We start from the raw sequence: 288,358 nt of genomic DNA, 5'->3' as shown, positions 1-288,358 counted from the left end.
TTTCCTTCATTTAAAAGACATGACATTGTTGGCTAAAGTTCCAATATTTTTACCATATCAATTTGAGCCATATACAGACACACAATGCAATATATTCTAATGTTAGAGAATCATTATTTGTGTGTTTGACAACTGATCATTAATGGAAATGTAGGCAAAATCTCTAACAACCCTATAAGGCATCACATACTTACAAACATGTTATACTGTACATATTATATAGAACATTGTTATTGTTGGCTTGGAATTAGTACAGACCTGTGAAACGATTGTAGAGCAGTAGAGGTTCAAATGTGTCCCGAATTTGGTTTGAGTGCAGGTCATATGCTACATGTAGCATTAAATTAGCATCAATATTAACTACATAAATTAAAGCTTAATTCAGATACACAATAGAGAGTTTGTCCTTATGATGGAAAACTATAATAATATGTGTTTGTCAAGTGATCATTGAAAATATGGCTTGTTTGACTGGGTTTGCAACATTAATGATGTAAACAAGCATGTTACATCAGAAAACACAAATGTTTTATCCCATTAAAGTTGTATAGTCTTGGGGCGACATTCACGTTAACAGATTGTAAGACATATAGTAAAACCTAAAACATTGTATATGTATGCCAACATAATTATGTTATTAGAGTGCTAGAATTGAGGACTGACTCTAAATGTATTTATTCAATTCATTAAAATCTAATATCCTCTAATTCTTATGATGAGAGGACAAGTCAGATTCAGAATTGAGCATTGGATGCCTACATGGTTACAGTTTTTTTTAAGGAGGGTGTAACAGAGAGGCAGTCTTGTGAAAAAGGGTTTAAGTAAAACCTTAGATGAATAATAGACTGCTTCCCAAGCAGCAGCACTCTTGGTGGTAGGAGGTTAATATTCTCACATGTCATTAGGTCTGCTGGCTCGACTGATGGCTCATTGAATCAGGCAGCAAATGATTTCCTCATGCTGCAGAGGACAGAACACTTCAAAGGGAAGGGGCTGAGGTCAGGACAGCACTCCGCTTTGATTAATGACCGGGGCTCAGCAGAGGTTGCCTGTAGGTAAGAATGTGACGGTGAATTGGATGTGAAGGGGACCGACTTTTAAGCTAGATTTGACCCACCTCCAGAAAAACTTGCAGATACCATCACACGGGTTGGGTTGATGGGTTGTGACTGAAAAGCTTGCTGACCCTCTGGCTTATACAATCATAAAAATGAAACTTGCTAGCTGACAGGCTTACCTGACATCATATTAGCATTTAATAATTGTATACTTGAATAATGCATTCACAAATAGCCGCCATCACCTCTAAATGTAATGTAAGTTTTAGTTCTTGACTTCCCACATGAGTTCAGTTTTTACTAAAGACATACCATTCAAGTAAAAAGTGAAGAAAATAACTAAAAATTGAACCATCCGATGGTTTAAGAGGAGTTGGGCTTAAGTGGGGATTAAAAACACCACCACCTGGGTTGTCATTCTCTTGGGCCCCATTATCACCCTCCTTATTAGTTTTTGACTCAGCAGAACAAAACGTGACCGCCTCAATCTTTGATCTCTCATGCGCTGACACAAATCCTTTCAAGCCTCCCGACGTTCCTCTGCTGAGGTAATTAGCACTAATTAAAAGGTTTCCAGCTGCCTCGTGTGCATTTTTTTGTTCCCCCACAACACATTGTCCTCACAGGTGCATTTCCTCTGTGTACTGTGGGCACGTCACTCACATTCCTCCCCACTTGTTCACAGAGCGTGATCAAGGAGATTAGGACTATTGTTTGGGGATGAAAAAGGAGTGAAATGCCTAACTTGTTGCCAATGGGAAGCCATTATAGGAGTTCAACCCCTTCTGGAAAAAAAAGGCTGGGTCTTTCTATGACTCAAAGGTTGTGCAAGACAGAAAAGTGAGTTTGACTTAACTTCTTAACTTTATCATTTACAGATTGTTCCATCATTACTGATTAAAAAAATAGAACCTATCAGCATTTTGAGTCATGTTCTTGCATGTTAATATTTTGTGTTTGCCTTACTACTTTCTTTCAATGACAACTGTAGCACTGATTATGGCAATGAAAACAGATTCAATTTCCAGAGATGTTTCCTGTTGCCTTTACTTAAAAAGAGCCGGCTAGTAGCCACATGATGGCCGATTTTGTAAATTCACTTGCAAGTCAAGGAGCCCATAAACATCATTAGCCATCATTTCCCAGCCCACTTCAGTTACATGTGAAGCGTTCTTTATTGTGTAATGAGCCAAGAATCTGAAAAGATTGCCACTTCAAAGCCTCTCTTGAAAGCTGTCACCCATGCAGCCTGCCGACATGTCAAACTGGGATTAAACGTCCCCCCATAATCATTTCTTTGTTTTCAAATGAGCCCATTGTTTATCTGCACCTTGGGTGACAGTCATCAAGGGCGCACAGTGCTGCGGAGGCTCGAGAAGTGGCGATACAGATACTTTATGTTCACTCCAGCACATGTTTTTGTTTAGGGATGTTCGTACGTCCTTGCACTTGGAAATTCAGATTTTGATTTGTACAGTTGCAAGGATTTCCTGCCAAAGAAAAGACAATTTAGAAGATTTAGGAGAAGAATATTTTGATATGCATATCATTTTGGACTGTGGATGCGGCATGTGTTTTTCTGAACAAATCCCTCAATGTATCCTTCTTTACTTGGACTCAGAAAGACAAAGAAAGATTGAAAGACAAATCAATAGGTTTTTTCTTTCTTTCTTTTATAAACCATTTTAGGCTTGATTTAGCGCACACAGAGTGACTGTAAGTCTTATTCAAGTCTTGCCCCAATTGGTTATGCTGGGAGATGCTCCCTCCATCTTTTCTTAGAAAAACAGGCCTTTGTCCAAGACCAGCAGTGTGTCGTCAGCTCTGGGCCCCCAGTGAGGCAGGGACATTGAGCCTCGGCAGCAGGGGGACACGTCTCAGGGCCTTAAGAACTACAGTAAATGTTCAAACAATTTATCCAAAACAATGGCCGCTGTGTAAGGAGGGAGAAAAGACACAGGAAACAGATGAATAAGCAACATCAATTACCAGGCCCTGACCTTGAGAGCCCTGGACCAAGCCGCACATTTCACACAAAATGACTGCAGATTGGGGCTGACAAGCCCGGAGTGGAGCGGCGAGCCCTCACAAGGTTACCCACAAGTAGGGGAAGAGAGGGAGGATGATTCAGAGGGAGGTGGGGGTGAGAGGTAAACAAGCCTCTGGATGAGAGATCAACATATTAGATGTTGGTTTATTTTAGAGTTAGACACAATTGTGCTCAATTTGAGCACTTAGGCCGACAAAATGGCCACTAGTGAATTACAAGAGAAACATGGATGCGGATAGCGAAGTAAGTCTCTTGTAGAGATCTGTGAAAACAAAACATCCAAAAGGCTAAATCTTTTTCAGAAAAAACACAGATGTTTAAGGAACATGTGTCTTTAAAAACATCCTTATTCCTTGTATAAAAAAGACCTGCCAAATAAGAACAGCCACGTGGGAAATACATATGCTGAAGCTAGTTGTGTGAAGATTACATGGAGAATATCTTAAGTCTACAAAGTTATCAACATGGGCAGCTCAATGAAAGTACAAGTACCATAACTGTTGCTATTTACAAAAGGAAACATATAGCCTTACAATTTGTTCATTAACAAACATGTAGCATGGACAAAAAAATAAAGCCTAATAAAGGCTTTGTGCTCTTGCTAGCAATGGGGGTAACATTCTTATAACGAGTGAACCCTTCCATGTCTTAAAAAGGGGATGTCTTCCCCATTCCAAGTGTATTCTTGATGCTGACAATTCATTCAGGAGATAAGCAGACAGCAGTAAGAGGCATTTAATAAAAGTGTTTCCCCCCAATCAGTAACATATCTATTCCACTTTTAGATCAATGACACATAATCATCAGACTCTTGGAAAAAGGCCACCATCAAGCTGTGTTTAACTACTGAAAGGGGATGACCTCTTGACCTCATAATGCCCTCCGTGAACACTGTAGTAATTAATTGCCTGACAACACAACCTGCATGATGACATCCAGTTGATCTGAACAAAACAATAGATTCATGCTTTTTGCATACCGAAGACAACACACAACATTAATTCAATCTGAGTCGCCTCCAATTAGCCAGACAAGCAAGAGGTGCAATGCCCAGTCGGACTTCCACTGAGAATAAAATAAAACTGACAGAATGAAGGTGCAGTGACGCAGTAAGTCTGGATCATACATTTAGCTTTGCTATATCAATATACCATTAACTAACTACTTGCACTAAAATAATTTTTCGATTAAGTCATATATCAAGAAAAAATGCCAAATATTCACGAGATTTCTCAAACGTGAAGAATTGCAGCATCTTCTTCATTTTACAGTGAGTAACCAAAAAACAAACCAAACATTGGCATAGGCTTGGATGGTAATTGTTCACATTTTGCAACACTTAATACACTAATAGATTCAATGAAAAAAAATAGTGAAGGATTAATCAATAAAGTAAATAATTGTTAACGCCAGCTCTTGTGACTACTTAGCAATCTTATGAGCATTTTAATTACGTAAAACAAAGATTAATGAATAGATTAACTCTGTCTTGTGGTATGCATAGCTGACCAGTCTCAATATTGATTGTTTTTTGAGCTTAGTAAGGCTCAATGAATATGTGAACTGCTAATAAAGTACCTGAGCACTGCAGCTAAAATTCAAGCTATTAAAGTCTATTTTCCTCAGCAGTGTTAACTGAAGCCCTGACTGAATTAGTGCACCCTTTAATTATGACCACCTTAAATCAGAGGCCTGAATCCTGACTTTGTTATGCTCTCGCTCAACACTTTGTGGAGAAATGAGTTGACAACCTTCCTGTTTCTGCATTTATTGTCACAACATTAGCAGAGTCCCCAGACTTTCTACGGCTGGAGGGGACCAAATTGTAAGGCATTACTCACCATAATGCATATGCTATAATCACAGAGAACTTACTTAAAATTCAATCCACTTTGGCATCATTATCATGTATCAACATAATGAATGACTCCTTCAGAGTATGGTAATTATAATTTGATAAATCATCAGCAGAAAATTAACTAGATGTCAAAACATTCATTGGGAAGGGTGATGAATCGAGGATGATTGTGGTGATGAATTGTGTTAATCTGCGCGGTATGTATCCAGTGAAATGGCTAAACAGCTCAAGATGGATGGGGCACAGAAGCTGCAAGGTCAGACCACAAAGCTGCAGGATGGGGGAGAATAAAGTATAAAAGCAGCTTCTGATGTTAGGCCATTTCTTTTAGTCTGTTTGCTTCATAAATACCCGTCTATTGACGGCACTGTTGAAACAATTAGTTGATTAATCCATTTGTTGATCAACAGAAAATTAAAAGACAACAGATTTCATACCCAATATGTATATTTATTTATTAAAGTGAAACACATTTCCTAGTTCTAATTTGAGGATAATATGTTTGGATTGAAGTTCTTTGGTTGGGAAAAAATAAACCATTTGAAAACACAACTTTCAATTGCCACTTTTTAGCAATTTGGGGATATTTTATAGACTAAAAGATGAATTCATTAATCAGTTAACAATATCATGGCTGTAGAGGAGAAGACACTGCATTGTGTTGTGCTCTTGTATTTGCTGCTCTACTACCTCAAGATATTCCCTTCCACACACCCATAATCGTGATTCCCTCTTGGATGTTTCCGAGAGGGAATCATGTGTCTGCTAAGTGAGAGAGGTCAAACATGAGTCCAGATATTTATTACATGTGCTGAAAGCAGATGGAGGCAACACATTCATCACAGCACCATGTCACTGAGGTAACACCCATTCCCCATAAAAAGTGGCTCCCTCTTCTTCAGCATGGGCACTGGCCTCGACTGGTGTTTACAGCGACCAACCCCGGGGTTGGGTCCGGCAGCCTTAATCTCACCTTGTTCCTCCCGCCTCCACTGACTGTGGTTATTTTTTTAAACTTTTGCTTTTATCAATACTCTTTGTTCTGTAGCAGGGGAAAATATTAAAGCCACAGCAGGGCGAAGGAGGGCGTTTCTGACACTTGCTCCCTCATTTATCAGTACCCTTCATAGAGGAGTCAGTGACAATGAAAAGATTTCACAATACCGCCAGGCAGAAACTCATTCCACCAGTCATCCATCATGTTCAGCCCAGCGGCCGTTCCACTGACCTAATCGGTAATGCCTGGCTGTATGCTGGAGACTTCTTAAAGCCCCCACCTTCATTAGGCCTAGTTAGAATGAGGGTGTCATAGGGCTAAAACCATGTTACTGGGTGGGACCTACATGTCATGCAACCCCTTACCATTTGAATTTAAAAAGCCTAATGTCCGTGCCCCCCACGAATGAAGTATTTCCATCCATGCTTGGACAGGCAATAATAATGTCATATTTGGTATGGTTAAAAGATTTATCCTTTCACGTATCCTTGGGGAAAAAAAAGACTACAACAAACGAGCGGAAAATACACACCATTAAGTATCCAATACACAAATGGCACATAAAACCACAAAAAAAAACAACGGTAAATATTTCACGGAGCTCCCAACAGAGATAATTTGTGTTTTTATTTCGAAGTTATATTCTTTTCTGGGAGGGGGGCTAAATCTGCCTAAATCAGTCTCTCGCTGGCTCAGAGGACGTCTTCAGCAGTTCCCCCTCCCACTGAGGGGCGGTAGGTAGAGGTTCAGCCAGGTCGCACAGCTGCTGAGAGTTTGGATCCCACTCTGTGGCTCTGCCAGCCCCAAGTTCAGGCAGCACTCTGGTGAACGTTAGTTAACACACAGGAAGACAGCGGGAGGGGGGTTTGGGAGTGCTCTCTGACCCAACACTGGCTATTATAGAGAGATTATTCCCTAACCCCCACAGCTGAGTTTTCTGGCACATTTCCCTTATCTGCACCACTTCTGCTGCTCCATCTATCAAGGCTGTCTGCTGTGACCTGTCTATTTTGTAAGTCACTCAAGGAAAACTGTGTTCATCTTGCCAACATTTGGGTCAAATTAAGTTTCAACAAAGATCTTCATTGTCTTATATTTAAAGAGAATGTAAAACAGACAACACTTATCCTCCCAATGTGGCGCCAATACCATTAGAAAGGGAGATCATGAAGCACTTGGGGCAATAGTACAACTTTACATGAACTTTGGCTTTTTTATTCAAACTAATTGGGCTGAATGCTTTTTAAAAGATGTCCACATTAGCCTTAAGACAGACCATTAAGAGACCCTCGATGAACTTTCAGGCCAGCTGCAAAACTGGGAATGTGAGGATTTTGGAAATGCCGTCAATAAGAAACCGAGAACAGCCAAAACCCCCAAAAAGAAAACAGCGTGCATTGTATTAAATGACTGCTGCACTTTGGAGGTTATAGTTGGCACAAGTAGAAGATCAACCAAGAAATAATGAGAGAAAAATAACCTTTAACTTAACTAGAGGGTGGGGGGACTACAATTCCTGGAGCGTTTGAAATGGTTGTGTATTGTGCTCCGATGTGCCTTGCCTTGTTTGTAGCCACAGGCAGAGCTGTTGTTTGTGGATGCTGCTCAGCAGAGGTGTTGAGGCTGTCTGAGACCTGCTGATTGGCCAGAGGGTTCTTGCCTGACCCTGTGTATATTCAACATGACACACAGGCAGATAAGAGGGCGTGGCCACTGTCAATGCATGACATACATGTGTTTACTTTTAGACTGCATTTACATTGTGCTTTACCGAGGGGTGATTGCTTTTAAAGATTATGCTATCAAACATGCATTCTGGGTCAGTTGCGCCACATCCGCTCAGTTTTCTCTTTTTATTAATTTTTCTGTAATGCATTTATCTCCCCAATGTTGTTTGGAAGTAGGGGATTACATGGGTCGGAAGAGTAGCGACTTGTGTTTATTTTATTTAATTTTTACCAAGAAACAGACACCGTTTCAGTGGTGTAATGAACAAATCTTGCATGTATATCTTCTTCTAAATACTTAGTTGGCGTGTTGGATGTTGCAGGCTGATTATATTAAATGATTTCTGTGTAAACAAAGACAATACTGAAAAGATGTGGGAAAATGGGTTCTGTGTGAGTCACAAATATTCCCTAAACCCTGTGTGGCTAAACTGTTTATATCCTACTATTCTGCTAACTATCAGCAATTATCTTCCTGTCAAAGCTCAAGGTGACAAATTCTCTCCATATCCCGCTTGGCAGTATCATCAACTGGACATGAGCTTCATGTGATGGAAACTAAATCACTGGCTCTGCTCACAGTCCTGACAGACAAATGGGGTGCCTTGGAAAAGCTAGGCCCATCACTCTGGGCTGGGGAATAAAAAAAGTCTCTCCCTCCCAGCTGACCTTTTTTTTATTCGCTGAGAGAGGAGATTAAATACCACAGATTCTATATGTATGGTCTGTTTCCAAAATATGAGAATTATTAATGGCTTTTGCAGAGGGCCCGTTTAATCTTCTGCCAAGTTGCAGTCATCGTTTTTACCTTGGGCTGTTTTTTTCTTACAGATGGTCGCAGAAAAACAGGAACTGTGCTTTATCCTTACAGCAAAGGCAAAGGAAGTGTGTGGGCAGTGGCTAGGCAGCAATAATATGACAGAATAATCATCCCTCTTGAGGCGACGGATAGCATTATGATGCTAACAGTATTGAGAATATTTACAACTCTGTGTGAATGGATGTGAATATTCTATAGACCCGGTAAAGATGGCAAACACATCTCAACAAATGAGCTGCTGTGGACGCTTAATTGTTTCACACCTCCACCAGGGCTTTTCTCTTTGCTGCATGGCGATTTTCACCAGCTGAGCATTAATATCTTGTGTTGTTATTAGCAGTGTGCTAGTTTGGACCAGAGATGTGAGAAAGCACACCTCCCCTGAAGTGTGCATACCTACAGCCACATGCAACTTTTCACACAGAGGCCACAAATCAAGTCCCAAAGCCAGAATGACGACTCAATCACAGGAGTGTGACACAACTAGTAAATTATTCCCCTGTCTTTTTGACCTCGTGGCCCATTGAACCTTGGCTGAACAAGAGACCTGCTTGGTGGATTTAAAAAGACACAAGTAAAGTGCATTTGCAGTTGCATTACTGTGTTTGCATCTCACTGAAATGAGCTCTGCCGGCTGTGTCAGCAACTCTACCCCTTTCTCTACTTCTCTTTCATTCTACTTCAGCAGCAGATAACCGAGGACATTAGCGTCACGCAACTTGCTAAGCCTTAATGAAAAGACAGCAAAGTGTAATGGTGCAACTGTGAATAGCACCAACGACAAATCCAGTATTTTACTTTATTAAAAATAATGACAATACGATACAGTCAGTAGGGTCGCCTTGTGTGTAATATGAAGAACCTAACATGGTGTGTTTTTTACGGCAGGAGTTCCGTAAATTCAGAGATGACTAGATGCCGGTTAGAGGATGTGTCATTCATTGAGGCTTACTCAGACACCTGTGACTCACCGTGTGTTTGTGATTCCACATATTCTTCTTCCTCGTCAAAAGCTGGTGCCCACATTACTGATAGAGATTTGGATGTGTTATACAAGAAGCAGCTTATGTAGCCTCGAGCAGAAATGAGGAGTAGGCTATAGAGGTCTGGAGAGCTAACTTCTGTAAATCCACACCCCACACCTTTTTTACAAACTTAAAGTCTTCAGCCCCAACTGACCACACTTGAGGCAATTTATCAGATTGTTCACAGCTTCTGAAGCCACTAAAGGAGTCATACAACTGTTTCACATATGCAGCAGAAGTCCCCAAGATCAGTAAACGTGATGTCTAAAACTGACAGACCTCCCCGTTAATAAGGGTCAGTGTGGGATTGATAACAGTGATATCTGCACTGACCTGTGCCCTGAAGGGGTTTGCACAACGATTTTAGAGATTGCCCACTTGCTAGGGACATCTGTGGCAATAACCCAAGATAGGGGTGGTGACAAAAGAACCAAGCTATAAAACAAAGATCTATCAATTAAATGACCAAAAACAATCATCAGCTTTGAGTGACTGAAAGACTGAGAAACTGGTTACACTTCACAAGATAAATTGAGGAGCAATTATGGATAATCTCAGCATCCAGCCATTGCTCTTTCATGATTAGAGGCGGTATATGAGGAGGATTGGGCGCTTAGTGAGGATACCTCCCTATTCCCTGCACCCTAAACTGGAAGGATATGCTGAAAGTGCAACACCTCCCTGCTGGTCTTAGAGGGCTCTTAGAAGGCTCGATGGTTCTGTACTCCTAGCTGGAGAAAGTTGTGAGAGAAAATTAATCATCTGATACTTTGCTTGCTCCACCACCCTGACCAGGATAGGTGATTGAAAAATGTTTGGATGAATGAATAGGTAAATCCCACATCAGCAGTTACCTGTTATGAAACGCAATGCTACTAATGCCCCAGCCTTCTTCAGGTTTCCTTTGAAAGGGGATTGAGTTATTGATACAGAAAATCTATCCACCAGCTCCTCTGTGAGGGATCAAAGCCACCAGAAACTGCCTGTTACATAATGGTCTCTTTGCCCTTGGCATTCAGTGGGCTCCGGCAAGGAATCTATACTGAGGGACATTCATGTCCCTCTGGGATCCAAAATGTAATTAATAACTTCTCCTGCTTCCACTATCTTTACCAATATATCACCTGGCAGCGTCCGCACACACAGAGAGAACTTCAGTAGCCTTTTCTCTCTGACCTTGGCATTTCTTCTCAGACGCCGATTATTGATACTTTTCTGGCTGTGGTGCCTCTCCTCATTTGTCATGATTATTGCTGAATTTTTAAGCTGTCATCCGTGAGCATGGATCAATGGTTGTCGACTTCCCCTTTGTCATATTGGCAGCACACACAGCCCTTCCTCTCTAAATGAGGCTCCTCTTGCTTCTCTATCTATTAGCTGTCTGTCTTACTGGGCACTTGATCCTTTGTTAGGTCAGTCTATACATCATTCCTCCAATCAAAGCTTGACACTTTTATATCATGCATGGGCAAGGACCAAGCCGACGAATGAGCTGTGTGTAGTATGTGTTTTTTTCGAAATGTATATTCACTAATACTGCATATATTTAAGCATACAGCAGTAATGCTTGCCTCCCAAGGTCAGAGCAGGACTCCTTAAAGATAATAGGGTTCTGTGAAATACAACAAGAGAGCCAGAATTCACTTTGAATTGTATTTATAATAGGATGCATTTGACAATCCAATTGCTCAAGTGTCAAATATTCCTTGTAATAAGGCCAGATGTGTCATACTGATTAATGAATTGTCACAGCAAAAGGAACCAGTTGTAACTGGTAGCAGCCACGAGCGGCTGACGATCCGTCTCATTCGACTGCGCGGTTCGTACCTGTAGCAGGGCCAGTGGCACGCCGGCTTCACCCAGCTCTACCCCGTTTGCACCTATTCCACCATATTCCTTCTTCCTCCCTCGACTGGCTGAACAGGTCTGACAGGCGGATTCTTTTTCATTTCAATGTATTAAAGGCACTTTCCTGCTCTGACAGCCTGCTCTGTTCTGCCACCTTCTAGCTGGGGCTTCACACTACTCTGGGCAGCCACTGCGTCTTGACAGACCACTGTCACTTCCCATCATCCTCTCTGTAGATCCTGCTCTCCCCCCTCTAAGCACGCAGACCCACTTTCCCACCAGTGCAATTATTTTTTTTGACAAGCCATCCATCAGCTTTAACTTTAAAGCACTTTCCACTGATACCCATTGTTACAGTGCTGTGCCTTTTTATGCGGGCGGCACGAGAAAATATGATACCAGACATTCAGACTACCCGACCATGTAAATGTACTTTGTTCTGTTCTTTATTTCCAATTTTCTGTTTCATTTTTGTCTTATTATGCATATTTGTTGTGCATAATATGCCCTTGTCAAATCCAATTAACATGTCCTACCTAGCACTTCAAGAAACGGTTATAATTTGGCAGTTTTTTGAGAAGCGGGGGGCTGAAGTCAGACCTAAATGAGCAGCTAAACTCTCACTGTGAGTCCTGGTACAGTAATGTCACACTGGGATATACTTTGTGCTATAGTCCATGAACGGTAACATATAACTATTAACAGTTAAACCCAGAGTTGGTGTAAAGATCTTGTAGCATCACCAGCTCGACCACAAACTTGTTTCTTGTACTGTCAGATGGACACAGTAGAGAGCCTGGTGGCTTGGGGCCGAGTCACCATCATTAACTGACATCAACACTAACACCCGACCAAGCTGATCCATCCTGCCCAGGCCTGTATAATTAGAATGACAGCTTAGAAAATGTGGTCTGATGCAGAATCTGTCTTATGCCGCGAGGAGCCCTAATTAGTATCTCAGTGCAAGAGTTAATGATGAGAGGTGGGAGCAGCATCTGGGGGACTTAAGGCGACGCTCTCTGCCCGTGACATTTGCAATGTCCTAACAACTGGGCCACCTATGGCCCTCAGTGGTCCGTCCTGCTGACACGCTCTGTGAGCAGAGAAACAATGACGTTTGGTGCCAATCCAGGTTGTTGTCCGCTGCTTATATCTTGATTGTCGACCACTTAGACCAATCTTTTTACTGAAGGGTTTATGGGAATAGCATGAGTGGAATTATGATGAAAGATGACATTTCTGACATGGGATATATCAAATTCAGCTGGAATGTCCATTTGTTGATTAAGATCTTATATGATCCCAAAAGGTTTGATTACAAAACCATATTACTGTAGGATTTAAGGTAGGACTGAAACTGATGACTATAATTCAATATATATTATACATTTTATAAAATGTCATTCACAAGTTTCAAGAGTCTTGTCCGAACAAACAAAAGAGTATAACAAGCAGTTGACTAGTGTGTGTGTGTGTGTGTGTGTGTGTGTGTGTGTGTATGTGTGTGTGTGTGTGTGTGTGTGTGTAGCACCAATGCAAGCTCTTTCACACTAGCTCCATGGATATGAAACTACAGAGCTCATCAGCTCGAGCAAGCAAAAAACAAACTGTTTTCCTGAACCCGTGCAGCAATAACAAAGTGTGAACATATGGCTCTGAATAACCCAGATGGTCCGATCACTCCTACAGACTGTTAACTTATCTCCTCAATCATGAGGTTTCTGAGACGTTCAACAAGTAAGCAGGTGTTGATACGATTTAATGCCAAAATCCTCATTCACTCTCGAGACCTTGATTTGCTGTTTATTGGTTATTATAAGCATTAAGAGCAGTGTGTAATCTCGCTGACATGTTCGGTCTGTGCGTCTGCATAATCAGCCAGGGAGCTAATAGCACGCAGGTTGTCACAGCTGTTAAAGACGGAGAGACACGATGCCCTAAGTGACAATATGTCAGTGATTGTCTAGCAGATGAAACCGTGGATATTAATAAATCACAGTGACCCCTACCTGAAGCCAAACAGATGCAACACCTGGACATGTAAATTCATGAGTAATAGATGCCATAAATTTAAATCAGAAGACCTCCAATTTAATAACCGAGCAGACAGCTGCAAGTGGGAGCAACCATTTGGTTTAATGTAAAAGACAGTTTTGGAATACCAAGTAAATTCTGCACCCATCAATCAACCCTAACGTGTACAGTGGCGGGCAAGCAACTGCAATCCTGCACTGTCATTTCTCTTCTTTGATTATACACAGTATATATCAAAGTGCAGTAGTGTAGTTAGGTATGTAAGGTGAGTAGTGTGTTTGTCAGTAACAGTGGCTGGCTGGCAGCAGGGGGTTAACCTCCTGGCTGCTGTCAGTGTATTAATCACCACTGATGTGTGTTGTAAAAGGATTGCTGCAGGAAATAAAGACACCATGGTGTCAGCTGCAGTGCCCTGATGTGACTCCATCAGACAAGAGGATGCGTATTGACAGGGTGAGAAGGGGGGACGGACAGAGAGAGGGAGAGAGAGCAAGAGAGAAAGAGAGAGCAATCAGTCCTCGAGTCAGTCACCTTGGCACTGACGCAATGTCATGAAAGTCCACACCATTATTTCTCCGGCCACACATGTGCATTATTTAAACTCAAACATGTACCAGGGGATGAATGTCAGTAGAAGGGCACCCACCTACACACACCCACCTACACACACACACACACACACACGCACACACACACACGCACACACGCACACGCACACACAGAACCACGCACACGTGTATGTTCCTGTACAGACATGTCCACATACTGTAGGTCAACATCAGCCACGAAAAGAAACAGCTCATTAACAGGAAATTCATCAACAACATATCAAATCAATCGATCAATCCAGTCATTTATCATTTTAAAATGTGTGTATTAATACTAGAGCAATTCGTCAATTAATCCATTAGTTAATTGACAGAAAGTGAATAAGAAAATATTTGTATTGATTAATTGTCATTTTTAAAGCAGATTATCAGTTGACGGGTCCAGTTTCTCCCACATAGTTATAGTATAGTATATATACTACATATATTTGGATTGTGGACAGATCCCCTGAACTGCATCACCTTGAGCTGTGGGGAAATCTAATAAGAACTTTGACTAATGTCTGACATGTCATCGACAAAACGATGAAAGGATTGATAAACTAAATAATTGGCCGTTATTTGTAGCCCTATTTTATGTATTTGGAAAACTAATCCCTTTTGGGTTCTTTAGATTTCGCTATCTTGCCTCTGAATTATGGGTATACTGACTGTGTTACGCAACATGGTAGAAAGTTATTTTGCAGACTTAAAGCTACGAAGAGGAACTTTCATTTTGTGTTGTTTTTGGCGATTGCTGTAGACACGAGGCCGCAGTTTCAACAGAGTCCCTTTAGAAAATGATTTTACTGCAGCAGGCTCTAACGATCTGCCCAGCGCAGTCCTGGTTCTGGTTCTCCCTCGCCTCCATTTCCTTTAGCAATACGGCCTGAGTGCCCCGGCAGCGTGGTGTCGGCTCCCTTCCGGGACCGGCAGAGAAAGCAAGGCAAAGCTCTACTCCTGGCAGGAGGAGGAGCCGCTGTGGGTCTGTCCAGAGTTTTTTACAGCTCTTTTATTTTAGCCCATGTATAACTATGTCACACTCCTGAAGCATTCTCTCTGATTGTCTAATAATGACGCAGATGGGTTGACATTGTAGTTACTTAAAAGCCAGGAGTGTCTCAGACAGACGCTAATGGGAGCCCTGTGTGCAGGTATCAGATGCCAAGGGGTGTGACAGAGCATTGCTAAGTGACGCTCTGGGAAGGAGAACAGGCTGTTATTTCCTGACATTTTAAAGGCTAAATGGTTAATAAGAAAAAACTAATCGATAATGACAACATTCAGTATTTGGACACATGCGCACATGCACCCCCACCCTTCACCCCTCTACAGAACTGTCAGTGAATCAAAGCACTCAAAACACTGAAGCCATTCATCACACACACTTTCAGCTGACATGGGCACAAAGCCAGAACAACAATACACATATTGCATGACCGCTGGCATTTTAGGCGGCACACACAATTGAACTTCACTGCATAGTCCTGCTAAATACTTGGGAAATTCTACATTCCATGCTAGACGTTGCCCACTGCTCAAACAAATACAAATGAAGTTCCTGGGCCAGATTCACATTGATAGTTGTACTTTAATGAGCAATATCTCATGACTGCCTCAGTATTCCCATTAATTACATGCTCTGATCGCTATTACATGCCTCAAAAGTTGAAGTAATTTAATTTAATCCATTTGATGTTATTTGCCCCCCCTAAAAAAAGCTGTTGCAGGGAAATATTACACAAGAGGGGGCGCAAATAATGGATATGTCTCTGGAGAGGTAGACTCAAATAACAGCAGTTATAAAACAGTGTTGGCATGTGTTTGTAAAGAATAAGCAAAGAGGGAAATGATCAAAGTGAATGTGCAATTTATCAAATTAAGAACGCTGGCTTCTGACCATATTTTATACTGTTGTGATTCTTAATGACTTCAATGATTAAAAATTATACGATTTTTTTTGAAGATCGATGTGTTTGAATTAAGTCGAAATTAGTCAATGACTTCAGTAATGATTGAAAGTGACAGATTAGAGAGAAAAGGAGAACATCTGCATCTTCCATGAGCACAAAAAGAAGACAGCTGTGATGATGAGGCACCTCTGAGTCTAATTCACTGTATATCTCGTATATTAAGTGTGTTTATATATTCATTTGTGTGAACAGTATATTATTAATATAAATATACATCTTGTACGATGGACTTTCCATCTCTTGTCGATTATTTGGACCAATCAAAATGTGGTTTATGTTCACAATAGTTCCTACTGTCGCCTAGCTGCTAACACTAATGTATACATGGAGAAAAAGAGAGAGAGAGATGATTCTCCTCTGTACGGTTATCTTAAAGAGGCAGCGGCTCTGACTTCCTTGACCCTTCTTGGTAGACTACCTTTCCAACCTGCCTCCAAAAGGAGGGTTATTTAAGAAACAATTAGGAGCATACACAAAGCAATTTGCTGGCAGTCTAACTCCTCCGACTCAGCCAGTGAAGGGCCTTTCAGCGCTGATTTATCACGCTGTCGTCTTCACAAGGCAACATAATTAATAGGAGCATGGACTTCTAATTCCACCCGCTTGCACGGCCAGTGGATTCGGTTTGATTTATGATGGCCGAGGACTTTGCATTTTATCAGTTCATTCGCTCGTTATTTATGCTGATGACCAATTTCAATGGGTCGGCATCATCTAACTCACTACTAATCAAAGAGAATTAAGGTTCACTGCATTATTTAGAAGCCGCTAATTTATCTTCGGAACAAGGGGAAGAAACGTTGGCTGTGAGGTTCAACTTGCAGAAACCACAAAGTTAGTGTCTTCCCAGTTTTAAGAATGTCTTGCTGAAGCGACACAATCATGGCTGGATTCAGTTGAATCCCTTATTTAATGGATCACAGAATGTTTGACTACTTACACCTACAAGCTGTTGGTATTTAAAACTGCAATTATGTCTCCTGTGAGAGATCATTCAGCGTTGATTATTTAGACTGCCTGTGTCATGGGCATAGGTCAAAGATAACTTCTGTTTTCCACCGGAAAAGCCTCAAACACAAATCACGGCGATCAATCAAGCCAGGAAATGTTAAAGAGGCTGAATCACAAGAGTCCATTTCACTCCCTGTAACATTTGATGCTTCATGGAGTCTCGTGCAAAAAAGCAACAAAAGGCAAACGACCCCAGATCCCACACAACAGTTGCATGGTGGAAAACAAAACCACAACTGGACTAGCAAGATTAACAATAAGAGTGAATTATTGCCTTGCTGAAATAATGGGTCATGAATGGCCCACAGATTAATACAATGCATTATAAGAAACAGAGATAAATTGGGTCACATTGCAGCTCTGTTTGTTAGAAAGATTACACCTGTTCCAAGTGTTATGAACCTGCAAATACTATTCTGAAGGTTAAGTTGTGTATTACTATAAAACAAATTGAGATGGAGAAAAAAGTTGGCAGTGGGACATTATTTAACGTCCTTGCAGGCAGTGCTACAAAAGGGGAGGATTAAGATGCAATAAACCTCACAGAGTCAAAGAAAAATAGCCCTTGTAAACAAAGCAGTAAAGAGACGAGTTGCTTCACAGCACATGCAGTAGGTTTAAGGCTTTACATAAGTCATTTTAATGCTACAGCAAACCTTCCAGACAGCGATATTATAGTAAAAAACACTGTTAGATTAAGATTTGACCTTCATACAGTAGTTGCAGCACAGAGCTGAATGAAATGCTATGTAGTCATTGTCATTTCTTACGCTGCATGCTTTGCTGAGGGACAATATCTCCTGTCACTCTTATTATGTTTAATTATTCAGTACAATGACTGATAAGGTGTTTTCTGACAAAATGAATCACGCTGTTCAGAAGTGACACTCGCCATTGTTGGAGATGCTCAGACACTGCCATCGACCGAGCTACATCCTCCCTGTTCACAAGGTGTATCATTTATCCGGGGGGGTAATAAGATGCAGGATTTACACAGGCCTGTCAATAGGCATGTCGATAGAAGGACACTTAGCATCTATCATCCGGAGAATCGATGCCATTTTTCAGCCACGAGTCCCGGGAAATGATAGCTTTCAAATAAATGGTGGAAAGAGAAACACGACACTCCTTGGGGAGAGATAGATGCAGAGCGGCTCGGTTTCCCTTGCTCTCCTCACAGCTCTCTGCCCAGCTTTCCAGTTCAATGCAAAAGGTCAGAAGTACACGGGAAGATCTCTAAAACAAGACGTAAGGATCCTCTGGAGGATCTGCAGAGCAAGATCGGCTACTAACTTGTGAGGAGAGAGAGAGAGAGAGAGAGAGATGTTTCTATCAATATCTGAGATTGTAAGAAAGGGTGAATTAAAAAGCCAGGGTGAACTGTCGCCTAGCTACACCAGGCAATAGACTTGTGGGGTCTTTCATATGGTGATGACAGGTCCAGAGATGCATTTGTTTCCGGTTTCTTCGAAATACAAATACAATCTCAGTAAGCTCTGCTTGGGAAAGACATATTCTTTTGGAAAAACTCGTTATCATTACTTCATGATGAAAGAATATAAGTAGCAGGCTTGGATTGAAGATCCAGTCAATTGAGTGTTGGGTAACTTCAGCTGTTTGCTTGAATCCGCGGCCACACGTTTTCCTGTCCCGCCGACTTTTAGATTAGATTAGATTTTGTTTGAGGTATTGAAGTATTACAAATAATGTAAAATAGTGCTAAAAATGCTAATAGGTGCTGACCCAAACACTACAATGACTATAAATCAATAATGCTAATATTACATTTGCCTAGAATATTTGGCAGAAATGAGGCCATTCAGACCTCGAGATAACCAGTGTCACAATCCCCTGAGGGTGATTGGAAACTTGCTACATCAACATCCGAACTACAGGACATTAATGACATGATGACACAACTGATTTTTATCTTTTGTATCATCAGTCTAGACATGGTTTGAACCCATGCTCCTCTTAGTGACAGTTGGGAATGCTGTGGCAGCTCATTAATCACCAGGACAGCCTGGAGGAACTATACTTAATCCCATGATGGTGTTCTCACCATCCTCTACCGCGGCTGACGCTCATAAAAGAGAGGGAGAGAGCAAAAAAGAAAATGATTTACACAAATCAATCATATAGAGCTGGCGCTCATCGGCTGTAACACTGGCAGCCTGTCTTTACAGCTCCATTTTAAAGGGTGCATGCTGACAGCCTCACTTGATTAAGGGCTGTGGCTCCCTAACCTTTCATGTCACTGACTGACACAAACTTTATTTGTCTCCAGCTTTTCCAGGTCGGTTCGAGGCGAAGATATTGGCATTCAAATGTGTGGCTGCTTCTGTGAGCAGATGTCACCTCTTTGCGAGTAAGGATAATGGCACCGGCAGGCCCACTCCGACTCCTGGGGCGAACCAACATACCACCACAGGGCTTCAGAGGGGGCAGCAGACTCAACAAGTGAGCGCTTTACGAGCCTGCCCTCCACACTGCTTTTCCCTTCTCTGCAATTATCATCAAAGAACATCTGTTTGTTGTTCCTCAGGCACCCTCCCCTCACAAGTGTCCTAGCCTCACCTTGACCCATACCTTCAATTGTAGTGGATGTTATGACTAAAAATAAACAGTGCGAAGGAGTGAGGCTCCCCTTTGTGTGAGCAGGGCGTTCTCCCTCGCCGCTACTGAGAGGAAGGATATCACCGACGAACACAGCCACTTCCTCCTTCTGCTCACGGCTCCTGACAGGTACGTGAACAGATGTGAAGTGGAGTCGGCAGACTCACTTTGTTATCCGGCTTTTAAGTTGGTCCCACTGTCCTTTCGATGCTGTCACAGTCAGAATGACCTGTCAGAGAGAGGTTCAGTAGTTTCTGTGCTCTGTCCTGTTTCTCCTCCATCCCCGCGATCTATATAGCATAAGGCCATAGATGTCACCCATAAAGACTAAACTCAACGATTAAATGCAACGTCACAGCTAAATCAACCGTAGAAAAAGGTGAATTTTTTTTCATTTGTTCATAGTCTTTCAAGAGATTCCTTACACTGCTATGTAACAAGTGAACACCCGCTGTAGATGTTATAAATCACCCAGTTCTCATCAGCCACTCAGGTCAATTAGCAGAATGATGTGAAAGGTGGCGCTTCTTTGCGACAGGGAACATCCAAGGTGCAACGTGATTCAGTGAATGTGACGTACGGTGCGTGCAGACATGCACGAGTGCAAAAGAAAAGCGTTCTAAATCATTAGATATTAAGCATTTGGCCAATCTGGATGCTTTTTATCCTCGGTGTAAGCTGTGCTGAGGTGCTTGGTTCTGTAATTGTTACCTGAAATTATTGGGAACTTTGCAGAAAGTCTGCAATGGTTTCTTCTAGCTCCCTGAGGATTTGTGCATTCTGTCTGCCAAATAGCCCAACCTGGCAGTGCGCAGCAATAAAGACTTGTATTAGAGCTCAAAATAAAGTTTAATTCTTGTAGTTTCACAAAAAGCAGCGCATTTTAATTCCTATTTCGAAAGCTTAAAAGCCTTCCCTTTAGAGGGACTTTAAACATTCATAAAGACTTTTAGTAATGTCTGATGATAACGCATGAATGTGTCCCCAGGGAGGGCACCAGATGTGATCTTCAGAAGTCATCTACGACCTGTAAGGCAGATGTGACGACTTCTCTTCCAGGAAAGCCAGTAAACGTATCAAACGACACAATGTACCTCTGTGATTACGTGTCCTTACAGTTCCAATGTTATCAACATCCCATCAAACAGGCCATAACAGTGCTACTTCAGTGGCCACGCTCGTTTTAAATGTATACTTATAGTTGTCCCTGATCTTCGGGACACAGCTATTGCATGCAAGACTTTGTTTAGCTTCTCACCGACGTGCCACGCATCAAAGGCGGAGTCAAAGTGACAGCATTACAGATGACTGTAATTAAATAATGCGTAAGGCTATTGTGCTTTGTGCCGTTCTTTTGGAAACTGGACAGTCTCCAAACCATCTGTGTTTATCGAACTTCAATGGGTTGCTAATGTGTAAAAACAAATACAGATATCCTGAACACTAGATATGGCTCTTTGTTTGGAAATCCCTGGAGAAATTTGATTATTTCAACAACACACCGTGAGACAGATATTTGTGTCAGGCAGCCCAAGCACAGAGTTAGTCATGCAGTTTTATCAGCGTCAATCATGGAGCCGAAACCCAGAGAGCTACAATCGGTCATCAGTGGGCGGTATCCGCTGCATGGCTTTCAAGAAGTTGGCTTTAAGGTTGGAAAAAAAAAGGACAAAGCAACAAGGGTGACGGAGGTTAGACAACTGTGGGTCCCATTACCACTAAAAACAACATGGCTGATAAAGGAGCATTAAAAAACCAAAACAATGATGTCTCTAAATATCTCACATGTGAATCGACTGCTTGCCACGGTGTTTCATTTTAAAATACAAGATGGGGGAAGGTCGAGGAAGGGAGGCGTTCGTATATAAGATGGTCATCCCGCTAGTATGTGGTCTGTGATGTCCCATAAATCTTCCTCTATCTTCTCTGTGGTGATGGCAGAAAAGGATGAGCTGCTCACCAACCCCCCTCTCCATCTCATTCACATGTCTATCTGCCTGTTATCCATGCCCTTGAGCAAAGATTACTGATGCCCTGCCTTTGATATATGACACATCGTGTGCCACAACAATCCATCCAATGAATTAACCCGCAGAAGAAGAAAAACAACCCTGCTGCTGTCAGTTCCCGGAATTGCTCACAATTCCCCTTTTTTGTGCGTGTTTGTCCTCGTTAATATTGTGGCTAGGGGTCTTATGGCTCGCCTGGTTCACCGGTGAAGTGTTATCTGACCTCTGTGGGTCGCCGCGTCGTATTATCTGGTGTGTGTCACCTGACATGTCATCACACAAGAAATGTTTAATTTGACTGCAGACGGTGGGTGGGTTTATAATCCAGCAGATGTCACATTCCGTTACTTTAAAATGCATGGCCAAAGTCATTTCCTCTATTTGCATGCAATGCCTCCCTCAGAGGTGATGATATTTTAAAATATTCTATCTTCATTTAATATAAAGCTGATAAAAAATGATGCTGTCATTTGTTTATTGTTTTACAAATGCATAGGAACTGTGAAGCAGTGTATGATTGACACAATTAATCATGGTCTCTTATACACCACCATTGAACAAGGGTAACCTCTTACATTTATTATAGACATTAAAACTAAAGATGGTGTTCAATTTGAAGTCTTATCATAATTATAAATAACCAACTATGAAGCCTTTTAGGGAGGCAAAATAAAATGTACGGCTCAATACTCTGACAGCGATGATATAGGAGGTTGAGTAAATGCACACTTCGTCTGGCTATAAACAAGAACTGAGTGGTTGTGTCTCCCTTCATTCATAAAAGCGGTCCATTAACAAGAGCTGAGGGTGATAAACCAATCATACTCTGCCGTGCCACTGGCGAACAGTAACCTGGCATATTTATTATGAGCTGTTCTGTCTGACGGTAGACATTTGCCTTTTAAATCTGGCTGTCTGCCGTTCAATCTCATAAACAAGAAGTAAATGTAGATACCTCGGCAGAGGAAATCATTGTTTTTATTATAGCAGATTCATGCATAAAATATACTGCTTCAATAATATTTCATAAAGATGCAAACTAATTACTGATTATTAGGGTTTTCACCAGCAACCACTGTACCCAATAAGAATTGTATACAAATGTATGGCTGCCCTTAACTTTACAAACTAAATCCATTTTTATTTACATAAATTCACTCTATCCTCTCATTTCCAAGGTTATTTCTCCATATACAGACGACTGCATTTAAACTTTTGACAAATCCCGTCTCCAACAACTAACATTTGTCTACTACTAATTTGCTTTGCCAGTTACGTCTGGCGCCTGGATTATGCTGACTGCAAAAAAAACTGTTCAAGTGAAAACATGCTTTGTGCAAAACATTTATTGATGTTTTAGTTGTTAAGTGTGGATATTATTAGTAAGAGCAGATATAGGAGGGCCACAAATGAATGAATTCAAGTTGTCAAAGAACATTAATCAGATACTTTCAGCATCAACATTTTGCGACAGGACATAAAGTCACCATTAATGTACAAAACTCATCATTATAAATTGTGAAATGCTTCTGAGTGAGGTAACTAGATTACGGTGCAAGTTTCAAACGTATTTATTGACATTAAGTTTATAAAGCTCAGATTATTAAATATACATTAAACTATGTTATCAATTTTTCTACAATTACACAGAAAAGTATGAGAATGTCACAAGAAGCTGTTCAACCACAGCTCCTGGCACACATGCAGCAAAAGAGACGAGCCACAGAGAGCTTCATCATAAGCGCTGACAGAAAGCTGTTGTTGGACAAAAATATGGCAAAACCTACAACACATGCAGTGCAGCAGTAAAGTTCCTCTTCACAAACACAAATCTTATATCAGAACAGTTTGTATCCCGCAGTGTTACTCTTGTTACAGTCGCGTCAACTGCCTCATACCCTCAGCCATTTTGCTCAGAAGCTGTCACACACGCCAGCGATAATATATGGCTGCACCAATGAGAACAGCTGTAGCCAATCTCCATCCACTCTCTCCTGGAGCCAGTACTGCCTGTCCAGCATAAAATAATACATCAGGATTAATTGATTGCCTGTCAGTCTCCTGAAAAATAAAATAAATTCTCATGTAGCCCGTTTCCTGCAGCATTATAATTTTGTACATGGCAAGTAATTTAAGTTTTTTAATTATGCATGAGAATGAAAAAACATGACAAAGTGCGCTGTCGCCGAGCCCCACGGCCACAGCTCTGGCCTTTGTATGTGCTGAGACAACAATAGCAGTAACTTCAGCACATAAATAATATATTTATGTATTTCGAGGCGACACACCTCTGTCTAAAGACTAGCACAAGATTCTGAGCGTCAAGGTCGAGGGCTGGCCATTTGTCTTAAAGTAATGACGTTCGTTTGCACCACATGAATCATCAAACATGCACTCTGAGGCCAAAAAGTCAAGAGCAGGAAAGTCAGGTTCGCTCTGATTCCCAGCCTGTGACAGGAAAACAGATAGTGTGCTGAAGAAACTCTGAAACACTGGAAGCAATTATGTGTTCCCTATGAGAATAGCTGCATCAGAAGCAAAACACATTTAAAAAATCTGTTTATGGCAAAAGCCCTGTGCTCGTAAAAAAACAAAAACAGAGAAGTAAAAGCTCTGCATTAAAGATTTTCGCTCAACAGTGTTTGTGCTCTGCTCCTTTCATTGTTCGCTTGGATTAATGAGCGGTGGAGAGAATGAGCAAGCATTTCCCTAAGTCAAGCTACACTAGAGCCAGAGATAGAGCAGGGGATGGCGAGAGCAGCAAACAGGGTCATCAGTGGGACAGAGTCTTAAATCAGACCAAAGGCCAGCCCTGGTGTCAGCTCAGGACCAGAGGGGGGAGGAAACTCCTCACAACACTGAGGAGGGGCTGAAGGGAGGCCTATTTGTTGTGGATTTTTCTACCATTACCCGCTGGGCCCGAAAAAAGCAGCTGGACAGAAAGAAGCAACAGTATGAAAGGCCCGAGCACATGCCTCTGGGTCATGGGGGAAGTCTGGGTTATTCCCCCAACTCATACGAATGGCATGAGTTTAACGAGGTAACGCATTGGAGATGATTACAGGCTTTGTTCATTCAAGAAAGCTGTTTGATTTATTTGATAGCTGTTGTTTTCTCACCCCCAGAACTGCTTCACATCTGCAAACTGTCTGACTCTGAAACTGTCCCGTGGCTAAAATTACGACAATTGCATCATGAAACTAGATAAATACAGCATATCTGTGTGACATCTGAAAGCATTTTGGGACCCTAGCCATCTGTTGTGTGCTTGGAGACACATACATACATCTCTTCTCCATCGTTCTCACTTGGATTTGTATCTGTTTGGTAACCATTACAATCTACATGCAATGAAAAAGGCACGCTTGTATCCAGAGTGCACCTTCCAGAGGATCCGAAGGATATGGTTGGACAAACAATCCGATCTCCAAGGTTAAGAAGCCAAAGATAATAAATCGCTTGAGTGTCATGTTCAATTTTCAGGACGGCATTACCCGGCATTATCCATAACAGGATTTAAATTGTTATCAGGACGCTGAACAATCCACTCTGCGTCCGGCGAGCGTCCTGCCTCTAGTGATTCATAAGGGGGAAACAACTATCACATTTTCCAGCGTCCCCACCGCACCAAAAGAAAAACACCGGCACACTTCATGTACTCGGATGATTGGTTGAATAAATTGCTTCCATCCTGGCTGATGTTGACACTCATGTGGACGAGTGCTATCAGTTTTAATTGTCTTTCTTCCGTCACTCAGCCCGCGTTTGAAACTCCTTCCTGCCTCTCTTGAAAACAAGGCCAAAATAGATTAAGTTTAGTCGGAGATCTGTCTGTGCAAGTTGTACAGAACTCTAAGGAGTTCAATGTTTTAGAAATGCTTCAAATATGCTGGGAGTTCATGAGGTCTGTAGACTTTAATCAGCAATTATTAATTTAGCTGACCAAATGTAATGAAGGCAATGAACAATAAGTATTAAGGTTTTCCCCTAACTAGCATCTTTAACAAAAAGAAAACATGTTATTACGGCATTTGTGCTTAACATAAGCACACACAATTCAGCCAACTAAATATATACTGAATTACTTATACATAACCTTATATATCTGTATACTGCACAAGTCATACATTCATATTTACTAAACACACACGTCGAGCTTTGCATGTGAAAAGGTGTATTTCCCTTTGCTGATATGTTCAACATAAGTGTTTCCCCATTATGTTGAAGACAAAATAATAAACAATTAATTTCCCTAAAAAAACATTATTTGCTAATAAAAATTAATTGTGTATGAATGATATAAAAGACAGCATTGTACCGCTGATGTGAGGTGTAGACAGTGAACATGCACAAACATCTAGTATATTATTAACCTATTGTATGTACAGTAACAGCAGGATATGAACAAATGGACACGTTTTCTTGATGAATTTCTTCAAATTCGTCTTTATTTTTCACCACATCAATTTGATCCCACCTTTGAACACATCACTTTGTGTTACTGAATTATATATAATCTGTTTAATTATGAAAACGTGTATCTTGTCAGATAATGTTTTGAAAAGTGTCATTTTCGTCCTGCTGTGTTAATAAAATGTATTTAACTTTAAAGATTTGTACCATTAGTCTGTCTGTATTATTACAGCTTGGTAATGCTGTGATGACCCCTTTGCTGGCATTTGGATAACAGATTGTTCCTCTAATACATATCTGGCACAAATGCATGTATGAATGCACCAATAACAAAGCATAATAGGAGCATCGATTAAGTGAGAGTGATATACCTGCAGCCTACTTTTTTGTTCGAGCCCCCTGACTTATTGATATACAATCCATCCAGCTTTTTCAGAAAATCTGAAAACAATCAAAGTGCAGGGCAGCACAATGCAGAGGCATTAATCACGAAAGGCAGCACTTTATTTCACGGGACCACAGGACTGTTGCAACAGCTGCTGAGCATTCTGGTAAAGCGAATTATCTATGGCCGTGTAGCAGTAACGATGAGACAGAGCCATTACCATATCGACAGGCTCGAAGATGGATTATCCTCATTGATTACTTCATGGCCTGTTGATACGTATTTGTTTGAAACAGAAAGGGGGAAGAGAAATGTGCTTGATGGTCCCACTCTGCAGCCTCCTTGGTGGCAACAATCTATCAGATATATTTCTAACCCTCTGTGACCTTTTTTTTTTTTTTTTATAACCACAAACGGGTATCATGTTTGAGGTTATTTTCAGCTTTTCATACTCTGACGGCAAAACGGCCAGATCTAAAGAGATGGGGAGGTAAATAGTCCGGATGATGAGCGACAGCAAAGAGAAAGTTCACATGTGTAAGACTAATCGCAGGCCGCTATGATTCATGTTGCGCCTCCCTCCACCTGCACGTTTATCATACAACGTTTTTTTTCTTTTTCTTTTCCCCTCGCCACTCGGGCCTCTCATCCTGCTCCCTCGCCAAGGTCAGCTGAAGGAAATGATACCGCTACACCACAAGATTTATGAGATTCACACTCCCGTTTTCTCCCTGTTTACAGAATACATTGACTCCCACCAAGGAGCTTCTTCCGTCCCTGGTGGTTTACAAAGCAGGAGCCCATCTATTGGGTGTCACAGGGAGCACAAACCCAGCAGCTCGTCTCCTGTGACAGGTGCTAATTGAGAACCAAACACAGGTTGCATCCAGTCTAAACCTCAAAGCCTCTCTTTGGCCTTCTGCTACCACACTGGCACAGATAACCTTGGACGCTGACACAAAGACAAGAATCCTAAAATCATAAGATAACATGTCAGAATACAACAAATGCGACAATGTTTATTGTAGAGCTACAAAACTAACCGAATCGGACCAGGTATGACACCGAAAAGGCGTTAATGTTTGTTTAAATTGATTAAATGCCAGGGTGTAGATACATGTCGTACATTAACACTTACAAATGTCAGAGGTCTTAACTGCTAACAGGGAACGTTTACAAAGCTTTGCGTCTTTAAAAGATATCTTTGACCACTACAGGAATCTAAAATCAGGTTATGAAAAGAGTCTGTTTTATTCCACAGAAAGCAACATTAATGGTAGTCTGTGAAGCTTTATACCAGTACTGTTGCTGTGGAGCATGGTTTTATGAGTGCATTCATTTCCGGCTGTTGGTTTCACACCATTTAGATCTTCCACAGTCGGTGACAATCTCAGGCCTACACACACCCGTCCATTATCCCGACCTCCAAACACACACACTGTATCCTCATTACATAATGTAAAGGGCACACTGCATCCTGTAAAGGCAATGAAAATTGGCATTGGGAGTAAATTGTGTGCTGCAGAATCGCCAAATATGTATGTATTTCTTACTGTCACATCCTCATCGAACTAAGACGATTCAAAAAGAGACCTAAAGGCTCAGCACAACCACACAATTGAATAAGACAAAAGTGAAAATACCTATGTTAGCTGACCATAGGTGTGTGTGGCCTTTAAAAATTAAGAATGGCGAAAACAGAAAGAAATTGTGTACCGTAACAGTTGAATCTTTGTTTAAAATATCGAGCCCAAAACAGGTTGAACGTGTGAAATAAAAATAGAAAAATGAAGTTATCCCAATCTGACAATCTGTGAGTGAAACAAGATCTTCAGTGGTCAAATTAATTGGAAGTGAAGATCGAGGGGTGACTGGCCTTCACACGTCCTTGGCGGCCTTAATGAAAGGATAGTGGATGGGTGCAAGTGCGTCGCCCCTCGTCTGTGACAGGGTGCTGCCCTGCCCCTTGCTCGGAGAGGACCGGGGCTTTAAATTGCTTCCATCTCCGAGACTCTGATTAATGAGAATAGTTCTAATCGGAGTTCCTGAGGCCAACAGCATTAGTCTTAATCTTCTAAGGCCCCATCCAGCAGCAACACTGACATTTAATGTAGTGCTAGTGCAACGGTAATGAGAATTCATTCCCCAACAAGCGAGCAAACTCTTAATGCTCCCACACAGGTCCTGGATTTGGGAAGGTTATTGGCCCTGAGATTCAGGGGTTATTAGTTCTCTTCAAGCCATGAGGTACCTAAAATATCTTGTGTTTTACAGTCTACTTTGAGGCAGGACAAATTAAAGTGTGCTTGAGCACACAGGCGATTTAAAGCTCCTTTACACAGCCTCGAAGCAGTCTGGAATAGTGCTGGAGCGAAAAGTGGATTGACGGAAAATAAATTGGGAACTATTGTCATAAGATTATTAACTCTTATGACAATATGAATGCCAAACATTTAATGGTCCTGGAACTCAAACGTGGGGATCTTGTTTTTCGGTTTCACACGGTTGTAAATTGACTGTGAGAAATGAAAAAAAAAAAAAAAACTGATCATTTTGAGAATATTTGATATAGAACACTTCAGTCTATATGATCCATTTAACAAAAAAAAACACTAAACAATTGACAGGCTATTTAAGTTGCAGCCCGAAAGTCTGGACATACATGTACGTACATGTGTTTGGTTGTGTGCAGGTTAACGTGAGAGCGTTTGCTTGCTTTGACTATATTGAAAAAAGAGCAATCATAAAACAATTGTGTAAAATCAGGCAACCTCTTTCAACTGAATGAAAGCCATTCTCGCGGCCTGCACTCAGTCCTCCTGTGCGCAGTTAGCAGTAACTAAATTGCTCTGGGATTTGTATCGCCGGAATGCTTTAGCAGGTAATTCCTCTGTCTTTCATTTTGTTTGTCTGTATTAAGTTCCCACTCTGGCCCCATCCATTCTCACATCCAGTTCCCGGCTTTGTCCATCCATCAATGGGCGCACTTTGTCAGTGCTGACTTCATCCTGGCGGCTGCAATCACATCCGAACAGGGCCCGACTGCCACCGGGGAGCTTTTTCACCTTCCATCTGCATCTCCACGATCTGCTGACTGGGGGGCCCTGACGTGCAGTGTTTTCTATTGCACAGGCAAGCAAAAAAACACTAATGCTGCACCTCATTTCTCCAGACCACTCCTGGCCTTGCATGGCAAAGAACAAGGGAGGGGGGGGGGGGATTGAGAGAGGCAGGGAGGTAAAGAGGGGGAACATTTTCAAGAGGGATTGGCTCTCGGGTCAGGCTACATCTCAATTTGCCTTTTCTTCTCAAATACATCAATAGACATCACGGGTAGAAAATGTATCCCTAATTAAGGCTTGATAAGCAGCAAGTCAGCTGTACTTTGAAGAGAGGGAGAGGAGAAGAAGAGTGGGAGGGAGTCATCTATTCCATGTGGAGGTTTCAGTGGACTTTCTTATCATCCAAAGCTACATGGAACATAGCATTTAAAAGCATCTGAATCCTTTAAGAAAACTACACAAAGAATCATACTGTAAAGGTTCATAAACTATTTTAAGTAGGGCTGTAAATTATGATTGATGGCTATGCTTCACGTAGAATAACAGCATAAATAAAGCGTTCACTTTACAAAGTACTCCACCAGGGATTGTTGCCGGATTCTGTCCCTTTGGGATCCTTTGACAGTTGAGCCAAGTCAAACTTTTTTGACAGGCAAGTCGCTGGAGCCCTCTGCGTTGATTGGCTGCCCTCAACGTGGCCTTATTGCCCAATACATGGGGAACAGAAGCGCTGTGTCACACGAGCGGGACGGACTGGTTCACTTGCAGTTTGTTACACAGGCTTTGGAAGCGTAGACTACATACTGCTACTCAATTAATTATCTGGATAGTTTTAACTACATGATCCTGGATCAACAAAATATTTGAATATTTGACACTTATTTTGTCGCTTGACATATCAATTAATCTACTAATTATTTGTACAAATGTTGAGCAGCAAAAGTCATACATCATGTAATATTCAAGAGCTTAATGTCAAAAACTTGACATTTAAATTTTACGAGACAGATTACAGATTTGCATCTTAATGTTTTGTTCTTTGATCTTTAATAAACCATTTTGATCTGTAAAACACAGAGATCATTTCACTAACTTGGAACTGGATCCCAATTGCAACCAGTCAACAAAGCTAACTATAAAAACATCAACATGTTATATTAGAGAACATATGAAGAACAGTGGAAACATATATCATGAACTAATTAGATGGACAGAGACAAATTCCCCACAACAGAAAAGGTTGATCTAATCCATAATCTGGGTTTTCTACAGCTATTTCAAAGAAACAAGGATGACACCAACATTGATCTTTACAGGAGAAATTCACAAAACTCCATGATTCAGACTCGTTTACATCAGGGAGCACTAATTAGACTGCGTTGAAGAGTTATTAATAGGCTGGACTTTCCAGAATGATCTTGTTATAAATGGGTCGTGTCAAGACTTTCCTCAACCTCCAAATGAGTATTCTCACTTCACTGCCCCCATCCCAAGAATCAGCACCATCGCTGAATAACAAATTATTGCTATTAACTGTATTGTTAGTAATGATGCCCGAGAACAAACAAAAGTCCATGAATAACAATTTGCTGGGGAAAAATGAGCCTTTAAAAAGACAGATCCCAAGCTGAGTTGTGGTAAATGACATCTGAGGGCCTGGAGAGAAAGGGCAGTGGCGGCTGTTTGCTAAGAAGAAGGCAAAAGAGTAATGATTGATACAAAATCGGATCCAGTGAAGGAACATTTGGCTGCCTAGTGTTTCCCATGCAGGGGTGTAATGTTATTTGCAGATTACAGTTTACTCCACACACGCACACAAAAAAAAAATCCTGCACCAAACACCCCACCGAGTGGGCTTAAACAACAAAGCGGCTCCTGCTCAAGTGGTTTACCGGGACACAAAGGCAATTCCTCATATTAATTAAGCGTAGTCACCAACGTGCTCGCTCGCTCTCACCAAGCACATGTCCGCAGCTCTGATATGTGGGCTAAGTGTTTTCCCTGATGCCTCACTCTCAGCCTGCTTTTCACATAAAGCCTCTAGTGGGAGCCGCTGTTTACAGAGTCAGTTCCACTTACGCAAATCCCCCTGCCGTGTAAACAATATCCACGGCGACTAAACAGAATCCAGCGCTGGGTGTATACGGCATGAAAAATGTTTATCCAATTAAGTGACATTTCAATAACATAATCCTAAAACCATGAAGGCTTTTAACAAGATAACATGACCTACAGAGAGGCAAGAGAGTCCCCCATTCTGTGAGATGGGGCTCAATAAAATTAAAACAGCTGCGAAATACCGGCCATAAATACTGTGAGTACAACCTTCCCAGTGGCTGATTCTAGTGGCCACTGCATGTTTGTAATTATTATTGGAAAGAAAATCAGCTATCTTTTGAAGATAATTTATTTAATTGCTCAAAATGTGAAAATAAGAGTCTGGCAAACATCACAAGATGACTAGAAACCACTTTGATTATCTTATGTTGAATTCCATGGAAAAGTCAATAGTTTTACAATAAGTCCAAGCCAGTGCATCAAATTAATGGGGCACATAAAACTGAGGCCCCGTGTTACGTGCAGAAAACAAATATGGAGAAGAAGGTATCAAAATAATAAAAGATTGTTTATGTATCGTGCCATGAAATGGGAGGGTGTGTGAGAGAGGCTGCGGAGGGGAGAGGTGATGGTGACGGATGGACAGAACTGACAGTGCGGTATTCATCCTGCACGCTAGAGCGCACGTCCTGCTAGTGGCGGTCGACAGAGCAATAAATCACAGGCCCTCCATCCTGTATCTACAGCTTATTACATCCACCATGACAAATAAATAATAATCCCTGTCAGCACAGCCCTTTGCTCAAGGATTGAGTCTGAAAGCGTTTGCTCATCACTCCTATTCCTGAGTGAAAACACCTGAGCGCGGGAATTGAAAGCCATGGTTTACTGGCCCTCTGAAACTCTGAAAGACAGTGGAAAAAAGGCACACAGCTGCCAAAGATATGAAGTAAGCAACATTTGTAGCTGGCCGAGGAGAAGCATAATCAATAGTATTACAAGTTCTTTTCTAGGAATATCTGCAAAATGCATATTGGCTACCAGGACATTCAGAACCTGTACTCTGATTTTACTGGAAGTTTGTTTTAATTATCTGAGAAATAGTTTACATTCCACAACTATACACAATTTAAACCTGGAAAGGTTTTTAAAAGCTGTTCGGGATTTTTTTTATTTTTAATCTTTGACACAATATTTGTATACTGCACTAGTTTTAAGCACAAAAAAATGTAACTCCAAGCGAAAACCAAAGTGACAGAGTGAACCAAGAGTATAGCTTTTAATTGCCTATTTTACTCCATACTTATGTATAAATTATAAAGTCACAAACAATGCAAATGACCCTGCACCATGTAATATTTAATTAATGATGTCTAGATGGATAAAATGTAAATACTCAAAGTACAAGTACCTCAAAAATCTGAATAAATGTAATTTCATGACTGATTAAAAAAAACATATGTATGAAAATAAACAGGGCAGAGGACATCAACAATTATGAACACATGTGAGGATGAGATTTGAGCTAAATCAAATATAATGTTCTATTTGGATAGATCCAGCAGTTATCTAATTGTCTAATCAATGAATGTGCAGAGCCGCTGGCTGTATTGTTCGGATCAATACAAATTGATTTACATGTGTCTGCAGAGAAACACATCCTCCTCACTACTCGTCTCATATTGTGCCTACACCTCCCTTCACATTATTTAGAGGACATGTGGTGTAAAGCTCATTTCAGGCTTTTGTCCCCCATGCCCTCGTGTTTCTCTAAATTGTATAAGACCATTTAATCTTCCTTAGATGAGGAACCATTTACTTTGCACTGTCCTTCAATAAAAATTAAAAGCTCCCATAAAAACAGGAGGCAGTGGAACACCCTCGATTAAATCAAAGAGCGTCGTTCCTTCAAAAGCAGAGCCCTCGACACTTCATAAGCCTGTTTTATTTTGACATTTGTGGATGACTTGAAGTGTTAAAAAGAAGATAAAAGTAGATAACGAGATGAGATGAGAGCCTGCCATCATAAAGGTTAGTGAACTGTAAATGGAGCTCTCCGTCTGCCCTCGTATTAGGTGTAAAATTGTAAACATGCTCAAGGATGTGAGAGTATGTCCTGCTGCTCCTTTCGGGAATGCATAAACATTAATCATAGAATCACTCGGCCATGGTTAATCATGAGTACTTGATCACACTGATCTCTGAGAGGGAATAAGGAGCTCATCATTGCGGTGTCATAACACGGACAGTCATCATAAAATGTTGCTTTCACATACACAAGGCTAATTTTAATCACAATTAAGTAACCTCATCCCCAGGGCTGCGGTTAAATAGTCAAAAAAAATACCAAACCACTTTTGCTTAACCTCGATGGAAAACGTCATGAGGTTAAGGAAATATGTGAAGGAGAATTCATAAGGAGCTAGGAAAAGACAACCGCGGTGCGAAGAGAATCCAACTGCATTTACACTAGGCGGCGTAATTATGTGATGGTGGATGTTATTGACGTGGGTCTGCCATGGTGCTGCCCCAAGGGTTATCTCCTTTCCTTTTGTAAAGGATAGTCCAGCTTAAGGAGATAAGAGAGGAATTAAAGTGCCTTAGAGAATTCTACGAGCTCTCAAATGATCATGGCCGCCACTGCGATACTTCCGGGCCACTTCACTCAGTGAGGAATCTTTCTTTCACAACAAAAAGAAGAAGAAAAAAAAGCAGCCCTCCCCATTAATAAGAGTAATATGCTGCCTGTAGGTGAAAGACGGTACAGTCTAATGTGCTTATAGTTCTCCAATAACTAAATAAGTGCAAAAACAATTAGCCAATTAGTCGACAGAAAATGTCTCCAGACATGTTTAAACTGCTCTCTCTCTACTTCGGCTGTGGTTTGAGCTAAATGCTAACATTAGCATGCCAACATGCTGATAATGAGCTGGTGTAATGTTCAACTATGTCCACCATCTTAGTTGTGTGTGTTAGCGCGATAACATTAGCTAATTAGCCCTAAACACAAAATGCAGCTTGGAATGTCATTAATTTTGTCACAAGCAAAAGTATTGTATACATTTAAATTTTGACTTGATGATGGCCAGAGATGAAAAGCCCAAACCAAACTTATAACGAAAGACAATCCATTTAATAGTCAATTTCAGTCAGTGGCATTAATATACAAAGAGCCACTTGGTTAAAATGTCGAAACGTTTCTGTGAGGATTTGCTGCATTTCTGTGTTTTATAGCATTGCAAATTGAATCTCTTTCAGCATTGAAGGTCATCCTTGACCTTGGGAACACATATCTGTGACTATATATCTCCCCAACATTTTGATCGTATCCCACAGCAATTTCAAGATGGGACCTTAGGCTCTGGGAGCTTGCAATTGCAATATTTCATTATTTTTTTTCTTCTTACAATACACTAACTATCTAGATCGAATATAATCCAAGAGGATCTTCAGATAAAGTGTGGTTGACAAAGTTCACCTGCCAAGTTTGGTTTGTTTAGTTTTTTGCCTCGAGTTAAAGTCACCTAGAAAAAGACAGCGCCCAATTAACATGTTTTTGGGAAACACTAAATCCTTTCAAAGCAAATACTGTGCCTGAACTCATGGGAAAGGCCGACATTCCACACAATAAGAGTTGGTACAGTGAGCCACATGTCAGGCCTTCAGCTTGTGCTTGACACATACGAGTCAGCTGCTTTCAATCCGTTTCAATTTGTTGTTCTTGTTGGACATAAATGAATCATCTCAGATTGTACATTCTGATTTGTGGCATTTGAGGATTTCTTAAATCCTATTTCACGCAATACCAGGAATCCCATTCATTTTTACAATTTACTCTCATGAGATGGACAAAGCATGCAGGCACCTGGGTGGGAGAAGCCTGAGAAGAAGTGGTTTTCCACTGCTTGGCCAGTTACGTTAAGGAGGTCGCGAGTTCACGCTCCACTCCTCAACTCTTCAGGCTGGGTTTTGAACTCCTGACCCAAAGTAGGGGGGAGGTCCTCCTTGCACAGTAGCTGCATTTACAAATGCATGCTGACTCCATGCCAGCAAAGCAGAATCGAGAGGAGTCTGATAACATCTCGCTTTAGAAGAAGCCCTCAGCCAGCCCTTTGTATTTATGGGTAAGTCTCATGGTTACCCCCGACCATAAATCATGTTAATTGGTTTACTGATAAAATGTCTGTCAGGCCCCATTCACATCGTGCTGTGGCACCTCCAGTTACTGTTTAATCTTTGTTCTGCAATAGTTCATCTGTTTAACGGACTGGAGGTGAGAAGGAGTGGAAAAGGGAGTTCTCCTCCATATCACAGCACTGCACAGTGTGATGCTAATTCCAGCCACGGCTTGGCTTGAATGATAAATGACATGACTTTCACTGAAAAACAATCGACAACCAGGGTTAACAAATCAGGAGATAACCTTTTCAGGTCATCAGATGTAATTTTTCCAATTAAAATCCATTTCTTGAAACAAAAACAATCCTCTAATTGCTATTCACCACGCACGTCTCATCAGTACACTGAGTGGTTGCTCTGTGATTTGCGTTCAAAGATGGCAATTTCTCATTCTTCGGGGCTAGTGGTGACAAATAAAACTCATCTGAAAGGAGGCCTGGGTTGAGAATTTTCAGTAAATTGTATTGACTTTCTGGCAAGGACATTAAAGCCCACAGGACTAAACTCTCCCTCGTCAACAGATAGACCACACACAGAAGCTCATTTACCTGTCAGATTAACATTAGGAGTGACTCGGCTCCAGGCCATATGGCAAGAAAACCAGGAACAGTACTCAAAGAAAGAACTATTTGTCTCTGAAAATGTCACCGCTCGTTAATTCACAAAAATCAAGACACATTAGCAAGCAAAGCGTTCGAAGATATTTGTACGTTCTGGTTACAGTGGACAACCCTTTAGTTTCCACTGTGAAACTTGTCCTAACTTTTTTCAAACGCAAGTGGTGATTAAGAAAACCAGCTGTGCTGATAGTTCATAGATGCAGATAATTATCTATAAGTAACTTTCCAAGAGCTGAGGCAATGCAATGCAACCTACTCTTGTTTGTCTGGCGTTGATCTTTGCATGATTAATGGTTCGAAAGGATCCAGAAAAAAGGTCAAATGCGGAGTTGGGGATAGAGCAGCTATGCGCGGTAATTAAGACAAACATGATTAATAACCCCAATCTGCCACTGTGTTCTGTAAACAAGATGCAGCCAGATGGGATGCATATTTTGTATATTGTACATTAGTTTTCCAGAACATAAGGTCACACAGCTATTCAACGCACTTTGAAATAAGCCTAATATTAATGTTGTTAAAACACTGTAATAGCTTGTGATGTATGATGAGTGCCTAAATGTAAGGAACTTTATACCTCATTTAAGCTGCACAATCCATCTGGAAATAGCATTAGATCAATGACTACAGTAATGGAATAGAAAAGTCGTTGAATTTAATTGCTCCTCTGCTTTATTGTCTCCAGAATACGAGCCGTAGATAACACAAGTACAGTATAAAAGCTCCATCACAGAGACTTTCAAGACAAGCTGTGATTACGGTCCTGACTGAGAGGGGAAAAGTCTCCCACTCTTATTCAATCCATTATCCTGCCTACTCTCCTCTCTGTCTGCCCACCAGTGTGACTGACAGTACAGAGGGATCAGGTCCAGCTTCCAGGGAAAGCAGGGAGACAGGTGTCAAAATGGTCCAGCAAGCAAATCTAACCCTCGCTAATCAGCCCTGTTGTTCCACTACAATCCACGTCTAGTCCGCAGCTCTCATTCCGTATGAAAAACAATTACGCCGGTTTGAAGTTGAACACGCACTAACTCACCTGTCTCTTCTGATAAGTGTAAAGACGGAGCAGAGGGCGGGGAGAGGGAAGGAGGGAATGGACGGAGAGGATATCGTTTCTAGGGCGTCCCAAAACAACAGGGCTACAAAGATATGTTGGATACTTCAATAACACTTCAACGGAAGAAAACAACTTCGAAAAAAAAGGATGAAAAACGGTGTTTTGAAGAAGAGCTCATTAGCTCCACATTATCCACATCCAGTTAATGATAATGTTTTTTAACATTTCTTACAATTTGTTTAACTAAGTCGTTAACTAATTAAGTAACTAACTAACTACCAATTCAGCTTTCTTGAATAAAAACAAAATCTGGTACATTGATTCATTTGCAAGTGAAAAGATTTGTGTACGTGTTGGTTAAAACCAGTCAAAGTTAATATTTTCAATGCTTAACTTTATATATATATTTTACTTAGATTTAGGACCTACTTCACATTGATAAATTAGTGACTTGAAAGTTATTGAAACAACAGTTATCTATAACCTAATGTTCGTTCACATTTCAACTAAATGTAGCTCAGTTGGACTGCATGTCCCGCTAATCATCATATCGGATAGACTGTGCTTCACAATGTGTATTTCGATGCAGATACAGATCCCGATTAAAATGTTCTATTACGTGCATTATTATCTTATATTCAACCTAAATAAAAGTATTAGACTGCAGTCTTGGCAGACGCATTCTCAGAAAACATTACACCCTCATAAAAGTACAAATGAAACCACAAGGTTAATTAACTCTTGATATCCGAGAGCTCGACCCTTTACTTCAAAAGGCAATCGTTCCAAGCAGGAGGGGAGGATATGTGAGCTTCAAAGAAACTGGGATGGACAAGGCACCACACACTCATGTATTGAAATAATAGCTGACAAAGATCCTCAGCATTTGTGTCAGTGTAATGCTCAGTGGCACCAAAAGCAGCGCCACTACCAGATCCTCTGGTTTAATTCGTGGTGATGGGCCTGGGACTCTCTGTGGGCCGAGGAGGCCCACTGATGCGGTCGGCAGTCGGCCCTAATGCACTGGCTTGATGGGAGATGAGCGAGGGGGAACGATCGCAGCCAATGGGCACTTGCTGAAGTAAGACCACAGTGACAGTCAGCAGCTGTGAGAACTTTCATTCTCACTCAGCGGGAGTCAATAAGCAAAGTAAGAGCATTTGAACGGTTTGACAGAGAAGTGTCGCAGCCCCGTGATTATATTACAATATGAGCGTAAACCTCTACAAGTGGCTGCGGGTGGACGCTCATGGTGGCTTTTTCGCGATTCTTTATTTTTTCTTGGGCTGTAACTGACAATTAATTTCATAATTCTGTTGATTGGTTTATTGATTGGTCTATAAATAATAAGTCAAAAACAAAAAGCTATTCCATTCACAGATATATGATAAACATTTGAGAAGCTCAAACCGGGAAAAGTTTGCCTTTTTTGGTTTGATTGATTGAAGGACTGCCCTCGATGGACTGGCGGCCTGTCCAGGGTGTCCCCTGCCTTCGCCCTATGTCAGCTGGGATAGGCTCCAGCGCCCCGCGACCCTAATGAGGATAAGCGGTATTGAAAATGGATGGATGGATGATTGAAGGACCTAAAGGCTAAATAGATTTGAATCAAATGAAATGTGTTGTCCGTTTACTACTTAAACCTTGAATAAATTGTACTCAACTGCCTGAAATTTGCTTGGCTTGGACAACGTATCTCATAAACTAGTTTGAGCACAGCTTCACCTAAAGACTTCCCGGTGGGCAAGACCGTTGTCTTTTTATTCATAAACCAAAAACGTTTATGCTTGAGTTTGTAATTCCTCATCCTCTGAATCATTCACTTTGACAGACATTTATAGAATACTAACACTGATAGTATTGAATGATCTACCCGCCCCATTCAGCACTACTTACAGTATACGGTTATAAAATCGTAACAAATTGCAGTTGACAACACTTCAGAGTGTGCTATTCAACCCCTCCAGGATAAAGACCAATAAAAAAGCCACAACTCCCTGCGTGGGATGGCTTCACTTTCAGGGTCAGTAGACTTTCCCAAGTAACAAGCCGAGCATATGCCGCAGCGGGTCCCCTTATGTCCCAAGAAAGACCCAATTAATTCATCAATCTCTACACCTCTGTCACTGCCTAGCACATTTTAGCCCCTTGCCAGCAGAGCTCGATCTATTACCGGCCAGGTTGTTCAGCTCTCCCCCCAGCCTGCTTGCCAAACAGCCAGCCAGGGTGGCTGCTGGGTAATTACACATTGCCTTGACAACACATATGATTGTTTTCCTAGCAGTATATTACTTCATTAGTACTTCCCAATATGCCGTATTTTTTAAATGTCACTTTTTTTCACCCAACTCAGTCCAATCTCGACTCGTCTGTATATCATAACAATCATTAATAACTGTCAGTTGCCGGCATCAGTTCAGCACTCGGGCTGCCTCATTAGCATGGCCCAGCATTTGTTCTGCGAAGAGGCTGATTATTTTCTACAACAGGCCAGGCCAATTACTTTAGTGAAATGGTATCACATAAATCAAAACTTAACAAGGTGGCAAATTTGAAGTTATCAGATTCCGAGAGACACTATAACTAATATGTCACTGTCATAAGAGCTCTCTGCAGGTATGCCTCCGCCATAGCAAATATATCATCCCGCAGGATCTCGGAGGTTTTCTCGAGGAAATTACCATATTCAGAAGAGTGGGAGCACGAGTGATGTGAAAATGTAAAGGCTAGAGTTCAAGCAGGTGAGCTTTGGGCAGTGGAGAGGGGGAAGAGGCTGGAAAGAGACTGGCCCCGCTGTAATGTCTTTTCAGGCCATCCCGAGCAATATAATATGTTGGCTTTCTCTTGCAGTTCAGACCTCTCCTTTAACTCTTTCTACGATGATGTTCATCCATCACGTCATGGCAGCTACATCAAACCAACAACAAACATGCAAACCCAGCAATCTAAAATATGCTGACGCCACGCGTCGACACATGAATACAGACCACTTTAGCTCTGCTCTGAGTGGCTTTTTCTCCGTTTAAACTAGATTTTCCATCTGCTGGGAATTCCCACAACCCAGAATGTGTGATAAAGTACACTTGTCTGTTAGCCACTGACACAAGAGCAATTGCAGAAGCTGTGTAAATGGGTTTCTGTTTGTTTGCCCTTCTTTCTTCTCCCTCCACTCACAGAGGCTACAGTATGCGCTGCACAATGGCCGGTATTTAATCGCCGTTGGTTAGAGAGGGATTACCTCTCACTAAAACATTCACCTCATCTTGATGTTATTTGCTCCATTTGTTTTCCACTGTCTGCAGCGCCGCCTCTGCTCATTCCTCATTTTTAAGTGAGGGTTGAGGACAGATGGACGCAAACTCAAAGTTTCTGATCTTTAGCAGAAGTTATGGAGGGTTATCTTTGGCTGTATATCTCTGCTCTGGCTGCGCTCCCCTGGTGATGAAGGATTAACCACCGCAGCTGTCTCTTCCCCAGTATGATGCAGTGCACTGCTCCCCTACACGACAGCATCACTTAATCTTAATGTCCGCTTCTCCAGAGTGGCCGCACAGGACAAAGCCAATCAGCATCACATGCCATGGGGATGGACCTACAGCTTGGCCCTGGAGTTTCTCACCCTTGCAGGCCTATTCATCAACTTCAGCCACACCAATCCCAGAGTTCTCCTCTTGCAAACCACAGCTGAGCCGGCCAGTGATGTATAGGATGATGAAGGAAAAGGGGGGACTGGCACGCGCAGGAGAACACTTATCAGATTGCACATTATGCACTGCTTTGTGTTCCTTTAGGAAAAAAAGAGGGAACAGAAGTAATGAATGCACTCAGCCCAGACCACCTATTTGCTGTGTTTAAAGAGATATCTGCTCAATAGTGCTCTAGGATGGGAGAGATCTAGAATAATGATCACTGTTCATTTAGATAAATTGCACTCAGGAAATCCATTTGTAAAGATCTGAATTCAGCTGGAAGCAGAGTAGGCGATACTTCATTTGTTCAGCATCCTCCCAGTAGCCATTACTATACTGTACAGGACGTGCATGCATAGCTATACTGGCAAAGGTAGCCCATAATCTCATACAGATTACAGTCTTTATGATATGAAAACACACACAAAGGCCAAATGAGAAACGTTACTCATCGACTTGAAAGCAAGAACATGCTTCTTTTCTGGCCATATCATGTTCAGGCTTTTAAAACTGGAATATAAATCAAGATGCCAGCACATCGGGGGGTTCATGCAAAGTGAAGCAGATGTAAATCGTTCAGAAGAAGTATTCACGCAGTATCAAAGAACAAAGTATGAATAGATACAGCTAATCCTTTAAAGTCAAAGAAGTTTGATCGGGAGATATTAAAATAAGCGATATCTCCGGCGTATCGTGACCCAGCCTCATAACGTAAAATTATGCAAAATAATAATAATGATGATAGCCTTCCTGTAGCAATGTGAGTACTTTGCCAACACCAGCCATCAACCCCTGTTCTGAACCCGATAATAAAGAGATGACACTTTTATGATACCATAATTAACAGCGCTCTAGGATTAAATTAAATCAATATGCCCATCTAATATCATTTTCTCTAGTTATGCAAATCAAACATTCAAAGCCCTTGGAAAGTGATATGAATTGCTTTCACATTTCAGTTCACACATATTATCATATCAGACCTCTTGGGTTTGATGACATGGAGGACGGGGGAGAGACTTAACGATGTGAAGACTGAGCTAAAGAAAAGAGAGCTACGCTGACTGCTGATTAGCTCGCAGAGACGAGAGGATGATAACGTGAACGCTAAGATTAAAACAATTCCACTTATTTCTAAGATAAAATGGTAAATCAGACCATAGTTGTGGATTAAAGGTAGTGTGGAAAAAAGGCCTTCAGAAGGATACACTTTCAAATTAAACACCTCATGCAGAAGAGTACCAAAATGTATACGATGCGCCATAATGAGATAAATTAGAACTTTTAATTCCCCAGAACACATGCTAGTACCCTTTTTAGCATCCCTGCACCTCTGCAATGGGAGACGCGGTGAAAGTATACGGCCTTTCCCTTTATGGATATGAGACAAAAGGGAGGCTGTGATGGCTGGGCGCAGACAAGGCGAGCGGCGGTGGAGGGGGAGTCTAATGGCCGTGATTAATGACAATGGGCCAGAGGAGAGCTGGGACACAGGCGCTACATATATCATCCCTTCTCATCAGTCTATGCACCTCTGTGGCCTCTTCTCTGCAAACCAGCACACTACTGTAAGACAAAGAAGAAACAACCACCTCACCCGCTCTCACTCAGCATACCACCAAGAAGCTTTCCGTACGATTCGTTTGTGGTCCTCGTAGATGATAGCTGAGCAGAGAAATGACAAGTAGAATAAGATATAATGAGTAAAGGGAAGATGTCTGTGTGTGATCACTCTTGTTTTTCATGAACAGAGTACTTCCTGTGCTTAAGTCACATTTCCAAGGTCTAATCTTCCATATGGTGAGAGATGAGTTATTGGGTATTTATGAATAGAAGTGATGATGAATGGTGCTGCATTTATCTGCATAAGTAACTCCAAGGGCTGGCACGGAGGTTCAGGCGGCTATAATAAACATAGTTTGCACTCAGGGGCAGCTCCTTATTTATGAGACTCTGTGAATAGACATTATGTGGCCATCATCAGTTCCTCTCCTTCCCTTGAGAAGTGGACAGGAAATAGCTCCTATATATGAGATATTTTTACATTTTAAACTAGTCAGACCGGGCTCACCACCATTGCTTTAATCAACTCTACACAGGATTTAGTTATGACCAATTAATGGACTATTCTTATGGGAATTATAACACTCTAAGGGATTTAGGGTTTTAATTAGGGGGCACCTTGTTGGATCCTTGTTAAAGCGTTACATTTTCTGAAAACATGGCAAATTAATCCCCAATTAACACTACCGGCAGATTTACTTATTATGAAACTGCTTTCTGCATAAAAGGCATGAGAATATCTTGTATGTGAAGGTTTAAGCCTTATTCTGAGATGGGAACATTGTGTCCATATCCTGCAGGGCCCAAACAAGTTCAGCTTACTCCTGACCTCTACTTCCCTTCTCTTATAACATCTCAGAGCAAGCTTTATGAGGCTGATTTATGACTAAATTACTCATCTTTTACCCAAACCTGCACACCTGAGCTGTCCTTTTAACACTTATACCTGACGATCATATTGTGATTTGCTTTACAGATTTCCTACCTCCTGAAATGGCAAATCCCGTCAGGTTATCAGCTAGGGATGTTGGAATGTGTAAAAACTATGAATGTGTCTGGGTTTCTCTTTTTTTATTAACCGAGTGAATTTCATATTGATCTGCCGCAAATTCTAACCCAAAATGAGTTGCTACTACCGTGCAGTAAAAGTCCTGAAAAGTCAATTTTCTTACACACAGCAGCAACGATATGACAGAGAAAGCATTGTTCCTGCTTTTCATTCTGGAGATCCTGTAGTCCAGGACAATATTGTCTAGCGAATTTGAATTTATGCACCGAAGCACTCCCAGGAGAAATTCATTTTGTTTCCATTTTTTTCCTGAGAACAATTGGTTTAAGTAAAGGCTGCTTTAAAGCTCTTCTCCTCAGGAATTGTTTCCAATTCCCACATTGAATTGTTGATTAATTTTGCGAAGCAAGCCGCCGGTTAGTCATTTCTCCCGTCATCTGTGTTTCAAGAATGTTTGCTACTGGCAATAGTTTGAATTTAGTTTCACCCCCACCCCCCCTTAACTTCGCCTGCTTTTTTTCTTATTAAATGCTGGATGCACAAACAAGGCATCTTGCGAGAAACAAGGCGCCTTTTGTCTTACCGACTGTTTTGGCTTAATTTTCCACGGGTGTTGCGTATAATTAATATCTCAGCAGTGCCGGAGGTTGTCATTTTTCAAATGGTTTCCCTGGAAATGTTCTACACCTCTTAATGGCCCTGCTAATGCTGTAGCTGTCATGTCTTGGACAGCTGCACTTTTACAAGACAAACTCAGCTGTGCCACAGGCCTCTCTGTGGACTTACTCACTCAAAGGCTTAGAGGCTGGTGTTGCCAGCTGGTGATAGTACACATAACATTTGATTAATCTTTACCGTGTGCACATGACTGGCGGGTCACCTTCCAATGGTGTCCCTGGTGTGCCGAATATTTTTGCCATTTTGTGATGGATGACAGATTGTCCAAATGGCCCCAGATACAAATGAAACCAGACAACCACCACTTACATGTGGCCTCCAGTGTGTCGAGGCAGTGAGCTGAGAATATTTAGATAAAGCAGATTACACTTAATAAAATACAACATTATATAGCATTGGTTTGACAACCTGCCCTCGATGGACTGGCGGCCTGTCCAGGGTGTCCCCTGCCTTCGCCCTATGTCAGCTGGGATAGGCTCCAGCGCCCCCGCGACCCTAATGAGGATAAGCGGTATTGAAAATGGATGGATGGATGGTTTGACAACCCAAATGTGGGTATTCTGAGCAGATTGTATAAAGAATCAGGTGGAAACTTCTAGCACGGCTCTGTCCAAAGGAAACATGATCCGACACCAATACCCCAAACAAATTATGTAATATTATATCTTTATTCAGGCCAGGTTGGAAAAGTCACAGTCCTACCTGGAAGAAGAGGGTTACAATCCGGCACTGCTTGGGTATAAATCAAATATACATTATCCTCTGGCCAACGCCAGACCCATCGGCTATCGGTCTGACGATTGGATAAGCCTCCGGGGGCAAATGGCAAGGAGCAATATTTCTGGGGGTTAAGGTGTATGCCAACATATTTAAATAAACATATGCAAAGAGGAGATTTTCAAAAACACATTTGAATCAGCTCAAGAACTTAAAAAGATCAAACATAATATGAAAGAATTGAGAAAATCTGTAAAATCTGTTTTTAATTAAAAGTAAGTCTTTGCTTTCTTTACTGAAATAAAATGTTCTCACTCAACAAAACACAGATCCAATAAATAGGTAGTAGAAGTGGAGAAAACAATGATGCTAACGTTGATTTTGGACCATTTTACCATCTGTGAACCCATTTGCCTTCTAACTGTCGCCTTTGATTTAGCATTAACTGATATATTTGGCATTTTCACATGCAACCGTGAAGAAAGCTCAGCTAACATTCCTCCATTACAGAACACAAAAACAAAAGATCCACTGAAGTCAAGATATGCCCGTCACGATAAGTAAATCAACCATGATGTGTGATATAATCACTGGGGAAGCACAAGTGCTGCTATTTTCTTCATTTCAAACACTATCTCTCTATTCCTTTCCTGAAAGCAGATATTGTTGACTTTCAGATGGTTATCATAATTCATGAGGGTTCAACTCGAGTTCAGGACAAACACTTCATCTGCTCGTTAGTTCCTAATAAGACAACACGGCACAGATAAAGCCACTGTTTGGACATGTGGATCATGCTTGCACTGTGGGTATGACTAGTGGTGAGATGATGGACACAAAGAATTCATTGTAACACCCAGGACTTGCTGGAGGTTAGAAGACCGTGTAATAGTGGTTAGCGCATAGAGCAATGAGTCGGTCACAGGACAGAACATGCCGAAACACAAGAAGTTTGCTTAAAAGGACACAAGCCTTGAAAACCTTTAAAATGTCCCTCTTGGGGTTTAATCTAACGCTTACAAACTGCAAGCCAGAGTTATTTTACGTCTCTATCTTCGTTTGAAGCACAGCATGATGGTGGCCCTTCAACCCCCATTTTGCCAGAAGCTTAGACCTTGTTGTTTGATGAGGGCTTATCCCTCAGCTGACATATTATCGCTGGACAGGCCTCTGACTGCGCCAAAAGAACAAGCTACGCAAAGGATTAGCCTGCACACTCGTGCTAATGCAGTCAAACTGTCAGAGAGATCAAAGCCACTCACTCCAGATTAAGACCAATTAAAGTAGGTGGCCCTACACAAATTAATAGCTGGAGCGCTCACCTGTTAAAAGGCGGAAAAACAGCGAGGGGCTTTGTTCTCTCAGTCGAAGTGAGAAAATATCTAGTTTGTATTGTTGTCAGTCAGTTATGTGTTATGGCATGCAGTCAGCAAACAAAATCATTTGTTTCATGAGGTTATGTAAATCTACATGTGTTTATTACACTGCAGTTTCACCCACATGAACTCCAACCGTCGGAAGTGAGCCGCTATGTCCAAATGCTAACATGACAGTTGTGATTGCTGACTTTAATGGAGCAATTTAAAATAATTGGCACTTTGCTTGAAGGCCACCTTCCCATTATTAGACTTTGATTTGGCTTTTACAGGGCTCTACGTTCTGTTGCAGAGTGCACATACCCTGTAGAGTTGGAGCAGCTGCCAAAGCCATTAAAACGTATGCTTATTTTCTCTTTAAAGGTTTGGTTCAGCCAAATCCCCCAAAAGATGTCAGTTACTCGAATGGTTTCTATCCATGCAGATAGCTGTGTTAGTTTTGGTTTTTATCTGCCACGGTTTCAAGATATCACGGTCTGAGTTTTCTGCCGACACACCAGTATAATGGAGGTGAAAGAAAATGTTGTTTGTGACACTCAAACTCAAAATTAGGACCTCTGATAACAACTTTCCTTAAAACTACTTTCTACAGACGAAATAGTCCTTAAGTGAAAACTGTCCCCAGAGAAGATTCAGGATTATCCAGATTCAGGAAAATAGTTTTCTTTCTGCTCCATTATATTTTTGCAACACAACATCCAAACTACAGTAAAACCAAAAGCTTGATACAACTAGGGCTAAAGTAGGGAATATGTTTTTGGAAATATACCCTTTATTGTTTACTCCAAAAATCTAAATGAACATTCCCAAAAGTATTTCCTGCCAGCACTGGAATAAAACAGCGACAAAGAGATGACTTTGTGTTGAGCCTGTTGTTGAGCAGAAGGGGTTAATGGTCTCAGTTATTACAGTAATGTGAACATCTCAGACTGAGGCATCTGAACCACAGCTGGTCAGATAGGCTGTGGGTCATCTGAGGGCCAACGGAGGCTCCGCTGATCAAGGCCTCCGCTCTCGACAGGGGGATGAATGATGACTGCAGAGTAAATGCCAAAACTATAAATTTCATCCCACACTGACCCAAAGCTCCTCTAAAGTTTATTTACATTTTCACATAGCATCCACCCTCAAACGTCAATGTCAAAGGATCTCAACGCAGGATGAATTAGTGATTGCAGTGCACATTGCCGGGAAAGCTAATTTCACTCCGACATGTCCGTTGTGAGCAAACTAAAACGATCTTTCATCAACATGTCTTTTCTTGTTACTCGTTCTGAATCTTGCTTTCGACTTGATCCCGAGGAGTTGAGTACAACCGGGTGCGGTTTCAAACACGGTCTCTTCAAATACAGCCATGTGCCGCCAATTACAAACTCTAATGGGTGAATTGTGCAATTTTTTTAATATTAAAAACTGAAAAGCCAGACACATTTTTATATGTGGAAAATAAATAAATAAGCTCAGCGCCCCGTGGTTAACTTTCCAATGGGCTTCGCAAAGAGCTCTGTTTGATGTGGATGCCTAGAGTCAACTGTGTTTGGACAGTCATGGGGTGGAGCTGCCAGGCTTATAACTGCTCCAGAGAACACAACCCACCACAGAGCAGCACATAGGAGTCCCTCTGTCCTTAGGCTGGACACAAACTATCAACTGAGAGAATGAGAGAGAGAAGAACCACAGTGGGAGTTACTCCTGCAAAGGCCTGTTGGCTAACATAACAAAGCCGCTAAATCCGCCCTGAAGACATCTGTAGCGTGATTATCGAAACGCTTGTCTTCAAGTCTACACTGCAAAGCTGAAAGAGATGAATATTACATCTTTTATACAAAACATTTCATTTCAAACACTTGTCAACAGCATGTGAAGTGATAAGGCCAAACAAAAGCAGATTTTTTTTATCTAAAAAGTTATTTTAACTCAGATAAGTCAAAGCAGGGAAATATGTACTAAGATATATGTTCTGCGGAGGTGGAAAGAAGTCATTGCTCCTCTTTCGTGGTGGTGTGGGAGGCATGCAATGCCAATTTTGAGAGAACAAACGTGCTTAAGATATTACTGCAGGAAGGCAATCTGTCAAAAGCAGGCTGTTTTGGCATGTCGCATACCGCTGCTGAGATCATAGAGTCAGATTCTGCTTGCATTACTGCTGAAGGACCTTGGATGTATGCAGGCGGACATTAATCCTGCTTCTGGCCCTCGAAGCTTTGACAAGTCAGAATTCCCACTGTCTTCCGTGCCATGGCTCTGGGAAAATGCACCAACAGTGGCCAAACCACACTAATAGAAAAATTGATGCCATCATTAACATAATTAGGTCCACTTAAGTCAGCAGTACGTTATGACTTACTTTGTACTGTAATAGGAATTTACCAGGGAGAGGAGACCACTGAAATGTACTTTATTAAGAGTTAGTAATGGAAGTTGCTGGAATTTAGGAGGAAAAATGAGCAGTGATTTTAAACAGCAGGCTGGTGGTTTATTAAGTATTCAAAGCATTTGCTAAATTAAAAGTAGCAGTGCCACAATGTAAAAAAATACTCAAGTACAAGAAGCCTAAATGTAAAGGCGTTCAGATTTTTCCTTAAAGCAAGACACAAACCTCCACTTATGAAACATTGAATTTATAAGTAATAAAACTGCTACGTTTATTACAATGAGGGGGTTTGCAGCTGCAGCCTCACGTGGTCTCTGGTATGATCAGTAGCTTATGTTGGCTAATGCAAGAGAGATTTAGCAAATTCAAGTGGGTTTGTTTATGAATATTTTCAACCTGCTACAGTTATGCCCTGGTTTTGCATTTACAATTAAACCTCTGTTTAGCAAACTGTATATCGTAAAATGTACTAAGTAGAAGTAGTATTCGTAATGATGCCTGAATGTGTAAGCAGCTGTTAGACATGTATAAAGTACAGGTGATTTATTTATGTAGCTGTATATAACAGTGACCCATGTTTTATAAGCTGATTGTAAAGTAAGATTTTCATATATTATTATTATTATTATTATTATTAGGACTTTATACTGTATTTGCAAAATAGGATAGCAAAACTAGTTTAAAATAAAAATATGTACACTCACTGAAATGGCGTGGGATATGTATTAAGTATAGTTCAGAATTGTACATAAATACAGTCCTTGGGTAAATATACACTTTTCTCCACCGCAGCAGACTACATTATAAGCTATGTATCTAAATAGGACTGCTCCGTGTGTTCAGTCCTTCCAGTTGACGTCCATATGTGCAGTAACAATAGACTCCCTTAAAACTACTCTTTGTTCTCGTCTTGTTTACCATACAAAAAGTGTGGTTTCATCGGAGTGAAAGCAACACAGACACGATGAAAAGAAAAGGGCTTCAAAGGAAGAGATTCATCATCGTATGTCGCCCCTCCTACCCACGCTACACCTACACATCGCTGTGATCAGGTCATTTAGCTGTTTAATGTGGTATGACAATTTATCCCCCACCTTAAGCATCTTAAAGCAGTGTGTTATGCACAGTGTAATTTCAGTGTCAGCAAATGCCTCAGAGTTTCATTAACCCTCTGATAGGTTTAGTTGAAGGAAAAAAATAAGTAAATGTCCCAAACACAGGAAAATGTTGATGTTGCTTGAACCTACAGAACAGTACAAGACTTAAAATTAAAAGCTTTGAGGAGGATGAAGTTCCTTTACAATAAAAAAACACTGCGGGTTCACATTGACAAATCTAAACTTCTAAAGGGGCAGAAGCAGGAAATGGAAAAGGAAGAGAAACGCTTGGAGTTCATGACATGAAAAGAAGAATGTTTTTTGCCGAAAAACACAAATGAACCTGTAGAAAACGCTGGCACGTTAGAATCTACTTGACACGCCATGAAATGTGGCACTAAACATTTTGTCAAGCGTCCAAATATCTGCATAGAGGCTCATGTTATGCCCCAGCATCTGTGTCCGATCTGAATAACTAGCATGACTCCTGTGCAGATGGTCACAGGATGTGACCACCTCGTATCGCCTGTTCCCATCCATCTTACCAGTAAATAGCTCCTTTGACACTCTGTGCACGCTGTGCCTCGCATGATTGCCGCCATTTTGAAAATAACACAAGGAAGAAGAGATGAGCTGAAGGCTTTTTTTGGTGCCAAAGTTTCAAAACATCACGGCAAACATCGCACAAGAACCTTTGACCCAAGTGTGGCAGGCTGCGAGTCACGAGTTACTCCTCTTGATATCACTCCTTTGAAATCTTAATGTCCAACTGCCCTTCATGGCCCCTGCTCAACATCTAAATCAGATTTATAACTACTGTCAAAGGCAGGGATGACAGATAAATTAATCTTCCCTTCACAAGTTTACATCTTGGGCATCTGGACCGCTGATCTTGCCCTAACAAGTGCAGAGGTCTCAGGGAGCTGTCTTTTAATGTTGATATGTTCATGGCTGGAGATGAATGGTTCTGTCGTAGGAATCTATTTATACAGCAGTTATATGGCAGTGCCACCAGATCCAGGACATTGCACTTCCCTGAGACGAGCACCAGCATCTGTTAGAGGAAGCCAGCAAATGACACTCCTTTGAATTTGGAGCACTGTTCAATGTAATGTGTGTCACTTACTGTGAGGTTGGAAAACCCAAAACACCATTAGTATATATTATTATATAGTTTACTGGGTTAAGCACACTTTTTTTTTAACCACTTAAACGTACTACACTCATCCAATGATCTTATGTATCATATTACATGAAGACTGGTTGACATTTTTGGTAAATATTGGGTTGAGTTGTTGGGAATAATGGGGGGAAATAAAATGTAAATGGTGGAAGTTGGCAGTTTTTACACATAGATTTACATTGAACCAACAGATTAAAGGTATTTTTTTCTGCACCCAGAGGATGAATCTGGCATTACTCTATAACGTGTAAGACCAAAACCAGCAATGAATTAGTCCATCTCATTTTAAAATACATTTTGTTCAACAGAAGTACGCCTTTGTTGGGAACCATTTTATTAATGAATACACATCTGGTGCCCAGTGAGTATTTACAGCAGCAGGATGGCGTCTGCGGAACCAACTCAATATAAATGCCCATGTTCTTGGTAATGAAGGAAAATGTCCCCCAGGGCAACGATGTGGATCACTGATGTGTATTTAATAGTTTTTTGGACAAGAAAGGATCTCTATGGCATAGATGAATAAGCTAAATGAGATATTGGATAGACACAAAATACTTGTTAGTAGGATCAACTTATGGTTGGTTTTGGTCTTTTTGTTCACAGTATTTGTTCACAGTATGAAAAAGAATATCAAGAATGTTGGCTGGTAATTTTTTAACTGTTACGTTTTTAGAAGTGTAGTGTATCTAAAAGACTACAGTCACAAATACACATCAAACACTCATAGTCAGAGGTGAACATGTGACTATAAAACGCTAGAGTAGAGTTATTACAACAACAGCTGAACGACAGGACCACCGCGACTGCAGCAGAACTCAAGCTTGTCATTGCCGGCCCACCCTCCTCAGTACCTACCACAACTCCTCACCCCATCACATGAATCACAGCCACCACCCTCCACTGCCTCGACAACAAAAGATCCTTTGAGGTCATGCTCCTCTTCTTTGTGCCCACCACAGCGCGTGAACCGAGAGGGAACAGAACCGCTCGAGACGAGGGCGACTTAAGAGCAGCTTATAATGAAAGAACGTCCATCATAAAAGAAAACACATGCCATTATTAAAGAGCTATTATGTTGATGTTCAAATATAATAGCTTTTGAAGAGTGTATTATTGTTGGCAATTCTTCCAGGTCTTCAAATTACTCACTGAGGTGCTTAAAAAAAAAAATCAAATCAATTGACTGTCCTCATCAAACAGGGGAAAGGTCTTCATTGACGATAATATGTCTGAGCTTTAAGCTGCACCTGCTTTTATATTCATCGCCCCAAGAATCCTCTGTGAGGGTTTAAAACTTCAAACACCACCTCATGAAAAAGTCAGGAGGTGTCAGACATGTGTTTCCCCTCCTCGCCCCCAACCCCGCTGGCTTGACAACACCAAAGGCCAGAATTGATTTTATGTGAAGCAGGACCAGCTCCACCCCCAGTCAGGGATCACTTGCCTTACCCCGCCTGTGGCCCCGATGCACCGTGAACAATTAGACAGACAGCAGAATAATGACAAGGAATCCGTGCTTTTAGATTTCACCCATTTTGTATCACGTACAGCAACTGCAGAGCGTGTTTTGCACGATGCAATTTTCTTTCAGAACATCTGAAGAAAGTTAAATTGTCACGGATTCCTTTTTTTCTCTCCTTTAATTCCCCATGGATGATCGTTGTGTATGAGCTAATAAAGTGAGGGTTATGGAAGATTCAGGACAGATTATTTTAGGTAAGAGCACTGTCCTGCGGTCCAGGAGGCTATAAAGTTAGTCCAGCTGTACATAAGAAATATGCAGTATGAAAGGTCATACAAGAGCCAACAGAGATAAAAGTATGAGTTGGTGTTCTTGTATGGTGATCCATTTAGTATCCCCTTTAAATTAAACATTCCTTCCTGTTTGTCTGCATGTAACACATTGCAGCTGGATTTCATATTTTCATGTCAGATGTGTTTTATGATTTTTGGACATATCCCTGATTTGGCTAAACTTATCGGCATCCAATTTTAGTCTCTCATCTCTCTCTTTCCTGCCAAATCTATACGACCGTCTGTCCACTCAAAGGAAAAATCCCCCCAAACAATATTTAAGAACAACAACGTTATTATTATTCATAGAAATTATGGTTGCAGCTTTAATAAACAGAATGTATACTTTAAGTTTAAAAGGTGTTTGCTAAGTGAGTCAGCACCAGTAATCCTCATCTGTGTGGGAGTAAATCATACAGAGATTTACAAAAAAAAAGGACACCCCCCAATTTATAACACATCACAAAATCAAAGCTGAAAATAAAAATCAGAATGACAAACTAATATCTAATGATGTGGGGACACAGTTTATGCACTATGATAAAGTAACCATAACGTTGCTTAAGGTTTAATGCAGAGGATTCCACACATTAGATTTAATGCATGCTAATGGCTTGGACAGCCTTTTATTTGTCCTTGTCCTGCAGACATCAGAAACAGTGCAACATTTGCCTGCAATAAATGACTTGATATATCTGCCCATGAAGGACTGGGGCCGCATGTTAAAAGACAAAAACAGGTTGGAAAACAGGCAGCCATGAATGTGTTTTGGAACAGAGGTTTTAGGAGCCTTGTGTCTATGTGTGAGACATGACTTCCTTATATTTAACAGAGGGTACTTTACCACTGGCTTGATGTCAACCTCCCATTCTAATGGACAGCCACAAAGCTGACAGGCAGTAAATCAGAGCGACTACAGAAAGCCATTAGTCCAGGGATACACAATAAAAAGCGGTAATGGTCTCATAAAGCCTGCAACACCACAGCAGACATTCTGATTCTGTCTATTAAGTGCTGCACGGAGCCTCGGATGAGTGAAAATAAGGAAGACATTTTTCTTTTGTGCATTGTTGCCTGGGGTCTCGTGCACATGATCAATGTGCAGTAAGATACACTGCACCCAGAGCTGTTTATTTACACCGTACTCCTGAGTGAATATTAAAGGAGAACATTATGATTAAGAAGTTCTTCTATTCAGCTACACGTTACAGACGCCTCATTGATTTACTATGAGCTGGTTATGAATGCCAGATGTGCTCAGAGTGCTGGTTCTAAGAACAACAGTTTACATTAGTTGTTATGGTGAGTGCAATTCAGTCCTCAAATGCTATTAAAAAGGGGGCCGATCGGGGCAGATCGTTGTGAGCTTGTTTGCTAATGAGATATCGGTCTCTGAGATTTCTGCCTCAACAATAGCACAGTGGAGGTGAATAGATTGTCAATTGTTGTGTTCACAGCATAAAGAAAAGAGTCAAAGTCTACAGCCATGCTTGCAGCTCGGTGAGAATATAATAAAGTAATAATATACTTGGGCACTGAAGTGCTTTGAGCTACAGTAAATGCTTTGCATCAGCATGCTAAGATGCTCACAATGATGATGCCAAACGTGCTAATGTACGTTTTCCACGTTCACCCTCTTAGTTTACCTTTGGAGCATACTAACATTTACTAATTTGCACTAAACAAACTACAGTTGAGGTTGATGGCCAATAAGTTTCGCAGGTATGAACCAAAGTACTGGACAAAAATGTTTTTGACCCGATGATGGCGCTAGGTGAAACATTGAGAAATCATCAAATATATAACAGATCATCCTCAGGGGACCATGGATGATTGTTGAGTTAAGACACAACCTTTCTGTCTTAACCAAAAAAAAAAAAAAATCAGCCCTTTGATTACGTTTACTTTTACAAAATGCGATGCAAGGGAATCCGATTTCTAGCAACATTTTACAAAAAAACCAACATGTTGAAAAACACTGCAGCAAATGTGTGCCTACAAATCTTAAATGTACTGCATATGAAGGCTGAACGCTCATGTTCGACATAATAATAAAACTAATTTAACAGAAAGAATATCTTCTTAGAGACCATGCCAACTTGCTTCAGCTATTCAAAATCCGGACGGCAAATGTCTAAATAATTTCAGCTGAAATTTCACCAAAATTCTCCACTCAACAGATAAGAAAGTCTGCTGAGTGACATTTCAACAGGCTGTTCCTAACTTACAGCGAGATTGAACTAGCCTGAAGACAATGACAAGCTCCTCTCTGTCTGATGTCACTTCCCATTTCCAGGCCGACTGCTATCTGCTACTGGCTTCTGCCAATAATAGCTCATCAAAACAACACAACCCTTCTTGGCACCAAAATAAAGGCAGCAGTCCACGTCTATGCCACTCAGTTGTCAATTAAGACTCCTCTTCACACCGACACTTGTGACTTAAAAGAAACAGTCGAGAATGTGATGAATTTGAGAGGACAGATGAGAAGGCAGTACGCTGCGTTGCAGTACCATAATGCGCTTGAGATATGGATAACAACTGACACCACTGGCAGGTCTTATGAAGTTTGATTTCATTTGTCAGACCTCTTCTACTTTGTCTTTTAGCTTGCACGCTCCTTCACTCTTCAATCATCGCGGTAATAGCTCATCCTGATAGCCCGAAGACACTCACACTTGCTTCAATTTAAAATGCTAAAAACACAAATATAGCTGCTGTGGGCGACACACCAAGATGGCATCACGTGTCGTATGTAATGTTTTATTGTAAATATAAATACTGTGTATAATAACATGCGTTGTTTGTATAAAAATAAAAATATATATATGCTTGATGAACCCGGATCTGGATGTCCTGGATCTCTCAAATTCACACAATTTACGCATACAAATGAACACATATCACATAAACCACGAACGACAGAGAAATAACCATCAACCTCGGTATTTGATCACTAAGTAGACAAATGGAGCAGTAAGTGTCCAAGCCTGTCTCAGCAAATACCTTGCATGCTTGTCTCCAGCCGACCACATGACGCTAATTCCTGACTGAAGCGCTCCTCCTGCGTATCCCTAATCCTGCCTGTGAAATGTGACAAGATCATTCTTTAGGCCTACTTTAGTCTGAATAATCTGCCCATCACAGACATTCATCCCGACCTGCACAGTGCTTCCAGTGTCATAACAAGCTACCTGTACATTTTCAACCCGGCTTAGGCTCCATAAATTAAATCTAGACAAGTAAATGTGAGGAATCAGCATCTAGTGCGTCGACGTGGAGAATGTTGATTTTACACTGACTGCCAGACAGATGCACTGTGTGTGTGTGTGTGTGTGTGCGTGCGTGTGTGTGTGTGTGTGTGTGTGTGTGTGTGTGTGCGTGCGTGTGTGCGTGTGTGTGTGTGTGTGTGTGTGTGTGTGTCCTCTTCAACTCATTTGAGATTCTATACTTGCATTACCATGAACATTTTTGATGGCCAATATATTATCAAGCTACAAAATGCTAAACATTCTCTATTTCCAGCCCCCGCAAATGGGGGGGGCGGGGGGGGGGGGGAGAAAATGTTTTTGGTCATCAATTTTGCCCTTTTAAGAAATCAAGATAAATCATGGGAAGCCTTAATGGGAATACAAATTTGCGAAATCAAGCTACATGCCATACTGTGATGTCATCATATCCAGTCAGATTGCACTCCCTTTCGTGCTAAAGCTACCAGACAAGTAGATGCAGTACAGTAGGTCTTACAGGAGCTTCTTGAAGTTTCCACAAAGTTCTTAACCAGTAATATGGCAGCTGTCAGGTTGAATCGAGCCGTTGGTTCCAGCGCTAACAGGGCGGGTAGGTGAAGTTAACTCCTCTCTACAGCATGACTACAACCCGCCAGGATCCTCACCTACCTGACGGCAAGTGGACGACAGCACATAATCTCTATAGGCTTTACTTCCTGCTCCTGACCAGCTTTAACTAATTGAGGAGACAACGTGAAAAAGACCCTTCACCCCCGCGATCTCGGCTGCACCTCAACTTTTCTAACTCTCAACGTCATGCTGCGCCACCATCGTCTGACTTCCGGCGAGATAGTGCAAGTTCTTCATGTCAGCTCCGAGTGAGCTCTTGCAAATGAAGTCAACGCTACAGTATTTGACACAAATGGGGGAGGGGAGGGGGGGGGGGGGTATCTTGGATGTAGTCAAGGGGAATGGGTATGACTTCTAAGTATCTGAAATGTCCTGTCTTAAACACATGATATCTGTAATACTTCCTGACACTTTCTCCTCTAACCTCTCATTCTGTGCCAGCTTCTGTGGGGCCCTTTTCCCGTCTCTGGGCGCAGAAGAAAAGCAGTCTATTTCTTGTCATATTTGGTTGAAAGGCGACTCTCAACTTGGAGTCTAATTTCCTGCACTTTAAAAGACAGTCCACATGCAAGGTGCATTACCATGCCTATCAAGGTGATGGGAGCAATTTCAAACTGTCAGTCAGTCATGGAAATATGAGAGAGACTTAATGTCTACTGCAACCTGTCAAAGGCTCCTGTGAAGTGGGGAGAGCGTAATATGAGCCTTATTCACTCAACACCATTTACTTGTCAGCGTAGTTCTGTTTTACTCTGGATGGTAGCTTCATAATGAATATATATATATATGTGTGTGTTGAATATGGCAGTTAATTTATATATATATATATATATATATATATATATATATATATATATATATATATATATATGAGGTAAAATGTACAGCTATGAATTTCTACAGAGAGCAGTTATATTATGAATACTTTCAGCCGAAGTAAGAAAACTGCATCTCATATGATCGCACAGTTCTTGCTTTACAGACAGCAGTTAGTTAAAGCTGTTAATTTCCAGATAGACACACCACTCTGGGTGACAACACTGGGGCTGTACTTAACCATTATTAATGTGACAGGCCTCAGTGCCAAAGCAAATCAATTAAACAGGAGCAATCACCATAGTCCGGATAACGGCCTTTTTAAGACTGTTTCATGTGACAAGGAGGTCCTCGATCCAGGCCTCTGCGCTGGGACCTGACAGGTCAAGAAAGCGGCATGAAACAATAGCACCTTCTAACCATCATCTCCCCTTTTTTACCTGTCAGATCCAGTCGGCCTGTCTGGCTGCTGGATGCGGCGCGCCCTGCGCCGACTGACACTAGGTGAATTTTCACGTCAGGCCGAGGGAATTTCTTATTCCATTTGCCTCGAAATTATAATGCAGCATTATCTACCAATTTTTTTTTTTTCAAAGTTAGAAGTCAAGGGCTTTTGCACCCGAGTTCTCAGTTACAGGTCCTTGTGATGTTTTTGATGTGCACGTGAAAGTTGGAAAAGGAGAATAATCATAAGACTAGAGCCGTGACTTAGCTTCGCACTTGTCCTGACCTGGACAACCTCCAGAGTGTCTGGGAAAAGAAAAGCAGATTACACAAAAATAACACTTTTACATGCATCACAAGGTCAGTTATCATTTCATAGAACAAATACTGACAAGAGTTCAAACTTAATATTAAAAAAAGACTGAACTACGGTACTGTATGTATGCATTTGTTCAATCACCCTGCGGTAACCATTCTACTTGCCAGAGCTAAATTATACAACACACATTATACAACAGTCATAAAAGCAGCTCCTGTCACTGTGACTCTTATTGCAGTTATTTTTAATAATTAGTCAACTCCAACAATAAATTCTGAAGTTGTAACCAACATACATTTAAGGTGTACCTTAAAGCACTACTGTCCATAGAAACAATACTAAATGCTGGAGGAAAATATAAACCACCAATTTAGCTTATTATATTTATTATATTATTAACCTGAATGATTGCAAAGAAGACACCAAAATATAACATTGTCCTTACAGTAACTAAATGCAGATTCTGAAAACAATGTATTGTTTTTGTCAATCTGTATGATGTTCACTTTGTGCAGGGTTTTTGTTTATAATTTTGTATTTTCTTTGGCGAAGGACAAGGGTAAAGATAAGGACAGTCAATGGGCCATAGCATAACTCTGTACAACAACAAATAAAATAGAATAGAAAAAGGTTTTCAAGGGCCATTACCTACAATGTGTCTAATGAATCCATTTTTCATAAATAGAAAATGCCATTTCTAAAGGGCTGAAAATGTTTCATTTTGGATATAACTGCCCATATAGATAAGCTTAATAAAGAAACCTTGTATGTTGCAAAAAGGCTTCAGTGAACCTTAACGCCCCTTTTTAATTTACAGAAGTTTGAGTTATGATATTCTGTTCTGAATGACTAATGACCAAATGTCAGCTCTGAGGGACTTTCAAAGAAAAACATGACTAAATCCTTTAATTAAAATGTTAATCCTTGATCTTGAAAAGTAAAGCCCAGAATAGAGGCTTGTTTTTTTTAATATGTATAATCACCTACATGAGGTACCCAACCCTGCTTGTAAATTGTTGTGTTTGCACGGACTCTGGGTGATTCATAAATGTGTCCTTGTGTGAAATACTAGCAGGAGATTTCAAGCTTTCTTTTTAAAAGTAATGAATTACGGCGGCGAAAAAAATGTGCAGCCATTTAAGGATAAAGCCGAGAATTTGGTGTCTGCCGCAGCGAGCCATCCATCACGTCCACAATAAAGGAGTTTTTGCCTGACGGTCGAAATTTATGGTCGCCCTTCTCTGCCCTAATAACTCAAAGCGTTGTGTCACAGCTTGACAGCCGTTGCCGAAAACAGCACCCCTGTTATCAATCAAAAACACTTGCAATGTTTAACTTTCGCCTGATCAGCAAGACATTTATAGGCTATTGAGTAATAAGATAAGTGGTCTATTTCGATGGGAAGAAATGTGGAAGCTTTTTAAATGATTAATGGCAGCCACACAGAGGGGGTCTTTCAGCATTCTTGGAATAAAAGAAATCATTTTTGCTTGAATGTGGAGGAATATATGTTTAATCAAAAGACAAAAGAGACTTGGAAAAATTGCACGCGGTTAAATAGATGTCTATAGCAGAATTAGGGCTCTTGCAAAAATGCCTCTGAGCTTATCTCCAATTAAACAAATCATAGTTTTGAGTTTCACCAGACCAGGCAGACTAACATGCCTAAATTATGATGGAAGCAGTGAGGGAGAGGCCACATCACTTCTTCACTGCCACTTCTCGTGGATTCACTCTACAGCAGTTGACCTGAATCTGACTGAGAAGAGGCAAACACAAAAACTACAGAGAGCTGACAGATAGCTGGCGTGCAGGACAAGGAAACTGACAGATGACAGGCGGCATGATTGAGAGGAGAAGTTGAAATGTGAAACATGCCGATGGTTATCAGTGCACGTTGGAGTCAATGTCTGACCAGAAAGGCCATCAGTCATTTTTTTCTTTTTTTTAGGGTCAAAAGTACTATACTTCATTAATGAGTCACGATGGTGTGGGCCTGCTCCTTGTAAGAAATGTGCAAATGAGACGGTGGTCTATTTTGCAAATTCAATTGCAGTGTTCAAAGAATATTCGCTCAAAGTGACTTACAGAGTATTAGAAAAGGGAGTATAAATGCCCAATATCGCTCCAATAAAAGCCTTTCGGACTCTCCTGTGTGGGATACAGTGTGTGAATTAGAAACGTATCTCGTCTTCACTTGACGTAAAGAGCTAATTGGGTCATTCCCCCCCCCCCACCCCCCCCCCCCCCCCCCCCCCCCCCCCCCCCCCCCCCCCCCCCCCCCCCCCCCCCCCCCCCCCCCCCCCATGTTGACCCTGGCCCACCTTCCCCAAACACACACTGGCTGCCAAAGACCGCGCATGCGACGGAGTGCCAATTACGCAAAGACGCGTTATAACAACTCGATATTAAAAGCGCGTGAGATGTGAAACACCCACCCGCGTGAGGGGGGAAACGTCACGTTCACTCTCGCGCTTTCCTTCGCCTCGGGACCTCTTTTTGATTGGGAGGCGCGGCACCGGCTGTGATCTGCGGACTTATTCCGATGCTGCCTGAGAGGAGGCGGAAGTGATCTATCCTGCCTGCTACACTACCTAAACCGAGTCCGCTCTCGGACCCACAGCCACAGTCAGAGCGACGCCGGGGATGAAGCAACGCGGCTGTGACACGCACGGATTCTGCTCCCAACACTCCGCGTCTCTTTTTTGAGGATTTAACATCGTTTTATTTTATCTCTGGCAACGGCTTTTTAACCGTCTGACGAATTTGACTATTGGCTTTATTTTACCTACACATGTATTTCTCAACCATTTCCACGAGAATTGGGTCATGATCACATCGCCCACGGTCTCTGTCCTGAGAAATTGCACGAATCCAGCGTTGGGAGAGCGGCTCCTCGGGGGAGCAGGCGCAGTGAAGATCGGCCCAGCTTATTTTTCCACAACTCCGTCTCTCCTGCAGACCCTTCTCGCCAAGCCAGTCGTCTCCCCCATAAAGGTTTTGAAAATGCTTACCACTCGGGGAGGACACATTTTTACACCCGGAGTACCTGCAGCCTTTACCGTCCACTCCTATCAGTCCCATCGAGGTAAGAACTAACACGGTTTTTTTTTTAGGGGAAAACGTTGGCGCACGCGGGCATCATTTCGCTTAATTTAAAACTGACAATTGTTTCACTCGGAAATCACTTCCAAAGCCTCAAACCCGCTATTATATTTCATATATATATTTGGGGAGAAATTGTGCGAAATAAGATGTTGTATATTATTCAAAAAGGAAAAGGAATATCCCTCTCCTAATTAGATTGTTAGACCCGATATGCGAGTTAAATTTTCTTTCTTTTTTTGGTCGTCGTTCAAATGATAAACTGAATTTTGGATTCGCTTTGAAATGTAATGACCTTGTTGTAGAAAATCGATGTCCGTGTTTGTAATGTCATGTTCGACGTGTGGCAGTTGTTCAGTCGTATATCTTCTATCTTCGTGATCAGCTCTGTGTGTCCGCTCCCTATTTACAGCGAGTTGTGTTGAGTTTCATCCCGAGATAAGTTCATGCGCAATGCGTAACTACGTATTTATTTATCTCGTCGTGTGCGTATTTACCACAAACCTAATATGTAAACGTGCTTTTATGAATTGTATTAACTGTATTGTGTCTTATTTCGCAGCTGGATGCCAAAAAAGTCCACTTGCTCTTTTGGCCCAAACGTTGCTCTCAGATCGGCAAACCGGACCCGCCGTCCTCATCCAAGCTGTCCTCTGCGGCCTCCCAATGGATCTAGTGACAAGGAGACCAAATCCGGTCCGCTGAAAATGAGCGACATCGGAGCCGAGGACAAATCTAGCTTCAAACCTTACTCCAAATCGTCGGAGAAGAAGGACTCGAGCAGCAGCCTCAGTGGAGATAAAACAGTTTCCGAGTGCCTAGCGCCACCTGCCAGCCGTTCACCCCCAGAGGACAGCAGCCCAGCTCCTTGCACATCAGTCTCTCCTCTGCCGTCTGACCGGCCAAAGCGGGAGACCAAGGAGGAAAAGAAGGAGTCTGATAGCAATAAAAGCAGTGCGACAGATAATAATGGCAGCCACAGGATAAGTGGAAATACATCTGACGGCAGCCAACACCAGGAGAACACATCTGGATCCAAGGACTGTTACATCAGACTCTCCATCTGTAACCTCATCGTCCTCTGTTCTCAACTCTGGACTGGTGGCCCCCTGTTTCCCCATATAAGCCCGGTCCATACAGTTTTTCCCCATGCCCACCTGCTGGTATTTCCTATCCTGGAAGTTTGGCGGGTGCCTACGCAGGTTACCCGCAGTCGTTCCTCCCCTCACGGAATGACCCTTGACCCCACCAAATCCAGCAGCCAGCTGTTAAGTGCCACAGTTTGCTGCTGCCAGCTCACTGGGTTGCAGCAAAGCCGGAACGAGTCCATTATCTGGATCATCACCGCCGTCTCTAATGTCTGCTAGTCTGTGTCGAGACCCCCTACTGCCTGAGCTACCACTGCACAAGGCCATTTGTCCGGTGCATCCATCGCTAATTGCGCTCATGACTCTGCGGCGGCTGCTGCTGCGCTCAAATCCGGATACCCGCTCATGTACCAGACGCACCCGTTACACGGCGTGCACTCCTCGGCCCCGTCTTTCAGCGGACATCCCTTATATCCTTACGGGTTTATACTTCCCAATGACCCCCTGCCACACATATGTAATTGGGTGTCTGCTAACGGACCTTGCGATAAGCGCTTTTCCTCCTCCGAGGAGCTTCTCGGCCACTTGCGGACTCACACGGCCTTTGCCGGTACGGAGAAGTTTATATCTGGGTACCCTGGGTCGTCTTCTCTCGCCAACGCCGCTGCGGCCGCTGCAATGGCTTGTCACATGCATATGCCTCATAATGGCAGCCCTGGCAGCCCCGGTACGCTGGCCCTCAGGGGCCCCCATCACCCCCTCGGACTGAGCAGCCGCTATCACCCTTATTCAAAGAGCCCCATGCACACACCCGGGGCCCCGGTGCCGATGCCCGCGGCCACAGGGGCCTATTATTCCCCGTACGCCTTGTATGGACAAAGACTGACAACAGCCTCGGCCTTAGGATACCAGTAGAGTCAGAGAATTATACATTTATAAAAAGGAGATTTAGGCCCAATGAGTTTTATATTGTACTTCATGCAGGGACTGGATCCATGTGGGGATCAGTGTATTTATTTGCGATAGCTTCAAGCGTGACGAAAATAAAAAATAATATAACTTTAAAGACTCAATGTGCATTATTTTACACAGATGAGAGTATTGCTTTGTTTACCTGCTGTGCATTGACACGTTATTTTTGTGCAGATTGAAATGGGACTTTTTCCAATAAAATGGATTTTATTTTATTTCATGCTGAATCAACCAAGTCTTGCAGAAGTTATTTCTTACGGGTAAGAGGGCCGCCGGTGCTGAGTGATTTGACAGAATGATGGACGTGGAAAATCAATCGGAGCAGCTTCTACAGAATCGCCATTGATTTATTTTGTGGGGAGGGCAATTTGAAAGCTCCAGACAGCCCTGACTGTTTACAGAGGTCTAATTTGTTCTAAGGGTCTCAGCATACATGTATACCATATTAGGCTAGATGCTCTAACTTAGTCTTGTATTTACAAGAGGAATCATGAATATTTTATTTAGTTTTTTGGGGAGTGGGGATGGGGGGGGCATTAGTTTGGCTGTGCAATGATATTGACATGTAGGTTTTTTTTTAATCAAACAAATATACATGTTATTTATTTATTCAATTGGTCCAGATTTAGTTTGTGAGGCTATGGGAAACTAATTTAATTATATTGGGGACACTCATGGCGAAATTTCTAATTTTCTCAAAACTCATTTCATTTCATTCACAACCTTGGTTTTGTCCCTTATGTTTTGGTGTTGCATGAGAATGACAGTAGGTCCTCCAAAGGGACTACAGGTGGTGGACTAATGATAAAACTGCAAATCCTTTGAATGTTTTTATATAGTAATACAAGCTTGTGTAGGAATGCTACCTCATGGTGACAGGTGTGTGTGTGTGTGTGTGTGTGTGTGTGTGTGTTCAGATGCATTATCTCTTGGGCTCATCAAAACGTGCCGAATCTTCTCAATTACGAGGTCATGGATTATTGTTTCACTAAGAAAGACAATCAGTGAGGAACTCGCTAAACAAAGATTTACGATGACACCAGATGTGGGACGTTTCCACAGCTTTCGTGATCGCTGTAATGAAGCCATGAAGCACAGGACATGAAATAAAGCGAGGCCTATTTATTCAGCCCCGTAAAACAAATCAACTAAATCAAGCCAACAGTGTTATTATCCATCCTCAGTAAATCAGCCTGTTCTCTAGCAATAAAATCACCGTCATTAATGGTCACATGTCATATTCATCAAATCCACCCATCCTTCATGTAAATGAATCCTAAACATAGCTCAGTGATAGATGGTAATAAAGCTCCTAACCTACAACTCAGCACTGCAACCAGTCAGCCATGAAGCCGGTGTAGATCATATGTGACATCTTTTTTCCTTTACAATCAGCACATCAACGTGATGTGGACAAATGGTATTAAGATCTTTAAATATTATTTCTCAACAATTATATGTTGTGTGGCACGAGGTATAAATTCACACATCCTCTCACATATGAACAGATAAAGTAGTCGATAAATAATTCAGTAGATTTGATTTATAAGTATTAGTAGCTGGATTATTATTAATTTAGGAATAAACGTTACATTTGTGCATTATAGAGCGGATTAATAACTTTGATATAAACGTTTAATTAGCAAGTCTTGGATTTATAGAGTTAAATTGTTTAATAATCCTGTGTTTTATTTACATTTTTGGATATAATACTAATAATAAGTGAGAGACCAAGAGAGACCCGTCGACAAATTATAAATTTAAAAGTGACAAGAGACAGACTGTACACACAAAAGAGAGAAATTAAAACTATTGCAAATTCTTTAAAATATCAGTATGATAAGATGAATAAGTGTCTCCATAACACTTTGACCTTATCCAGCATTTAATAAATGTTATAGCTTTCTTTAAAGCTATAGTTAAAATGTGTAGCTATTATTATAAAAGTGACATATTGAATCCTTTACAATGAAAGTGGATATGCTGCTGTGGTAAATGGTAAACAATGATAATTCACCAGTAATACTGAACAGAGGGTTGTATTTCTTTATTAAAGATAATAAGAAAGGAGGACCAAGCTCATCTCCAGAAAAAATAAATGTTAAGTTTAAGAGTTTGTCTAACAGATACGTTACTGTTTAGCAATGCTTGAGAGTGGGCTCACCAACAGGTTGAATTGTTATCGTATCATTTAACTTCCGTGTTTTACCCTTTGTGTTTAGAAAAAGCTAATTTAATTAAATAGGTCATCGGGGGCAGATGATGAATCATAAAGATAAAGGTAATTGGTACATCTGTTTACTATATAAACCGACTCATACATCTACAATGTTAAAGTCTATCAATCTTTACGTAGTAAGAGAGGATCTCTTTCCCACATGTTTGAATGTGTACTACCGTCAGGACATGAGACACTGGACCGTTTCGTGAGTCCAAGTTGAATCACAGTGGCGGCCCCACCTGTTCTGCATCGAACTGCAGCATGAGTAAGATTTATTTATGCCCTTCCACCTGAGGGGCCACCGATCAGCCCAGCGTGGCCCAGCGCAGACACGTTAATGTTAAAAATGGTAACTTTTGCACAGCTGCAGGCCATGTGTTACACTATCTGTTGTGGTTGAAGGTGGTGGACGTCATCGCCGCAACGCCGCGCTGCTGTTCCTCCTCACAGCGTCCACAGCCATGTACGAAATGTGGCTTTTTCAGAGATTTATTCATGCATCCAATACATTAATCAAACCCTTGTTACTCATGTTATGGTCATATAATGAATTTAACACCCTTCTGTCAGCCGTATTAATGATCCAATCAAGGGATTTCCCCTTTGTTACATAAACCTTTCCCACTTTGAATACATCTCCCTGAGTGCTTATGTACTCTGGAAGAACAGGCAGATCTCTGTTTACAGAAGCAAAAAGAAAAAACGACGACTTTTTGCATGTTCAATCAGCCGAAATGTGTGTCTTCCATCATCCCAAAAAAACATGGTGGTTTATGTTTGCAGCAGAGAGGCATTTGCTTTTCCAAACGAGCCCCATATTTATCATCACTCCATCATTTCCTCCCTTTTGACAAGCAAAGTAAACCATAGGAATGCAAAGTTAAAGCTGGGTTTTACTGACCTTTGGAGCTTGTCGTCTTCTATTAACTCCATGAAATGAAAGAAAGTGAGCTCGGTACACTGAGGTTATCCTAATGTGGATGTGATGCGTGTGTGTGTATTCGGTATACTCGCAATAAAACGTGTCTTTTTGAGTAACTAGCCAGACGACGGGAAATGGAGAAAAGGGGAATTTTCCCTTGAAGAGAGTCTGTCAACACACAAAGCAAAGGAAAGAGCAACAGTGAGTTAAACAGTGGGCCCTTGTCTTTCAGCACTCAACATGCCCTATAATTTACACAACACTGACAGGGGCCATTTTGAAGTCTGTCATAGGCGGGAAACTTTTTGTCTCCAAACATCTTGCTCACAGCGAGTCGACTTCTGCTCGGGTCCGGGTGATTAATGACTTATGGTCATATTGTGTGGAGGTGGCTAATTACCTACAGGCTGAGTGAAGAGACACACTATGAAAACCCTCCTCTGATAACCCCAACTTCTTCCCCTCCTCGCCTTGGCATGTGGAAGCTCTTACTGACAAATTTGCAAAGAAGCAGCCTAACGTTGAGTAAGATGAATGGGTCCAGAGAACCGTAAACAGCCTTTAATTTAACAGTGTTTAAATGTATGACACGCTGGCACTGTGCTTCCGCGCGCTGTTCGTGCTCTCTGGGTGGGAAATGCAGCCAAAGTTCCCCCGCTGTTGGTTTAAAATTAGGCTTGGCATATTCATGGAGGGCGTTTCTGGACGCTCGGCTGGCAAACATGTGTTCATTGCCTCTTTAAATTTTCTGCAGTCCCTTCAGACTGACATTCTGAGACAACGATGATCAGTTCCTTTGGCAAACTAGTCTTAAATGCACCGAGAAGGCAGCCAGTGAGGATATCTGATAAAGTCATACCGAAATAAAAGTCTTTTGTCGAGGCAGCCGAGGCAGAAGACAAAGAAAGCATTATGTTGCACGATAACTAACAATAAACCAAAGCCACATAAGCTGTTCTTTAAGGTCAAGGGCCAGAGATTGTGCAGCCATCCCCTCCACTTTATTTCACCCGTCCTATTATTAGGTTTGTTAACATACTGTACTGCCCTGTTTGCGGTCACGACGACAGGCTAACTTAATCAAGTTAGTATTGAACTTGTGTGCTTCGGCCCAGCGTGACAGTTTTAGTGCCAGAATTATTGCCTTGACCTATGTGAGGAAATTAGCTGTTGACACAACATGGAGACTTTTCTTCCTGGTGAAACAAAAATATTTACCAGAACAGTGACGATGATGGAAAATAAGCAGGAAACAACGTTTTTCCTTTGATAATGTTGCAAATAAAAAATGCCACGTGGACCCAAAGTGGTGCAAAAATGCATAATGCCAGCTGGCAAACCATTACAGGTGATGGACATTTCACTTGCCCAAGTCAAATATAACAGACTGCTGTTCATTAATATACAGGAGGGCCTTCAGAATCTAGCCTGCCATCTGGTTAAATCGACAGAGTAATCTACAGCTCGTGATTAGGGATGAGGAGCAGAGTTTCTCTTTAATCTCTTTCAGCTTTCCAAAAAAAAAAAATTCCATCTGCACCATGTGGCACATCATTTTTCTTTAAGACAAATGGACTGTTTTCGTATGATCCAAAATTAGATCAGCAGAAAACAATCCATCTTTAACGGGCCTGGGAAAGGAATTGAGAATTGGATTTTGTTTTCTCTTCTTGTCTTCAGCATCTTACCTCTCGCTTTTCATTGCATGACTAGCTTTGCAGCCATCAGCATTCTTCCCATGATGCTCTCTACTCAGCGCCATCACACGCTGTACACCGGGCTCTGGACTAATGATGAATATGAAAATGTGCCTTAATATAGTGATTCCCCTTCAGCTTTGTTCCCTGTGGTGTTCCACAACAGATGGTGACCTGTGAGAATATGTGACACCCGAAGCAAAATCCACACTGAAGCGAAGGAGAAGACAAAATACTTTAAGTCATCCTGTCTGCAAATTAGTGAGATGACACAACTGTCAGGTGCCAGCCTCCTGTGACAGTTGCTCCCCCTCCCATTACAGGAGCAACGATGCTTTCACTGCACGACGAAAGGGAAATGGGTGCATGTTTTTTATAGGAGAACTGTCTGTCAGCTGGCTCTCAAGTCATAACAAATCACCAGCACTCAGCTGAGGCTGAACATTCAGGGCGTCAGGAGGAAGACGGATGACCTGCAGGCCTTTGAAGTGCTCTGGCAGTTCAGATGGCTCAGCGGCGCTGACAGAGAAATATACACAACAGAGCAACCAATAATGAGAACATTAAACATTCCAGCCACCTGACAAGCTGACAAAAACAGCGTGGCCTCACATCAATCATCCGCTGAGACATAACCTTGACAATTAGTCCCCTCTGATACTCCCCATAACCCCTGGGTCTGCACTGCAGTGTGACTCCACTTAAGAGGGAGAAAACCAAAGAGCTTAATCTAATTCCTTAATTCTGATTGATAAAGACAAAGTAGCGACAGAGACCGCAATATATCGGTTCAACGAATGATGGATTCAGAATCAGTTGGCACGCTCTTTGTAAAGTAATGACTCGCCAAGGACAGATGTGAAAATAGAAAAATGCACACACTGTAGTTCAATTATTTTCCTGGCTGCCTCCAAAGACGTTTCGGCTAAGAACCCCAAAATGTATCCAGCATATGTTTATGGCTCTGCCTGTTCAAATATGTGTTTTAATGACGCCCCACAGGCATTTGGAAGCTTGATAAATATGTGTAGCAGAGCCAACACTTAAGTTTCAATATAACTCAAGACATAGATCAGTATAAAACACGAATAGTTCTTTTAATATGTGCCTAATGAGGTTACATATCTCACATCTGTATCTGTGTAAATATGTGCTAAATGTCAAGTCTGCTATTAAAAAGCTCTATAAATGTTGCTCACTATAAGACATAATATCATTAATTTTGAGAAGAAAATATAACTCCAGTCCTTTTTCAGTTGAGCGTACTCCTCATTAGCCATGTGCAGAATATTCTTTAGTCTCACTAAAACTCTACATTACATTTCATGTCATTTAGCTGAAGCTTTTATCCAAAGCGACTTACATTAAGTGCATTCAACCATGAGTACAAACTCAGAACAACAAGAATCGAGAAAGTACAATTTCTTCAATAAAGTTAAACTACAAAGTGCTATCAGTAAGAGACATTTAAGTGCTACTAAAGTGCTACTACGGCTCTACCTTCCCTATTCAGGGTATAGTTGAAAAAGATGTGTTTTTAGTTTCCGGCGGAAGGTGTAGAGACTTTCTGCTGTCCTGATGTCAATGGGGAGCTCGTTCCTCCAATGAGGAGCCAGCACAGCAAACAGTCGTGACTTTGTTGAGTGTTTAGCTCGCAGTGACGGAGCTACGAGCCTCTACAATCCAAATCCAGACCCTCCACACAAAAAAACAAGGGGCCATGCTGTCGTCACTATCACTCTAACTATGCAGTTACCAGATGACAAATGAGCCACGTGAAATGACGTATCCCTTTTGCTTTCACTGTAGAGAAACAGCAAAGCCTTTGACAGATGGATAGATGGCAGAACCTCAAAACTACTGTATCTCCCTCTCATTTGGCGAAATGGAAAGAGCCGGGCCAATGACTGTTTACAAAAAAACTACCTGAGAGGGAGCTGCAGAGTTTCAAGCCCAGAGGATGATAAATGGCTTCGCTAACCCTGTGGGACTGCAGACCCAAATGAGGACGGAGCTAATTGCCGTGCGAAATACTTTGGCATGAATGGAAAGAAAACGCAGGCGTGCTGCGGCCAAAAAGGGCCCAGTTGCTGCTCTGAACTCCTAGTTGGCGTTTGCTTACAAGAGTTCACTCGGTGTCCATAAATCATGGACTGCTTACAGCTGAAACTGCCCTCAGTCATCAACATGCAATAGACTGAATGACAGAATTCCATCCTGACTGCATTAGTAGTTCAAACGAGGTTCCTTTTTTTAAACTCACGACCATCTTGAGTCTCACAGGAAATGAAAACCAGATGGCTGAGGATCGTCGTGTATAGCATAAAGTTTTGCTCATATGGGAGAAAGACACAAAAGAGTTTTTTAAAAATATATTATATACACACACACACATCGTTGAAGGAAATGACAGGGGTCAATTTGAGGTATCCTGGGTTTTTGATATCCTTCAAATACTCCTTTAGATATATGACTTTATCCTGAGGCTATGGTCTGCAGCACATTACTCATTTTCAACTGACAGGAGATCTAAAATGTGGTTTCAGTCTGTGTTACTCCCACACAGGTGGCACAAGTGCAAATTCACAAGCATTATTTTACACTCATGATGTCTGAACTCCAATGCTGAACGAGACAGCACTCAAGAGAGAACACATAGCCCCCAAGGCTTCAAAAAAGATAATTCTTTTTTTTGTATAATATATTTTATATTTGAATGAGAATTTTCTTTTTTTTTCAGTTCTGCATAAAAATAATAATACTGTTAGACATTAATGGGTGCCTGATTGTTTCCATTCAAGTAAGTGGAGTAGTGAATGAGTAGGTGTAAATGTTCAAAGGTGCCCTCACAGTTACTTAAACAAGTCCTGGATCTGCGCCAAAAACAAATCATGTGTTACTTGGCCCACGGTCAAATCCTCCTCCCACTTTATTGAAATCAATTGTGTGTTCTAAGTGTATTTGATGAGTTGCTTGAGTCAAAGTCTTTTATTAAGAAAACCTAAAGAATAAAGCTGCCGATATTCTGTAATTTTGTTGTTGGCTGCACATCCTAAGAAAATACCACATGTGTGAGTCGATAAGTTAGTCTGTCTCTCAAAGGTAGCGAGGGGCCCCAACCCAACAATGGAGATCTATGGCACAGAGAAATAAGCTTTATCAGGCGGTGGCTACACAGGAAATACGTTTCATCTTTTCATGGGATTTGTTGTTGTGTAATATAACGCCAAACTTATCTTCTGTCTTATAATGTTTACGATCATCTTTTGTTTTTAAATCACACTCATATTTGATCATTATTTAAAGGGTCGGTTCACCAAAATAGCATACAGTAAAACATATTTGGAACTTTTTAAAACGGAAGAAGTACTCTTTAAAACTGGTCTGGACAAATAAAATGTGTTTAGCCCTGCTAGCTTGGCTCTGGGGATGCAATGTTGGTCTGTGGGTTCGAACATCATGAGCATCTTGGCATTGGCATTGTAAGCATGTTAGCATTCTGACGCTAGCATGTAGCTCAAGAGCTAAATAGACTCTTAATAGTGTGTAAATCAATACGTTAAGCATCCCACACCATTCACTTCACCAGGGCAAATAAAACTCAGATATATTAAAATAGGAATTGGGCAAATGCAATGCATGTATTTATGTATTTTGGGTTTTAATGTGTCTACTAGAGATAAGTTAGGAGATGTTTTTATTTTTTTATATTTTAGGTGAACTGGTCCTTAAATGTTTAAAACCAATTATGCAATATGGCCAATGTTACACAAACGTTTTACTGATCACAAAACATGTACACTGACTGCTTAAATATAACACATTATATTCTCAGGGGGACAAAACCTCCAGTTCAGTACTAATGAGGTAATTGGCATTTCTCACATAATAGCACATATTTATCAAGTGTTCTGTAATCAGTTTGGTCAACCTCTCCTAGTGCCTCCTGGGGATTCTCCTAATGAGTACGCTTTCAAATATATTCAATTCATAATAGTTGAGCTTATAGCTGGTAAATGACCAGAACAACCAGCATGATTAGACCATTAAAGTCTTCCTTTTGTAATATTTAATGTAAAGGCCACGAAGAGCATTAGGCTGAGCTGGTTAAGTAAACATCTAAGTAAAGTCACAAGAGCCTCATGTGGACACAGAGAGATGCACTACAACAACAAATGGCTGCAATAATCCAGAAGGCAGCATAGCGCTTTATTTTGATAGCGGTAATTTATATATATTTATCTCAGGGATCTTTCTCTCACAATAGATTCCTCATGTGAGTTGCCTGCAATCACTTATGTTGTTAGTTGTCTTGCCATCATCAAGCAGACCTATGAAATAGTCTCACCTGCCCTTCATGCTATAACATTATTTGTGATGTTATGTTATGAGGAAAGCTGGAGGTGACTCATTTTAATTCAATTACATGAACTGGAGGCACAACCTGTTTTTCATGTTCTCTGGCTCCAGCTGAAATCACCTGCCCTGTTCTCACAGCTAATACATTAAGTAGTAAGTGCCTGAGCAGATGTTGTGGGGTCAGCGGGGAGTCTGGGGCCTATAGAGCTCTCAATATTTATTGGGCTGGATCAGAAGGTAATGACATGAGCTGTCCTCTCTCTTGGTAAATCACATTCTACATACAGGTAGAAGACGGAGCATGCGTTACCTCCCTGGAAACACCTTTTCCAATTTGTTAGCCTCTAAATCATCACAGGGCTGATATAAGCAGGTAGTTCTACATCCAGAAGTGCCAATCTGGGAGAGACCTCTTGTAAAATGTTGGAAAAGCAGTTCAACTTTCTCACTGGAAACTGTGGCATACTGGAATCTTTTATTTGTGTTTGCTTTGCAATCATTCACAGAGATCAAAGCCCGTGCTTAAGGCCTCGGTATCAGCGCAAGACATGAATGACATCTCCCATTCACACCGCGTCTTCTCCTCACATCTCACATACACTCAGTCGTCACATCCCACAACAAAGAGAGACGCCCCGAGTTATCATCCATCAAACCGAGTCTTTTATGGCCCATCAAAAGACAATGAACTGCCAGAGTGAAAGGAGTGTTTGCAACATGAAGTGACAGCGAATACTCCAGACACAGATTAAAAAGCGTTGGAAATGAGAGAACTACATAATGTTTGGGTAATTTGTGAGAATTAGACGTTATGATTCATTGTTATGAAGGAAGGAAGCTCAGCTATAAGCACACGCTCTGATAGTTCAGGCATCTCAATTTACTTTGGTTCTGAAGTATAGGCTTCACATGGTTACAGAGTGGAACACTTAGTTTTCAAACATCGTCAAATGTCTTCAACGCCTCAGTTCTAAAGGTATGAGCTCCATGTTAAAACATAAAACAATCCCTCGAGACTGATTTTCCCTCAAAAGGCATCCCGTTTATTCCATCTTCTACCAAAGCAAGGGCGGAGTGAGACTGGAGTGGGCCACTGGCAATACAGTTCACCATTGTGTACAGTAGAAGAGTTCCAACGTAAACCATCGGCGGCTCCTTGTCCCGTGGATTATTCCTCTCAAGTCAACCATCAAGCCCTGCGTGTATGGCAGCCTGTACAGTTGCATTGCGCGGCGGCCACAACGTGGGGCACAGCTTCTCGCTGAAGCATTCTGCAGAGGCCGAGAGAAACGGGACACCCACGCGATTACACTGTATCCTGTCTGCTGCTGGTTTATTGTGACAGCAGAAACTCCCTGCAGGACCATGTCGTCAGGTGCTAGGACTTAAACATGTGGGACACTTGATAGGCTTCAGGCTTTTAGTCAGGACCTTGTGAGAAAGTCTCCGGAGACGCTGCTGAGAACACTCAAAATCCTCATTACTAAATATACAACCGCATATCTACTAATGGCGAACGGAAACAGACCACTCATGTTTGCCAAGAAAAGTAGCAGCTGTGAAATTTCTTTGCACTGGAATATACTTGAAGGGGTAATCCTGGAGGTTCTCCTTCTTTACCCCTTTAGTTTATGGCCCTGTTTTTGTTTGCTATTAAGGAGAATATCTCAAAATTCAGGAAAACAGATTTCATTGGTATTAAGTAAATGTTGGAAGAAATGATCCAGAATTTACTTTAAACAATTAAACATTATGAGATAATACATGTTTGAACTTTGTTGCTATATTTTCCTGAACCACTAGTCACACACATACACACACACAAACACACGCACACACACACACACACACACACACACACACACTTGTTTACTTGCCATGTGTCTTGTAATTGTTTATGTATATTTTCTATGCAGATCTGGGTACATATTATAACTAATTAAAACCCCAAAAAGCAGTGTACAGCCTTGGTGGAGGAATGCGCTCCTTGATTTCTGGCATATGGACAAACACGTTGTCGTATCTTTCATACATTTAATTGGCAGTGGCTCTCTAAAGATGGCAGTTAGATTGATGTATTGCACATGTATTGTGTCACTTCCTGTCAGTATAACATGGAAAAGTATGTTTTTCTTGTGTACTACATGCTAACATGGGGGGGGGGGGGGGGGGGGGGGGGGGGGGGGGGGGGGGGGGGGGGGGGGGGGGGGGTGTCAGCTTGGGTCACTCTGGCCGTTTGTATTGTAGGAGTCCTTTCCGCCTCTGGAGGTGCCGATGCACAGCTTCTGGAGTCTGAACAGGAGGTTTACGTCTGAACAGGAGGTTTACGTCCTCCGGTGTGTCGTACACCAGAGCATCTTAGTCAGCGCTTATCGCTCCATTGTCTCACACAGCATGCAGCCATGTGCAGCCCTGTGTGCTATTTCAGGGACACGCCAGTGAACCTTTCTGCATAGGTTACTCCTTCTGCTCTCTGCTGCGAAAATAACATTAAAATAGTTCTAATTAGATACTATGCAGTACATTATTCAGGATGCTATCTTGGTTTGTGATTCCCTTAAGGAATAATTGAAAATATACTTAATTAACTCTTTAAAGCGTCCCTGTATAATCTGCAATTGTTGCTTTTCTTCTGTCAGCCATTAGATGTAATTGTTGTAATATATGTTTGTCAAGGGGGAAGGGACTAAAAAAAGATACAGTTCATAGCGGTATCACCTGAACACAGCACGATGAGCATGAAGTGAGGCATTATTCAGAATAAATGGATTATCAGGGAAACCGGCATAAATGACTCAATAAAACTGTTGAGCAGCCAGGCAGCCAGTGGTGGCCCACATGATTAATAGCAGGCGTTTCAAGATTGGATTTATTTGGTCTTTTATTTCTCCTTTAATGACTACCCGCGAACACCACTCTTAATATATTGCCCATGTTTCTAGATTACCGGTGACTAATGAGAATTCAAAATGGCCGTTATCTACATTAATGTCTTTTTATTTAAAAAGTCAATACTGCCCATGTGTGTGTGAGGAATATTCTAGTGAGAGCAACTTGCAGTGATCCGTTATAGGCCTCCCAATTAAAAGGGTTTTGAAAAGCATTGCTGGCATTTATACGCCTACGCCGGTGTATCGTTGTATGTATAATGTTCTACCACTCTATTATTCATTCAAATAACTACAAGTTTTTGCTTTTACATTTATCACCCAGATCCACTTATCAGTATATTTACATTCCCACCACATACATCTGAATTATTAAAAGAGTGTGTTGTCACCTATTTTCTCCACAGAGGATCAATGTTCTGCATTTGTGGGATAAATGGAGCTATACTTTACATATTGCTGTTTTCAAAGTGGTTTTACCCCACGGAGTATATTCTTGGTAGAGGGCTCTCTGAAGGCCCTGAGTTGACGCAGGAGATATAGCTCAATTTAATGAAAGAGTCTGGCTCAGTAATGACCCCAGTGATTCATATATTCGTAAAGGGAATCAATCCCACATCAGCTAAGTGCAGAAACAGGATCTTCTGCAGCCCTAAATCTTGGCATCGGATAATATACGCTAAACTGTAGGTTAGATTAAACTGGAACATGTCATTGATGTGCAGAATAAGACAGATGAAGTTCATTACAGAGCTGAAAACAGGTATGAAGACAAAACATTGACTCCAATAACGTGCTGTAGAGAGAATGTAAAACGCAGGCCCAAGGCAGTGCTTTGTCAGACTGGACCGTTGTGCCACTAGATGTTGTTCTTTCCATCTATGATTTAACACAGCCGTGCACGGCTAGATGGCACCCGGGAGAGGACTTGATTTTCATGTTTGCCAATCTTCCTCCATACCTGCCCGTGGTGACCATAAATACACTTTAATGCCTCCCGGAGAAATGCTTAAAGGAGCAGTTTGTTCAAGTCCTGTATGCACTCGCATGGCAATATTCTTGATTGATAACAGCAGCAAAGTTTAGAAGACGCCCCGGAGAGTTTTCCAATCTCATTTGTTTGGGAGTTTTACATTGGAGCATAATTCCCCCTCCGCTGTATTTATGCGGGTTGGGACTCCTTCTTTTGTTGAGTCTTTTGTTCCCACAGTTCACTAATGAGGCAGAGCACCACCAGTGGTCATGGTCATCTCAAAGGGCATTTTGTGGAGGTCTGAGATGTGGCCACCCCAGATCACAAGTGTATTTAAAAAGATTTTAAAAGATCTCCAGGAAACCTTTAACATGCTTGGCCTGCAGTAAATAGGCAAATAACTTGCTCTCGGTCAGTTAACCCCTTTCAGGATGATTGAGGGATTTAGGCTGCATATCATCACGGGTGGGAAAAACTAACAAGGGATGCAATTATTAATAGTATGTACTTTTTTCTCTTAATATCTTATCTAAAAGATGTCAAGAAGGGTATATTTTTTATAACGGTAGCTTTCATTATAATGAATGATTATGAGGAAGCTTTTGCATTTTAAAAGCTAACCAGGAAATGTTAAAGGTTACAGGATTAAAATAACAGCAAACAACTATTTTCTAAGTAAACATATAGTGGAATAATAACCTTAGCAGAGAAAGAAGTTGCTCTCCAACTCTGTGCTGTAATCTGAGTTTCTCTTTGCTCGGAAGGGCTACTAGGAGCCAAAAGATCCACATCGATTACAATAAAAATCTGAATATCGTTATATCGAGTTCATTTTAAATTCTCTCCTCTGTGTGCTTGTTGTTTAGAGGAAGCATATTTTCAAAAAGGATTGCAGTCAGTGTAGTTACCATCCTTCCACCTGCTTAACCCCTCTTTAGTAGGAACTATACTAAGGCTGACCAACTGGGAGGTCTGTGGACAAAATGGAATGACCCTCCGCCAAATAAAACCCAGCTGTGCTATACATAGAGAAGTGGCCCTTTAGCTTGATAGATGGCAGCAGCATGACGGTCACACCCAGTGGCTCTTATATAATAAATGCCTCCCATTAGAGAGCAGGGTGGGTCAGCGCTGCTGGGATTGGTTGATTTTACTTTTATAGAACACATTTTCACCAAATATTATTATTGATTGACTTACAGTAGAGCCGTATTGTGATGATATGATCATAACATATTTCAATAAATGACGCAAAGCAAATAATAATCAACTAAATTAACTGCGGACTAACAAAATGAGCTACTGAAGTTTTTGTTCGACTTGCTTTCGGAGTTTTGTCTGCATTGCATCAATTATCTTACTTTGTGTGTGATTTAATATGTTTTCCAATGTTTTGGCATATGTCATTACACTCTCATCAAAAGCCCAGTTCTCGATGTCACCACTTTATTTGAAAGATATGTTGATTGGGCTATTTCGATAGACAGGATTAAATTAATTATTGCTGTCATCACTTCAATCTAAGGACACACTAAAAGAGATGACTCCCAGACAGAATTAACAGCTTTTAACTAATACTGTATGTACATTGTCATTTCTAAAATAAGTAACAGATGTTGGAGGGTGACATCTTAGTGAAGAGTATATTGTTCTGTATAGGTTAATGAAAATATAGAGACAAATGTGGCGGTGCCTGAATTTAAGTATTGTTGTCAGTCAATCTTCTATTGCATGCTGATGTTTCCATGACCGGGAGATAATTAACATAATGAACTGTCCACACTAAAAAATACATCGAGCTCATAACAAAGGGCGAACGGTGGCTGGAGACACAACTCCAATTACCTGACCCCTGTGTTTTCAAAAGCAGTGGGATGCCAACTATTCAGGATATTAAAGTATACGTGTCCAGGAGGAAAATAAACTCTCAAATAGGCTGTGTGTTTATTTTTCCTTCCTTGTGGTACATAAACACAGCATGTTGCAATTTAGAGTAAGTGAAAACTAGCAAGCGGGCAGAGAAGTCGGAATAGATAGCGAAAAGTGATGGATAAGAAAGATAAAAAAGAAAGACCGAATGGACAATTTCAGGCCATCAATATCCAGTCTTATATAATGATGTAAATCAACATCGGTGAGGAGCTCATCTGACAGAGCTATATCAGACAAAACAGGATGGGAACCATTGCTACAGACTGAGAAGATTCTCCAACCACTTGAGATCAGAGAAGCCTTTTCAAAACCTTTAAGACTATCGCTAAATTCCAAAATGAAGAGCTGTTCCTTCACCCTGATATTGCTATGATTAATGAGAGTATAGAAACATAACCAGAGACCTGCCCCAACGCCTTGTCGGGTGACCCGGAGTATGAACGGACAGCATTGCTGAGAGTCAAATGAACACATGAAGGAACAACCGTCCCACACGGTTATTCAGATAGATGCACTGTAACGTAGCATTTAGAGTGACATTACAGCGCCTTGTGCTTTGCCAGTCAATAACAAAATGATTGGTTGGCAGTGGCATGTCTAGTTAGCGGGATATTGTTGCACTTGACATTTATCATAGCTCCGGGGTCGTGAACTCGAAGCTAAACAGCAATTGAATCATTAAATGTGAGCGTATGCAGCTCGGACATCTCAGAGGCACTGACATAAGTGTTTTCATGCTGAAACGAGTGACTAACTTCCGCTAAGATAAACACGTCTTTGTTCAAACTGGGACATTGTGCGCTAAGAGGGACACATACTCCAGGGTTGGTGAAACAATAGCCGCTCTAACAAGGATATTATTTGCTGTATTTGATATTAATACCAATTACTAATGTAGATAGATGTCCTCCTGTTAATCCAGTCATGTGTTTTGTCTCGAGAGGAACAATCATTCCTACTCAGTTATTGTGACTGTAATGTATAACAGTATTATAAGTGTACCATACCAGCAAACAATTTGCATTGACATCAAATTGAGATCAAAGACTATATTTATTTTTAAAAAATGCTATGGCTTTTCAAGGAGGTCATTTAATTGATTTCCATTTTTTTAACAAACCTTCTGACTCAAATACCGCACTCTTCCAAAAGCAAAACCCCATCATGTTGTGTGACTCTACCATTAAAAACATTTCCACTGTGAATAGAAATGTAACAAGAAGAAGGCTTTGTTATCAGATACATTAATTCATAGTGCAGAATCTGTAGTTCAATAAAACAATCCAAATAGCTCAATTTCCACTCTCAAGCTGAAAGCAAATAGGATGCTCAATAAAAACATTGCACTGGCCCTCTCTGTTAAAAAAATCAATAGCTAGAGGACAAAGAACCTATAGCCATCACTTAATTCTCTTATCAGTGTGATTTAGGGGACAAGGATGATGTTAAATAACTGTAAATCCTTATCTTTGACTTTGTGGGTGGTTTATGGCAGTTTCAACAGCAGTTCAGAGACAGAATGTCCATACCTTCTGCCGGTTGCACGATTTATAGCTTTATTACTCTTTGTCTAAAAAAGGAGAGAAACATATAATTGAAAGGAAGAGATAGCAGCTAGCTGGTGGGCGAGCTGGAGAGGAAGGAAATAAGAATCATCATCGCCAAAGACATATCATAGCGACAGTTTTATGGCGAAGAAGCCGACCCTCTGTATTTTTGGGGCTTGTTTTTACGAAACAAGCGAGATCCAATTTTCTGATTCATCTGCAAACGGTCCTGGATTGAGTTTAGTGTTCTGACACCGGGCTTCAAACCGGCCCACATGAGCGTAGAGGTCATCGAGAGGGCTCGAGGAGGTGAAGTCATGGGTTTATGCACCCACTGTCACAGGCCCGCTCATATTTTTGCCCTCAGTGACAACAAGCCTATTGTTCTCCCTGATAAGGCTTCAGTGTGCACAGTAATGGGAATTAAGCAGGGCATAAGTCACGGAGAAATTGGGTGACAGCAGATCAATAGATAGTGGTGAAGCCTCGGGGACCATTAGGGAAGAGGACCCCTTTATTTGTCCACTGGTGGGGAGAGTTAGTGGATGTTCGGTTCTGAATGAACTGTCGAAGGTAAGAACACACTGAGCTCACAAGAGAAGGTGCTCGGTGACACAAGTTCATTATGACTCGTGTGTGTGTGGGACGCAATCATGGGGCCACACTTTTTTTAATTTATAAATATCCACAATCTACTGTTGTTACAGGCTTTACTACCCTTTATAGATTAGTCTGTCAGTTATATTTTTGATTGGGGTTAGTTTTGAAAGGTCAGTTCACACAAAACACAAAGAAAATAATTATCTATAGTATCGTATCGTATAAGATGACTCAAAACTATGTGCATGGCTAGATACGAATAGAAGTAAGTGAACAGACCCACATCGTCCATAAAAGTCTAGAACGTGTGACAAATTAATGAAGAAGGCCTCCATTGCCGCCTTTTCAAATGACTTGTTTTGTCCAACAACAGTCCAAAATCCAAAGTTCAAATATATTACATTTATAATGATATAAAACAGAAAAAAGAAGCATATTTTTGAGAAACCATAGCCAATATTTTGTGTTTTTGATTGAACAACTATCTACCAAAATCTACCAATTATTCAACTAAATATGTTGGTGCTACAACCATTTTAGCGTCCATTTGATACGTGAGCAATGCTGTTTGAAGTTTTCCTTTGTCTACAGGAAAAGGTACGTTTCTGAGAGCATGTGTAGCGCATGTTTTTGTTGACTGTGGGAAAAGTGCACAACACGATCAGAGACGCCCTGCAGCCCTTCGCGGGAGCTAAAAGATGTAAATGCATTAGCCTTAATATTAACAGTGTTCAAAATGATTAACCAGATTGTGACGACTCCGATCTAACAGATTCCCCCATTAAGTTCTTCAGGCATATTGTGGCCATCACTCCGAGACATTCCCACTTAAATGCACAGATAATTTGTTGTTGCATTGCATTATTCCCGCCCCATAACCAGACCCCAGCTGAGCGAGCAATGTGCCAATGACGACTAAAGATATTAATTAGTGTATCGCGATGGCGGCACATGCATTTTCACTATTAATAAATTCCAAGTCATCGAGTTGTGATTTAATTATGAATTATGTAAATGGTCGCCATGAATCATTTAGGTCTATGCATTTTATTAGTTAAATGGGAGAACATAATGTAGGCATATCACAATGATGAGGATGTACACACTTGAGTGATGTACAACAATATTTAGTGACTTAATCACAACTTCATGTAGGCCCCCTGCTAATGGCACAATGTTTACCCAGAGGTCTTTGTTTTAAAAGTTCTTTGGTGTGTACATTAAGTGCTGCACTATAAATAATTAACAACATAATTCACATCATAATATTTTATCCATTTAAGCACCATACAGTGCAATGTGCCATTGTTTCACTAGTAAGGAGGGGAGTTGTTTTTATTTTAATTGATGTGCTTTTGGATTTAATTCATTGTCAAAATAAATGTAAAAACTGAATATTTCTGGATGTTGGACAGAACAAGTATTTAAATACGTCGGACATTAGACTCGCCTGGTTTCAAACATCTGAACTCTCTAACAATTGTTTTCATCGTCAGTTAATTGATAATTTTGTTGATTAATTAATCCTTTGATCTATATATAAAATGGTAGAAAATAACGGAAAATGCCCATCATAATTTCTCCTAAAAGTTCTATGATGTCCGACCAAAAGTCCCAAACCCAAAGACATTCAGTTTACTATCATAAATATTTTGCCTTTATCGTTGAAAAATGTAAACAGTTGCTGAACTGGTTCATTTTCTGTTGATGGATTTATCCATCAATATCACATCTAATCACATTGGCTATACTCTGAAAGGCCGCCCACATCAATAATATGTTCAACAATTCAAATGAGTCTGGTGTATAGTTTATCGACGGCTGTTCCCTGGTTAGAGAAGCAATCGACCAATCAGAATGTTGTAGGTGGAATTAAGAATCAGTCATCTTCGTGTGCTAGAGCCAGAAATATAGTGGCATAAATAGCAACGAGCATGGATGTGATTCATGCAGCCCCACAGGTTGTCAATTTACAGACATAATCTAAATTAAAACCACAGAACCTTAAATATGCATTGTTTCTAAACTGTCAGCAAAAGAAAATAATCCCTTTCCCAAACAGAAATGTGCTCAAATGAAGAGATGTTGGGCTGAATGGATTAAATGTACTAAACAGCAATTCATTCTAATTGTCAGGCTTATTTTTTTTTCGAACAAATAGTTGATTTAAAATGTTAATCAACAGATTCATCAATAATGGAGAGGTAGTTGCAGCCCTAGAACAATATTACAGACAATAAATAATACCTCAATCACATGCTGGACAGGCACCATCGCTGTAACAGCATAAAGGGCAGAGGAATGATGGGATAGCTAAACACATGGGTGTCACTGCATATGGAAACTTGTTTCTGTTATTTCATAGTAAAATCTATATCACAGTAAAGATATCCACATCTTTTTCGACCACTTTTCTTCTTGTCAAGTTGATGTAGTGCCAGGAACAAGGAGTATATTTGGTTTCTAGAAGGCTGTCAAATCGAACTGTCAGGCTGCACTTTTTGATGGAGTCGTATCGCTCGCTCATCTGTCAGTCAAAAAGAAAGACTGCTGCCAAAGTCAAATTCGAGAGTTGAGAGGACTCGCGTGGCATTTCATTGTCTGGGAGAGTAGAGAAGTCTGACGAGCACACAGTTCAGCTCTGGTTTTAAAATGGTGGGGCATGTTTGCTAAATAACAAAGTGTGGTAGTGAGACATGGTTGATGGTTGATAGAGTAGGTCGCTTAAAGCTTAACAAGTGTCATGGAGAGAAAGATAATAGACTCATAAAGTTCTCTGTAGTCTCTGATAAAAACAGAATATTGCCTTATGCCACATACAAAGACGGCCTACACATTTCAGAGGCCATTAATCATCCCGCCATGTGACATCATAAAACACTTCTTCTCATAGACAGTGGACTCGAGTCAGGCCGGCCGGCCCATAAAATTCAATCATCACAACAGTGTCGGACATTGTTCTGGCAAAGCAGAAAATGTCCCAAACCAGGGGAGAGTGTCTCTCTGCTGGATTGTTATGGTGTTTACTCACACAAGCGGCTTACCCCGAGGCGAGCTCCACACCTCAGCGGCCCAGCTGGAAGCGTCCCAGCCCCCCTGGAGGAATACTCTACCCGCCCCTGCTGTCCAGACTCTGTCAGGAAGCAGCAGGGCGTGTGAGAAGAGAGTGCGTCAGATTGCAGGCGATCCATCAGGTAGAGCAGCTACGAGGAGTCGCACAGCACTTCATCCAGATCTTGGAATGAATACTAATCTCTGCACTCTGTCATTACCAAACACCTGAACCTGTGCTATCACTGGATGTGTTGCCATCATTAATATTTCTAAACAATGACAGAGAAGCTGTATCAAATACAAATACATTATACTGTGGCCCCGTGTGCAACACTCAAGAACAATTTGATTTGATAAGTGACGCATCATTTGTAGCAATTATGAGAGTATACGTGAAAGCTGCAAATATTAACAATAGCAGATTACCAAATAAAAGCTTGATTGTAAAATTGTTTACATGGGTCCTTACTTTTCACCAATAAAGTCTGTTACTGTAGTCAGCATAATAATAAGCTCTGTGCTCATGTGTCTCACGCAGATGTCATCAACAACAGCCCCTCATCGTGGCAGCAGTCGCAGACACAGAGGAGGTAGCATGACAGTGTTCATGCAAAGCACATTTGTCTAAAGACACAACTTCCTATGGGCAATTACACATGCACGCAGGCACGCACACACACACACACACACACACACACACACACACACGCACACACACACGCACGTGCCCAGACTTGATGTCATGCATATTTTTCTCTTTGCCACACTGATACTGCGGCCTATATGTCTTTGATGCCTAATGTATCGCGCCAGAACTCTCTTTTCATTAACGGTCAACCAGATTATCCACACGTGAATATGTTGATGCATTTATCGGTCAAACACCAAACTACTTTTTTCGTCGGCGTTATTTACTGGAGAGAGAATGTGCACCATCAGTATGAGTGAGCTTCACTTCCTTGACAACACTACCCCTCTCTGTATGAAGACATGTATTACATGTCCTGACCTATTGATTAAGTTATAGCAGCTTTGTCATAGTATTCAAGTTCAAGCCAATACTGGATTTGTACTAAGAAAAATTACATTTAGTCAAGTCAATCTAGATTTTGGCAGACATCAATACATATTATACACTGAACGGGACCGTTCTGCATGAATGGCACTTTTACTTTTGGTACTTGACGCGTTTGCACTTTCAATCAGCTGTATTTTGGCTACAGGGATTTGACTCGTAATAGATTAAATTCACACAGTGGTATTGATGTGCAGGACAAATACTTCGTCAGCCACTTTTCCAGTTGTACGCAACATTGCACCGGCACTGGAATTTGCACTGTGGCCTGAACGCAGCAGTTTGACTGTCTACTGTCCAACCCTATCAAATGAGCGGCAGCAGGTCATGTGACCGTTATCGCCGCATGACTGACCGAATCAGTTATGCAGGAATTCATTTTGAAGCAAACTCAGACCCAAACGACAGTTCGGTCAATTCGGTGAGTGTTTTTTTTCTTCTTCATAAAAACAGTGTGCAGCTGCATGTTGGGTTTCATCATGAAATCCGACTTGCAGCTGCACACTTCAGCTGGGACATCACGTCCCAACTGAAGTTGGGAGTCTCCAAACTTGAACACAACATCAGGCTTACCAGTCACGTGATGGTTGGTCGCTACGCTCGCGCAATTTGCCGGTTATTATAATCGCTTTGACCACGCCGGTCAAAGTGAGTTCGCCTCTATTCGTGGTATTACGGTACAGCGCCGAACCGACACGGAAGAGCTTGAGCCGACTCGCGTGGCTCGCGTCGTTGTATCGCAGTTTATCGTTTTAAGACATGTCTTTTCGTCATATTTCTAAAGAGGCGCTGGCGGGGTCCATCACTCTTGGAGTCGTTTTGGTCGCCGGTTATTTCTTTGGTAAGAGAAAAAGGTGTTTAAAAAAAAAAAAGCGTCGTAACGTCGCTACTACACCGAGGTAAGGTGGCAAGGGTTTAGTGTGATTCACACCACTAGAGGGCGCTGTTGAAGAACATCTCTAGTTTATCGTGTTGTATGTGTGTTCAGTAGATAAAAGTCAAATAGGGTTTCAAACTGCCTGAAAGCTGATCCAGCCCCGTGTTGACTTGAAAGGTTACAGCAGGTTGAGTTTATGTGACCTGAACTGAGGGCAATCAAGTGGAATACCCTTTTCACATATCTGACAGAGAAAATTGACATTGGGCAATAAATATTCTCCCTTAAGATTGGTCTGTGTGAACGATATACTAGGAATTGTGTTAATTATTAAGAGGATATAATGCAATTGGACTTTGAATGAGTGACCTAAATATTTGTCTTACACAATGCTACCTTAAAACACATTTTTAGCTAGTGTATTTCATAGGTAGGAAGGAAGATATTAGCAAATGTATAAATATGAATGTAGTTATTAGTAGTTGAAGTAAAAAGTATGCAAGATCATGACAATCCTATTCACCTCACACAATACTGTATGTATTGTATGGTGTAATATATTGTACATAAAATCAGTACAAAGTCGACTTCTACTCATTAACTTTGACTTCCAGACTGTAATAACCCTCATAACGGCAACGCCTTCAGAAAACAAAGAAAACGCACAAACACCAGAACGTGTTAGTCTAGACTGATTCATAGCATTTCCTTGAAGATATATTGTCTTACAATTTCCAGTCTCCATTTCTTCATCTGGACCTGTTGCTGCCAATACAATAATTGCATTTCCCCACTGAGATCAATTTAGGTTTAATCTAAACTAAATCAAATAACTGCTGTACATTAACAAGACCAGACTTCAGTTTCCTGAAAGCTGTATGAACTGGATGGTCGAATGGCATCATCGTGCTTTTAAGATCCTCATAATTGTTTCATGGTTTGTCCTCAGGGAAAAAGAAATCTTCCAGAATGAGCATCTCCAAAAGTCACTGTGGGGGAAAAGATGACCCTCTGATGCAGTACGTTCTCAATAACTCCTTGAGGGAGCATCCGGCCCTGAAAAAACTCAGATTGGTAAGCATGTCTTGGTGTCCGGAATACATATGTGCTCTGGCACAATTAAGCACTCAATGGCAGGAGATGTAATCATGTTTCACATAGTAAATTGGGAAACTAATGCAACTGGTTTCCGCTCATTGCTTTCAGAGGACAATGGACCACTCGTGGAACATCATGATGGTCGCCTGTGAGCAGTCGCAGTTAATGGCCAATCTGGCAAAACTTATCAAAACCAAGAAAGCCATTGAGATTGGTAAGAGCCAATCTCCGAAACCTGTACGCCTCAAATCATTGAGTTTGAACAATCTTTGACCCCAGGTTCAGGCACTATGATTACCTATACATGCACACAAGAAGCCACGTTACTAGGAGAAATGAGGTTGTGCAGCAGGTCAGTAATTACAGTGGACTTCTCCTCTCCCCCTTTGAGGTATGCTCCTTGTTTAAGGGTCTTAGTGATACCCACTGCGTTCTGATTGCCTTCTTGGCTGACAGGGAGAGGACAGGCTTTGTCGTGAGAGACACATTTTTCCTTACAGCGCAAAGTTGATAAATTACTTGGTCAAATGTTCAGCAGGAGCAACTGAACTATTCATATTTATAGAGGTTGGAGTCCGACTTTGAAGCCTAGTGTACTTGGTCTTGGTTTTTTTGCAACATGGAAGTATGGATAGACATATTGAATTACTCTAATATGCATTTCTTTTGAACAGAGACATTTATTGCAATTAGGTTATGATGCACTTGTACACTAAATATGTTTATGCATCTATAGTGTACGGGTGCAAATAGATGTTTTTGTCAGTTTTATGAGAAGCTGAGAAACTGTCATTTCATTTTTAATCTATTTGTTTGCCTTTGAAATTAAATACAAAACACTTGAAACTTGACTCAAATTATACTGAAGACGAGGACGCGTCACTGTGTAAAGACATGTCCTTTGATCGCGTTGCAGTGCTCTCAGTCATAAATGTCCTACCTGAAATCTTTGTCAGGCGCATGGACACATCTGAAAAGCTGATTACAAACCTGAATGCACTTATTTGTGGCCAAGAAACCAGATTTTCCCCACAAGGAATCTAACTGGGCAAATCAGGTTTCTCTGTTCCCCTATCACGACCACGGAAATCAGGTTTCGTGGATAATATTTAAGAAGTCCGGTTACTTCGGAAAGCTGACCATAACCCGCTTACTTAAGTGCATGTGAAAACACTGCCTGTGCAAAATCACAATGTTATTTGTCTTTACTCAAAAAAATGTCCAGTGTGTTTGCCCTTTCTATAGAAGTGCGGCAGGAAAGAGTCCTAAAACCTAGAAATGGATTTTTCTAAGATATATGGTTAACACCATCTTGAGAGCTTTTAACGGTTTGTCCTACGATGTAAAATACGTCTGTTGATACTCCTCTACTATTTGAGCTTTTAAGCGTCTTTGAAAAGACGATGCATTCACATTTCAAAAATCATAAAAGTGTAAGAAGTAGTGCGATCTTGAGGTTGCCACACAGATTATTTTTTTTTGCAATAATCCCAAATCTGAGGGAACAATCTCATTGGCTTTTATTCGAGGGAACCATTGCAATGTTAATTTGGCGGATTGGCCGACAAGAATAGGTCATCCCTGCAGCACTGTATTGTCATCCATCATGCTCTCTCATTGCAGGAGTATACACAGGTTACAACACACTGAGCATTGCACTGGCTTTGCCTGACGATGGAGTTCTGATTGCATGTGATGTCAGTGAAGACTACACTGACATCGGCAAACCCTTCTGGAAAGAGGTACCATCCTCATCTATGTTGAAGCATTTGTCAAAACAATGTATTATATTGGAGTTCAGACAGCGAATGATGTGCAATACTGCTGCATTGTCACCATATTGCTGATCAGTGCAGAGGATTTTCATACACCACTGAATAGACGTACTGTAGCTCTGTTTGATCTGCATGAGGTGAAGACAACAGTGTGTCAGTCTTTTGTGAAGTCTGCCAAGTGTTTTTATAATTATAAAACTAATCATTTAAGACATGATACGCTGCAATACATGATTTCTCATCTGTCACCAGACAACTTATCTGCTCCACTTTTACTTTTGAAAATATTCTTGGTTTCTTTTTTGTTTACAGGCTGGAGTGGAGCAAAAAATTGATTTACGCATACAGCCAGCACTGAAAACTCTAGGTACAGTATATTCATCTCTTTTCCTAACTTGTTGTTCTAAAGTTGAATTTTCTGATGCAAAGGTTACAAATGTCATTCAAACTGTCTGAAAGCCCAAGAGGGGAGGGGGGGGGGGTTGCCTGAAATAACACTAGGGTGAATATAATTAACTATTTTCCAAAAGTAAAAATCTTCCACAATTTATTATTCCACTAAGGCAAAACTATCATAACTGTCAAAAATATTGCCGTTTTGTGATTACTTTTAAAAGGATTAGCCTCTTTCAGGCATCAAAAATAAAGACAGGGAGAGTTTCAAAGATAAATACAGGCAGATAGGACAATCTGCTTGTATTTATCATTGAAACTCTGTCTTTGCCGCCTGAAAGAGGGTAATCCTTTTGAAAGTAATCACAGAAAGAGGGTTACTGGAAAGCCCCGTGGAAACGCTCATGCAAGCTCTTTAACGGAGGTGAGACGTTTATACAAGTGTGGTTCTCACCACCCGTCACAGTGGGTGTTTTTATGAATGAGTCCTAATGTTAGAAAGAGAAAAAAAACCTCCTTCAAGTAGCCACACAAAAGTTGAGACGTGCTTTATCTAAAGGGTTTTCAAAAAGTTGCATTGTTGTATGATGATTAAAAATATCTGTACACTTTAAGTGACAAAACACATATTGTATAGTGTTGCAGGGCTGTTGCTAAATGAGTTCCCTCACAGTGAATGATATGATTGGCTGATTTGGACATCAATTGTCCTAATTAGCCGCCATGTGTCAGAACAATCAGGTCCAATTGAATGACTTCATACGTTTTGGTAACTTACCTGGCTTCCAGTTGACCTAGATGCATTATTTTATCAAATCATATCACCAAATATTCTCTTTAGTGTTTTGATTGGTGAATGTCTGATGAAGCTATTTTAAAGCTGGGTTTGTTTTTGTTACACTTTTTCAGATTTACAAAATGAGCCAAAAGTAGAATGATCTTAATTTTTTTTTCTTTAATGGTTAAACTTTTTTTTTTTTAAATGTAAATTACCTTATTTCACTTTATTCGATATATAGAATCTGAGACGGTCTTTTCGAACATATTTCTTATCCAGCAGTGGGAATACTGTTGACCAGAAGGAGACTGATGTTGGGTGACAGATGCGGTGCGTTATATGTATTATATGTATAATTTGACACTCTGTTCCTTTGAATTCTTTCAGATGATCTCTTGTCAGATGGCCAGGCCGAAACATTTGACTTTGTCTTCATTGATGCAGACAAAGTTAACTATGACAACTACTACGAAAAGTCTCTGCAGTTGTTGAGGAAAGGGGGAATCATTGCTGTCGACAACGTAAGGGCCACCTCATGGATACATAAATAAGTAGGATATTTAAACGAGCTAATCATCCCAAATTCTTTCTTTTTGTTCTGGTCCTCCAGGTGCTGTGGGGAGGAAAGGTGTTGAATCCAACCCCCGGTGATGAAGACACTGTGGCCATCGACAAGCTGAACAAGAAGTTGCACCGAGATGCTCGAATCAACCTGAGCATGCTCACAGTGGGGGATGGGCTCACACTCGCTATCAAATTATAGAACAGATGTCTGATGAGTCGATGATTCAGAGGCTTTGGAAGGTAACTCTGGGTCCTTTAAGTTAGGCAAACTTTTAAATGCGAAATGGGATGGTAGCTGAAACATGTATTACCATCTGGGCTCATGTCACTACAGGTCGGGGGATCTCTTGGCAGACATGGAATCAAGTATTCATAAATGTTTTAATTAGTGTATAGTGTACTGTGCGAGGCGAGCGTTTTGCATTTGGCGGCTCGCGTTACCGCGGCCTCGGAAGAGGAGGGAGTCTGTAATATCTTCATTAGTTTTACAGTTACAAGGCAATGTGCAAAGTTTGAATGAAATTGTGATACATTTGATTAAAAAGAAAATGTCCATTCCATTTGTCTTTGTCGTGCAGAATTATTTAACCAAATTGATTTCATTTCATTCTGTTGTATAACTATCGTGTTGTAGAATTACAGTAGAGGATAACGATTGATTTCAGGACTTTATTGCCAAGTTTAGACGCATTCCAACACACAAATCACTTCCCCGATTAGTATCACAGTCCTCAGAAAAGTGGATGATTCACTCTGATATTCTTTTGCTCGAGTCACACTGAGGAAAATAAAAATCCATTTAGCATTGTCTTGCAGCTTAGAAGGTATTCAAGGTAGCAGAGGTCTCAAACTCGTCACACAGCACAATTAAGCCTCTAGAAAGATAAGTGAAGACGAGCCACTAAATTGGCCTCGATCTTGATAAGCATAAATAGTTTAGAGTAAACCTTCCAACGGGTAGAATATCACTACTAATATACAAATACAATGTGCAAATAAAACAAAGGAGAAAGCTTAAATAAAGATATAATCTACTGTGCAAATTAACAGCTCAGATATACATTCTATATTATCACACTTCAGAAAAATAACATGGTTTTGTTTTTTTCGAAACCACTCCTAGACACGTTGCACCCGGAGGAGGATTGATCCTGTCACTATTGAGAATAAACTGGCAGAAGTAGTAACGGATAAATACATGTGATTGAAACATGATTAGTTATCGTCACAACCATAAAAACGGGGCAGGTGGAATGGTTTCCATTTTAACAGTGCTCGAGAACTGGGCTTCTTTTTAGTTTTGGCTTCACCTCTTTAAAATATCTGTTGCTGACCAGACGGTAACACAGATTCAGCTGATATTTCTCTTCTTCCTTTGAAAAGGCCGAGGAGATCCTCATGCATCCAACTCCAGACCCAGACCAAGTTTGTGACCACCAGCATTGATGTTCTTCCCATCCACCAGTGCAGAGAGGACTAGTTTCATACCTGAAATATAAAAATTAAATGCATACGGTTATTTTTTTTTCGTTCCTGGAAAAAAAAAAATATATATATATTGTTTTGAAATTGTATATTAGAGAGATGGTTCTTACCAGGTCGGAGAGTCTGGGTGTAACCAATTCCCACCAGGCTGGCATTATTCACCTTAGCCTGAAAAAAGCATTAAATCATTAAACTAGGATTCAGTGTACATACAGTACCCACACCCCTCCAAATACATTACATTGTATTTATTTCTAAATGTCTGGGGATAGCTACCAGGGAAAAGAAAAGCACTATACTCTTTCTGTTTTGGTTGAGCAATGATTGACGCACTTCCCTCTGCCCGTAAATTAAGCCATTAATTTCCGGGGATATTATACATGAATCATTAAAGCGAGGCTTATTGGAACCGATCTAAACTCTGATGGTGTCTCTGTTCTAAAGCCATTGCATTGTGCACTCAACAGATACATCATAATGATAAGTTAAAGAACAATATTTGCCACTTTAACTATCATTTTGATATACTGGATGTACTTAAAATCTAACGAAGCATATTAATGATAAAAACATGGAATTGTCCAAACATGTCCGATCAAAATTCTTTTGTATATCCTCGCAAACACCAATCTCTTGCTCCTTGGCCTAAGGCTTAATTTCCAACAAAAAACATAACTTCCTTGAGGGGGTTATAAACATTTTTGTATTTATTTTTAAAAAGACACTTACTGATATGGAGGCAGTGGAGTCTAACTGGTATTTTGCAGCTATTCCAAAGCGAGTGCCATTGCTGCCTGCAGTCCAGGCCAGATTCACAGCAGTCTCCAGTTGGTCGTTAACCTTCTGGTAAATAGATCCACCGAACTCGGAACCATCATTTCTGAGAGAAAAAAATGTAACATCACATGTCAGTATGCTTCAAACATTTACATCTGTCAAAAATAGCCCACGAACAAGCTAATTGTGTTACTCTATGGTCAAGTTACTCGTCTCGCTCGATTCAAATAGTCGATGCTAAAACGTACACGTTGGTGTGGAGCTGGAAGTCTCCGGTCTTGTAACCAACTGAAAAGTTACTCTGAGTCATCTTTGATTTGGCCGAGTCAAAGCTCATCTGGTAGCCGGCCAGCCAGCCCTCGTAGCCGGCTACTGCTGCTCCGTGGATCGTAGGACCAGCGAAATCTAAATCGACATCGACACCGACGTTAACGTATTCCCGCTTGTAAGCAGTCTTGACCTTGCCGCTCTTCTTGCTGTGGAATTAAAAAACAAGAATGAAATGTGAGGAAGTGGAGTCGGAAGGATGTACTTAATACAATGTTAGCATCTTGTGATTTTACGATAAACATATAAAGTGTTGCTTACCCAGTATTGGGTGAAAATGTAGTGTCAAACGTAAGTTTCAGCCCTTTGGTGATCTAAAGAAGAACACCCCATCAGTCACACTTCATTTAGAGCCGTTGGATTAAGTGGGATGATGAGCATCATAGCAGTTATTATTTTACCTGATCCTCAACGCAAATTTCTGTTCCAAGTGTGTTTTCCGTGGTCCACTTCTCTGTGAACGTCAGCCCATACTCAGCCCACTTGTACTTGGTCTCCAGGGTCCCGGTGACCTTGCTGGTGTCCACGTTGGATGAGCCGGACGTTTTAAACTCCTAAAAAGGTTAAAAAAAACAACAGGAATACAGTTTGATCCAACTGAAGAAAGTACAGCAAGTTGGAGTAGTTCCTCCACAACAGTTGAGAGACTTAACAAATGGTGGAGTTGAACCGAGGGACCAATTTCTGATACATTAATGAGTAAATAATACTATTTAAGGAGAGTTGTTTATTTCTGAAGGTCACAGCTATAGATCACAGCTGATCCAGTTAAAACAGAAATAGCTTAACTCAATTGAGCCAATCAAATCGATAGTTGAGCATCTCTAGCTACAGACTGGTCTAACCAAAGAAGCTCGATTTTCAGGCGTGAGTCAGCTTTCCCCACTATGAACATTAATTAAAACCATGTAACGTTCCAGGTTCACCAAAGACCTACACATGTGCATGAGAATGGCACCAACTCCATTCAAGCCTAAATAAAGAGAAAAGGGGCAACTCAAAGCTCTGTAAGGCACCTTTATTTATTTTATTAGGACAATTCTATCTTCTCTTTTAATTTAATTATAGGTCTTAGTTTCATTGTGCGAGAACTAAGACAACCATTTATTTTCCATATTAGTTTAATGTGCATGTCCTTCAGAAATTGAGAATACATATTTTTTAAATAATATTAAAATGTACATTGTTTTTTTCTTTTTTTAAGATGTAGATGTGCTATGAACAGTGTTTATGATAAGCAAACTATGTTTCTAAATGACCTTAAACTTATTTCACTTTCTTTATACTTATCAGCCGACATATATGTTGATAACATTATATCTGTTATAACCTAAAATCAGCTGATAATACCTGCAATGCACTGCTGTGTATTTAAAGTAGCAGCTATACTCACCACTCCACTTGAAGACTTTGTCTTCACATCAAGCTTAACCAGCCCAAAACCTGCAAGGAATATGAAAGTGAGGAACTAATGGACTTGGAAATACATTTCAAACAGCCGACCTATCCTCTGACAGTCAATAAATACACACTGATAAAACTGGCTTTTATCTTGCTTCCATTTACCATATCCCTTATTGAATATGTCCTTTGCTGATTTTCCAAGGTCTGCATATGTTGGAGGAACTGCCATTTTTCCTGTCACAAAAAGGAAATTTCAAAGAGTGTGAATGGTGAAAAACTGAAACATGTGTACAGAAAAGTCAGAAAATAAATCAGTAAAAAGGACAGAAATTATAAAAAATTTTAAACTTTGTCACCACCGTGGGAGAATTTATACAATTTATTTCCCAATTTTCTTTAGACTCAGTTCAGCTAAAGAATGTACTGCATTTGTGTCTACATAAAAATAAAAAATAAAGGTAAAAAAAATAAACGAGACTATAATAAAATACAAATATATATATATATATATATATATATATATATATATATATATATATATATATATATATATAATAACTAAACTTAACATTACTTTTAACATGTTGGTTAGAGCTTACGACAATACAAATTTTGTTTAAACTCCAACATCACATATTTTATTAAAGTTATATAAACTATTTGTTTTGTGAAACACCTGCACCACTTGACTCATACGGTCTACATACTGTCTCCTCTTGCTCAAGGTTAGACAATGAGGACTGTCTGCTTACAGTAACCAGAACACGAGAACATACCTCATTTAAAGTGAGGACAGCACACATGGCAACACATTATGTAATATGCCGTTCTCTTTGGCATTACGATTATAATTCGGCAATATAATTATTAATGCAGCGGTGTGTAGAATATAACATGATTTGAAGGAAAGTGCTATGAATTAGACGCATACCATGTTATGGAGTGCATGTTGATATTTTTTATTATCTAAATGTCAAATTATACGACGTATTACATCGTCACTGGTGCCTGCTAAAGTATGTTGAACACACGAGGGAGGGAGGGGGCGATTTCTTGCTAGCAAATGGGACGTTTGATAACATCCTCGATATTCAAACAAAATACAAATTGACGAGGCGAAGTAAAATATGTCCTATTACTTACCGAGTATCACTGTTGTCGATTATATGGCTGTCAACTTGAGAGAGGGGAAACGCGGCTGAAACAGGTACAGGAACCGGTGTAGGACGATATGGAGGAGACACCGCAACAAACACCCTCCTGACCTCCGCGGCGCAGGACCCAAAATTGAGTCGTTTATTTTCGAGCCTGTCTGAAATAGGAACGTGATGATTATTTTGTTATTTACGGTCAGTTCATTCGGTATTTGTCCTGTGTTTGGACAACAGCGGACGTAATTCTTGTCATTTGCAAAAGTCGGCATTTTTCCTGCCAAATGTGTGCTGCCAGCACAACGGCAAGTGGAAGACACCTATATAACCATGGCAACAATTTGTACTGAGCTTTTATATTACCCTATATTACCCTATTACTTTAAGAATGCCAGGGAAATAAATTAAAATAAAATAAAATAAAAAATATACAACATTGAACATATAATTAAAATCTAACACATACAGCTATATACTACAGTACTTTATAGCTTTCTTATTTTTTTCATATCATTGATGTCGTAATGTATTTAATCATTAAGTTTATTTTACAGGGACTACACATAATAAACATACATTCCCATACTGCAATCTACAAAGATATATATTTTATTTTATTTTTTTATCACCACCCGTGACATCTCGTGCAGGTGAACAATAATAGGCTACAAGCTGTATACACATTTCAGACAATCATTATATAAATGCTCATCAAAAATAAAAGTAAATCTTAGTCTATCTCAGTGTTTGTGAAACATAAATAAGTCTTTGTTGCTCAGTTTTTGTCTTTATACAATGAACATTTAATGTACAAATAAGTGTTGTGCATGCAAAAAGAATAAAAGAAACTTTGATTTCAGCTCTTTAATGATTGAAATGACTGAATGAGACATGAAATGAGTGATGCGGATTTGCGTGAGCACAAACACAACAGCATCATTCCTCAATGAAATAATTAATTGTAGAGCGTCAACTCCATCTAGAATATCTATGTTTCTAACGTGCTGTAATAATAGCAGCTCTCCTACTACAGCGGTAGGTTTCACTCAATGAAATGTAGAGGCCACATTGAAATCAACATTACACTTAAAAAGCACATTGTGTTTCAAATAAATACATAGTCAAGAGCAACTGTAAACATATTTCTTCATGTGCATGTCGCTGTAACGCTGTATATGAAATATAAAAATACCTATCGACTGTTACAAAACGAAATAAATTAATACAAACAAATACAAATTTAAGGATCCTTTTTAAAGAACTATTACTACAAGTTAATGTCAAAGGATCATTATTATTTACACTGTATAATGATTCAAACAAAAATAAACACCATACAGCTATCAAACAGTTAACATGAAATATTTGGGACATTTCTACACAGAGAAACCTACCATAACACTCAAGGTAATTGGCAATTGGAATTATACTTTAAGACAACTGGAAATTAATCTTTGATTCCATGTTTTGGCTGATAATGACATTATCATCCTTTAGTGTATTCATCAATAAGTAAGGAATTGCTCGGTCAACATCAAGTAACAAAGTAAGCATTTTTTCAAGGAACGACTGTGAAACAATGGCAGAGAAGTATCATCCGTTTCTCAAAACGATTAACATTTTGCAATACAGAAAACGGCATAATGTAGATCTTTACATATTGCTTTAACAGTGGTCCATAAGAGTTATGTTTTGATAACAGTGGTCCTTAGAGTTTACAAAATTGGAGGAAAGACAAAGCTTTCAGTCAAGAATCCAGATCCAAACCTTTAAATATTTGGGTATATTAATTGCACAGTAAATGGCAAACTGCTGTGAAGGATTAGGGAACTTGCTGCCTGAGAATTTGTTTATGCGGCTTCTTTGATGTGTGCCATCAAAATTACTCACGGGCTTCCAAGTAAGTCTTAAGGATAGGAGTTACTAAAAAATGCAGTTCACGCTATATTAAATTATATATCCCTTTAGGAGAAATAAGCAACCAATAAATGAGACACTTTTTAAAATCAAGCCGAGTGTTTAAGGGCCTTTAAGAAACTCTGTATGTTTTGGGGGATTTTGTTAAATCCGTCTAAAAATGGTGACACAGGAAGCAGGTTTTGAAAATAAATCCCAGAATATAAGGTATGGCTCTGTGTATCCCATCAGGCCTTAGTGCTAACAGGATCACAACAGTAGTCCTTGTTGAAGAAGACATCACACGCCTCACTTGGCAACTTGACAAAGCAGACTAAACAGCACGGGCTAAGAAGTCTCTGACAGTGCTGCTGCTGTTCCTTATCCAATAAGCCTCCTCATCACAGCCGGCCTAGAGAAGGGCCAACAGTACTCGTTGGGGACGGGACCGTTGACATTGCACTCAAAGAAGGAGAACATGGGGAACCAGATGCGAGCTCGTCGACTCTGCTGGTAGGCCCGGGTGTTGGCTAGAGTGTGGTAATACAGGAAGAGTCTGGTCGTGATGTAGAACGCTATGAACACATCGATGGAGTAGTGTTCATGTGCAGCCAAGATGAAGAAGATGCCGAAGAGATTCAAGACCCAGGACAACGTGTGAATGAAGTTCCAGCTTCGTGGGGTGTCTGTTTAAAAATAATCGTTTTTACATTAAAACAAATTAGCTTCATTGTTTTGGGGAATTTTATAGCTGTCCAGAAATCTATCCCATCTTGAGAGACAGAATATTTCTGTCCAGGTCAGACTGAGGAAGGCTACATTTTATTTCAGTTGCAGTACCAGTGAAGGACACTGAGTGGCAACAAAGAGACAATGGTCCCAAATATGGTTACAGTGTCTCTTCCTCTGCCTGTTTCATCATCATGATTCAGTACTTTAACATTTGATGTCACAGACTGTACATTAGTCAGAACGTTACTTTAAATACAATACATTCCATTCAGACATTTAACCAAAATGAGGAGGCAGAGTTATAACTAAAGATATGACTTACCTTTGTTTGTTTTGAACAAACACCAAAATCAATCAATCACTTTTAAGAATGAAGTTCACCTTTGAAGTACACATGTAAGTGGTTCTGGTCCCCGCTGAATGCAACACAAAATTACAAAAAGGAGCTCAGACTTAAAAGCTACTCACACTCTGTGACAAAGAAGTTGAGCAAGGTAATGACCACGGTGTGGCCGCTGAACATGTAGTCACCACATGTATGCACGCCAGTCAGGGTCATCCCAAAACCGCTCCAGATGGCCACAGCTCGCTGCAGTTTGGCCCACATGTCCCCATACATCTAGAGGAAGAGAAGAAGGGAGACTCTCAGTGCTGTGATCTTACAAAGAGCCAGAGAAGCAACGTTTAAGATATATAGAGAATTCATTACGAGTTACCTTTCCTGAGCATTGCAGGTGTTGTCCTGGCACAGACAGGGAGGTGACAAACATGGTGATACAGCGGAGCATGAACACCGTCCCCATGAGGCTGCACATGCGCCGCAAAAGGATGGACCTACAAGTCGTGACAAGCGATTAACTTCCAAAGCATTGATTTAAGGGACACACCGCAGGTGGAGATGCACCAATTTTCCTTTTTCTTATTTTTCCAGAGTCTGACATACCGATTCCGATATTGCATCCAAGAGCTATAATCAACAGGATACACATTTGTGTATCCTGTTGATTATAGTTCTTGGATGTGTAAAGTGTCTTTCATGGAAAATTAAAATCTAATTGTATTTCATAATAAAACACATAATAAAATTCCACCTAGTAACAAGACCTTCTCTCACTCAAAATCATCTCAAAATAAAAGTGCTCCAGGTTACTGGGAAATGTAGATCCAACTGAAAATCAATTGCAGTATATCCCACTTTTACGAGCTCATTGTGTTCTTTACTCACGCAGAAGATCATCCACACTGACACTGTGTGTGTGTACGTGTATGTGTACGTGTATGTGTGTGTGTGTGTGTGTGTGTGTGTGTTGCCACTGTGTGCACGACATGCAGCAGAAGTTACGGTCTGTGCAACGTAAAACCTTCATCGGCACATGTAAGTAAAGTTGACCAGCAATAAATCAGAGATATCAAACGGTTGCCGGTCACTAGTCATGGCCGATCGATCGCCATCTCTTTAACTGGAGGAATCCTACAGCTCAATCCCTGTGGTGACAACATTGCACTTATGTGAACACTGTCAGGACTCTACCTGTGTTTATGGAGCAGCAGAACCAACAACCAGACATTACAGAGGATCACTCCACATGCTTCAGCCATGGCAAAGGCCCATGGTATTCTGGGAACACTGTTGAAAGGAGACAAAAAGAGAGATTAGTATTGAAATGAGTAGTCCATTCCATAAAAAGTTAATTGATAACTATTTTGGTAATCTTTCTTAAAAGTGAAGATTTGCTGCTTTTATGTTTTATATAGTTGTATCTTGAATATCAATTTTCAGTTTCTTTAATACATTTTATGTACTATTTATAGAAATTGATTTAAAAAAATTATTAATCTCATTACATAATTAGTTGAATCATGAATTAACCATTAGACTCAGCCCTAAAAGCACCCTTGTAAGATATTTTGGGTTAGTCAAGGCTGAAATATTTCACACAGGTTCTAATTACTCTTTTTAAAGTGTTATGCCTTTAAATAGCAAAATATGGACTGTAAAAATCACTAAATTGACTAACATGCTTATACGCATTTTATCATGCTAAACATGTCACTGAAATCGGCTCTCCCAAAAAAACATGAAAAGACATTGCATGAAAAGCTCAAATCTGGTCATAAACAACAAGTTACACTGTGAAGTAGGTCACTTAAAAAAAAAAAAAAAACACACTCAAAAGGTCTCTTTGAACCAAAGCTATCCCATCAGGAATATGTGAGGATAATAATAGAAACATGCTACAAGGAAGTAGGGCGGTTATAATATCCACCATCTGGTATGATATTGTGACAGTTAATAGATATGTGTATTTGTTCACTCTCTCTTTGGCATTTCACAGTTTTTTGTATTTATGGCTATCCAGTGCACCAGGTCAGAAAATGTGACACACCCACCTGTCTAGGAAAATATCTGGCAGTGGAGGATATGTGCGCATGTCAGGCACCCTCTCATGCACTATGACCATGACAAAGGACGTGAACCCAAACACAAAGACCACATAGATGGAGCTAAGCACTGTCTTCCAGTACTCTGGATCCAGGCGCCTCGTCTGCTGCTTGTACTTCCCATTGGTGTACTGGTTATACTCCTCTCCTACTGGTGCTGTGTCAGTGCTGTCGCAGTCTCTGCCCGAGTCTCCATTACACAGCCAGTCCAAACTGCCTCCGGAGCCCGTAGGAGAGTGACCGTCAAAGGGAAGACCCAGCTCCTCCAACACGTCAATGTTCTGTTTCTGTAGTTTGCGGATGGACACCATCAGCCGCTTGATGTCCCCCAGCACCTTGAGCTCCAGAGGCGGTGAGCGGAGGTCATACTCGCTGAGGGCCAGCAGACTGGTGCCGTCCAGTCGGTGCTTGTTGCACAGCAGGTCCACATAGTCACAGAAGCCCTCTTCCCTCAGCCACTTGGCGACGTGTTTGGGTGTCCAGCGACGGACACTCAGTTGGCTCATTTCCTCCTGACTCTGAAGGCTGGAGAAAAGCACATTCAATTTTCAAGAAAAACAACTGAGCTCTCCCTTACTGCCAGTATCAGTTCCTCACTGACTTCCTAGCCAATAAACAGAGACATCTTCAGGAGAAGTAAGATCCATTTGGCTCACCTTATTTCCACTGAATCAGCTACAGTAATTCCAAACAAACCACGCAACACAGCCAGATAGACAGAAAATAGCTTCACTTTGTCACAAAACTAAAAGTGACAAACAAGTTGAAGAGCTTCAAGAGCAAGCTGAGCTTTCCCAACTGGAGCAAACATATGAGGCAAACCCTGGCAAGGATGTGATGAAATAAGCTTGCACCACCACACACATGTAGATTAAGGAGCAAACATATTCCACAGGGACAGACAGTGATTTTGAGACTTTTGTAATAGCTGTAAATGGATAATGAATCTTTGGCTATTATCCCCAGTCTTATTATTAGCCAATATATCCGACACACTAATCAGAAGAATTCTAGTTTAGGCTTAACTTCAGTGTCAGTGGAAACAGACCTTGTCTCTTGAGTCTGATCCCAGAACGACCAAAGAATATATTGAATGCATGTCTACCTGTTGGGGGCATGGCTTTAGATGTCATTAAACCACTGTGACGTTGTGGTTTAGAGGGCAGCTATAACTCACTTCAGACAGCCAGTCACAAGCAACCACCTTGCACTGTCCCACACCACTGGCTTATCAATAAGGTGGGGTCAGTAGCTAATTCCACTAACCTGTCCTCAATATCCTGTGATGTTAAGATAACTAATCCACCTGGTGGTCGACGGGGTATGTCCCCACAAGCACGCCCGAGGTAGACACGAAAGCATATTTTAATGTATCACTAGAACTCTTCCCAAGCAGGCTAATTCAGGTCGAGCTAACCTAGCTAACGTTAGCTAGCATGCCGCTAGCTAGTTCGACCAGCGCGTGGAGCCGCACGCTCACTCACCCGGACCGAGGCGTCACAGAAGACGATGCAGGGATTTATTCAGCTAGCTTGCTGAATGGCATCTTACGGTTCTCTGAATAAATCGTAAGAGCGGTGGCTGCAATAACACTGGCTTGTTGGGAATCATGTCGCCTCCCTTGGCTTCGCGCTAGTTAGCATACTGTTGACAGCACAAGGCAGTAATGTCCAGAGTAGCTGCGCACGTAAGAATCCTCTCCAGCTGAGCAACAGTAACACCTCCTGGTAAAAAGAGAGTACTGGTGAGTCTTTAATTCTGCAGTATTGTTGTTGTTATGCATACATAAATGGCGTCTGTGTGCAATTAACCGCCTCAAAACATCACACAGTGTATACATTGAAGATAAAAAAGGTGTGAGGTTGACCAACGTTTAGCTTATAGGTCACTGATTTAATTATAGGACAGGGACACCTGTCCTTGTCAGTACCAACGTGAATGTAGTATAACCTCAACAGAGTTTAAAAAGAAAGAGTAGCATTTTGTTATGGAGGCAACTACAAATATGCATGTAGTCAACTATGAACACTGCACAGCAAAGTAACGCAGTGTGCCCTGCCACTCTGTCAGTGAAGGACTTGGTGAGGGTTTTGTATGGAGGAAAAAGGTTTGGTAATCATGTGGATGAAGTGTGGCCTAACCTATTCATTGGTGACATGTAAGTATTTGACATGGCTCTTGACGGCGTAATACATCAAATGAACGCAATATTGTTTCCTTTTAATGTATTTCCTGTTATAACTGTTATAACCACAGGTCAGTGGCCAATGATCGCTATAGTCTGTGGAAGCTGGGCGTCACTCATGTTCTGAATGGAGCTCATGGGAAGATGCACTGTCAGGGGAGTCATGACTTCTATGGCTCCGCTGTGGATTATTATGGAGTGCCTGCAGAAGATTCACCGTCCTTTGACCTCTCTCGCTATTTCTTTCCCTCTGCCGAGTATATTCAGAGTGCACTTGACACGACTGGTGGTAAATACCCATGGTGTTTGCTTATTTTTATCTCTAAGCAAGTCACTCATCTTATCCAGAGTAAACTCCCAGTATCGACTAATGCTTCAGGTTCCTTGTTTTCTTCTTCTTCCTCACCAGCGCGGGTGTTTGTCCACTGTGCAGTCGGAGTGAGCAGATCTGCCTCCCTCGTCCTGGCCTACCTAATGATCCGCCACCATTACACCCTGCTAGAGGCCATCAATAAGGTCAAAGAGCGCAGATGGATTTTCCCAAACAGAGGTTTCCTCAAACAGCTGTGTGCTTTGGATATGAAACTACGCCAGACATCATGAGTAATCCCCTTCACCTCAAAACCAATTGATTTTCTAAATTACAGAACCCCAAACACCTGTTTTACTTGAGACAAATTGTGAATTCAGTGTCTTTCAGTGGTAGGAAATACTGTACTTTGACTTTAATCAGTCGGTTTCCAAGAATGGTATGAAATCTATTGACCCAGGTCAGTTCACAGGATATTGACCCTTATATTAGTAGGAGATCAATGTAATCAACCCACCCTTGAGCAGAATCGATTTAAGTCATTTAACTTTTGTTCAATGTTGAAGAAAAAGTACATCCACTATGTTGTGTTGTGTATTCACTTTTAAACATCATGGACAATCAATCAATGCTTTATAACACAGTATAATCTAGTTGCAAGCAGAATGATTTCACATTTAAAATGATTAACAAAGTAATTATCAGCAGGTATCTCACCATTAGGAAGCATCCATAACTGGTGTGTAAAAAGATGTTGAATGTTTGACAACGTAGAAGCTGTAATCATATATAACATGTCTTCATGAGTTTTGACACATTTATTATTTATTTAACAGTTTCAAACGCATCGTTAATGCTTTATCACAGGCTTTAAGGATTTGTTCAAGTGCGTCATAAAGTCTCATGGTATCAGAATATTATCTTTATCATTAATTCAATTATTGTGAGGTGAATATCTGATAGTGTGACGAGCCAAGTATCATCATCTGTCATGCCCTCCTCCTCCTCACCTGCCTACTAGGCTCTCTCTTTCTCCTTCTCTCTATCTCTCTCTTGATGTGTAGGTGGCTAATTGCTGATGTGAACCTGGTGTGCTGGAGTTGGGGCTTGATTGACCAGCTGCCTTCAAAAGCTCCACTCCTGCTCTCAGTCTGCTATAGACTCAGTTCAAGTTAGTTCTAGCTGCCGCTAAGACGTAACTATTGAGATTCTGAAAACGTCCTGTTGATTCCATGTCCTAACCGTGCCTGTCTTCTTGCCCAGGACCAGCAGCTGGATTATTGCCCCGACTCCAGCTCCTTCCTTCCTTCCTTCCTTCCTTCCTTCCTTCCTTCCTTCCTTCCTTCCTTCCTTCCTTCCTTCCTTCCTTATTGGACATTTCCAATAAACATCAGTGACTTTACTCCTGTCTCAGCCTCTGCCTCTGTGTCCAAAACCTGGCCACCCTAACATCATCACCAGTAAGATGAGGAGTTGACAAATAAATGATCATTTTAGGGATAAAATAATGGATTCAGTATTCTCCACCACTATTCAACAATGAAACAGCTGTTACACCATAATGTTGGGAGAACATTCTTTTATTTGAAAATGTATCCAATTAAACAGTTACATAAACAATTACATCTGCTCCTTATACTAAGGATGGATTAAATGTCAAGGTCAAACTTCATGTATTTTGTATGTATGTATATGACGGATGAATTAGGTTAGGTTTTTAAATCTTTGCGATATATTCTTAATTCTAGAAAAAAGGTTTTTGCTGCCCTCTCTAAAATCTTGATGTGGAATTCATTGAATATTTCTAAACCATATTCAATATTTCTTAGAAATGAAACGCCATTTCTAATAAAAATAAATGTATGCAGTATCAACTGAGCCTCTTCAAACACATCTACACCTGGATCACGACAGGATTTTATTTTCATGTACACATCAAATGAGATTTGTTCCTGCACACACCACTGTAGATGAATCAATAAGCAGAAGCAGCACTTTAAATAATTAGTCAATAAATGTCTCCGGGTCAAAATGACCCGGAGACATTTATTGACCGATTTTGTGCACAACATCAGTACTGGATTTTCCAACACATCATTGCGCCCACATTTTACCTCCATATTCACGACCCTGAATGAAGAGAGGTCATTACATGTTATGGAGGTTAATTATGTTTTTCTTCCATTTAAAAGCTGGAATGGGTGAAATTGACCTGCACCATAACAGGAGGGTTACAAGAGGCACTTGCAGCAGTGTGAGGGCTGTTTGATGTCATGTGGAGCCAGGGGCAAAGCTTTATTGTTTTCTCCCTTTTCAGCCAATTTACTTTCAAAAATATTTATGTCAGAGCATTAATAGCTGCAGTATATCTATTCCATAAATGCTGCATTAAAGTTGACTCTTCTGTCATCCTGTATAAGCAATGCACTTAAACATTTTGTCCGTAATAGCATGTAATTATCACTGCTTTATGGAATTATTCATCTCTGTTTGAGGCTTATTAAATTAGAGCGCCATAGCGATGTGAAAAGCAGAGCTTGAGCCGTTCTGTTTGTTGTTCTGCCCTCTGCATGAGTAAGACTACACGCTAGGTTAAGCACTAAATTGGGTAACTGTCCAGTGACAGCAGATAAACACCTGCTCGTAGAGATCATCCTGATCCCAAGCTGAAGGGAACTGCTTTCATACAACAAACATTTTGACTAGTAATCGATCTAAGACGGGGCATTTGGACTTAAAATGTCAGACTTAAAAGACAAGAGAAAGGAGTATCTAAGTGTGAAGGATCTGCAGAAGGTTTTGGACTCGTGCAAACTACATCTTCGTCAAGTTGATGAGGTCTGGCCAAACATATACATAGGGAATGTGTAAGTATACTTTTTACTTCAGACTAAAGGAGTTTGCCTCGCGGGGACATGTGAAACCTGTTACTTGTAATGTTAAACAATCATGATCTTTTACATCACTCCTGCAGATTATAATTCTGGAATAAAAATATCGTGCTATGATGCTTCGCCTTCACATACGTCTTGAAATCCTTTCTGTCTCTTTTGTGTTGCTAGGGCAGTAGCCCAAAACAAGACTACCTTGCTGAAATTAGGTATAACTCATGTATTAAACGCTGCTCACTCCAAGCGAGGCAGCATAGGGAACCAAAGCTTTTATGGCAACGGCTTTGTGTATTGTGGCATTCCAGCAGATGACTCGACACACTTTGATCTGGATGTTTACTTCCAGACTGCAGCTGATTTTATTCATAAAGCTCTGAAGTCACCTGATGGTAAGACTCCTCTTCTTTTTTTACATGAAATGTCATACACAGTGAGTTTTAATCAACTGCAAACATATGGTAGTTATATTTTTAATTCCTGCACATCACATGTTTAATTTCACTCTTTGAATCCTTAATGAAAGGTTATTTTTGGGGAGTTTTTCATGTGAGGTCCTGGGACAGGGATGTCGTATGTGCACAGATTGTAAAGCCCTCTGAGGCAAATTTGTAATTTGTGATATTGGGCTGTACAAAATAAACTGAAATTAATAAACCCATATTCTCAAATTCTCCCATCATGCCGTCCTTTCCGTCTCACCTGCCAACACAGTGTAACACAACTTGTAAAGGTATGTAAGTGTATTTTCAGCCAGCAGAAGTAATAAGAGTCTTACCTTGCAGAATTTAAATCTATAATTGACCACAGCTCCTTTCAAAGAAGTTATCAAGCAGGGGACGAGCTGGGATTAAAGAGACAGTCGGGCCAAGCCTGCAAAGGGACCTTAAACGAACAAAGGCAATGAATTTGAGGCACTATTTATAGCTCACAGCAGGAAAAAAGAAAGGCCACAGCATGAGACAGGCACTCATGTATGATACTAATAAGACTGAGGCCTCTCTCTAATCCTTCCTCCCCACTCCCCACTCCCCTCTCCCTTCATCTTGTCTCTTCTTCAGGGAAAGTTCTGGTGCACTGCATCATGGGAATGAGCCGGTCATCGACCTTGGTGTTAGCGTACCTCATGATCTACCGTCACCTACCGCTCAAACAGGCTTTGCAGAAATTGATCCAGAAGAGAGCCATCTACCCCAACAGGAATTTCCTGGCTTTGCTGTTGGATCTGGATCTGCAGCTGACAAGAAAAAAACAAATATGTCACATCCTGTAATCAAGAGACGTTTACACTTTTCCGCCACACAGCAGCGTGGTGTCTAGAGATGGAGATGCCAGTCAGTCTGTTGGTCCAGATTGAAATATTTCTAATGCACTGTCATGAAATTTGGTTTAACTTATGACTGAATTTCTGTGAGACTCAGCTGCACTGTGAGATTAACAGCTAATATATAGCATGTTAGCATGTTAAACGTAAACCAAAAAAACAAGACAAATGGGAAAGCTGCACACTTTGTTAACATGAGATTAGTAAGTTTAATGCAGGTGTTCAGTCTTCTTCAAATTAGTTGCAATGCTAGCGTGCTACACCAACATGTTAGCATGCTAACATACTAAACATTGCATGCTAAATATTAGCAATTTAAAACAATTAATGTTTTGATAACAGAAGGCTTTTGTAGGCTAAATGTGTCATGCTAACAGCATGGTAACATCCAATAAGCTGGTTGTTAATATGCATGGAAGCATGATGGTAGTATGTTAACACGCGAACACATGTTAGCGGTAAAAAGGTAGGAACAACATGGCTGACCCTCTGGCGCCACCCTCAGGCCAACCTTTACATTGTTTACCTCACTAGCTTAAAAGATCTAACAATGAATTGCAAAGTTGTCGCTCAATTCAAATCAAATTTTGTTTGGTTCTGGTTTGTAATAAGCTGCATTATCGTCTTCCAAATGTTATGGACATTTCATGTTTTTAAAATGTTTTTAGAGCTAGAGATTATAAAAACTAAAAACATCTTAAAATGACAGTTTGGAAACGTAATGCAATGTGATGTGAAAACAGAGACATGGCTGAACAATGAATGCCAATGATAAGGATATTTTATGAATATTTATGTCTTTCAGTTACCTCTCCTTGTAAGATTTATTTTTCTTCAGCACCTCATTTATTACAGCAGAATGGACCAAATGATTTTACAAAGCATTATTTTTTTCTAAACTGGGGATGACTCAAAAGATAAAACATGTTTTTGCAAGTGAACATTCAAACTCAAAATGGGAACTAATCCACAGCATCCGTCTTGAACAAGATCCGTGTTCAATTCCTTTAGTGTTGTTCGTCAAGCTAGTTGAGATCATCACTGTACATCAAACAGTTTCAGATCTTTTGTTTGTCAATTAATTCATCTGGAGCAACATTAGAGAGGTCAGAGACAAAAAGCTGCATTCATGCATAAACTAAATAGCGTTTGACAGCAATCACTCCTCCCTGTTATATATCATTATACTCAACCTCACTGTAACACACGCATAATGCACACTGAATTACATGGCACAATTTGTATTGCTGAAGTCACAAATTTAATTTCAATATATGCTATGGGTTTCAACTATGGATATAATTGGTCATAAGTTAAAAAGAAAATACAGTTAATTAAATTCTGCAAAGAATTTTGATGAAAAGAAATGTTTGTAATGTTTCAACATATGCTCAGTCTTTCTTCTGTATTTGTTTCTGACATACTATTTATGTTTTAGGCCAGACTAAGTATGTCTATTTTTACGTGTCAGCTTTTCTGTTGTATTTATTACTAAGTGATCCACACTTGACCAAATGTCCAGGTGTTAATTTAAGCACATTTCACTAAGAAGAAGAATCTCAGTAGAGACTTCAGGCTCAGCAGCATTGATTTAATTATCTTGCTCGTGAAAAAGCAGTGTCCTATCCTCCCTCATGTGCTGGTAGCTCGGGTATCCTTAAAGGAATGCAGAAGATGATGCCAGAATTATTTTGGGCTGATATTCAGAAGTTAAAATAGCAAAAAAGGTTGCAGGGTAGATTGTCAAGGAGAACGTAGACAGTTGTGCTGTCGACCTACATGTCGCTCTTGAACAGAGAGATCTTGAAAAGCAACGTTTCCAGTCGAGGCAAGTGTCTGCTAACAATTTGTTGTTACGGATTTGTTGCAGATTGAAGTTCATGTTGGAAAATATTTATTAGGCTGTATAGTGTATGGATTTATAGTACTCTATACCTTTGTTTGCAAGGTACAGTGAACTTGTTTCTGAAGTAATTTAATAAACAAGGATGCACTGTGATGATACTGCATTGCCTGATTGATTACCACACTTTCTTCTTTTATTAATTTGCTCACAAATCCAGACGAAACCATATCGGAAAGGCCAAAGAGGGAAGTATAATTCATAAAACCACCACGAAGAGGCCCGGAGGAGGTAAAAAGCCATTTTTTATTTGCCCCCCATGTTAACCGTGGGCACTTTCCCATACATAGCATCTTTAATTACACAGAAGTAGAGCAGGAAGGACAGGTTAACCTAAGGGGGGAGGCTATGAAAGCAGCGCTGCAGCTCAACATGTGCACCAGGGAAATCAGTTCTCTGCCCTGACTGTGGGAGGGAGGGAAGGGTTGTACTTATAGATCAATGAGGAGAAAGAAGAGCCTCCAGTTACTGCGGGCACATGTTGTACTTGTACAAAGACACACTTTACAATTCCAACACTCACAAACTCATGCATGGCTGTATGCAGGGTCAGATGCAGCTTTTCTTGCATACACACGACACACAGGCAACCATACACATGCAGGGATGCATGAAACTGTCATGATGTTTGAGTGCACCTCCATATGCCACGGCAGCTTAACAAAAGGTCACTGAGACAGATTTGGTCCCAACGACGCGTCCCTGTGGAAGCGACAATAAGTCTCCAAATCCTGAGTGTCACATTATGTCACCACACTCCAGCAGAATGCAAATAAGAAGCTGAGCTGCCATCGGTTTCTTTGCTATAACAATGCATACACGTCAGTTGTACATCCTCAGCCTGGAGCAGAATCACACAGCTACCTAAATGGATGCTAATGTATACAGTTTGCATATTATAAGTCCCTCACAGGCCCAATGTGTACATTGTAAATGCACAGGTTGGACTTGCCCGCAGGAAATGAAAAGCTGATGTTCATAGGCCTTGAATTCCAATTTCTTTGTATCTCTGGGGATAAATAAACTCACCTAAGTGCTACTGAACTATGGATAAAATAATGAGAGCTTCATAAGGTCATCCCACAATTATGTGTTCTTGTGGTCCTTTGCTGCTGTGGAGTGCATTTATTGGCATAATAGTCTATATTTAAAGGCGATGAGCCTCTATACCTAATGTTCTTTTCATTGATCCTCATTGTAATCCTCCATTGTATTTCTCTTTCAGTGTTACCTCTCTCTTCAATAAAGCCTATTAGTCATCAGTGGAGTTATTAAGCATTCAAAGGGAAATCAGATGGTGTCTGAATCCGTATCCACATTTTCTTTCTTAAACTGTTGACGAGTGAGGTAAAGAAAAAACATTTCCAAGCCTTTGATGACTTTTCTGCTTCTGGGCACAGTCCAAATGTCATTGCAGGGACCAGTTCTGCTTAAGCTCCCAGTTAAACTCTGTTAGAGTATCATAAGTGGTACCTCTATGCGACAGGTTGTAAAAGCAGAAGTGAAGCATCCAGATATGCTCAGAGACCTCAGCTACTTGGGAAGCCCAGAGGGGCAAGACGGCAGGTATGAGACCCCCGCGGCATCAGAGCTCCAGAGGCTGATGTGGACAAAGAGAGCGACCAACAGCCATCTGGATGAGGTTCAGCCCAGGATCTATATTGGAGACATGTGAGACCAGGCATGCTAATAAAGGGTATACAGATTGTCACCAAAAAATTCAAAAATAACGTGTTAATGGTAAAAGCAGCAATATCTTTTATGGATTTAGTGGGTCACAGAAATATGTGTACATTAAAAGAGATCAAACCCCCGAGCTAAAAGAGAGCGTTACATTCAACGAGACTTCAAATACAAGCTTAAGCTGCTTCATGTCTGCTCGATAAATTAGCTGTTATAATCGGTTTGCTAACTAGTTCAAAATATCGACTAAAGTTTATACGTCAGTGGTTTCTTTTGGCTGCCCCATATCTGTTATTGCTGGTTCCATAACTCACATCTCATTTTTCAGTAATACGTTTGCTTTACAGTAGTTTTGGGTTGCCAACATTGACGCATTTACAAATGTTATGTTGTCATATACAAATAGGCTAAATATTAGCTTTGGGTGCACAACTTGGCAACACAAACGTTCTTCCGAAATTTGCATTAAACAGCTTATTAATGACATAAGGCATTAGTAAATGTGTTACTAATCATGAAGATGACAACTTTAACATAATTAGTAATAAGCATTCTAAGTTAAAAAAAAGATTCCTTATTAAAAAATGGTCATATGTATGCTCATAGAAATGACAAACCCTTCTTTCACTTATCTGCACCGACAGATAATTTATGCTTTTTTCCTTTAGGTATGCAGCCCGAGACAAGAGGACACTCCGGGCTCACCACATCACCCATGTACTTAACGCTGCTAATGGGAAGTTCAACGTGAACACGGGCCCCGGCTTCTACAGAGACACCAAAATCACTTATCATGGAGTGGAAGCTTTTGACATGCCGTCCTTTAACTTGAGTCCCTTCTTTTACCCAGCGGCCAATTTTATCAAGAAGGCTTTAAGCTCGCCCAAAGGTAAGGAGCTCTCCCTGGGCTCACTGTATTTATTTTACTTGGGGGAGAGGGGGTCATTTTTTCCCCTGCAAGGCATAGCACAGAGACGATTGTCAGTCAATTCCCAGTATAGCAGCTCCCAGTTGTATTAGACATTAAAATGCAAATCAAACACTAAACATAATATCAAGCTAATATCTTTCCCCCACGGTAATCTTCTCATAAGCTCAAACATTGGCCAGGAAAATTGGTTTTAAATGGATTGCCCTGGTAATTTGTAAGCAACACTTTTATTGGACATGGAAATTACACAATTATGTTTGTGGCCTGTGCTTGCCTGGCCTGTTATGCAAAGTGAAGTCGGTATCTGACACGACAGTAATAAGACGAGGCCTCCTCGTTCCCGTGCTGGCTCCAGTGTGCGCCGGGGTCTACAGTAATCCCCCGCAGAAATACACGCACGCCAAGACAGTTCAATTACGCGCTCCCATGCGCCCTAATCCTCAGGCCCGATAAGGAACCAGGGATTACCGTGTGTAGAAACATTTGTTGCAACATTGTCGAAAACTTTTAGTCTGGAGTTAGAAGTGCTCCTCTCTGTGATGTGCATGCTTTTTAATCCACAGGGAGAGGAGTAACACATTAGACAGTTAGAATAAAAAAATTCCCCACAATAATCCAGTCATTGCATGCTTGTAAATACAGACATGGAGCTATGGAGTATGGCTGAGCTGTGGATTGATCCATAGAAAATGATGTTTTTTCTGCGTATTGGCAGGTAAAGTGTTTGTCCACTGTGCGATGGGTCTCAGCCGCTCGTCCACTTTGGTCCTGGCCTTCCTGGTGATCCATGAGAACATGACGCTGGTGGACGCCATCAAAGCTGTCAGCGCCAACAGGAACATCTCACCTAACAATGGTTTCCTGGAGCAGCTCCGAGAGTTGGACAAAAAGCTGCACTGCCCGGGATCATCGAGGAGCTGCGGTGCCAACGGACGGACTTGAGATACAATCCACCAGTTCATAAATGCGTGTTGTACTTGTTGTGTTTAACGGAGATATGAATGTTAAAACATGCTCTAATTGTCTTTTCTATGGAAAACAAATTACATTTTTTGAGAAGAAATTAAAGTGACTTAAAATACATTCAAGGCCTTTTATTACAGTGAACAGATACTAACAAAATCAATAACTACTTTATCCAAAGAAAAGTATTTTAGTATAATGGAAAGCTCCAAAACATGAAATGAACTTTGAGATTGTCAACAACCACTGGTGTTTGTCTGACTCAGAGATACTCTCCAGAAATATGAAATATAGTCTCCTGGTGCTCTCAGAATAAACTACAGTGTGCATGTCCATTGTAATGAGGACATATGTCAACAAATACATGTTTTTATGTGTATTTCATAGTTTCTGGATGGAATCATCAGGCAGTGGCTACACAGTGGCTTCATTCTTGAATTCATAAATGAAATGATAGAACAGCAGCATTATCCTTCAAATTATCTCAAATTAGGAACACATCGGTGCAGTTTAGATTGACTCAGTGAGGCATCCGATCCGCACCATGTTTCAAATCACTCGTACACAACTCTAATCACCCATGTGGTTCTGCAGCTAAAATTGCCACAACACAAGCAGCCTGGCTTCTGTCACGGTCATGTGAGGAATAAATAGTCCACACCGCTCCTGCCCAGACAACTGGCATCTTCAGCTGTCTCGCTCCAGCGGGGCTCAGCCTCTCTAAACAACACTGATGCTCTGCTCAGATGGAAAGCGAGCTGCACTAATAAGGTTAGAGTTCACCGTGGTTCTTTTCCAAATGCGACACAGGAAGTAAAAACTAGCAGCACAAGCAGCAACAGGATCAAATATTTGGGGTTATTATCTCACTGTGAACCAAGCGCTGAGCTGAATGCAATTTGTGATAATTATTCAACGACGCCGGGGTGAAAGATGCAGAAATGAGCCCAGAGGAGGAGCCAGAGCATCAGACACCGCCCACCTGCGATCTGCTCGGCCTTCTGCTGAAGAACAGACGGCCCACTGGAGCTGTCAACGAGGTGTGGCCCAACCTCTACATCGGAGATGCGTAAGTGACGTTCTCACTGCATTCTGGTTGATCTGATTGTGAAACTGTTGCTGCAAACAAGTCCTGTATTTGGCCAACTCACGGGACGGATATAAAATCTGTACATTTGAGTCACCATGTGATTGCATTTGAAAACATACGCTCACAGAGCTGGGCTCCAGGGAGGGAGAGAGAGAAATCTCTATTCCTTGTATCATCTCTCGTGTCGTTTGCAGGGCTACCGCTCAGCATAAATCCCTGTTAGTGGATCTGGGAATCACGCATGTGGTGAATGCTGCAGATGGCCCCCAGCACATTGACACTGGGCCACATTTCTACAAAGACACCAGCATACGGTATCATGGAGTAGAAGCAACAGACTGTAAAGAATTTGACTTGAGCCCATTCTTCACTGAGACGGCTGATTTCATCCACGCTGCTCTGAAGCTGAGAGGTACATTGAGTCCGTTTGAGCCACAGAAAACAAAAGAAACACATTAGGTTAGGCGTGTAATAATATGTCTGTCATTGCACAACATAATAAATATAATGAGCTGAAAACTTGATTTTAAATAAGTCAGAACAATTATGATATTGCATTTATTGATTACAACTCAACTGCTGTTTAACAATGTGCACAAGAAAGATTCTCAAAGGAAATCTAAAATGTGAAGGTGTTAAAAAAAAGTGTCTGTGACCAAATGAAGTGTTTGGCAACTTGAAGACATTGTCAGGCATTCATTTTTTTTTTTATTTAACCTGGTTTAAAGATATGTTTCTTCATCTAGGAGTCTTTTTCTTCACATTTTTCACCAAAAGATATTTTTCACTAAAAGAAAAATCAATTATAAAATTCTATGAATGGAGCAACTTGACACAGTTTGTACACGTTACAAATGTACATTCTTGTCACTTTGTTATATATGTTTACGGTCCAGATTGTAAAGTCAAATTTGTGATTTTGGGCGATACAAATAAATTGAGTTAAATTGAATTGATTATATTAAGAATATTAAACCATGAGCTGACTGTCTTGTTACAACCCTACATACAGAACAATTATCATACAAATACAAGTACATTGTCCTTAGCAATTACATTCTGGTAGTTATTTAAGAGTTACAGTATGCATGCTTCATATAGACAAAGCTGACATTTTAAGTGTTTCTGTCGAATGTCCGTGTAGGTAAGGTGCTCGTCCACTGTGCACGAGGAATCAGCCGCTCGGCGACTCTGGCACTGGCCTTCCTTATGATCAGAGAAGGACTTTCCCTCGTTGAGGCTGTGGAGGCCGTTCGCAGGCACAGAAACATTCTTCCAAATGTTGGATTTCTGAATCAACTCTGTCACTTGGACTCTTCTTTGGCCCTGCAGAGGAAAACGACACAACATCGAGAAGTGAAGAGATAAAGCACTGATTGGGAATTCCCTCCATATGAGTTGTTTTGATTTGTTTAATACAACTTACATTTTCTTTATATTACAGCTAAATATGGCTGCTAGATTTTGTGAAAATGTATTTTTCGACCTTCAAGCCAGCCGGGGTTTCCAATAAAGTCATAATGAAAATCAGTTTGCACATTTTGTGTTGTCCATCGCATCCTTTGATTCACCCTTAAGACTTGTGACTTGACTGTGACTCACCCTCATGACTTGTGACTTGACTTGAGCTCGTCTACAATCACTAATTAAAACTGTTTTTCATATAAATTATTTCAAAACCATTGGCTGTCTGCAGTGTCAGGAAAATTACATACGCTGAATATAGAACTGTAAAGCATCAAAAGTAAAGTATCAATGATGTTGTTATCGAGCTGAAAGATATAGAAACACCGGAATGGTCACATACACCGCACAATCAATATCACAGAGGCCATTAAAACAAATAGCACAACTGCCAAAACTACTGCAATTCTTGAACAGCAATTCTGCCTATAAATAAACGATGCTCCACTTATATATTCACAATCCCTCAAAATAATGTGTCTGACTGCTGCAATCCAGCGTTGTACAGTTAAAACTGCAATGTCTAAAGAGGCTCGATACAAGATGATAAAAATATGCCAGCATGGCTCTGAGTGTGTATACAGATTCAGGTCAGACTTTGAAAAGAGATGAAACGCTGAAGCCATTTTAATAAGAGATGCTCTCCAGAGCACACTGAGAGAAAGGGAAAGAGAGAGAGAGCTATGGATAGAAAGAGAGAGAGAGAGAGAGAGAGAGATGCTGTCAAAATAAAAGGAATTGGATATCACAGGTTTAATGATTTCCCTGTCAGAATGAATGATGGCAGAGCATGAAGATATGAGGGAAAAATAAAGGAGCCTGATGGTGTGAAAACTCTGTCTGACATGTTAGCAGCTTCATCCAGCCATTCTGCAATACAGTCATCATCACTGTCTCACTTTGGGGGCTCGCATTCAGATCACTGAATGGACCATGCATATCATATAACGGGGAATCAAAGACATGTGCCATCCTGTGAAAAAACCTTGTCTGTCTAACAGTCTGACACATTTCAGTTCTCTTCTGGCCCCCGAGAGGCTCCGGAAAATGCAGAACATCCTTAACGGGTGTTGTGAGGCAGCGCTTGAGCGTTCTCTCCTGCAGCGTCTGAAGATATGCAGGAAGGCTAAAAGAGACTGACACAATTTCAAGGAGTCGCTCATATGGCTGAGCAAAAGCTCAGTGTGCCCTGTTCACTCCAGTGAATATGGGTATCCTTTGGCAAATGCAAAGTTTGGGTAAGCTCAGCTTCCTGCCAGCAGCGGAGATTAAAGTTGTGTGTTTAGAAGTGGATGGCGGGGACTGGCTGGGTGGAAGTTTTCCCCACAGGCAGGGAACGTGGCAGCTAAGGTCAGGGGCCCGCCACATCACAGCCCTAAAAATATCCTCTGCATTTGATTCCCGTCACAGAGCGGTTATACAATCTGTGCCCTCACTTGAGCCTGGCAGAATTAAACCTCCCAATGTTCTGCCTTTAAGGACTGCTTCACAACAAGCTGCCAGAATGCTAAAAGCAAAGTTCACAAGTGGGAAAACAAAGGACTTCAATCTCTCGGTGAGTGGTTCTGGAGATGCATGTGAAAAACAATGTAGAAAATGCTTTATTTTTTTCATGATTATAAGAGGGAGAAAAGTGAAAGCAAAAAAAAAAAAAAAAAAAAAAAAGCAACCGCGGTATTTCTTGACTTCTTTTCTCCCCTTAAGCTAATAAATCATGTGTGAGAGGAAGCCACGGCGAGAAAATGGCTTCTCACAAGTCAAAGACTGGAACCAAGATAAATGTTACAAAGGCAGTGAAGGAATCCAGTCCAGTGGATGAATATGTCACACCTGGGGGCTATGAGCTGGAGAAAATCCTAAACCGTGGGAGTGTGGCTTACACTCATGTCAACGAGGTCTGGCCTAATGTCTACATCGGGGACAAGTGAGTAAAAAAGTTAAAAATTACTAAATTGGTAAAATAATGGAGGATTAAAATAATATTCGTCTCGCAGGCAGACTGCAAAGGACAAGTGCAATCTGAAGAGGTTGGGGATTACGCACATCTTGAACGCAGCAGAGGGGACGTGGAACAACGTGGACACCGGAGCTGGTTACTACGGCGACATGGACATGGTCTACTATGGCGTGGTAGCAGAAGACATCACAACCTTTAACCTCAGCCAGTATTTCTTCTCTGCCGCCCGGTTTATAGAAGAAACGTTGAGCAATCCTCAGAGTAAGACAACACATAGTTCAAGAGTCATTTCAGCCATATGAGTGGGACGACTTGGTGGTATCTAGGGTTTAATGACGAGGCTTTAAACACCCCTGAGTATTTAGGGGTTTGGAGCTATTCAGTTTGAAAGGAGACACATTTTATTTTCAGATTCATATTTGTATTTTGGGCATTTACTGGAACATGTTTACATGCTTTAATGTTCAAAGAGCGTATTAAGTTTTTGCATTCTGCATGCCTGAATATACCTGTATTCACCCTTGGTCTGAAACACAGGGGGTCAGTATATTCTAATGAGCCTGCATGTGATATAGGAAGAGGAGGCAAATCTGATTGGTTTGTTGAATCACAGGTTTTCTGATCTAGACAGCCCACAACAACAAGTCTGTGGCTTGGAAGAGGCACTGTAGATACCCAGAGGTATGTGCACAAGCCTAGAAAAGGTGAGCTTTTCATAATATGTCCCCTTTAAAGTTCAGCCACCATCCTTATTTATTGGCATGAAAAGAAGACATGAAATCAATGTGTTTTTCGGGAACAATGTACTTCTTCCTAGGGATTGTTTTCACGCTTTGCCTGGTTGCAGTTTTCTTAGTGACGACTAAGGATTACCCAAAATGGCATTGTTTCTGGAAATGTTTCTATTCTTCAAGGAACTCAAATGAGATCTGGGAAAACCCAAACTTTCTGCATACAGACCACTAGTAGAGAAGTAAGAACGTACAAAAAATAATGTAGGTATTCTCTGATAATGTGATTAATTCATATTCAGATAAACTGCTGGTGCACTGTGTGATGGGAAGGAGTCGCTCTGCCTCACTCTTCCTGGCCTTCCTCATGATCTGTGAAAACATGACGGTGGTCGACGCCATCGAACACGTGAAGAGACGCAGGAGGATCGTCCCCAACTGGGGCTTCCTGAAACAGCTGAGAGAGTTGGACATGCAGCTCCTGGAGAAAAGAGAAGAGGGTACAGAGCAGAGTGGATGGAGGCCCTCGGGGGGGCCAAGTTAAGCCTCAGGTCGATGGAGACTAATTCAAGTCGGGTTCCAAGTCATCGCGAAGGAACAAAAGACAGGACAAGTCAAAGAAAACTAAACTCTGGCCAACCCTCAAGCAATTTGAGACACGTCTAAGTCAAGTAAAGATCTCAAGTCACACGCGAGTCAAGTCCTAGTAAAAAGTCATTCAGGACAAGAGAAAGTCAAGTCTCAAGTATGTCAGAGCTGATCTCAGGTCAAGTCACAAGTCTTTTGTAGATGTAAGTACTGGGAGACAAATCCAGGGCACGCCTTCCAGTGCGGATCCCGTCACCAGTTGCAACATTTCAGGTTTTAATGAAAAGGCCTAGTAATTAAATGCACAATTGGTGGGCATGCAGCATCTCGTTGTCCCATGTTTTCTGTTCTTCACTTTTCTCGTATTTTACCGGTTAACGTTGTGATCAATCATGATTGGTTTTGCTTTTAAGTTTCTGATTTTTAGACGGTAAAATCTAAAGTAAATCAAGTCAAATTTCCTTTTTTAAATTTTAAAAATACTTTTCTGAAGAGAAAACAGCTGCCTGGACTACCACAAATTCAAAATCTATCACGCCTCAGGCGAGTAAATATTTAAAATTAAAAGGAGAACAATCAAGTACATGGTCAATCATAATTTATTCTTATGCTAAAATGTACAGCATTTTAAGTGACTGACAAAAGGAGAAAAGTCATAAATACAAGAATGTCATTCTGTCTGATTTGTGTGCACATAGCCAGGTATTTCCCTCCTGTTCTTACCAGCAACTCTGTACAGGTACAAAGGCTACAAAAGAGCAATATAAACATAAACACAAGTACAAGTTGCGTTTTACATGCGATCCATTAGCTTAGTTTGATCTATTCACAGGCTCTATTCTTCTACACTTCGGTAAAATATAAATCCAACATTTTATAAAGATAGAAAACAAATCTACAGATGGAATGAAAATGTAGCTTTAAAAGGCATTATGTAAAATATCAACTTTGGACTAAATTTATATTTTCTTTATTGTTATTCATCATTATAATCATTTAGTTCTTTTAAAATTCTGCCACACTTCTGAACCTTTTGAAATGTTTTTAGAATTTTCAGGGTACAAACACTGAGATATGCTTTGTTATTTTGACAGAAATCAGTCTGCTTTATTAAACAGAAAGCTGCCTCAAGGAGATCTGTTACAAAAGACTTCAGAATTATACATACATAGCAATAAAACCTCTCAAATCGAACATAAAACAGGACTAAGTTTACATTTTTTTACATTATTAGAATTAACAAAATATAGTTTTATCTTTCTCCCTGTGGAGGGAAACCTAATAAAGGCCAGATATCTTTAAAATGGCTTGCTATTAAGCACAACACTTGTACAGTACTACTCAATGCACTGTCACTAACAGAGACTGAAGCATGCTAGTTGTCACTTTACAAAATAAGTACAATAATTTAAATATACAAAGGCATGAGTATAGTACAAACTAATTGTCAGCACTGTTAGACAGGTACACTGAACAGGTTCAAACGGCCACTAACTCCACTTGTAGCAGGCACATTAAATGGCTTCATTTGAGGCTGCTACACGACTGCAAGACCACTGATGAAATCTCTACCGCTGAGCTCTGAACCCGCCTGCTCTAAAGACACATCAGAGACACTAACACTAATTAAATAGATTTTCATCGTAATGATGTAAGGCTTCCCATCTGGAGAAACAAAAATACTTTTTAACATTAGCTTAAAATCTACTCGATGAACATTTTTGCATTCTTTCCAAGTGCTGCTGCTGGTTTTTAAGTAATAAACAATAACAAAAAAAGACACAAAAAAAAAGAAGAAAGCAAAAGGCCAGATCAGTGCATCTGTAAACAGCAAAATGCACGTGAGAAGGACCAGATGAGTCCTGCGGGGAGTTACCGCCTGATGAAAGGCCCTTTCAGGGACTGCTTGGACATGCCTGTGTTCATGTAACCATGGTGACCAGCTGGAGTGTACACCATGTTGCCATGTGGTGGAGCCTGCATGGGCTGCTGGGGGTATGGCTGTGTTCCCATCATGCCCATCTGCATAGAGTACTGGGGTGACTGGTTCATGTAGGCATGGTTGCCATGGTAGCCGCTGTTCATCATGGGCTGGCTCATGCTGTAGCTATTCATGGCGTTGAGGGAGGGCATGTTCATGGAGTTGACATTGTAGCCTGGTGCCGGCATGATGTTCACACTCATGCGTGGCATGGCGGCCAGCGTCCTGGAAGGCGCCTGCATGGGCACAGCCTGCGGCGGCCGAGCGTACATCTGCTGCTGGTGGTGCGACAGCGGGGCAGACTTGGAGCGTGCAGAGATGTGACTCTTGGAGGCCATTTGGGGCTGGATCCGCTGCGAGGGCGGGATGCCCATGTTGCGCTGTAGCATCATGGCCGACGGAGAGCTGAGATTCGGGGGCGGGGTCATGGTGGCCTGCACCTGTGGGTTGGGGACTCGATGCGGGGTCTGGGACAAGGAGACCAGGCTGGAGTGCTGAGATGACAGCGACGGGGTGTTTGCATAAGATGTGATGGGGTGTGAGGCCGAGTGGTTGAAAGGCAGCGGGTGAGGGTGGTCTATAAACGTGTTGGTGAACTGCTGCAGTTTGGCGAGACTGAGGCCTGACGACTGAGAATAATGCCCGTTGCCATAATCCCCCTGATGGTTGATCCTCTCATAGAGGGCGAAATTTGGGTTGCCAGATTCAGGAATGTCTGCCAGCTGCATGGTGGTGGTGAAGTTGGTGGGTATGGCACACTGTGCCATGGGCTGCTGCTGGCTGTGCTGACTGTGTTGATTGTGAAGGCTATGCTGAGCGTGCTGATTGTGCTGGCTGAGCTGATTGTGCTGCAGGTGGTGATTATGGTGGTGACTATGCTGGTTATGGGGATTGTGTTGACTATGCTGGCTTAGCTGATTGTGTGGACCGAGCTGATTGTGTTGGCTGTGCTGATTGTGGGGGCCGTGCCTGCTGTGGGAGTTGTGTTGACTGTGTTGGCTGCGCTGGCTGTGTTGACTGTGCTGGCTGTTGCTGGGAGGCCTCTCCACCACTACGCAGCCCTGTGGCGACTTGACGTTGCAGTGAGTTGGTGAGCTCAGGCTGTTCTGCTGAATCATCCCGCAGCTGCCGGGGTTGACGTTAGCCATTTGCTGGCTAACGGCACAGCTGCTCTGGGCCAAGCCGCTGGGGGGGATGCTTCCATAGGAGCAGCTATTCTGGGAGGGGCCTGCCCCACAGATGCTGCCCCCCATGGTGGAGTCGTAGCTGCTGGGGTTCTCATAGTTCTCAGTGGTGCTCTCAATGCTACCCAGATCGCTGAAGCCACTGTCCACCACCTGCTGCGAGTGATCTGACACCGACGGCACATCCATCATGGGGCTCGTCTCCATGTTGTGGAGCGAGGGCACTGAGATGGCACTGTGGTCAGGGCTGATCTGAGTGTAGCCGCTCTCCAGGATGGAGACCGCCGGGCTGTTAACAGAGCGTACCGACTGGCTGGGATGCGATTGAGCAGAGGACAGGGGACTGCTGTGGTCGGACTGCGGGCAGTCATCCAGCGAGGTGAGCTGGGGGCTCTGTGCCACGTGAGCGTACGTCGGCAGGGTCCTGCAGGGCTCCTGGCTCTCCACACAAAAAACATTCTCCCTCTCAGTCTCCTGTGTCAGGGACTGAACAGCTTGGGCCGTCTCCGAGTCAATCTCTGTGCAGATTGGTGGATCCTCCCTCAGCACGGGACTGAGCGTTGGCCGCTCTGCAGGCTGAGGAGTTGGGTGATTCGGACAAGGACTGGACGTGCTCTCTTCCTCTGACTCAGAGTCTACAGGATTATCAGAGTCTACAGCTGCAACTGAAGCGATTGCTACAGCTTCAGGTGGTGGTGTTGCTACTGTCGTTTCTGTCAATGTCTCTTGGATGCTTTCTGCAGCTGGTTCCTCTTCATTACACGATAGTGTATACACCTGCTGACTCAACTCAGAGTCATTGTCTTCTTTTGGATCTAAAAAAGGTGGGGTGCATTCGGGTATTTCTTTCAAACTCTGTTCCAAGTCTGCTTTGCTGCTCTCAGGTGCTGCTGTCTTGCTGTGACTGTCATCTTCATCATCTGCATCCTGATCCTCTATTCGAGTTCTCTGCTCGTCCTCCTCATCCTCCTCTGCATTGTCATTCTCCAGTGATTCTACACCCGCTGTGCTGAGCTCCACATCTTTGGCTGGGGATTCCTGCCCGGGTTCACTCTCTTGCTGGTCGTCTTCAGGCGGTTCCGGGGAATCACATCTGTCCTCGGGCCTAGGGGACATGGCGGCAGGTGAGGCGGCGGGCGAGCACACCGGAGAAGCCACTGGCGATCCTTCAGGGGAGCTAGACTTCTGGGAGCCATGATCAACAGGACTTGAGGGCTCAGAGAACAGCCTATCTAGCGTTATATCTGGACTAGCTGAGCCTCGACCGGCTTTGCTCTCCTCATCGGCACTGACAATATCCTGGTCTGGCTCCTCTTTTGCTTCCTCAGTGTGAATATGGTGCTGCTCTGCCTCCATTGGGGTTTCAGGGGGCGTGTAGAGGTTGAGCTTGAAGCCCATCTTTCGTTCGTTCTTGAGCCTCCATTTAGGAGGGCCACGTTTTACTCCTTTCGGCCAGCCTTTCTTCCGCTTCACTGGACGGGGTCTGCCGGGTCTCTTCGAAATGACGTTAGCCCCTACAGATTGGAAAAGAAACCCACTTTAATTTTCTGGAACACTCTGCTATTTTATGAGAAATAATATGTTTTATGACAGTCAAGATGCAAATACCTTCATTCCAGTGTTCAAGTTTGTCTTTATGTGCATTTTTCTCTAGCCTCGGACGACCTCTCCGGCGTTTCATTGGTGTAATTGGTGTCTTCTCCTCTTGTTCCTCCTCCTCCTCTTCTTCCTCTTCTTCTTGCCCCATCTCGCCCACTCTGCAGGTGCGCTCCAGCAAGGGCATAGGACGCTCATCCTCCGAGTTGTCAAACGGCTCATTCAGCACCTCAGTCGTCTCAGAGATGGTTTCTGTTGTTACACTGCTGTTTATTCTCTTCCTTTTACGCCCTCTCTTTTTGAGCACAATGGTTCTCTGAAAAACAAATAAAAGAGGAACCAAAGAAAAAAAGAATAAAAGCGTCATCAGAGTAGAGTAGTTTTGTAAAGACTGAAGAAAAGGGCACTAGGTAGATGACCTTCATGAGTATATAGCAGAAACAGGCTTTTGTGCTAAAAGTAAAAATGTTGAAACCGCGCTGTGAACAATGCAGCCCGATGTGGAAAACCACAAATTAGACAGGCAGAGTAAGCAGAAACCATGGTCTATATTTTACATTCTCTTATATTCTCCAGTTGTATCTCACCGGCAGCCTGCAACTTAAACGCTTTCATATCCGAAATCCTTCACAAGAAGAATGTCACAAATCAATACTGCATCTAATTCACTGAATAAACTCCAACAGCCAGTGTTGTTCTCTTCTGATTTCCATACTGTTTTTGTTGAAACGGTTCCCCTGAAGTCATGTAGCTGACTGTAATATTATCTCCAGCACAAGGGGGCAGTGCCATATAGAAAAAACAGATGTAAGAAGCACAGAGGAGGGCAGTAAATTAACCATGACCATTGACAATAGTACAAGGTTTAGCCTGCACAGTCTTGACACCAGCAGTGAAAACACAATCTATTATCTACAGCTGCAGGCACACAGGGAGGCTCCAGATGACAGGAGGAAGCCACTGAACCCTCCACTGAATCCATGAATATTTATCAAACCTTTCCGTCTCACCAGAGTACACAACATGGTCTCTAATGAAGGAAAATATAGCTAATGATATACATTCCACTTTGTCCACGAATAAAACTTCAGATAATAAAAGGAAATAATCCCACCAAGGGGCGATATTTCTGGTGATGTAAAAGAGGCATGATTCACGTCAACAAACAATAAAAGTCACCTTTCTCTTGGCTGCAAGCATTGCATGGGCTTTTGTCAGGATGGGTGGTGAGCCATCGGAGTCATCATCGTCGTCGTCGTCGTCGTCGTCATCATCATCATCATCATCATCAGCTTCGTCATCACTCACTTCCTCCAACTGCTGGATGCGCCTGGTCCAGGACAGTGCAGGGCGGCGTTCGTAGGTCCTGTAGGGAACCTTACAGTGGACCTTCGTGAGAGGTTGCCTGCTACCGTGAGTCATCATGAAGCCCTCCCTCTCCTCCTTCTCCCAGCAACTGGCCTGTTCTTTCAGCCGCTCAGCCTGGTAATTAAACAGACAAGACACATTATCTCTGGGAAAGGCGCACGCACAGCTCCAACATCTGAGCAATGAGGCTAATGGGAAAACAAGAGATTGGAATTAACATCATGACAAATGAATCACTGCAGGTTTCTCCTGATAATAAGAGCAGTGTCCTGATTGGATACGTGCCCGTCATGGAGGAAACATTTCCGTTAAGCAGCCGTGGAAAGATTGCATTTCATGGAATATTCAGCTCCATCAATTATGTAGTAACTGATTTAGGGCAATTTTGCACAACATTAGATGCCTGCTGACAGCGATAATGCTTTTCCCATTAATGGCCTCTATTTGAACTCTCCAGCTAATCAAACAAACATCCAATAACAGCATTGCAGGCAAGTGTAAACAAATAACCAGTGTCTCCTGATTGAACAAGGAAACTCACATCCATCTCTGCCTCCCTCTCCTCCTCAGACAGGACGGCGTTGAGCGTTGTGGAAGGTGTCCAGCGCAGGGCGTCGGGGTCCACCTCAGTGCGCCGTGGCTTAGGCCTGAGTCTCTCCATGTGCCTCTGAATCGATCGCTCTCTTCTGATCAACACAATCCTAGGTCACAGTGAGGAAAATACAATGAGTTCATGTCAACAAGAAAGTGAAGCGCTAGCTAGGTTAGACAGAGGGTGATGTGTGGTTGAATAAGAGCACAAAGACGAGCTCTTTGGGACCGCAGGTGCTCCGTGTCCTTGGGGGTGCTTAACCTGACTTACTTCTGTCAATATTCAGCTGCATTAATGGATACGCTGTTAAAAATACCCGCTGGCCTGGATAAGTCAGACAGCATACAGAAGCGGCAGCGCAGGCTGAAGGAGACTGCGGCTCGGAAACTGACCTGCCATCCTGTCTGTCAATCATGCCGAGCTGCTGGAGAGTAGCGGCGATGTCATGTGGACACATCCCAGTGGCCCTGCTTATTCCTTTAACACTGATGTGTTTATCTGGGTGCTTATAAAGGTACTCCAATATGACACTTTTCCAATATGCCAGGTAGGATAAGCGACCCAGATCTGACAGCGGCTTCTCGGGGGAGCCGGCTTGTCCTTCTTGCCTGGTGAGAAGGTAACCTAAAAAGACAAGATTCAAACAAAAACAAAATGCTTTAGTCAAGCTATAGGCTGCTGCTGGGCTATTTCCGATTGCAAGTCAATCCCTACACCTCCTCCCTTGTGGATTACATATTCATGTAAGGATGTGACACCAAACCCTGGTTGGGATTTCACCTTCAAATAGTATAAAAGGGAGGCAAGGAAATCAGTTTTACTCTCCTTCAACCTCTGTCAGAAGCTATGATACATGCTGGCAAGGGCAACAAAGGAGGTTTAAAGAGGGGAGTAAAGAGGAAACAAAGCGACAGAGCGAAACAGAGAAGCAGCTGGATGTCATTGCTCACAAGAGACTGCACTTAGGAGAGATAATGAACAAGAAAAAAAAAACGAAACTAATATGTATCTGTGTGTAATTAGTTTTATAGCGGCCCTGTCAAGGGTCATCCATTATGAGCGGCATGAAATTAATTAATGCCTTTTAATGTGCACCCACTACCGAGAACCAAACAAGCAAATCTAATCACCAAACAGTGAACACATAATATTGCAGTAATCATGACAATATTCATTACTAAAGCTAAGCAGAGGAGCCTGTGATAACAAACACTTAAAAATGAATATTCAAATACATTAATTGAAAAGAAAAAGTCACTTTAAAACCAAAATAAAAGAGCTGCTCTGAGTTCTTTGAATAATGATTTGAAAGTGAACACTTTTCACACAGGCGCCCACTAATGCTCTGCTCTCAGAGCTACCTGAGACAAAGTGTTCCTCTAATACAATCCAATATAACAGAAAATCTTAATCTAAACAACTTCCAGCTCCAAAGCTACATTTTCCAATAAAGCCTTCAAAGAGCTCAGAACTCAGCTGTGTTCAATCTCCCTTAATCCCTGTCTTTGTTATCAGCACACTCTCAATATCACAGATCCTCTTGCATCTCAGTGTGTCAATGGCTCCCAAAGTGAACAGGAAATCAAATGCTCCATTACCAGCCGCCCTCCCTGCACTCGCTCCGTTTCCTTCTCTTCATCACACACACAAACTCGGCAAAGAGACAACTCTTCAAAACAATAAAACGCCTATAATGACAACAACAAAAAAAGCCTTCTTAAACACAGAAATCCACTCAAGGCAGCGACTGTTTTCCAAAGTGGACCGCAAGGTTTTAAATATTGTATGTGCTGCATTTACTGGGCTGAAACATAAAAGCAGGATCTACACCTCATCACGAGTCGAGGAGAGTGAATTGGGGGCATTTTCTATGAAAAAGCTCTTCAGGCTTAAATACTATTGGCCATCATATAATGTATGCAGCCAGAACGTTATATTTCTCACTCCTAATCTTCTGTGATTGCCTAAGTACTGTTCATGAATGCTCTTGATTAGGCTACTTCAAAGCCTTAACCAAATAACAGCACCTTGCCACAAGCTACACATTCACCCCGTAATCTGAAATTGTTTGTTAAGACCAATGAAGAAAAAAAGAAAACTCAGTTCAGTGGTCTAAAAAAGCATTAAGGAACTTACTGAAATCAATAAGGAACCTTCCAAATCCTTGCCTTTGGTACTGAGGCATGATCATTATGCAGGAGACATTGTACTTCTGCTGGCAAAGCTTTTCCTGAGGGAAGGAGAAACAGATCAAGTATGTCAGAGCTCTGCTGAAGCTGGCAATTTACTGCACCTGCCATTGTCCTTGTCTAAAGCTGTGCACAAGCACGCCACACACACACACACACACACACACACACACACACACACACACACACACACACACACACACACACACACACACACACACACACACACACACACACACACACACACACACACACACACACACACACACACACACACACACACACACACACACACACACACACACACACACACACAGGGTGATTAGCTATTTTAAAAAGCTGAATTGCAGCTACAACAAATGATGATTATTTTACCGTTGGTTAATCTGTCAATTAGTCGTTTCATTAATAAACTGTGACATAATAGTGAAAAACTGTTTGACTCATCTCATCTTCCTATTGCTTTATTTTACTTTTTATTTTTATTTTACATCATTGTAATCAATAAACAATGATGTAACATAGACAAAAGCAAGAATACCTCACACTTGAGAAGCTGGAACCTAATGTTTTGACGTGTGCTTGGCGAATCGACTCATCATTTAACCACTACAGTAAATAAATTCAAACAGTGAGGTTTTACTTTATCAGTATCACCATGAAAGAATGATGTGGGTATGCCTTCATTTACCATATAGTCACTCTGTAATTCTTACCTTGGAGAAATAGCCCACAAGATGACAGCCTTTCTCATCATTCTTTGTAAGTATGTAGAAGAGGAAAGGCTCCACATCATAATACAAGGTCTTGTGATCCAGGAAAAGCTTGGCTAACAGGCAGAGGTTTTGGCAGAATAGTTTGCTGACATTTCCATCAACCTAAACACGGAATAAAAAGACCAAGAGGACACTGTTCAAACAGTTCGCATTTTCTCCCTCCTCCTTTTCCCAGAACCCATTCAGTGGAATCTCATGCAGCATACAGTTATTGCTTTATTGCTGTAAAGGGACGCTGACCTCAAATACGGAAAGGTCGTCCTTTCTGTAGATTTCATTGGCTGGCGGGTGGAACCAGCCACACTTCTTTGTGTGTCTCTGGAGAATGTTTTTGCTCCTCATGTACTTCAGACAGAACTCGCACAGATAAAGCTTTTGTAATCTGACAAAGACAAAAGAAAGAGATGCGGTTTGTACTTGCATTCAAGCTTTTCTTTTTAAAGGACACAGAAAAAAATGCAACTCGATAACAAAAGAAACTGTCATTATTTGTTGAGTAAAAGCAGCATTAACCTTGAATATTCAGGAGGGTAAGGCGACGAGTACCAGGTTTGAATCTCATACTTCCCAAATTCAATGAGTGCAGGGCATCGCATGGAGTCGGTGTTCATCAGAGATCCAGTTCTCTGTAAAAAGATTGAACAAAAGCAAATGGATAAATGCGGTAACCCAGATAATCCAATTTTACAGTGTCTCTAATAACCAATCCATGAAAACAGTATGCTGACAACATTCTCAAATCAAGATTGTGGTCACATTTGATCTAATTAAATCTGACCAAAACCTGTCACTAGTAAGATGTTAAATACTTAATCATCATCTGGGTTGGTTCCTGAGCCTTGTAAACAAGGTGTTTACATTTTACCCATGTTACCTTAAAAACTTAAAAATGCATATTTTGTCTCTGACCTGCAGTTCTATATCTAAATCTAGATTATTTTGCTGCGAGTCGCCTACTGTTGGAGATATCTGCCGTAGAGATGTTCTTCTTTCAATATAATCGAACTACATGGCACTCGGCTTGTGGTGCTCAAAGCACCAACATTATACATCTGAAAAAAACTCAACAGCAATGCCCCTAATCAGACATTATGACTGTTAGTCAAGATAATCCACACACCTTGCTGCGAGTAGTCTCACGTCAGAAACTATTTTCTTTTTACTGAACTACATCCGGCAACCGTATCACCACAGTGAAGGAAGCGGGCATCTACTCTCAGACGTGAGACTCGGATTTATGAGTTATAGCGCAACGATACTGCTCGCTCACCTCGCACCACTGAGCTAGCTAACGTTACAGCATGTAACGCCAGGGAGTAATGATAAATAGCACGGCAGGTAAGAGGAAAAATATGTATTTTGAATTTTGACTGGACTGTTCCTTGAAAAGTACATTAGCATATCTTTTACATGCAATATAATGTTGAAATACCTTTCCGTATTCTCATCAACCACCCCTACCGTAACACATCAGTTAGCCCAAAAACTGTTAAACTCTCTGTGTGATACGGAAACAGGAGGGAGAATGCGACATGGAGATAACTGAAGATAATTGGCAATATTGACAATATTTGAGGATCCCAAACCAAGACTTATGGATTGGAAGAACATTATACAATACTCTGCGGCTAAACCGAACAAACAAAGTATGACTGCAATGTAATCGTCACTGAAATAAACTTAATCTTGACTAACTTCTATCTACCATTTGAACAATATGTAAAACAGTGGACAGATTTGACTATATATATATATATATATATGTGCCTATGTTTTGTGGTGCCCATGTTAACTTTAAAATATCAATATTCTCAGTTTTGAAGACATTTAGCTCCTTCCTAAGTGTTCTCACCTGACCGCCGACGTCCTGAACATGAGTGAACATCTCAAAATCCTCCTCCGTCACGTGATCTCTAGACATGGCCGCAAAGTCGGCTTGCGCCTCCTGCTTCACGCGCAGTTCCCCGTTGTGGCCTGTTACAGGTACAATAACACAACGTCAACACATCAGATAGCACATCAACATCCGGGCTGTTTGAAGCAGCCTTGGCTGAATAATCTCATGAATGCATTCTATGCAAATGTGCTTATACTGTGAGTACTGCTGCTGAGCCTGTTTGAGGCTGTGTCTCTGTGGAATTTCATAATGTATCATCTTTGCATGTTTATATGAAAATCCCTAATGTAATGAAGTGAAACTAAATCACTCTAATTGCGTAACCGCTTTCATGTGCTTAGTCATCCACCAAGACAGTTTCCCATGAATGAAGAAGCAGATGCAGTGAAGGGAGCAAGTGTCGACATGAAAAGCAACTGATGTTGGGAAGCAGGCAGTAATTTTATGAAAGACATCAACACCATGACATAACCAACAAAACAAAAACCCAATATAAGTGGACGGGATGTGTCATTAACATATTTATGGAAATGTGCTGCTGGGGTAAGTAGTGTTTGTGCAGTATATTGTTTAGAACTGCTTGAAAGATATATCCATTTGTTTTTTCCTACGTGTTATTTTTATAAACTGTGAAGACACTCCTGAAGACAGTGAAATGTAAGGGTTACTGCACTTCTGTCTATAATCATCATGTCAGATCTGAGTCAACGTGGGTGAATCACTGGGTTGTATGTGTCTAATGACCGCTGGAAGTGAGGTTGAGTGGAGACAGTGATTTTAAGAGTGATGGTGGGATGATGAAGACCGCTGATGTGACTACAGCCTCTACGAGGTAGTGATCACAGCGTGCGCACTACTGCAGAGGGTCAAGGACAGAGCAAGGAACAACATGAGGGAGTTAGTGGGCCATGCACTATGACAAAAGCCAACGGGCGAGAGGATGGAAGCCACGTAAACTCCGCAGCCAAGTCAAAACGCAACGAAACTGGGTTAAGAAACTAAAAGGATTCAAATTAGGCAGAAGATTAGTAGTCTGTTAGAATGTTGAGGGTGTCTTCTGAAAGAAAAGATTAGCTCTAGTCTGGGAAAAAATATATATAACTGCGAGTGTCAAGCTTTAAAAAAAAAAATATGAAGAAGAAGCTTAAAGGTGTGGAGACGCAGGTCTTGGCTGGTGTTTCGAGCCTTGCTTACCATGATTATTCTCAGGCTTAATTCTTCCGTCTGTCAAGTCTCCCTTTCCTGGTGAGGGGGCTCCCTTCTGAGGGCTCACTTTATACCTCAGCCTGCCTAGCGTCCTGTGCTTTTTAAGGAAGGGATTACGTTTGAAATGACTGACCATCTTAAACGGGTGTCCTCTGGGTCGGCCCGGCCCGGCAGATGAGGAGTGTAACCTATTTTTATGAAATTCATTCTTTCCAAGGCGCTGGAGGCCCGTTTTGGACGCATGGGTTGAATCCTGCTTATGATGCATGCGCTTTGGCGGCGCGTAGCAAGGTAGTCTCTTTTTCCGCGACTGTCCCTGAGTAGTATAAATGTGAGAGAGTCCGTCAAACAGTCCCTTAAGTTGGCTGCTATTGCAGAGACTACTCAGGGAAGGAACACTAGACTGGCTGGAGGAGCTCTGGGGTGAGTTAGCAGAGGTGGAGCTGCTGGACACCTGCGAGGGGGGGCTAAGTCCCGGCAAAGTGGGAGTGGGAAGTGCAGAGGAAGAGGGGGTTATCTTTTGAGTGGCGTCAGCAGCAAAGGCAAACGGCTCTGGTGGCTTGGACAGTTTGGGCAGACCGTTGTCTCTAGAGCTTATCTGTTTGGCGGGCGACTCTATGGCTACAGCTCGCAAGCGACGGCCCACCGGGGAAGGGGTAAAGAATTTGGAAAGCCCATCGATAAGCCCTTTGGTTTTCTTGTTAACGGTGAGTGTAGCTTGGGTGGAGGTGGGCGTGAGGGGGGGAGTGGTGGTGGGGGTGGAAGTGGTGAATTGGGTGGCGTCGACCACACAACAGGGGTCTGCAACAGCCAATCTGTCTCTGGCGTCCTTCACAGATGCAGCATGACCAGATGAAGGTGTGGAACAGACGGTAATCTTTTGACCCCTACCAGGTGACCCCCTTCCTCCAAGTGCTACCATGGAGCCGTCACCACTGGTTACAGACCTGCGAAGACAAGACATTGTTGTAGAAGGTCAGATCTCACTGTCAGACGTGCGAGTCAAGTCCTGTACTGAAGTACAATTTTATGCAACTCAACGAGTACTGTTCTACTCCAGCGCGGGTATTTAAGATGTACAGTCACTTTGCAAGATTATGACAAAGCCTGTGGGTAACTTCTAAAATATGATGCACTTATGAAGTAATCTACCAACAATTTAATCTAAATTAATCTTGTAAAACTAGCTTCACCTCAAACAACTACAACATGTAAGTGTTACTTACACATCCATGCTTTAATTATCAATTATAAATACAATTGTTTAATAAAATCTTGCTTTGTGGGTAATAAGCGTTTTTTTGGGGGCAAAATTTAGCATTCGACACGTAACATAGCAGCAATGCTCTTCAATGTTCTTCAGCAGTGTCTCTATGTGTCTTTACAACTAACTCAGAATACAGTGAACACAACGTTATCGTCACCAAAAGCAATATTCCTTTGACAAAATGAAACAGTTATTCAGATTAGTGCACACTTACATTCTTTGTTTGAGCTTATTTCTGGGCCTTCCGATTGGCTTTGCATATCGACGTTTGATCTGATCGGCTTTCTTGTGCAGCAGTTTCTTCCCATTCTCCTTCGGTCTGCAGACTTGGCAGACCCAGGTACCTGGAAGGTGTCCAAACACAGGGAGTACCGTTTGAGTGGGTTCATCAATTCAGAGGACATACAGTACATTCATTTGAAACATTTCCTTTAATACCGAGAGCTGCCGAGAATCTTGCCGGTTCACAATGACAATCAATTACTCAGCACAAAGCGAAAATCCATTAGAAAAACACAGGGTCAATTCTCTGTCCAGTAGAATAGACTTTGTGTCAGCTTGTTGAGCAAAGCTATGTGACTTGTATGAATTGCATGCCAAATGTCCTTCTACAGTACGTGCACTGTCATTACAAGCCTCGCTGTAGGGTCAGTACTGTAATCCAGAGATAGCAAATCTCCCCGGGGATGCTGGAATAATTTGATATGCATGGAAAGCTTCTAATAAGCCATTGCTGCCTCTCTGTGTGCTGAGTGACAGCCCCAAACGGCCGTCTGTGAAGAAAAGGCTTTGAATTGACAGCAGAGAGGAAAACAGAGAAGCCAGACAGTGTAAACACCTCACCTTTTGGCATTCTTGAAAGCGGCGGGTCGCAGCATTCCATGTGAAAGCCCCGATCACATGAATCGCAGAATAGCATCTCATCCTGAAAGGCAACAGCAGGCATGTGTAAGGGATGTCCCTGTTGCATACATGCAACACCCCCACCCCCCCCCCGCGTCATTTAAAGTCTTTTTGGAAAAATAAGCCCAATTGTGCACAGGAGAGGCTTTACAAATCTGAAAAACCAACAAATCCTCAGGGATTCACAAAAAGGGATCTACCTCCAAGCCAAGTACACAGATAATGGTATGTTAGGATGTATACAACAATATACTTACAGCATTTTTCCCCTGTATTCGACAAGAGCTGCAGGTTTTGCATTCAATACACTGCCATCGTAATCTCTTCACATTTGAGGTTAATTCAGGGGAAAACTTCAGACATGACGGATGCCCTTCAGAAGCAATAGAAAATGCATATTAGCATAACACATTTTATACTAGCGGTGACTGTGTCACAGAGCTAGAGACACAGAGACTTTCTATTTATTCACACAGTCTGGTTAAACGTTAACATATTAGATCATCAAAAAAAACAATGGTGTGCCTATACTGTATGGCCACAACACTTTGTCGTCCCCCCCTCCCCCCTCCGCCACAAGTGGTGTCTAAAAACAGTATGATCAAACATCTGAGCTGCTAATTACAGATAATTTGATCTTAATGAGGCAGAAACAGTAGCAGCTCCCATTCTAATGGACGTCGATCCATGAAAGTCATGTAAAAGCTTGCCTTCTCCCTCACCCAGCTCCCTCTCATGGTAGTAAAACAGCTGTTTTACAGTGAGAGCACAATTTGTGTACACTAAGAGCAGTTAATGAAAACCACCTCAACGCTACTTAAGTCAAATTTGAGCTATTAAAATGTCACCAGGAGAACAATTCCTTACGGCATTTAAAATAATTGTTCAAACATAAATGACTCCTTGGCAGAGGTAATTTTATGGGGGGTGGGGTTAGCAGTTTTGTCTGGAACAAAAGAACGGTAAAGGAAATGTCACCAATCTGCAGAGGGAAAAGGGTTGATCTTTGATCCGCTGTGCCTGGTGCGCTCTATAAGAAGAATCTGAATTGAGCAAAAACGACTTGAGTGATTTCAGATTCTAATGGCCACTTATAGAGCATCTGCCCTTCTTTAGCCCACTGAGGGTTGCAGGCAATTTGGATCCCTTCAGACACTCAATTTGAACATTGTTCTACCAATAAATCCCTTAAAGGACAGGGGAAAATGTGGAGCGAGAATGTGACATCTGCCCAACCGATGCTGAGAACTACTGCAACCAGCCAGGGTTTGGAGGTATGATAACATCCATTATATTGTGAGATAATCAACAAACACAGATTTATCTACAACCTTTATACAAAGGTAGCTTTGATATCTCAGGTTGTTCAGGCAATTTTGCCAATCAATGAGCAGCAATGCTTTATGGAAATATTGGAGTTGACGGAATGCTGCATCATTGGGTAAAAAAATGTGCATCTAAGACATTTTTTATCTAGTTTTATAAACATTTGGTCAGCTGAAAATAACAATTACAATACAATTACATCACATGTATAACTATTGTGATGTAGATATACCTTGATAGAATATATTATCCCTGTCACTCACCCCTACTTGCTACCATTCTAAAGTTACCATTTCTCCTTAGTATAGGGCAATAAAATCCATATTATAGTATCGCTCATAGACTTGATATGTGATATGATGAATAGCTTTACCCAATGTAAGAATCCTGCGGTCCAAATGAATGATCCCAAGCTCATTTTAGTAAGATTTTTGTTTTTTGAAGAGTTCGAAGAGAGAATTACTTTGTGCAGAGCAGTGGAACCCAGCTGATGTTATAAATGGGATTTTGCATGAATGCCATATACTCATGTATATTGAATAACTACAACTGATATTGCCAACCTCTGTTCCTACCATACAGTCACATGGTTGCTTTTGAGCCTTAGCTCACATACCAACGGTTTTGTCCAGACTACATGCTAAGTATGTGTGTGAGAACATCCACGGCGACTTACCACTGCTCCCACAGTCTGCACAGGACAGCAGCTCTTCTGGCCGCTTGTCCCGATTTGACTCTTTCGTTCCAAGACAGAAACTGCATATTGGGATGGGGTCAACCCGGAGCTGGGTGGGAACACAAACAGAGAAAAACTGTTTAAAAAACAGAAACGGGCACAGGCTGTGTATGAAGTGCTTGGCTAGTCTGTTGGTTTTTGGACATTTCATCTCGTCAGGATTTTTTCGAGATCACTGTAGAATTATCGCTGGTTAATGCGAGAAGAAAAGAAGAAAAAACCAGTGCGGGATTTAATGAAATGGCACAAAAATATGAACTACAAAGCTCACGGAATGAAAAAAAGAAGTTCTCACAGACTAGAAAATAAATAATAAATGAATCTTGTCCTCAGAGATATTGAGATCCACCTCCTTTATCCATTACATGAATGGTAAGTGATCTTAGTAATCATAGTTTAAGGGCTTAATCCAATTCTTAAAGCTTGCACTCCAGTCTGAAAGGATTAACCAGCATGTAATCAAATTACCTCAATAATAAAACATGCTCTCATTGTTACTGCCATGATCCACTGTAAATGTTGCAAGTCTCAGAACAAATACTCTTTTAAGGGCTTACGGTTAAGTTCAGAAGAAGTACAATATGAGCTGACGGTTTAAGAGGATTTCCCCATTGATGACACCGAATGAGAAGAGGCTGACTTCACAGACGAAACGGGGGGAGACTTTGTGTCATCTCTTCATAAAACAGCCGGTCAAAATTGGGCTGGAATCACGACCAGACTGAACCCACACTGACGCAATATTCACAAGGCGTCCCTTTAAATATGAGATCATGTCCACAAGACTCGAGAGGAGCATCAGACAAACTGCTGATCCCTTCCTTGCTTGAGAGGAAGTTCTGTATGGAAAATAACACTCACATTGTGTGACCATAAATAACCCACCTCATCACTTTACACACTACCTCGTCAATTCACTGGAGCTTTGAAGGGCACTCTGGGGATGCCCATAATTAGTTCCTGATTTCTATGACGCAGATCAGCATCCTGAACACGACAACATTTGCGACTTCCGACAGCTCTGTTGGTCCTGATCTCCTAACCCTATAGTTAAATTAGGGGAGACCCCCCCCCCTCTCCCCAATCGGTCAACAAACACAAGACACTAGCATCTTTTCAACCCGTCACAGCATCCACATGAACCCCAGGGAAATGCCGCAAGGACACAGTGGGGATTTTGTCATTGTTCCAGGCTGTTGTATCAATTAGCTGTTACGGTGAGGGGAAGCAGTTTACTGCCACATCAATGATTACTCTATTTTCCAACCTGCCAGGTCAATATTTGAAAGCAGCCGCTGCCATTAGATGCTGACTGCTGCTCACACAGCTGTGATTATAGACATAAAAACACTGAAATGCTACTGCGTGATAATGTTACACTCTACAGGTGTAGCCTGTGTAAAGTAATCAGTGGTTTTGGTATTGTTTTGTGTTATGCAAGACAAATACAATATACATTTTGCACAAATTAATGTTGGGCAGGTCTGCAACTGCAAACAATTCAGGCCTGGTTGTAAGTATTCTTCATAATGCACATAACAAGCAATTAAGCAAACAACAGAGGATTTTTCACCAATCATTTTGACAATTGATTATATGTTTAGGTGGTTTATAAAGTCTCTGCTTCCAGCTTCTCACATGATCTTGGTTTTCTTATAGTTATTCTATAGTTATATAGTAAATTGCATATCTTTGGGTTTCAGACTACTGATTGGTCAACAGAACCAAAGTGAAGACAATCCGCTTCACTTGTACTATTTTCAGACACTGCAGAGACTAAAGGAATAATTGAAAAGATGAATCAATATTTTAAAAAAGTGTTAGCTGCAGCCCTACATATAACCCATTTGTTAACTGGACTGCACAAAGACTGTCAATTTAGAGCTTATCAAAGTTCAAATCCCATTTGCCCAGAGCGGAGATAAATGGAGAAATATTATAATTTTGCCCTTGATCATAAGCCATTCTATGTTATCACTGCTAAAATATGCAGCCAAAGGCTTACAAAAAAAGGCATCAGTGTTGTGGTTACTTCAGAGTTATTATTACGATTTGTTTATGTACAAGAAGTACATGTGTGTCATATTTATCATGAAATCACTGAGTTAACAATTTTCTTAAGAACCGTAAAACTCAGATTTCGGGCCAACAAACATCATAAATATAATTCATAAAAGAGAATTATAGTCACAACCAAGAACATTAGTGTAAAGAGCTTGAAATTAATACGACATCAGAGCTAATATGCAGCCCGTGCATACTGCTGATGGAATGCTCAGAGCTGATAGGGAAGCTTTTTTAAAATAAGTCTTCACTTTATAAAATAGTCTCCGCTGACTGAGCTATGAAGTCTAATCCAGGAACTGGAGAATTAATTTCCATCAGGAATATTCTTAGGCTTGGTGATTAAAACCAATAGCAATTTGAAATCTGCACAGCGCAAAAATATGAAAAGAGAGAAACAAACACAGCTGAAGAGATGCTGATGATTTACTTGGGGATTCTAAATTAAGTACATTACAGGAAATTATGCTGCTTCAAAAGAGCAGGCTGTCCTGAGTGAGGGGGTGGGGTCCTATTAGAAAACTGCTGGTAGAGAGCGAAAGGGAGCGAGCACAAGTGGTTGCATAACGCAGCAGGAAAAAAAACTCATTCCTTGCCTTTGTTCCTGCCAGAGTCTCTTCAGAATCTAATAAACTCTAAACTAAGACTACCCTTTTCTTTTTTACCTCAAAGTATCTCTTATTCTCAACACACACACTTGTGCTTCAACGACTGAACAGGCAGAAATGTCTCATCCTTTGAAGTGAACGGTAAACCTGGACTGGGCTAGGTGATGTCATCAGGCTGGGAGCAATAGGTTGAAATGTTCCAAATGGAAAACAGCAGGCCGTTCTCGGTTATGAGAACCATCGCAGGACACTGAGTCTCTAAACAGTTCTCAGTTTCACTTTTGGCCTGACCACAGACAGTCACAGTTGTGGCTGCAGTATCAAGGTGTCGCTTCCTGATTATTCACTGTGAAACTGGTGGGGAGCAGGGGGACATCTCTATTGCCTGATGCTGCTCTATAGCCACTTCAGCTGCATAACTTGTGCATAAACTATTAGACCGCACTTCATCTCGACACACGATCTGCAAAAAGCCCTCACAACAAACTATCCAGATGACTGTACACTGCACTTTAGCGCCATACGGTGAAAACTATTACAATCTTCTGCACTTGACAGTGTCTTAAAATTACAAAGCACATAGAAAAGTGCTGTCATTTTACAGACTTTTGTCTGTAGTGTGTTATAGCTTAGCACCAACAATAGAGACACGATTTCTGCAAACTGTAAACCACCCTTGAGGTGCCAAAAGCAGCGGAAACATTGCAACCGAGAAGTTTGTTTATATGGTTTTATTTCCTCTCTGTGGGGCAGCTCTGTTAGCACAAAGGTCCTGACAGCTGCATTCAGACTGAGAATATTATGTCCTGCAACACATTCTTCAGCTGCCATTTCTCAGCGCTGTTTGTGACGACTAGTTTATGCTCATGCCCTCGGAAGTTAACAATAAAATATCCCAAATCTGTTAACTAATGCTTTGCTCCGCAGAAGACAGCTAGCCACATCCCTAAAGGTCATTGGGCTGGAGTTACATAACCTGTGGGAAGCCTACATCAGACTGCCTTCCACACACTGTCGGCATGACTTTCTGATTATCCAAGCTCTCACATTATGGAGATAAACAACATCACAGCCCCACAGGGACGTGCTCTAGATGGGGTTGCTTCTGACCAGCCAAGCTAGCGTTCCTACGATTAAGCCCACAGCCATAAAATTCCCATCAAGCAAATGCCACTCAGTGGTGGCCCAAACTTTCCAACTTCCTTCTTGGTAATGACATCATGGAAATGCCACTGTTTGAGTCATTAAAAAAAGTCTGTAGTTCTCGCAAAACAGTGCTTTACTACGTGTTAGTGCGGGGTAAGAAGGTTGAAATCAATAACGCGTTCGGAAAGAAATGTTGTCAGAAAGGTTTACTATTATGTAGTAACAGCAGGGTAACAGCAGCATATGACAGCTCCATGGTAATTTGGGGATAAGCATGAGGTGGAACGGAGTGAGAATGCAAAGGCCAAGGTGTGTGTACCTGGTCTCGCTCATGGGGGAGGAGTGTCACTGATGACAGGACCAAGGGGGAAGCACCTGGACACCTGTGGCCCCTTCCCTCCGCACTGCCATGGCTGAGCTTATACCGCGGGCCATTTTTTGACAACCTGCTGTTGTTAACCGACCGCTTGGCCGCCAGTCGTAACCGCTGCCGGAAAGCAGGGTTATCAACAATGTTTGAGAGGTCATCCTGGTTCCTCAGATACCTCTCGATGTTCTTCAGTGAGGAGCCATGGGTATCATCCAGGCCCTCGATGGCCCTCTTGAGTATTTTATTCCAATCAATATGGCGCAGATCACTTGAATTCCATATAGATTCCTTTGATGGCACAGACACGTTTGCAGGCGGGATTGATCCAACTCTCCCGGGATTTCCTGGGTCCTTGTAGGAGGCGCTCCCCTTATTTGTAACCTTGAGAATAGAGCCATCGTGAACGCTTAATTCCAACTGCTCAAGGACGGTCTTCTTGTCCAGTCCATGCGAGGTGGCCACCGCATGACAAATTCTCTCCTCGGAAGGCCTCTGCTTTTGCCTTTTGATTTTCTGTATTGCTTCAAGAATCCACTCCGTGTACAGAGGATTTGCAAGTTTTACCATGGTTGAACAATTCGACTCACAAAAATGTGATCCATACAGATTCCCCCTTTCTGCTGCTGAACACGGGATACATCCACATCCTTAGTAAGGTCAAAAAAGTTACGCTCCACACCGGCATCCACAAATGTCTTCTCAATCCTGGGTATCTGACATCGGTCTTGAGGAAAAGTTGGCACGAGTAAATTCCACAATGGTAGATACCGACTGACGTGAGGCTTTTATTTGTTTAACTCCAGATGAAATCTAAAAAGGGGAAAAGGAAAAACAAACTGGTCAAACACATTTGTAAAATACAATCTCTCCTGTGATAGTTATTTCTTCATATTCACATTCAATAAACTAGCCAGCTCATAGCCAACTTGTAAATAAAGGCTGGACCAGAAGAATGCAGGGCGTTTAAGATGTGTTAAAACACGAGAAACAGATGCATAAAAACAGATGCAGGAGCTGTCATGGTTGCTGAAGAAATGCGAGTGACTTAATCCAGTCTGACACTATAATCCACACACCAAACCAGATGTCCACTTTAAAAAGAGAGGGGTTTTGTTGTTGATAAAAGTAGTAAGTTTAAACAGGTTGCCAGAAACTTCTATCGAGTTGTGGAAAAGTATAAAACAGTGTCCTAGACGGGTGAATATTTTCGATTTCAGATTGCTCGTCGACATAAAAAAAACAAAAAAAAAACAAGTTCACATTTATTTTTTGCAGCACGTAATCTTCCGAAAATGTCACCGAAACAGTTCTCAGACTAAAAAACACGGGAACTGACTAAAAACACACACAGAAAGAGATCACACGTAAAGTTTAACCGTTACTTGTCCGCACGCGACTTTTGACAGCTAGACGTCCAGCAACGACGAAACTGATCGGCGCGAGCTTTTTAATGACGAGATGTATAATTAATGCTCACTTCCTGACAGCTGCCGGACGTTTGAGGCACGTCTGCGAATAACCACCGAGCCGCTGAACAACGGAAGAATCCGGTAATAACTACGTAACAAACCTAGAGTTGTGCTCCGCTGACAAATGACAGTGTTTCCAGCATTACTGATGTCACCTAAACAGTCGCCATTTTGTTACAATGTTGTAGTTTACATGAATCCGACATGACGCTGATTACAATCCAATGGAGTCTCATTAAACCTTACCTACACTAATGTGCCCTCCCTAGCAACTTCAATATTGGCTGTAAAGACAAGATCCGATTTCTGGTTTGATAAAGCACATGTCAATCTTTATGTATGAGCTCACTCTCAGAGGCTCGGCACTGGCTGTGTGATCTGTCACTTCACTCAATTGACCCGCCTCTTAAGGTGCCGTCAGTGATAAATGGATATCATTTACCTCAAACACTCGTAATATCTGGACTTACAGCTTCAACCGCAGTGACGGGACATCATAAAAGCATAAATAAACTATAACGGGCACAAACTTGCTGAGTGACGATTAAACGAGATAAATATTTAACCTCATTTGCAAACCGTTTAACGCCGGCCCACCTTTACTTAGGTTCCTCCTTGAAACAGTTGGTTACACTTGAAAGTGATTTGGAACATTATAGACTTTAATTGGCTGTTTGTTAAATCTATCATTTGTTTGCATAAAAAACCTGCAAAGGCTCACGCGCTGATTTAAAGTGGAACACATTTTTTTATTTTTCATATAAATTCCAGGTAGCATTATTCAAGACTCCTGCAGGCTAAACGTGTCAAAGCTATCGCCTTTCCCTCCCCTTCTTTATCTTCCTCCCTTTTCATTACTTCCCCGAGAGGAGCCGTAATTCTCCTGATATTTAACATTTCAACTATGTGACGTTAAATTGGCGGCGATAAATAAACGTTGCGTTGAGTTTTCTCGCTCCACGTCTGCAAGCGACATAATAAACGTCCTGTGTTGCGCTGTGCAATGATGGCATGCCCTCTTTATCACCCATTAACTATCAAATATCTCCAATGAGGGAAAATAGTGAGCCCTGGAGGGAAAAGAGACGTTCAGGGGGGAATACAAGTTAACATGACTGCCGGGAGAGCAGCTCCTTCATCACTGCTTTTCAATTATGTATCGCTAGTTTCTTTAGCTCCCATTTCTCAGCTTCAGCTCCGCTCTCGTTTTCCATATTTTATTAGGAAATGATACACAGCCTCCTTGGATTTTTCCACATCGTTTTGGTTGGATGTTACGCAAACCGACCTATCTAATCTTCCGCCGCCGTGGGCGAGAAAAGACACAACAAATTAACGCCAAGTTTCATGCAAGGACGAAGATAACTAGTACGCTTGTAAAAGGAAGAAGAAGAAGAAGAAGAAGAAGAAACAAGAAGAAGAAAAAGAAAGAACGAGGGCATAGTCTACCGTAAATATTTGCTGGTAGTTTACCTCTTCAAGTTTTCCCCCCCTCGGATACTCCTCTTCATTATCGGGGAAACGTCGAAGGATACATGTGCGGCGACATATCCAAGCGATTTCGTGGGATTTGATCTCTTGAAACGAAGGCTGAAAAGCTCGCGCCGAGACATGGAGAGGACCTGATAACAACTAATTGAAAGGTTAATCTACATAGCAGCCTGTGACAAAGTGGTACCCTCCCCCTTCTTCTTCTCCCACTGTAGACATCCCTACTTCAGTGTAGTGGAGCGGACCGTCGCCCCTTTAGTGCGCTCCTACAATGATATTGTCAATTTCACTCCCCCCCCCCCCCCCCCCCCCCCTCCTCCATCAACATGTCCAGTGATGAGCCAAGAGGAACATTTTTACACTACATATTTTTGGTGGATTAGTCTCGGCAGTCTACATATGCACAGACACTTTTACACCAATGTTAACATTTATTCCCTATGGGCTTTTTAAAATGTATTTATTAACTTCCATTGATGTGCAGTAGATATAAGATCAAATGTGACTATTTTTTGGCATAGCTACATCCATTTTTTATTTTTTTTTAAACGGAACTATTTATTTCCCTGGCCTGTACCACCCAGGGCAGTATGGGATATCATACACTAACACCATCATCTGCTAATTAACTTCACCATGCCCGAGGACGAGCAATAGTTGTTAGCAATAATGTTGATCATTCAATTTTCAGTCTTTAGATTTGCACTCCTGTCGCTTACTCGCCAACTCTTTAGGAGCATTAGAAATGGCAGAAAGCTCATTTTTCATGCAGTAATTCAGATGTAATTAGAGAGATAATTGGTAACTTCCCATCCGATTATAAACACATACTGTACCGTACAGGCGGCTTTAAAAAGATCTCAAAAGAAAACATTTAACCCTTTTCAAAAACATTCTATGTGTAATTTGATTTGCGTTCACATGTTAATAGTCATTTTGTCTTTATGCAGCATCTTCATCAAACGCTCTGCTTATTACCTTGGTGACCTCATTGATGTTTATTTATATTTACCCCCCCCACGCCATTTAGCACAGTGTTTCCATCATTCAGAGTTTTATTTGCCATTTAGTTCTCGACATTTATTTCTACTCACTAATCATTTTGAGGTAAACATGAACAAATACAATGTTATTTCATCGAGGCTCTGCTGTAAAAGTGAGTGCAATGTGAGTAAAAAAGGGGTTCTGATTTGTGTGTAGGACTAGTGTTGTGATGGAGGCACTGACCAAACCTGCCTGTGTCTGGTTATAATGAATGCCACCCTGGGCCCCAGCAGGTCCTCCACTGCTGCACGGGTCCAGGGATAATTTGAATTGGAGCATGTGCCATTACAATCTACCCATCCCCCTGCTCCATCCCTGCCAACTGCCACACTGGTGTTCACAAACACTGCTGCCCATCTGCGGGGCAAAACACTGGCCAGGGCCCCACTTACTCCTTTGCTTGTATTCAGAAAAAAATATATATTCTGGTCGTGAACTCACTTTAGTGAGCAAATATCACAAAGTCAAGTTCCGCCTCTCCCTACTTCAAAGTGTTTAACAGCAGATTAAACTGTAAACAGTAAATTAAATGAGATTTTGTGTATTGCTGCGACAATAAAACAGGTATTAAACATTTTTTAAAAGCCTTGAGCCCGCTCGCTTATAAACACAGATATCATAGCATTGTAAAACATAAAGTAAATGCAGTGCATTTATGTTTTTTTTTTTTTTAACCTCTTGTATTCATTGAGCGACGCAAGTTTACCAGGAAAAGTGAGAAAAGTATGTTTGGTAGTTTCCTTATTGTGGCAGGCATTCTCATTACTTGATCATGGCTCCCTCTTTTTGTGTTTGTGTTTTGCCATCTGTCATCTTGAGAAGCAAATGAACCAGCTGCCACGGAGTGTGATCTTGCCCAATCAGAAATGTGGTCCTTTTCAAAGCGCATCTGTGTGAAACCTTAAAAAATGTTGATGAAAAAAAAAAAAAAGAAAAAAAGAAAAAAAAGTGTCTCAAAGTTGTTAATAACATTTTGGCTGGAGAATGTTTTCACCAAGATGCCCTCGATTAGCATAAATGCATAAACTATGCCTCATTATGGGAAGCAGAGCTGTTATCCAGGGAGTGTAAGAACTGGATTCCTCCCGTTATGTTCCGAGGAAATAAAAATAACAAATATGAAGCAACAGGTTGTTCTCGGAGAACAAAATGTTATTCTCAATCGCACATTCATTGTAAAACAGATGAGCCTTGAATAGTATTCCACAAAACACTTAAGACACTGCCCAACACTTCTGCTGGCCCACACTCAGTATGAGGGGAAGGGCCTCCTCTGATCCTCCTCTCCAACCCCCAGCGACAGCACAGCTGGGTACGAGGGATCAGCCTAATTTGCAGGTCCCTCTAATGATCGCCACGAAGAGCAACCACTAATCCCTTAACTGAGAAAAGTGATCTCCTGTAGCCCTGGACCTGGACCCCAAGAGTCCAGTTAGGACCCAACAAGCATGAGTAGGGGGTGACTGAGCGGAGCCAGGACACCAGGCTGCCCCCCCTCCCCCAAAGTTCCCTATAATGGAGGGGGCTGTTGAGCTGTCCAAAAGTGATTAGCATGAGGGAGCCTCTGGCTGATTAAATAATGGGGCAATACACAAAGCCTGTCCTTACATTTTGTTTTGGGGTGTATTAAAAAAAAATTAAATAAAAACTTCTGGTAAACAAATCTCATATATTTGGTATAGGATAATCTTGGTCGGGTGAGTTTGGTATTGTTTTATTTGTATGATGATAACAAAATGCAGCAGCATTACAGCTACATGTTATTTTTGCAGTATCACAATTTCATTTAGTGAAATATTCAACATGAGGAGTGACAGCAGATTATGAAGCAGGAATGGTTTGAGAAGTTTCTGTGGACCTTTTTTCTTTTTTTTTGACGTAACTTCAGGTCATCCTCAGAATCGATTGTAACTTCTGTGAAACGAAGCTGACTACAGCTGCTGTCCTTCAGAGGAGCTTTTCAAAAGGCACAATCAATTTAGGAACGTTTCAAACATATCCTGCAAGATAATCAACTTCTCCACCATGGATCCGTTACTTAGGATCCAAACTATCGTCACTTTTCACTTCCTCAAGTGTTTGAAACATGCAGAACATAAAGATCAATGGTGGGGAAGTGTTGTGAAAAGACATTTTCTTTACACCTTTCAGGCCTACGGCCGTTCAGTTTTTTGCACTCAAACGATAGATTTTCAGCGGAATGCTCCTTTAAAACATACCCATTTTATTCCAATACAAGCACACTTGAATTGTATTCATACATTTGAGTTTTTTTTTTTGAAATTTCAAGCTTGATATGTAGCATTTAGTCCTATGCAGTGATTCATTGTAATTAGAAAATGAAAAATGTACACAAAATCCTGAAGCATACATATACAAGTATCTTGAGGAACAGACATGTATGCAGTGCTCGGACGCATCACTGAAATTCTGGCTTCTCTGGGAAAGTGCACCCGACCCGTCTGATGATGACGTTGGCGGCGTAGTGTCCGGCCCGGATGCACTCCTCCAACACATGCTCTTGGACCAACGCAGAGAGGAATCCTGGGGAGACAGAAGAGCAGAGGTCAACCTGTAACCCTCCATCACCCTCCAAAATGGTTTGTGGGAGCAGTTTTCATTCACATGAGGCAGGTAATAATGGTTTCTGAATATGAAAAGGACATTGCTGTTTCATCCTCAACGGGACCCAAGTGTTTATGTTGCTCTATGATCAGCTTATACGGAGTGAAAACAGCGGGCTGAATGTCACGCTCATATGATCTGGAGGCATTCCTACATCACGTAGTTGGCCGGTATCAAAGGTTAATTGGGTTTGTACACAGAAAGCTGTGTCAAAGATGATTTTCATGGCGTACCTCCCACAAAGGCGTCTCCGGCTCCGTTAGTGTCCACAATATCATTTTGGTCGATGTCCAAAACGGGGAACATGGTCACCTTCTCACCTGTGGTCAGGACACAAGAGGGCGGTTAGTTAAAGTTGAAAACCAGTGTGGTTTTTTTTTTCTCCCAAGTTTTAGCTTTATTTATTAATTTCTTTGTAACTTGATATTTAAAAAAAAAAAAAAGGCTTTGTTATGATTTGGGGTTTGAAGCACTTCAGTACGACATAGTTTTGGGCTCAGTAATAAAGTGTAAAGTAGACTAAGATTAAGACTCACAGGACACATGTACAACATAAACGTTGAGTAACTCAAAGATAGTCAGGAAGGAAGTCAAAATTCAATTAGCATATGTGATCACGCTAAGACTACGACGGTGAACATTAATCCTGCTAAACATCAGCGTGTTAGCTCAAAGCAGCCTCATTCAGTCTACCAAGTGGCGAATAATGACCGTCACAAGTTCCCAGAGCACAATGCAAGTGTTCAAATAGTTTGTTATGTTGGACCAACAGTTCAAAATCCAAAGATTTGAAAACATCGTTGTAAAGCAAATTATAGCGTTTAATAACATCTGCCTCTTGGGACTACAGATGAAAAATAGCCTCTTGGCTAACTCTGGCACATTTACAGAAATGTTTGTATTAATGTGCAATCCCCCCCCCAAAATAAAATAAAAGAAATAAGAAGCTTTCATCAGTGAATATTTGGATGATAAATGATAAACAGTAAACAACTGAGTGATTCTACAAATGTTTTTTTTCTGTTGCAGACACATGGATTATTTAACTATGGTTTCAGCAAAAATGACGACGGTAACTCAATGTTAAAGCAAAGGACACTTCAGTATAACATAATGCAATGACCTGCTGTGGTTTGGATAAATGAACGATCAAATGCAAATATTCCCAACATCTCCAAGTGAATCTTCTGATGAATTAAAACCAATGCTGTTGCTGTAAGTTTGAGTTCAAAATAGAACCCATTAAAGGAGGCTCTCTTTATTATCTTCAGTGGACTACATTGCTTCAATTATCAGTAGCATATGCACTTCAAAGGGACTTCCAGTTTAAAGGAGAAGGGGGGGAAGAAACAAAAATCTACCAGATGACAAAGTCTCGAAGGTGTAGAGTGACATTAAATCAGCAACTTATGTCAGAACAATCCAAACCACACACACGATCTTCAAACAAGCTGAGGGCTGTGGTGGAACCTTCAAAAAGGTGCAGGAGACAAAAGACTGACTTGTGGATAAAAGGAACACGAGGAGGCTGACAGACCTCTTATTGAGCAAAAAAAAAAAAAAGGTTAGAAGTTAAAGGAGAACATAAGAAGAAAAAAAAACAACTACAAGTTCTTTAATGAGGCTCCCTGCTAATCTAACACTGGCTCACAGAATATCTGTGTTGCAGATATGACACCCCCCTCCTTATCAGTTTTCAAATACATTTCTGCTCTCGTCCTACAGGGCAAAAGATACACAACCTGCAGCTGAGCATATGCTCAACACTTGACGTCAAGGAAATTACTGCAAGACACCGACTGAGAGAGAAACCGCATTAAGTTGCAGTTGGAAATTACATTTTAGAGCAGAATGTGACCACATTACAGGTCAGGCACCGGAGATGTGTCTGATAAAGAGTTAGATTGTGTTTTCATAATGAGACACTTTCCTTTTCAAAAAAGGAAAGCAGGAGATTGTCTCTTTGATAATAAATTACAATACGACAAGAATCCTTTTAGGATCAGCTAATCAGCAGCATAACGACTTTGCTTAATTAAAGCCACAGACGAAGCCTGAGAATCCTCCTGCCGCTTGAAACGATTAGCCGCGATTGAAATTGTGCTAATAATAAATTAGAGTTATGTCACTTATTCCACGGTTAGACGTGGTCGGGCTTATGCGAGGCACTTTGCGACGATAAAACCAGATGCTTCTAAAGGTTGAAGATGATGCACATTCTGCTGTTCATTAGACCCGAGCAATGAGATATAAATGACGGAGTCAATATGTTTGCGGCAGTTAAAAGAACCGGTTACCCTCCCCGGTGTGGGTGGTGAGGGAGGAGTCGGGCCTTATTAGAAACAAAGTTTGCAAACCAGGTAAACTCTCACATGAAGCTAGTCTTTGTGATGACACACCCAGAGGTGTCAGAATTCATCGAACAAATCAGAATCTGTGAGACCAACCGCTACGTTGTCGCAATCAACAGTTCTGGATTTTTACTGGAACTCAAAGCACTGTGTTGTTTTTGTAAATTGTTAAAAGAATTTAGTAAAATGTGTGAATTTCAGCACCTAAAAAGGGAATATTTTTGACATTTCCGACTGACAACATCACTGCTGTTTATCATATTTACCAAACTTTGCGAGCACTGCTTCTAAAAAGCGTGGCACAACAGAGGTCCATATATCTCTTGTACTTCTATCATCACGGAGGGAGTTAAAGTTTATTCTCTGCTGCAAGGCTAAAGTTCACATAAACTCATGGATGCAAATTAATAAATTTGACTGACATGAAAACTCGGGTTACAGTCCAACAATTCCCCGGCCGCCAGTAACAAAGATCTCATTGGTAAAAATCTGTCATGGAAATGGCAATAACAGAAAAAACTCCTGCCAAAAAACTCAGACTCTGTTGTTACTGGCTTGTACCGCGTCTGAAAACATCACTTTGCTGAACTCAGTTCACTTTAATGAAACTGGTACAAAAGTACTTTAAATCAATAAAACTCCGCTGTACTTTTTTTTTTTTAACTCTTGTTCCTAAAGTTTAGTTTGATAATAAAATGAGAGAAGCAGCAGATTGGTGGTGAATACGTGGGAGTGTAGTATGGCTGTGCCTTGACAGGTAACCTGCAACAGTGGGACAACAACAAAAAATGAGAAAAAGCCTCGAAGGAATTAAAATACTTCATTCGAGTGAGCTATAATTGTGCTTTTGTTAATTCGCTCTTCATAATTCCCTCATTACAACTCTTGAATGGCGGTGATTAAACTTAAAAAATTCTTTCAACAGGCGTCTCTTTGAAATGAGTATCAATTAAGTCCTTTATTATTGGCTATTCTTTTCAACAATGCCAATTCGCTGACTTAGAAAATGCTCTCCTGTTAGGAGAAGAAAAAAGTGACTGTACATGCAAATAAGACGACCTCTGCTTTATTGGAAAATGAGCATATGGAGTTGCTCTGAGTCTTAAATTATTACACGCTCCACTTGGTTGTGTTCCAGCGCTCACTATTGTTTGCTTTGACAGAAAGCAGGTCGATCAAATAGCTGGCACATCATTGAAATTAACTTTGATCCTGTCACACTTTATCATCTCCGCAAGTCAAACAATCAATCCGTGAATTGAATTTGTGAGCCGCTAAATGACTGTGAATTACACATGACTGTTAATAAGCTATAAGGCACGATCTAAAGCACTTTGAGTACGACGTCTTTATGCGAGAAACCTTCACAGGAATCCTTCTTCTGGAATGTTTCCTGTTTGCATTTCAGCCAAACTCGGAGCCTCAGAGAGGAAAACAACGTTACCGCTTTCTTGGCAAACATGACAGGTTATGAGCGAGTTGACATTCAATCTGTTTCCCTATCGTAACGAGCATCTTTGTTCACAATTGAGTTAGAAAGGAAAATACATATGCCTGTAATTACTGTAACCACAGGCAAAAAAGATCATCGCCAACCAATATCCTTTCAGAGAGACATGAAAGAAAACACTTCAACTTGAGATGCCAAGGGAAAAGAGAGGAGATCTTTCTCATGGTGCACAAATGTTCATTGATTTTGTCCTTCATGAAGTATAGGACATAAACATCCCGCTTTTTAAACAGACTAAGATTTCTTCCAGTAGTTCTTGTAATCATTCTGCAGCGTTTAATCTACTGTAACTTTAAGGAGAATAAACCTTTAGAAAAAAAGAGCCTTTTGCCTTGTAGACAGTTTCCCCTCCTCAGTCTACCCCGTGTGATTAACGTGTATAGATCAGGTCTTTTTTTCTTTCTTTCCAAGTTGAAATCTGCCTGCTTAGCCCCCTTGAGAGCCCTAAAACTCGCAGAGGAGCAGAGTCAGGCTTTATCAAGTCCTTATCAGCGATTAGAGCGGTAACCCCCGCTGAATGATCGTTTATTAGATCTCCTCACCGTTAAGGTTCAGGGCACAATGATCTTAATTACTGCTTTAATGGGTGTATAAGCAAAAGCCCAGTGTAGTTCAGCAGTGTCAGTGGCAGCTAAATAAAGGGCCATTTCCCCTGCTCCCATCTCTTAAAAGGCACGTTTGAAGCGGTGGTGTGATGAAAGGCTCCGAATGAAGGGCAGGAAAAAAGAGAACAATAACAAATTGACATCTCTTTTTGGAGAATTATACCACAGGGGGAGGCATTCGCCCATCCTTAATCACTATAAAATGGTTTAACATGACATGCAGAGGCTGGCAAATGATCAAATCCTGACAGGAGGACAAATTGCAAACAAAATGAGAGATCAAGTTTATTAGAGCACCGCCTCTGGGAAATGAAAATCTTTAATTCTCTTTTTACATTGACATTTATTTGGCTGGCATGAATAGCGGTGTTCACACACAGGCGCGCACACGCAACGATTCTGCTCCACCTACTACTGTAACTGCTCCACGGCAATGATAGCGCAGTCAATGACATTTATCATGTTTGCCTTTGTAGATGACATCTGAAACACATTGTCTTTCATCCCGCCTGCATTCATCATGTATTTTATATAAAGTTCACAACGGCACACAGCTCTGTCTTCATGCAGGAGGAATGAGGGAAGCAGGCAGGAATTATCCATCACCTTCAGCACAATGGATTGATTCCTTTTCTTTTTAACTGTCGGGCTCCTGCTGAGAGATTTCTTTTCAAATGAAAGGAAATGTACTTCCAGAAATTCTACTTTGAAAATGAAAATGTACTTGATTAAGATACATGTTTATAATTAGGGATGGGAAATAAGGATGAATGTCCAACTGATGCATCAATGTCCAATAATCACTCTCCTTTCAGTTTTTGCTCTCCACCAGCTCTTGAGAAAAATATCTGTCTCTTTAGCTGCTAAATCCACTGTGTTCACCAGCTACTCACTAAGTTGTTGTTAAAGTCGCCGACTATCTGTGAACAACACTGATGAGAGTGAAAACTGTAAAGTAAAACCTGAAAAACAAGTTAAACAATTAAAAACCTGCGAAAGAATCGTGTAATAATTCTGTAGGTTTCTTTTTCAGATTACACACAGCTTTTTTGATCCATTGTTAATATAAAACATATTGATTACAGCCACTTTAACCTTTATTTAAAAAAACCAAGACAGTCTATAGATATAATATAGATATAAATGCAGAAAAGTCCCGATTACTCATGCCATTGCTGACAAACCGCTAACAAGAACTCTCGCCACTAGTATGAAATTGAGGACATTGGACACATGTGAAGACCGTGTCCTGCAGTGCTAACAGAGCTGCTCTGCAGTCCCCGGCGATGAGCGATATGTTGGAGGTTTACCTGAGGCCGTCTCTCCCCGTGCTAAATACTCTGAACTGCAAGGGTAACGAGCAGAGACATCCTGTGGCTCCAAACAAAGGCAAAGGCTCCCAGCAGTAATCGGAAACTATCGTCTCTCCTCACACCGCTTCTATGTGCAACCCCTGCTCAGTTACGATGACTCTGCCTTTTAATGTCCCGCTAACAAATATGCCCAGAATCAAAGGAGATTGGATTGATTTGAGGAGCTACATTGTCCACCTCTCCTCAAGGCCACTCTGCCAGCATTTTGCACGAAAAAAATAAATAAATAAAAGGGCAGGATGTAAGAGTAAAAATATTAGAATTGCTGAGGACTGGCCTGGAGTCTGTCCAAGACAAAGTTAGAAGTACTTCACAAATCAATGCCTGCTCTCTGCATCCCCCACACTTCTTTCATGCTCTGAAATGACAGAACGTAGTGCAAGCATTCTTTTTTTTTTTTTTATACATCTGGTGTCAATATTTCAGGTTAACTTCAAAGAAATTACTGATAGCATTTGACTCTCTTCAGTCGGCGATCTATCGTCTATTTGAGGTCTGCGTTCTTCAGAGTTGAGATATGAGGTTTAGGTGAAGGGTAAAGATGTCCAAAAGGGGCCAAAGTTGGGACGGCTTTGAGTGGTACTTAAGTGGAAATAGGTGTAGATAAGCAGGCACAAAACGGAAAACAAAAATGGCCTACCAACAGTTGCAACAGTGTCATCCTTGCCCTGTGTGAAGACCACCACTCGCTGCCTTTTCGTATTCTCCTTGGGCAGATTTTGGGTCTTCTTTGCAATCTCTGCAATGTCATCCGTCTGTAAAAAAACAACAAAAAAACACACCAAAACACGAGATGAGTATGTGAAGTTGAATCGATGCATCGTGAAGAGCAAGTCAGATTTTTTTTTTCCCCAATCCTGCCCGGCGGATCAAGTGATAATAAAACCAGACGGGCTATGAAAACGCTTCAAAAAAGATCAATAGGAGCACTTGATGATGTTTCCATGCAGTAGAGAGCTTTAAAAATATTAGAATGTCATATTACCTAAGTGAGATGAAATTAAGCATGTGAAGATATGCTGTTGTCAGATAAAGGTACTTCTGAGCCAAAGGGATAGGTGGTGCGTGTACTGTATCATTCTCTTCCTGAAACAGGCCATCTCTCTCTGAGCATCTGCACAGAATGGATATTCTCGCCTGGAGACGACAGAACTCTCCGGAGTGCTTGCCTTTGATCATGAGAGGGATAAAAAAAATCCACACCTGTCAGTGCTACTTTATTATTAACTCATCATGATGTACTATGAGCAGGTGGAATGTCTTTATCGCCGCCTCACAGTGGGGTGGACTCGGCTTTTACATAATACAGCCCGCTGAGGAACTAGCATTAAGGGTCGGAGATGCCGCTAGCATCTGTGTCAAAGCTAACACTCGAGCACCTTCAGGGCGATCAAATACCGTGGTTATGGGAGTAATCAGAGAGATAGGCTCCAACCCAATACCAGCCACACTGGCTCACTCAAACCAATGAGCTTTTACACCTCTAAATGCCTCCCAAATGTCCTTTAATCAGCCCTGAGAGGTCCGGTGAGACCCTGAGACGAGGAGAAACGGGTGTAACACTCTAAGTAAGTGCTAATGGTGAGGTTAATACAGTGGCTGTTAGCAAGCGATGGTGAAAAAAAAAAGAAGAAAAAGGGCAATTTGTCACTGTGACTGGATGTAACCACAAGCACTCCTCCAGACACTGAATGCAAAACCACACAAGGCTTCGGCACATTGTCACCCTTCGGTTTTATGTTCACCGACATAAAAAAGGTGCTCGACTCAAGTTTAGGAGCTAAAAGGTTCTCAGGGCCAGAGTTGGTAGGGGTAAGCTACTCACACACAAACACGCACAGACCCAATTTCCTCCATTTGGCCCAGAAGAAACACACACAACTGGCAAGTTTCCGACGGCTACGGAAGCAGAAAAATAAGTGCACAACAAATGAATTGACAAATGGTCAATTGAGTTTACTGCAATATTTACAATTGTGCGGCAATTGATCAGACATAAATCAACAAAGCGTGAAATATAAAAGCTTCACAAGGGTGTTAAATTGTGTTTCTGTGTTGAAGCCAGTGAGAAAGTGATCATCTCCACTGAAGGCTGTGTGACAAACAGCGCCAGCAAAAGATTCAATCAGAGCTGCCATGTAGATAGTTCTTTGAGCAGTTAAAGGAAACGGATCACAATCAGGACACTCAGATCTGCCGATTGCCGTTTTGGAAAGGAAAAGCTTTTTATCTCACATTTACACAGCGCTGCTGTCATTTGTGTTAGTTGTTTATAATGTAATGATAACAATCTTTCAGAATAATTTAAAAGTGCATCATGTCAGATATTGACAACTGGGCAGCTGCTAAAAAAATCTATTTTTAAGTATCACTGAAAAGGTGACACACGCACTGACCAATTAACTGGACTTTAAAATATTTTGAATTAAACTCAATGCCTTAAAAAGGGTCATACTTCTGTATTCTGGGTCTCTGACTGTAATAAAATCAACAGTTCTCTGTTCAGCGAGATGATAATTATGATATTATTAACTTGTGTTATAATTCTACAAAAGTCTGTTGGATTAATAATCGATTTTGAACACTGATGTAAAAAGAGTTACTCTGAATCATAATGTAGAATTTAGTTTGATAGATAATACAATATAATAATAATAATAATAATAATAACAATAACAATAATAATAAGTCAGCTCATTGAATATAACAAGAATGTGGTCTGATGAAAGATTCTTAGCACACCATCAATCCACTTACTGGACATTTTCTGGAGCTTTCAGCGTCTCTTGACGCCTCGGAGGATGGAGCTTGCTCAGTTGTCATGGAGACAGTTTGAATTTTGGTCACATGATAACAGGTGATCGGATGCGACGCAAGAGACCATCCTTTAACAATCTCCATGACAACTGAGCAAACTCCTTCTGCTTATGAAAGCCACGGGATGAGACCGAAAGCTCCCGAATATTTTCAGTAAGTGGATCCTGCGCTAGGACTCCACTATTTCCATGATTTTTTATTGTTGCTGTGATTTTACACACATTTGGTATATTGTATATTAGAGTTGGGAAATGTCCTTGTTATGCAAATTAAACTGACTATATCACCCAGAGTTATTCTGCACTCGTACTCATTAAAAGTATCCTGTGGGAATTTCGTTTTTTCCTCCAATAGTATTTCCTGCTCTTCACAAAGTTCTAGAAACTACTGTATAAGGTATATAATGCTATAACTAAAGAATGGGGGTAAACAAAATGCCACTGTGAAAAACCTCTTTGAAATACAACTATCTAGACATGCACCAAGTACAGTACACACCACTGATGTTATCTGAGAAATCACATTCATCCAATGCAATTGTTCAGAGTGTTCTGGCAAATCAGATTGACATGGAAAATGTCAAAGAATTGTGACTACTAGGAGAGTCTTTGCCCTTTGTAGGTTTTTTTTCTTCATGTGAGCCCCCCTCCATCACTATCCCCCCCTTCTTTTCCTGCCTTCATCCCTTCTCCTCTCTTAAACCTGTCACTGCCATCAGGATTGCATTTCTATTCCAGTCACGTTGATCACACCGTTAGTGATTCTGGATGACAATTATTCACACAGTGCAGAACCGTACTGAAGGCAGCTCTACCTTTGAAAGAGAGAAGGCACTTAAAATACCTGAGCCAATTTTAAAACACACACACACACGCACACACACACAGTGGCTATTTGTGTGTTTGATTTCACATTTAAAAAGCAGCGAGGGGAATATGCAAAAGACAAGCAGAAAATAGACCAAGGGAACATTCATTTCACACGTAAGAGGCAGCCCCACTTTAAAGCACATTCTATGGGGAAACAAGCACTGTAATTTTCATTTCCATAATCTAAAACCACAGGTGGCTGTAATTTGCTTATTAAAAGACTACAGTGCGTTTCAGTGTGGTGTAATGCCACAGCAGTGGAGGGAAGACATACAGTATCATCCCTGAGTGCAATGAAGATAATGAGGAGGCTTTTTAACCAGGCAACCTGATGAGCCCCGAGCCTGCGGAGAAAGGCTTGAAACCATGCCCAACTTCTCAGCTTCCCAAGAGGCTTTTCAAAATTCAATAAATAACATCTGTAGGCGATGTTGGGTGCAGACCTAGCAGAGTGCGTCATAACAGAGAGCTGGCTGAACAAAGAAACCATGACGACTGCCAGGTTTCCATAGCAACTGCTGCAAGGCCTGGAGAGTATAATAGCACATCAATCACTGTCCAAAAAGAACTTCATTATCAGCAAAAAATAAACCTTTAGGATCTGTTTCGTGTACAATTGCTGGTCAACTCACCTCGAAGTCGAGCTCTTTGGCAAATGTGGCCGCCTCCTAGAAAAGAGGAAAAAACACACACAAATGAGCAGTTAATTAATTACAGAGTCACAAACAGAGCACAATGTCACACTCCAGACGTGAGGTAAAGACATCTCACTTGCCTCCGCTCCTCACATGTGCGGCGGCCATGTCACTTGAGAATAAGTAACCTGAGTTAGTGTTGCTCTGCCAACCCTTGATTTAATAGGCATGCAGCCCACCCATTTAATCTATTGCCCCACTTCATCTCATTTTACCACGTCAGCGCGAGGTAACACCACGTCCGCCTCCAGCCATTAAACCGCCACTGAAACCATGAATATGTGCTGGTCTGTGGGAAATCCCCGACACTGCAGGCATTCAACACCCACCGTCTTTCTTTAACAGGTGCACTTTAAAAGCCCATACCAGATTTAGGGAGGAAGGAGAAAGTCGTACATGGCTTGTCGCTTCAAACTCAACCTTTCCTTGCCTTATCGTCTCTCAATGCCGTCCTTTTGAGATAACTTTTAGAGAACATGCAAGTGTTTGCTCCTGAGCTACATATCATGTAAACTTTACATTAATCTCAAATATGTGTATTTAAATAAATGTCTGTTAAGTCACTCCATATGACCAAATGAGATAACACATTCGCAATTGAGCGAAAGGTCAACTGAAAAAAGACCTGAAATGACGACATTCCTGAGAAAGGATCTCTGGGAAGTGACATCCAAAAAAACACACCAGCAATTACTGAATATCGCCATCTGAGCCGAAAAAAACAGAACACATCAATGAGATAACTTTAAGATGTTCAAATACAATTACAAGTTTCAAGAGTTACAAGTTTCAAGAGTCTTCCATTTAATTTTCCAATTGTATGAAAATGATTGGAAACCAACAGCCTACTGCATACATATGAAAAGCTCTGCATGAATTGCAGGGTTAAAAGTTGGGGACACGTTTCAAGTTTTCTAATTGCTTTTATTAATATCAATTTGAGAATAACGGTAATCAATGGTTGCCTGAAATTGTAGGAAAATATGTATAACATGGAATAAAGTAAACAAACATACCAGTGATTGTGGGATGTTTCAGGGTCTGCTAATTGATTTATTACATTGTACAGAAATAAAAGATGCAAAAGTATGCCTGGAATAGTCGAGAAAATACATCCAGAAATCCTAAAACACACCAGCATGGTTTGCAATATGGTTAGCTGTGATGTCCAATATGTGATTTGTAGGCCAAAAAAAAAAAAAAGAGACCGGTAACATCCTTCTACTGGTGACAGAAGCTGTTGCTTGTCGGTTTAGAAATACGCCACAAATCATGACAGACAACCTCGTGCACTAAATTCACTTTTGACCCCAGACGGGACAATAAGTTGATGCTATGATTCTAAACAATCCAATTATCTACAGAAAGGGGGCTGGTATTTGCGTGACCTTGGGGAGAGGTTGGCAACCTGGTCCTCAAACAGAAGGGGAGGAGATGACATGGAACAATAAGGTTACTGGTCCCTGGAGGGAAACCGCGTGGCTCCTCGCTTGGATCAACAACCCAGCGCCAGCAATATGTCAATTCATCACCCCTCTCTACTCCTTGAACACACACAGGGGCAACGAGGCTAGTCAATTAGCCGCTGTAGTCAAGAAGCAGTTCTATAATGAGCAAAGGTGAGTAGTCCGTCGCCTCCCTTTTCTATTGAAGGCTCAGGTCTCACATTTGTTTTAATTTATTTACAACCACATATTGACTTTTCTCCTCAGGAAGGTTCCATCACCAGTGAGCATGAGGCAACTCACAGGGACGGGAGCAGCTTGGAAAATGTCTTGTCAAAACAGCAATATTTCCACCGGAGGCATTTAAAAGAGACATGAATGAAGGCTGGATTAACGATGGTGCCTCTATCTCGCCCTCCGTCTCTCTCTAGTTAGCAGCTATAATATTTGTAAGAAAAGCCTTTGGAGAGAGTGTGGGTGTTAGAAGAAAAGATAATTGAAGCGATGTCTATGAGTCACATGTGTACAGCGTAATCCTTTTTAGGAATTTATTAATTCCTAAGAGTCGTTATGAATTCCGCCATCAAAAATATGTGTTACTATCAGCTTAGGTAAAGATAATATTTTAATGTATTGGTATATGATAAATATTTGATGGTGGTAAATATGCAATTACCGTGACGACACAGGCAAGTCATAAAACTGAAATGATAGGCAATAAAAGTAACAATTTCTTAAGGGGTTTACAGCCATACAGTTTCAGGCTGTGTATGTTTCACATTTGACGTGTGCTGTTTTGGTATGTTGTGGTAGACGGTTTTCAAATGACGGTCCATGTGCTTCTGCAGCTGTCGCAACAATGACAAGTGCTTCGAGTGACATCTGGGCAAAATCCTCTCGTGCCCAAAGAAAGCATCTCGTTTGTTCGGAGATTGCTGTGATTGCATGCTCGCCTTTCATGATCGTCTCCGAGTCTGATTTCCGAAAGGAGAGCGCACTGTTGCAGATTTCGGGGGCCCGTAAAAATTCTTCTCCCTCTCCTCCTTCGGGCAAACAAGGTAAAAGATAACAAGGCGGGGCTGAGTGCATGAGCCCTCTGCAGCCATCGTTAGTATAAAGCTATCAGAATGTGTGAGATGTTGCTGCTGTCAGAGGCTTAAACAGTCAAAGGGATATTTTTAGAGAGCTTAAGCTAATAATCCAGAGCCCAGTCAGGGGGGCGGGAGTCTACAATTTCTTGCCAAGCAAAATGAAAGAACACACTTCATGCAAGGGGCAGTTCTCCAAAGCTTCACACTTTGTTTTCCTTGACACTGTATGTGACAGGCGTCTAGCGGGCCCGGTCTGTGCAGCCATAGCATGTGGGTATTCTCTATGAAGTTTGAACTTGATTATCTTCCTTTAAAAGAAGGTTAACTGTTTAATATACATGTCTTTGCATAATACCTTGTTACAAACAGTTGAGTAAAGTGGGCCTTCAGGGCTCTGGATAACACAGCGATAACCCAAATATATTGTTACATTTCCCCATTGCGCTACGTTGAGTAACTCTGGTCATTCATCTAAAAAAATAAAAAATAAAAAAACACACACAAAAAGCTTTTCAAACTCTATGGCCCCTGTCCACTTTGCTAATCTGCATCCTGTGACAGACATTTCCTACTGGCCATAACCTGTAATGCAGACGGGCTCTTAAACCGCGGTGGATGAGGACACCTGAACGAAAGATAAATACATAAGATTAGAGAAGTTGTTATTGGCTCATGATAAAATATTGCCAGTTACAAACCAAAGCAAGCATTTAGTTTTTCCTCCTCTGTGAAACAAGCTGTTGAGCATATGTCACAGCAGGAGTGAGACTAGAGGGAAAAAAAAGAAAAGAAAACAAGAAATCCAATTTTGGTGTTTCCCAAAGAATCTAAATCAAAGAGCAAACCTCAGTGCTAAGGTTAATAACAGCTGATAAGCTGAAAAGCATAACTCCCCAAGGCCATTCAGAAAATAGACATTTGCTTGACCGTTTTACCCCGAGCTGATGCCGAGGCAGAAATTGAATTGTGATTGAATTGGGATGAGATACAAAGAAGGGTGCAGCCCTGACAAGTTATTTACAACAACACCCCTGTTTTCTTCTTCATTTCTGCTGGGCATTTCAATACATGTTCATGTCAAAAGACATCAGAGTTTCATGCTTACAACCATTTAATGTAGAATTGACTCCCACAACCGTAGAATTGACTTAATAATGCGATAGCTGGCTTAGTCGGCAAACTGGACCGATCAGTTGACTTTGACAAATCTCTCCCTGTAGAAACCTGTCAAACTAAACTGTACATGACTGGGTCATGGCATCTCAAATATTTCAGCCAATTAGCAATGCTTACATGGATGGTATTATTTATACACAACAGTGGCAGACGACAGCGTCCTCATTCCAGGCATGTATGCGTAAGAAGACATCACTGAAGCGAGTCGAGCGGCTTCCATAAATGCACATTTAAAACAACATCTGGCATTCAACTCAAGCGTTTCCAGTCAGATTACAACAGCATACATTACAGGGTGATGGGTGGGGGCGGAGAGTGAATAACTAATCAAGGCGATGTCATCGGCGGGGATTGTTAGTGCCCTTGACTTGGCTCCGGGGTCACGAAGATGACTTCTCTTGGATGTCAGGCCGTCAGCCCCCGGCATGAGTCCAGGTGCCGCCGAACGGGAAGCTGCCACGTCAAAGATATGTGGGCCGATAACGACCGCAGGTGACTATTAATATGATCATGCAAGCTGATAGCGCCTCACTCATGCTGGGTGGAGGGAAGGCGGCCGCCTGCTACTGTGCAGGACAGATTAGGAGGAATAAATCACCTGTACTGAGCACTCCTGTAGCTCCCAGGAGAGAATGCAGCAATCCTGCTCAAGCATGACATGCCACAAACACGAGGGTGAATACACACGCAAGCAACACACTCCAGAGAGGCAGGAGTCGCTTTTATTGCCTCTGGGAATTTACTCAACAACAACTGATGGCATTTTACTTTTAGTTTTTACCGAGCTATTAAGTGGCATGTTTCATCTCTACCCAGCTATTTCCATCCACGAGGGTGTGATCGTACAGGGTTTTTGTGATTTACATCATGCGCATGACTGATGAGCCGGAATCCAAATGAGAACTTCCCATCGCTCGCAAATGTTTCACGTTGTCCCCTTATCAGTGTTTCTCTAATGTTTTGAAGTAAAGACAGCAAAGCAGCAGGAAACACCTGCTGGCAATTGAGAGTTTTTAATTTCTAAAAAAAATGATATTCTTTCTACCTCTACTTTAACTTTGTCCGCTGTTCACCAGATGGTGTATTGTTGTGAGATAGAGCATTTACATTAACAATAATACCTTCTGCGGTGCATGAGATGGTATTCATTTTCAACTTCTGTCAAACCCCTCTGCTCGCCTCAGGATATGTTTATTATATAAAGGCATTGTTGTAAACGGCAATGTCACTTCCAAATCCGTTAAAGTTGAATATCTGTTGAATAATTCATTCAAATTACATTTAAATGTTTTGTATAATGTTTCCAACATCCTACAGCTGCACAGTGCACACTTACGGTTAACGTACATTAAAACTAAATATGTTTGATGGCTGAATAACTCTGTATTATGAATACATAGTCTGCATTATGTCACGCTACTCAAATGCTGGAGAACTTTTCAAAAAACTTTTCCTGCAGTCAACAAGCACGAGTGTATAGCATTTGCAGGAAAACTGTATTTAACGTATTTGCCATTGCAACTCAAATTGTGTATGCTTTTGTACTACCTTATAAACTAACTTACTAACTTTTAAAACCAATTACGTATAGCCACGAGCAAAATAACCGATCCCGCCTGCCTGTGTCTATGTTTACAATCACTTACTTACTAACCTAATGATTACTCATTTTCTATGTCCCTCTGTTGGGTAAATGTATTACGACACTATTTTCCTCTGAAGTAGAAATACAGTAAGTAGGATACATTTCATTGCTTTGGGGGCCTTTTGTTAGTTATTTCAGGGAACTTTGACTTATAATAGTAACTTGATGACATTTGTGTCCTCACTAAACATAATAATAAATCTACAGCTTTTTGAGGCCCTTTTAGTTACTAGGCCCCAGGGTTGCCTACCTTGCCTCTGGTCAAGTCTATCCCTGGAGTTTGTTTCCACGCGAACCAGTGTGTATTTCACTGATGTTTCTGAATATGAGTAGCCTTTGGTATGTGATGCAACTACTGTTTGGTATGGCAGGCGTATTGCTGATGACACAAGGAAGAGCAGCATCAAGGGTGAAGTTGTTTGTATGAGCGGTTCTCGAAAACAAAGCCGCGAGCAGCACCACCACAGAGGCCGAAGCATTCAGCCCGTTCTGGCTTCTTTTCAACCGCCACTGCACTAGTCGAACCAGAATCAAGGAAATAACGCTCCAAAAAGTTTTGGTTGAACCCCTTCAAATCCATTTTGAAAAGATTTGTACAAACTTGAAAGCAGGTGCGGTGTTGACTTAAGCTTACATGGGACCAATTTCAACAGCGCCCTTTCCTGCCAGTCCATTACACACTTTTAGCAACAGCCTCTGCTCCCAACTATTTCAGTCTGCCGACGAGGACAGGAGAGGGGTCTCTTAGTCAGCCCGCAGGGACGACAGCAGCACCTACAGCACGGGTCCAAAGGTTAAACAATCGGAAACATGTGCAGTACATAAATATCTCCGCTGATAGCAATCTCAGCATGGGGAAGGCAGGGTTTGCATAAGGGGCTCCGAACAGAGGATGTGACCTCAGATAGAGCAGGAGGGAACAGGCAGACATTCAGCCGGTCTGGTGGGGCTAATGGAAGCTGTGGCAGCGGCGGTAGCAGCTTTGTGCTAAGGGGAGTTAGTTATCAGCCTGATGGCCTTATCAGCACTGAGGGCCTCTATCATACATCTCACCTCTGGGCTCTAACAAGGGGTCAGCACACAACGTCAGACTGCCAGAGACTGGCCATCTCTCAAGGAACGACAGTGGATAAAGGAAAGATGGTGGATGAACGGGACTGCTCTTACAAGCTACAAGCAGAGCTTACGTTTGCCTCAGTTTAAAGTTGTATTGATTGTCTGGCAATGTGTTTGGTCAAGGTCCACCTGATTGCATTTTTCAGGATCCAGATCTTCACAGTTAGAAGATTATTGTTTTTTTTTTTAGCCACGGTTATGAAAGCAACTGAATTGCAAACTTGATTCCAGCATGTGTTTGGGCGCAACAGCGAGCAAGAGAATTGTTAGTCGCTCGTGGAGTTTAAGTTCTCTCAATGCCCTCTAGTTTCAAAAACCTACACACGATCATCTGGCAAAGTTATTATGTTTTTGTTTTTTTATACATGAAATGAACAGGACAAATGAAGTAAAACATGTTTGAAGCTTATTATCCAGTATAATACAACAGACATTTGGTTTCAGGCGCTGCAAACAAAAGGTCAAGAAAGCATGTGTGCTTTTTTCTGCAGTGAACAGTTGAGAACGGTGACCATGCCTCCTGTGTATAATAAACATATGGGCATTTGGCCTGCTCTATTTACCCCCTAATGAGAAACAAAGACCTACTCTGGAGAGACTTGCATGCTTCAGACAATGAAAAAATCCAGAGCGAGAAAAAAAAGCTCTTAGAATAATAATTTGAACCATTTGTGTGCACAAGGGACATGGAGAGCTTTGTCTGAATAAATTGGCCATACAAAAATGTTGATGATGTCCAACATGTTGATGTGGTAGATGCCCATTTGCCAAATGAAAAGCTGCATAGAGGGCAGGGGCCATTCAAAGGACTTTTAATCATTTCACATTTATGCACACAGCTAACATGTGATAGATGTTGCACTCGGAGTATAACAACGCCATGGCAGTACTTGCGTGATGCAATCCAAAAAGTCACAATAAATCAGAACAACAATGATTTCATTCAGTTCAAGTGGGAGCAACGACCAAATTGAGCCGAGCAACATTTCTGAAATAAGCCCATAGGTTTTATTATCCGTGGCATGAAGCAAATTAATTTGGTATTGCGGGGTGGATATATTATACTTGGTCATTATGTCTTTGTCCCTTTCTTATACAGAGTTTTCTAACCATGAGGACAAATGGGAGAGTTCTCCAAACGACACTGGAAAACATGACTGTACAGCCTGAACTGTGGGAATACAATCATGAGTAGACAAAGGCCAGTCCTCCTGCCAACTCTGTGTGGATAAGAGGATTGGAGATGGGGAGGGAGCAACCCGCCAAATTCACAGCAGCAGTGATTTTGGGGGGAGGACAGGCATGAGGGCTGCAAGGCTATCTGGGAAGCCCGCCGGTGTTCAAACTTTTGAGAATCTCTCCAGCAACAAGCTGATATCCTGCACTCTCTCATGCTGTGACAGAAAGACACTGGCCGCAGCTCCAGCACAACGTGGGCACTATTGATCTGCTCCCAGCGCAATATCCTCTTACATCCATAATTATTCTCCTTCAGAGGACTCTGCCGTGTGCCCTGGCTGCCCGACTGGCAGGCTGGCTGGCTTTCTATCCGCCTCCTTCTTAAAGATGCTCTATGGTCTTACATTTCACGTTGCACTGCCAAAGACCCCCCTCTCTTAACCCAGGCATTTTCGAATATTTCATGGTTCAATCCCAGGGCTTCGGTACGGCACAATTACAGTGGTTAGTCAGACTCCTCTGGTGGAGCCATGCTGGCTCCCAAAGTACCATGACTCGCAAACAGAGAGGCCAGGAAAAACAGAGGAATGTTGGAGAGATCATTCTTCTTCCATACTGAATCCACTCTTTGCCTCTAGACACATAAGAACAGTTTCATTGAAGCAGTTGTAGTGTCTTGTAGTGACACTTCATTTGATTGAGTACTGGTTCACAACCTTTTTTGCCTTGTGACCCTTTAAAGTGAGACTGTTTAACTTTTGAAAGAAGAAATAACACAAGCTTCCTCTTGCAAATGCAAAGGCTGTAAGTTCATAGGCAATAAAATGCTCTCTTGCTCAATTGTATGCACTTTTGCTACTTCACCCTCACTAATAACTTCTAGCCGCTAATGCTAGTAATGCTATAGAATAATTTAGGTAGATATTGCTGCATAACTGGTATTAGTGAGTTAGTTGGCTGACTGTGTGTTACAGTTGGACTACATTTTAGCATGTCCAACATTTCAATTGTTTTACCACAACAATAAAACAAGTAAACATCTCAACAGCTGTTTCCTGCTGGTGGCAGGGATGACAGGATAAAGTGTTCCAAAGCAGCGACTATACACTTCAATTAAAGCTGTACATCGAAAAAGTTTTGCGGGCTTCCTCTAATGCAAAAAGCATGAGAGACATTTTCATTTGTATTGGACCTAATGACAAACATTGTAATTGTGGATACAAATGACCAATTTGGAGTGATTGTGATGCCCATTAAATTTGACTGTCACTTCTTTTATAATGGAGGTGCACCTTCTGATTGTGGCCACTATGTCAACATTGCTGCACAGCCAAATGCTCTTCCTGGGGGTTTCCTCTAATTGCTCCCAGTCAGATTGCCTAATGATGATGTAATTCAGTGGTTCCCAGCTAGTGGGTCACGGCCCAAAAGTGGACCATAAGTCCATTCTGAGTGGGTCACGAGTATGCGGGTCAACATTGTCAAAACAAAGCGGTTGTATTGCCCTGTTCTTGTCATCAGGGCTGTTTGCATGTTATATTGTATATAATATTAATGAGGGCAAATTAAAACAATCTACTCATTGCTGCATAGAGCTGATGTCCAAGAACAGGTCGCCAGACTATCGCAGGGAAGACTCATAGAGACAGACAACCATTCACACACCTACGGGCAATTTAGAGTAATCAATTAACCTAAGCTGCATGTCTTTGAACTGTGGGAGGAAGCCAGAGAACCCGGAGGAAACCTACGCTGACACAGGGAGAAAATGCTCCGACATAAAATACAAAATACTCCACACAGAATGGGGAAGGGCCGTCCAGCCCCGGAATCGAACCGCTTGCTGTGGGGCGACAGTGCTACACAACACACCAATGTGCAGCCTATTTTCATTCTGCTAAATTTAAATAATCATGCTTTATTTGCAACTCCTTGTCACCGTTAAGCTAATAAGAGATAAAAGAAAAAAAACATTACGGAGCAGAAATGTTGTCTTTTTTCAGCATCTTGCGTCCTGGGGTTAGGAACCATTGATCTAGCATTCAGCAAAAAAATGAAAATAAACAAAACAAGGCAGCTTTTAAATTTAGCAAATCATCACATGTGCCCTAATGTGCGCCATGACTCACTATGACTGTACGTCACACTGAAGGTCAATTTACTCTGGTGCTGAGCGGAAGGCATGTGACTCATCACAGAAATAGCACATTCAATTACAATGAAGTTGTGAAAGACACAAAGGAGAGCACCAGCTAATACTTTGTCTTTTCCTCCAATGACACATCGTGATTGTTCCGCTTTGCCAGCTTTGGAGATGGGTCTGTGTTCATCCTCCCAGTTGGCCTGTGGGGCCTCGTGAATAAACACATGGAGGTTAATGTCTCATGTTCTACCCTGTTCTCTCCCGACAGCTCTGACATGAGGAGAGCGAGAAGAGCCTAAAAGGAAAGCTGTTTTGGTAATTCGCTAATCTGGCTCTCACATCTCTTTGTTTTAGGCAGTGAGACAGGATATTTTCCTCAAGCTACCGGTGAGAAGTACATCTCGAGTCCGCTGAGGGTGAGCTGTCAAGGGGAAATTCTTCCTCCTATTCTTTTTTTCTTGTGTTTGTTGCAAGAACACCCTTCATAACCTAAGGGGCCTTTAGTGAACTTGCCATCACCCACACATACTGACAGCAGCGAGCACGTACTTCCACGGTCCCGCTCACGTCACCGAGGAGATAAACAGCCACGGGCCTCGCCACAGAGATAAGGCTTCCAAAGCAGTCCATCAAACAAACAAAGCCAAATGACGAATCTGGAAAGATGTTAAGAAATGACGCTAGATTGTCCATGTATCTCCTCTGCCTGCCTATTTTTCCATCCCCACTAACACACACATATAGTATATACTTGTACACCCACTTCAGCCTGTCCTGGAAAAATCATTAGAGCCCCCACCACCCCACACACACTGCATGCAAATGGAGAGCAATAGGGCTGAGAGCCAAAATGCCGGAGGGGCTTTTCATGACAATAACCTTTTTGTAGAGCTGCTTGTATCCCTCCACCTAGATCAGGGAGAGGTGCTGAGGGATGGATAGGAAAATAAGCGAGATAACCATACAAAATATTAGGCGAGGAACATTCACACAAAGTACAGAGGAGGAAGAAATCCGTGTCATTTTGCTCTCATGGCCTGGAGAGATGGCAGGCTAAATGCTCTTTTAAAACAGCTTGAACATTGAAATGATGATGGCTCCTTTTGCCTCAGCAAAGCACATTAATACATAGCAGAATGCCATTTCCACTTTTGTTAAATGGCTCACCTATTGAGTATTCAATTACAATGGCTGTCTCTCGCTTGGAAGACGGGGCTGGGACCCATAAAATAAGCTCCCTCTGAGTGTGGAGCTGCAGAACGCATTGGACAGCAATGGAAGGCATGAAGAGCTCCTGTATGGGGGTGGTATATATAATGTTAATGACAGGGGAATGAGGAGGTTGTTGGGTATTGGCTGTGGGGCAAAAAAACTAAGCTGCTCATCTGCGGTACCATTTTATTAAGGAAACATATTTTTAAACCATTTGCGCAGACACAAAAAAAAGAGCCAAAGTACATGATCTAAATTGAGAGAACCATGAATCCTGGCTTTAAAAAACATCAGTCAGGGTGATTAATTCAGTCTTGATTAATCGTTCCATTTGTCTATGATATGTCTAAAATTCCACAATACAAATCCACCAGTAATGGTCCAATCCCCCCACCATTCTGTGGTTTATCTCTTCTGCTCAAAGAGCAAAAGCAAATTGTGGCTAATTTTATCGGCGAATCCACTGGCATGTGGTTTTTCCAGCGGTAATGATTCACTCATTCGGGCCTAATTAACTGCAGCCATTAAATGGAGGGAAATGTAATGCCCTGGGTTCCATGTCAGGTAGTCAGAGGAGGACAGCACAGAAGGACTCAATTAGGCCTGTGCTGTTCCCAGGTTATCACACGACATGTTTGCCAATTAAATGGAGTAGCGTCTGATGTCCATGTGCCTCTGTCGGCACCATCTCAGGCCCTAGCAGCGCAGAAACAGCGTTGCGTGCCTCTCCACCCCCCCACCAGTGAAGGAACAGACACTACACTATGCCCCAAAAAGGCAGTAATTACAGGATGGATGGGAGACTGTTATATAAGTATGAGGCTGCCGATAGGCCAAGCAGGGCCTGCTGATGCCAGGTTTCAAACAAGTACCAGCAGGATTGAGTTACAGCAGAATTACCAAGGGTAGACTCAGTCAGGAACAGAGAAACATTTCAACATCAGAAGCAAACTAAAACAAGGGAAGAAAAAGGAGGCTATTAACATTTCTTTGGAGTCTGTTGCACGACTGTTTTGGAATTTCAACCGATCAAAAGGGAATTGTGATCCGTCTGAAATACGATCCCAGTCATGACAAATAATGCAGCACTCAATTCCCAAAAACTTCAATTTTCCCAAAAAAATATTATTAGTCACTCTCAAAACATGAGATCGTACAGCTGCTTTTAACACATTTCCCCAAGTGTGCGTAGCCCTGTATCGTGACTCAGTACGAGTGGGAGAGGAAGGCAGAGACAGGCAGACACATTAGCCTCCCCTTATGGCACTCTCTGCAAGGCAATAGTAGTCAGTCAGCATGATCCTGACTGTCACTGACTTGTTATGAAAGCATCGCGGGGCTGAGGCTGATCCATCACTTTGGGGGGTGGACGTTGGGGTGAGAGGACGGCCAGGGGGGCTGGAGGGGGCGAGCTTGGGCGAGGCAGCCCTGTTGCCTGTCACTCACCATGCACCACTGCATGACCGCCAACCTTGTCTGGCTTGTGCACAATGGGAGGTCTAGGGCTCGACTGTATGAGCAGTCATTCCCCGCTCCCTCCTCCCAGCAGCCAACACAGAGGAAGGCCAAAAGGAGTCAAAACACTCTGGACAGGCATTAGTCCTGTATGGACCCTGGAAGACCTCACTGCTTGAGACATCTGAGCAGTGAATATCTGCTCTGTTTCCCACTGAGTCTCGTATTTTGCCGGTGTTAGCCGGGTTCAATTCCAGAGAGCAAGCCCTGACATAGACTGCAAAAGATAATCTCCTTCTACAAACATACATTGCAATTATCCGCAGTCATTAAACTGTAATGACTGGAGGTGTGAGCAAACTTCTTAAGCAAACAGTTACAGTACCACCCAACCAAAAATACATAACGCTTGCAAAATGTACACCGTAGTTTAGGAGACAGAATCGTTCCTCACAGCAATTAGGGAGCGAAAGAGATGTGCATATGTAAAAGGGGAGGCTTTGTGCTCGGAGAGGAAAGAAAAGAGGAAAAAGCTGAAGTCAGCAACTGCAATAAATCCTCAAATGCTGAGCAGTTTCTTCCAGTTCTGTCCTGGTCTGTGGACCTCATCTTTAACCCAGAGTCGGGGCTCTGTTTAGTAGCTTTAGCAGTGGGGAGGCGATCTCAGTCCATGATCATCTCCCCCCCTCCCCCCCGATGGTTCAGTTTGTCCAGGCGGGGCCTGTTAGAGGACACTTCCCAGCAGCACCACGGTCTGTTACCACAGCTTGACCTCCAACCAGCTACTCGCTTCCACAGTGGCGAGAGAAATCAATAGATCAACCGGCATGAAATGGTGACGCAATTGAGATGAATGATCACTGGGCTAATTCTTATTCATCTCTTTATGGGGGAGTGATGAGTGAGAAGTTAAATGGATACTGAGGAGGAATGAGAGCACTGAGTGGAGTGAAATGGTAGACATGACATTTTGAATTTGCCTTAAACAAGGTGAGAGGATAGTCAGAGTGTAAATCACTCAGAGAGCACATACCTCCACCAGGACTGCACAATCCATTGAATGTGTTGTATTATTAATGAAAGTATTGTGAATGTAAGTATTTAGTCTGCATCAGGCATGTTTGATTGTTATATGGAGAAAATCATAATCTTACCTGAGACTGAAGTAAAAAAAAAAAAAACACACTTAAGACTATTGACCTTTTTCAGTTTACATCAATTAGGCTATCTCTACAACTACTTTGAATATTAAAAGGTAAGAGGTAAGGCTTATCACAAATGTCATTCAAATGTGTGTGACGCAGAGTTTGCAGTGCTGTGAAGCTGTAGCTAAATGCTAATATCACCATGTCTATGTGTTTAAAGTAACCCTCTAGCAGCTATACAGTGTCCACCCTCTATGTTTAGTGTGTTAGCATGCTAAGTACTTTTGACATTTTGCTCACAATGGCCAAATGTTTGTTAAATTCACACTAAATAACCAAAAACCAAAACCAGATGATCCCGACTGAAAGTAGAACCTCCCTTGTGGAGATAAATATAAGCATGCACCAAGAAACACATGTACTGTACATCGTAAACCAAACAATGTGTTGGCAAACAGAATATTCCTCCTAAAGAGGACTGACATGCCTTGTTTCACTTACCGTCTCGTTGCCAAACAAGATGTCGACGTAAGGCATGACCTTCATCAAGGGCTCTTTGAAGAACTGGCTGATGAAAGGTGCCGAGAGGTTCATGCAGAATATTTTGTTGTTATCTGAAGCGTGCTTCGCCACCTTCATGATGGACTCTGGGGACACGGTGAGGAAAAACCCCTGAAAACAAGAAGAATGTTTACTTGCAGCGGTTTGACTGACCTCATTTGGCTCAGATAAATTCATGTGTAAGGTGCAGGCAGCATTATGTATTGAGAAAACACAACATGAGCAAGAATGGACTAAAAGCCCCTATGGGCTGAAACACTTCAAACTGCTAATTTGTGGGTTTGAATCCTGACAAGGCAATTTGGTTGCTTGGTATTCTTGAAATATAACACGGGAGCCACAAGAAGAAGACAAAAACAGCGGTAGTGCTCAAACATTTATCTGAATGGTTTCTTAGAGGGTACATAGAGCAACAAAGAAGAGGAAAAAGTGCAGAAAAAAAATCCATCCAGGACAAAGCCTGTGGCTGGGCTCCAAGGCTCATACTGGAGGAAGCAACATGCACGTATCCGATGATAGGGGCGAACAAAAGTCTCATCTGGACTCTCCTTACTTGGAAACAAGAGAGGCAGGTCCACTCATTGTGTGAATGAATACAAATCAGGTAAGAAAACACCTTTGTGTTTCAGTTGGAAACCTGAAGCGAGACTCTCCTGCAAGCCACACAAAAACACTCCTCCTTTGATACTGATCTTCTAAACCTTGTTTTTCAGCAACAAGCTGCTCTGTACAACCACTGTGTCACAATAGGGGCAGAGTGGAAAGGAAAGTTTCAGCGCAGCGATACATTTAATCTGGCTGAAAAGCTTCCTTTGAGGGCTACGGTGCGGTTCTCATTAAAGCACGAAGACATTTTCAGCAACGGAGGAGCGACCTCCATGAAAAAGGAAAGGGTATAATACGGATGAATAGAGGGTGACTGTGTAGTCAATCAAATGTACAAGGCATTACAATGCAGCCGTGCTAAGCAGGTGAATTCTTTATTACACATTCATGATGTCATTCACTCTCTGCGAAGATATTCTTGTCCCATGTCTTGTGTTTATTTTTTAGAGAAATGTCTTAAGGCCCAGGTCAGCGTGTGGTTGCTGTGTCATGGTACCATCTGTTGAAGACTAAAAAAGTTGTTTTCAATGGATCTGGGAGCACAAAAGGAACTCACTCTGGGCTAATGGCCCATCACTGACCCTGACATGTTTCTTTTGTTCTGTGCCAACGTGTCAGGGGAAGGGGAGATTGTTTTCTGACACAAATTATCTTTTTTTTTTTGGTAGTTGAAAATAAACTGTCATGGTTACCGTAATGTTAACACTGATCAAAGGCCAGCGGCTCGATCAAATACCCTGAGGGCTGGTGAACTTTAAAAGCCATGTCACAGCTTCTCTAATCACACACTGGCTGTGTGTAATTTACTTATAGCCTCACTACCACTGCAAGTGCCAGTGCCATCAAATTAAATAGCTCACAGCTCAGAACTGTAATACATAAACTGATTACTGAACAAATTATATCCATGTAATTCTAAAAATATTCTCCAACACTTCATTCTTATTTGAGCACTCAAGTCCATTTTAATGTGATGCAATGCATTTAGAGTGGGAATGTTTTTTTTAAAAAAAAACAGCTAAAATACACACTGATCTTTAATTCAACATCATTTCATGTCTCAGGAAGTTGTTTAGCCAATCAAATCTTTGCGCATATCATCTTATTATCAGTCTAGTTAGACAATGACAGCACAGACAGCAGTCTCACCCATCACATATAAGGGATTGGCTGTTTGAAATAGTGATTATTCAGTTTTGCCCTCTGGCTTTATGTAATATTTAGATAAAGTGTGTTAATCTATGATGTAAGGCCCTCCTCTGATACAAAACACTGTGGGACACCCTGGCGAGTAACCCACAAATGAATATTCATTGCAAAATTGCTAGCAACAATGTTAAACATCCAATTAATTACTGAAATAATCTGAAGTCTATATCTATCATTATACCCATTTATATGTAGCTTCACAAGCTCTGTCAACAATCAGTTTTGATGCACACACATTAAAAATCCATCTACATATAAAAACTGAATGTCTGCGTTATAATTTAAAGTTATGCTGCAGGAATCTTGTTAATAAAAATCATAGAGGCCATTTTTTCCACCAGGCTCCAAATGTTGAGACTCTAGTGGCTTGTGGGAGAAAAAGAAAAAAGCCTCAGTCTGAGCCATGTGAAATTCCAGTTCCCATCAGTAGTCTCTGCCGACTACGAAACAGGAGAACTTAAGTCTTTAGTACTGCGGTGCAGATCATGTATCAAGAACCCAGTCTCCAGTTTCCCAGGTGTCAGAGAGCCCTGTGAAGTGGGGTGACTATCACATTTCCAGGTCAAGATGATCAAAGCACTGGGTACACTTCGTACAATTTCCAACCCGACAAAACATTCAATGCAGCATTCAGAAAAGCATTTTCCTGGCAGACAATAACGCGGAGCGATGTTTGGCCATGTCAAGCGGTAATTTGAGGGAAGAGCTGGAAAGGCAGGGCATCCATTTTCAATGTTTACCCTAAAAAAAGGAATGACTTCCACTTTGCTCACACAAAAAATGTCTAAATGCTACTCTGAGATAAAATTTGAGGTAATCTAACCATGGAGGTCCTAACTACACAGCAGCAGCACGCTGTCACACTTTCCCCTTCATTGTATCAGTGTTTTCCCCGGGGCTGCTTACATCTGAAAAGCTGGGTGTGATGGATGGCACGGTGTCACTGGGCTTAAAATAAAAGTGGACATCTGAAGGTTAAAAATGATCTATTTTGGGAAGGGCATTTTCATTTGCACCCGCAGCAGAGGTGGTCATGGAAAAGGAAAGGCTTTTTTCTTTTCTTCTCAGGTCTATTTTAATTCTGCGGGGATAAGAGGGAGTGTTCAAAGTTTTGTTTGACACTTCCTATTACTCAGGAATGATGGAAGGAATTTAAACAATCACCACTTATGTGAAAAGAGTAATTATGGCCACTGCAATCACACAACATGTGATCAAGTCCCCAGATCTCGAGAAAGTGTATTCATAAAACCAGAAATCACAAGTTCCTTAGAGAGGGATTTACAATCCTCAGACACTCTATCTTTAATGGTGCTACATTCTAAATTCAGAGCATTAATATAGCAGCAAACACCTATTTGCAATGTTGAGATATAGAGTAGAGAATTCAGTATGTTGAATCTGGCGGAGAATAATTGGCCAAACCAATTAATCGGTCGACCTTTACTACCAGCTGGTATAGGGAGTTTTTTTTTTTCTAACGCAGGCGAACAACAAACCTCCTTGTTGACCATTGTCCGTACTGTGTGGCGTGTTCACAAGGAACTTTTTGGCCAAGACACATGCGGCGAGAGGCGACGCAACAGTTGCCCTCCGAATCCCTATCGAGCACATTTAAAGCTGCTATTATCAATATTTTTGTATTAAATAAGTAATAATTTATAATGTCAAAGGGCTCGCTCGTAGTGATGAACCCACTTAGATGTATCCCTCAACTGTTCATTACCCCTCAGCTCTAAGTAGCTTTTTTTAGTATCTTATTGTTTTGGTTTTGGAGCCACAACTTTATTGTTTTGGTTCAGTCTCTCATCAGAGTTATTTCCAGATGGAGGAGGCAGCTGTTTTCAGTAAGCTCTGATAATCCCACTGTACACTACCTGCTCAGCACTTATGGCAGACAGACAGAGTTGGTGACTAGCTGGTGGGAAAAAACGAGTATTTAGCAACTAAAGAACCAGATATTTCCCTCAGGAATTGATTAGTATTTGAGGAGGCCAAAACAAAACTAAAACAAAATGTGAGTTTTCTACCATGGAGCTCACACTGTCAGTAACAGCACTTACTGCATAAATAGTGTCTAATTGTTTTAAACAATTTCAGAGACAAGGAGACAAAAGGATCTACAATATGTGTTTAAAGGATATTTCCAGGATCTCAAACTGATTCAGCATTGAAAAAGAGGTCAGAAAGAAAAAAGGTAGAAGTTAAAGCCTTACAGATCCCAGTGAAGAAGTGAACCACCACATGACCTGGCAATCGAGATGGAAGACAATGAAATTAAGGAACCACAGTATTCCTGTAAAGCCGAGTAGGTATTTATTCACTGATACAATCAATTAAAAAGTAAGAGCAGCATGTGTCGGCATTCAGGGTACATTCAGCAGCTAGTGCAGCACAGAAGTGCTAATGCTAGTTAATAATGTGCTAACGTGCAATGCTAATGCTAGCTCAACAGGTTTTTATGTAGAAACACAACGTCTTAGAAATGGATATCTCCTTCCAAACCCCTCCCTGTGGAACACGTATCACTACTAACATGTAACCATGGCTTTATTAAAATTCCTCTAAACCAACCTGAAAAAGGACAAACATCTGAAATGATTCCACTAGAGTTTATGGAGAAGAGACGGATAGTTGTTGAACTCTGTATGGAGCTGGCCGATATCTCGCCATGATTGGCCAGTCTGCGATCGAAGGGCGGGACTTAGAAAAGGGTCAATTCAGGTAGAAAGCTTCTATAAAACAAAGACCTCTGTCTGTCTCGGGAAGAGCAGAAGTGGGCAGAAGTGGGATCCCTCTTCTCGGACGGCATGAAATAAGTGGTGCTTGTAAAAAAAAAAGAAGAAGTAACAAAGTAAAGAAAAGGGAATGCAGGCGCTTGTTCTTGTGATAAAAGCCCTGAGAGCTAACCGGTTGTGTTTCAAAGCTTTTCGAAAGCCGCCCAGCCCATGCTATCCCCGTCATTACCATACACAGCCCCCCATCATGCTCTCTAGTGCACAGGGTTCATTACACAGAATTAGATGTCACACAGATCAGAGCGCACATGAGGCCACACACTGCTCTCCTCCTCAGTTATCTCTGTAAAGCACCATTGCGAGGTGGATCGATAGCTGACGTTTGGAGCTTCATTAGCTCAGTATGACTCCATCTCCATCAAGACACCTCTGGCACGCTACGCCAGTGTTGCAATATATATTTTACTCCCCGATCCTGAAGGTCCTGCTGTTTTACACACACAAACACACACGGAAAAACAAGACCTTCACACATGATGGGGGGCGGGGGAATCTGTGTCAGTCCCCGGCTCGATAAACAGGAGAAAGAAAGAGGCCAAACAAACAGGTAAGCGATAAATCGTGTCACAGAGTGCCTTGAGTGGAGGGAAAGAAATTAAAAGGATGAAAAGAGATCATTTAATGCTTTTCACTCAGGATAAAAAAGCAACCGAGATTTACTCAATGCTAATGATGTTTTGTTTGCATTGAAACAACCCGTTGGTCTCATTTAGAAACAAGTTCAATTAAACCAACAGAGAAGATAAATGTGTAACAACATGATTCAGCATCTCCTGCACTTTTAGGATGTTTGATCTGACTACAAGGCAATTCAACCGCACTGATAGCATCTGCTTCGTCTTCTTCTTTCTTCCATTAAGAATCATGTTCTAGAGGAGCTTATCAGACATCTAGGAATTCATCCACTTCTTGTGAGGGAGCTGGAGGGAGGCCAACTGTACTGGAAGGGAGGGCCGGGCTTTTAAAGGCCGCTTGGAGATGAGGAACAGGGGCTATCATGTCAGACAGGATCTCTAGGGCAACATTAATGTGCCACAAATGCTGGATTTAACAACTGGGCAGAGACATCACTTACTAACTGCTGCACTATTTATTTTCCAAAACATTTTTCTCTGGTTTAAATATTACCTGACTTTCAAGCTAGCGGACATTCACCGCCCCATCCCCCGATGTCATGAAGGTCTCTCGTGGTGTACATGAAATATAGCGATGCAGCTAAAAGGGTTTGTGGCGATAACCAAACATACCTGGCCAAGGTCGTCTTAATGAGCGTGGACAAAACAAGACATTAGAGCCAACCCACAAAGCACTTGAGGGGAGCGTGTGTCACACTACAAGCCTTCAATTTGTACAACCATCAGTGACTGTAATTACATTAACCTCAGACGCCTACACTTTGTAAAGCAATGGAGGAAACCACTTGCATGGAAAAATAAAAAATAAAGGTTTTTCACCCCAACTTGAGGGTTTTGTTGGCATCACAACATTGGATGACTTGGGTTGATTTGAGCGGCATCTCACTAGAAGTAATTTGAGATCAGCTCTGGGGTCTTTTCAAATGGCTGCCTTTTGCTCTCCTGTTAAGCTCGACAGTTTCAAAAAAATGTGTTGGCCGGGGGAAGAGGCCAGCCTGAGCGGGAGAGCGGGATGCCAAGGAATGTACTTAAGATCTAAAACAGACAAGATTTAAAGCCAAGAGCATTTAAATGCCAATACTAATCCAAAAAATAATTCACCGCATAGTACAAACCGACTCTCCCTTACAGATACCATATGTTACCTCAGTGAGGAGATGAAAGGACAAAAGCAATGCCAGAAGAGAGGCTTTCTTCTCCTAAAATGGTGTTATCTTGGTCATGAAAAAGAAAACCATGCATCTCTCTGTAGCCTACTCTCTCTGGTTCCTACTGTTGTTCTTGCCTCCATCGTTGAGACAACAAACTATTAGCCAAGAACAAACTATTTGGTTTGCAGGAAGTTAAAATGTGCTAATGCACACACACTCTCAAGTGTCCTTGTCTGCCACACTGCACTTAATTAGCATTTTAGTGCGAGGCAGTTCTCTCTCCTTCAGTACCTCTGAAGGGAAACATCACTCCGACTCACACAAAACACATACTCACACACACTTACAGAGTCAAGTTGAGCTCCTGTAGTTTCTTACACACTCTGAGAACAGGATGAGGAATGGAAAGGGGAGTGTGTGGGGGTCGATGGAAAAACGGGATAAAAGTCTGCAATGTGAAAACAGATGTCGGGCTTCAGAGTTGTCTCTTCTGAACTGGCTTGAAAGGACGTATTAATATATGGGTCAGATGTATAAAGCAGAGGTTCAGTGTTGGAGTGTCGACACTGCTGAGGGGTTTCTAGTTTCAGGGACTCTGAGGTTGTGCGCACACAGAAACCAAATCTCTGCAGACATTCCTGTTGCTGGGAAGTGAACATTTCCAAATGTGCCACTATGTGGATGTAAATGAATTAGTCCACTTAACTTGAACACTAAAATGAGGAACTGAGGAGACCATCTTTCACTGTTCACAGTCGCGCCGCTGAAAGCTAGCGCACCAGGTTGGAAAATTACAGGTAATTGCTGAAGCCATTGAATCCAGTTTGGTTTTGGTTGAAAGACTAAAATAACAAAGCTCTGATTGCTGAAAAGACAAGGGCAGGGAGCTCGGAGGCCCTGTTGCTAAGAGTTAATTTGATACATATTTCTCCCCCATGAAATGTCTGAGGTACTGGCAAGAGACGGCAAAAAAAAAAAAAAAAAAAAAAGTGAGAGGGAGGGTGAGACCCCCGCTCTCCCTGCAAATACTATCCATCTGCCATATTACATTTAACCAGCATGAGAAGCTAAGGGAGCGCCCTTGCACAATATTGTGTGAAGGCTGTCAAACTCAATGCAGGAGCTCGGTGCCCACTGCTCAGAGCCGAGGACACGGGCCGCTTAAATTCAGTCTAATAATAACTACTGACTGTGTGCGCTCAGCACCAACAAACCATGAGAAAACGTGGCAGGAGAGGAACTTTTAATTAATCATGCCAGATAAAAATAAAAAAATCCAAAAAAAATTACTTAATTGAAACTGTAATATGATGGCCCCTGGGAGAAAACACCAACAGATTTCTTGCAGAATCGCCAAATCAGGATTCAAAATGAGTGAAGAGCAATAATAAAGTTGCAGCAGGGGGAGATCAATGTTGCACTTATCACTAGAGACCAACGCCGTTCTGAGTCGACACTCATATGTGGCCATGCCGACATACTGGTTAACTGGTTTTGACAGTGAAGCTGAGCAAATAATAAATAAATAAATAAATACGGTGCCAGGCAATGATATGAAAAGATGTGCCACATGGAGAAGCTGAAAACAGGGGATCTTTTTTTAAATTTTAACGTGACAAATGACTTCAAAATTATTGATTTTATTATTGATTTTCTGTCAACTGCATTACTTGTTTTAGGGTGTCAATTAACACACTTTTCCTTAGACTTTGTACCTGCTGAAAAATGAACGAACTCCCACAGAGCTCACAGTAAGGTCTGAGTGACTTCAGTGACACAACATGGCGCTGATGGCCTTTCCAAAGCACTAAAATCAAGCTCAGAGAAATCAATTGCCAGGAGGCAAGAAGTGTGAACTTACATACCCTAAGCCCAATTTCCCTGAAAGTGGAGGTCCTAAATCAAAATCGAGCCCAGCCAATGCACCGTGGAATTATGCAAAAAACGACAGCTATATAAAATGACAACTGGTAAGAAATACCGCCACGGCTAAGAAACTTAAGCGCTTGTTTATTCACACCACGTGTTTTTATCTTCCTGGTGCTGTGCGGGTGCTACAAGTCAGCTCTGATTGACTTTGTTTTCATTCTGGCCAAGAGGGAGAAATATTGAGTGCACAGAGATGATGTAAACATGCACAGAGGAAGAGCAGAAACAGTGCACTCCACAGAAAGTTTACCCGTCTCTTCAATGCATGATTTTTTTCTGTAAAGACTCTCTTGTTGCTGTGGTATTTGGCCATTGTCGAAAGAAGGGGCCCGTTTCTGATCAAACATGAAATTGCCTTGAGAATTCACTGCTGAGTGAAGAGTACTTCCCTGCCTGTGCACAGCTAATCACAGCTGATGGAAATACCTCAGCAGGACTTTAAAATCATAGTGATCAAAAGAAAAAAACAGGATAGACTTGAAGACAGAGAAGGAACTTTCAACTTTTTTAAGTGAATGCATGATAATACCATTAAAAGTTGGCCACCGTTCCTGTGCTCAAGCTCTGATGGTGAGTTATTGTGAAAGTTATTGCTCAGACATTTTCCTCTGAAAAGCATGCGTAGCATTAGCAGTGTAGTGCACTGAGAGCTTCTCTCACTTGAGAATAGCATCTCAGGCTAAATAAGCACAGCCAGAAAATATGAGTCTTTCTTAAGTATCAAACAAAACACAAAAATCATAAATTAAAATGCTGCTGGTAGGCGTAGGGGTTGTCTGCCAAAAGCCCAAGTAACAGGGTGAAGCAATGTGTTGCATGTTAAATTGAAATTGTTCCGAGGCATTAGCATGCCTTTGATGATTCTGCAAGACGTATCAGCCATAACGATGACTATTGCCTCTTTGTTGGACAAAATGACAAATACACATCTCTTGTTTCATGAAGATTTGTTTTCTTACGTTACTCTTGGCCTAATCTAGTACAAGGCACAGTAGACACCAACCAAAATGATGGCCGACGACACCGTTTGATTTAGAGCTGCAACACACTATGTTTCTATGGTAACAATCAGTAACAATTTTATGACTTAGATAATAATGATAATAACGTGTACTGTTGTTCATTTCCTTTATCTTTATTTTGTCCCATTGTTTGTGCAAATTTGTTTAACATCGCTCCTCTCAACTATATTGATACTTTCCATTTCACAATTTGTTTTACCAGATCAGTTTTTGTCAGGTAATGGTACACTCATAACTCAGAGGTTTGTTTTCTATTGGAACGGTTAGAGCTAAGCAGCGTGGAGTCAATGCCTGTTTCCATTGCACTCACTCATATTTCCCTTTTTATGGATGAACAGATATTTCCACCTCAGCAAAACAATTCTTGCAATATATTAACTTTGATGCGTTCAACTTATCTGCGTTTCACTTAAGAGCTTAATGTACAAATAGAAAATGTTCATAAAAACAGGTGGAAGAAAACAATTCTCTTCGTATTAAACACTTACTACTTTATAGTGGGCAATAAAATAGGATTTCAGACACTTGCACCATTACTGACAAGTGTAGTACTACGTGATAGTAATAATATACAAATGGCAAAGAATTGCATTGTGTACATTGTTGTGTTCATGCTGTGGACTCTCCATTTTAGTCTCAATAAACAGATTTAATTTCACTCATCAATGAAATAAGAGAAAACGTAAACATAGTACTCGAAGGACAAAAGAGTCTTATTTAAAAATGTACAATCAAGAGCACTAACCCTTTGTGTATCAAAGGAAATTAAACATCTATCAGACTTTTTCTTAATGAAACCAGACCCAAATCAATATTGAGTCCATGTCAGTCCTAAACCAAGAGCTTAAATTGAACATAACTGTATTTGTGATCACAATATTACCAATATAGCAAAATGTGCTCCTCTCTGCGTGGAATATGAGCCTCTTTAGCCGGGACCAGAGACGACCGGTCACTCTCCCGCCTGATTTATTATGACGAGAGCCTCTCAGGAGAACAGGAGAGTCATCCTCAGCCACATCCATTTTTCTAAAATGTTTAAGTGCTTGAGCTTTCTAAGTGGGGCAGCCGAAATGAAAAACACTGACTGTGGAGTGCTATATAGGACATGTGTGAATTATCCCTAAATAATACACTGTACTAATAGTACAGTGCGATAAGTGCCGGGGATTGGTGACTGGAGAATTCCCCTCTTCAAAGACAAAGACACATTAACAAAAATGTGGGAATCTAATGCGTCAGTCTGGTTGAAGAGTATCCATCACACCCACACTCCTTAGAGCTTAGCTGCTACATGAAAAATTACCACTTAAGGGAAGAATAAACTTATAAAGCTGGTCCGTGGAGCAGGAGGTGGAAGGTTGCCTTCTAATTGCTGGAGGGGAGAGAAACCATGTTAGAGTAAACAAAGTCTGATCGATGGTGGGGATTATATCAGAAAGAGCCTTTGGCCTTTGGCCAAGACGAGCAAACACACTGGTCTCTGTCTCTGCCACAGATGGGAAAAAAAAAACAGCCGAGGCAAAAAGCCGGTGAGTTAAAAGCATTATATTTCACAGAGGGGGGAGCAGATAGAGCGTAGTACAATGCCAGATATGACATGTAGCCAACTATATCACTTCTTGGCCGTTTGTATCAGACAGAAATGCCAGTAGATAAGAGGGCAGTGTTGTGGGTTTGATGGAAGGCTGTTCCGGCTGGGGGCTTAGCTTTAGGTCAGGCTATACTCCCACGGCGCCGCGGTGCTGTGTGTGTGAAACCCCTCCATCACCACACGCACAAGTTCAACACGCTGTTAGCTGGTCACGGGCCGGGAAGAAATGTATTCTGTGTACTCCCCGGGTTCAATGTGGCAATTGCAATTCACATAAGCCACTTAAGGAAATCTGCAGAGGGAGAGAAAAAGGTATAAAACTGAGAGGGGCTTACAAGTTATTGGAGCCCTTTAAACACGGCGGCTCCTCATCAGGCAGGGGTTTCCTTTTTTCCCCATGTCTTGTAAATGAGTTCACTCCGTTGCCTTTAAAACCCTTGTAAAGGTATTTAATCTGAAAATAACATAATTCATTACGTCTGTCAGAAACATGTTTAACTGGAAGATGTAATACCAGCAAAAGTGCTTTGGTCTCGGTTGCAAGGATTTACAGAAAAAGAAGCGAGTAGGTATGTGCAAAGTGTAAGCCATTCTGTCTGGGATATCATTCAGCACAAAAGGAATACTAATGACTTTTGAATCCACTTCAATTTGTGATTTATATTAATGGCCCGTGTATTGCTTTCTCCCCATCCAACAGGGCTGTGTTCTGCTAAATTTCAACATAATATTCATGTCGATAAGCAGGTGACGACTTGGAGAAAGGACTGATTATATTTGCTAATCCCCAAAAGAAATTAGGCGAGATTGATGAAAGCGTGCATATACTCCACACAAAGCCTTGGGAGTCTCTTAAAGCTGTTACCATGGTGGTATCCCATTAGAATAACAAACATTTCCCCTGGATGTTTAACATCGCTTCCCAGTGAGCACAGCCCTCCCTAAACCTCCCCTCTCTCCCTCTCTCCCCCTCTCCCCCTCTCTCTCTCTCTCTCTCAAGCACCTGCCTTCACATTTTCCACTTCTTGAATTCCAGCAGCCGCTTGAAAAAAAAAAAAAAAAAAAAGAAAAGAAAAAGAAGGGTGAAATATGAAATGTAGTTACGAGAAAACTTGAGTGCCAAAAAAAGGACTTTTCTTCAAACCCGTAATAACTTTCCATGGGAATAGGGAGAAACTTAAAAAGAATAACACTTCCCCTTGATTTTCTACTCCTACCACTTTTTTAAGCAGGCAGTGAATTTCCTGGAGTGATAAGGGCTTAGCCAATGTAATCCTCAGAGGACCCTTCTCTGGCATGCCAGGAATCAAGAAACCTTTCCCTCTCGAAAAAAAAAAAAAGACAGAGAGAGGGAGGCAACAGTAGGTTTGGGAACAAGGAGGAGAGGCAACCAGCATGCCATCTCCCACACATGCTGGCAAATGCAAATTAGCATGTGTAGAGAGAGCAGCCGGACTTGCCTCAGCTGGAGATCAACAGAGGAATATTGATATGACAATGCAAGGGGCTTCCCTGACTCAGACAGCAGGGGCCACCGAGGATGCTCTAATTGGCCTCACGCAAGGAAGGGGCGAGAGGGCACCCATAAATGTTTCACACAGATTGATTCATTATCAGTTTGCTCGACAGGCTGGGTGGGCCTCGTAAAAGTGTACCATCTTGAACTGGTGGCATGTAAGTCACTGTCACCGCGGCAGGACAGAATATATCATCCCGACCTTTCACTTCAGATATTGAAATGAGAGCCGGTAACATGACTTGCCACACTGCAGGACTACTACTCTTGCATTTCAAAACGCGGGAGTAGAAGGATCGTGCAATGATAGGTGACAGAGCAAGGGGAAACATCAATAATGTACGAATGTCTGTTCTGTCGTGATACGCCGAGCTATGATGTGCTGTCTTTTTTGTATTACACCAGATGCCAGAGCTGGCTGGCAACTTTGAGGTATAAACATACTCCTGATTAAGGAGCGACTGCGCGTTCAAAAAGAAAAGTGTTCTGTCTGCATTGCCGTGTAAAATAGATCTAAAAAAAAAGTTTGACTGATAAGTCTATTTACTGACTCGAGTAACTTCTGGTTTACAATAGCGGTCAATTAATGGCGTCTGTATCATTACAAGAGCTGACACTTGCTATCTACTGTAACAGTTTGCCACAAGAGAAGTCATAAATCTCTACAGCCAAACTCTCCTCCGTCTCCTAATGTGGTTAAACTGGCATTTTTGCTCTGTGATAAATGTGCACAAATGATTCAATAGACCACAAAAACTAATCTGTCCGTTGAAAAAAAAAGAACTGCAGGCTTCACAGACCCGCAGAGCTGCTGAAGATCACTGGCAGCAATTTAAGAGCCGTGAGAAAGGCAGTTGAGCATCTCAGCTTCTCGCTGGGTGGTTGGTTGCATGTGGTTGACACATTTGCATCTTCAAAGATGCACACAGACAAACTCAATATGTGTGAGAATGTCTGGGCGGCATGTGGAAAACCCCAGTCCTTCCTCTGAAGAGGTTTCCTCCCCCTCTCAAAGACGACAGCACGTTTCTGAGCTCCTTTATCTGTCGAGCAGTCGCTTCAACAGCGAGTTGTAAACACGCCTGCTCGGACTGGATGCGCAGAAAGCAGTCGCCGTGTAGCGTGCAGCGGCGGCGTCTCTGCACCAAAAAACGGAAAAGACGCCGCAGGAAACTATAAATCAGGAGCCATTACACGGCAACAAATATGACACGAACAGTGCTGCGCATTATTTGAGCTCCAAGACTCATTCACTCAGTGTCTCTTCCAATGAGCATGAACAATGCAAAGCAGAGTGCGCATTGTGCTGCAGAGCAGGAGACTGTTCCTCTGAATTGGGGGTAAATTACAAAAGAGGCCTGTGCAAATTAGACGTGATGGCTTCATAATACGTCTGAAGTGTCAGATTCTGCAGGAACCTATCCCCGGGCTACACTCACGGATCGGCGCTTTGAACCTCCAATTATTCCTGCCAAACCGCTGCAATCACGGCGCTGTAAAACAATCATTCGAGCATTACGAAACACACAAGATCAATGTTGACTCAGTCGTTGGCAACGACAGGGTTACCGACTTTAAAATGCTTTCAGAGCATGCACATAATCTATATCTGCGAGGAACACAGATATCCAATTTGGCATTAAACATAACAAGTGTGTCAGTCAGTTTTCTCTTCTTTTGAATGAGGTCCTGGAAGAAGATTAATATCACGGGAAGTGTTTGTAGTAGTTTTAATCCTGAGAGACCATTTGTTACAGAAGGAGGAAGAGGACCGGAGGGAAACGGCTGTATTTCAAGAGGAACCATCCAGAACTGTGTTCCCTCCTGATATTCATTTGGTGAGGAAATATATTCAAGCGCCATCACAGTCATAAGATTACAGCACATAGAGGAGTCATAAACTGAAACACAAATCCCACACAGGATCTGGCAGGATGTGTGCAACTGCTGAGCAGTTTTATATTACAATATGACCTCTTACTCACGCACACATTTCTTGGAATGAAATAAATTACCTTTGCAATTTGGGACACCTCCAAAAAAGGTGCAACTGGGTGCCGTTATTCGATAATACTTTGAGCGATTGCGAGCTGCGCGGACTAAAAGACGGCGAAACCCAGGCGGGATGACCGGGTCGCACACTTCACTTGAACCAGAAAAAGTGACCACAACGGTTAAATAGGGTGCAACTCTGCAAATAAAAATAGAGCACGAGAGAGAAGCAGGAAGAAAGAAAAAAAAAAAAACGCTTCCTGTAAACACTGGCTGAGAATTATTTACTCACAGGGCTAAACATTAAAGCGTCTTCTCATCCTTAATTAAGTCTTGTTTATATTGTCCAACAACGGGTGAGTAATACATATAGAACGTCTAGTTGAGGTGCATCAATATTGTCTCCTCAACTGCGCCTGCTACATAATTAATACACACACCGACATGACATGGATATGATATGACAAGGGTATCAGAGGCAAAGAGTTAGGAAAAGAGTAAATGCATTTTTCATGAACTGCAGAGCTCCCCAGCCAAAGTTCTAGACATGATGTTTCAGTTTCAGAGACGAAAAAAAGGGGCACGTGGGGCAGGAGAGGCAAATGTGTGGCAGTATGAAAACGAACCTGGGAAATCAAATGCAAGTACATTCAAAGTGATATAATCCACATCGCTAATCACGCAGCCAGAGGTCGACTTTGATCAACTTTGTGTCTCCCTCTCGGCGATCTGTTCGGGGTGCTGTGAAAAATTAAATAAAAGAAGAAGAAAAGAACTGCAAATGTGATACAACGTCATCTCGTTTTTTTTTTTACGTCCACTGATGTCTCAACATCTGATGGGCTGTGGCGTCACTGCAGCTGCTGATACTTAATAAAAGTGAAGGCTGGAGTTCTTAAAGGGTAGAGTTTCCCCATTTCTCTCACCATTTCTCCTGCCGATTGGTGAAGCTATAAATAGTTTCAGGGGGAAAATGAAAACCCCCACATAGGTGTAGAGAATAATTCATTTTGCAGTGCATTTGGACTGGGCTGCTCTGCCACTGGGAGAGGGGCCTTACAGAGGCCATTCCTCCTCATTCAGAGCCATTACCACCCCACTGTCACTGCCAGTCTGTCCCCTCACCCATCACAGAGCGCAGAGCAGCCCCACAGCCCGTCTCAAACCTCCCAACTAAATCACATTCCATGCACAAACGGCCGGGGCCGTGCAGGATCTACTGTATCTAATCTAATCTGTCCATCTCCTGTGTGCCTACACATGCGCATCAACACGCACACACACACACACACACACACCGTGCAAGTCTCTGGAAAGGCAGGCCAACAGCTCAGCACCTCAATCATGTGCATTTCCGCCGTGTGCGGTGAAACAAGAGTCGGCAATGCAAATCAGAAATCAGGATTTGCCTCCATAATTGGGGCTTTATCAGCTCATTAAGAAACAGGGAGGCATCGCTGAAATGAGCATGCGATATTGCTATTGAAAATGCTCAAAGAGAGAGCACTTAGAACGTATCAACTCAAGTCCTTGGGAGAGAGAGGGAAGCGGCTGTGATTGATAAGGTTACTATATTGTCAGCTGAAAGAAAAACACCTAGGGAAAGCGACAATTTAGCAGAAAGGACAGAGTGAATGTTCTCGGGTGGCCCTGATGGCCACTTGTCTCCCCCTCGGCGTTATAACGCCCGATACAAAATGGCACATCTAATTAAAAATCTGACAGATTTATTATAACGGTTGTTTAACTTCTTTATAATCAAATCGTGTTAGGGGTTCAAGGAGACTCTCTGCAGCTGAATTCCAATCGTTTGAGCTTGATTTAAATTCTCCCTGTGATCTGGTCACTCCATTCAGGCACGTTTCCTGTTTACAACCTTCAGAGTCAAGGGTACGCGATATACAGAAAAATAATATGAATTAGGCTACATTTTGCACTTCAAGTTCTGAATAGAAATCTGCTTTAAACATCTATTATATTGTGTCAAAGTGAAATTATAGGGCACAAAGTTCCTCTGGTCCACTGAAATAGTTCATCCTTTGTGGTACAAACTGTACGTCATAGATCTGACTGGCAGGGTACACATTTACTACTATTGAAGTGAATGGGCAAAGCCACATTAACCCCATAGTCTGTGCGTGATTGACAGGCAGGGTGACACGCTGGCATATTGTGTTTCATGTAGAGTAATTGCTGCAGCTCAAAGTGCTCAGAGGTGAGATTGGAGCATACAATATGACGATGAACGAAACATGTCATTGGGCCTACAGGGAGAGGACTGTCATTAGACTCAGGACGCTGATGATTGAGTCACACTTTCTTACTGCTGCAGAGGAAAAAGAACCGAACGCCTTTAGCAAAATCAATAAAGTTTGAGCCGTCGGAATGCAAATAGCGACTATTCTGGCTGCATGACATGGGATGATGCACCATTACTTATTCTGGCTCCATTGAATGTCATCATTAGCCTTTACAGTGTCAAATCCGCTCAATAAAGGGCATTATTTCCAAAAGGATAAGCGCTGCATTAATCCTTTTATGCTGCATTCAGCAGGTTAGAGTCTCCCGTAGCTAATATTAATGTGCTTGGTGTCAAGAGTGAGATGGCTAATCCTGATAACTTTGCAGATGGCTATCTGCCCTGTACTAGCACTCCTAATAGGCAGAGGAACAGGATGTGCTTTTAAAGCTTCCGATCATCGTCTTCGAAGAAAACGATAATTTTCAACGGGGCTTTCTGAACTAGGAAGATAAGCCAGAGAACGGGGGAGGACAAAATAAAAATGATGCTCGCCTCAGAGAGGAAAAATAGCTTCCTGATATAGTCCTAGCTCCCTCTTTAAAGCTGACACCTAGAACATACAGTTTATCAATTATACATGAAGCCAGAATCCATCTTCTGTTGGCAGCTTGTTTGGATCCGGCCCGAGCCCTCTCAGTGGTGAAATGTGTCTGGGAGCCCCCATCCCTCCTGTCGCCTTTTTCCACTCGCAGCCTGTCCTTAAATCAATCCCTTTTTAGGCCCGAATTTATTTTTCCTGTAACAAATCTGTCTTGGCAAATGATGTCACATAAGCGGGGAGAATGACAGCCTGATGTCTATGCGGGGAACATCAACCTTGCTCCAGCAGCCTCCTCCCAAGGTGAGTAATCATGCTGAGGAGCGGTGCAGTGTGTGGATGCCAGCCAGAGTCCAAACAAACCCGGAGTCTGTTGCTCAAGATAAACAAACCAATTAGGGGAAAGGCATGTTATTCCTCAGTTGGTGGGATATTTGCTAGATGGAAAATAATCAATGCATTCTTATTTCCACGGGGTGAAGCCGAAAAGTCCTGAGCGGAATAAAATCCAGGCGGAGAGAGAGAGTAAAATTATTCATTAGAAAAAATAAATAATGGGACTAAACTAGCTACTAGTCATGTAATTAATCCATGCAGGCTCAGTGGAGAGAGGAGAGCACAGAGGGGAAGATTCATCATAGCTTTTCGCCCCTCGCTCCCAGGGATACATGCCCTTCTTGTGTGGATGAGTCAGCTTACATCTTCTGACAATTGTGAGCCAAGGGCTTTGTCAAAAGGAACCACAGTTATTGTTTTGATTGGTTCCCCCTTGTTATGTTGGGAGCACAAAATACTTTCAAATGTGATTGCGCCACAGCATCTGAAAATAAGTCACGCACAAGAACATCAAAAAGGAAGATGTCTGCTTTTTATTTACCCGAGGACAATCATTTGGCACTTTGGCGCTCTCCCTGGCCTCCCCTCCACCCTGGAACAAGCAACGCTATCAGTTATTGCAGGGAGCGGCCAGCTGAAGCATTAGACGACTGGGCTCACGGAACATGACATTCAAGCTGGCCAATGAGGACGGACATGCTATTCAAAGTAGCTCTGGCCTCTCCATCACAGTGCGACTGGAGTGCGACGGTGTGGCTGCGCAGCTGCTCTGGCTGCACTTCCACTATGCCCCCACAGGGACTGGGCACCAGGATAACCACTGGCACAAGGGTTTAGATGCCGGGGAAAATATTTTAGAAAGAAATGGTCGGAGGCCAACAACACCACACATGAAAAAATATATCACAGCCAGCTTGTTAGCATGAGGAGAGGAGAGAGGGAAAGAGGAAGAGAGAGAGCGACAGACAGAGGAAGGGGAGAAAGAGAACTGGGTTAAGAGATTTAATGTGCTGCTGAAAATCTGACACTTGCCAGAGGTCCAAATGTTCCACCAGAGCAACGGCAGCCCTGCCGGCTGAGTCGCTATAAAGCCTCCAAAGCTGCTTACAATATACACTTGAGAAACAATAGATAAGGTCAGAGGAGTAGCCTTTGTCTGAATGGGACCATGTATGAAAAATAAACACTTTCCCACCACTGCATGTTTTAACCCCGGACATGCTTACTGAAACACATGCAGTTTGATGCTGGAGGGGAACAATTGGTGGATTCATCAGCAAGTATTCCTGGCACATTTCCTGGTAACAGCCTTTTGGTGCTTTTCTATTTTTGTTTTAATAATTGTAAACTGAATATCTTTGGACTGTTGGTCGGACACACAACAGTATTGTGATCCCCGTGGGCTCTGGGAAGTAATGATGTGCATGTTCCTTCGGAGACCGAACTATTAATAGCAAAACTAATCATTAGTTGCAGCATTTGTTTATTGATATATTTTAGATCAATGTCAAAAGCCTCTCCAAAGTTATAATCATTGGCATTTTGCTTAATACATGTGTTTTGAGATCAATACCACTGTCACGTCTGTTCATTGAGTACAAAGAGATGGTTAGCTTAGCTTAGCATAAAGGCTAGCCTGCCCATGTCAGAAGGAAAAATAAATCTGCCTCCCAGCATGTCGAAAGCACCCTAATTAACACATAATATGTTGTTTGTTTAATTCATATGAATTCAAAGTGTTAAAACAACAAGTTGGGTTGTATGGGGGGGGGGGGGGGGGGGGGGCTTTTTCTTGTGGGAGTGCGCAGTGACTTTTTGGGACTCTCTTCATCATTGTGCGGTTGCCAGGCAACCAGCAGAGACTCAAAGAAGTTACTGCTCCAAGCCAAAAAAAATGGTCCCGCATATAACACCACAACTTGTCGTTTTACACTCCGGTCTTCATTTAAACTTGTGCATCAGTATTCATAAAATGGCTCATTAATAGTATGAAAATCGAGACGTGATAAAAAGAATATCTTGAGCATTACAACTTCAATGAATGATTTATCAAATCGTGACGAAACCAAATATTATCCTCAGAAGGCATTCGTCTTGGGGAGAGAGAGAGAGAAAACATCTACTGGCAGTTAACAATGGACCAAGGCCAAACGAAGGCAGAAGGTAGCTATGCACAGGCTTATTACAGACATGAACAAATTACAGCGACATAAAAGGGAATAAATGAAACCTTGCCGAGGCAACAATTCTCAACAAAAAAAACAGTGTCCAGCATCTGCTGCACATCTGTGGTGACTCTTTGTAGACCGCGTTCGGAAACTGTCAAGTTGACCCGTGTGCTGCGGATTTTGGTATGTGGCGAGGAGAATATCCCGGCAATATTTATTCAGTCGAGGCGTTACGCTCCAGCGTGACAATGTAACAGCGTCTGACACTTAACTCTGCTCACTATCTTTGCCCAGGAGACACACTATCCTAAAGCGTTTCATCATGTGAATCTTAATCAGATACTTAGCCAGTAGAGCAGGTTTTTACTCTCCCTGGTGAGAGTATCAACACATGGCCATCAGGCACAATTCACGGCCGCAAAGTGGCTATTTATTTTCTGCTCAGCATTACTTGACAAATAATTACTCAGTCTATTCAATTAAGCCATGAAACTCGCACAAATGGTCACAACATCCAAGTATGGGACTGAAATAGTATTCTACATTTCACAACTTGGTCTCATGAATAAAAAGGAGCGCAAACACACACACACACACACAAACACAAACACACACAAACCGAGTGCTTTGATGCAGAGGGAGTAAAGGGACAAGGTGAGGGGAAGTAGAAATATCATTATGTCTGAACTATTTCATCCCTTTCACAGGAAGGCAGAGGAAAACAGACTTGCTGCCTGTGGAGCAGATGCACACAGTAATCCGGGGTGAAAGGACATGGTGTTTTCCCTGCTGAAGAAGAAAAACTGTTTTTACAAGGTAACGTAGGTGTACAAGGAGAGAGTCACTGCATGCTGGTAGAGTAATATGGACTAAAGCCTGGAAGCGTGCCAGAGTCCAAAAAAGTCCTCCCCCTCCTCCTTCCCTCCCCTCAAGAGGCAATAACTCAAGATACAGTAGATTTTCTTTCCTGTTGTTGTTCAAATTAGGATGCTAGAAATAAAGACTCCCAGAAATAACACCAACACAGCCCTGCCAAATTTGAAGTATTTCCTCACACATTTCTACCAATAAATACATAAATAAATACACAAAAGGTACATGCAATTCAAGTGTGATGAGAACATCTCCATAGTAACAAAATGAGATGAACCCTGACATCCTTTCACAACAACGATGTTTGTATTTATATTGTAGTTAAATAAATAAATGGAACAAACAGTAGGTATTTAAATGATATGCTACTTAATACTCCTCCACTGTGTTTCTAAAGGAAGTGTTTTACACCACTCTATTTATCTAACCTCTAATTCTTTGTGGATTTACATGAAGCATATGATCCTTTGATAAAATATGATGCATTGATGCAGAGGACCAACAGTTGTTAATGTAGTTAAACGCAGTGCGAGTTTCCTCTTATACAGAACTAATCCGTCTCAATCATCACTCATGACCCACTAGAGTTCTAAAAAATAAGTAGCAATCAGGTGCCAGATCGTAAGCACACATCCAAGAGGAAGCTACTGAACTGGGGGACAATGCACCGACAAAAAAAACAAAAGAAAGGCGAAAAACCAAAGGGGACAAAACAAGAGCGGATTCAACCGCTGGAAGCACCTGACGAGGAAGAGGGGAAACATTTAGTGTTGTGTGCAACAGACAAATCCTACTCATTCTGACTTGAAACAAAAATCATCAGTAATAATTATCCAGTAATCCAATAACTTTCTAATAATAATAATAATAATAATAATAATAATAATTACTGAGTTGTTGAGTCATACAACTTTTAATTAATATAATTTGATACATTACATCCATTTTACACTCAGAATGCAGACACTAATAAAAAGGGCAGACAACACATTGTTTCATTTGTAGTAAATAAAAAGTGATTGCAAAACAGCACAGGACTGTCTCAGTTTTCTATAAACATAAACGTATGAAAAATAATACACCGTGTCCTTAAGTAAACAGTTATTTCAGGACTTTTACTTCCGATGGAGAGAATGTGCAGTATTGCTACTTTTACTGAAGCAAAACATCTGAATTCCCCCCCCTGTTGACATAAAGAAGTAAATCAGGAGAAGGTATAATTGTAAACAACCTAAATAAATCCCACAGACGAGTGAAAGCCACAGGATATCTCCACAGCCAGCATCATTTGGCCTCTCCACCCTAATTTACCATGCTCCGCCCACTCAGGCCTGCGGGGCTGAGGAGCTGGCTGATCCTCCAGCAGGGCTGTACCATCCCATGCGTCCCACTGGCACGGGACGCCCCGCCAGGAGCCAATCACCAAGCCTGCACTCCTGACAGCTCATTACCACTCAATTAGGCAGGTGCACCTCCACGCACAGCCTTCTGACAAATACAGCCCTCCCAGATACATGTTTAACATTCGAGAGAATTATATAGTGACAGCAAACACTAAACGCCTCATCCTTATCACTTGATTGCCTCAAGATTTAAATCCTATAATTGGCCCAGGCCAGCGGGAGAAGAAGAAATAAAAATAAATTTAAAAAAAGCCAATAAATATGATGCAGTCGGCTTGTAATTGAACAATTATGAATTCATATTCATAAGATGCTTGCTGGCAATTACAAAATACCATTTGATTAGACACAAGTTGAAATTACATTGTCCCATGCTAAAGACACTGTGGTGTGAGCCTAATAAAGAGAATCCACATCATAGCAGTTGCTCGCCCACCAACGTGACCTCCAGAGATGGGAGACATGCTGACACAGTGGCTTGGCCGGTGACGGACGGGACTTGGCACCCATCGCTCTTTGTCCCCTAAACCTACTGCTCACACTCACTCGCACAGAAAAATAACACCACCAAGGGTTGACTTTCAAATTCAGACACTAGTGGGCACAGATTGTTCACATAACAAAACACAAGCAAGGCGAAAAAAAATGTTGATCCCTTGAGAACAGATTCTAATCAAGATGAAATGATTTACAAATCTATTTAATAAGGCTTGCCAGAAGTCAAACTTGGCATGTAAATGCGGTGGGGATTAAATTTCATCGGCAACCAAGACTGTAACTGATCGCCTGCAGACAAAGGGGGAGCCTGCCAGTTTTTCCTCTCCCCCTTCCACTTCTCTTCCCTCCCTCCCTCCCTCACTGCCTGCATTTTGCCTCGTGATCCCTCCCTGGCTATGTGGAAGGACAGGGGCAGTGCAGAGTGGTGCAGTACAGAGTGGAGAGGAAAGGGAGAAAAGACAGAAAAGGAGAGGGACGAAGGAGGGAGGAGGGAGACGGAGGAAGGGAGGAATATTGGAGATAAAGAGCAATGGTGAAAGGGAGAAGAGGTACAGAGTAGTATAGAAAAAGGATAGAGGAAGTGAATGAAAAGAAGCCCAAGGTCAGCGGGAGGACAGTTTGGTCTTCTGAGTTGGACAGAGACGTAGCCGCAGTCACCTCTGTGCTAATCAGCCCTTTGGCTGCTGATGAGATGTCAGTTAGTTGTGTGTGTGGAAAAATCTCTCCCTTTGCTTTTTTGGCTGCAAATTGCTGGGGCTGTTGGGGCGGAGTAACAATGTGTGTGTGTGTGTGTGTGTGTGTGTGTGTGTGTGTGTGTGTGTGTGTGTCACTCTGGAGTGTAAGCAGGCTGACGTGCCGCTTGTGGTGCCAGTATTGCGCTTTTTTCTGCTTTTGCCCTCCCCTTCGCCTCTTTTTCTTGCATATTATGCTATGGTGACTGAAGCTGAACTCAGCTTTCCCCTGCAGTGAGGGCAAGAATACAACTGCCAATTAATGCTGAATGCAGTGTGCCAGTGTTAACAGTGTGAGGCATTCACTCCAAGTTGCTATGCTGTTTGCAAAAAAAAAAAAAAAAGAAAAAAAAAAAAAGAAAGAAAAAAAAGGTGGGTTAGCTGTTTTCCTAGGGCGTGGCTAACCTCTTGCAGGCTTCCGGGGACAGCGCCATTAGCTCAGGGCGTAAACGAAAAACGTGCACAGCTGTGATCAGGTTTGTGACCTAACAGCACTGCAGCTTGTGTCTCATTGGGTGAGTTGTGTGTATCAAGCCAGTTGGCAGAGGCGAGTGTCTCCTCCATCTATCCTTGGGTTATTTCTGACCATCTGTGCCCAGTCATTAACAGGCCTTTTCACAGTCAATTGTCTTGTCTGTCTCCCCTCTTCTTCATTTCTGGTACTTGCTCCGTGCATGACTATGAGATGGGACCAAGTGCTTTTTTTCCCCCTCCTGAATGTAAATGGCATAAGTTAGGAGAGGCCATTTTATTAGCTGGGGCTTAGGAGAGCTGTGGCGACATAGGTTAATTCAAAGTGGCATCATGGAGGATGCATCAAGCAGTGGAGATCAAATTACAGGGCAAAGCGCTCAGCGGTAAGAAAAACAAGCCATGGTATGCTGCAGAATGTGTGCGTGCATGCTGTGTGTGTTTAGCAGCAAGTGTATGTGTGTCTGAGAGAGAAAGAGAGGGGGGGGAGGCAAAGGAGACAGCAAAAGGAGAGGAGGTGGAGGGGGGTGTCCATAGAGGGCCAAGGGGGGGTGGGGATGGAAGAAAAGAGGGAGTGAAGGGGAGGGGGGTGGGGGTGGGAGAAGAGGCTAACTGGGCCAGCACGCACACATCACCCCCACCAATTAGAGTCACTCATCTCCCCTTCACACAATACATCACCCTCCATTTCTGATGTTCACAATCATCGGGGAAAGAAATAACTGTAAACATCACTGCAGCAGCGATGGCATTCAAAGAAAAATAGAGAGATATCCTCAGCCTGAAATGCATTTAGCCATTCCTTCTTCCCCCTCACGCCTTTGTTATTGGTCTTTGTGCAATGATTTGCCTAAGGACCCAGATTTCCTAGCAACAGCCTGCCACCAAACATTTGGCAGGAGTTCAACATTCTCTCTCTTTGTGAGAAATGGCAGTGCTGCCTCCCTGCTCTGCGTCTGCCACCAGCCCTGCTGCTGCTGCCACCGCTGCTGCTGGATGAGCCAGACTGGCTGCAAGAGCCCTCTAATAATTCTGTTTTCTTCCAATCACGCCACATAGAAGCAGGCACCTTGAGAGCCTCTGCCAGGAATCATCAATCACCTCTTTAACACACATGCTCCAACAAACACGGATGCACGGGCAAGCAAAAATAACATGCTAACATACACACATGCGCGCCACTCGGTAATTACATTTATTTACAGATTAGAGTTTACAAGACTGCTTATACCGCCCAGCAGTCGTTTAATGAAAATCATAAAAGCACATTAATACACAGCAGAGGTTGGTACAGTGTGTGTGTGTGAGAGAGAGAGAGAGAGAGATAGACAATGTACAATCTGGCTGTAAATTGGGTAAATACATCTGAGTGCTCTCGACAAGGTTAATGGAGAGAGGAGGCCTTAGTGAACACCGGTCTAGACACGCCACACTGTATTAAGTGGGAATAGCTGTGGCAGTGTATCTGGCTAAGTACTTTAGAAGTGCGAATGGGACCCTAATAAAGCGAATGATCCCCCTGTTTTGACAAAGAGGCCCGGGAGGGACGCTGAAAACGATGTTTGAAATTCCAAGCACTGACAAACACCCATTTGTGGCCCTTCTATCCCCCCTCAAATCCCACGGAAGCTTTTCCCTGCGCGCAAGACTGTCGGATGTGGGCAAAACCCAACTGCCAATTTGCAGAGGATGTGCCGTGTTTGCTAATGCGAAGCAGAGGCTAAAAATGAGACCACACAAACTCTGGAGGATGGACTGACTGATCTGCTTTCTGGCACAAACACTGATGTATTTCTTTTTAGAGGGCGGGGTGGTGGGGGGTGGTTGTTTCTGCGACTGGGCGGCTAATTATGAAACCTCCATCATTATTGGACTCCAGTACACTCGTGTTTAGAGGGCCTGTGGGCAACAGGGGGACCATTGTGAATTTCACTTGGGACATTATGACAAGGGGTATGTTGATGGCTAAGCTGTAATGCTGATTTATGTCGATAATGAACTGCTTAAAGACGTGGAATGCAGCGCAATTTCAGGGCTATCATCTTGACTTGAGATCAGAGAAAATGTTGATCTGCCAGAATTAAATGTAATCCCAAACAGTGAAACGTGAGCATGGCAGGCCATCCTACCCCAGAACCTGTAAGTGAAGACATTACCTCAGTGGTGCAGCTTGAGTGTGTGTGAATGTCTAAGGGCACATCTGTCCTCCTCAATCTGTGTGTGTGTGTGTGTGTGGGTTTTGTGTGTAGGGGGAGGATTGTGTAGGGGGGGGCGTAAAGCCGAATGAACTTGAATAATCAATTTTCACACTTTCACAGCACCTGTTGGCTTGTCTTCACGTAAAAAGAAATGAATGAATGCATTACATGTAGAACAATTTCACAGTGTGCTGCAGCTTCGTGCACAAAGACGAGGGGAAAATGGGGAGAATGGATCTGTATTGTCTCAATAGGTAACATAGCTCATTTCACTCGACAAAGGATGAATGCATATACTGACAATGCAGAAGGCGCGCTGAGGCATTTCCTGAATAAAGCCTCTTAACATTTTGTCCTCCTCTGGCAATAGATTTGAGAAACAGTTATTTTGAATGTAGAGGGTCTCACTTACCGCAATATAATAAACCTTGGCTTTCTTCACCAGCTCCCAGTTGCTGTCCAAGTCCAGGTGTTTTTCCTTTTTGTAGCAGTTTGCCGCTGCCAGGTTAGCAACAAGGGACCTGCCGAGACAGACTCCATAAATCTTCCACCTCGCTCATCATCCATCTTAATTTTGTCTCAAAAACATCCCTAAAAAACACTCTGGCCCCGGACTTTGCTTTGTTCTTTCACAATTTAAAAGGATGATAATGGTTTCTTAGAATGTCTGAACCAAGTTGAAATAAAAGGCATTTGGATCTCTTTCTTTCATTTTACAGATTCAAATAAGAAGAGGGATTTTCAAGGCCATCAATGCATGAGACGCATTATCAAAATCACCTAGAAAAGTGGTCCACTGTTAGCAAAGGTGAGAAACAACAGAACTGCATTACTAAATGAACACTTGAGTTGAGTAGTAAGTGGTGGGAGTTGGAAGTGAGGCAGGTGGCATTATCTTAACATCTTAATTAGTCAGTCCTCGAGTCGCTTTATTAGCGGCCATCAAAGTGAGTGCAAGCATCATCATCGCTACTTAGTGGAAACTGTTAGCCGATCACATGGCAGGTGGGATGCTGCTACAGGAAGAGGTCCGTTCTCTCGCAGTGGGAAGCATCAAAGAAAAGAGTAACAGTGTGCTGAGTTGACCAGAGCGCGATGAAGACTGTGACTATATGACAGCAGGATTAGGACTGCACTTGACCCGAGCTGCAGTAATGGACTCAAAGGTTAGACCAAGCATGACAGAAGAAATAGGTGTCATTACCGAGGAAGTCCAACAAACATGAGCAAAGCACATCGCTGTCAAAGAACTGGCTAGATCTAATGATACCATATCTTCAAAAAGGTAAAACTGAAAGACTACAATAAGATACATTGATACAAAACACTGATCAGTCCTAGGAATTTGTCATTTTGATGATACTGCGAGATCTTTTATTTCAGAAGACCGGTTAAACTTCACCAATTACCAGTTTTCTAGATAAACATAATACAATTCAGAACCAATTTGAAAAGTCAAATTGAAATAAAAATCAATCCCTATATTTCTTCATTGTAACTATGGTGACACTACAACTTGCCTTCTCAGGCTTGTATTCTCCAACCAAGATTTTCTTGACAATATCATTAAAAATACCAAAACCAAACTATTTCAAAATTGCTCACATACAACTAACCACTTGATTTGATATTGTAGGAAGTACTAAGGTCACCGTACAGACTCAAGTGAGGGTAAAACAAGTTACAGAAGAATATACATCTTGCACAACAAAATGCACGGGTTAGCGACAACTTTATTCCTAACAGGAATTTATTACGCATTGAGGATGTATGTATATTGTTAAATATCAACACAATGTTTCGCAAAATAAACTCACAAGATAAGTCATTTTGCGCAGCACAGAGAGCCTGGAGGGACTGACTCATTGGAACTTTGATTAGAAATGTAAGAACTGAATAAACCAAACGCTTTAAGTGTAATTAATCATAGATAAATGGATCACTTCACAGATCTGAACTCATATTGTCAGACTGAGCAGGGGAGGTAGATTTCTTTTCTTTGTTGACTATAGCACTAATCAAAGCCTGGGGACTGTGACATACTGGTTCCCAATCCTTCAAAGCCATCAACCTTCTAATCTGGCCCTGCCGGAGACCTTTCCTCTGGCCTCTTGAGCTGTCTGTTAAACACCTGTAAGAAATATTACAGAGCCCGTCTCCCTGAGCACGGCACCTGACCTTTTAAGGTGTCAGAGCCACATCAAACAAGCTCACTAAGACCATTCAGAAGGGCCGGCTCCCGGGGCGGTCGGGGTCCAGCCGCTGACTGACTGACAACTCTAGTAGCAGCGGATGAAGGGCTGCAGAGGAGGGGATTGTTTGGAGAAGTAGGTTATTGATCCACACCTGGTCTATCATGAACTGGAGCCCTCACTGTTAGTGATATTTGTGTGCTACTGCGCACAGGTTTTGACCTTGGCTGTCTCAGATGGGCCGATGATGATGCTGGCGCGAGAGTCGCCCAGAGATGCTAATGCCCCTTTTACAGCCGAGAAGGCTGACAGGTGAGAGCTGGGATAGCCCAGCCATCTCTAACACATTGCTACTGTCAGCCTATAGATGGATGACAACCCACTGGGGCGGCAGAGACTGAGTGGGGGCCTGGAAAAACACACTCAAGCTGTTCTTTTCCCTTTTGATGTGAGAGCTGAGCTATGATTCTCTGTTATGACTTCCAGCCCCGAGGAGTGAACTGCCTGCCTGAGGATGTAAAAAATGAAGCAGAAGGGCTATTTCAAATCTGGGCTAAAGGATCATTTCTTGGTCAGGGGTGACTGAAAGGTGGCTAACCTCTTGTCCCCGGTGATACAGGCTGCACAGGTACCGGTCGGCTCCTCGTTTTGTTCATAGTAATGTGCGTCGACGTGGACTTCCGCCGCTTTCTTCTTCAGAATCTCCCCGAACTGGTCGGAACCGATGCACCCGAAGAAAGTAGCCACCTTTTGGGGTTTCTGGATCATCCACTAGGAAAGAGGAAAATATAAAACAGCAGTTACAGTGAGCTCAGTTTACAAAATATAAGTCTGTTTGAAGGGTCAAGTTCAGCTAAGGCAGATGGCATACAAACTGTAGCTTCACAGCAAACATACTGCTTGTGATATATGAGGGCTGCGAGCTGTCGTAAACAACCCAAGACCAATTCCACTCCACATAGAAGCACTATTCTCATCCAAGCACTCCCTCTTCCATGTGTGCTAAAAACAGTCTCATCTCCGTATTTACACAAACCCCATAATTCAAGACTCCATCCTACTTATGCAAACACAGACTATGTGTGTGTGTGTGTGTGTGAGAGGAGTGTGTGTACCTGCTACCACAGGACACTCCCTGAACTGCTCGTCTGCCATTTTTTGGTCTCGACAGTCCTGATGTACTCAGTGACATTTACCTGATGAGAAGAGGAGGAAGAGGGGGGGTGGGTGCTGCTCAAATTCTACAGCGCTCAGGTTTAACCTCCAAAGATTTATTGACGTACAGTACGTGCTGCTGTTTGCTCATTTTATTGCAGCCTCCTGTTTTGTTGCTGACGGGGGCCCCTTGTGAATGAGATGTTGCTGCTTTTGGGGGATGACCTGTATATGTGTGAAATTAATCATTTCACACGACCAAATAGCATCTCGGTGGGGGAAGAAAAATGCATTTTCATCACCCATCCAGAGATGCTCTCCCATGTTATTTTGCGCTTCCCCCCCCCCCTCTGGTCTCTAACTAGATCAGATGAAAAAAATTGAACAATCAAATAGAGATTTTTCTTTTTTTACAGAGGAATACTTTAAGCAAGGGTCAGGTGTATTTTCAAACATAGCTGATCTTGTGGCTTTTACCTGGGAACTAAATCAGGCTGCAATATCCATTAACCGCTTTGAATTTTGATTGGAAATAAATCTTCACATTGCTTGTTTCGCGAAAGTATTCAAACTGACATCAAACACATAAGACCGATATTTAGCTTACAATAGTTAGATAGTAGCTGCAATCAGCAAAAGCTTGATATTTTTCCCAGATGGCAAACTATGTGACATCGACTGCATATAAGAAGTGGACGTAGTCATTGTTATGTCACCCATTGGTTTGTAAACTGCCGTTATGAAGCCTTGACTTTTTGCAACCAGTTACGGAAGTCACCACATTTGGAATACGGAGGATTGACGTAGAGACGGGCAGCCCAGCGACCTGTCAATCACAGTAAGCACTAAAGCATACTCTGTTTTATGGTCTATTGACTCTAAATGGGACCATAATTTACCAAATGAACATCCTGCTGTATTGAAGAAGACTTGGAACGAGCGATTGAGACCATAAACTCATGTTTACGATGTTTTGTAATAAATCAAGTGCAAAGTAGGGTCATTTTCTCAGACTTCCAGACAATCTGACTTCTTTTTGTGCAACCGGAGGTGTCGCCCCCTGCTGGCCAGTAGAGAGAATGCAAGTTTACGCATTCGCTTCACTCTGCAGAACCGGAAGTTGCCGCTTTGAGTGATAATGCAAAAAATAGTCGATTGATTTTCTGTGTTATTATCAGTACCAGTGTCAACAAAATAAAAAGTAATGATGCTACATATAAATGCTGAATTTTGGCACAGGAGTCTAGGCTCAGTCATTCAGCCCTCCCCCCTCCACCTGTCTGAAATACACAAACAAGCAAACACGCACACACAAATCCACTGCAAAAGCCCACAGAAGCAAGCTCTTCTTCCCTAACCTCTTGCTGCAGGCGCCTCACACTTATCAAGGTCACTGGCTCGGGTACACGTCAAGTCCTATCTGATTTTCCCCTTCGCCGTGATGAGCTCTGAATCCAAGGTTAGGAGCTGCGGGCTGTAAATAATGACAGCGCGGCCCCTCCATTTGCAAAACTCTCAGGTGGGAACAGAGAGGGCCACTGAGGGGCCCCCGTCCCTTTGATGACAGCATGGTGAATCACAGTGGAACGATCGACCTCGCAACCATAACCCCCCCCCACTCCATTCCTCCTTCTCCACCTCCATCTGAACTCTCCTACCTCCTCTCCCTGTCTCTCTCTCTCCCTGACCGTCGGCTGTACTCTCACTGCCAGCTCAGCTTGTCATTTTACAGGGTCATTAACAGACACACATACACACTAACATGTGCATGAGTACACAGTGCACCCACGCAGGGAAAAAGGCTGACATACACACACACACACACACACACACACACACACACACACACACACACACACATACATATGCACAGACACACACACACACAGAGAAATCCTCTTTAGTGCCACAGCATCAAAACTCCCTCTCTTCCTAAAAAACACCCCTGCTTTTGCCAGAAGCTGCTCTACTCCAATAAACACAAAGCAGCAATAGATAAGAAGAAAATGTCTTCATTATGAGCACATAAATGTATTTCGCAGGGTTTTTTTCCCCCTCTTCTGCGGTGCACAGGAGCGGGGAGTTATATCAATTCGAATCTATCCCTGGAACCCTGCAGACAATCCCTCTCTATGCCCAGATTACGTGAGATAATACCTCTATTATGACAAAAGCGCTATTCGCGGGGTCGTCGAGAGGTCAACCAACCTTGCGCTGGGTATTCATGCTTAGTCACATCCCAATTATGCCGCAGTGGCAGAGGCAGAAATTGGCAAATGTACATCAAGGCGCTTCATTACTGAGGGCCGCTCCAGTGAAATTAAGCAGCAGATGAGACAGAGTGAGATTTGCCCCCAGGCGGCATGTGTGTGTGTGTGAGAAGAGAGAGAGAGAGAGAGAGAGAGAGAGAGAGAGAGAGAGAGAGAGAGAGAGAGAGAGAGAGAGAAAGAGGATGGGAAAGTGAAAGTGAAATGGAAGCTGAAGTTTCATGAAGATGCTGGGAGCTTGTATCTTGCAGAGCAGCTCATGTATATTTACTTAACTAGGGAGAACGGTGGTCCCCAAAGATGAATACGTTCCCATGATACACCACAGCGACATATCTCTCGGTGCGTTTAGATACGAAAGGGAAACCTAATACAAACAAGCGAGAACAATATCCCTGAAAAGCAGGGGGGTAAGACGCTGCAATGGCGTACTCGCTACAGGCAAAGTTATAAGTATACATTATGTTAAGTGGGAGAATAAGTCTGGTGTCTCTTTCGGTTTGGCTTCCATTTACCCAAATAATCTCACCCTCCCACCCATGCAACCACCCGCCCGCCCAACACTCACCCTGGGGCCCCCAGATAGCTATTAATTATGACATCTCATGGTTGCAAGGAGCCCCACTTGGGGAGTTGACCTAGGCCTCCTCCTCAACATCCAGCAGCTGCCACTCTTCACTACGGAGGCAGACGCTTCGCGTGGCAGCTTCCAGGAGGGCAATTACACAGCCCAGATGAGATGAGGCGGCTGAATGTTTGGGACTTGAGCGCTCAGACCGCCATTAGCACTATAAGCTATTACATTCCCTCCTCTTCTTTTTTTTTTTGGTTGCTCCCCTGCCTTCTTCAGTCTCCCCGCTCACTTGCTGCTGTATATTGATGAAGTGGTAATGGGACCTCTAGTTAGATATTCCTCCTGTAAAAACATTGTCTTGTTTCTAGTCTCCCCCAGGGGTCAATGTATTCTCCCAGAGTTGCCGGGAATCATTTCTGCTCTATTAATGATGCAATTCCAATGTAATTCAGATCTACTGAAGGCGCTGCACAGTGGGCTTTTGCGGAGACTTGATAGATGACACTGTGTGTTCTCCTGCAGTACCACAACAAAGTGGCGCCTTCTGCACATCACCAGGAAGATGGTTGGTTGTCACTCCACTTTCCACCCTCAGCTTAGTTCTTCCTTAAAACAAGGACAGGGGTGAAATCTCCGTTCTCAGAGATTTTCACCAGTGGGGTCCTCTTGCGAAGAACATGTCCGTGCCTAATGATGGTCATATTAATTATAGGCTTATCAACCCAGCAAAAATTTTATAGGGCTATTTATAGAGGCCTAAAATCAGCTGAGAGCGAGGGTGCCGCACACCGGGGTGGCCTGCAACAGCCTCCTTTTCGATGTCTTTTAGAGCCAGAGGTGGAGGCTGAAATACGTGTTTCTTTTTTACTGTGCAGTTAAAAACAACTAGCAAACATCTGTCCATCAGCACCTGTCATAGCGAGCGCTTTTATATAAAGCACGGCGGAGCAGAGGGCCCTCACTACAAGCGCTGACATTGATGAGGTCTGGCAGCTTCCATTAAATCACTCTTTCCTGTAAAGTGCAGGGCATCCAAGCAACCGGCCGAGGATTTTTCACTCAATCAGGTAACACACAAGGCCCCCCCCCCACACAATACTCCCTGTCCTCTCAGGGGCTGGAGCCTTCTGGTCAATAACTCCAATCAGTTCAATTTCATGCACAGTTAGCCGTGTTGGGGTGCTAGGGCACTGCTCGCGTCAGGGTTGCATATGTTGTTGTCGCTGTTGTCGTTTTTCTTTAATTTTTTTTTCTTCCCTGGGAGGGTTGATAAGTGGGGTGGGGACTGTTTAAAAGTGGAGACTAGTCAGGGCCTGTTTTAACCCTCCCTCGCCACAGTGGGCTCCCTGCCAAGCCATTAAAAGTCTCTGTGCTCTGCTTCAGTGACACAGCTAAAAGAATAGAGAGCAGGCGAGAGGGAGAGCTGTAAATGATCAACACGATAATGAGCTGATTATCAGTCAAAGGCATGGATAAGCTCCCTCTCCAGTAATTTCCTTTCAGATCAGTCAACCACATTCTCCTCTCTGCAATCAACACTCAAAGGGGAGGCAGGAGGCATAGTATGTAGCCTGATGGGAATAAGGCCCAATATCAGTTTCAAAATATCCAGATCTTCGTTGTCTTCTGATCAGTGCCCGGCTCGTCCCTGGCTGACACACCTGCATGCTGGGGAGGCTATCACTACTCAAGTCTCCTTTTTGTAAAGGTTGTTTGACAGCTTTGGCTGTTGTACAATATCAAGATGACTGATTCTCTAATAATGTTCAAATGTACAGTGCAATCTGCAAGTATTTGGACAGTGACTCATTTCCTATTGTTTTGGCTCCACTTCAGCATAAGATTTAAAATGGAACGGTGGTTAAATGGCAGATTCTCAACTTTAAAGTTGCCAATAAAAATCGGAAAACATTTTCTTCCTAGAAATCAGTTACATTTTAATGAAGAGCTTGTGTTGCACTGGTAGGTGACTAAGAGGACCAGCCTATAGAATCAGACTGATCTGATTGGTTTACACTTTGATCCTTCACTGCGCTATCCCTCCACAAGCACCCTCTTCTTAGGGAATTAAATCATATCAAGGAAGTAATGAAACCCTTTTATGGAACCTTTAAAAATGCGTTTCTTTTACATTCATACTGGGTGAACAATCGGGATTCGTGCCAGTGCAACCAGATGAAGATGGGGGATACACTTGCCCTCATTAAGTTAAGTTATTTTGCATGAAATATTGTGCAAATTGCAAATCTATTTGGGTTTCCATCAACTACTGTTATGCAAATAGACCACAACATGATTACAAAATTAATCAAGGAGCAGCAACTTTGATAATGGCTTTTCATTGCTGATTTCCACTTCAGATGGCATTTGTATTATGCATGTGATCCATGTATAGTGCGGCGCATTTTTAAAATCAGGGGATAAAGAGGGGAGTTGACGTGTAACGTGTAAAGATTCACAACACCTCGTGGGGTCTTGTACTGTAAGAGGAAGTGACAACGAGATGCATGTGGTTTTGTCTACAATAGAAGAAGCAGAACCACATCATTGTGAAATGAAAGCATTTTATTCCTTTATTAGCTACTCGACAGCAGTAGAGGAAGCTGTGAAATGTCTCCAGCCAGACACACACTGGGGACGTTGTGTTCATGGTCAGCGCCTTACATCTCTTGACCACCAGGGCATTCCTCAAATCCCTCCAAAAAAAAGAAATCTACAAATTAGAACTTGGGTTGTGTGACTTTCTGTATTTCTTTCTATCCTCAATTTGAAAAATGTGCGCACCAAAAAGGTACCAATGTTGCTAGAGTACAGAGCCAACACAATACAAAATTACAGTGTAGACTGTAGAGGGTATCAGCCATGTTTTAAACCCAGCAAATACAACCGAGAGAGAAGAAAACAAGCTGTCTGACCAGACACTGGTACACTACCCCGAGGGAGGGGCATTAGACAGCACAAAACACACCCAAACAAAATGCAGACAGCTTGCATGTCCGCATACATGTGTCCCACAGAAGGGGCGGCGGGCGGGGAGGTGACAGCTCCCAGGAACAGCCCCCGATGATAAGCATCAAACTCGATAACGCGCCGACACACTCCATAGGTTCTGATGTTAAACACGACAAGAATGTCCCCGGCAGTATCTGTGCACCCTCTTCAGAGAGCTATCAAAGGGCAAGTTCAGTGAGCACACAAAATAAACCTACACACATACACACACATACACACACACACACACACACACACACACAGCAGCAGCATCTTCACACTGTATAGGGATCAGGGATGTGTCGCCGTCCCCAGGCAGCAAGTTTATCTAAAAAGGAAATACCTGGATTTTTTTCCCTTTTTGGCTCCTTTTCATTCCCTGCTTCATTCCCTGCCTCCCTTGTTAAACACACAACCTTGATTTTGTTTCTGTTGCCCCGGAGGGGTGAATTATTTACAGGATAAACAAGTTGATGTTGTTTCAGTCAGTCGGGCCAAACTCCCCTATCGCAGCAGCAAAGAGGCAGAAGGGTTTACCTGGCAGGCATGAGGGGCTGAGCTCAGATCCACAAGCCGGGGAGCAGCTTCACAATGGCAGGTTGTACAGTGATACCTTTGTGAGGAGGGGGGGGGGAGAATGCCTCCACACCAGATTGATGGGCTGGGAGTCCCAGACTGCCGGGTCGTCCTATTTATCTGAGACAATGGCGCCTATAAAAGCACATGAGCTCTTTTGCTGAGGGTGTGAGGATGGGGCGGGGAGTTATTGAGTGACCATAAAGTGGCGTATGTGTTTGTGGGGGTTGTTGCCATACAAGGTTCAGGCGGAGAGATGATGAGGGACCTTTGCAGCTAGAGCCTATAATCCTGTCTGCGGTCCATGGGCTCCAGTTGGTCGGAGTGCAGCTGTGCTCGGCCCCTGCACAGGTGAATCAGTTCTGCCCCCCCTCCAACAACTCCCCTGTATGCAGTGTGGCGGCTTTGCACGGTGCTTTGATCTCACGGAGGTGGCAGTGGCAGTGCCCCCCCCCCCTCCTTGGATACGGTGACAGTGCGGGTGATCCGTGTTACCAAAGAGATTTACTTTCTTTACATACGGCAAATGACAGCCCCGGTTGAGTGCTTAGCACCGGTCAAGCCCGGCTAAATTCAATGTGGCAGTGCGGAAAATTCACCTCAAAACATTAGCTGCTGGGAGGAAGTGCACTCTAATGAGTGTTATGGCTGCATTTTGTGACATAATTTACCATCAGCTAAATGAATGATCGAGATCATTCAACAATGCACATCCATCCCAGACATTATAAACCATAATCTCCCCGTATATCCTTTGTCGGATCACTGACACACCTGTGTTTAGCAGTCATTTGGAAACATAGAAAGTAGGTTCCTGATCATAAGCAGCTTAAAACATGACTGCCAGAAATTCTGTTACTGGTGATCGTGTTGAATTATATCAGCGTAGATGCTTGCGTTCTCAAGGAAAGCAGGCGAGCAACAGCATGCACTTCATTCCCATCCATCAGCAACAAGCAGACAAAACAGCTGTGTTCCCACTTTGACCTCTGACCCCATCCGCATTCGCCGCAAACTGATTCACTTTTAACACACTGGTTTACTTTGACAGGGACACAATGGGAGGATATGATTCGGCCCTTGGCACAGATCAAAAAAACAACATTCCTGATGTCTTTATGCACTGTATCAAGACCCACTTATCATATTACACCTGCCTTTGTGTCCTTTTCTGCAGGCAAAGAGGTTTCTCTTCATGTTACCAGCTGGAAATATCAGTGATGAGCTACTCCGCTTACTAAGCTCGCTGGTGTACAGGCAGTTTGTGTGCAGATTCTGTGGCCGGCTGGCTGCACAGGTAAGCAGAAAATAGCTCTGAGCTCCGGCCTGACCTTGAGAAAGATGCCATTCAATCAGTGCGCTTGCCGCAGTAAAAGCCCTATCATTGCACTAATAGACTGAATCTTCCTCACTGCCCAGATCATGGACAATGCATAGATGGCTTCCTCCTGCTCGGCAAGTTAAAGGGGGCAATTTACTCGATAAATCAAACAGAGAAAATAATCCACGATGAAATAAATACTGCTGCTGGGCGGGTAAAGATTGAACTTTTGTAGCAGTCTGCACACCTAATTTAATTTTCAGTTCATAGACATAACCAGAATTGGATGACGGCGATTGACAAAACCGTTAAAATGCAAGACTGAACAGACTGTGCTCGTGTTCTCATTGCCAAGAACGAACATCAGAGGTGGAGCGAGTGTGCGGCACGCTCCTTATCTGCACCCATCATCCAGCTGGAAGCAGACACAGTCAACGTAATAAGGAGGAGATTTAAGAACAGTTGCCCGCTCTGAACTTTGAGGTTGTGCCATCAAATTCCACCTTATCAACTGGCAGCTTAAACAAGTTGTGTTATTTTTCAGACGGCTTACAGACAGAGGGGAGAGGGGGGTAACACGCTGGAACCGTCATAACTACTGGCTGCTGCAGTGCATCGTGACAAACAACGGCGGAAAACTTGGGATTTATTGCTCTGATAACCTTCCAAATTCCTTCGGCTGGTGCTGTATGCCAGACAACTCTGACAAGAGTTATGCATCATTAATCCCCATGAACACTGCCAGTGATAAATAATGCCAGGCGTCCCTATGATAAACAAGGCAGTTATTACAAAACCATAAAGAATGGTATTCGTATCATCACTTCAAGCAGATAATAATAATGCAAAGATACAATGTTTCAAGGATTCAAAAGCACACTCATGGCGACAGTGAGCTGTATATTTCTGCTCTCCTCCATACGCGCTGTAGACTCTCAATAAATAACAGCATTTGAGCGAATCAACGATCTTTATACCAGTGCCATACTGCATGCAATGCTGAGCAGACATCCAAGATATCAAGTAGCATTTAGTACATATATTAAACCAAGAAAAGTAATGACTTCTCCATCTCCATCTTTACAATCATGACGAGAGCAGAAGCAAAAAGCAGGTAATCAGTGAGCGAACAACAAAAATAAAAAGTGTCGAGCGACCTGTTGCTCGACGCTTTCCCACAAAGAGCAGCTTATTTCACTCATTTGATAATTTCTCAAGGCTCAGACTTTAAACCAGTCCAATAACCACAGTAATTCTATATCCTCTACAGGTGTACATTCTTGGTGGTTAAGCAGTGCAAAGAGAAACTAGAAGAAACTTTGTTTGATACAGAGATGTTTCCAGCACCAGATGCTGTGGGGCCCCCCTCTTGTGAGAAGCCAGGCGAAGATCACTTACTTTCCTATTGCGGGTTGGAACATAAATTCAAACCCTGCTATAAATCAAATATAAATGTTCAGCTCGCCTCACTTTCTTGAGAACGGCTGCAATAACAATGTCATTTGACTCTGCCTGGTTGCCATTAATGCTCTGGATTCCTACCATGCTAATGATTTGGTCCTGTATCCTGTGCGTTTTACAAACCCCACCGAAAAAGAAGGGAAATATTACTGACCCGTTTAACGCTTTGCAGGTTAAGAGAAGAAAATAAGGTCTGTGGCAGATGCTCTTTACATTTCCAAACGCTCGCAAAATGGATTCTCCTTGCCAGATATAACACCCTGCGTGCCAATAATGTTAATATACCGAAACTCTGCGGCTGCAACTTTCACATTTCTAGACACAAACGTCACTGAGCCAGAAAAGAGGACAATGCACTCCAGTTAAATCTAACTTGAGTGAAAAATGTGATTTCTATTTAGATATTGTTCTGTGTGCCAACAAGCCTCTCTCTCTGCCAAAATAAAAACAAATTTGATCTCATTCATTCTATTTTCTCCTTGAAATCACAGTCTCGTAATAATCTTTAAAAACTGATCGTGGGCCAACACTGATTCACCTAACTCCCATCCCACACTGAATATTTACTGGAATGGTCACATATCACCATCTGAGCAATCTCAATAATACAATATATACAGTCTAGTATCTGAATCCAATTCATAGTGTATTTCTTTTTTTTTCGCACATTGTAAACAGACTTCCAGTGAAACCATAACCCCAAAGTGGATTCTGGCTACAGAGACTGTTAGAGGGAGCCATTCTGGGTGAAGCACACTTTACTTTTTACGCAAAAAATAAAACCAATTTCGGTGCAGCACCTGCACCCTTCTGCCCTGTTGGCTTTGGCGAAGCAGATTCAATGAGTTTTCAGCCAACACTACAAGGCTGCATGCCTGTAAGAATCTGCACCGACAGAAGGCTTTTAGAGAAGAACCAAGGTCACCGCTACAATAACACAGCACAGAGTATCCGCTCAGAGCCAGGGGGGAGAGCTGTGTCTCTCTCACACCCTTGAAAAGAAAACCAATGAGTGCAGAAGGATACCAAGTTCAATAAACTTAACTTCTCTATATAACCTCTGCAGGAAAACTACATAAGCAGGAGGCTAACAAGCTGTGCTTGTTCTTATGGTATTATACTCTTAAATATAAACCAACTGTGTGGATAAGAAAATCTCCATCATTGCAACATCAATTATGTCTCAAGGCTTCCAATCCAAACATCATGAATATAGTGTGAATGTAATATTGTCATAATGCCAGACATGCGAGCCTCTTCCAGGGGAAATGTATCGTCACACAGCTGCATTTGAAGAGCAAGAAAACTGATTTAAAAGGACAGATGTTGACATGAAGTTTAGTAACCCTGAAAAGTAGCACTGCAATGTGCATTGCAATTCAATCCAACACAACAATGCAAAATGAAACAAAAAAAAGTCAGATGTTAAATAAATACATGATGCTTTTGTTCAAGTTGCAATCATCTCTGTTTTTGGGGCAGAATGTTTTTTGTTGTTGTTTTTTTTATTACTCTGTGTTCTCAATTAAATTTGGTGAAATGTTGGGCGGCGAGCCATGGGAACAAATGATCAGTGTTTGGTGCATATCCAGGAACATATTAATAGACTTCTTAAAGGATAAGGATGGTGTTATTCTAAGTTTTTTGTTTTGTGAAATGAATTGAAAAGAAATAAAACCAACAATGCTTGTTAGTCCATCTCCCAAGCCCACTGGATCATAATAAAAACTTTAATTATAAAAAAAAGTATATATAAAAAAAATAAAAAAGTATATAGTTATTTTTCTAGCAGTAGCTTCCTAACAGCTGGGTGCTGTAGTTTTTAGCAAACATTTAGCATAAAGGAGTATTTGTTGGGAACTATTTTCTGCAGCAAATGAATACGCATTCGGGGCTCAAGTGAGTATTTACTACCGTTTGTGGGATTGACTCAAAATGGACTACAGTACATCATTGTTGCTTGTTAATGGGTTTTTGGACTACAATGGAGGCACATACCAGACTTTGGATACACAGACAATACTAATTAGTAATTGCTGGTGTTGATCTTTTCATGGGATTTGTGGACAATAAGAAAAAAAAAATAGAGAGCGTCGCCAAATTTACCGTTTAATAATTCAAGACAGAACTTTGTGGCTATTTTCTCATAATCTATATTGATGCTGATCCAGATGCAGATAAAACTTAAATTTACACATGTATAATTCATAATATCATCAATCAGACTTCACTAACACCATGGTGTAGTTTGTGCTGTTGTATTGGACCATATTTAAGCTTCATTTAACAATATGCCGTGCCAACCACAATGAGTTCACAAAGCACGTTTGCATCTTGTCTTGCATCACATTGTACAGGGGCTTATTTTTCTCATCTGCCTGTCACTGTATATGAGTGTGCACGCAAGGAGAAGATTTATTTCTATAATTGTTAATGATGGGAAAGCCCCAGTAGGCTTCTTTAAAAGGTTGTCAGAGAAATCGCTAACAGCTGCCAGCCACAGGAATTCAGAAATGCCAAACCAGCACTTTGTGATTGGCATAAGGAAGTTACACCCACTTTGTAATAATACGTTTCTCTTTGGTGAGTTGCCAGATGGGTTGCTGCCAATATAGACATGACAGACTGATCAGATCCTTCTGTAAAAAAACATGAGGCCAAGAAAGACTATCATTATTTGTGTGAGGTCAGGGTCAGGTTGCTGTAAAGCTCATAAATACAGATGAGATGTAACTTATATAACAAATCTGATCATGGTGACTGCACTCAAAAAGTCAATTTGACAAATAAGCCTTAATCATAGCTCTTTGCCATTATATCTTTCCACACACTTCCATACCTAGTAGTCCTTTTGACGAGGTAATAATGGCTGTACAAAATCATGGAACAAATGTATAGTCTTAATTATTAATGGCGGTAATTATATATCATTTTTAAATGGCAAATGAATGATTTTGATACAGCAAGCAGTGTGGGGCTGAGCTGCTGTGTCGATGGGGACTGTGGCGTTTTGAAGGTCAAGCAAGCAAAAGCAGAGAAAACCTTCCAGAAGAAAGGAGCTCAACGAACTGACTGCAGTCGTACATCTTCCTCGACTCCACCACACCTGTTCCGGTCCGGCTATAATAACCTGCTGTCTGCTCTGCAGGTGCACTCGGGGTATTTACTCCAGACCCATTTACCACAAATACATGCTACTGTATGTCGTGTTCCTCCGGCAGCCACGTTTCTTTGTCTGTCTGCTCACCGTCAATCCACTACCCTCCCAGTTGATGATACATTTGCTTTCCGTAAATCAATTTTCGAAACTCAGCAATTACCCAACACCACAGGGAGTCCCGGGAAATCTATAAGTCAGAGGTCCTGAAGATGCTCAATAGTCAGGCCTGTCACTTCCTGTCCGCATGCTTCAAAACACAGTGATGGACCTCAGTGGTAAAGATAACACAGGTCAATAATAACCATCTGACTAGACACAAGTGCAAAAGAGGAGCAAGGTGGAGAAAAAAGAAAAACGATAGAACTGTATTGTTGTTAGTCTCAATGTTCTAATCTATGCACATATGCGATATATTCATTATTATATTAATATTCTACAAATTCTTAAAAATAAAAAAGTATCTTAGGATATAATATGTATTTTTGTGTGACATGAATTATAATATCACCTTCCACATTAAAGTCCACCAAGAGACTCGTAAGAATAAAACTATTCTTCTATTGAATTCCTTAAACTCTGTTTTGAAACATGCAAATGAGGTCGTAATTTCATACTACATACTAATACACTCATGCTCAGATCTCTTCACTGGCTCCCGGTAGAATATAATCCTTATGAATGCTTCATATGTGGCTGAACTGCTTCGCCCACATTCACCAGCCAACTCCGGTCCAACCAGTTACATCTTGTGTCCGTCCCACGCACTCGCCTTAAGACCCGTGGTGACCGAGCTTTTGAGGCTGTAGCACCAACGCCTTGGCACGCTCTGCCTGCACCCGTACGGTTTGCTGATTCTGTGACGTCATTTAGAAACCAATTAAAAGACGTTTGGTTAAATACATGCTCTATTTTTATTTATTTATTGTGTATTTTAATTTGCCATCTTTTAATGGGTATTGTATTATGCTTTCTTACCTGTTTTTTTATTGTTGTTTTTTTAGCGACCCCTGGACAGCACTTTGTGACCTTTGTCTGTGAGTGCAATATAAATAAACGGCATTAATATTATTATTATTATTATATAATATGACACAGAGTATCTACAATATACAATGTTTCATTGTCTGCTGTTGGAACTGTTAGTACATTAGGAAATCAATGTACTTCTCTGTTTCCAACCAAGAGGAAACAATGCAAGACTTGAATCAGCTGGCATTAATCAAACTGCAACTTTGGAATAACGCTGCCAATTAAACTTTTTAATTAAATGAAATGCTGTTTTTTGTTGTCTGAGATGTTGCTGTAGCTGCTGTACCACCATCTGGAATTCGATTACATTTTTTTTTCAGCCGCAAAAAGATCCTCCAATTCCTTTGAGTATTGATTCATAAGACAATCGTGTTTGTGAGCAACACACTCAAAAATTCAAGCACATGTTTCACCACTATATTTTTCAAAGCCTGCTTTGGCATGGGGATACAGAGAGTCCCTGTGTTGTTGGTTGCAGATAGAGGTCATAGATTACTAAATGCCCCTTTAATAACTTCTTGATGCAGGAAGTAATGCTTCCAAAGACCAGCAGTATGCACAGCTGCATTGCCTGAAAGAGCCTCGAGACAAAAACTGATGTGTGATATTCTACTAGTCCCACTGCTACTTTAGCAGCAGCTAACAGAGATTTAATTTCTTTACATGTTTATCTTTGTTGTATCCCTCTCTACTCCTCCTCGAACACCTCCCTTCTCCCTTCCTTCCCAGGAGACAAAGCAGGCAGACAGCTCTAATAAACAGCGGCATGAAGCCTTACAGTGATGGCGTATGCAGAGGCAACCGATGTGATCAATTATCTAGTGGCCGATTCTCTTTAATTAGAGGGTTTAAGTGTTGCGTTAGCCTGGGTGGGGAGCTGAGAAGCAGCATGTAAACCAACCTCATTACACTGCAGTGATTCACCTCCCAGGAGCTGTGATCCACGCAGTGTTTACACCATACATTTGTTTCTGTGGTAACATATCGAGTGGAGGAATGGCTTGGTGACAGACACTGTTTTTTTTCTCCTCTCCTTTTCTCTCTCTCTCCGTTTTCTTTCTTTCTTTCTTTCTTTCACTCTCCCTCCCACTCACTGCTGAAGAGGCTGTCACACTGGTTTGCCTTTTGTTGTGGAGAGTCTGGAGAGGTAGCACAATGTGTCCTAGTTAAAGCAGTGCCCCATCTGCCCGGCATAATTAGACAATTATGCTGGAAGGATCCGTCATTAATTCCTTTGTGGTTGCCAATTTCGCACCACAAAGAGGTCTCAGGTTTAGTTTTCCCTTGCAGATCTCTGTTCATTTACCCTGGCCCCCGTTATCGTCCTCGAGTATTGATACTGAGGCAACTTGGGGCAGGAAAATATTCTCCTGCCAATATTGACTGGTTTGTACAGTTGTAGTGAAAAAGCCAGGGGGAATATTGGCTGCCGTCTCGTGCTGAATGAAAACAAGCAGCTAGGAAACAGCACTGTGAAAACACAGCCAGACACACAATAACAACCGCAGTTAATGTATCGAGGTTAGGCATACTGATGAAATATGCATTATGTGGAATTAACCAAAAGTTGCATTGTGGGGGGTATAGATTCATCTATGCTGCTTCACATACATTTTTAAATACCAGTTTGACCTACTAAAACACCAGCAATTAAAAGTGAATGTATTCATATATTCACATCGCCGTGATAAAATAAAAAAAAACACGTATTCACCACTTATCAGAAATGTTGATCAGTTTTTTTTAGGTCACACTTGTCCAATGAAAAGTGCCAATGCCATGTATTATTTCATGGCATCAGTAATACTCATTTATGATTGGTCGACAGGTGTCTAACCCGTATCAAGACAACTTAAACAATATGCAATTCATTATGATATAAAAACAACAACACCACCTTGCTAATGCTCGGCCTCTTTACCTTATAAACAGCTGAAATGTTAGCACTAGCTTGTTAGCATGCATTGCACAGTACAATATATGTTACGGCTAGTTAAGATGGTAACATCAGCATTTTAACATGTGTACAGATCTGACTGCAATTATTAGCACTAAATTCAAACCGTTACCGGAGCTAAAAGATTCATTTTGCATCTATTTACAGCTAAGATCAAGTATAAAATCAACATGAAACAAGGTATTCAGAGATCAGAGGTGCATCCCAGATCAATTACCGGTACTACTTTCTACCACAGCTGCTTTCTGCCTTTTCATTTGAGTATCCTAAAACGTAGAGCGATATGTTCTGTCGTGCCCTCAAATGTAATGTTTACACTATTTTCAACCTGAAAATCCCACCATTAAAACAGAGAGCCATGCTGGATGTATTGTGACACAGCACCTGTCAGTGATATACCATATTTACTGCTCACAATAAGAGTTTTATTCTGTAAAGAGCAGCACATGAGTGAAGGAGGGAGTGATTTTAGACACCGCACAAGACATCACTTCAACCCTGTATTCAACGAACCAGCCCTTACTCCTAATTGTACGGGTCTGGCAGACTGAAGTTACACCTCGGCGTTCTATCTGTTGTCATGGAGCAGCCCGCTGCTTGTGAAAGTACGCTTTGTGAAGGCCCCCGTCGAACATATGAGTCGTCACATTAACCGTTTAACGGGTACACTGAGAAACTCAGCTTGACGGAGACATGTGGGAAGAGATCTTACAATGTAACTCAAATCTGATTAGAGCAGTGATCTAATCAGCCACGAATTCATCTGTGAAGACAAGCAGGCAAGAGGAAATCACCGCGGAGAATTCTGTATAATTATCAAAAATCTCACAGCGGTACATTAAAATTCTAATTACGACATATTATCTTAATTGCAAAGGAGATGCAAATCAAAACAAGGTTAACACTGCTCCCTTAACATGCAGGAGAACATGTGGTGGGAACCTCTTCAATATTCACTGAATCAGCTTGACTTGTTCGACATGAGAGGCTGTCATTTTGTAATGCTTCCCCCTCTTAGGGGCGATAATCCTAGCTGAGAGCACAAGCAGCAGAGGCGCAGTTGTGCAACAATGAGACAGAACAAACATCTAATTGCTGTGCAGTCATATCCTTTCATTGTATCAAACAAAGCTGGTGACAGCTCGTCGCAAGTCAACTTATGTAGCTGTCCGGAGGAAAAAAAAACAACATGTTCCTCCAAAAAAGCAAATGATTCAGGAATTTAAAGCTTAGTGACAATGCACTTTTCTTTTTTTTTTAGATGATCTAAAACCCCAAATATGGGCTTGTAATCCCTCAACTGGCCTGAACACGTAACACATCACAATAACTGTTCATGTTTCTCTCTTGGCCAGAAATGCTGATTAAGATACATCCATGTCTAATGTGCAACAAATACAACAACAACAAAAAGTTCCCGAGAAACTGCAACTCCCATGGTACACAACAAATTGCTTGCCATAAATTGCGTCCGACAGGTACACACTGTAACTCTGCAGACAGAAGACAGCCGGATGACAGCAGGCACAAGGGGTAATGGTGAAAGGAGTAGAATGTGCCATTGAACATGGATTTATGAGCGGGTCCAGGCCCAGGTGATCCATCAGTGGAGACACGTAGCATCAAACGTGTTCATGTTTCGGACACATTTAAATGAGGCGGTTTCAAAGGGTGCCAGTAGCAAAGAGAAGAAAACAAAAAACACGTGGGACGTGTTGGAAAACCAGCAATTTGCTGCTTTTTAAGCACAGGAGAAGTATGCTGCCACACAGTCTCCGGCTGCCACCCACAAAGGCGATTTTCAATCCGGTTTAGTCTCTTAATTGGAGTAGTGATGCTTTGATAGAGAGTTCCCATTATTCCGGAGGTTCTTGCAGTAGGCTAATAACAGTATGTGGCAGCTTTAAACTAACTACAGCCGGTTTTGAAACATCAGATCCCTGACAGAAAATAATAAATAGTGGTGCCCTATGTTTTCGCTAGAAGATATTGGAGTTTCTCGAGCAATTGGCTCTGGTATGGTGGTTACCCACATACTGTATATTGAGTTTCTCTTTCTCACTTTCTCCCACAAACACACACACACACACACACACACACACACACACACACACACGGTCCAAACACTCACAGCCCAAACCTTTGCTGGACAGAAATAAATGGAGACCCCAGGAGTTCCCTTTGGCCCTGGCCCTTGCAGTCTATAACCGAGCCGACAGCTCCGATCGCTCCTGAGAAAGCAAAAGCTGCTCAGGGATCGCCTTACAATTCTCAGGGGCTCGAATAACCTGATCTTGAACTGATCCCGCACACTGATCCTTTGGTATTGGGTTAGGAACGTGTGAAGGGGCCTGTTGAATGAGCTTGCTGGATATCAACATCCTCGCTCCGTGTTGCTCCAGTCCAGCAGATTGTTTGACTTGATTAGTCTCTGCCCGAGTGTTAGACTACCCAACGCCAAGCCCTGCAGACACCGGTATCAATGTGTCAGAGGGAAAAGTGCTCTCCCAAGTCTCAAGGTGGAGACCATTACCCTGAGTGAGAGCACTGTAAGTTAATAGGATTTGCTCCCGATCAAGAGACTGAGCTATTTCCTGAGGCTGTTACAGGCCGAAGCACAAAAATAAATGTTCCTTTATTCAACACTATTAAGCGCCCGCCCCTCCTTCCCACCCGCCCCAAAAACTCCCCATCGCCAACCACTCTGACCCCACCTATTTCTCCTTGTTGGAATATCTGTTTTTACTGCAGGAGGTTGTGCTCTCACTCTCCTTTTCTCTTGTTTTTTTCCCCTTCTCCCGAGCAGCCAGTAAAAGTAAAAGGTTGGCACTTTTTGTCTAAAGGAGCCATTTGTTCAGGTGAAAATGAAACTTGCGTGGTAAGCAGAGCCGTTGGACAGGGGCAGAGGGGATTCCAGATTAATCATATGGACGATACACCATGAGGATATTCATTGAGGAGTAATTGCCAAGGGGCTTTATGTAATGTATTCTCCCCATGAGGTAAAACCTTGTAGCAGTGAGAAAGGATAATAGAGTAAGAGGATCATATAAAATGTTTGCTGCTCCAACCTTTAACTTGGAGCTTAACCCTGACCTCGGATAGTAATTACAGAGTTAATTGCCTCCTGATCTGAGCTCCATCCAGCTCCACTGCAGATGTCAATTGGGCTTAAGAGCCTCTTTCTGAGGTGCAACAGATCACAGATTGTCTTGTGTAATTTAAAGGAGGGACAATTAGCAGTTTAGGGTCTAGTTAAAGTTTTAGGTGTTAGATTTGAAAGCAGCTAGAGTTGGACAGTAATTTAATATCATCATGGAACTAATGATACACATTATATTGTCAATTAATGTGCTTTTCTTTTTCAAATCCTCACATTTAAGAAGCTGGAGGTGGTGACTGACGTTTGTTTACATTAGAATCCTTGAATGTTTGTTGACTCATCTTTTACTCCACAATTTTGCATGTGTGATTTTGCAATATTGTGATATACCGCAAGTCCATCCATCCATCCATTTTCAATACCGCTTATCCTCATTAGGGTCGCGGGGGCGCTGGAGCCTATCCCAGCTGACATAGGGCGAAGGCAGGGGACACCCTGGACAGGCCGCCAGTCCATCGAGGATACCGCAAGTCAATATTAGAAAATGTCTTATTTATACTATGAAATGGAACTATAAACTATAGTCTTTCCTTGAAAACATATTCATAGATTAAATACGCATACGGTGTTATGATTTCACTTACAGTGCTGTAATGCAGAACATGAATTGTCATAAAACAACTTTTTATATTACACATGTGAAGAGACAGCAGTGCAACACAACTTTATGCTGCATTAAAGATGTATTTGACTTCGATAGTGTGATATACATTTAGATAGTATAAATATACTATTATTAATATTGTGAAATTGTTCTCATCAGCCCGTATAGTAACTTTGGTGTGCATGACAACACAAGATAGAAAATAAAGCACATTAGACAATGTAATAAGCCTAAAAAAAGCAGGCAGGTTTCTTCTGGATTTGTTTAAAACCTTATGGGAGAATAGAACATTTCACCACAGATCTGAGCACAGCTCACTCAGGAAACCTGAATGTCTTCAGTGAGTCAAATAGTTAAGTTGAGCCGGTGCTGCCATAAACCCGGTGGGAGAGCTTGGAATAATCTAGGCGATGTTAATGATGCAATTTATATGTGAGGGGACCGGTGTTTGGCAGACTCTTTCCGTCTGAGCGGGCTGCACAACCCAGCGAGCTCCCAGCACCCCCTGCAAGATGGAGGGGGTGGAGTAGGAGGAGGATGTCAGAGCCCATGTGAAAAGAGGGAGCGAGCGAAGCACTGATAAGAGCCATTACTATTAGTGTCTGTCTGTCACCTGCTGTGCGTCATCCAGCCTTCTCTCTCTCCACATGCGCCCCCATCCCCGTCGATCCATCGCCATCCGTTTTCCTGAGGCACATCACTTCAAATTTGCACTCACCTACACACTTTCCATCCTGCCACAGATATACTCCGTCGGCTTGAAAACTGAGCCAAGCTACACTCTGAAAACTACTGTGAGCTTTGTTTCAAAACACTTGTGAATTAGTGAAGGTGCAGACAGCTGCCAGCATTTATATGATAAACAAAACAGCCAGAGATGAATAACTGAATTGGCACAAGGGGACGCAATATTCTAGACATACCGTTTCTCAGTTTTTCCAAGCAAACAAAGCCTAATTTGGTATTTCATTTATTACTTGGCACAATACTACAGCTCCTTAAACTTATGAACTCGGGAGAAATGAACAATAATTGCAGGCTGTTCTTTATTTTCTTAAGACCTTTTTAACCAAAATATTTAAAGCTGTTTTTCTCAGTTGCTATGCAACACTTCAACCGCAAGAGTGGGAGCATGCTGAGAATGTGCCAAATAAATGCTACTGCCACAGACATTCTGCGGGGAAATATGAGAGCGGGGGTGGGGGTGGTGCACCGTTCGATAATCATATGAAAATGTCGAACCGTTGTGTAAAATGCCGAATCATCCTTTCATTCATCAGTTACTTGACCTGTGTCAATAGAGGATTGCAAGCAATAGTTTGTTTAATGAACCATTGTTTACAGTCTGAAAGGCTCACATTCCACAGTCATGAATTGTATTCATCGCCTGTGCACCAAACGTACACACGCCTGCTTTTAAGTGCAGAATACAGCGACGTGGCAGGCAAACCTCAGTGTCCTGTACAAAATACCATTTGCTAATTTGACATGAGAATGCTGCCAGATATGTAGACTACTGTCTGTTTAACAAGTCCTTTTAGATTTCACTCAGAGCTCGCCTCGAGCCCGGGCAACTGTGCAACAGCCAAGCGAAAAAGCAGGCAAGCCAATGGTGCTGCCTTTCTTCCTGAGCCTGGAACCAAGGACTTAAAGCAAGGACACGTTATGCAAGATATCACATTGAATTCGGCTGCCAGCCTCTGAGGCCAGATGATACACATTGAGTGAGTCTGTCTCTCGAGCCCTCAATGTTAATCAACACGCTTTCCAATGCATACTTATGAGTTACAATCTACTCCCCACGTCTTCCCTTTGGCAGTTTAAATTAAGTCGCAAATTTGACGGCAAATTAACTTCAACAGGGACGGCAGTTCGTCACCTTTGCAGCAATCTGTGCCATTTCTCGCCGGGGCAACGCGGTCCTCGTGCATCCGAGAGGAACACTAAAATCAAACAAATTATTTTCGTGTGAAAGTCAAAACGAAACTGAAGAAAGAGGGCGCCACGTGGCGGGGGCCGTCAGCTGTTAACAAATCCCTCTGATGACAAGGCCTTGCATAATCGCCCAGTCAACCTTTATCTATGTGATCACAGAGCTTGAGATTTAATGCATGCTGGTATTAGCTTTGACATACAGTCACAATACAGTTGAGGTGGGAGGAACACATGCTCAGGCAGTGTGTGTGTACGTACGTGTGTGTGTGTGTGTGTAGAGAGGAGGTGGATGTGGAACCAACAGAGATCTCCCCACTTCATCATTGAGTAAATGGCACCACAGACGTGAGCTGCGACTTCACAGCTGCCTCATGGCGGGTGACATTGAAGCCCACGCATGAACACATCGCTCATCAAAGCGAATGAGGCGTTCTTTGCTTCCGCTGCTTGTGCCGAGGAAAAACAATGGCAGCCCCCCTCAAGTGCACACTTGCACACCTGGAATGTCTAGAATGAGCGGCGATGGGAATGAAAAGGGGGGGTGGGTGGTGAGCGTGGGGGGGGGGGTCCATTTGGTTTCCTGCATCTCTCACGAGAAACTTAACAGACTGTAACCTTCCACTGCTTGGTAATGGGAAGGAAACTGCAAGACCCCGGCGCCATTAAAACGTCTCAGGACGGGTGCTAACAGTGGTTCAGCAATTAACCTGTCTTAAAACAAATAAGAGGCTTTTGCATTAACAACAGGCACATACTTGAGAGGGTTGATTTCTGCAGCGTGAAACTCAAACGCCCACCAGGGTTCAGGTTTTAATCGGTCATTAGTGTGCTCATTTCAGCACGGCTGCACCGAGATCTATGAACTACAAGTTCACTCAATGTGATCAAAACCCAAAAAACCAAAGAGCCAAAGCTCTTATGCCAGAAGCTAAATGGCCCACCATCGAACGTCTCCCCTCAAAAGTCTCTTCAGACAAATAATATTTCTCCTAAAAACTAATTGTGAAGCGTGAGAAGAATGAAAGTAAAAAACATTGTGAATGCCCTCTTTTAGCATATAAGCACATCCTCCTGCAAGTTCAGTCACATAGTTTGAACACAAAAGCTCCACTCTTTCTCCTTAACTGTCCTCTTTTCTCTAAGTGGAACCAGACGTAGGCATTTCTTCATTTAGCCCATTCAAATGGAGGAGAGTTGCTCCAGTTCTTTATTTATTTAACAAAACGAGCTTTAAAAGCCAAACATTAGGTCATGGAATATTTCCACCCCGAGAAATAAGTCAATTAGACATCAAACCCAGTTTAAGTATTCCCCTACAAAATACGAGCTGGTGAGGAACTTTTTTGGAAGTCAAGTAGTGCTGTGGGATTGTTCTGTTTTTTAAATACAACTTACAACAGTGTGGTGCACATGCGTTTCCAATTAAGCTCTCAGAGCCAACATGCAGGCCTGGGCCCCATTCACCCCTTCAACGATTGACCAAGTCGGAGGAAATGTTAAACAGGCATCAGAACTAAAACAGAAAAACGGCAGATTTTTTGGTCAAAAGCCTTTACTTTCTAAACAATAATTAAGACATCACAGTGACTTGATGATATGGACTGCAAACAAAGCACACACTCTAAATAAAGGAGCGGGGAACATACTTAATCAGAACTTTTTTGTGACGCGTTCACAGCTTGGGCACTTAGACACAGCAATTTGTCCCTTTGGTGAATGGGTACAAAGCCTGCTTACAGTGCAAAGTAATAAAATATGTCAATGCAGTTGATTTGTGAGGACCATAATGAGAATGCACGGTTTACACGAGGCACTCAGAGTAGGATCTACTTCCCTGGCAGCGGCAATAACTCCCTATGAGCCTGTCTCTGCTCAGACTTCACTCTCTTGGCCCTAAGGAGCTGTTGGAGGACTTTGATGTTCTGTCTAAATGAATTGACTGTGCTTCTTGATACAGCCCTCCGGTCAAATGACTCGCCCCACCGATTCTGTCACCTGTGATAAACACCATGCATGCTCGGCGGTACCAAATTCTGGGTCACATGCTCAGAAATGCCACCATTTTTTTTCCTCCAACTTTGTAAATGACTGAAAAAAGAAATATATATATATATACGATTGTTGTTTCCCGCCTTGCCCTATCTGAGGAGACGCCCTTTGATGTGTGAGGCTGTATGTGAGCAAGCAACGCTGGGCTGGTTTGTGTTACCTTACAGCCCTGCAACATCCAGTAGTTGAGCCTTTATGTTGGATGCCCCTTCAGGGCATGATGTTTGTTAGAGCCTGGGCGAGGGCAACAACCTCCAACCCACTTCCATCACTGCTTTTTTCCCCCTTCTTAAGAATCAGAGCCAGACAGCTCTGCATGCAAGCCTGCAATGTCCCTGACTTGATCCAGACTAAATCGAATGCTTATTTAGGAGCATTGGTGCACAGATGGGCATGTACAATTGTCTCGATATGTCTATCTTGGGACTTCTTGTTTGTCACGATGTGCGCTATGAATATGGATAAGTAGTGACAGGGGCCACAATGCATGAAAAGGAAAAGAAAAGTAATGTCTCAGTGCTAAAGATAGCGTGGAGTGCAACCAATCGACGACAAGCAAACACTGCAACGGATGATTTCGATCAAAGAGCGGGGCAGAGACGGTGGTTAAAGGGAAACAATACTTATCCGTCTAAGCTTCAGCTTGGTCAATTCTCATTTGACTAAATCCAATTACCATTGATTCTGCATCTTCTTAAAGCCGAGGTTTAGGTTTTCCTTGATAGTGCAGAAATCTTAGCTCGATGAAGCGGCAGTATTTAACCTATTACAGCCTCCGATGAAGCGGTTAGGTTTTGGAGGAAAGTACGGGTTCTACTGGCAAAGGCATTGATCCTCCCACACCCTGGGTTTTCCCAGCGTGTGCAGCGATTCCTGTGCAAAGCCTCTGAACACTTCTCTCTCTCCTCCAGCAGCGGTGGTGCTCCTGAGCAAACCTGCCCTGGATCGAGCATCTCATTTAGTCACTGGGGCCCTTTGATGTGGATTCAGTGCTGCAGTGCATATCATTCGTGTTTGAAGGTTCAGCTTCCACAATACAGTGGGGTTTGAAGTTTCACATATTGCAAGTGCTACAATGTGATAATCTGGGAGCCGGTTATGCATTATACATTTTTCATAAAAGAACACCATCACCTGAAAGTGGAATGAGGAAAAGTCAGCGCTTCAAGGTATATATTGACAGAAAGTGTTTCTGAGACTTCTGGGTGTGGGACGAAAACACTCTTGTTATCATGAGCAGTTCAGAATCAGCTCTATATCTTCTCTCTGAAGGGGGTAAATATCCAAATAAACAGAGCAGAATGAAATTTGACTGGGGTCTGCCATGCCATTATGAGACCAATTTAGTCGACTGAACGCTTCTCACGAGGCACAGAGGCCATGACGGCTCTTTCTCCTGCAAGGGCCTACAATAAAAATCTCCTTCTCCATCTGATTCCATGAAGGGGTTGATACGCAACTTGGAGCACTTTCTTCAGTGTCTTACTAAATAAAACGTGAAAAATCCTTGTCATGCTCCATGTCTTATTAATAACTGAGGCAGACTTAAATATACTGCTTCAGCTAGTGTAATGACAAGAAACAAAGAAATAATCTCAATTTTCAAAGTTGGAAGTAAAGTAAGCCCACCAGCTGTTTTCTTGTTTTTAAGCTACATCTAGCACACAAGATTTAATAAATAGGGGAGAAAATCAAGTTGGCAATCAATGTCTGTGAGTGACGGAGGTTTATGTAAACAATTCTGTTGACGATAATTAAAGAGTTTTTTTAAAGGATGCTTACTGTCTCCAGGGCCTGCCTGCTTTCTTTTCCCTCTCTCTGTATCCATCGTGTGAAATACACACAAACGTAAAAAAAATAAGAAAACACACACACAACTACGAACTCTACACATTGCACTGACAAGTACAAACAAAAAGCCCACACACAAGAAAGAGACGCCGCTTTCACAAGCATCCGCCTCTCAATTAGCTTCTGTGCTCATTTCTCCTTGGAAGAGAATTATTTTTCAGCTGGGTGCTTTTTCTTTGTTTATTGTAAGCAGACCAAAGCCTTATCAGCAGCTAATCACTGCATGTCAAATTCACAGACTTAGTGCAGTCACTTAAAAAAAAAAAAAAAAAAAAGGATTCAGTGAATAGTCTTCTCAGGTTCAGATCGCACTTCTTTTTTTTAATTTTTTTTTAGATGCTCAAATCTGTCGAACAGCCAGGGAGACGATGAGCATTTGTTTGATATAATTCCTTGTGACAGGTTAATTGCATCTACTTGTAATTTGCTCTAATTGATGTTTGATATGTCTCAGGAAATTAGGCCAACTAGATAAGACTGCAATTATTATGAATCCTCCTCGCCTTTCTCTTCCCGCAGCAGGTCTGATGAATTCACTTCACCTAAAACTGTAATGTGTCAACATGCTGTGCAGCTATGCTCTGTATTCCCAGGATGACAAACCGGCGGTTATGAGCATATCGGCACGCATTCAAAACGCGTTCCGGCACACTGCAGAGAAAGACTAACCTGAGCAATTTTGACAGAGTTCTGGGTCGAACCGCCGGCATGGTATTCAACTTTGTTCCTCTTGACAATTTCGTCAAACCTGAAAGCAATAAGTACAAGACGTGTTACAAAAAACAACATTCACCACCAAATGAATAATACCAGACCTGATAAAGGCTTAGTGTAAACACCAGAAATAACCAGCTGTGACATTGGCAGCCGACAGGTTTAACAACACCGTAGGAGTGAGGAGAAATTGCGTTTCATAAGAACCACAAATTAGTCAATACAAAATGCATTACGACAGGTTACACAGGTTACAAGTTGAGGAGCAGCTGTGATTATAGATAATTAAATCTAGTACAGACATGTGTGGTCTCCAGAGACTGGATCCTAATGACTTTGAGGATCCATATTTTTATCACCATCATGTCAGATATTCTGCGTGTTCACTACAGGATACATAAAACTAATTTCAGTCCATGGTCTATTTTAACCAGTTATTCATGCCTTCGCCAACTATTTCAACCGCTATCTGTCAGTTTTGTAAGGGAGCCAGTGGAGGAAAAAAATGCTGGTGATCCAGTCTGTTCTAGCTCATTTTCCCTCATGTGTTATGACTTAAGAAAAGGTGAAAGAAAATGTATGGTTGTTGTTGTAATACTCACTCTGACCACAGGGGGCTAAAGTGCACCACAATCTAAATAAGACTTAAGGCATTCATGTTTTTCTTCCATGCATTCTAAACACATGGTACACACATATATTGTGTGTTAGCAAGTTAGCAAGTTAAATCTCACCTGAAACTAAATATGAATGCTTTTAGTCCTTTTTTAGTCTTATTTAGAATATTAGGGAATTGGTGCACTTCAGTCTCTTGTGGCCAAAATGAGTATTACAACATGTTAAACAGTTTATTTATTTTTTCCTCTAACAATCTAAATAATGTATCCATTGCTTTTAGGTAAGTATTTCATATCATTTATACATTCCCCTCAGCTGACTATTTTAAACACATATCCATTAGTTTAAGGCAACTATTCATCTTTTATGAATTACTTTTAGTAACCTGTTTAGACCTCTCTGCTTCCCACACACTCAATCCCACACTCAAAAATCAAGTGTTACAGCTCACCACCATTTTTTTTTTGAGCTACTCTACAAACTTAAAACATAGTCTGGCACCTGCAGAAGAACCGCCTTGTTGGGAATCAATGGGTTCAAGTTCCATCCATTTTTTATTTGCTGTCCTCCAGTAAAGAAGACACCAGCATGCCAACTTAAAAGTGGCATAGTTTCTTTTCTATTTTTGCCATTCTTTAACTGACATTCCAGCTGCGTGCTGGTAATTCAAATAACTAAACTAAATTTGTGAAATGGGATTGAAAAGAGGCAGTTAGTGTTTAAATGCCAACTTAATCAAAGCAAAAAAAGGAACATTGTCTATACACAGTTGTAGTTAGCCAAAGAGTCTTAAAGCAAGATGAGCAGAGAACGTTATTTCTGAAGGAAATCAAACTGCCTCAAAGGGATGCATGCATTAAAAATAAACTATTCATCAGCATATTATCTTTCCAAATATGCAGTCCTTTTGTATTTCATAGCTTGTGTTTTAGGAGCAATTACAGTTTCATTGTGTGCAAAAATCTCATAGCCGGATAACTTGTTTAGAGACCACATCTGATTAAATGTTTGATGTATGAACCATAGAGTAGAGTTTAGAGATGAGTGTAACAGACTAAACACAATGAGTCAAGAAAACAGACATGAAATTGGGGAATGGGGAGTAAACAATTGCTGAGTTTTCAAACATAAACCCCAGGAACTCTCTTGGGTCTCCAGTGAAATACTGAAGGCAGTTCTATCATTTTTGTATTTTCCCATCATACTTCCATTTCAAACATCAATAGCTTCAATGCGTATTCGTAACGTGATGCAAAGCTGGGCTCTGCGGCGAGATAGAGTCTTTATCTGGGGAGCTGAGAATATGAATAATGTGTATTCTCGACATTGTTCACACAAACCGCCTCCCAGGGGGCTGGCTATATAAATGTGTCCACCCTGCTCAGGAAATTGACCTAACTGCAGTTAAGATGATGTGCCAAATAAGGAGGTCTCTCAACTGTCAATTTGTAAGTGCATCAAGGGAAACAATCCAATGACATAGTAAATAGTTCAAGGTGCACCACACCGTTGCCTTTAGTGTTATGTGTGATTCCATCTAAAAAATTAACTCTGTGAAAGCGTTTTTTTTTAGTAAATGGTGGAGCGTAGTCCCCGGGGGGAAAGGCTGTGCGACAGAGTGCCAATTCATTCCCTGTTGAAGGCTAAAACAACATTTTGGGAGAAGTCCACTTCTCAGGGAGCAAACTTGAATTTTGAAACTTGAACCTGGAAATATGTTATGTGTATTGTACGTAGTCACTGCAGACATGAGTAATATGTATGCAAAGTGCATCATGGCTTACCAACATATGTCAGCCAGAGGTGTTCAATACTTCAGCACAACCTGCTTTAACAAGGCATGGCCGAATTTTGAGCGAGTGTGAAAGTAACCTTTACTGCTTCAAAGAAAGTCTGCATATCATGTCTCAAGGCAAGGGGTCTACCCAGGGCAAAATGTTCCTAATAAAGAAAGAAAAAAAAAACTTTCCATGCAAGTGGAAAATATGCTAACCGGGGGAAAAAAAATCCTTCCTGAGACACCTGTTATGACTCCTTGACAAAGGAAGAATTTGAGCACTGTGGGTGTTTATAACACGAAGGCAGCCGAGGGACTCCAGAACCCATTTCAAATAGACACACAGCTTCTGAGGATTTCAGCTTCTTTTCTTTCTATTTTTTTCTCCCTTCCTAGAAGTATTTGCTCCACCTTTCAGTGCAGACAGCATGGGGCCTTGCTCTTGGACGCCTCGAAAATCCCATCCGAAAAGGAGCAGCTGCCTCGAGACCTTTACACCCTCAAACATCATGTGATCCCGTAGTAGTGACACCGTAAACGGCCCCCGTGGCCATTTAGGAAGAGAAAATCCCTTTCCATCTACTGCAGTCTGAGCTCACTCGGTGATGGGAGGGAGCAGAGGAAAATAAATTGTTTTGAACAAAATGTCCTCAGCCAGTAACCTGCTGGTGTTGTTCAATGGTAGAGCAATTCCAACTATGCCATGCATTCCAACAATGTACTGCGTTATATAACACATGCTTGACAAGAGGCTGCCCCTGACACTCTGATTAAATACCATACTTAACTAAAAGGCACTGTGCTATTTTTCAATTTCATACCTTCAAATTTGAGACTAATAGAAGCACTTATTTATTCATCTTCAATCAAATTAGGGAAATTAGGATACTGAATGCAATGTTTGTATTCAGAGGATATTAGAGTCCTCCTCGAATACTAATACCTCTACTTCTCCCCGGCTTAACACATTCAAATTGTTGGGGCAGATCACACAAGTCAGGAACATCGTGATGTTTACATTCCTGGGCATGGAGCCCCCACCGACGTCTCCCATCAAGGGAAATATGAGAGCTTCCACTACGAGTGTTCTCTGCCCCGAGTGACTCGTGGGTTCCTCTCTCACCTCCCCAAAAAAAACGATTATTTACATGAGGCAATAATTCAAGATTTTCTCCTCTAAGTCCCTACATGGAGGGCAAGGCGAGCCCATTTACCCAATCCCTCTTCATTCGCCTTTGATGTTAGCCTATCTCGATAAGACCGGATGAGTGCCCTAAAATCCCCGTCGAGTGTTTCACAGGAAGAACAAGTCTCTGTTAATCAATGGCTAGATTGGATCTGGATCCTCGGGAGTGGTCTGCCTGAAAGTCCTCCCGAGTGTTTGAGTGCACACCAGGGTAATTCATCGCTAATGATCACCGCGGCACCCACTCTCCTGCGTTCAGCCTTATTTAATTGCCTCGTTCACGTTTAAACAGCTTACAAATCACATGGACAGGCAGGGAAACATGATCAAACAGCCCCTATCACTAATCAGGGGAGGGCACGGGAAGAAGTGAGAGGACTGGGGCTTCTTTGCGGCTCTCCTTGGGGATTAGGAAGGAGGAGGGTTGTACAGGAACACTAAATTGTCTCTGCTTCAGCCGTAGCAGCCAGGTACATTCAAACAGGCAGGCCCATCTTTCTCTCTCTCTCTGACAGAAGCAGAGAGGGGACCGTACAGCTAAAAGGCTTTGGTAATCCCAATTTCAACACAGGCATCTGGAGTGCAGACAGGTTCCACCATTGATTAGATTCCCCCAATCAGTGTGTGCATCCTACACCAGCCTTCCTTGGTAGTCTGGAGGCAGTACAAGGCCTGATGCACAGTAATTGTTTCCATAGGTCAGGCGGTGGAAAAACAGCTTGGGGACGTGATGAAAGGGAGATGGAAAGGGTGAGGAATATTGTTGTTTCCCCCCCCCCAATTAAATTGTTTGTCAAACCCTTCACAAAGGGTTACGCAGTTTATCTGTTTAAAATCAATACTCTTGTCTCAGTGTGAAAGCTTGTCCCGACACAAGACAGGTCCATTAATTATTCTGTTCTGCACGCTATCGCCGGGCTGCTCAAGGTTGAGCCTTATCTTTTCTTATTTCAAATCAATAATTATCTTCTACCTTGCTCGCAACTCCCCCTCAGAAATAGATGTGCTTTTCACTCAATGCCTGTAGAGTGTCTCTCTCTCTCTCTCTCTCTCTCGCTCTCTGTGTGTAGCAACTGGTGAAGAACGCAGAATGAATAGGACATTCTTATCAGAGGAACATTAGGACAGGATGGTAATAGATGGCGAAGAATGGGACGCATAAAAGTACTGAACATAAATGAGTCATGATTCAAACAGTGAGCGAGGCTTTGTTCCCATCCTCTGACATCTTCTCATACAGTAAGGGATGAATGTTGATTTACACAAAAGCAGAATGATATCGCCATCCTTCAGGTATCTCAATCCGTCGGCTTAAATCCCCGTTCAGCGGAGAAAAACTGCCTTGAGATCCCTCGGGGCAAACAACTAAACAAAAAACAAACCGACTTCAGCCGCTATGAGCCTCTTTGCATTGTAGACTGGATGCACAATTAATGACGGCACAATTACATGGTCATAATGAGTGAGTAATTGCATTGGAATGCAGAAACAACAAATGTACATCCCTTTAATAATCAGCCGATCCTGCCGCAGCACAGCAGCCCATTTGTTGGCATTAGCTGAGGACTGCTGTTTGTACTTAATTAGGCTGCACTCAAGGATTAGGCGTGGGGGCAAAATCTGGTCATGGAGGATGAGTTCATATTTCCTCTTAAAATGTCACAGGTTTTTGGCTTCGCGCTGCAGAGGGTGGCGTTGTTTGTCACAGTACTGTGTGGATGTGGGAGAGGGAGTGCGAGTGTGTGTGAGAGGACATAAAAGAGAGAGAGAGAGAGAGAGGGACACATTGGGGAGAGAGTGGGAAGACAGAGCGTATAAGCAAAGATGGGCTTCTGGTGTTCTCTTGAGGATTGAGATTTGAAGCCGAAGCACAAAGCCGTTGAGACATTCCCCTTATCTAGGAGGTTGATACCAGGATCTTGGTGATTCAGAGCACTCCGTGTGAATAATTCCACCAATACCCCCTACTGTGGGGACCATATGGCCCAGTGTGAACTTTAAACACACGGGGAGTGTTGCTGTTCACCCGTCAGGCCTCCCATCTCTACCCCCGCACAGGCTAGGTGTAGAGAAATGATCAGCTCAGATAGTATACTAACTAGCCTACATGTGTTCGGGCTGCTGCCATCATTGGCTTTTCCTGTGTGGCTGCTGGGGATCAAAGATGACTAAAAATAGCCCTGAGCATGCTTTTCTGAACATGCAGTATGTATTGGCTGTGACGCCCACATTTTAATTATAAAACGCTCTTTAAAAAAAAGGGGGAGTTGGAGGGAGAGGAGGGGTGGGGCGGGTGGGCAACATGCACAGAGATGTGGATTATGTTTGTTACACTCCCTTTGACTTGTGATCTTTCCTTCTGGCACCACCTGCTGGCAGTCACCTACAACAAGAGGCAGGCATTTGCAGCTCCAGCGAGGAGTCTTAATTATGATTGCATCAGCCATCTCTCATGATGCAGCATGAATGCTTTAAACGCAGAGAGCTATCCCCGCGCCTCACAGGGTGGTAACCTATGTCATCATAAAGCAACGGCAGAACAAGAAATGGGGTGTTGATTATTTGTTAAGTTCCCATGTTATATAATTCAAAAGGTCTCGATCCACATTTCTCACAGTTGAGTACAGGTCTGGTGAGCATGTCAGATTCATGCAAGCGCCCCAAATCGGCAGATTCATGCATATCAATAAAACATCAAGAGCAGCACAGTCAGCGGCTGAACATGTTTCTGATGTCTCAATTACACGTTGAGTGCCATTAATCTCTGCTCACTCTCTTTTGCTCAGAGGTCACCTGATGGATGCAGGCCTGTGACCTTTGCCCTCAGTGGCAGGGGGAGCCCGATGTTCTGACCCCCCAGCGGGCCGGCGGAGGTGAGTTTAAGTACTGTAGTACAGCACTCAGCAACAGACAAGGGAGCTGGGAAGTAAAAGAAAAGGGAGGGGGGGAGGGGGTTGTAATGTGTCTACACACTCAGTCAAGCACGCATGCATCCAGTGAAGTGGCACCATGGCAGGCACATGCAGCTTCTGCACGCATGCTTGCATGTGAGTACACACACACAAGGAGCAGTGTTTCTCCTCCTGACACACCAGAATAGCTCCGCCGGGGTTTCTAGTGCTCACAGCTCGCTTCGTTATATATAAAAAGCAGAAAAAACAGAGGTAGAGTCAAGTGTGTTTACAGAGCAGATTCTGACTGACACACACACACACACGTTAGTGTTTAGCATGTACTCAGTGTGAGAGGCCTTTGTTGTTTTCCTCCCAGTAAGCAGATTGAGCTGCATGGCAGCAGCAGGGGTGTTTAAGATGTACACAGACAGCAGGGTGTGTGAGTGGAGAGGCACCTCCACTGATCTCCTGTGTCGTGTGATGATGTGTGTGTGATGTGTGTCTCAATCCAGTGCTGAGCCCCCTGAGTCAGCCCTGTCAGTGATATGAGTCTCTCTCTCTCTCTCTCTCTCTCTCTCTCTCTCTCTCTCTCTCTCTCTCTCTCTCTCTCTCTCTCTCTCTCTCTCTCTCTCTCTCTCTCTCTCTCTCTCTCTCTCTCTCTCTCTCTCTCTCTCTCTCTCTCTCTCTCTCTCTCTCTCTCTCTCTCTCTCTCTCTCTCTCTCTCTCTCTCTCTCTCTCTCTCTCTCTCTCTCTCTCTCTCTCTCTCTCTCTCTCTCTCTCTCTCTCTCTCTCTCTCTCTCTCTCTCTCTCTCTCTCTCTCTCTCCCCTTCGCCATCCGGAATGCTAATAACAGCCAGCCACTAACGCTGCATCCCTGAATTATTCATTCAGCAGAGGGTCACACGGCATAATGAGGAGTTTACTCTCATTCTGGATGCGATTGTGACGCTGCTAATCTGCATTTAGCACAGAGAAAGAGAGAAAAGGAGGGAGACGTGGGGGAGAAAGCAGGAGGAGGAGGGAGGATGAGCACTGATGAACTTAATTGCTGTGAGCAAACAACCTCTGAAAAGAGTCACGCCATCATCCAGAGATGAGAACGTAAACAATTAATTATCATCGGACAGAGGGAGTCATAAAACAAATGTTGGAACGTGACTAATATCCAGGAGCCGGCTGTTTTTTTTTCTTCCCGTTTCAGAGGTGACAATACACTCACTGTAACAATGACTCACTCATTTGACACACTAATAATCATTAGCTCTAATATGATACGGTTAACAAGTCCGAGAGGGTTTGTGTGAATGGTATATTATGCAATGCTGCATGTTCCTAACAACCTGTAAAGCCCAGTTATCCAGAAATAAAAGATCCATTTGCCCATATTCTAATGGTATGCAGAAAGAGGCGTGTTTTCATTGACATGTTTCCTACAGAGAGTCCTTGGGGTACAGACAGCAGGCTACTGTTGCCCCCTGCTGGACATAAAGGGATGTTAGAATACATTATCAACCGACTGCTACCAACATCAATATTTTCAAGGCCTACAATCAAAGACAAAACAGAATGAACTTTAAGAGACAAAACCAGTGAACAACATAACTTTACTTAGACTAAACCGTGATGTTACTTGTCCGATCATCCGACAGAACGATTATGAATACCCCACCATACAAGTTATAAAGTCCATTAAACTTACATTTTAAACCACGGGATGGCAGCAGTGATCAATGACAATAGGCATTTTCCAGAGCAGACATTTTTGACTTGCCACCAGGAGCCTGGATCCAGCTCACCTAACTGGAATGCAGTCAGTTTTATTGTTATCAATTGCACCTTGCCTGCTATGGCAATGTATGATGTGAATGTCACCCTCTGCGTTATAGAATGATCGATGTCTAGGCAGGCAGAAAGGAAGTGAAAGTGTTGGTTTCCTCTCACACCCAAACACCTGAAGAATCCTCTACAGCCACTACTGAAAACAAACCTTTTCAACTGCAGCTCAAAGAACTGTGGAAGTATCATCTAAAAAAAAAAAGAAGAAACACACAAAAAAACACAGTACAGTACAAGCCCTGTGCAAACCAACCACGGTAAACAATGTGTAAAATACGAGCATTGAGAAGCAGCAGCTGCCTTGTTTGAAACAATGAGATTATCGGTATGCAATTCTGGCAATGCTCGATTGTACTGCATGAGTTATGATTTTACTTTAGTTGTACGTTAGTATCTCTTTCTTTTCATGTGTGCCTTTATTAAAACCGGAGAACGTATAGATACAGACAGGAAACATGGGGAAAGGGAGGGAGGGGGGGAGAGAGGGAGGGATGAAATACAACACACATCAGGGCCGGAAACAAACCACTGTGATTTTAAGCATCTAAACATCCAAACCACCAGCTAACCAAGAAACCACAGAAGTTAGTGTGCTCAGCAGAGCAGATAGTTGTTTTATTAAGGCTGCAACTGTTTATTTTCATTAACAATTTACTGCATCTCTTGATTATTTCTTCAATTAATAATACCATGGGGACGTTATTATAATATCCATCCATCCATCCATCCATTTTCAATACCGCTTATCCTCATTAGGGTCGCGGGGGCGCTGGAGCCTATCCCAGCTGACATAGGGCGAAGGCAGGGGACACCCTGGACAGGCCGCCAGTCCATCGAGGGCACATGTAGGGACATACAACCATTCACTCTCACATTCACACCTATGGGCAATTTAGAGATCAATTAACCTGCAGCATGTCTTTGGACTGTGGGAGGAAGCCGGAGAGCCCGGAGAGAACCCACGCTGCCACGGGGAGAACATGCAAACTCCACACAGAAGGACCGCTCCGACCGGGAATTGAACCCACGGCCCTCTTGCTGTGAGGCGACAGTGCTAGCCACTACACCACCGTGCAGCCAAGTTATTATAATATATTAAATATAAATATAATATATATTAAAATATTTCCTCTTTTCCAGCCAACAGTCGCGATTATAAAGATAATCAATGTATAAGCGGATTCATATTTGAGAAGCTGTGACCAGCACATTCTTGGCATTTTTACTTGACAAATGACAAAATCGTGTTCAAGCCACTTTCTGTGGGTCAACTAATCAATGCTGCATAGCATTTTTAATTAAAATTGGAATTCAACTGTAACTTGTAAACCATTTTGAGAAATGAAAAGGCATCAAGAGTCACAGTTGAGGGTTATTCAGGGGAAGAAAAAAAACACTAAGTCCCCAGCCAGTACTAACAGGGATGTTGATGGTTTCTACAGCAGGCAATTCCTCCGCCACAACAGGATTATATGGGCTCTGCTGTGACTAGATAATTGAATTCAGGCATGGCCACAGTGCACTGCATCCAATGATCTCTCTCCCACCAGGGTGATGGGGAGAAAAAATGAATTGCGTTACACTCTGTAGATTCAGAAGCACAACAATAGTGGTAGTTGACTAGGCTTGTAAGTCTATTGTGGCCTTTTAAGTAATGATGTTATTTATTAAAACGATGCAGTGAAGTTCTTCTTTGTCCACGGACCAATGACCTTGTGAATGACCTCTATGTAGTAGTAGCCCAACATCCTCAATAGGAATACTGTGGCTCCTATCACAGCATCTGAAGTTTTCATAACCTGTACAGCTATAAAATAATAGATCATGTGAGAGAGAAAAATATATATCACATGTACATTTAGAAATGAGGGCGAGGGTACTGGTGTGTGTGGTATTGGAGGGGACATGCATTGAAATGCATTGTACTGGGAATAAACCACCAAAGCCGCATGTTAATCCTGCCCTGACCTTGTGCAGAATGGAGGCAACGGTGTCTGTGGAGCTAAAGATAACACCACTGCCTTTTGTGCCGGAGGAGAACAACACTGCTGATGATGCTGCTTTGTGCTGCTGCTGCTGCCCAAGGTCACATGTGTCCCTTTGTCAAGTGACAAGACCTGACAAGGTAGCCTAATGTAAGGTACAGACGATCGCATGTACTGATCTGTCTTTTTCTGTTTATTGTTTGTGTGTTACTCCTTTATGATTTTACAATTACCGCACTGTGATTTGCTTTGAATTTACACACGAGACAGTGAAACAGATGCTTCTCAGGTGAGAAACTGTTCGACTTGCGCTCTGCTAGAATTAGACGTGATCAAACTAGAAAGAGAGCACACACTTTGGCCAGGGCTGCATAAATAATCCTCTCAATTTGCCGTTTCAACAACAGAGAATGTTTACAGCCGTTTAATTTACATCTGGGTCCAGATATGCATTAAAAAGTACAAGCAGCGACGTATAATCGTGGGACATGAAACATTTTTTTCAGTTCATGAGTAAATTGTGAAAATGTTCAGAAATGTGCCACCAGACATTTCTTTCACCAAACTTTGAAACAACTTAATAATCTGCTACTAAGCATACAAACACAAATAAACACATCCTCTTTGGCAGCCATAAAAGCCAAGGCTTTCATATTTCATGTTATCAACATCAACATGTGAATTTGACAGCTTTAAGCCTTTTTATTTTATTTTAAGTCAAATGAGTGGTCCTGATAGTATAAGTGTCCTGACAAAGATGTTATGTCATGCTACATTTTGATTGGATTTCAACCCCAGACCAGCACTATGAATTTGGGGTTTAGAAAGTGAAAGAGCAGCGTTTCTACTGCAGAGGTGCCCTTGAGCAAAGTACTAAAGTGCTCAAGTGGAGCTCCTCAGCGGCAAGCCAATAGGAGTTGGTTCGTTCCAACAGATAAGACTTTGGCTGTACTGAACCGCTTAGAGGTGTGAATTACACGCCATGTTTGGTAAGCTCCATCATGAGCAAAATGAACAAGAGAAGCTCTGGAATCCGTGAATCCACATGTCACAAATAAAATTCATTAATTACTGATACCACGGCTTACAACTCTGAACAAAACACATGTTGCTGTGTATGAAGTGTGAAACGTTGGCAGTTAGTCCAGATAGCCTTGTGTCTTTTGCCACCAAGGCAATAATAAAAGATCATTAAATCAATGTTTTCATCATCCAAAGAAATGTTTACATATCCGGAATATGGAATATGTGACAATTGTTGTGAATGTGAGGATTCTTCAACACAGATCACCATCATCTTACTTACAGATGATGAGCGTTGTATGTCTGCATAGAAGTCAGTAATTCAGGCTTCTGTTTTAATTTCAGTCTTTCTGTTGTTTACAGTCTACGTTTACCTCGAGGTATATTTTAAAACGAGCGTAGTGCTATGTTCAGGGACAATCAACCACATTTTCAAGTAAGAATATAATATTACTGTTGGATTAAATAATAATTCATTGGAAAGCAGTTAAACATGCAGTACACATATATATGTAAATCTACTACTTATCCCAAAGCTGTAGTAAATAGAGGCATCTTGGTATAGTTGGCTCAAACTCAGTATGGGAAAGAAATGTGTGTGTGTGTGTGTGTCAAGTTACGAGGCTCCCAGTTACAGAGGGTTGATTTATAACTTGGCTATTTTGAGCACAGCTCAGTGACAAGATGGTTGTAGTGGGTATGAATGACCGGTGTATCCCTTATTTGGTTCCATGTCATTTTTAACACTTTGTGTTACACTACTGAAACATGTGGTGTCCCAGTGAAGCTTTGACTCACAAGGCCTTGTGTTTGTCTTCAGCGAGGATCTGGTCATTAAGCTTCAGTCCGAACCTTTAGAAAAGATTACGAAAGGAAAATATGTAAACGTCAGTGCGCTTTGGTCAGATGCTGTACAGAAATATGAAGATGTCAGCGAAAAACAAACCAACAGCTGTTTAGACTTACTTGTCAAGGAAATCTTTGTCCACAACAGCTGAAATGTCAAGCAAGGGATTTCCCATCCCAAAGAGTGTGTTTTCACTGTGGGGGGACAAAAACGTATTGTATTATGCAGACTCCCACTCGCCAGTTTTGCACCAACAGAGTACACAAACAATCTATTGGAAAGCAGAAAATCATCTGTTTCTGATTTGTTGAAGTCACTGAAACTTTAATGAGGGGTGGACCTGGAGATAAGTCAAATGAAAAGGAACATCTTTGATGTGATGTTTCAATGTTCTCATGTACAGACACGTGAAGCGTGTGCCATTCATTCATAATGCATGCTTATTAATGCTGTAAAGCATTTTACCTACATGACCCTTTCATCAAGACTTGTTCAACAGCTAGAAATCACAGTGGTATAAGTATAGAGAGTTTTCATATACCAGGTTACCCAACTTTCACAAAACACAAGACCAAAACGTATTGAATATTCGGTTAAGATCACATGAAGAAATAATTGTTCTCCATTTTGGCTTTTACATGATTTTGCAAGAAGACCTAGACTCATTGAAGCCATCTCAACTTAATACGTCAACCTAAAAGGTCTGACAGACAGTGTTTTCAACCAACCCATTGAAAGACTGGCAATGCTGTGAGCACTTTTTTTTTAAAAAGGCAATCATTAAAGCTGAGTTGTTCACTGTGGACACACAGGAGCATGTTGTCATTTGGATCTTACCTTGGGGTTGGCATTATGTCACAAAACTCAGCAGCTTAACCTGATGATTAAATGGTCAACAGATTCCTCCTCTCTGTCAGAGCAATGTGCTTTTTGATTACAGGAACTGCAGCTGCACCATGATCAACAGTGACTGGTTGGTGGAGGACGTGGGCGGGCCTTAGTATCTTCGAGGCATACGATTGGCTAAACATGGTCCAATTATTGTAAAGCTTTCTATGCTGCGTTTGGTGCCAATGGGAAAGATGGGGCACCCTGTTGCAAACACCAGCGATAAAATAAGAAAAGAAAGAAAAGAAGACATTATAAGTCATTTATAATGTTTTGAACCATACTCAATATGTGTTTATTCGGATATAAATACATAACTGTTTGAGTTACATATAGAAAATAAAGCTTTAGCTGTAAAGCATTTCATAAACAAGCTTTAAACAGCAGCAGAAGAACACATTAGTCATTTTATTTTAGTTTACTTGCTGTTCTATATCTTGCATACAAACTCCCACACGCTGTCTAACTGTGCCAGACCGCCTGGGACCAAAACATCACAAATAATAGTTTGAAACTTTGTATCTACTTCTACCTCTCCTGCACACCTGTCTCATAAAATAGATGTGTGCAGTGTTCTTCTGCTCTTCTGTATCTAAATTGTGAATTAAATGCAATCTAAAAGGGAATAATAACAATTTATAACCCTATGGCTATGTGTTTTACATTTTTTTGGTGGGGTGGCACTTACATTTGGAACATGGATTATGGATTAAATGAATATATATGCATTTATATTAGCCTTGGAGTGATTGTAGTAATTATTATTAAAGTATTTATGGAATTAATGGTAGTGTGATATCATATATATATATATATATATATATATATATATATATATATATATATATATATATATATGCATTTTTGCTATCGTAACATCAAGGACTACAATATAATATTATAATAATATAAAGTGGTATTGGGCTACATTGTGCCATCCTCCATGTGTGTTGTTGTGAGGGACTAAATGTCCTTCCTCTTATGACGTTGCAATATTTTGCTTACTATTACTATAAGTGACAATGTTAAAAACAAGCACATGTTTATTTGTATATTCCCTTTTCCAGGTCGCGCCCTACAAATAGAGTTTAAATGCTCATTGTGTGTTGCACTAAATTACCTTTCCCTGCTTACATTACAAACTCCTTTGCCCAAACCTGTCAGAACCTGAGATGCTCTTGCAGTTCAGGGTGCAGGACTAGCGCTATGCCAACTTGAATTACTCAGCAAGTGCCCCAAAATAACACAAGTGTTGCTAATAACAATAACTATAGCTCTGTCCTATTCAAGTGTCCCCGTCAGCTGTGTCAGTGAGCCAGCATGCACAACACCAGTACCTGGAAACTGAAAAGCAACATGAAATTCAGCCATCAATAATCTTGGTATTTTCCCAAATGTCAAAATGTCATCCATGAAAAAGGCCACTGCTCTGGACGCATTAAGTTTATGGTGGTCCCTCTGTTAGGAGCCTGAACGTGTGGATTTGATTAATTTTGTTCTTGTCCTCTCCTTTTGTAATAGTGGCAGTGGCAGCTGACTGTGTTGAAAGCACAATACAAATATAGTTGAGTGCATTACATTTGCCACGTTTCCCTCAAGTCAAGTGAACGCACCATTGACTTTATAACATTGTGCATCATTGCAACAAGACAAGTTAACTGCCTGCCAGCACAGTAAATACTATGCTCGTATAAGACACAACAAACTAAACACATATTGAAACTGGGGCAAACATATCAGCCAATATCCAAGATACATTTTGCAATTGGTTACGTCATATTTGGTACACTCTTAGTTGCGTTTTTAAATATGAACCTATAAATTCCTTACACTTTAAAAAAAAAGTGCACCCTAACTGACAGCATCACTTTTAAAAGGATAAGTACACGTCGGATAAAGCAACAGCTCCCCGTCTCCCACTCATCATCATGTGATGGATGAGCCCACCCTGTCCCGCTAGCTTCGGTTAGCATCGTCACGACCGAACATTCGGCGCGTGCCGTCCAACGCCATCGAATGTCTCACGCGAACGCCCGAGTCCATGGAACGTTCTAAAAGGTACGAACCGCTCCGCGCCTCGTCACCTCCTGCTGACAGTGTACCGCAACACCAGGAAGGGGGAGGGGGTGTCGGCGTTCATTTAACAGCTAGCAACGGCGGGCTAATTTACGGGGAGCGTCCCCCTCGTCGAAACAGCGCGGACACCCTCTGCTCCGTTACCTTAACGCCGTGTTCCTCCCCGTCGACATGTTTGTGTTTTCGTCCGAAAGTGTTCTTAATCAGGAAAAGAAGGGAAAAAAAGGCAGCGGAGGCCGGGACGCCACTGCTCACTGGCGGGGAAGAGTCGAGCGGGCACACGGGCTGCAGCCTCCTTCGCCCCGCTGGAGATGATGATAGAGAAGAAATTAGATCAACAGCATGCGACCTGGAGAGAAAATGAGTTGTTTTTCAGGGGAAAGACCAGCATTGGCTCGCTGTTTCTCCTCAATGTGCGTTTGACTCGCGTAAATAAGAGAGAGTGCTTTCCCTTTACCTGGTTCACCGAGATTAAGTTCGAATTTCACATGGAAGACAAAACATTGGTATAATTAAGTGTGGTGGGTTCAAGCTGCTGTATATTTCCACAGTACTTTACAGCATTCATTGGATATTGTTGCGTTGATGCCCATTTAAAAAAAGATTAGTATCCTCAAATATATTAGTGGAGTAAAAATACACACCTCTGCTCAGTTTATTCACAAACGGACCCCAGACCCTGAAGGTCTCACAGTAGCACATATTCATTGCTGACCGACTGATTAGAGTAATTCCATCAAACTCAAATTAGTTTTAGAATAAGCACCACTAAAGCGCATCTTAAACTCAATCCTTTTGGTCAAAAACGAGACCACAGGGGCACATTAACCGCATAAAATCACGTCAGCAAATGGCATTATGCACATTTTGGTTACAGGGGTTGCATTTATTTGCACAAGTTAAGATCAGATAAAATGCCTTGGTGTCCCAGTGGTAAGATGAACTACGTTATCCCAGCCCAGGACTCTGGTTGCATTCACACACCCCTTTCTTGTCTAAAGCTATCCTGGCAATGTCAAATATTCAAGAAAAAGCAATAATTAATTGTCTTTTTTTTATAGCAGATTTCGGCATGTCGATATTTTCACTTGCATTAAAAATGTCCCTTCATATTTACACAATTTCTAACCCCCAGGAACAAGATTATAAAAAAAAGATAACGGGACTATAAAGTTATTTTATACTTCCACTTCCTTAAAATAAAAAAAAGGCATTGGTAAGCAAATAATAAATATAGATGAGAACATAAATAGAACAAACACACATCATAGTGCTATAAAATGCTTTATTACAAAATTGTGAACAACACCTCAGCAAAATGTTGTTTAGGCCCATTTAAAACCAACCAAGTTGCATAATTTTAATATCATTTTTAAAACAAACTTTCATGGGTTTGCAAAAAGCATAATTTGACTTGAAGTAAGAGTCATAAAGCGGGTGTAACTTTATAGAAGAATCATGTACAAGTGTTTTGTAGAAATCAACACTATCATACCTTGTATAAATTATACAAAACATTTGTAAATGATAACATCAATTGCAAATAAAGTTTCTTTTGCAAGGCACATCAGTTGGTATTAGATACTTATTAGAGACACAAACGCAAACGGTCTTCAGACATGTAAAATATCTACTACAGTTGCCAAAGATAGTGGCCAGTTATGTTTAGTGTTGTGACAACTGTGAAGATTTCACCATCAGCAGATGACACTGTGCTTCATATCCAAACTATTGTCATTCCCTTGGCTACCTATGAGAAGTGTGCAATTCATATATCACAAACAAATGATTGTGCACAACAAGACAACATGAGACGGAAAACTGTGCAGTGTTGAGAAGAAAAGCAAACAAGCATCTCTTTCGAAAAGACTAGCTTGGGCTTGTGAGAATCTAAGCAATTATTTTGGCCTCAAACTGTTCTGACATGTGAAACTGAACCTATCCAGAAAGAGTTGAATGAGTCAAGTGCAAGCACTTTTTTAATTATCTTTATCTGCTGTTGGCAGTTAAAGTTAAGTTATTCTTTTGAGTAACAAAATATGTATTGATGACCAAAGAAAGACAACTACACTTTCAAAGATTATGGCAGAATGTCTTTGGCAGAACTTTTAAGAAAATAAAGAATGCTACAATTGCATTACAATATGTAAAATAATTAACAGTGTTTCGCTTTCACTTGTGATCATACAGAATAGTGTAAACATGGCATAATACCACTGAATATAATTTTGCGTTTGCTAAGCGTCGGCCTATACTGTACTTGTAACAACTCCTGAAGCTCATGTGCTTATCATAGCAAAGATGAATGCAAGATCATGATGATACAATTATCAGTACAAAGATATAAAAATGTCTCTTGAGAAAATCTAGTTATTTAAATTTAAGTTTTGTGTCTAGAAGAGGCCCCCAAAAAACTTGCAATACATGTAATCCAACCTCTAATCAAAACATACAGTATATATTCCTGCGATTTGTCAAAATAAACTTAAAAACAATTTTTTGTACACACTTTAGGAAAAAAAAAAAGACATCCCCAGTAAGAATCTAACCCATAATTCAGTCCCAATGTTTACATTCTACCAGAACAGCAACTGTTACAGACAGGAAATGGGACTAATAGAGAAAGTTCACCCATATTAATGTGACGGGCACTGATCATAGCTCTGATAAAGTATCTATCTGTCCATTCAATGTCCTCCTAGACAGCTGGAGGGAACCAGCATCAAGCACAGGAACAGTGGCCCTTCTCTTACTGGTACCAGGGGGTCTTTCTGATCCAGTGCAGGGTGAAACCAGCATCTGTACGGATCTTAATGGAAGCTGCCTCAGCCTCCCGGACTGTCTCCTTCACAGACTGCATCAGGTTTTGAGCGTTGTGGACCAACATCTCGGTAGCCTGCCGAAGAAGAAATTAAGATACATTGATGCGGGGGGGCTGAAACAATCTGTTTTCAAAGGCTGTTAGTCTTGTGGTCAGACACACTCTTAATAAAACCTCCGCTCACCTGTTCTGACTCCTCTTCACTGATGTTGGTACGACCCAACATGGTGGCCTTGACTGTGGACAGGATTTTGAGCTGAGTGCTGATGGTAGGAATACGCTCGCACACCTGAAACGAGGTCAAAAAGTCAGACGAGGCCAAACAAAACAAAGAAAGCAGTCCTCCACAGTGAAATTCCACTGCTCAACCCTCCGATAAAGACGACGGAACGGACCTGGAGCAGGTTGGTCCGGATACGCTTGTCAGTGCACTGCTTGGCCACCTCCTTGGCCAGCCGTGTGACTTCATCAGAAGCCTTAGCAATGTCCTTGGCGCATTGGATGAGGGCGCGCTTGTTTCCACCTCCTCCACGCACCAGACGAGACATCTCAGCCATGAGCAAGGCCATTCGTTTAGCAGCACCGATGATGTCATTTCCCTGTGAGGTACGACAGGAACGTTATTCAATTCAGTTTATTTTGTACAGCCCAAAATCACAAATTTAAAATTAGCCTCAGAGGGCTTTACAATCTGTACACATACGACATCCCTGATAGTACAAGATTCCAATGTAAAAGTCCATTAATCCATCTACAGTGTTCACTTACTTTACTGGACCATTTGCGGGCTTCATCGTGGAGCTGCCTGGCAGCTACCATCATGGGCTCGTTAACCATATCGCCAGTCTGCTCAGGGAACTCCTCATCTTTTTCCTCTGGGGGAGGAGGCCTGGGGGGAGGAACCTCACCCTCAGGAAGAGGTGGTTTGGGTGGTGCTGCCTCATCGTTAAGCTACAAGGACAAGTGACAGTAATTACGTTTTCTTTTTTTAAATAAACCAAAATCAGCTTCAGATGGTTTGCCAAAATAAACGCTGTGCTTATCTGAGGACTTACATTAAGCTGCTCCAGTTCAGGAGGAGGTGGTGGGAAGTCTGGCTCCTGGGGCTGGAATGCCTCCCTGACCTTTGCCACAGCACCAAGAATGTTATAACCTGAGTCCAGGAAGCCTTTCTGAAGACCTGGCCAATGCAAGACAAACACGTTAAGCGCTAGTCAGATGGTTCCAAATGCACATAAAACATTATCCCAAAACCAGTGATCAACATCAACTTACTTGGATCCTGGATATTTCCAGCCACTGCTTTAGCATCCATCACCATAGGAGAAATTGTCTGGCTCAGGCCATCAGACGCAGCCTTCACCATCTCCCTGAATTTAGGATCCTCAGAGTTCTCCACCTCTCGCTTCGCCACCAGGAGGATACGGTTGGCTCTGCGAGCGATGCTGGTGGCGCCGGCGACCAGCATCTGAGGCTGGTGGTTGGCCATGGCCAAACGGCACTTTTCCAGGTCCTTCTTGATGGCGTCTTCTGAGGCATCCAGCAAGGATTTGGTATCGATGGCCTCGTCCACCAAACCTGAACATCCATAACATGTTAATATAGGGAATCACAGTGAGGTACGACATAGGGACCACCTGCAATCAGGGAATTTGCAGGATCTTTATGGCACGTCACCTGTCATTTTCTCCACATTGTCAATCCACTGATTCTTCATGGTTTCAAAATGTTCATATGCAGCTTGGTTGCCGGGGTTTCTCAGCAGAATACGAGCAGCAGATACAACCTACAAAATAATATGAGCCATTCATTGTCAGTCCAATGACAACTGCTTAAGACTTGGCTCTCGAAGCAAGAAACACTTATGCTTTGTAAGTCGCGATGAAGAGTGGTGGGCGGACACAAACGCACACGAACACTAAACTGTTACATACTTGTGGTGTTAAGTCTCTTGTTGACTTGACAGCAGCCTGGATTCCCTCCACCGTGCTTTTGTTGGCAGTACCGACAGCAGCAGCCTTCTCTGCTGTGGTGCCAAGCTTATTGGCGTGGTTCTCAAAGTTGGCAGCCCTTTCGTCAAAGACCTACACATGATCAAATAAAACAATTATCCAAAAGGGTTGTTGGAGATAATACAACACCGTGCCAATAAATATAACACCACTGCAGGAGGCTCATTGCAATGAGATCACAGTGAGGAGCAGAGTGACTGTACCGCTGACCTCATCTCTGTTGGGCGAGTCCAGGGGGGCGGTGGCAGCCACTGCCAGTAACTTGATGGGGGTGGTGGTGTCACTGAAGATGTCCGACACCTCTTGAGTCATCGCCTCTTGCATCTTCCCTTTTAGATCCTGTGAGGAGGACAAACAGATGTTACAACCGCACTATTGTGACTCTATCTGAAGTAAGTATTACCTCAAAAGTATTAAGGTTTTACTTGTACATTTCCATTTTTGAGGAAGTTATACTTTCAGTGAGAATATTATACTTTGTTTAATCTGATGTTTGCTGTTGTTACCTATCTTGCAGATTTAGAGATGATGTTCAGTTCAACATAAACTTAAAATATAGCATCTAAAAAGGTAACTATGGAAAACTTGTTTCAAAATGGCATTATTTTAAGAGTTTTAGAGAAGTTTCTCAGTGTGGCTTGTAATGTTTCAACTCGTCTGAAAGAAAGAAAACCACAACATTCTAGATCTGAGGTTTACATTATGTTTTTAATTATTACTAGTACTGTGCTTTTACTTTTGACACAGGACTTTTAGTAGAGTATTTTCCCATTATGTTTTGCTACTTGTCCTTTCTTCCACCACTAGTAACCAGCAGAGGGGGTTGTTTCTCTGTCTCTGTGTATGAATCCCAATCTGTCACAGTAAAGCTACAGGTCTGAATAAGAATGACTTGAGTGAGAACCGTCTTACTTTCAAAGCCTCCTGGAGCTGCTGAGCAACAGCTCGTGCCTGAGGGGAGTCGCCTTCACCACGGGCAGCCAGGTCGGCTAGCTGGGCCATGAACTGCTCCACCTGCTCACACTTACCCAGCAGCTCCTGCCTGTACGGACCCGGCAGAGCGTTGGCCAGCCTGCGGCCCTCGGCCGCCAGCCCACGGATGGCTGCCTGGCCTAAACACACACACACACACACACAAAGACAAACATATTAACATCAACAGCGATTGACCAAAAACAAAATGTTCTTAGTTGTGCTAATTAACATTATGTTATTCCATCTGGGTACATCAACACTAGCAAACTTGTGACAAATCAAAAATGGCCATCACATTCCCAAAAAGCTTGTTTTGTGCACCCAATAGCGCCAAACCATGCCCATTGAATGCTCGGTAATTTTGGTGTTTTACTGCTTGTATCAATACTAGAGGAAAACGATGGCCATGGCTGCTTGTGTATCATTTCATGTGGCTCCTTTGATGTAAGGGTTGCCTCCATCATAACGTGAGAACCAATGAATCTTAAAGCAGCCAACCTACAGCCTCCAGAACATATAAGACGATGTTCAGGTTAAACAGTAAATAACGACAATGTCGTATTGTGGAATCTTGACTACAGTAGAGAGCGACACGTCCAAGTGTCTGGTCTGCTCTGTAACCACAGGAGCAGTGGAAGGAATGTGACAGAAAGATAGAGAGACGAGGAAGTTGGGGAGGATAGGATCCAGACTCACCCACTCCGCTGTCATCCATGGTGGGATTGTCGATCCAGCGCTGCGCTTGCTCAATCTTTCCTTCCAAGTGAACAGCTGCCTTAGCAGGCCTGCTGTTGGCCACAGCTTTGTTGGTCTTGGACTGCAGGTTCTGCAGAGATGTTGCGATCTGTTTAGCCAAAGCTCTGGCTTCAGGAGTGTCACCTTTACCCCTATAAGGAATTAATAACAGCAAACAGGTCTTAGGTGATACTTTATCATAAATATATGGTTGAAATTAGGCCTGTAAATGGTTACAGCAACAGTTAGAGAGCAAATGTGTCTCAATCAGTTAGACCAAGCGTGCTTTTATACTACTATTTTAGTCCAAATCATCAGTAGGACTAAAAGTACATCAGCGTAATATGCAGTATGATTTGTGCTTTTTATAATTCCTGGTGCAAAACAAAAGCTCATATTCCAGCCCACTTCTAAAAGTGGAATGAGAACACATACTGTCAAACTGTAGTACACTCAAGGTGATTAATGTTACATAAGACTGAATTCTCAATGGTCCTGCAAGTGTAAAAACAAACGCTAATGCTTCTAAATACTTTATTCCTGTGAACCACAGGAATAACGTTAGAAAGAAGGGGCAATAAAAGGTTAAGATCGGACTCTAAAAAACAAACCCAGCATAAAATGATGCATATTTCCAGCAGACAGGAACTTACTGTCTTCTGAGATCAGACAGTTTGGCAGTCATGGCAGCGATCTCTCCAATAGAGCGCAAGATGTCATCCCTTTCTTTCGGGTCCTCACACATGTCTGCTATCCTTTTGGCCTCAATAAGCAGGGCCTTGATGTTCTCTTCTCCCTCTGGCCCGCCTTTAGGATCTGCCAGCCAGTTCTGCAGGGGCAGGAGGCACCATGAAAGACTTCCATTTGGAGGTTTGAATCCACGTGTTGTAAGGCAGACGGGGTTAATGACTCACCTGTGCACCATCGATCCTTTTGGCAATAGCCTGCTTGGAGTTGGTCATGGCCTCCAGCTTGCGAGCAGCATTTACAACCTTGCCAGTTAGCACGTCAAGCCCCTGGGAAACCTGCTGCGCCTTCTGCATGGCAGTCGGGGATGCCCCATGACCTCTGGAGTGGAAAAGAAAAAACATGTGGATACCATGAACTGCAGCACTGCTATGCCTTTAAAGCCCACACATGCACACATTTCTTTATTCAAAAGCTGTATGTTCCTTTTTAAGAATTGTATTTCCTAACCTAATGCCTCTATTACGAGACAAGGCTCAAAGGCACTTCTCAGTTTTCAGCGGAGTAACTCAGCCAGGGGTTAAAGTAGATTATGGATTAATACCAGACATCTGCTTTTAATCAAGCATGACTAAGAGTCCCTGGTGACAATCGGATTTCATATCAGAAGGAGATCACTTCCACTCTTACACACTGTAATCCCCTCTCATATGCTCACTGCCTTACACTCTCTACCCTTTGAGGGTGGAAAATGAAACTACTGTGTAAACGGAGCATTTATCAATAAAAATATCCAATGAAAATTTGATATCTGAATCAAACGGCAACAGGACATGAGGGATAATCAAAGAGACTGCATTAAATATGGGGGGAAATATCTTGCCAAAGTTGTGACACAGACACCCAAAAGTAATGTCTTTGATGGTGTATAGTTTACCTGGCCCTGATCTCAGACACCTGGTCAGTCATCTGGCCCAGGGTCTTGGCTGTGCCCAGGACATCTCTGCGCTCCTTCCCAGCACACAGCTCACCAACTTTCCCAGCTTCATCAAGAATCTGGCGGATGGCCTGCTCGCCTGCATCCCCTAGAAGCACAACACAAGTCAGACATGTCAATAACGTCACTAGATACAACTAGATTATCCGCCTTAGCACATCATTAGTGGCTGTTTAAGGAATAGGGCATGGATGTTTGTTACCTGGTTGAGCGTTGGGATCTCTCAGCCAGTTCTTAGCCTGAGCCATCTTTGAGTCGATAAGCCCCAAAGCCCTCTTCATGGCCTCTGTGTCCTTTGGGTTTGAAACACAGAATACATGAATATCTTAAAAAGGGGAATAAATGCAACCAAAGAAAAAAAGGAGTGGATCAATGCCCTTAGTCAATCCATGTATCCACGTTCTTTGTATAAATCATGACTTGATTATTAGACACTGGAACACTCATTTTAATTCCCAGTCAATGTTTATAGAAATAGCATATGCTGTGTGAATGAGGTTAACATGAGTTGTAATATTATTAGTATTAGAAATACAGTCATGACTCATTGAAACTGTAACAGTTTCCCTGACGGAGTTACATGATAAAAAAAGGTCCAGGCTATCGTCATCGTTTTTGTTTAGTGCGACGCCGTCTGTTTAGTGATCCCAGTAAAAGAAACGCAGCAAAGTCCATGTGCAGCATCGCTAACATCCGTCAGGCTCAACCACGTCGCACATGCCGTTCCCATATTTCCTTCACATCAATGCAATGAGCGTGTCGTGTTATAAAAGCCAAACGACTTTCCATTGCATCTCAATCAGAGTGGATGGAAATACAACAATCTGTCCAACAGCGGCTGACTCTGCAATGAGGCGACTTATTGCGGAAGTCTGCAAAACAAAGCGGAGTCCTGTAGGACATGGAGCGGCGGATGAATGAGTGAAGTTTTGTTTACATGGTACAGCAATAGAAATTCAGAAAACACACATAACTACCAGTCATAATGCAGCGTGGATCTTCATCAAAGAGTTCCGCAAGAGTTTCGTAGCAAATTAAGCAGATTAAGAACAAACATCTGCTGCTTGTTTAAAAAAAAATTTTTTAAATGTTCCTCACAAAATATGTCTGAGCCCTGACAATAATCTCTTTGTCAAAAGAAAAGAAAACAATAAGCATGTTTGTTTGAATAACAGGAAGTGTGGAGTAACGCAGCAGAACAAGGGAGAAAAAAAAAAAATAATAAAAAAGGTGTGAAGTGGTATCACCAGAGCTGTGAGGGTGTATTAGTTTCCTGTGCAAACCTGTGCAGCTGCTCCTCGGTGTGAAATCATGTGTACGCGAGTGAAAAGATAAAGTGAGAAACGGATAGATCTGGAATCTTTGCGCTCCTAAAAACTTAAACACACATTCATTACAGCCTATAATCAAACAGAGAATGGTATTAGGCTACTTAAAAAATACTCACGGTGTGGTTCATTGCATTAGTAACCCTGATTATGTAAAGTGATGGTGTTCATGAAAATATGATTTGTGAGCAGAAAAGGCCACATCTCTTGGATTAAAACAAAATCCATTTCAGGTGTTCTGTGTGCTCGCCTCCTAAGGCTGTTAAACGCAAGTACGGATCAGGAAAATGCTGAGAGAATTCTCATTAATGACACCCAAATCCATACGGCATGAGTAAGGTCAATCAATAGACAGGTTGAGGACATGCATATAGTGAGGTTTAATTGACATAGGAGGAGGACACGCAGATGTTGACACAATGGCATGTCGTGAAGCAAAACAAATCCCACCCCCAAAAAAGAGGGGGAGGAAAATACTGCAGAGATCAACATTTCAGCTATTCAACCTGCTGAGCACTTCTTCAAAATACTAAATTGAATTAGCAGTCAAATGAATTAAAACTGCTAATTTACTCAATAAGTAACAGTTTAACCTCACGACTGATGAGCACACAATGGCACCGCAAAGCAAAGCACGCACACACATCCGTCAGACATGCTGCTGCACAACCAAGGGGCGAGAGAGGTAAGGCTTACCTTCTACAGGGGGTGAAGGGAGAAAGAAACGGTAAAAAGAAAAGGAAGAACGACATAAATACACATGTTGAACTGGACATAGCAACTGAGAGCAACAACAAACAAAAAAAAAGTGTCAAGAAAAAAGGTGGCACAGTAAAGAGCCATTTCGGAGAGTGTTGGGACACGAAAGAAGCAGAACGTGCAGAGCAGAAAGACATAAAAGAGCCATAAAGATTAACAAGCTAGATGGAGACACAGAAAGTTAAAGCATTGCTACTTTAATTACTAACTGTACTTAAGCTTAAAATATAGCAAAATCCTTTTTCATAACGGTCAACCCTAAAATAAGGTAATCCTGATGAAACAAAGTGTTTCATCATTAAAAAATAATAATACACCAAATGAGAAGAGCATCACTTCGTATTCGTTCCAGTCTGAAGCCTCATGCCAAAGGCATTCTGGGTGTGTGAGAGAGTGGGAAGTAAACACAATTCATTTTTTGCTCATACAAACACTGCCTCCAGTTGGGATCCATAAAGAATGAACAAAAACAAAGTGAAACACTCTGAGCAGCTCAAAGGGCAAAGCAGTCTCTTGCCTCTCGCATGTATTCATAATAAGTGTGCCTTCGATGGCCATAGACAAACAAAGGTAAAGTAAAGTTATTTTGCGTACCTTGTTGGCCCAGGCGTCCTCGTCCCAGGACGTGAGCTGCAGCACTCTGATGATCTCGTTTATCTCGGCGCTCATCTTCTCAAAAGTGAAGTTACGGTTCTTCAAGGCCTCCTCCACGCCCTGGCTGCCAGATGTCTTGGTTGTCACAAAGATTTTTATACCTGAAATGTAAAAAGCACCAACTCGCAATAAACAAGACAATAGTTCAACAGAAATAAACAGTGCACTAGAATGCATTGTGTGAGCCAGTGTATTGGTTTTATTAAAAACAAGCAATGTGCCTCCTCTTTGTGGAGGTGTAATGTGTGAATACCTGAGATGAGGATGGGCAGCAGCTCTTTGACTGTGTTCATGGAGTTGACCAACATCACACGGTGCTCCTGATGCGTCAGCTCCTGCTGTCGCTCATCTATCATCTTTGCCATCTTTGTCATGCCTGAACAAAGCATACAAAAAAGGTCATTTGTTTACATTCAAAGCTTCTATTGAGGTATTCGAATGAAACATCTAACAGCTGGGGTTTACTTCTTCATCTTCATATATTTAGCTTGAGAAAATATCAAGATCAAGACTTTTACTTGTAATGGAATATTTGCAATGAAGTATTACTGCTTTCACTTTAGTAGAGAATCTGGGTTCCACCACGGATGAATGCAAACAAAGCAAAAACTAAAACGTTCACTCCAGCAAATACACGCTGTGAATCCGTCAAACAAGACAGTAAAATCTCCTTCAAGATACCTTCAAGTCAAGATAGTATCAGCAGACTGACCTGGTCCCAGGTTCTTTGTGTACGTGATCAAGTCCTCCATGGACTCCACCACCTCTGCCACTGTCAGGTACTCCAGGATGCCTTTGCACACACGGATTATTTTGCGGACCTACAACAATGACAAGATAAGACAAAAAAAAGTTGCATTCCCGGATAAAAGTGATTATGCAAACACGGCCCCTCCCCCTCTTCCAATTTACTCTAATTACACTCCGATGTTGCGACTGACATTCCAGCCTCTTTGTCCTGCTTCACTCCAGCTCTATGTGGACTGCTGGAGTCACCACTCCACTATACAGAGCCATCCCTGAGCTGCATTGGAAAACACGATGGCACTGCTGACTGATGACTCCTGCTGAATACTGCTGACTGCTGCAGACAGCGCTGGGACGCCTGATGTCTGCTCACGGACAGCTGATATGCAACTTTTTTTATTTTACTCTCCATCCATGAGAGGAGAAGAGGGATGGGCCCCCGCTAGGTGATACTCCTGCCCGGTTCAAGATTTAGGAAGTGTGCAAGAAATATAGAGTTCCACAGACATGTGCAGAATATGCATCTACCCCTCTGTCTTCTTTATAAGCATTACAGCACCCAAGGGGTATGCAGGAATGGATACTGTACTTATACCAGAAGAATCCGTAACGGCAGGCCTCTGCCATGCTCAAGTGTCCATTAAAGAGACACTAAAGCCTTCAAGCTCAGCTTCTGCTCAATGAAGATCAATGGGACAGCTTTTAACACAGTTACCGTACAAACTGTATTCGCTATCAACAGTCCATTTCTCAACTTAATTTGCAAAGATATACAGTGTCTTCTACAGCCTCGCCAAAATGGGTCAGATATACAATATAAATGGAGCAGGATCATTTACAGTTAAAAGAAATACTTTATTGTCAAAGAAAGATGAGCAGCAATCGGCACTCTGAATTTAATGTTCACAACAAAAAAGGAACAATACCCGTGTAACAACATTCGAGGAAAAGTTTAAATTCAGATCTACGGTTCTGAGTTCAGATATACATATGTATGCCGTGTAAAAATATCTTTTACTGCTGCAATTTAGTGCATTGCATGGCTGGGTTTTATATTTTTAGCAGATATTTGGCTTCCTTGGAGATGTAGCTAACTTTCATGCAGGAGTTCGTGGCTTGACATTTTTGTTTCTGGTTGCACTGTTATCAGCTCATCTCAAAATCTACTTCCTGGTTCCTGTTTTTTACCAGCACAACCAAGCACAGAACATATGATACTGAAGCAAGTCAAAGCACATGTCAGTGCTCAACATTTTGCACCAATGCTTTACGAAAGCACCGGGAGAACTTCAGATGTCTCAATAAACCATGATTCAATTCACATCTGTTTCTGAAGCTGCTGAAGCACAACCACATCCTACAAAATTTAGGAAATCACTGAATGGATGAGGTGTGGTGGAATCTACGTCACCGCTAAAATGGATGACATCCAGCAGTGTCACCTGATCGATATTTCTTTCCTTTCACAAAATCTGCATTCTGACCTCCTTGTTCAGCAAACAGATTTATTCTGGTTAACAGATTTGTTAAATACAATTAAGGACCAATGAATGAATGAATGAATACCTCGGCTTCGTCAAAGGTCAGGAGCAGGTCGGAGGTCCCAGAGAGGATGCCCCGAGAGCCATCAATGAGGTAATCCCGAGCAGGAACAGAGTATGGATCAGCTTTCAGCATGGAGGCAGCTTGTACCAGTTTAGTGCACGCATTCTCCACTCTGTGGAAAGCATAAGACGCTAGATTTGAATACCTGCTAAAAAGAAAAGAAATGCTCAAAACAAGTCATGCTGATGATTTGAAGCCCTTCAGAAGCCAGATGGACTTCACGCAATGAAACAGCAAATTGCCTTCAGCAAAAACAGATGGAAGCTTTGGAAAACAGCTCGCCATAACATACACTAACTGTTGTCCAAGCAGGACAACAGTTTTTCATTTCTTCTTCTTACAGGCTTTACGTGACATTTTAAGCAAATACTAATGTGAAAGCTGTTGGATTCTAACGCAGATGAAATACTGTTTTACAGGGGTTACATTGTAAATTAGGGAAGGGGTAGTCCTTTGTAAACATTCTATATGCATCTAATTAAAACATTATAGTTCTAACCTGATTAGATTTGACTAACTGATACAAACATATATTTCTGCTAAAAAAAAAAAGATTGTTGTGAACGGAAACATCTGTGTTGTTGTAGTGTTACTGCTCTGAACGATTGTAAGAACTAGCCTCATGAATTGAGCTTGAAGATTCAATCTTGAACTTGGAAATAGTAATTTTCAGCTGGATGGTCCAGAGGAAATCTACTGAGTCTGTAAGCGAATGGACAGGACGATTCACTTTCAGGGAGTTCTTGAGTGAGGGAGTTATGGGAAGCAAGTTGTGGGCCGGTTGAAGCACACTTTTAAAAGCTTTAATAGTTGAGGGACTAAGGATAGAGAGTGTCATATGTTGTGCAGATTGTAAGAGCTTTTGACGCAAATGTGTGAGTGATGGTTTTGTGCTATATAAACATAACTGACTTACATTTGACTTCTGCCGCCCGAGTATCCATAATGGTTAAGCTTGTTCTCACAGGATGTGATTTGGACTCCAGGAGTCAGAGTTCTAGCTGGCTAAGGCCCAATTTTTAACCCCAGTTTCCACAAAAATGTATATGATTGATTGTTGCCTCCTGGGTGCGACGCACTCAGTTAACTCCAGAGCAGAACAAAAACTGCAGGCTCAGCCTTTTTTTTTTATTCAGCTTCATACATGCTCACTGCATTGTATCATAACAGCCATATTGCACATAGAAACAGGCAACAAGCCAACGACTGATGCATGTTGTAGTTTCCACAGAGTACTGCGCTTACTCTCTACACTTTTACCCAAAATGTTGTCTTGGTAACAAGCGATAACTTGATTCTATTTTCCAAATTTTTAGGCGTTTAGAGGGGCCAAGAGGAGCTACATTTCCATTCTTCTGCAAGTAGAAAGTCTCCTGCAGGATAACGGCTAATAACGTACGTGCATGACATCAAGGCGTGTGTTTGTCTTTGCAGTGCCAGCCAACAGTGCCCTTCAGCGTGCACTAGCAAGATACAGCCATGCATTACCCGGACCACGGCAGGCACTATATTTAGTGAAGGAGATGCATTCTGGCACATGTGCTGATGGATGACGACAGGGTGACGATCTGACTTTGAGGCGCCAAATGTGTTGAGCCTGACGACCTGCGACTGCCGATGCATTTCATCTCTGACCTTTGGGGGCTCCCAGGTCCCGGCACTCCCTGCCTCGACTGTAGTCTCTCGTGTAAGAATCGATGAAAGACTTTGATACGTACAGACAGCTGCTGAGCAAAAATTTACGATTTTGCTGATGTACATCGCTCTTGCTCTACCTCAATATGTAAACGTATTTGTGTGCGTTGCATGTTTAAACATAAATCAAAAGCAGCAGCAGCAGCAGCCTGTGGCTCATATTTATGAGGACATGTATGAGTTTGTGGCCCTTCTCCTTTAGGGTAAAGGAACTCCTCCCTAGGCAGAAAGATATTTCTGTTACACCAGGGCACAATTCTGAGGCACTTAACATGCCGTGTCTGACCTTTGCTTGGACAAACCAGCCATTACTGCAACAGATAAAGAGAGAAAGAGAGCCAGAGAGAGGCTAGTGGGTTCTACATACTGTAGAGAGACAACTATTTCATTTAAATACATTTTTGAGAGGTTGTTGCTGTATGAAACAGGGGGTCTGCAAAGAAATCCTTCTGCGCTTACTTGATAAAAGCTGGTGGCATGTCCCTTTTCATGATCTGGTCCTCTGTGGTTTGCACGGTGTCTTTCCCCACCTGGAGAACACAGATTATTGGTGAGTGAAACATTTCACTCAAGGAACAAGGCATTTCAAGGAAATAAAGCAGTACAATCCATAAGACACACGACAGACATTTCCAAACTAAGACATGAGATGACTTTATGCACAAAATGAAATTTGTGAGCCAATATTTCCTAATTTGAAAGATAATGTTTTATTAATTGTTGATTCTGAACCAAATTCTTATTGATTTGCTCATGTAATTTTCATAATTTACACCAACAAATTAAAATAAACATGGTGGGCACAAATTAGTTCATGTTAACCTGTTTTCTACAGCAGGTGCTTTATTTGAGTTATCCAGTAAGTTTCAAACTGACTTCACCCACTTGGAATTTGCTCTTTTTATTTAATCTTTTTCAGGGTCACACAGGGGCAAGAATACATCCCAGCATGCACTGGAAAAAGGTCAAATGCATCCTGTGCAGGGCGTTGGTCCATTACAGTATCAAAACAGATGCTGTACAGAGTCGTGGGAGAGGAGGAATCTGTTCGACAGGTAACCCTGGTGAACCTGGTGAGCAGATGAAAGCCCAGGAAGAACGTCTTGGGATCAACCTCTTAGTTGTAAAGCATCAGCCACAGTACAGCATCCCCAAAACGGTAGTGGTTTTAGATAAATACATGATTACACTTGGTATAAATGTGGCTAATTTTTTTTATTATTTGACTGCAGGATCCTGTGATCACATGTTGCATATTGTGGCTCAGTGTGAACCCAAGACATGCCTTGTTCAGTTGACTGCAATATTATACTATATTATTAACTAGACTGTTGACTGAGAACGTTTTTTTGAAGTCAGGCTTTTCATAGTGTCAAACACACAGACATTTGTTAATCAAATGATATTTCATTGTCCCCTACCAAAACAGATGAACGGTGGAGAGAATTACTGTAAAGTGTTACCATAGGATACTCCCATCTCATAAATGATCTTCTCATATCGAGTCCAGTCTCATGAATCATAACTACAGTTACAATTACGATAAGTACACTGCAAACTACTGGGTTATAGCCCAACCCAAAGTGTTTGTAAGAGATAGCATAATAAAAGAAGTCATGCTTTAACTGTTCACTTTGAAACACCGCCTCGCCAGCCTCAGCCCTGATGACTACTTCATCAGTCATAAGGATCAACATGGATCAACTCTAGCAGTAAGAGTTGGAACAGTTGCGCTGGCTCAGTTACACTCAAGTTTTAGATCTACTCCCAAGCGTTTATGCAACTTGGGTGCACATGTTATACATCATATGCATGAGTTACAACAAATATTTGTCTTTAATTATGTAGTTTCTCAGAATGATGTCCTGTTACTCGTCCAGCGAGGCAGCTGCTGCGGGGACGCCAGGCCTCAGCACAGTTATAATGTGTAAAGCAGCTGAACGGTCGCCTCTCCCTGTAATGCCAAAATTACTCACCTCCCCCATCATGACCTCAGCTCTGTAGGGAGACACAACTCACCCACATCGAGCTGCCATGGATGAGAGATAACACGCGTTCATACCAGGGCACGGATCACACTGACTGGGTTAAATGAGCTGCATCCCTGCCCAATAGGGAGATGTTAAATAATAATAAAGAAAATGTAACGTTTAACATATTTATTAGGACATATAAAAAACACATTAGTGGCACTGTTTGTGCATGATTTAAAGATACTTCATAGACTCAATAATTCATTGATTATTCAAAAAAGGCCTTCTGGAAATGATTGTAAAAAGTTAGATATGGTCTCGGTATTTTGTAGAGCGTTACAAGAGAGCCAATCACTGTATCCGGCAGTAGCAGATTCTTTCCAGATGGTTGACGTGGAGGCTGTAATGGAGCAGCATCTCTTCACTCTCTTTTCACAGAGGGACTCCGGGTTACTGAGGGGTTATAAACGAGCCAAAGGTTGTGGCAAACTAAAACTGGAGCTTAAAACTGAGCTGTCCATATCAAGAGCAAAAGGACGGCATACATATGCCACCTGACATTCCACCAATGAGTGGCTCTGAATAAAAGCCAACCACAACAACTGAAGCTGTGCTGTCTCGTTCAACAAGGGCAGCGGGGCTACAGACCAGGGATACAGGGCACTGACGTTCACGTGAGTGATGGGGGGAGAAAATACCACAAAGATCTTACATCCATGCAAACACAAGAGAACACAGTAATCTCCTTAAAGTAAAACCGCTCTCCTGCCTTGTGACTTTGAATATACAAGCCAACAGTGTCGTCACTGATTCGAACCAATTTGCAATTGTCTTTTGTTTCATTTTGCACTGCAAAACTCCTGTAAAAATATTTGTTCTCAGTCTTTGGGGAACCGTTTGTAGACAGTATCTTGGTGCATATTCTTTTTAAAGGACAGCAAAGTGAATCCTATCTCATCCTATGTAAAGCTTCATCATATTTAGCAATACAAATAATAGCATTCTTTTTCCAAGGAACTGAAAAACTTGTTTGATAAAGCATGAGTAATCTCACAACAAAAACCTATGAGATCAAGTCAAGTTTAGACCTAAACTGAACACAAGAGAGAAGACAGACTACACCATCGACCACAATGTGGAGGCCAAGTGTTCACTGCATTTAACGAGTGTTGAGTCACATTCTCCCTGAAGCATCATGCAAGTTGAGGCTCTTGGTACTGTATGCAACAGGTCATCGGCGTCTTTCTTTTCCTCGTCCCCACGCAGCCTCTTCCTTCTGTCTGAAGTTTAAAAAAAACAGTCTGCAGCCAAACGGCGATCCAGACAATTTGCTGCCAAAATAGAACTGTGATCCGGGTTTATAAGCGTTGTTGTCAAGCAGTTCATGTTGCCAGGCCTAATGCACTATTTTAAGCCTACGTCTAAATTTTGGACCATATTCATATGACCTGACCAAGCTTGACATTACTGACGCTTCACTCTACACATGTTAGAAGGTGGTGAAAGGTTCCATCTCTAGTTCCCAGATGTCTTTGTTTGATAATTGATAGTGAGGACAGGAAACACGGGGGAGAGAGGGAGAGAGGAAAAGATGACGTGAGGACGTCCAGTATACAGCTCATTATTAATCAGAGCCCAGACTCGCAGGCCAAACCACAACACACATTTCCTGTGTCTTAAATAGATTCTATCAACCACTTAGAGGAAGGCCAGTTGTTTACTTCCAGCTCCTTTTATAACGTTTCACTGATTCAGTATCATATTCTTCCAAGCTGTCACATACCACGCTAGTGGCTGACAGTCTCGTTTACCATTTGTGTCTGGAGAGGAAACACTGACACTCCTTTTACCATCCGAGAGTGCTGCATGGAAACCCTGTGCTGTGAAGTAGCTTGATAAAGTGGCTGCTCCTTCAGAACAGACTCAGCTTTGTTGACAGCAGCCCATCGCTCTGGAGGGAGAAGAAAGGCCACTCTGAAAGCCTCAAGCCTGCCAAGACACAGCCTGCCTTTCACATGCTGGGTAGTTGTCGCACAATACTGTGTTAGTCATGGTGACCACAAAGATCTATGGTGGTAGAATTCTGTTAAGCATGGTCCCCGCTGCCCTTAGCAATGCCCTACAAATAAACTGAAGGCTATTCTGCACAGGGATTTAGTTCCTCAAAGTGCAACTCTGATTCCCACTCAAAGTGACTTTGCACTGCAACCTGATGAGACATGCTCACGCAAATTGATGGCGCAGCACTCCATTAGCTACGCTTGATCAATAGTCTCAGAAGCAGCAAGTGCTGCGTTCTGCGATATCAAATAACTTTGAGCAACAGTGACTCGGAGAGGCAGCAAAGAGGTCACACTGAAGGTCAGGGTCTTTCTCATGCATCTGCCAAGGGGTGTCTAACAAGGGTTATTAATTTGATTCAGGAAGTAGCTACACGTGAGGTGTCCAAGGTGATGAAAGCCACAAATCAAATGACCTGCTTGGCCATGGCGATGCAGCCAGAGAGAATATATCACAACTATCCATTTCATGTTACAGGTGCTAAGCAGCGCCTACAGTGTTACTAGGGAGGGGCACTCATCTGTGTGAATCCTTCTCTTAAAAGAAGAGTGAGTCAATACAAGTCAGAGATAAAACTGACTTTTTTCAAAGGACATGGATTGTATAATAATAAAAGAACGGAGATAACGAAAGATTATTTCCATTGCAGGGGAAACGTCACATCCTGGCATCCAATCGGGTGATTCAATGGACCCCAAAACTTATTTGTCGTATTTGAATGGATCTAAAATCTTTCAGTGCATTGTGGAACCACCAATTTGTATTGGTAAAATGTACATCATTCAAACATGGATGTATGGTTTGATCTATGTGGAAAGTGCATAGCTCACATGCATTTTCTATATCAGTGTGCATGACTTTCTTACCCTCATATATAGTAAATACTTATTGCACGTTATCTGCACTCTCAAAAACTGCAAGACGCAGGTGCATGGACTTCAGGTCAAGCATTGGATGATGGTTTGCCGACTTAAGAAAATACAAAATATTTAAGGCGAGATGATTTGCTTTCATATTAATTCCAACAAATTAAGTGTTTGTTATCATTGGAATCATTCAAACTTGATATTTTGGAAAAAGTGACCGCCCTACAGCATAGCATCTTTTGTCATGGTCTGTAGTCATAAACATCTGATCGCCGAGGGAAGCGGGGGTTTCCCTTCACACAGGGGCCGGCAGCTGGCGGGTTCTCCTCACTTGGCTTCAAGCATTTCCTCATCAAATCATCACTCCTCCTTGTTCTTCTGTCCTGACAATGTTTCATTTGACAGATGCAAAAAGTGCATATGCAGTGCGAATCCATTACACAACAATCCATTTTAGTGAAGGCTAGATTATCTCTCGTTAGTGCGGTCCATTACAACGCAACCATTACAGATTCTGTCATCTTTGTGTCGTTGCCAAGATGACGGAATCGACTGGTGAGCAGCATGCAATGATTTCCCTTGACAAACTGCAGGAGGCTAGAGAGCCAGGTAATAGGAAAGGTTTTCTTTTGAATGCCTTTCAGCACTTTAGTTAATGGGCACATTTGTTTCCCATCTGTAAATGATTTAAATTACTGCTCAAGGCCTCATCAAATACTGATCTAATCATAGTGAAGTATTTAAAATCCTTTTCAGGTCGTTTCTGCTATAATCCTCTCAAAGCTTTAAGAAGTAATGGACTCCAAATGCGTTGCTTCCATTTTCTGCACGTGTGAACGAGTTCAATATTACAAGTGAGCCCAACTTTCAGTATTTGTGGTTCTTTGGCATTATTGCATAAAGCACCATGGTATTTTTTCTATATTTAGCCACATTGTAGAAGATCGTTTCTTTTAATACAAAAAAATCGACTGTACAGTCACTAAGTGATCTGCACATCGGAGCAACTCTACAAATCTGTAAAAACAGGAAGATTAACACTCACTACTACGGGACCCTAAATCACTGGCACTCTTTTCTATATCCGACCCACGTCTATAAAAAGGAGCCATAAATATAATGAAGTGCAACAGGTCTGAAATAAAAGGAGGCCTGTATAGCCACCTCAAAAGAAAGACTGCTGACACAGAGATGTGCGTTGTTCTTCTACTTACCGCAGTAGGGGTGAACAGAATCACGTAGTATACATGTGCATGTCTGTTTAGCTGTGAGGTTCTCAGGAATGTATCATTTAACATACGTTTACTGAGAATGTTTTAGATGTAATGGTTTCATTATGGCACCACTTTTTAGCACCACATCTTGAACGTGAAACTTAAACCTTACGATGATGAATGATTAGCCACCACAGCTGGATGAAACTACAGAGCAAACACGGGATTTCGTTCTTAAAATGCAGCTCAACAGGTTGAGCGCATCTACCAATTTAGATATTTCTCCTGTGTCATTGTTGCATAAGGCATGTTTTTTTGCAATAACCACACGGCTTGGTTATTGCACAAGCATCGTCTTGTCTTTCACAGTACTCTAAACACGTCCACAAGTTAATTCCCTACAGTTAGCCACATCAGTAAAGTAAAGACATTTACCAACTTCAAGCTGCATTATGGGTCAAACACAGATATCAGAGACAAAGATGACGCGGACATGAAGAGTCATGTGAATGCAGGTTATTCTCAGTTAATCTTATTTTTCTATATTTCATCAAAATTGTTCATTCAAAAAGATCAGCTCAACCCCCTTTTGAGCAGGGAGGCATTCCTGATTGATGGGAATTCTTCACATTCCTTACATTCATCTTTAATTGAGGTCTGGCTCATTGTCTCAATAGATGCGGAGCACCAGTGACGGGTCTCAGTTAGACCGGACGTATTTGACTCCCAATGCTTTGTGGTCATGCTACAATTTAAATACTAGGTCTGTTTACGAGGGATGAACTTTTATCTCCATGCATCTGGAATAACAAGATTAGGCCCTATCAATTTAAGAATTTAAATGTCTACACGTGTGTCACAGTGAGTCCACCAGATCTCCACGGACAAGCGGTGAAAAAGCGTTCTAAAAGCTCATCTTCTTTTTCTTTGTCCGGCAACGGAAAGTAACTGGATGCAACGATTAGAACATGTGATTTGAACGGTAGCGTCATTTGTAACCCAATTTCAATCATATAATTTGGGTCATCCAAAAATCTACCTTGATTAACTGTGTTTAAGATCCTGGCTCAAAAGATTTTTGAACAGAATCCCTGAGGGAAGAATTCGGTGTAACGTGGTTTTCTGGACAACGCAATGAGGTAAAGCCTTTTTTTTTTTTTTTTTAAACACAGCCCCACCCTGAGATACTTTGAAGGAATATAATTAGACAGCCTCATCCCTTTCCCTTCCAAGGACGATCCTTTCTAAGTGAATCAAGATTATGAAAACAAAAAAATTTGTGTTGGCAAAATGGCAACAGCTAGACAGTAAAAAACGTTAAGAAAAACAATGCTTCATGCTTCCTGAGAGTATTAAATTCAGTTACAAAGAAGATAACAGCCATACAGTGAACTTTGCAATGTATGACTCACAGGACTGGTGGGAATGAAACCAAGAGAAATTACAGCTGATCCGTAACTTCAAATATGTCATAACACTGTCCATATTGTAGTGTTGCTACAGAAACTGGAAATAATTACAGACCTTTCCATTCATTCATGCCACTATTGGAAACATCGGATCATAATTCAGAATGTCCACAATGCCTGGATCATTTCACCCCAAGGGAGTTGAGGTTGCTCAGGGCTTTTTCTTGTGTCAGGAAATGCAAACGAGCACATAATAAATTCACCGTATCTACAATATAATGGTTCTCTATTTAAAGCAAAAAAAAATGTCTGCAACTCAGAACAGGTGCACTTTTACAACAAGCTGACAGACACCCATCTCTTAAAGTGTATCAACTTCTAAAGTACTAGCTAACATTTGCCTATTTATACATTCACTAGACACCAAGCAACATTATTTAAAAAAAAGAAGGGGTGTGTACAATTTTCCTTTCTTTTCTTTTGAAGGACAGACTAGTATGACACTTTAACAAACCTGTTACATTTTACATGCAGATCTCTTTAATATTAGTAGTTGCATAGATTACAAAACCATAACTATGATTGGATATGGAATTATTACCATCAGTTCAACTCAAATGTGCAAAGAAAATAGTTTGACAGTATTTATGAACTATTATCCTTGGTATTAATGCAATATGATTTGGTATTGCAGGGCCTTCTGACAGCATAACAAACATTATACACCATCTAAACACCTTTATATTATGCCTCTCAGAGGAATGAGGTCTCGTGGCATAGAATGAAGTCATCTAGCTTGAAGTGGTTATGGAACGTAAACAAACTCCTAAATAAACTGCAGGTTAATAGTAGGCAATCCCTCTACAGAGAATTCCTTCGCCGACAGGAAATGCCACATGTATTGCCCAACAACTGCAGGGCTGACAGAGACAACACACAGAAACCACATCTGCCTTCATTTAGCCTCTATCCCTTATTTTCTGACCATGCCACCATATCTGAAAGCCCCAATATTTCCCTGCTTCCCTTGTAAGGAACTTTTCATTTAGTGGTTTGTGTTTCAGGCTAGGCGAGGAAACAACATTGTCATTTCCTTATTTGTAGCCGTGATGGTTACAATGTGGCTCTAAATAACACCACTGTGGTTCAGTCATCCTTGGTTCTAAATATAATTGAAACCACAGCTGCATCTGGCCAAAGGGTGCACGTAATTGAATGTTTTTTTTGAAAGGCAGTCTGGAAATGCATAATGAATTGCACCATATACATTAATTAAACATAATGGGCACAAACTAGATAGTGCGTCAAGAGTGACTCAAACGTATTAGATACTATATCTCTACCAAGGATGTTATATTTTTAGTTCAGTTTGTTAGTTGCCAGGTTCAAGTCAGTTGTTTTAGGCCATGGGTCACAAAGGTAGTGATCATTTCATGTTCTTTTTTTAAGCATACTATGTGTTAGACTAGTCCGATTGTTTGATGCTAGAGTCAACTATGGAAAAGGAAAAACATTATGACTGTATAGGCTTTCTGTCTTTACAGCAGACCTTCGGTTTTCACTACCATCAAAAAATTGCTTACATCACCAACATTAAAATGTATACGACCCGTCTAAATATGATGGAGTCACAACTTTTGGTTTACAAATATCAAGTAACTGTATATGACAGCATTAAATACGTTTTTGGAGAAGGAACACAACACAGATTCCGTGTCAGGTCACACAATCTGATGGGTCACAGAAGGCAGCATAACACTGGAGCCGCCTGCAAAATAACAATTTTGACACAGCCTTGGGGAGGCTTGACAGTGCTATATATTGCTACTTTGTCATATAAGCAGAGCATTTACAGCTAAAAAGATATGCATGACATGCATCAATGATTAAACGCTACAATTTATCCAACTGTCCCATGCAGCAGCGTAACATTAAGTCTATATAGATCTGTTTGGAAGTTTTGGTTGCAAATAATATGAAAATTAACACCTACTAAGTGGTTTAGTGAACTGAGGTTCTTGAAATTAATACTTTCGTACTTGAGGTCCATTCATATACTTATTCACAGACCTATTTAATGACGAACCAGTACAAATTAACTGCTTTTGATGGAAATGACCAGAAGACCCTGAAGCCTGCTCCAGTACCTGCCTGGCTCACACAGGGAGCAGCGCCTACGTCAGGATATGGCAGCGACAGAGGAGGCAGGGCATATTTTCAAGGGGAAAAGGGCGTCACTACCCTTTGCCCCCGAGTCAAACAACTTCAAGAAACTTTTCAACGCATGCCTACATTGTATCTGCCATCATAAGACCGCTGGCTGCATTCATACACCGGCGAGTGACGTAATTCGAGGGAGCACGGGTTTTGTGGACAAAGAGCGACAGGTAGCCTTCCACACCCGCCGAGTTGAGGCAGACGTTAACAGATACAATTTTACAAAAAAAAAGGGGGGTTGGGAAAAAGTTACTCACACGAACAAGGTTGCTAACAGCCGCCTGCACGGCAGCCACCGGCGCCGTCAGATCCGGAATGGCTTTCCCGTCAACTTCACCTTCTTCGTGCATTATCACCAGATGGGATATCTGTTGAGCCACCGGCTCCAGGATACTTTCTATCGTCTTCGTGTGAAAGACCGGCATGGTGACAACTTTTTATCACTATCCAAGAGAGAATTAAGTTACTATCCTACCACCTTCGGCAGTTTTTTCCCCAAAAAAAGCCCGCTACAAAAGTCCAAATAGTCCCGATGGTTGTTTTCTTTCCCAGGGTCTGAAGACCTACAACTACTCCCGTGCAACCGTCAACGTGAAAAACTCCCAGTCGGAGAGTGAGCGCGAGCAACCTAAACGTCAGCCGGAGCGCTCTGCCCTCTGACCAATCAGCGAGCGGAAAAGGTAACTTCCTCGCCTTATGATTGGTCGATCGCGGTGCCACTCTGGATCGGGCACCTCCCGCTTCGAGGCGAGTTTGCTAGAGATCCGAGGTGCTCCCTAAATTACGTAATAGATTCTGATGCCCTAAAAAGGGAAATATGTGTCTACTGTTTGTGAGGAGTAGATTCCAGCCGCTGTAAACTGGCAAGACAAGCTCTGCCTTTGGCACTTCCAGCACAGCCATTGGAGCTGTGACTGTTAAGAGATAGTTTTGCTGACCTCACGGAAAACAACCACGAGGATATTCCCAATAAACTTTACACTAAACCGTACTGTTGTATCTTTATGCTACTAAATATATCCATAAAAGAGGATAATGGGATGTTTATTCAGGGATGGTTTTTTTTTTTACTATCCCAGGATAATCTGTTACCGTCCATGAGATCGTGTATCTCAATTAGGATCTAATGGACTTAAACCAAATGAAGAGGAAGCTTCAGTGATACATCACAGCTCTATGGTTGCCCACTGGTGTCATTTCACTAATTGCAATGTTGCAAAATAAGAGACTGAATTCCTTTGCCGCTTATTAAAGATAACACGAACCACACACAACACTTTGCAAACTCAGGACACTGCTTCGTCAAGAGTGGTCCATTTTTTGGCAATGCCTTCTCCGTCCCAACCTCACACCCTGAAATCACAATAATTTATGATTGAAAACCAACTGCCAAGTAAACCAGCTAAGGAATTCCCACAGAATCCCAAGAGGGGACTGCAAGGCAGCGACCCATTGCCTAAAAAGGAAGAGTCCAAGAAGAAAGAAACGAGGAAGTTACTCATGTTTGAACCCTTGTGTAAACATACAAGGGGCTGAAATGCTTTCTTTTTATATAAGGGGTTATTATGCGAAATGTCAATGAAACTTTATCACATTAAAGAGATCAGGATTTCTACACTATCTTGACTATGAAGACAAAATGTAATTTCTCCCTTGTTAAATAAAAATGAACCAACAGATACACTATCCAGCAGAGTCCAGCCTGAATTTAGACATCAAAGATGGCCTGTTATTTATACTGACAAGGCCGTCCCGTGTGTGCATGTTGGAATGTGAGCAAGATGGGTGGTCTGCACCTTCTCCTACCTAGTGCTGATACAATAGTGTGCTGCCGCTGCATGGAGGTGTGGTGATGTCCTGACATAGCAGTGCAAACTATCAACTCCATACCACAAATCTTGAATATATTGTGCAAAAAACTTACTTATTGGATGCTTGATCACAACCAAAAAAAGTGCAACTGTTATCTATTGTAACAATGTGTTGTGACAGAATTCATCACGTTTTATATAAAGCTCTTCATCTGCCAAGTTGTTAACTTCTGGATGCTTTTCTTATTTATTTTTATTAACTACAAGAGTGAGCAGCGAGCGCCATCCTCTGGTTGAAAAAAGTAAATGCAGTCAGTGGAATGAGACAGAACATTTCAGAATCAGAATCAGCTTTATTGGCAATGTATGTGTGCACATACATGGAATTTGACTCCGGTTACACGTACGCTCTGGTCGTATATACATATTTAAATTACAAATGACAGGATAAATATAAAAATACATAAAAAGACGTTAAAGACAACAATAGCAACATGTATGTACAATATAAACAACAACAACAACAACAGTGACAGTGAATTGGGGATGTAGTGCAGAAAGGTGGTAAATAGTGCAAGTAGTGTATTTTAGTTACTTGTTAAGAAAATGGCACACTTACTCATTCAATTTTGGTTATGACCGATTTTTCCATTTCCGAATCAGCACACATTTACAGAGGGCAACATTTGCTGTTAGACTGATTTGTCTGATTTTATTTGTCAATTGTTTTATGTTCAAGAGAGTTGTACTACTGGCCAAATTTAAATCAGTGATGTCCCAGCAGGTGTGTTTCCCTTGAGAGTGAATAGAGGACACCTGAAGGGACATCACTGAATTATATCAGAATAATACTTTTAATTAAAGAATAAAAAACGAAATACGTGTCATGACTTTGCCCTTTAATTCATTAAACAGAACTGCAATAACGCTAGGGAGCACAATCTGTTTTATTTGTCCAATACTTCATAAGAAAAATGTGGAGATAAAGTATTTAGTAAAATGCCACATGAGGGCACTACAGTATGCAAATAGAGTACAGCTTATTGAAGCACTTTTCAGAGAAGTTTGACATAACATACTTACTGTTTCACAATTTAGTTAAACTTACAGGTCTTTAAATTATGTGAGTATGTATCTAACCAGTGGTTTGACTTCATGGTTAGTTCTCTGAGTTGATGGGGGGCTCGGCAGGTGCCAGTCCTGGTGTGGTTACTCCGACATCACGACTATATTTTAGTTTGTTGTGGTAATTTTGTATGCTAAACGATTTAAGAAGATAAAAGACCTTTTCCATCTTACTGGCTTTGTGATCTCTCTGATTTAGTTTAAACTCTCATCCGCTACAGAGGCTCAGCAAGGAAGCGCTGCTCGAGGTGTCTGACTCAGTATCATTGTCCGGTCCTGTGACAACAGCAGCATCACGCATGTGAAGGACTATACTTTCTGCTTACACTACTCTCATGAAAATCTAATATTACTGGATGATTCCAACATTTTCAGTCATACCGGTATACAATGTGACTTGGTTTGTTTTGTGGTTACATCTGTTCGTTAGCTGGAGCTTAATTATCCTCTGAGAGAGAATGTATATGTTTACTGTGTGTAGTTGACAGAAGAACATTAAAAAAACACAAGCGTCTGTGCTTTATAGAAGCTACAGCAAGAAGATTGCTATCTTTCTTCCTTATTGAAATGAAAGAAGATTAAGTTACAAGTGTATGAAAAGAAGGATTTCAAAGACTGATTTGGATGATTCATCCCTCGTGCAATTATTCAGACAAATATACACATATAATATACTTTAAATCGCATCAACTCAGTTGAGTTTTGAAAACTGGGGACTGAACTGACAGCTGGCAATGGTTCCTGAATCAAGCAGAGCCCTCTCTGCCAACGCACTGAGTTTGGACAAGTATGAGTTTATTTTGCCAATTCATTTGGAATCATTACAGAATATGTACTGAATCGTCATTTTAATATTTAGGCTTTGAGCTTGTCATTTGCCATACACAAACACCAAATGAAACACAGCAACCATCCAAACATCTCAACTACATCAGGTACAGCACAGGACACCAGCTCTTATGTAATCTGCTGCTTTAGAGAACCAGCCACTCTTCAACAAAACCTATCCCACCATTGCAAAGAACTCCCCATACCAGCAGACTAAAATGCATCAGTTATGCAAACATAATTTCTTCCACTAAGTCTAAACGGCACTGGTAGCAACACATGTTACAGCAGCGTTAACAGCAGCAGCACAGACGTTTAAAAAGCCTTATTGCTAATCATGGCAGCAGATATAATTTACTAAAACTAATATAGAACTTGACCAAGCCAGCTGAATAAGAGCTGACATTATCACATATCATAGCAGGAAAAGCATAGGTTGAATTGATATTTATAGCAGCTACATTCTTCTGAGGCCATTTCAAGTGAACTTCTCTTGAGAATCCACACTCTTTGTCATAGTTTATGGGAAAAATTTAATGCTGGGTCAAATGGCAATGTGTAATGTAAAAGGTGTTGCTCGTGGTGACAACCCCGCAGACAAAGTTAGCATCAAGCTAATGAACATGTGAGGAGCATTGAGCAGATGAAGAGACAAATATCTCCCTCAGGAGTTGATAGATACAAGACCAGAGCGGAAAAGAGAATCGAATGCGAGAAAAGAGATTAATGCCAATGTTGTTTATGTTTGCTGATCTTGTTCATGTTTAAGGTGATAATATGACAATGTTGAGTCAACAGCTTGTCATGCTGCCTCCAAGTGGCCAAAACACCTATTAATACCACTGGCTGGTGAAAATATTGCTGTTGAAAAGGCATATTGTGGATCAGTGAAGTTACTGTGGTTAAGTGGTGTACAGTGGGACTTGGTTGCAATCTGCTTTATTGCTGGACCACTTACGTCCCTTTGGCTCTACTGATAACTGTTGTAGTGGGTAACATCTTGTCATATCCAATAGAATAATAACAGAAGTTTTGGAGTGCGCCTTCAAAAGTTTGTTTCTATCAAGGTCACAGACTGACTGACCACAGATGCTTGGAATCATTCCAATCTACAAGAGCTCCCAGTACACACCCACTCAAACAGCTAAGGAAAAAAAACTAAAACATTCTGACCTTGATAAAAAAACTAACTTTCAATGTAAACTAAAGAAAACTATACGAGAAGAAAATCTACATATATGCCTGGAGTGGCTGCCGGCTATTAAATATGTTCTGCTGGTTCTCAAAATAAAATGTTTCCTCACATTACTGCATAAAATCAATGCCAACTGTTTAATATTATTGAAACATTAAAAAAAATATGGCCACATGATGGAGAATATCGGCATTTGAATGCTCGTGCATCGTGAACTTCCCTCAAATCGTTCTCTATCTTCATCATCCAATGAACATGAATCTGTCACACTTCTTCCTCGTGTCCTCCGTGGCTTTTCACATCTGCCAGTAGGAAAGTGCCCTCCTCAGCCCTGACTCAGATGGCTTAGTGTGTGTATGTTGCTCACTCTCTCCTCCCCTTGCTTCTTTTCTTTCTTTTTTTTTCTTCTCTCAAGCTGTCTTACTCTCTCCCTCCTCCTTTCCTCTTACTCTCTCTCCTCACTCTCTCAATCTCCCTCTCCTTTTGATCACTTCGGTCCCTTGCTCCACTCCCTCTCTCTTACTCCTACACAGCTCAGTCATTCACTCACACACTCATACCAGCTCTCCCTGGGCACCAACTCCACCATCGGAGATCCTCATTGTGTCTGCGTTCTGCCAGGTGGACGCACTCCCCACAGTCACCATTTCCACCCCGGAGAGTTCCACGCTGGCAGCGCAGCCCCTTCCCCGGCTGAGCATCGGGCGGAAGACCCTGGTGGCAGCTGCTGTGGGGGTCATGCTGGTCCTGATTCTGGTGGTCCTCATCCCTGTGCTGGTCAGCTCCGTTGGCACAGGTGGCATAGATGACAGTGCGAGCCACTACGAGATGCTGGGCACCTGCCGCATGGTTTGTGACCCCTTCCCCACGGCGGACCCAGGGTTGCACGCAGGGACCGATACAGCAACCGCTGGCCTACGGGTGGACAATGATGCGGATCTGAGTGACCACAGCATCGGCCCACCGCTGCCTACTTACAGTGCTCATGGCCCACAGGGCAAACCAGGACGTCCAGGTAAGCCTGGAGCCCCAGGACCACCTGGAGAGCCAGGCCCACCAGGACCTAAGGGTCCACCGGGAGATGGTGTGGACATTGTGCGTACTGGGATTCTGGGATTAGGGGGTAGAGGGGCAGTTAGCACAACCACATACAACACCACACCTCGGGTGGCGTTTTTTGCAGGACTACGAAACCCTCAAGAAGGTTACGATATTCTACGATTTGATGACGTGGTGACAAATATCGGCGGTAACTTTGAGGGCGCAACCGGCAAGTTCACCTGTAAGATTCCTGGCACCTACTTTTTCATCTACAATGTGCTGATGAGAGGAGGAGATGGCACCAGCATGTGGGCTGACCTGATCAAGAATGGTCTGGTGGGTAACACTTTTAACTCTTTAGAGAGAATGTTTCATTATTTCATGTTGAATTTGACAAATGGAAAATAACAGTTTTGCATCACAAATAGTAAAGACTTATCCCTTATAAGTTAAGAACCATGAATCATACACTGGGATGAACCCGCATGAAAATGCTCAGGGAAGAGTGTAACCAGTGTGCTTGCAGTCTAAATTGAGTAGTCATGCATTCATGTGAATAGTGATTTTAAATCTGACTTGGTCTGGTGTTATAGTCCAAGATTATGACAATGCACAGTGGCATGCTGCCAGATTGTGCATCTGTGCATATTACACATCCAATGATGTCCACGTTGAAGTGAGTGGAAGGAGGGCAGCGCTATCTCAAGTCTGCACACATCAAAACACAGCCTGGGGTAGTGGCTAGTTCAAAGCTGGTGCCCTTTGAAATACAACACACTTCCTGGAACCACGATGTGCTAGTATGCGTTATCAGTCCGCCTGTCAGATCCAGGCGTTTCAATATCGAACCATGATATTCACTCAACTTTTGTAATGTCTTTAAAGCCCCAGGTGATGACATTGATCAAACACCATGTAAATCTGAGGCTGGACATTTTCCTACAAACATCTGCAAAAAGGCTCCAGCGAGTGGAGAAAGTAACACCTGTACATTTGAATGCGATCCAGTATATTTGTAAAGCTAATAGAGATCTTTTTTATGGAGACTGTTACATAGAACTGTGGGTTCAATTCTGTGGCCGTAGTTGTTGGTGTCTAACTAGGTTGCATAGCGAGATACACCATGCTAAACACATTTTGCTGTCATATTAATCTGCATCATACTGTAAGGTATAATGCCTTATTTTCTCCCGAAGGAATAACATACATTACACAGCAATCCAAGACAACCACAGCTCATCCATAGCATTAGATTGTTAGGTACTCGTGTTACCCCATAACCCTCTATTGTTACTGTCAGCTTAATGACATGATGTCCTTGATGAGGACCCCTGAGCCTGATGCTGGTAAACTACATGATGTCAAATAGTATGTCCAAACACACACATTGTGCAACATTACATAGTAAAAAAGAAAAGGCGTAAAATGCAAATACAATTTTGAAATGGGAAGTGAAAAGTCAATATAATGGTAATACTAAAGGTATAGGTGAACAGTCGACAAAACCTGCTGACTTTACACTTTAACTAACTAGACTAAAGAGACAGGTATAGGCTACTTACTGGAGACAGTGTGAGAACTGGGAGCTAGATGTTATAATCAGAAGGATTCACCTGTTGGCTGACTATTGATTTGCTTAGACTTTCTTAAACTGCCTCCCTCAGCTTTCTTTGGAAGGCAATGGCATTGTAGATATTGTGCTATGTAAAAATACATTTATTAGTTTACAGTTTATCATTTAATATTGTCAAATCTAATCTATTACAATCTCAAACTTTCTTAAGAAACTAGGAGCTCCACATTACCTAAACATTAATACATGAATTCCTTAGTAGAAGCATGTATTATTTTAGATAGATAGATTAAAGTGTCACTGAAAATGTTGCCAAATCTTAATATCAATGTTGATGCTAATAGTTACAAAACACCAACACACAAATGCAGTCTTTATGTGATTAGGGAGGACCAATTAAGAACAGGCATGTACACTTGGCTTTAGGAAAACATGCAAACAAATGAAGAGAAACAACAATAAGATAAATAATGATATATGTATTTGGTCCAGTGGGGCAAAGTGATGTTGGGTGAGTCACAATACTAAACACATCCCTGGTTAAAATGACTATACAAGTTAGACGATTGTTTTGCATTTATGAAACAATATTACAGTACATTTTGTTTTCAATCAGTTTATTTTTGTGAGAGGTGGACATTGTCCTGCTGCAGATGGTGGATACAGAGTTCAGGCTGCATTTCCCTCATGTCTCAGAGATCCATCATCATGCTGTCATCTGTGGCTCAAACCAATGCAGCTTCTTGACAAACACGTTTGCTCTGCATTTGGCACTAATAGGAACTCCATATTCTTATTTGGGTTCTAACTTCATTCAGAACCTGTCGCCAGAATCTGGTTGAATTAGGGATTACACTTTTATGTTGTGTATGATGACGTTGCAGCGTAACAGCCAACCTGGCAACACGGATCATTTATACATAAGCTAAAGCTTAGAGCGGATAAAACTCTACATGCAAAGCAACTTCACCCAGCTTCACTTTTTACACGGAACGTGCGGAAGATATTCGGGTGTTATGCTCCAGATCTATTACCCTACGTTGACACGATGACACTTATATTCGGGATAAACACGGCATTATCAGTGCTCCACTCAGAAAAAGGTGGATGTAAGAGGCCAACGAACACGAGGCAAAGCGAAAGTATGCACTGCCATCCTTCCTCAGAGGCAGACTGACTCAAGCATGACCCTTTCAGCTGAGTCATGAGGGAAAACAAGATATTCACCACAGGGGACACACTTTACACAAACTCTCAAATTCAGTCCACGCGTCTTGCGAATACGCTTTTCTTAAAATAAGATTTAACTCATACATAAAAACAAGTATTGTCTCATGTCAACAGGGGAAGCGGATAGTCTGTTAATGTTAGCGCGCATCAAATGAACCATTTGTTTCAATGTCACCATTGACTTCAGTAATGTCATAGTAATATCAATTCACATGTTTGCATTTTATGATGAATTGATTAATTTAGCTAATATCTGTACGTTAATTAAACAAATCTTCATTGTAGATCTTTTCCTCAGCATTCTACCGTGTGTTGTCCGTGTGTGCAAATCATATTCCAGGTCAGAGCCAGTGCCATCGCTCAAGACCAGGACCAGAGTTATGACTACGCCAGCAACAGTGCCATCCTTCATCTGGATGCAGGCGATGAGGTTTTCATCAAATTGGATGGGGGCAAGGCTCACGGGGGCAACAGCAACAAATATAGCACCTTTTCAGGGTTCATCCTCTATGCTGACTGAAGACCAGACAGGACGTGGGCTCAGAGGTGAAAGGTCACAGCCAGAAGACATTCACCTGCCTGACTTTCACAGTGAGGTTAATGTTGCCCATAGCCACTGATCCACAGTCAGATTGTTTTTACAGATGTTTGGATCTGTGGTTATCTGCAACTGTCTACCTCCTCATCCACATGTCCCATTGCATACGGGGTGCCTATTCTAATGGACGCAAGCAAGCAACAAAACGGTGACAGTCACGTCACGTGTCTGAGGTTCAGTAACAATTCTGAAAGTGAAAAAGCCTCACAATCATTTTTGAGCTGTCATTTCAATTTCAAGTCTGGAAATCTAACAGTCGCGGTAAATGTGCAGTTTAGATTCTGTTAAAACTATGTTTTCTCATGCTGTTTGTGCGATAAGATGTTGTGCTTCAAAGACTGAGGAGATGTTTTCTGTCCCAAGAAATTCTAATTAGTCAAAAAGTGGATGCCAAAAAGAGATAATGATTGTTTTTCAATGGCAGACAATGTCACAGACTGTATTGTGTCTCAGTGTGATGATTTGGAAAATCATGTCATATCAGCCCATTATATTTGGCATATTGTTAGTGTATAAACTGTAAATTTGATATTGAATCTCGATGTCTGAACACAATCAAAGTAGTGTAGATACACCATATTGCGTGTCTATTTAAAAAATATAGCTGTTGATCGATAGTTGTACAATATATCACGTAATGTGCTCAATTGTAAAGATTTATTTATTTAACTCATGCATGCAACACCTGTGAAAATATTCTGTATGTTTCCACATCTGATAAAGAGAAGTACAGTAATTTTAAACAAAGTTTAAATGGGTGTGGGATTAAGGAACTTTTATTGCTGTTGCATTTCATTTTAATGTCCATGACTTTTTCATTAAAAAGGTTTTTTTTCGCATTTCCTCACACATTATGTGGTTAATGTCACCTAATCCATTTTTTCATCTGTTGTTTTAAACTCTAATGTTCACGTAAAGCCAGCCTTTAGTCCTGCAAACGTTACACATAAGACAGCCACGCCAGTGCGGCGAGAGGTAATCAACACAGAGATGATCACTGAGGGAAAGGGGAGAAATCACAGCTGTGTTAAATGCCAGATGAAGAGCAGGAGATGATTATTTGTTATCACAATCAAAGGAGAGATGTGTGTTTCCTCTAATGTGTGTAAAGACACTGAGATTAAGTGGTAAAAAGTCAGTGGACGGGTGTTATAACATATCATGACGAAGCTTAGATCAGTGTCGCCATGTAATCGAGGGCAAATTAGGCTCCGTCGGGACTGCGACACAAGTGTCAGAGACAGGAAAATAGCTTCCGGGACTAAACTGTGAAAAACAGTATATTTGTCTGTTTTCTTAAAAGCTCTCTTTGATATTCTGAAATTCTTTGGACATAGTTTTGCCTTTGACATGGGCCACGCAGGGTCCAAAACTGTCTCTTATTTAGTTTGAAACACCAAGTTAAGAGTTCATAAACTAAAGTTTTGAGGGTGTCATAATATGTAAACATGGAAATCATTTTTTTAACACACTGATAATACTGAATGCCAGTCCAGTGTTTCCTCTCAAGTGTAATTAAATTCAGCATTTTGTTTGTGAGCTGTAAATTGGTGTCGAGTTGAGACAAGATTTCCACACTGAGCAGTGCAAGAGCATCCTGTTTCCTGTTGAACGGCTCGCTGTAGTGAAGGCCAGGAAGCCCTCCGGTCTAAACTTAAGCTTGTCTTAAGACAGCAGAATTCCTCCAGACACAATTAAGACTGAGGGTCCGTGCCTAAGCAGAGGTCACTCGAGCCAAGGGGCAGCTGAGCACTAGCACAGGCTGCTTTCTCCTTGCAGGGTGTATGAGCACATCTTCAAATTAGAGACTTCATGTCACAATGTCAAAGACAAATGCCCCCGGTCTGCGAGAAACAGCTTTCACTGCTGAAACCATTGGAACTGAACATTGCCCGAGAGTCTGCAACATCTGTACTTTTCCTGAAGCCCTGCAGGAGAAACGCAAATGCACGAAAAACATTCTTATATAAAACAGCTTAAGAGACCAGAAGATTTAAAAGTATGTATCATTTTTAAAATATGTGAGTGAAGAGAGTCAGATGAAAATGCACCTGAATTAAAAAAAATAATTATTTCCCAGTGCACAAAAGGACTTTGGATGTGCCCTCGTGTTAGCAAATGATACAAATTATTGCATTGTGTTGCATAGATAAAACTGAACCCCTTATTTGGCCATCTACCCATCCTTTTTGGAGCCATTTATTGAGCTCACACAAGAAACAGGGGTAAGCCTAAAACCATCTGTGGAAGCCTTTGCGTAAAACTTAGAACAATTCTCTTGGCAGGCACCGTCTTTGCCTGATCCTGCAAAACTGGGTGATCCTCACTCAAGCTATTGTGCTTGTGTGGTGACAGAAACCCATCCTCAGGGGGTGTTTGGTTTTGATGGTGACTTTAGTTGAACAACCTACCCACCAGGACACTCTGGGGCCGAGGTTTTAATATGTGATGAAACAGCATCTGTACTGTATGCGGCACTTGAACCTTAGACTCACATTTCACATTCCTCCCTGACTTTATTCAGGTCCGGGGTTTGAAGGTAAGTATTCCTCTGAGACGTGCTTGTAAGCTGCTTTTTGTCGACGTGAGCTTTCGTCTCTTGCACTCGGCCGTGGAGATTTTCCACCGCACCTTCTTTTCATCATGTATAAGTCGAAGGATTTGAAAGATTATGTCTCTACTCCAAACTGGTTTTAATTGAGGTAATCTCCGGCGAAGGCAAACGAAACTGAAGGAAATTTTTGATTCATTCACTTCCTCCCACTCGCAATCAGTAAACTGAGATGGCTCCTGTTTGACATTTGCAGGGGCCAATTGGTGCAGGCGTGAGCCTTATCAGGCTGCTGCAGAGTGTGTGCGTGCGTGCTTGTGGGTCCATGTGTGTGAATGTTTTGGCCAGCGTGCCGGTCAGCGTGCGCGTGTGTCTCTGCATGTGTCTGTAGTCTCAATGAGACAGGAGAAGGCTAGGCTTGGACAGAGTACCTCGTCTGAAATGTCTGAAGTGACGTTAATGAGCCCTCGGTGTTGTTATCTTTAGCATCCCCACTTACCTCACCAGGGGAGATCCAAAGTAGAGGCAGATGCTTTAATTGTCAAGTTAAATAGCCCTTCTTGCTCATGTACTACACTTCCTCCCAACAACCGCTCAGCCTGCACACACTTACATGCACCAGTGGTTTTACGTGTGTGCACGGCCACCTAAGATGTTTTCTTAGATTTTAACACAAGAGAAATCTCTACTCACAAATAGACCCACGTGGACTAATTCAGTTATTTTAATATGTTTGGCATGACACACACACACACACACACACACACACACACACACACACACACACACACACACACACACACACACACCGGAGAACCCAGAAGAAAACATTACTGAGAGTCTACACAGCCATGAGAGTATCTTGGTGAGGCTGCACTCAATGATAATGATAACATGCTGATGTTAAGCATGGTATAATGTTCACCATCTTAGTTTAGGTTTACGTAACCGAGCGTGTAGCATTGTCCAGCTGCGACCAGGGTCCAACAACAATAACAACTCTCATGCAACGAGCACATTCTATGCAAGCTGCTGAAGGTAAACTGCATGTTTACACATGCTGCTTTTGCCTTTTAATGGTTGTAACAGTAAATTACCCGACTTTACAGGAACGGTGTTATTCCTACATTTCGATTGCAGGTGATGTGTTCACTGTTACGTACATCGGTAAGTACGTACGTACAGCTGGGGTGATAGGAATGACATTCTTTTGCATGAATTTTGTTAGAAACCAAAGTTTCAATGTTTTAAATACTGACCTGATGATGGCGTTAGAAGAAATCAGTACAATTCAGCGTCAGGAAGACATGAATATGCATACCACATGTCATAATAATCTACCCAATAGTTGACATTTCACTCAAAACCTCATGATGGCACAAGAGGAAAAGTCAGTTGATCACAAAAGTCATTTGGATTAATCATTTGGGAAAAATGAATTTCTATACAAAACGTCACGATAACATATCCAATAGTTAATATTAATATTAGTTAATATTAATATTTCACTAAAAGACCCAAAAAAAGGACCTGCTGACGATGCTAAAGGAAAAGTCAGGTGATCACCAAAGTCGCTAGGCCTCATGAATGTCTGCACTAAATTTCAGGCGTGCATTACTTTCTGAACTAATCCTTAAAGCTTCGATCTGAAATACAACATACCATTCTGAAAACTATTACTGACTATAAAAAACAAAGATGTCTGATACATTATTTTCAAATGTGGACTTGCATGGTGAATGGTGGCATGTTTATGCATCAATGAATATGGTAGGTTAACAAATTAAATATTCCTTTTATACAACATCACGTCTACAATCCTGTCATGCTTTCATAAGGAGGGCTCTGTTAACATGGAAACCTGATATGCCCTCGAAATCTCAAAGAACACAATAAACGACATGATTACAAAGAGGTAGCAGGGTGCTGTCTCTGTGAGACCTTAAATCTGTCTTGTATTGTGAGAAGCACAATGCTCTCATCACTTTCTGCTGCTCTCTCATCAGTCTCAGCTTTATGGATGAGTGGTCAGCAAAGCCAGTGGGGAGATATGCATTTGTGATAAGCTCTCTTGGTGAATTGTTTTTTAATTTATTACTGCCTTTAAGTCATAATGCTCAAGAAAGGATATGCATTCCCCCCCCCAGACCTGCTTACTGTGGATCCTTTTGACTCACTATTCCTTATTGAACGTATGCTCTAAAACAAACGATGTTTGCATGTTGCTCGTAGTAGTTATGAAGGTTGTGCCAACTAGTATCCAGATCAACTAGATCTAGTATCTGACAAAAGGTGCTTTAAAGATATTTTAGTAGTTAAAGCGGAGAACCCTGACCGGCTTTCATAGCTAAACAACAAAAAACACAAAATACACGTGATTTCACAGGCTGTATATTCAATTTCATATCACCGTTCTCGTGTTGTGTGTCAACCTTCGAGCGGGAGAAAAGCAACTGGTTCAAAAAGTTGGCTGATTAAAGCAAATTGGGCATTTAAGGTATTTCCTCTGTAGTGGTGGTATGGAGCGTTTGATTTGATCTTCTTTAAGAGAGGGTGCCTGTTTTGTTTGTCTCACGCACAATGACACACATGCAGGTGCACGCGCCAGCAGTGACAGGGTACACACACATTCCTGCTAATGGTTTCACACTACTCCACTAATCCACAGGTGGCTGTAACACGCCAAGTTATGCAGCAATGTGCCAACAAAGGCGGGGAAAAGGGAAGACTGCAGGTGACTCCTCTGGTTGCAGAAATAATTCTGCAATAATTCTTGCAAAAAGCCAGGATGGCGACGACCAAAATGTCGACGTGAAGGTGACTACGTCCACGTCTATGCCGTCGGCTTAAATACTTTTTCTATTTTTTTTTATTCGTAAAAACCTTTTATGAGGAAGGAAATTAATGCATTCATCACATTTGTGAGAGTTTAATTTGTGGTCAAAATATTGTGACCACTTGTAACTTGTGAGACAAGCGTGCAAGCGCAAATTCCTCCCCTTTCATTACAGTAGATGTGTGTGTGTGTGTGTGTGTGTGTGTGTGTGTGTGTGTGTGTGTGTGTGTGTGAGTGTGTGTGTGCATGGCAACGTGCATCCTCCACTTTCTCCGACCATCATCATGCTTGATGTGGGGACTGTCCAGTGTGTCAGTGACTCAATACCAACGGCCTTGTTCCCTCATGGCCCTGACTGAACCGGGGCTAACGCGCAGGGACAGGCTGAGTCATGTGGCCGGGGACGCTCCGCTGGCGTGTTGCCTGTCTCTTCACCTCACCGCAGTCTCGTGGATGCAGCCTGACAACAGGCTACGGCGGCGCTGCATGTGCCTCTTCCTCAGCATGACACAAGATGCCAGAGTTCAAGAACACTAAAGTCGTTACAGTTGCTCGGGCCAGTTTATTCTACCCGTTGGTGTCGAGCTGCATTTGTGCAAAGGGAGAGCGGCCACGCTACCAGTGGCCTTGTGGGTTCTTCATCATTGCTCTTCTTGTTAATTTTGTGCTTCATCAAAGTGATAAAAACCCAGGTCAAAACATGTTTTTTCTCAAAGAAGTGATCCTGATAAATGAATATTGAATAGATTCAAAGCGCTAATCCGTCCTCAGCATGAAGCATTTCAATCTCATTTAAAAGAAAATAGTCACCACAAAAATGATTCTTTGTAAATCAATTACTCACCCCTAGCTTCAGCACATACATTTGAAAACAGTTTGTGGAAAATTACCCCACTTTTCAAATCTTCTTTAATACAATGTGGTGTTCATTTGGTAAATTACGGTCCCATTTAGAATATACTAGATGATAAGGCAGGGTACATTTAGAGGTCGTTGCCTTACAACTTCAACCCTTTCACAGTGTCTATTCAGCTCGTGAAAGTGAATTTGCTTGACTAAAAATGAGCTCCATCCTCTGGTGTCAGTTCTGGTTGCAAAAAGCCAGGATGGTGACGACCAAAATGTCGAACTCCAGGCTTGAAAACGGCAGAACGCGAACCAATGGGTGACGGGAAGGTCATATACAGTCAATATATACAGTCAATCTCATTTAAAAGAAAACCCCAAAGAGGATCCTTTGTAAATCAATTACTCACCCCATGTAAATGTGTGTAGAGAACTTATCATAGCGTATAGCTTCGGCCTGCTCTGACCAGCGTCCGGCAACTATCTACCTATGCAGGTTTTCTTCATGTTCAGTATTTTGGACTAGTCACAGTTAAACCTTGTGTAATAGTGAAACTCATTACCCGGAGGAGATTTAAATTATTCTTGATTCCTGAATCCTTGTTTTAGTACTTTTATTTAAGTAACAATCTATTCGGCCATCATTAGTTATATCATTTAAACCTGTGCTTTTCCTACTGTGACATCAAGATGTCTTCTGTGAAAAGGGACCACAGCAAATATGTAAATGCACTGACTTTGTTAGTTCCTTTACACTCCTGGGGCAAAGTTAACGTACCAATAAGAATCATAGAGGTGTAAGTCGTCTCATCCTAACAGCTGCTACAAGACAGTCCTGAGAAGAGGTCTAATGTGATATTGCTATTACATCCCCCCCCCCCAAAAAAAAATACTAAAATGTGTCTATAACTGCAAATGTCTTTTATTCATTCATAATTCAGTAAAAGGGCACATCTGAAATAACAACCACTGATGAATACTGAAAGTTTGTTACCCTTTAGGGCGACACGTTCTTTCGTTGTGGAAATGAAAAAAATAAATAAAGAATTAGCCCCTCGAGTGAACAATTCAGACTCAAAACAACTGACTAATGAAATAGTTATTAAAACATTGTTAGACCGTCAATTATCAACATTAGAGTTTGGTGCAACGCTTTTAAAAAAAATATTTTGTTGGCCTTTTCCCAAGCAGCTGTCAATAAAAACCCTCAGATAGGAGATTCCAAGATGTAGACACACTGCGGTGCCTTAGGCCAGCTCTCTGAACATGATGCTGAGATTATGGAAGTCTTTACCCCCTGCCATCAGGAAATGATTTGCTCCTGTGGAGGACCCACCGCACACAATAAAGTGGGGTATCTATGCACTTACACAAAGTGTAACAAGGCAACTTCAGACTTTCACCTTTTAGCTTGACACCTTCAGAATTAAACCCAATTTATATTCAGACTGAGACTTCACCACCCTTCCGTGCCTGCAGCATTCACACTTGCTGGTACAGATATAGTCTTCCTTCCCCGCACTGCATCTGGCCTCTGTCTGTGTCTGAGAGAGACGGAGAAAAGGCACACTCGGAAATCTCTCCCGAACAGCTGGCTGCTGTGATGCGTGTTGCCCTTTGAATTAGAGGTATCACAATGTCACACGCGATTATCGGGGCAAAAAAAAGAAAGAAACTCGCAGCAAAGATTTGTATCGCAATAGCTGGAGAACATTTTATAAGTACATGTTTATTGTACGCTTTGTCTCTTTTTTTTGGTCAAATTGATTACGCTCAAAACACGAGCATAGGGAGGTGGAGAGAGTCTCTAACCATATCTGTAATTATTTAGGAGGTGCTGGATTAATTACAGGACATGATCATATGTGTATTATTAACATGACATGAGTATTTAGTTTTGAATGATCATAGTCAATACCAGTATACACCTCTACATCGAATCACGGTTTTCATTGTTGTATTTAAAGCAACCTAACAATAGCCCATGCTCTTCATCCTGGCTTTGTTTTATGGACATTTGTATGTACTGTTTGAAGATTACATTGTGTCTGTGGCTACGATGTATATATTATATTATATGTACACGTAGCCATGCAGCCTTGGTTCATTGCCCCCCACCCACCGCGTCACTCTGCATTAATTCTGCTGTGGCTTGATACAAACAAATAGCAGACCAGTAGGGGCTTTGACGGACCTCAGTGCCAAGATGATGTCACCACGCCTGCCCCTGGGCATGAATTTTAGGCCTAAGTTTTAATGTGGATGAGAGCAAGGACATCACAACTGACCGTTGACACAAGTTAATTATTTTCTTCTCCTGAAGAAACTGTGTTCACTGTGTTTGAATATTTGGTTGGTTGATAAGTTTCAATATTGCTGATATGATTTATAGATTTTATCATTGGGGCTCGAGCTGCAACAATTTGTCAATTAATCGGTTATTTGATAAACTGAAAAAAATACTATTTTGATATTCAAATGCCAACTTGTATTCTTTTCATCGTCAGACATGATTTTACATCGGACAAAACAAGACATTTGAAGACGTCTCCTTGGGCTCTGGGAAATTCTAACACACGTTTTTCCCATCGATCAGTCAATACAATAAACAGCCTTGATAGGTGCACTTTACACAATTTATTTCCTGGGTCCTACTCATCCTGTGAAAACAGTTGAATACAGTCCTGTCTGTGTCTCTGAAAGAAGCTCAGATGATGATCCCTGGATTGGGCTTGAGACATAAAATACTACGCCTGTGTTACAAACTGGAAATGTGTGGTTTGAAAGCTCTGGGCATTCACTTGGAAGATATACACTACTGAGTTGTATTAAATATAAGATCCGGTGCTTTTGGAGTTTCACCCATGCTGGTGATAAAAGTCACGATATGTCAGCAGTCTTATTTTAATCTATCTCTTAAAAGTCCCTGAGTTTACTGGAGTACTTAACACCCCCTTTCATGTCATCATTAACTTTAAACTATTATATAGTCTAATGTCTGTATACAAAGTTGTTCAAAGATCTTTTAAAAACATATAAAACCCCTCTGCTTTGATGATCAATTGAGTTCAATATGTTTTTTCAGCAAAAGAAGCAAAATTACCTTATGAAACATTCTTCAAACTACTACACTTCTCTTTCTCGTGCAGTAAAATCCCAGCGTATGCAAAGTGGATATTTTAAGTCCCAAATCTTTGTGTGCGACAAGAAAGAAATTCCAAATAAGTTGTAATGTCACAAGAACCTGCTTGAACAAATATGTAATAAATTCAGATTTAAAGTGACCACAGGGAAACTTTCTCCAGCTTCAGGAGAAACATTTGAAAACAGCCTTAATGTTAAACTGCAGAACCATCAGTCTGCACAGTAAATATGATAAATAATGTTGAGAAAGAAAAGGCCTCCAGCAATAAAACTAAGGTTTCAAAAATTATAAACTGAGACCGTTGTTACTTTAAAACAGTATTATTGCATCATTTATATTTCAGTTAAGCAGCTTGTGTTTCAAATGCTGTGTTTTAGTAACAAGTGTGTGTGCACAGAAAAACTAAACCACAGACTTAGTAGTTACAGAGGGAAGCTTCAAGTGTAAGAAAATACAGTGAATATATATATATATATATATATATATATATATATATATATATATATATATATATATACATACATTAAGTCTGTTAGTATATGTAAATTGACTGTTCCCATTCAAAATGGATTGTCAAATAGTGCTGTCATAAATCTTGATTATACAGGTTATTAACATGCAATCATAACATATTCTGTAGGCATCGGATCGTTCATATTGGGCATTTAATGATTTTTTTTCCCTATGAGTATTGCAACCAATTAAAAAAATATTCGTCACTGGAAATAGCGCTGGCATTTTGTACTTAAAATTAAGGTGGAAAATTGCAAACAAAAAAAATGCTTTGAGTCTCGATGCAGACCTTTGAGTCTGCATCGAGACTCAAAGGTATCACCTTCATATTTTTAATGTCTCTGAGCAAAAACAAGTGAGATTGCACGTTCAGACTCCTCACGCCAAACCACATTTGGCAGTGCATTTTGTGTCAATAGTGTAAGTCAGTGTTAACTGCAAACAGAGCATGTCACGCCACTGAACTGTAGTGGTGGGTGCTGGGAAACTAATCTCACAGTAAATTGCACCGGGACCTCCCGACGGGACTTCGCCTGCTTCGATTCACACACTCATCTCTCACCGGATCGCGGACCAAACTTTCTCCTCCACCTCATCTCTGCTGTTAGGACAAAAGTATCTTGGCTGCATACAGCAGGATCCCACCCAGACCAGTCGTGGCAGCAAGAGCAATGACCCTCACTAAGAGGAAGTCCATGGAGTCCTCCAACTTTGTGTGCAATTTCAGGACCTGCCGGTGGGCGTCCTCTCGGCTGCCAGAGTTCTCGATAACGTGATTGGCCATGCCGCGCTTTTCGTTCAGCGGCATCTGTGCAGCCACGCGCTGCTCGGCCTGCTCCTGGGTCAGGCCGTCCCTCTGCATCAGGCGCAAGAGCTGAGTGGCAGGGTCACTGAAAAGGAACAGACAATGGAAGTTATTTTTGGTGCCTTGTTAAAAAATCCAGAGGCGGTGAGTCATGCTCACCAGGCACACAGAGGGCTCCAGAGAGGTAACCAATAACTCACAAAACTGGGCTTAGTGGCCAGTTTATGTCACAGACGAGCTTCAAAAGTGTCTTACCAGTAAACTACGACAGTGTGGTTGAGAAACTGAGTGAGACGTCTGGTTTCAAAGAGAAGGGGCACATCCAGCACCACATAGCGGTACCCTAGGGAGACAGAAGAAGATGGTGAAACAGAATCAATTAGTGTCAACACATTCGCACTAACATTGTGAAAATAAGGGTAACAGAATCATTCTTTTTCTGTAACACACAAAAACTGCCGCAGTTTATTTTAAGGCACTTGAGAGATCTCGAGGTGCTAAAACATTTATATGGCGAGTGGGAGTTATGACTGGTGCAGTAGGTTTTACTTTTTTTAAAATTATTATAAAGTGATAGTTTAAAAGATCTGTGTGCAGCACCTATTTACTACTTTTATCTCAGTTGCCTTCACCTGCCACCATAAATTGTGGTAATATTCTAAAATATCTCACTATTTGGCTCACAGATAGCAAATACAGCGTTGTGAGAAATAGCCAAAGACTCCAACGCCCATTGCTGCACTACAAAACAGCCGTCGCTCACTTTCAGTAAATGATCCTCCTTTTTCAATGTTACCAGATACCGAACTAAGTTCCTCCCTCACCTCTGAGAAAGTAGAGCAGGATCTCTTTGAGCATTGCTTTATGGATCTCTGGGTGGGTGATGGAGTTCAGCAGCTTCCTCTTTTCCTCGTTGGCGAAGATGAGTTCACCCAGCTTCTGCCTGTCGATCTCTCCGTTCTCGAGTAGGATCTCTGGCCCAAAGTGGTAGACGATGCGAGAATAGGCAGGAGTGTGCGGCTCCACAACTGTTATCGAGAAAAGGCAACAACATTTGGTCTTTTTAACTCACAAAACAATGGGAAAAAAAAGAAGTTTATTTTAATGATCGAGTCAATAACGCAATATTGTTGCACATAGATTGATAAAAGATATATTGGAAGGACGATTGAAATCTATTTTGTAACAGACTCATATCTTTAGCACAATGCCTGTATTGAAAATGGATGGATGGATGGATAAACTGGACACTTTTCACCTAGTTCTGTGACCTTTTTATCTTCACCACGTAACTACATCATCCTCCCTGCAGTCAACGGAGACAGACGTCATGATTCATGCACTCTCTTCAATCATTTAATGAACCTCCTACAGGTCTCTTTATGTCCTTTCAGTATAATAATAAACATTAGTAACATCAGTGACGCAAGCCATAGGGGTGAATATGGTGTTTATTTGCGGGTTCAGCTTCATGACAGTTTCGACAGGTGATTCAACCGAGTTTGTATTAACGTTGTAAATCGAACTAGTTTGGGACATTCGCCTACCTCTCCTGGCCACAACATCTGCATCAATAATGGGGCACCCAAGCTCCCGCAGCATTGAAGACACTGCGCTTTTCCCTGAGGCTATGCCTCCTGTCAGCCCCACCAGGAACATCTGGACGCAAAAACACAGAGATGTCCAAGCAGTACAGTAATAGTACTGTTACGGCAACAGAAATGTATACAAAAATAATAATGCTGCAATATATATATATATATATATATATATATATATATATATATATATATATATTGCTCTTATTTACAAACAAATCCAGCTTTAGACACAAAGTTGTTTTTATGCCAGCATTATTCATTTTTTTAATTAATGTGTGAAAAAATATATATATATACATACATATACTTTCCACTTGAAGTGGAAATACACAAAGTAAATGAACAGGAATATACAGCAAATACACCGTAGTGTCTATATACAAGGAGTTGTTGCCATATTTAACTAACAAATATCCAAGAAGGGGCCACATAAATGTCAAGTATTTCCAGATTATAAAAGGTGTCATGAGGTTTAACAACACGCCCCCTGCTGTGGAGGTGTTGCGCTGCACGCAGCTCATGTACTCCTGGTGTAAACTCGGCTTGTTTTGACAGCGCTGAAGTTATTCTTGACTTGGCACCAAAATAAACCGGAACAGGCTGTACAGCTTCTTAACGTTGGAACCAACTCACGTTATAAAAACACTGCAGAGAACGACCGGCTGCTTACAAACACTTAAGTGACTTCGTCACAGTTTTATCAGAGACTTCCACGAAGTAGTGTTGCTTTTGAACTCACCTCGTGATCGCGTTATACTCCTTTAATGAACGGAGCGTGCAGCGCGAGTCCCGTCGGGTGCGCAGCCACAGCGGCGGGGCAGTAAACAACCACGATTGCTGACAAGCTAACGTTAGCACGAGTCTTTATCAGGTCATAGTCACATTAAATATGCAATGAAACGAGGTCGCGGACATTTCCGCTCCGTCCTATTAAAACACGAAAAGGTCGGAGACAGTCGTATTGTTAGAAATTGTTGTCTTTAAATTGGACTTTTAACCAAGTGATTGCTAATGACCTAGCTTCTGAGTGTGACGAGTGCCACCTCAAACATCTTCCGACGTTTCTTTACGTTGGTTCCGCCTCGCTGATTTCCCCATTCACAACTTGAGGGAATACGACAG

At 41.8% G+C, this 288,358-nt stretch overlaps 14 protein-coding genes and 1 long non-coding RNA gene across 26 annotated transcripts; 9 read left to right on the top strand and 6 right to left on the bottom strand.

The window, feature by feature from the left end:
* Positions 1 to 60,947: 60,947 nt before the first annotated feature.
* Positions 60,948 to 63,533, top strand: LOC117748816 (zinc finger protein 503-like). The gene is given in 14 exon segments (XM_034558904.1): positions 60,948 to 61,234; positions 61,237 to 61,296; positions 61,298 to 61,342; positions 61,344 to 61,397; positions 61,977 to 62,078; positions 62,080 to 62,218; positions 62,221 to 62,282; positions 62,284 to 62,454; positions 62,456 to 62,521; positions 62,523 to 62,636; positions 62,638 to 62,691; positions 62,693 to 62,794; positions 62,796 to 62,822; positions 62,824 to 63,533. Coding segments are annotated over 14 exon segments (1,686 nt in total). The 5' UTR covers positions 60,948 to 61,138; the 3' UTR covers positions 63,418 to 63,533.
* A 21,517-nt stretch (positions 63,534 to 85,050) lies between these two features.
* On the top strand, positions 85,051 to 90,789 carry LOC117748800 (catechol O-methyltransferase domain-containing protein 1-like). 2 transcript variants are annotated; one of them, XM_034558885.1, is made up of 7 exons: positions 85,051 to 85,163; positions 86,569 to 86,693; positions 86,826 to 86,931; positions 88,341 to 88,459; positions 88,805 to 88,859; positions 90,051 to 90,184; positions 90,274 to 90,789. In XM_034558885.1, the coding sequence occupies exons 2-7, from the start codon at positions 86,589 to 86,591 to the stop codon at positions 90,424 to 90,426; spliced, it is 672 nt and encodes a 223-aa protein (XP_034414776.1). In that variant the 5' UTR covers positions 85,051 to 85,163; positions 86,569 to 86,588; the 3' UTR covers positions 90,427 to 90,789. The 2 variants fall into 2 exon arrangements, with proteins under 2 accessions (XP_034414776.1, XP_034414774.1); XM_034558883.1 differs by lacking the exon at positions 85,051 to 85,163 and adding an exon at positions 85,322 to 85,583.
* Positions 90,790 to 90,876: 87 nt separating this feature from the next.
* Positions 90,877 to 95,484, bottom strand: LOC117748799 (voltage-dependent anion-selective channel protein 2-like). Of its 2 annotated transcripts, XM_034558881.1 has the most exons (9): positions 95,364 to 95,484; positions 94,383 to 94,454; positions 94,210 to 94,259; positions 93,218 to 93,370; positions 93,078 to 93,130; positions 92,738 to 92,965; positions 92,442 to 92,592; positions 91,823 to 91,880; positions 90,877 to 91,715 (listed from the first exon to the last, which is right to left on the bottom strand). In XM_034558881.1, exons 2-9 carry the CDS (start codon positions 94,447 to 94,449, stop codon positions 91,624 to 91,626), a joined length of 852 nt encoding a protein of 283 aa, XP_034414772.1. In that variant the 5' UTR covers positions 94,450 to 94,454; positions 95,364 to 95,484; the 3' UTR covers positions 90,877 to 91,623. The 2 variants fall into 2 exon arrangements, with proteins under 2 accessions (XP_034414772.1, XP_034414773.1); XM_034558882.1 differs by lacking the exon at positions 95,364 to 95,484 and having other exon boundaries at positions 94,349 to 94,430.
* A 736-nt stretch (positions 95,485 to 96,220) lies between these two features.
* Positions 96,221 to 102,114, bottom strand: LOC117748997 (sphingomyelin synthase-related protein 1-like). Its single transcript, XM_034559177.1, has 6 exons — positions 101,926 to 102,114; positions 100,391 to 100,966; positions 99,531 to 99,626; positions 98,716 to 98,833; positions 98,468 to 98,618; positions 96,221 to 97,953 (listed from the first exon to the last, which is right to left on the bottom strand). The coding sequence occupies exons 2-6, from the start codon at positions 100,945 to 100,947 to the stop codon at positions 97,649 to 97,651; spliced, it is 1,227 nt and encodes a 408-aa protein (XP_034415068.1). The 5' UTR covers positions 100,948 to 100,966; positions 101,926 to 102,114; the 3' UTR covers positions 96,221 to 97,648.
* si:ch211-223p8.8 (dual specificity protein phosphatase 13A family protein) lies at positions 102,108 to 104,338 on the top strand. Its single transcript, XM_034559326.1, is given in 4 exon segments — positions 102,108 to 102,128; positions 102,400 to 102,599; positions 102,698 to 102,915; positions 103,036 to 104,338. Coding segments are annotated over 4 exon segments (633 nt in total). The 3' UTR covers positions 103,230 to 104,338.
* A 1,337-nt stretch (positions 104,339 to 105,675) lies between these two features.
* On the top strand, positions 105,676 to 107,097 carry LOC117749000 (dual specificity protein phosphatase 13-like). The gene is made up of 3 exons (XM_034559181.1): positions 105,676 to 105,803; positions 105,999 to 106,216; positions 106,886 to 107,097. Exons 1-3 carry the CDS (start codon positions 105,676 to 105,678, stop codon positions 107,095 to 107,097), a joined length of 558 nt encoding a protein of 185 aa, XP_034415072.1.
* Positions 107,098 to 110,567: 3,470 nt separating this feature from the next.
* Positions 110,568 to 112,607, top strand: LOC117748999 (dual specificity phosphatase DUPD1-like). The gene is made up of 3 exons (XM_034559180.1): positions 110,568 to 110,722; positions 111,403 to 111,623; positions 112,381 to 112,607. The coding sequence occupies exons 1-3, from the start codon at positions 110,568 to 110,570 to the stop codon at positions 112,605 to 112,607; spliced, it is 603 nt and encodes a 200-aa protein (XP_034415071.1).
* Positions 112,608 to 113,569: 962 nt separating this feature from the next.
* On the top strand, positions 113,570 to 116,763 carry LOC117749001 (dual specificity phosphatase DUPD1-like). Its single transcript, XM_034559182.1, has 4 exons — positions 113,570 to 113,697; positions 113,913 to 114,130; positions 114,863 to 114,960; positions 116,662 to 116,763. Exons 1-4 carry the CDS (start codon positions 113,570 to 113,572, stop codon positions 116,761 to 116,763), a joined length of 546 nt encoding a protein of 181 aa, XP_034415073.1.
* Positions 116,764 to 116,924: 161 nt separating this feature from the next.
* On the top strand, positions 116,925 to 119,269 carry LOC117748998 (dual specificity phosphatase DUPD1-like). The gene is made up of 4 exons (XM_034559179.1): positions 116,925 to 117,106; positions 117,177 to 117,400; positions 118,173 to 118,377; positions 119,185 to 119,269. Exons 1-4 carry the CDS (start codon positions 116,925 to 116,927, stop codon positions 119,267 to 119,269), a joined length of 696 nt encoding a protein of 231 aa, XP_034415070.1.
* Positions 119,270 to 119,536: 267 nt separating this feature from the next.
* On the bottom strand, positions 119,537 to 142,860 carry kat6b (K(lysine) acetyltransferase 6B). Of its 7 annotated transcripts, none has more exons than XM_034559172.1 (17): positions 142,610 to 142,860; positions 139,617 to 140,477; positions 135,420 to 135,528; positions 133,675 to 133,790; positions 133,358 to 133,439; positions 132,729 to 132,858; positions 131,236 to 132,194; positions 129,997 to 130,118; positions 128,658 to 128,770; positions 128,385 to 128,526; positions 128,085 to 128,246; positions 127,316 to 127,409; positions 125,572 to 125,803; positions 125,129 to 125,288; positions 124,399 to 124,701; positions 123,232 to 123,535; positions 119,537 to 123,137 (listed from the first exon to the last, which is right to left on the bottom strand). In XM_034559172.1, exons 2-17 carry the CDS (start codon positions 140,232 to 140,234, stop codon positions 120,331 to 120,333), a joined length of 6,453 nt encoding a protein of 2,150 aa, XP_034415063.1. In that variant the 5' UTR covers positions 140,235 to 140,477; positions 142,610 to 142,860; the 3' UTR covers positions 119,537 to 120,330. The 7 variants fall into 7 exon arrangements, with proteins under 7 accessions (XP_034415063.1, XP_034415066.1, XP_034415062.1 ...); XM_034559175.1 differs by lacking the exon at positions 142,610 to 142,860 and adding an exon at positions 141,383 to 141,443; XM_034559171.1 differs by lacking the exon at positions 142,610 to 142,860 and adding an exon at positions 141,145 to 141,376.
* Positions 142,861 to 145,401: 2,541 nt separating this feature from the next.
* adkb (adenosine kinase b) lies at positions 145,402 to 241,289 on the bottom strand. Of its 4 annotated transcripts, none has more exons than XM_034558229.1 (12): positions 241,241 to 241,289; positions 240,928 to 241,132; positions 237,939 to 238,013; positions 237,771 to 237,824; positions 225,609 to 225,687; positions 199,445 to 199,617; positions 197,067 to 197,175; positions 170,625 to 170,795; positions 156,454 to 156,489; positions 152,776 to 152,890; positions 146,530 to 146,616; positions 145,402 to 146,215 (listed from the first exon to the last, which is right to left on the bottom strand). In XM_034558229.1, exons 2-12 carry the CDS (start codon positions 240,954 to 240,956, stop codon positions 146,091 to 146,093), a joined length of 1,053 nt encoding a protein of 350 aa, XP_034414120.1. In that variant the 5' UTR covers positions 240,957 to 241,132; positions 241,241 to 241,289; the 3' UTR covers positions 145,402 to 146,090. The 4 variants fall into 4 exon arrangements, with proteins under 4 accessions (XP_034414120.1, XP_034414122.1, XP_034414121.1 ...); XM_034558231.1 differs by having other exon boundaries at positions 240,928 to 241,088; positions 241,241 to 241,270; XM_034558230.1 differs by lacking the exon at positions 241,241 to 241,289 and having other exon boundaries at positions 240,928 to 241,148.
* Positions 240,646 to 246,479, top strand: LOC117748457. The gene is made up of 3 exons (XR_004611596.1): positions 240,646 to 240,765; positions 245,953 to 246,008; positions 246,134 to 246,479. It is a non-coding gene; the product is annotated as an uncharacterized LOC117748457 (long non-coding RNA).
* LOC117748454 (vinculin) lies at positions 242,049 to 266,169 on the bottom strand. Its single transcript, XM_034558228.1, has 21 exons — positions 265,796 to 266,169; positions 256,258 to 256,328; positions 254,065 to 254,215; positions 252,464 to 252,572; positions 252,005 to 252,127; positions 251,692 to 251,852; positions 249,213 to 249,303; positions 248,951 to 249,098; positions 248,241 to 248,394; positions 247,980 to 248,155; positions 247,288 to 247,478; positions 246,529 to 246,728; positions 245,827 to 245,955; positions 245,539 to 245,688; positions 245,282 to 245,390; positions 244,880 to 245,182; positions 244,660 to 244,784; positions 244,373 to 244,555; positions 244,000 to 244,203; positions 243,789 to 243,893; positions 242,049 to 243,679 (listed from the first exon to the last, which is right to left on the bottom strand). The coding sequence occupies exons 1-21, from the start codon at positions 265,961 to 265,963 to the stop codon at positions 243,533 to 243,535; spliced, it is 3,198 nt and encodes a 1,065-aa protein (XP_034414119.1). The 5' UTR covers positions 265,964 to 266,169; the 3' UTR covers positions 242,049 to 243,532.
* A 5,048-nt stretch (positions 266,170 to 271,217) lies between these two features.
* LOC117748873 (C1q-related factor-like) lies at positions 271,218 to 274,861 on the top strand. The gene is made up of 2 exons (XM_034558990.1): positions 271,218 to 271,874; positions 274,682 to 274,861. Exons 1-2 carry the CDS (start codon positions 271,236 to 271,238, stop codon positions 274,859 to 274,861), a joined length of 819 nt encoding a protein of 272 aa, XP_034414881.1. The 5' UTR covers positions 271,218 to 271,235.
* Positions 274,862 to 284,826: 9,965 nt separating this feature from the next.
* On the bottom strand, positions 284,827 to 288,286 carry dcakd (dephospho-CoA kinase domain containing). Its single transcript, XM_034559473.1, has 5 exons — positions 287,976 to 288,286; positions 287,183 to 287,294; positions 286,460 to 286,663; positions 285,891 to 285,978; positions 284,827 to 285,720 (listed from the first exon to the last, which is right to left on the bottom strand). The coding sequence occupies exons 2-5, from the start codon at positions 287,292 to 287,294 to the stop codon at positions 285,435 to 285,437; spliced, it is 690 nt and encodes a 229-aa protein (XP_034415364.1). The 5' UTR covers positions 287,976 to 288,286; the 3' UTR covers positions 284,827 to 285,434.
* Between the last annotated feature and the right edge of the window lie 72 nt (positions 288,287 to 288,358).

The sequence above is a fragment of the Cyclopterus lumpus genome, chromosome 19 (assembly GCF_009769545.1).
Source record: "Cyclopterus lumpus isolate fCycLum1 chromosome 19, fCycLum1.pri, whole genome shotgun sequence".
Classification (NCBI taxonomy): Eukaryota; Metazoa; Chordata; class Actinopteri; order Perciformes; family Cyclopteridae; genus Cyclopterus; species Cyclopterus lumpus.
This window is presented reverse-complemented; position numbering and strand designations above follow the sequence as displayed.

Excerpts from the sequence above, each read along its gene's own strand:
- LOC117748800 (XM_034558883.1), top strand. The coding sequence starts at position 85,502 with ATGTCTTTTCGTCATATTTCTAAAGAGGCGCTGGCGGGGTCCATCACT. Across the intron at positions 85,584-86,568 it reads GGTCGCCGGTTATTTCTTTG|GGAAAAAGAAATCTTCCAGA; the intron begins GTAAGAGAAAAA and ends GTTTGTCCTCAG. Across the intron at positions 88,460-88,804 it reads GCAAACCCTTCTGGAAAGAG|GCTGGAGTGGAGCAAAAAAT; the intron begins GTACCATCCTCA and ends TTTTGTTTACAG.
- LOC117748799 (XM_034558882.1), bottom strand. The coding sequence starts at position 94,430 with ATGCAGACCTTGGAAAATCAGCAAAGGACATATTCAATAAGGGATATG. Across the intron at positions 93,371-94,209 it reads CAAAGTCTTCAAGTGGAGTG|GAGTTTAAAACGTCCGGCTC; the intron begins GTGAGTATAGCT and ends TAACCTTTTTAG. Across the intron at positions 92,593-92,737 it reads TTCCAGCTCCACACCAACGT|AAATGATGGTTCCGAGTTCG; the intron begins GTACGTTTTAGC and ends TTTTTCTCTCAG.
- LOC117748997 (XM_034559177.1), bottom strand. The coding sequence starts at position 100,947 with ATGAGCCAACTGAGTGTCCGTCGCTGGACACCCAAACACGTCGCCAAG. Across the intron at positions 99,627-100,390 it reads CCAGATATTTTCCTAGACAG|TGTTCCCAGAATACCATGGG; the intron begins GTGGGTGTGTCA and ends TCCTTTCAACAG. Across the intron at positions 97,954-98,467 it reads CAACTTCTTTGTCACAGAGT|ACACCCCACGAAGCTGGAAC; the intron begins GTGAGTAGCTTT and ends ATTTTTAAACAG.
- LOC117749000 (XM_034559181.1), top strand. The coding sequence starts at position 105,676 with ATGTCAGACTTAAAAGACAAGAGAAAGGAGTATCTAAGTGTGAAGGAT. Across the intron at positions 105,804-105,998 it reads AACATATACATAGGGAATGT|GGCAGTAGCCCAAAACAAGA; the intron begins GTAAGTATACTT and ends TTGTGTTGCTAG. Across the intron at positions 106,217-106,885 it reads AGCTCTGAAGTCACCTGATG|GGAAAGTTCTGGTGCACTGC; the intron begins GTAAGACTCCTC and ends TCTCTTCTTCAG.
- LOC117748999 (XM_034559180.1), top strand. The coding sequence starts at position 110,568 with ATGCTCAGAGACCTCAGCTACTTGGGAAGCCCAGAGGGGCAAGACGGC. Across the intron at positions 110,723-111,402 it reads AGGATCTATATTGGAGACAT|GTATGCAGCCCGAGACAAGA; the intron begins GTGAGACCAGGC and ends TTTTTCCTTTAG. Across the intron at positions 111,624-112,380 it reads GGCTTTAAGCTCGCCCAAAG|GTAAAGTGTTTGTCCACTGT; the intron begins GTAAGGAGCTCT and ends GCGTATTGGCAG.
- LOC117749001 (XM_034559182.1), top strand. The coding sequence starts at position 113,570 with ATGAGCCCAGAGGAGGAGCCAGAGCATCAGACACCGCCCACCTGCGAT. Across the intron at positions 113,698-113,912 it reads AACCTCTACATCGGAGATGC|GGCTACCGCTCAGCATAAAT; the intron begins GTAAGTGACGTT and ends TGTCGTTTGCAG. Across the intron at positions 114,961-116,661 it reads GACTTTCCCTCGTTGAGGCT|GACTGCTTCACAACAAGCTG; the intron begins GTGGAGGCCGTT and ends TCTGCCTTTAAG.
- LOC117748998 (XM_034559179.1), top strand. The coding sequence starts at position 116,925 with ATGGCTTCTCACAAGTCAAAGACTGGAACCAAGATAAATGTTACAAAG. Across the intron at positions 117,107-117,176 it reads AATGTCTACATCGGGGACAA|GCAGACTGCAAAGGACAAGT; the intron begins GTGAGTAAAAAA and ends TTCGTCTCGCAG. Across the intron at positions 118,378-119,184 it reads AAAAGAGAAGAGGGTACAGA|CAACTCTGTACAGGTACAAA; the intron begins GCAGAGTGGATG and ends TGTTCTTACCAG.
- kat6b (XM_034559172.1), bottom strand. The coding sequence starts at position 140,234 with ATGGTAAAACTTGCAAATCCTCTGTACACGGAGTGGATTCTTGAAGCA. Across the intron at positions 124,702-125,128 it reads AGAGGGAGGCAGAGATGGAT|GCTGAGCGGCTGAAAGAACA; the intron begins GTGAGTTTCCTT and ends TTTAATTACCAG. Across the intron at positions 123,536-124,398 it reads TGCTTGCAGCCAAGAGAAAG|AGAACCATTGTGCTCAAAAA; the intron begins GTGACTTTTATT and ends TTTGTTTTTCAG.
- adkb (XM_034558229.1), bottom strand. The coding sequence starts at position 240,956 with ATGTCGACGGGGAGGAACACGGCGTTAAG. Across the intron at positions 197,176-199,444 it reads TGTATCACCGGGGACAAGAG|GTCCCTTGTTGCTAACCTGG; the intron begins GTTAGCCACCTT and ends CTGTCTCGGCAG. Across the intron at positions 156,490-170,624 it reads TCTTGTTTGGCAACGAGACG|GAGGCGGCCACATTTGCCAA; the intron begins GTAAGTGAAACA and ends CCTCTTTTCTAG.
- LOC117748454 (XM_034558228.1), bottom strand. The coding sequence starts at position 265,963 with ATGCCGGTCTTTCACACGAAGACGATAGAAAGTATCCTGGAGCCGGTG. Across the intron at positions 247,479-247,979 it reads CTGTCTGATCTCAGAAGACA|GGGTAAAGGTGACACTCCTG; the intron begins GTAAGTTCCTGT and ends AATTCCTTATAG. Across the intron at positions 245,391-245,538 it reads CAAGAGACTTAACACCACAA|GTTGTATCTGCTGCTCGTAT; the intron begins GTATGTAACAGT and ends ATTATTTTGTAG.
- LOC117748873 (XM_034558990.1), top strand. The coding sequence starts at position 271,236 with ATGCTGGTCCTGATTCTGGTGGTCCTCATCCCTGTGCTGGTCAGCTCC. Across the intron at positions 271,875-274,681 it reads ACCTGATCAAGAATGGTCTG|GTCAGAGCCAGTGCCATCGC; the intron begins GTGGGTAACACT and ends ATCATATTCCAG.
- dcakd (XM_034559473.1), bottom strand. The coding sequence starts at position 287,294 with ATGTTCCTGGTGGGGCTGACAGGAGGCATAGCCTCAGGGAAAAGCGCA. Across the intron at positions 285,979-286,459 it reads CCTGCTCTACTTTCTCAGAG|GGTACCGCTATGTGGTGCTG; the intron begins GTGAGGGAGGAA and ends CTGTCTCCCTAG. Across the intron at positions 285,721-285,890 it reads CACACTGTCGTAGTTTACTG|TGACCCTGCCACTCAGCTCT; the intron begins GTAAGACACTTT and ends GTTCCTTTTCAG.